The sequence below is a fragment of the Osmerus mordax genome, chromosome 4, assembly GCF_038355195.1.
Source record: "Osmerus mordax isolate fOsmMor3 chromosome 4, fOsmMor3.pri, whole genome shotgun sequence".
NCBI lineage: Eukaryota > Metazoa > Chordata > Actinopteri > Osmeriformes > Osmeridae > Osmerus > Osmerus mordax.
This window is the reverse complement of record NC_090053.1, coordinates 497,188-784,754: the sequence shown is the minus strand read 5'-3', so window position 1 is coordinate 784,754 and position 287,567 is coordinate 497,188. Positions and strand designations below refer to the sequence as shown.

Below are 287,567 nucleotides of genomic sequence, written 5' to 3'. Positions count from 1 at the left end.
GATTAAAAAACGCTTTCTGTGTCATTGCCAGCCAGATTGAAAGCTCTTCAATGAAGAAACCCTTTTAAGCCTTCAATGTATGGTTAACATTGCATGTTTTCTGTGTGTATAAGGGGTCAGCCAACAGTTTATCACAAATAGATTTATCTCGGATTCTGTGGTGTCAAAGAATGCTGGGTGGAAAGTAGTATTTACTACTAATATAACCTTACAAAACAATGACAAGCTACACGTTTATCATGATATAATGTATTACTTTATTTAATCTTAACAAATTCAGTGCCCTGTTGCTTGAGACTCCATCTTTTTTTCTGTCGGTGAATCAGTCGGCTTCAAAGTGTATCTCAGCTGTGTCTGAAGATTGAAAAACAAGTCCACTATTACAATGCATGTTCTCAGCCACACAGACTGCACTCAAAATTGTTGCACTAGATTAAATAAACCCAGCAGTCAATAATGGGTTATGTTATGCAATCAACAATGCCATTCCATGGTTTAATCATGAGCCATGGTTTAATCTCGTCATTGTTGCTTATTGTTGTATGAGGCAGCCAGAGGAGACCCTGAACACATTGACACAATCTGATTCTCAAGACATGACATGGGTCTGTAACCTACCAGACTGATATCTTTAGAGGGAATTACTGCACAGCAAATGAGTGGTACATTCATTTTTGGGGTCTTTCAAACCCCCATGGGTTGATTAAGGTTAGACTCTGGAGTGCTACTATGTTTTTGTGTGACCCTAACCCTAAACACACGTGGAACCCAAAGCCTTCCAGAACGCATAACGTAGAGAAGAATACAATTGACTAAAGAGAGAAAAAAATTCTAAAGTGGTTCTATTATCTAGGAATGATACAGTTGGATTGGGATGGGCCCTTTGGCAGCATTGGCTGGCAACCTGCCTCGTTGTTTTAGATTGTTTCCGTTCAATAGATTGATACATGGACAATGATTCTTATTCCAAAGCCCCTTGTCCTCTCCCTCAATTCACCTCTCCTGTTGTCCGGTTAATAATGCACATTGTTTTCCATGTAGATAGCTACAGAGCGTGAAATGTATTTAAGAGCAGAGGATTGGAGAAACAGAAATTGGGAATTGGGAATTTCTCGATTTTTCCATTTAATAAAACATTCCCTCTTTGAGTCAATAAACCCAGGACGGAGGTGGGTGGAAGGGAAGGAGGAGGAGGAGGAGAGGAGGAGGAGGAGGGAGGCTTCAGAAACAAGGGATTCTTCTCCTTTTTGTTTACATTAATAAATCCTCCCCTCTCTTCTTAGTAGGAAGAAGTGGCCTTGGTAGTGGACAGCAGAAAAGAAAATCAACCCTTTTAAACCTTTTGACAGCATTCAGGACATGCTTCCACAGCCTACTGTAGAATTTAGAAGGTCAATAGAAGAGATAAATCCCAGGAATTACATTCTCCCATCATGTCTTATCATGCAGACCAGACAAGAGCCACAGGCTACTAGGAATACAGGATCAGTTATATTATAATATATTATAATATTGTGCTAGTCAGAGTTTAAATGGAGTCTAAGGTGGGTAGGTTCAATATTGATTAGTTGACAAATATCAATCAGACCACTGACCTTTGCTCTGGAATCATGAATTGATAGGACAGTCCTCTATCTCAGAAATGAAATCCAATAACAAAACATCCCTCAGCACTCCCAGTCACTCTCCCCATTTTAAAGATGTTCCTTTAAAGATGTTCCTGTCCTAAAACAGGAACATCTTTGAACATCTTTGTGTTGTCTAGCAAGACAAGGTCATTGACATGATTTTGAGGTCCTCTTGTAAGACACATGACATTTTCAAAAACCATCGACATCCATAAATGAGTCAGCTTGTTCCTCTACCCCATCAACCATGAGTAAGTGATCGAATGGAGGTCGGTCAGGTTGGCCGGGGAGACGTGAGATGTTTCTATGGAAAGGGATAATGAGCAAAAGTCCATTGAGCCCGACTGTTGAATGGGAATAGCTATAGCTGCCTCACTGGATAATAAGATAGGATGTTAGTCAACTGCTGTTCTTGGAATATTGGGTATCACTCTGTGGTAGTTATCCCAGATATCCTCTGTGATATTGGCTGAAAGGAGGACATGTTAGTTTTCCATTTGATTCGACTTTCAGGGATTGCTGGCTGACTGCTATAGTAATCCATTACTGTATAAATGCTATAATATTTTATAGATTGACTTAGTCGCTACTTAACTATAGTAACAACGATAACCAGTTGGGATGTGGGGGAATGTTCTGCTATTTAAACAGAGGTGCTGGAGAGGGATAAGTCAGAAAGTTTATTGAACCTTTGTTGAGGATAATGTGTACATTTTTTTTTTTTTTACTTCTACAGCATAATAGTCCTTGAAGGTAATGGTACTTAAAGATATACAAAAAGATTGGCCCTAGAAATGTTGTTCTTAAACTGCTTCAAGGTCAATTTAAATTTGCCTGACATTTAAAAGACCGTTGGGCCTTGCAAAGCCTTACTTAGCATTCTGAGATAGTGTCTGTGATTCTGTGAAGGCATGTGTTGCTTGCTCAGTCTGGTTTTATATCAAGTTTAAAAATGAATGTTATTTGAAACCCAAAATATGGCCTTCACAAAGGCTTCAATACAGTTGCATTCCTTATGCTTTTTCCAGAAGACAATATCCTTCTACTTAAAAGATTTTTGAAAAGAATGTAACCGTGACATGAAGATACAGCTCCTCAATTTAAATTGGCCAATAATTAAAAGTACATTACGTTATCTTTGACTGGCCTATACATCAGACTTGTGTCAGTTTTCATTATTTATTAAAGACCGCAGCCTTCCATATCCACGTGAAAGGGTCTGGGCAATCAAGCTGCTTGCTGTCAAAGACCTGCTAATAGAGGGCAACTTGGATGCAATTACTGTGCTCAGGAAGAGAGGGTTCCAGGTAGCTTCAGATGATTTTCTGTCAGGAACTTGTGGATCATAGATTCCATCTCAGCATTCATGCTTCATCAATTCAGTCTGTGATGGTAGAGAGGAACAATTGCTGTGTCAGTGTGTGTGTGCGTGTGTGCTAGGATGTGTGTGTGCGCGTGTGCTAGGATGTGTGTGTGCGCGTGTGCTAGGATGTGTGTGTGGCTGAGTGCTAGGATGTGTGTATGCGCGTGTGCCAAGATGTGTGTGCGCGTGTGTGCTAGGATGTGTGTGTGTGCGCGTGTGCCAAGATGTGTGTGTGCGCTTGTGCTATGATGTGTGTGTGCGCGTGTGCTAGGATGTGTGTGTGCGCGTGTGCTAGGATGTGTGTGTGCGCGTGTGCTAGGATGTGTGTGTGCGCGTGTGTCTTCATGTAACTTGGCTTTTGATAGAATTTTCTCTGCAGTCGGTCTCCTGGTTTGTATGTCCTTCAACATAACATAACATTCTGAATCAATGTTAAGGATGATTACATTTTCTTTCAGATTGAGGCCAGTTTAATGATTCATATTAATTCTTGTAATATTCATGTTGAGGATCCTCGTTGTGTCGTTGGCTCAAATCCAACGGGAAATTCTAAACATAGCCACCAACTCTTTGAAATTGTGTCGGCCCCATGTTGAGAGCACGTCACAGCTCATACATCTGTTGTATTAACCGTCGCAGTAGCAGTTTGAGATCATTTAAAATAAACATGCATTGGATGAAGTGCAGAGTGTATAATTTCGAACTGAATCAAACTCTTAGAGAACTTAATATAGAGCTTACTTCTGCCACAAGTGACTAAAAACTAACAGAGATGAAACATTAGCACAACAAAGATGGTTGCACTTCGCTGGGATCAGACCTGAAAAGCATGCTTAAAACCCTAAGTCCTGGTTTCCTTGTGACTGGTATAAGACTACAAGACACAAAGAAAACAGTCCCAAAGCTTACTCATAAATGCTAACTCATGGATTTGGTGCCCCTGTAAAGGGTTCTGCAATACAGTCAATGCATTTGTAATTTACATGCAAATACTTGGTACTCTTACAGTTCACTTAGAGGATTATAAAATGCACACCAAGATTTCGGAAAAAAATTATCTTAAGCTCTGTGATGCTTGTTTCATTAGTATAATTCATTCTCTACAACTCAATACTTTCTCAAAATTATCTTCAAGCTAAATTAAGCATTATGAATATGTTATGTTTATAATGAGTGGTATTGTATTATTCAATTGGAGACCAGGCTATAGGGATATTAGCCCGACTATGAAATGTAAATGGCCTACACTGCAGGCTGTTGCACGTTACAATCACTTTTCTCCCTTGTTAGATGATTCACATGATAAGGGGGAATAATACACAACTTTGCCTTCAGTGTGCACATAGAAAAATGGTTTCCTACTTTCCTAACTTGCCTCCATTTACATTTATTCATTTAGCAGACGCTTTTATCCAAAGCGACTTCCAAGAGAGAGCTTTACAAAGTGCATAGGTCACTGATCATAACAACAAGATAGCCACAAAAACATTGCGAGTAGCCAAAACATGAAGCACACATTGTGAACAACCAAAGTAAGTGCCATGAAGCAGTTGTGTAACTAACAGCAAATAGAGAATGGAGTGAGGACAGACTATTTACTGTTCCAGTCCCAGATCTTTATTCCTATAAAAATATATATTTTTAAAGAAGCTGTTTTTTTAAATCGGTGGATCAATTGAAGTTGTCCAAACAACAGGAGCATGTTTGAAACGACCATTTCTGCACTACATAAATAAGTTCATCCTTATACATGTTTTACTTTATACTGTCAGTTTGCTAAAATGGTTGGCTGTTTGTAACAAGGTTAAGTGTACAGTAGGGATGGTTTTTTAATTAGATTACACGCCTAATTTGATTGAGCAATCAAATCAAATCAAATTTATTTGTATAGCCCTTTTTACACGCAAGCATGTCACAGAGGGCTTATATGAGCAATATGAGCAACATGTTAGCAAACTTGAGGTTTTATCACCAAAGAATGTAATAAGCACCTTACTCCATGGGAAGAATGTTGTTAAAGAATAACAGACATGAACTTTCTCTGCATCTTGCAATACATGGCCTGTTATGTATTATCTCTATCGTAGATAGAGATTACTTTATTTTAGTTAAGCAATTGTTTTCCCTAAACACCTATGCTATATTGTAAAAAGATGACAGAGTTTGAGATACTGAAGTTTGTTATACTTTGAATTGATACAACAAGTTTGGAGACCTGAAACTCTTCAGGATCAACATAGTGAGCGTGTTAATGTGGTGCTGAGTCTTCAATAGCTTTTTTTTATTTATTTTTTTAAAGTTGGCATCTTATTTCAAAGGGGCTGTCAGTTTTAGGCTACTCAACTTATGAATTCCTGACTGAACTGAAAAATGGGGTCATTACCACTGGGGCTTTGCTTGCAGCTCTCAGATGTACCCCAACTCTTTCACAATTGATTAAATTCTTCATCCGCCAAAAAGGTTTGGAATATTTTCATTGTATGGTTATTGGGGTGGCAATCATCCAGCTTTGCAGCAAAATATTTCCACTTTGAAATGATTCACTGATTTATTTGGTGTGAGTTTATTAGTGGCATGCATGGTTTGCAGAGTGAGCTGATACTGTATGATTGACTGAAGACCGACATTGTTGCCAATTTCAGTCCAAGGTGAAGGACCGTTTTTTTTTTCTTAAATGGAGGCATAGGTATGCTTTCCAAAGTTGAGATGCAAATTGACTAAGTATTTGTTTGGGAAATGTAATACTTGTCCTCCATCGATAATAGTAGAAAGGTATGGAGAGAATGGGTCTAAAAATGCATACGTAGCCCACATCGAAAATAATATATTTTTTCCAAAGCTGTATATTCTGTATGTGCAAAATATATTCTGATTGTGTGCCCAGAGACAGTAAGTGACCATAATGTTTATAAAGAAAGATTTCTTCCAATAATTTATAATTGTAGTAAGACTAATGTGCCATTCAGAAACACATAACACCTAATCAACTCCTCTCATGTTGCTTGGCCAGAGGTTCAGGTTTCAGGTTCCACTGTGGCACTAACCAAAATAGGACCGGCTTTATTCCAGCAGATCCCTGCATGGCATTACAGCTATGACGGATCTGCAGTGCCTTTGAAAAGTGCTTTGTCGCATGTAGCTACAGCCACAGCTCCACATTAGGAGGTGTGAGGCGTGGGCACTGAAGCAGAACCATATTGGAATAGAGTTTGAGTGCCCCAGGACCCCCCCATCCCAAGTGGAAAATAGGCCACAGGAAAGGAGGGCAACACATGACTAGCCTGTGGCCACCTGCCAAGCCCACTGTGGAACCCTTCACCCTGCAGGACAGAAGCAGGTTTTTTATTTGTAGAATATTGTATTGTCTGTGAGGTCCGTGTCAAAATTGTTGTATCGTTAATTGAAAAGACGGATGCCTGGTGTAAAAAAAGCTAGGCAGCAGAACAATTGCCAACCCTAAAACCATAAAACACTTAAGATTTGCACTGGCTATTTAGTTACTATCACAACAGCAAAAGACACTCCTTTCATCATATACTGTACATATGTCTTATTGTGTTTTTTTTTAAAGGTGTTTACAAGCCAGACCTTTTCCAAACAGCTTACAGTATCTTGCCACTGAGAGAACCTCAGTATAATCTTTACATGCTTAGAGCTGTGAGTTATTGTCACGACTTCTTTTGCTGGCAAAATGAACTAAAAATGAAAGCAGAATAAATGTATTATCTCTGTGTAACAGACCATTCCCCTTGGGCCATGGTGTCTGGGCGTATTTGCAAAATAGCTTGTCTCTTTAGTGATGTTTTTGTCCTTTGATGTCCTTTGATAATTTTGGACTGAAAAGTTGACTTTGTGGTGCCACTACACCACACGTAGTTGACTATGTGGTGCCACTACACCACACGTAGTTGACTATGTGGTGCCACTACACCACATATTGTAGACGTGCGTCGTCGACTGTAACAAAAAAACCTAACCACAGTTACAGTTGAATGTAAAAAGTAAAAAGTATACTGTACTTTATAAATGTTATTATAAATGTTACAAGGTTGACCTAGACCATATAATATGGCGTTGTTTAGTCATTCCCAGATTTTCTTATTTGTAACTTTGTATTTCTCACATAAAATACTGATGGTGGATTCAGTCTGCTTTCTTACTGACTCACTGAGGTCTTGAATCAATTTCTGGAATTTCAATTTATTTTTGTATTGTATCAAGTGAATAAATCTGGGATATATGACTGGCATCCAGGCCTATGTGAGACAGAATGTGACTTTTTGATAATTTCCTGCTCATGTCCTGTATCTCAGTAGCATCAGAGGAACAGAATCACATCCAGCTCCCATGACAGCCATCAGACCTGACCTCTGCTACTCCTTTAAGTTTACATTGCATCAATAATTCCATACATCATGGCATGGATAATGAATCATCTAACTTTGGCAAATTGATGTATCAGTTGAACTGACGTTCCACTACCTAAACAAAGTTTAGCTTTTAAATCCTTCACACATTCATAGGAAAAATTGTATCTCCTGCTGTTGTCTAATGCAGCTGTCAAGTTTGTAAGAATTTGATATTTGTATTTTTTTTATAACCTAAGGTTGCATGAAAAACTATACATTAAGGTCTGCACATTGCTGGGATTAAACATGGTACCGTACATTACAAGAGCAACCATTTTAACCACCTCTAACACTGCAAAAATTGCATTTCTTATTCTATTATGCACACGGCTCCTTGTTAATAAATACTCAACAAAGCAATTTTTCCACAACACCTACAGTTAAGTTAGATCAGTTAATGCTTTACTACATTTCACATACAATTCTTCTGCACAATTTAAAACAGGGAAAAGGCTGCCATCCAACCCCCTTAGGTCTCTTGAAAAACACAAATTGTCGAAATAAATATGGTCCAATAGCTTTGAGGATATTAACAATGGGTATACATAATGCCATTGAAATGGCTATGAATGCCCAAGGTAGCAGCCATGACCTGAACGAAAAGAAAAAGTGAAGGATGATTTAGCAAGTGAAGCAAGACCGGAAATGTAGGTTTTTATTAATAGCCTTGAGGTCCTGTTCATATTTTCAAGAGGCTTTCTCTGATGCAAAAACATAGACCCACGGCACTGCTACATTGGTTAGAAGAACATTGTTAATGATGACTTATTACATGTAAATGTCAAGATTAACGCAACTCATAAAGGCAGTAGCAAAAACGACTCTGCCACATTCCATAGATCACAGCAAAAGTCATTGGTTGGCTAACAGGGCAAGTTTGGTAGTTACGTAAGCTACTTAATACACAAAAAAATAACACTTCATGTTGGGTGAATTTGCAGGATTGACTAAAGTCAGACCACTGTTACTTGTGCCTGTTATAGAACTCCTTGATACAAAATTACCACAGGATGAATGATTGCAAATAATGGTACACATAGATTTGAGAGTTTTACTAGATTCTGTCTGTCCACGGTAGCGCACATTTCCCAGAAGATTGGTTCAAATACATTTTTCCTTCCAGTACGTGAAGTCTGTTTTCAATTTTCTTAGCCTTCATTATGCTTACCATGGGAGAAACATTTTATTTTCCATGAATTACAAATCAGTTTTCAGGCAAATTTTACTTTGGTCTCTTTTTCCCCCCAAGAATCTGGGCAGGAAGATTTCTATGGAGGTATTTTCGTGACTTTTGATTTGCACCAGCCACTGGTAGTGAAATACCCAACAGCAATTATTCCCTTTATATGAATAATTCTTAATATTTTCTAATTCTCCCTCACTCCCAGCCACCCACAGTGTGTCCCTGTAATGTATCGTGCCTGGAGGGACACACCAACACTAACTGAATCTAAAGTGCCACACTACATCTACAAAATCCTGCCGGTTCTGAGACGGCACTTTTTGATCATTTATTTACGGTTGATTGGTGAAGGGTGGAAAATCGGAGCTTTGATACTAATGTAAAACCAATATTGAAAATAATTAATAATTACATTTATTTGATTTGTCTCCCATTAAATAGTCCTTGGCCTGCATATATGAATTGTTTAAATACATTTAAATAATTTAATTACATGTAAATAATTTAAAAGAAATTGATCGACAAACCTGAGCAATGGAGCCATAAGCATTTTGGTATGTAGGCCTAATTAATTAAAAAGGTCAGTGTGCCAAAATGTTGTGCTCCCCTAAAGGCATAAGGCCACAACTATGCATTAACCATATTCACATAATCTCTTTCAGGCTTTGCATCTCTTCAGATTTGTAACTGCTGGGTTTCCTCTTCCCCCATATGCCATTTTGTTCACATAACAGGCAAAATGAAAGATTTTGTTTCAAGTCATGCTATATATTTATATTTGAAGTTCTCAGCAAAGGATTTTGATATGTGTCATTGGCTGCTGTGTTTAATTGGAGCTGTCTCCACACATTTAAGACAGGAGAAGAAGGATGTCTTGACAGCAAAACAACATTTTTCCACTGGAGAGCAGAAACCTGTCACTAATAAGCAGGAGGATTCTTCTGCTTATTCTTCTGTTTGTGTGGCATTCCATTAGAAGAAGAAGAATATTCTTTCTCTCACAAAAGCATCAGTGGATTGCCTGTAATGGCATCATTAGAATGTACAACTTGGGAGACAAAGCTTCAATGCTTGTGTGTCTGACTGGGTCATACTGTACTGTATGTATGTGTAGGATCTGCATGGCTACATAGGACACTGCGGTGTGGGTGTGTTTCTGTAACCTACATTGAACATAATTCATATGATTGCACTTTGCATTTGGGTGTTCCACCAACAGCAAACTATTCAGTTAATTTAGATAATCTAATTTATTAATTCATTAATTTAGTTTTTTAGCACATCTACTGTATCCACATAAACAAACAATAAGCGCCGCAGTCACTGGTTGGGAATAAGTTGAACATCAAATGGAATAACAACAGAAAAATGCAATTGAAGGTGAAGGTCGATGGAGATGAATCAGGAAGGGGCTAATCCACACAGCGCTGCACCCTACAACCCCCCTGCTGTGCTGTAGAAGGGTCCCAAGGGAAGCCATCAGCAAAAGACAGATTAATTGCGCTATTAAACACCGCAATTTGCCTTCCATAAATGTATTTATTGCATTAGCAAGAGAATGGGCACCAAATTGAATAATGACTGAGAAGATCAAGATTACTACACCACACTTTGATCTTACTGAGAGCTGCCGGTGGTAGGGTCTCTTCCATGTCTCTGATTGGCTATTGTTCCTTTTAGAAAAGCACCAATCATCTTTTTTCCCCGCTGAGCACATAACTACTTCAATCTTGTTTGCAGTGCTGAGGTGCCTCTACAAAACCAAGGGCACTGTAGCGGGGGTGTGGTACTCAATTTCTAATCAAGTATTTATTCATCAGGGCACCACCTCGATATTGGTTTAGGGAGATCGAGGAAACATAGTTATTATGCATCTTATCAGTATCACGAAGGAATGACTTCAGATAACATGAGGATATAGATAACGCAAGATAAAATTATACACAATGATTAATTGAAGTAAATGGAAATATAATGAAAAGTAATGGATATATTTGTTATTGATATTTAGTAAAAGTTTGGGCTAACAAATGAAAACAAAAGGTGATCAGATTATAGTTGTGTTGAAGGTTTGACTCCGTGCTACAATAGCAGGGCCTGTTCGTTAAAAGAATGGAAGAGTGTGGGTATGGATGGCGGTTGAAGCCACAAGAACCATGGAGATGTGCACTGTGGGGATAGCAAATGTTGAAGACTTAACTACATTGTACATTTTGTAAACATTTGTGCACAGTACATTAGAAATGTATGCCAGTGCAGAGGCCATTTAGCTTTGCTGCAGAAATGTTTTGGGTTCAACAATGGCTACTTAAACATCTAAAGTAACTGCTGAATATTCCTTGTTTTCCATCATGTATTGACACCCAACATTGGTGCGATCAAGACATTTGAACATAACTGCAGGTTTACAGAATTGTAAAATATTTCAAAGTAAAGATTATGTTTCCAAACCTAAGCCAGAGGATAAGAGGGAAATGCACTCCAGTTTTCAGATGACCAGGCAGTTGGTTAACGCCAGCGACAAAGCTAATGTATTAGTTATCTGTGGAGTGACTGGCCCTCAGCTTCAGGAGAACGCAGCAGGGGTTTCATGTCACATGTAAATGAATCATCCAGAAACCTCAGACAGTATCTCACATTGTTTGTGAAATGCAGACTCACAGAACTAATTATCTAAGTTGTGCCCTGGATTAACTTGTCTTGGAAGTTCCCCGAACCTCTTATGACCTCCGTAAAAGACCATGCATTTCTAGTGCTTCCAAAATCTGTAATTTCCCGGTCCTGCTAAGTTACAAGATTGCTGATTTATGACCGGAACACTGAGAAGTGATCATTGCAAAACTTACTACAGAGTTTACAGTTGTATGCTTTTATTTGATTGGATTCTTGTATTTCATTATGTTGTAGAATAGCGCTTTGACTGTCATTGAGCAACTACTAGAAAAAGCTACATCAATGCAATAACAAACACATTAATTGTCAGCTGAAGATTGTGGTTTGTTCAGCTCAGAAACGTAGAAACCATACAGCCGGTCTGCCACTGAGGTTACATTTACATTTAGTCATTTAGCAGACGCTCTTATCCAGAGCGATTTACAGTAAGTACAGGGACATTCCCCTGAGGCAAGTAGGGTGAAGTGCCTTGCCCAAGGACACAACATCAGTTGGCATGACCGGGAATCGAACTGGCAACCTTCGGATTACTAGCCCGATTCCCTCACCGCTCAGCCACCTGACTCCCAGGTTACAGGGTAGTAGCCTACTAAATATACAGTGCTGGTGCACGTAGAGTTGCACTTCACTTTCTTACAGTTATTAATTCATAACAATATTTCTACTCTGTAGCCAACCCTTCTCTTGATGCTGAGGCAATCTTAAGCACAGTCCACAAGAACCACAAGTATTTCACCAGGATGGTGTCCAGCAGGCCAATCACACTCTCCCCCTATTGCCAACACATAATCCATATTACCTAGAACATTTCAAAGACAGATTGTGAAGTTTTATTCTTGCGAGCACAGGTGGTTAGCCTTTAGTACTCTTCCTTCCTCTGTCTCCTTGCTGAGGGTATGAAATAAAGATTATGGCCTTGAAACTCCTGAGGAGCTTGTGTTTGCATAAGAAGCCATATGGACCACTGAGGCCTTAGCTATTTTTGCATTGAGTCCTGTTGAACATGCTTGGTGAAATTAAGAGTTCAGATCGTCAGTCTGCAGACGATGAGACAACACTGCACTTACTTACGACGCCTGGAATTCAGCCTGTAGTCATAGCAACTGGCAAGGTCTAATGTGCCAGTCGCTCATAGGCACTTCTACTAGAGACCACTTACTCACTCTTCCCGCTCTTGTCTTTTTATGCTCTTATTGACATGAAAACATGATTGTCTAAGAAAAGCTATTTCACCTCGCCTTAGTTTGTCTTGTCCTCTGACATACTAAAGGGTTTTGTAATATAAATATGTTTTATTTTTAACTCTGAAGCTTTTGTTTCAATAATAAGTGACAATTCGTTCACTTCCGTAACATATCAAATCAAAATAAGCCCTTAACCCCTCTTCTATCAAGTCTATCTAACCAAGCAACAAAAACAACCCCTGAACTGTATGAGTGCTCGAAGACATGCAATGTGGATTATATATGGATTTTACTAAAGGGATAGATGAACATTGCATCACAGATAGTTTGTTTTTAACTGGGCCAGTTAGCCTAACTCTGTGAAGACGTTTATCTTGAAATAATCCTCCAATGTATACAATACTTTGTGTTTGTAGAATGTTGTACCTATCTGTTCATCTCCTTATTGTTATGAATCTGGCATTACTATCAGTTTAGTAACGTGTATATATACAAATATTTATAGTGACAATTATAATAATTTCACATTAATTACATTAATTACATCTTTGTATTAGCAAGTTGTTATGTTATAAGATAGGTTTTGCACTTATTACCATGGGTATTTAAAACAATAATGATTAATTAAATGAACCAGTTGTGTTTATATCTCTGTGGAGCTACTTTACTAGAGTAATGTGTCAACGTAGCGAAGCTTCAGGCTCCAATACCAGCCTCCTGCAGCTCCTGCTTAGTCATCATATACCATCACACAGCACCCATGGTCTTCTGCCTGTGAGACACACTGGGCTATACCATCACCAGCAGCCATGGTCCTCTGGCTCTGAGACACACTGGGCTATACCATCACCAGCACCCATGGTCCTCTGCCTGTGAGACACACTGGGGTATTCCCTCGCCACCCTTGTAGGTTCACCCACCGAAAACTGGGAGATAAAACGGCTATGCTCTAATGATAATGTAATAGTAATAGTGGTAATTTAGAAAATATGTAATAAGAAATATTTTTAAGTGTGTGTTGTGAATTACATTTCTCAACTAACACAAGAAAGTTACTACACAGTGTACTAAGATGTGAGAGTGTGATGTACAAGAGATAGGGGCGCATATTATAGTTTGACTAGGATAACAGAATGGGATGGTAAAGAGAAATAAGTGGACCAGTATCTGATAAGGGGGAGAATTGTACTGTAAAATCCCATTTACAGATTCCAGCCCAGATGATTTTGAACATTACTCTTGTTACTCATCTGGTGGCTTTATTAATATGAACATTTCACTTTTGTAATGGTGGGATGGAATTCAATACTACAATTAAAATATTTATAAGTAAAAGAGGTCTTGTGTTCTTAAGATAGTATCAGCATCTGTGTTCCGTATTCTATGTGTTGTGTTAAAGCACTGCCCAAATACACATTATAATATTTGAATATAGACAAATAAACTTGAGATTAGAAGTTGCATGGCAGCACTGGGGGTGTGAGATGAATCAAATTAACAATGTTCAGTCACATGATTTTGTTAGCTCCAAAAAGTCCTGCAGCAAGCTTGTTATTTCATGAGTACATTACAAGCAGCACGTAATGCTCATTGTGATGCTCATTAAGAACTGGCAACATTTTAGGACCATTAAAACCTATTTGTGTGGAGAGGAATATTCTGTCAATAACATGTTGTGCATAGAGCATCTACAAAGAGAAGCCTTTGTAATAGATAATACATACTTTTTTTTAAAGAAAATAAATGCTTCGCCATGATACAAGCAGATGGGACTGATGTAATATGTTGCTTTGAGAAGACGCATGTGCACAACTAAGCTGAATAGCTCTCCCCTGTAGGAGGTAATTTCACCAGGCTCCATGGCAGTCACATTCACTGTTTGAAAGACTGTTTTAGTCACTGCTATTATTGCTAAACATGTATTTAAATGTATATGCAGGTGAGCATTTTGTCATAATGATGAAGGCGAAGAATATTTTTAAAGTAGATAATTTCCAAATCGCTTTTTTTTTCCTTTTTTTTTTCAATAAATTGTCTATAGGTTGAGTCCTGAATATAGACTTTTGAAAATGCCTCACCGATCTTAACGCTTTCCTGCAATTGTGCAATTCCCATATACACCTCAGGTCCACCCAGGTGAGGAGGAGTCACACCTCAGGTCCACCCAGGTGAGGAGGAGTCACACCTCAGGTCCACCCAGGTGAGGAGGAGTCACACCTCAGGTCCACCCAGGTGAGGAGGAGTCACACCTCAGGTCCACCCAAGTGAGGAGGAGTCACACCTCAGGTCCACCCAGGTGAGGAGGAGTCACACCTCAGGTCCACCCAAGTGAGGAGGAGTCACACCTCAGGTCCACCCAGGTGAGGAGGAGTCACACCTCAGGTCCACCCAGGTGAGGAGGAGTCACACCTCAGGTCCACCCAGGTGGTGGTTCTTTCACGACACCTCGTTTTCAGAAACAAAAAGGAACAGCGACTGAAACACTCCTGCCTGAGGGCAGACTCATGTCCAAATACTCTATCAAGCGCAAACGGAGATAATTAGAAAATAATGCATTGATGCTGAAAATAAAGGACAAGGGAACTTCTGGGAATCACTAGCAATTACCGGCCCACTCTGTTAGCGAGATGCATTCATTGCCTTCCTAATGATCTACACTGCAAGTATTGGAACCACAAGGAGCGTTAGATAGGAGTGTTTATTTACGAAATGTATTCAATGTTGATTGCTGTCAAGTGATACTGATATTACTGAACAAATCCCAGTACTTGTGGGAGAGTAGACAAAAGATATGTCAAGTAACTGATGTACAATCACAATCCAAGTCACATGACACAAGACGTCACAAAAGTATGCAATTATAAGATCTGTATAGCCCCATGAAATCATAAATTGGGAGATGGAGGACAATCATTGAGATGAGATCAGATGAGAATGATGGGCCGGTTGGGGACGGACACCTAACAGCAAACATCAATCACGTGCTCCTGACCACAAATCAAGCTTCTCTCCCTATCCCTGTTGTGTCTAAGCTGACTGACGCATCCCAAACAACCTCCCATGGAACAGAACAGAACATTCAAACAGCCTCCTGCAAGGACATGGGCCCTGCACAGATCTGCACCCCCCGAATGAATTCCCTTGTGATGGAACAGCTCAGTGACAGAGACTTTCCCAAAGAAAAGCTACGCTAGGACAGCCACCATGCTATTTCATTGGACATACCGGTCATCATCACAAACAGAAAATGGCATGGTAAAATGCATGGTTACAAACCTGAAACTAGTGTTAGAAGTCACAGAACTATCCATATTCTTCCAACAGATTTATCTACCCCTGTTTTATCTGTTAATACCCCACAGATGAAACTGGCCCTTCTAAATGTTAGATCACTAAATAACAAAACATTTCTAGTTAATGATCTGGTCAAAGAAAACAACTTAGACTGCATCTGTCTAACAGAAACCTGGCTAAACAATGACACGGCAACAGCAACTTTGATAGAAGCGTGTCCGCCTGATTACAGCTTTCACCAAGTTTCAAGGACATCAAAAAAAGTCGCAGCTATTTTCTCCTCTAAACTGTTGTTCAAAATCACTGAGCTAGGTGAATTCACATCATATGAATATCTTGCTATAGAGCTCAAAACCGAATCAATACTTTTTCTTATTATATATCGGCCACCCAAGCACTCGCCAATATTCATACAAGAATTCTCTGAACTATTATCACTGTGTCACTAGATATGACAAAGTAGTTTTAAACGGAGACTTAAATATCCAAGTAAATAAAAAAGCAGACCCAAGAACTATTGAGCTCTTAAATCTCCTTGACAGTTTCAATCTAACTCAACACATAACAGACCCAATGACCCAAAACCGAAGTCCTACTATGTGGCCCCAAATCCAAAAGAGAGATGCTTATTAAGAATCTTGGAGGCTTAACCCCCTGTCTTAAACCAGAGGTGACGAGTCTGGGTGTAATCCTGGACTCAGATTTGAATTTCAACTCTCAAATTAATAAAGTGACCAAAACAGCTTTCTTTCACCTGAGGAATATAGCAAAGGTATGACCATTCATAAACCAAAATGATGCAGAGAAGTTAATTCATGCTTTTATATCCAGCCGGCTGGACTACTGTAACGCACTTTTCACTGGTCTTCCCAAGAAAACCACTGAAAGACTACAGCTCATTCAAAATTCTGCAGCTAGATTATTAACCAAAACTAAAAGGAGAGAACACATTAGTCCTGTCCTGGCTACTTTACACTGGCTCCCTGTTACCTTCAGAATTGACTTTAAGGTCCTTTTCCTCACATACAAAGCTCTACACGGACAAGGACCTAGCTACATTGCTCATCAAATGCAGGCCTATTGGAGGTCACCAGAAGCAGTCATAAGAAGATTGGTGATTCGGCCTTTGTCAATTACGCCCCAAAACTATGGAACAAATTACCCATAAATATTAGGGAAGCAAACACTAGACATTTTTAAAAGACAGCTTAAAACCTACCTTTTTCCCGAAGCATTTAAGTAATTTTATCTCAAAAGGGTTTTCCTACTTTTAAAGTTGTTTTCTCTCTTGAACAGAGATCTTATTGGGATTTTTATTTTTGTTTGAATTATTTATCACTTGTATTATTGTTTTTATTGATTTTATGTAAAGCACCTTGAGCTACAATTCTTGTATGAAATGTGCTATATAAATAAAGTCTTACTTACTTACTTACTTACCTGCGTAGCTGAGTGACAGGTGAGAGGAGGAGACATGGACAAGAAGACAGAACACCACGATTACAAGACAAGGAACGTAACAACAACTAATACATTAATTTAGTTATCTCTTGACCCCAAAACAGAGCCAGAACATAGTAGTTTTTTTTAACAACATTACCATTCTCATCAGATTATTTTACATTAAGGAGATGGCTTATTAAGATATATTTTTGTTCATTGTGAAGAAAAAAACTTTTGTCTTCATAATGCACTCGTGATTAGGATTCATGTCCCAGTGCAATAGCTATTGTCACTCTAATACCATTACATCCACCTAATATTGTTCAAGCAGGTGTTTAATGAGAGGCCCTTTTCTGAGGCTAATGGGGGTTAGAATAATGTCTTCCATTACTTTGTTGAGGAAAAGTGCTTTAAGTCACATACCATGTTGCAGTTTTAGGGTGAGGCCACAATAGTGGATTTTCTCTGAAATGGCTGTTCCCAGAAAATGAATATAAATATATCCAGTATGCATTCTGTCTACAGGCTGTATACTGACTTTTAACAATCCTTAAAAAGCCTAACAGTAGATTGAACAAGTTAACCACTGGATTTTGGTGTTTCAACACCCATTGCCACTTCCCATTTTCAGCTTGCGTTCTGCACCTCTCTTTCACCAACCGTCTCTGGAGGAGGCTTTGATTTGATCTGCTTTGACTAAAGCAGAGCTTTGACTAAAGCAGAGCAGAGTACAATAGAGTACAGAAAAGTATAGTAGAGTCCTCATCAAGAATTCATCAATGATGGAAACATTTTGGGAAAGTTTAGTTCCCCAAAAGTTTTTCTCTTTCGTAATTCTCATTTTTTCCAACCCTTCGAAACGTTTTTTCCAACCCATTAGAACCTTTTTTTTGAAAATATTTTTTCAACCTTAAAAAAACCCAAATAAAGACCTATGCCACAATTATATAACAGAGATCGAGAGAGAGTTACTTGGACTTCATGGCTTGGTTCTTGTCTTGACAAGTAGTATGAGTTATGGAACCTAACACAGGTGTAGCCTCAGTAAACTATGTCCAATCAATTCAGTTTGCCACAGGTGGACTCCATTCAAGTTCTAGACACATCTCAAGAATAAGTCAAGCAAATAGGCTACACCTGACCATAATGTGGAGCACCACAGCACAGGTTATATTTACTTCTAAAAACATGTTTTCACTGTCATTATGGGTAATTGAGTGTAGATTAATGGGCAAGTACCATTTTATTAAACACAATAAATGGTGCTAAAAACCTGGGCGGTTTTGGCTGCATTAGGGGGACCTACACAATATTATGCAGATGGTCATAATGTTATGGCTGACCGATGTCAAATGGTAGTAAGCCAAGTGGGACAGAGGGTGAGGGAAAGCCTTTTTTCTTTGTGTCAAAATGGTAGAAACAAGATGACTTATGCGTCCACTATTTGTGCTTCTACCCTTCCGGTAACAGAGCTCATTGATTTGACAAGATGTGGTTAAGAATTACAATGAGTCGGGGGCATAAAATGGATCCAGTTTCTGCTTGTAAAAACAAAGACTACCCTTTTACTACTGTACTGTTACTGTATCCTCCCATTGAGGAGGAAGGGGGTGGGGAGCTGTGAAGATGTTTCACTCAAACTATCAAAGCCAAGGCCTGAGGGCAGGTGGTTAACAGCCCAAACCAAACTGCACGTTTTATCATTACTTCTCTGAGCTGATGTGTATGGTTTGGCTGGTTAGATTACTTACAAAATAATGATAACCCACTTTTAGTGTTGGTAGTATCGGTTCGTAGTATTGCCAGTTCTGTCTCTTGGTTAAAGGATTACCAAACACAAAATCAGGTTGTGACAGGATTGACTCTGCAGTTAAGCACTTTTATTAAGATAATTGAACCAAGCTAAACCACTAAAACATCAAATGTACATCAACAAACTCTTGCTGTACTGAAAGTACATTGATGTCTATTAGTTATTCAATTATTTGTATGTCAGGTGAACACTAGATCTTTTGTCGCCTGAGGATATACAATGGATCTCTAAGGATGCAGATTCTTAACAATTAAAAGAAAAATGCCAGTAAAAATCTTTCACTAGTCCATATGGCTTGTTTACATACTGTATGGTGCTGGTGAGGCTTCAAGATGAACTTCATAATGGATGACCCCTCCTCCTCTCCCTCTCTCTCTCTGCTGCTCCTTCACAGTGATAGATTAACTTGCTGAGAGAGGCGAGCGTCTGGGGGGATGGACAGTGCAGATCAGCAGAGGGTCTGTGCCAGCAGTGGGGTTGGCTGAAGAGAGTGATAGATTAGGGATTTTTAAATACCCTTCCTGGTGAGCAGGGTGTCCGCCAACTAAGCAGCTGGGCTTTACTCACTTTGCAAGGGGTGGAGAGCAGCCACAGATGGCTACTGGCTGGCAGGTCTCTGCTGTCCAAGACTGTTTTATCGTGAATAAATACAGTAAATGGATGTTAGTCAGAATGTGCATACATGCAAAATGCAACATCCCTCAAGTGATCCTCAATATTCAGCAATAAGATATTGTGTTATTTTGAGTACAACTATTGTTTTTTATGTGCATTATAGATCCCACCACCCTAGTAGACACCATTAGCTTGTCTCAGGAAGTTTCTGGTCCAGAGATAGATAACCAAAGTGGAGGTTGATCAACAAAACTATTCTGACAGATAAAGATTAGCACCTGAAAGAGCTTAAATAGATTAAGTACTGATGGAACCTTGGGCCAACTAGATTGCTGGGTTAGGCACTTCTGAATGTAAGCCAAAAAAAATCCTTAAGAAGGATATGTCTGACACTGGAGATGTGAAACAGGCATGGTTTATCGTGTTTGTCACATCCAATAATGTTTGTGAGATTTGGACAGTACTGTGCACACAGTACAGAGTTTGGATGCATGAAATGAATATGCTTCTACATTTATCATTCATCTCCTGTCATCTGTCCAAATAACCAAAGGGTTTCCAGCTATAGGTTTGGTATTATCTGTGACCTACGAGAAAGTCTGCAGTAACCCGGCCCAAGGAGGGAGTCCAGGCCCACCGTTTCAGGGCCACTCTGCCATCAAAGTCACTCTGGTGGAGGGCTTGCCATTGTATGTGATTGCACGTGCTTGTGAGCTCGGTCTCTTGGTTGCTTTAATTTGACATGTGAGTTCAGCTAGGGAGGCACCTTGAGCGGCTCCCAGCTGCTGAGACATGATCAAATGCACCAGGAAACTGTGTGTAAGGCTCACATTTAAGGGCCCAGTCTGTTTGATGTTGGAAGATATAGAGTGATGTGCATCGTGCTTTTCTGGTTCCCTAGGCAGTGAATCAACAGCAAATATTGGCAACCTATTACCCTGCAAAGCCTGTGCAACTTAATCTAATATCAGATCACAAGAAATATGTAGGAGGTCCGTAAAAAAATATTATGTCAAAAAACTTTATAAATCCTTAGTGTAGATTTACAGTTAAGTACTTCAAACGTGATGTAATAAAACTGGTAAAACACTTTCAGTATGATCTGTGTGCATTTCATTAACAAATCATGGTCTGCACCTGATCTGTAGTCTGACTCTAGCATAATCAAGCTTGAGAAAACATCTAATTAATTCTTTTTTTTTTCTCTGTTGAATGAATCACCCCCCTGCCCCCCTCTCCCGGAAATGCGAGCAGGATAGTGTGTGGTGTCCATATGGTTAATGGCTGCCTATCGGGTCCACTTAAAATAAGGATTACATGGTTGGACTGAGTAATAAAGTAATTTGTTGATCATACTTTCACATGACTTAGGTTCAGCTTAGAGCAAAACTGTAAATTTGGCCTCTAGTGTGGGCCTCTAGTGTGGGCCTCTAGTGTGGGCCTCTAGTGTGGGCCTCTAGTGTGGGCCTCTAGTGTGGGCCTCTAGTGTGGGCCTCTAGTGTGGGCCCCTAGTGTGGGCCTCTAGTGTGGGCCCTTGAGTTTGCCCACCTCTGGGGTCTTATGTTACCATCCATGTAGCATGGATGGTAACATAACTGTTCCATTAAATACTATGGATCTTAGTGAAGTCCCCGCTGGACTCAGGGTAAAGATAGTAGAAGGTGGAACATCAGGATGGCTGCAGTGTTGTGGATGAGCTTCAGAGCCTTAATGGTGCTTCAAGGTAGTCAGGCCATGAGGGAAGACCAGAGTGCAAGGGGAGCAGGATCATCCTATATGACGGCAAAGATGGGCAGGTTTCTCTCATGTTGAGGTAGTTAAGTACAGAACAGAGTTATTGATGACATCGTCTCTTAAAAGGCCAGTGGGGAAGTTAAGGTTGCAGGTTGAACATCAGTGATGGGTACAGACCATCTGTCTTCTGAGAATCATGTGAATAAATGTTCTAATGCGTTGACATTCTGTCATGTAAAAAACAACATAATCCTTTCAGGGTAAACATGCAATCCAGACTAATAGAAAATATGTTCAATCATATCAGTCTCTTTATTTATATTGTATCTACATTACAATAGTATGAAAAGCACTGTGTAAATTGAGGTCATATTTACTCCTTAGAACTACAACACACTGTACATGTCTGTAGTATATTTGCATATTGTATAGGTTCTCCCCATTTCTCTCCACTGTAAGTGTTTGTCACTAAATGGACTTTTGGGATAATTTGCCTACAACAGCCTCAAACCAAATAATGTTTTGTGGTCAAGCTATTGTTGTTAATGGAGGAGAAGTGTGAAATGTTTTAATAAGATTGCTGGCGGAGGCACACCGGTGAATCATCTTCATGCTGACTGACCATGTTACTAATCTTAATCCAGCCAAACCGCAGGGGAGCAGGTAAACAGCTGTGCTCCCAGTTGAAGTTGGATGCAGAACACACCAAGGCTGTACACACATACACCAGGCATCTCTAATCCACCCACCTGTTATGTCCATGTAGGACTGTTATAATTATCAACCTACACAATTGGGAAATTAATGATACCCTGTTTTTACCTGATGTGGTTTTTGTAATGATGAAAAATAGGAAGTAATTGTGAATAACTTTATCATCTAAATGTTAAATATTGTGGACGAAAATCTGACAAAGATTTAAACTAAGTGTCCAAAATGATGAAAGTATTCTATTTCCACTTGTTTTATGAGTTTCAAATTAGACTACCAACCCAGTTTCAACATCTATTGCTTCAATGACATAAGAACCTCTTTGAAATCAATACTTAAACACTTCACTATCTTCATTCTCCACTTTAAAACTCAAAATGCACCCCCAGTTGATCTCCTTAAACAAGGTGATGTTCAAGAGATGAATTTGAGTTAAGGAAACGGCTACACATTCCTAGTTCCTGACGCCTCAACACACAAGAATCTTAAATATCATCACAATGTCAACAATTTAGAGGACAAAGCGGAGGCAGCTCCTCCAGTTGGTTTTAATGCTATTAAATAAGTCTGTGTAAATATCCAGCACGGCGCTGGTGCTTATTTAACCAGCTGTTAAGGTTGAAGCAAGCCAGACTCCCTTCGTGTTCCTAACCACAGTGAGAGGAGTGAGATTAGCTGACATTAAAGGCTTTTCTCCAGCGAGCCCAAATCATATTCCCACCCCCCCCTGCCGACGGACAGACCGAAGTGTCTGCCATAAACCCCCACCAAAGAGATATTTTATTTATTTATCTGTTGAACATCTGCCTGAATGACAGGGTATGGATTTTGAAGGGGGGGATTATTAGATTTTATGCTGTAGATGTGAATGGTTAACATAAGGACAGCGCTACACCAGCAGAATACATGACAACCCCTTCTTTCAGGGTCATCTGCTGTTCCTCCAGGGGCCACATTGTCACCTAGTTTTTGAGTGTCCTTGGAACTTAATTAATCAATTTAAATGATTGATTGACTAAAGTCAATGAAAAATAATAAGCTGCTGATTAAAACATTGAAAGGACAGCTGGCTCCTAATCATCTCAGCTCTGTTTCATACCAGGAATTAAAATAGTATTACACTGTGAAACCAGTTGACACATGGCTAAACAAAGCAAATGTGTTACCTTCAGTCATGCTTCATAGGTAACACTTTACATACATTTTCTTGTTAAGAACCGGGTGATATTGCCAAGCAAACACGTGGAGTAACATGGAGTACATAAAATGTGGTTAAGACTTCTATAGAACCAGGCACGGTGCTGCGCTATATGTCTTCCCCAAGCTAAGAATCCTGGGGGAAAGAATAAAAGGGTTCCCTGCCCAACTTAGGTTATGACTCTTCCCTCCAAGCACAAGAATCAGAGAAATAATGAAGCCACACAGCTGGCCCCCAGGCCGTACTTCTCCAAAGCGGTTTCTGTTCTCGCTGACATTTCTCCAATAGCCTTGCGCTGGCTTGTGCAATTCTATCGGGGTCATTGGACGCCGACTTTATAGTAACAGCTCGAGCTGTTTTTACACCCACAAATAGGTTTCTTGACTTTCTTTTTGTCTGTATGCCGATCCCTTTAAAATCATAATGATCACATAAGCTCTTACATGTTGGAATAGCCAGTTGCATAATTCCAGATCATGAGGTGTGGTTTGTGCCACTTTCCATCCAAGCAGTGGGAGTCAGTTGGCTGAGCGGTGAGGGAGTCGGGCTAGTAATCCGAAGGTTGCCAGTTCGATTCCCGGTCATGCCAACTGACGTTGTGTCCTTGGGCAAGGCACTTCACCCTACTTGCCTCGGGGGAATGTCCCTGTACTTACTGTAAGTCGCTCTGGATAAGAGCGTCTGCTAAATGACTAAATGTAAATGTAAATGTAAGCAGTCAAATTATGTTGCCTGGGAACCAGACCAACCTGCAACATAGGGATTATATTCCTTGGCAGATGTGTCTGGCCCCTCCCATCAAAACAGATTTCCGTCCAGCATGAAAAGTGTCGGGCCTATTAACAGCCTGACGACACGATGCATTGTGATGCGTCACGCGCTCCTGGTGGATGCATTGTGATGCGTCGCGCTCCTGGTGGATGCATTGTGGTCCTGGCTCTGAGACACACAATGCATCTTAACAATTAAAAGAAAAATGCCAGTAAAAATCTTTCACTAGTCCATATGGCTTGTTTACATACTGTATGGTGCTGGTGAGGCTTCAAGATGAACTTCATAATGGATGACCCCTCCTCCTCTCCCTCTCTCTCTCTGCTGCTCCTTCACAGTGATAGATTAACTTGCTGAGAGAGGCGAGCGTCTGGGGGGATGGACAGTGCAGATCAGCAGAGGGTCTGTGCCAGCAGTGGGGTTGGCTGAAGAGAGTGATAGATTAGGGATTTTTAAATACCCTTCCTGGTGAGCAGGGTGTCCGCCAACTAAGCAGCTGGGCTTTACTCACTTTGCAAGGGGTGGAGAGCAGCCACAGATGGCTACTGGCTGGCAGGTCTCTGCTGTCCAAGACTGTTTTATCGTGAATAAATACAGTAAATGGATGTTAGTCAGAATGTGCATACATGCAAAATGCAACATCCCTCAAGTGATCCTCAATATTCAGCAATAAGATATTGTGTTATTTTGAGTACAACTATTGTTTTTTATGTGCATTATAGATCCCACCACCCTAGTAGACACCATTAGCTTGTCTCAGGAAGTTTCTGGTCCAGAGATAGATAACCAAAGTGGAGGTTGATCAACAAAACTATTCTGACAGATAAAGATTAGCACCTGAAAGAGCTTAAATAGATTAAGTACTGATGGAACCTTGGGCCAACTAGATTGCTGGGTTAGGCACTTCTGAATGTAAGCCAAAAAAAATCCTTAAGAAGGATATGTCTGACACTGGAGATGTGAAACAGGCATGGTTTATCGTGTTTGTCACATCCAATAATGTTTGTGAGATTTGGACAGTACTGTGCACACAGTACAGAGTTTGGATGCATGAAATGAATATGCTTCTACATTTATCATTCATCTCCTGTCATCTGTCCAAATAACCAAAGGGTTTCCAGCTATAGGTTTGGTATTATCTGTGACCTACGAGAAAGTCTGCAGTAACCCGGCCCAAGGAGGGAGTCCAGGCCCACCGTTTCAGGGCCACTCTGCCATCAAAGTCACTCTGGTGGAGGGCTTGCCATTGTATGTGATTGCACGTGCTTGTGAGCTCGGTCTCTTGGTTGCTTTAATTTGACATGTGAGTTCAGCTAGGGAGGCACCTTGAGCGGCTCCCAGCTGCTGAGACATGATCAAATGCACCAGGAAACTGTGTGTAAGGCTCACATTTAAGGGCCCAGTCTGTTTGATGTTGGAAGATATAGAGTGATGTGCATCGTGCTTTTCTGGTTCCCTAGGCAGTGAATCAACAGCAAATATTGGCAACCTATTACCCTGCAAAGCCTGTGCAACTTAATCTAATATCAGATCACAAGAAATATGTAGGAGGTCCGTAAAAAAATATTATGTCAAAAAACTTTATAAATCCTTAGTGTAGATTTACAGTTAAGTACTTCAAACGTGATGTAATAAAACTGGTAAAACACTTTCAGTATGATCTGTGTGCATTTCATTAACAAATCATGGTCTGCACCTGATCTGTAGTCTGACTCTAGCATAATCAAGCTTGAGAAAACATCTAATTAATTCTTTTTTTTTTCTCTGTTGAATGAATCACCCCCCTGCCCCCCTCTCCCGGAAATGCGAGCAGGATAGTGTGTGGTGTCCATATGGTTAATGGCTGCCTATCGGGTCCACTTAAAATAAGGATTACATGGTTGGACTGAGTAATAAAGTAATTTGTTGATCATACTTTCACATGACTTAGGTTCAGCTTAGAGCAAAACTGTAAATTTGGCCTCTAGTGTGGGCCTCTAGTGTGGGCCTCTAGTGTGGGCCTCTAGTGTGGGCCTCTAGTGTGGGCCTCTAGTGTGGGCCTCTAGTGTGGGCCTCTAGTGTGGGCCCCTAGTGTGGGCCTCTAGTGTGGGCCCTTGAGTTTGCCCACCTCTGGGGTCTTATGTTACCATCCATGTAGCATGGATGGTAACATAACTGTTCCATTAAATACTATGGATCTTAGTGAAGTCCCCGCTGGACTCAGGGTAAAGATAGTAGAAGGTGGAACATCAGGATGGCTGCAGTGTTGTGGATGAGCTTCAGAGCCTTAATGGTGCTTCAAGGTAGTCAGGCCATGAGGGAAGACCAGAGTGCAAGGGGAGCAGGATCATCCTATATGACGGCAAAGATGGGCAGGTTTCTCTCATGTTGAGGTAGTTAAGTACAGAACAGAGTTATTGATGACATCGTCTCTTAAAAGGCCAGTGGGGAAGTTAAGGTTGCAGGTTGAACATCAGTGATGGGTACAGACCATCTGTCTTCTGAGAATCATGTGAATAAATGTTCTAATGCGTTGACATTCTGTCATGTAAAAAACAACATAATCCTTTCAGGGTAAACATGCAATCCAGACTAATAGAAAATATGTTCAATCATATCAGTCTCTTTATTTATATTGTATCTACATTACAATAGTATGAAAAGCACTGTGTAAATTGAGGTCATATTTACTCCTTAGAACTACAACACACTGTACATGTCTGTAGTATATTTGCATATTGTATAGGTTCTCCCCATTTCTCTCCACTGTAAGTGTTTGTCACTAAATGGACTTTTGGGATAATTTGCCTACAACAGCCTCAAACCAAATAATGTTTTGTGGTCAAGCTATTGTTGTTAATGGAGGAGAAGTGTGAAATGTTTTAATAAGATTGCTGGCGGAGGCACACCGGTGAATCATCTTCATGCTGACTGACCATGTTACTAATCTTAATCCAGCCAAACCGCAGGGGAGCAGGTAAACAGCTGTGCTCCCAGTTGAAGTTGGATGCAGAACACACCAAGGCTGTACACACATACACCAGGCATCTCTAATCCACCCACCTGTTATGTCCATGTAGGACTGTTATAATTATCAACCTACACAATTGGGAAATTAATGATACCCTGTTTTTACCTGATGTGGTTTTTGTAATGATGAAAAATAGGAAGTAATTGTGAATAACTTTATCATCTAAATGTTAAATATTGTGGACGAAAATCTGACAAAGATTTAAACTAAGTGTCCAAAATGATGAAAGTATTCTATTTCCACTTGTTTTATGAGTTTCAAATTAGACTACCAACCCAGTTTCAACATCTATTGCTTCAATGACATAAGAACCTCTTTGAAATCAATACTTAAACACTTCACTATCTTCATTCTCCACTTTAAAACTCAAAATGCACCCCCAGTTGATCTCCTTAAACAAGGTGATGTTCAAGAGATGAATTTGAGTTAAGGAAACGGCTACACATTCCTAGTTCCTGACGCCTCAACACACAAGAATCTTAAATATCATCACAATGTCAACAATTTAGAGGACAAAGCGGAGGCAGCTCCTCCAGTTGGTTTTAATGCTATTAAATAAGTCTGTGTAAATATCCAGCACGGCGCTGGTGCTTATTTAACCAGCTGTTAAGGTTGAAGCAAGCCAGACTCCCTTCGTGTTCCTAACCACAGTGAGAGGAGTGAGATTAGCTGACATTAAAGGCTTTTCTCCAGCGAGCCCAAATCATATTCCCACCCCCCCCTGCCGACGGACAGACCGAAGTGTCTGCCATAAACCCCCACCAAAGAGATATTTTATTTATTTATCTGTTGAACATCTGCCTGAATGACAGGGTATGGATTTTGAAGGGGGGGATTATTAGATTTTATGCTGTAGATGTGAATGGTTAACATAAGGACAGCGCTACACCAGCAGAATACATGACAACCCCTTCTTTCAGGGTCATCTGCTGTTCCTCCAGGGGCCACATTGTCACCTAGTTTTTGAGTGTCCTTGGAACTTAATTAATCAATTTAAATGATTGATTGACTAAAGTCAATGAAAAATAATAAGCTGCTGATTAAAACATTGAAAGGACAGCTGGCTCCTAATCATCTCAGCTCTGTTTCATACCAGGAATTAAAATAGTATTACACTGTGAAACCAGTTGACACATGGCTAAACAAAGCAAATGTGTTACCTTCAGTCATGCTTCATAGGTAACACTTTACATACATTTTCTTGTTAAGAACCGGGTGATATTGCCAAGCAAACACGTGGAGTAACATGGAGTACATAAAATGTGGTTAAGACTTCTATAGAACCAGGCACGGTGCTGCGCTATATGTCTTCCCCAAGCTAAGAATCCTGGGGGAAAGAATAAAAGGGTTCCCTGCCCAACTTAGGTTATGACTCTTCCCTCCAAGCACAAGAATCAGAGAAATAATGAAGCCACACAGCTGGCCCCCAGGCCGTACTTCTCCAAAGCGGTTTCTGTTCTCGCTGACATTTCTCCAATAGCCTTGCGCTGGCTTGTGCAATTCTATCGGGGTCATTGGACGCCGACTTTATAGTAACAGCTCGAGCTGTTTTTACACCCACAAATAGGTTTCTTGACTTTCTTTTTGTCTGTATGCCGATCCCTTTAAAATCATAATGATCACATAAGCTCTTACATGTTGGAATAGCCAGTTGCATAATTCCAGATCATGAGGTGTGGTTTGTGCCACTTTCCATCCAAGCAGTGGGAGTCAGTTGGCTGAGCGGTGAGGGAGTCGGGCTAGTAATCCGAAGGTTGCCAGTTCGATTCCCGGTCATGCCAACTGACGTTGTGTCCTTGGGCAAGGCACTTCACCCTACTTGCCTCGGGGGAATGTCCCTGTACTTACTGTAAGTCGCTCTGGATAAGAGCGTCTGCTAAATGACTAAATGTAAATGTAAATGTAAGCAGTCAAATTATGTTGCCTGGGAACCAGACCAACCTGCAACATAGGGATTATATTCCTTGGCAGATGTGTCTGGCCCCTCCCATCAAAACAGATTTCCGTCCAGCATGAAAAGTGTCGGGCCTATTAACAGCCTGACGACACGATGCATTGTGATGCGTCACGCGCTCCTGGTGGATGCATTGTGATGCGTCGCGCTCCTGGTGGATGCATTGTGATGCGTCGCGCTCCTGGTGGATGCATTGTGATGCGTCGCGCTCCTGGTGGATGCATTGTGATGCGTCGCGCTCCTGGTGGATGCGTTGTGATGCGTTGTGATGCGTCGCGCTCCTGGTGGATGCGTTGTGATGCGTCGCGCTCCTGGTGGATGCGTTGTGATGCGTCGCGCTCCTGGTGGATGCATTGTGATGCGTCGCGCTCCTGGTGGATGCATTGTGATGCGTCGCGCTCCTGGTGGATGCATTGTGATGCGTCGTGCTCCTGGTGGATGCATTGTAATGCGTCGCGCTCCTGGTGGATCTTGGAATGGAGAGCTCCGCCCCCCAGACCAGATGGGAGTGAGCAGTACAAGGGTTGACCATGTGTAGGAGTAGCTGTCACCGTGTAAGAGGTGTTACCTGGGTGGAGGGAGGGGGGGGGGGGGGAGTCGGCAACCCATGGCTCTGGGGTCACTTGTGTGGCTCTCATGCAATTTTTACGATGTTTGTTAGAACGCAACATCAGAAAGGTTGCCGACCCCTGACCAAGGGTTATCCAGCTATGGATTTGAATGTGCCAGAGGACATGACAGCATACGAATGCCTCAGGAGATGCATTTTATGTCTTGCTCCAAGCACAAAGACTATCTGCCCTGCCCATTAAAACATGGCTGCTTTTCAAATTTTCTTGCTGATTTAGAAAACACCCAAATACCATGTTCTTTGAGATCTTAAAGGGTTGTAAGACCTAAAGAAACTCTATTAAATACTATATGAATATAACCTGAGTCTCCAGGGACAAACAGGAAATGCAGTCAATGTTATCTTTGCTCCAGTGGCAGCATTTTGCACCAATTGCAAATGATTTACTCAGATGAAGGAGGTGGATAAAAGTACCTAATCAAATTGTGACTAAATAAATCCATGCATAATTTCTTTTTCAGCGGAATCCGGGTCTTTTTTTAACAGTATTTACATAAAAGAAACCAGTGGCAGCCAAAATGACATAAGTTTTTGTGCCTACTCACATATAAATAATTCAAATGGACTATATTGTTCAAAATGCCTGCAGTAATGCACATTTCCTATAGAGAATATTAGTGCTTTTTTCCTCTCCTAAGTGTGAATTTGGCATATAACGTACATAGTGTTTATATGATTTATTTTCAATTATGGCCTAATTGAACTCATCATCTTAGTTATGTTGGAAATTGCTCCCATGACACTAAAGGAAATATTTGCAGTTCATGATAAATTGCTTTTGGAAAGAACTCGTACATGCATGTGGAACCTTGCTGGCACCTTGTGCTTGTCATTAGCCCCTGAATAGCTTATGCATCTTGTTTAGCAAGAGGGAAAACCACTCTCTGTCGCTATGGAAACAGCTAGTGTCATTTACAAGCATACTGTGCTTAGGTGAATAATTAAATTGTAATCAAGTAGATACACATTTGCAATGATTTATACCTGTTTTTTTTTTATGTCAAATCAAATATCCAAATATGTTTGGAATCACGTATTTCATTTAATGTTGATTTGCAAATGTAATCTAAAATTTGTTTTAAATCTGGGTTCATGTCTTTATGAAACAAATCCAAAACTAAATCTGTAACCGCAGAAAACCCTGAAGTCCATTTAGTTATTGTAATTGCCCTGATCACTGATTGGAATTCATTATATTCCGATCTCATCCTACGAGACAAACCAATTCCCCTTAAAAGGAAGCTTCATGTCAATGTTTGGTTCCTTGCGGTATTTTCCCCACAATGGCACTCGAAACGGATCACTTGCTAGCGGGACTCTTTATCAGCTACGCCAACGTAAGGCTAGCTAATCGCCGGTGCGGGTGGCCTGTATACAGACTTGAGGAGAGAGTTTACTAGTCCACATCGGTTACATGAGCAGTTACCTTGTCACTGGTAAAGGTAAGAAAGGGCACATAAGCGGGCACTCCATACCCTCGCTCTGTCGGAGGTGCCAGTGGCAACCAGCTGAGCCAAAAGACACAGCTGTTTGTCATCGCCTGGCCAATCAAAAGCCATGAAGCAGGCAGCGGGCCAACTAGTCCTCACTGAGCATGCCCACGTAGGGCAGCAGATTTACAAGATTGGTGTTGACATCTGCTGCTCATTTTATTGTGTCTTATGGGATTCCAGTGTTGATTTGATTCCCATGTCAATATCCCAACATAAGCGTAAATTACTGTACAGACAGATATTTCTGATAGCCAATTCTGTATTATATGTTAAAAAAAATATTAAATCAGTTGTGACATACTGAGTAATGTAACAAAATGTTGTTAATTGGTAAAACTGTCATGGGTAGCAGAGCAGGTGGACAAATATTCAAGTGGACAAATGCAGGAGCACAGGCAGACAGGATCACAACTTTATCATTTAGTCATTTAGCAGACGCTCTTATCCAGAGCGACTTACAGTAAGTACAGGGACATTCTCCCCGAGGCAAGTAGGGTGAAGTGCCTTGCCCAAGGACACAACGTCATTTTGCACAGCCGGGAATCGAACTGGCAACCTTCAGATTACTAGCCCGCTTCCCTAACCGCTCAGCCACCTGACTCCCTATCAATAAGTAACCCAAAAGATTCATAAACTTGGCTACTCAGGTACTTTGAATCAAGACCGTTAAAACCTGGCAAAAGTCCACAGGAAGCACATAAGTTCCGGAACCCTCAGGAAACAGACTAACCATCACACAAACACCAACCAGGGAAGCACGTGGGGTTAATGACAACTGACGACTGCTGGGTGGATTACAGTGAGACCCAGATGGGAGGGTTGGACTGTACGAGGAAGACACACGACAACATCTGCTGCACTTGCAGGGAAAAGCACAAGGAGAGAGACAGACACACCACCATCACAGACAATCAACAGACAATCAACAGGGAAAACCCAATGGAAACACCAGGGAAAACACAATGGAAACACCAGGGAAAACACAAGGGAAACACCAGGGAAAACACAATGGAAACACCAGGGAAAACACAAGGGAAGCACTAGGACATGACCGTGGCCATGACACAAACTAATGCGAACTACCTGCACCATACAATTTCTTTCTTTTTGGTGGCTTAGCTGGATTAACTGACATTTGTTAGCGGCGGTTAGCTGTTTGTGTGAGTCAGAGGACACAAAAGTCAGTGTAACGTTATTCCAAAGACTCAGTAACAAAGCCTAGAGTAAATTAATGAGTGCAGAAGCAAACTGCCAAGTGATACAATAAGACCTTGGCCAATACATTAATTGCACCCACAGCCCAGGCAAATAGGGACCATTTGGCCGAAAGGCTGTACTTGTACATAAATGCTATAGAAGTCATCACCAACAAAGCAGATGGGAAAGTCAAAACATAAATTGACCTGTCGAAATGTTCTAAAGCATTTGCCTCGAAAGCATTTTATTTGACCTATGTATCCCTCCCTTTTATCTAAAAAAAGATGTATTGATTGCCTCAGTGAACTGGTTATGGTTAGAGAATCACCATGGTGAGGGTTCCTGTTTGAAATCTCATATTGGAAACGCATCCACACACAATAAAATCAAAGGCTTTCTTTTTGCAGCTTTGAGAAATGTTGAGAATCATAGAACAGCCTGAGGTTGTAGTTCCTCAGTGTATTATGGTGTTACTTCATTGCCGTCCACATCTTCTTGTTGTTTCAGACCCATTTGGGCAAACACACGCAGGGGGGTTTAACAACTCACCAGGAGGAGAAGAGCCCTCAGGGTCTTTCAGCCCATCAGGCAACTGAAGCTTTGCTTTTTTGGCAATAAGCCTGTCTAAACAACTCTTTGTGTCAATGGTTGTTTGAGTAGTATTGAGAAACAAAGTTGAGTGTTCCAAATAAAAGTATATATTTTTTTTTATCCATCGATATTTTGGCCATTGAAAATGGCATAACTGTCTATTTTTATATCAAGGGATTTTACCAAAATATATAAAACATGGACAATCATGTTAGCAGTGTGGAAATAGCCTACTTCAAAGTTTCTGTTAAAGGCATCAGATTTGCAATCTGCAGTTTTGGTTCAATAGAAATGTCAAGAGGGATTACTGCCGAATAAAAAGTATAATATTTTTTTTTGTGTTGCTGCAATATCAAGTACTGGAGTCAGGACAAGATGGCCTTGTTTCGCTTAAAGAAATGTAATATTGTAGCTCAAAGTTATGGAGAGATTTGAGAAAGACCTTCGATCTACAGATCGAAGGGACCCAAACTCTGGCCCGTTCATTTTGAAAGTGTGTCCCTTACCCCAGGGACCTGAACGTGTAATCCAGTTTCAGTATCAAATTATCCGTGGGTCATAATTTTGTCTCCCAGCTGGCTTGTCAGACACAGCATTGTGTTTCTTTTTTTAACATGATTTGGTAGGTATCGGGTTTATAGTTTCCTCCATGTGTCCAGAGGGCCAGGGGGTCCAAGCATTTCACCGTTGTGGCTTGGCCTCCAGGTCTTTGAGCAGTAATGAGCATTATCACCCATTTGCCAGAGGATAGGTAACGGTCACAGACTTTATTAGGGGCTTTTTGCATAATGACCCTAAAGGGGACCCCTCATTTCTCAGCTAAGTCTGGGACTACAGACTTTTAAAATGGCCTCTTTCTATAAGCACACAGCTCCAGGGGAACATACTGTATAAACAGAATGTACATGTGAGAAAACCTTGACAAAGTGACACCTGTGTCTGTATGTTGCACAACTGGCTTTGCCTGACGCAATTTTAAAGGTCAGTGCTGCTAATTTGGCGAGAAAACACTAATCTATAAATTACAAAAATATGATTTTAACAAAAAATTATTGCAATATTAATGACCAACCTCCAACAAGCTAAATCACAATTACACGACTTTGTGACAGTTACTTTGGATGGTTAAAATAGTTACTATTATTTGGGGGGTTTTCAGTCGTACCTTCTAGTACAGTCTCACTGGTATTTTCAGTTGGATGCAGACTAAGTACTTTTCCCCCCCCATACCTGTGTTGATCCTAACGTTTGCTGCCAGTTGGTGGTTTTATATTCCATTGAAATAGCTGCTCCTGCCCTTTAAAAAAATCTTTACCCATCTACAATAACTTCAATTCTCACACAAATCTAGAATGGATTTAGGTGTTATAGAAAAATTTGCTATTAAAACCTCACTGTCAAAGCCTAACGTGGTTAAAGCCAATGGCGCTCCATAGGCGAGGCGTCTGGGCAAGCACATAAAAGCAAACTCTGCAAAGACAGCATTCCCCACCCCGGCCCTGTGAATCAATATCTGCAGAATACTAAGCGAAGGGTCGTTACTCTTTTTTTGTCACCTTATTTTTAAGTTAAGGCTTATTTCTGGAGCCAGGCATTAATCCTCTCTAGTATGTTTGTAGGAGTACAGGAACAGGTTGATTGAGTCTGAAATTAAGACACACTCTTTCTCTAGAATAATTTAATGTCAACCGATAAATAACCTTATTGACTTTTCTACCTAATATCTAGACTATAAATACAGAATCAAAACTGTAATATTTTATGGAAGTTTCCTCCACACCTATTGAATTCAGACCAAAATGTATAAAAAGGAAAACAACAGAATTATTTAAATCACAACATATGTCTCTATTATGCTAGCTAGCAGAGATGACTCTCTGAGGCACTTACTTGTGCCTAAAGAGCTTCAGACAGTGGAATTCAAGTGCTTACGCAAAGTATCTCCAGATGTTTCCTAGCGTCATCCAAGCATCATCCTAGCATCATCCTAGCATCATCCTAGCGTCATGCTTGCGTCATCCTAGTGTCATGCTAGCGTCATCCTAGCAAACATGCTAGTGTGAGGGTATGTAACAGACGTGGTCTTGCAAGTTCCGTCAGAGTTTTCCGGGCCGTGTCCATCCTTCACCGATGATCGAACACGCCATTTCTGACTTCCCAAGCGCCACCACTACCAGCTACGCCAAAGAAAAGCTAGCTATTCATTGACGCGGGTGGCCTGTTACATACTTGAGGAGTGAGTTTCACCGATTCACACCGGCTACACTAGCATCATCCTAGCATCATGCTAGCGTCATCCTAGCATCATCCTAGCGTCATGCTAGCGTCATCCTAGCATCATCCTAGCTTCATCCTAGCATCTTGCTAGCCTCATCCTAGTGTCATCCTAGCATCATCCTAGCGTCATCCTAGCTTCATCCTAGCATCATCCTAGCATCATCCTAGCTTCATCCTAGCATCTTGCTAGCCTCATCCCAGTGTCATCTTAGCATCATCCTAGCGTCATCCTAGCTTCATCCTAGCTTCATCCTAGCTTCATCCTAGCATCTTGCTAGCCTCATCCTAGTGTCATCTTAGCATCATCCTAGCGTCATCCTAGCTTCATCCTAGCTTCATCCTAGCTTCATCCTAGCATCATCCTAGCTTCATCCTAGCTTCATCCTAGCATCATCCTAGTGTCATCCTAGCATCATCCTCGCATCTGAACTTCAGTAACAACATTCTGCCTCCCCATGGTGTTAAGTTGATGGTCATAACATTGGTGGCCTTGTCTTTGTCACATATGTGTGTGAGTATGTGTCTGTGAGACATGACAGCCAAACCCTAACTGAACAACAGAAGTGTAGAAGATTAACCATGACAAAATGTGAACTGGGACAGGAATAGCAGAGAAAGCACAACTCAGGGAGTCAGGTGGCTGAGCGGTGAGGGAGTCGGACTAGTAATCCGAAGGTTGCCGGTTCGATTCACGGTCATGTCAACTGACGTTGTGTCCTTGGGCAAGGCACTTCACCCTACTTGCCTCGGGGGAATGTCCCTGTACTTACTGTAAGTCGCTCTGGATAAGAGCGTCTGCTAAATGACTAAAATGCAAATGCAACTCAGTGTAGAACTGTGCTGTTCCCAGGGCTTGAAATGACAAGTAGCCTATATGATAGAACACCCGGGTGGGACCTTGATTGGCAGATGGTTCTTTGCTGTTTGTTCTTATCTTGTTGAGGAGATGTCTCAAACAGGATATCACTCTGGGGACAGGGTAGGCTCCATTTCCTGTTCAAACAAAATGGCAACTATGGATTGGCCAGGAAAGCATGCAGCTCATGAAAATTTGATGAAGTCCTATTCTAAGTAGAACTTTTTTATCCTGTTTCATGCATAAGGCTGTTGCTGGACCTTGCTAGGGGTATATATGACAAGCACTGAATCAATTGCTCACATGCCCTAAGGGACATAACTCTTCCACATTGAATGTGAAGGAAAAATATTTTATGCTATATTCCCTTAGTATAAGGTCAGGTACTATGCTATTGAGGGAAGGTTTCATGTCAAGTGCACTCATTTGAGGTCATACAGAGTTTAAAGATACTGCACCCTGTCCAATTCCACCGGGTAAATTCCCCTAATCCAGCCCTGAAGGTGAAACTGACATCAAATCTCAGTTTGTAAACATACAGGCAAGTAGTCCTCTCTCCTGCCTGGAGGCAGTGCAGCAGTGCATCATGAACACAGATATGGTTGTGGATGTGTGTGACTGCACGTGTAAGTTGAACACCATTCTTTTTATCCATTCTGTTCCTTTGTTGACTTTTTATATTCATCCAAACCCAGCCTGTGGCAAACTAATTCCCTTTTAGTATGTTGAATCATAAGGTGAGCAGAACAGCAGGTCTTATCCACAGTCATCCAGAGTGGCTAGTGTTCGATTAGAGAATGCTTGTTCCTGACATATCGCTACAACTGAGACTACCAAGGGCCTGTCATGACTGCTAGTGTCTGGAGCTGGCAGCCCTGAATTGGGCAGCTTGGCTTTGAGATCGTATAACAGACAGTGCCATAGCCAAGTGCCAAGACACACTCCACCTCATATGCACACACGCATGCCCACACACATCATCATCAGATTTCTTCTGCACTTCCTAATCAAGCTGTAATCAGCAATCAAGCTTGTAAAATCATGTTCCTCTCCAGGTGGTAGGGCATCCCCACTAGTGACTAAACACCACTCTGTTACAGAAAACCTTTATTTCACTCTCAACTCATCAGTAGTATGTTATTTAAATAATGCTATTTAATACAGTATATAAAATACTTAACATGTAGTTAAAAGTATAGACGCGTTTGATAGAGTAATGCTGTCAGTGCCATGTGAAATACAGCTGGAAAACGATTGCACGGTAGCTTTTGGTAACATCACCAATAACGCAACATTGATATGAATATTGATGGATACTCTTCAATACAATTACATTTATTGAATTTGAAAGTAAATAGTCTTTTTACAGAGAGATAATAATAATAATAATAATGGTATTTGCAATGCACTTTATATTTAGCTAAATTTGCTAGTGCTAATATCAAGATAAGCGCCTCTCGGGCATCGTTGCTTCCTGTAATGCTATGAAGCTGAGCCGTAGAAGGAAGAGTTGCCCGTTATGATTGTTTTTGTGCGGGCATCATTAAAAGAGACCTGGTTGTGTATTTATTGGAGCTTACACAGCGCATTCTGTGGCTCTGGTCTCCCCACTGACCCGGTCAGAACCATCCGGAAAGATGCTGACGAGTCAGTCCTGTGTTTGTGTTAATATGCTTTCCTGTTCAAACATGTCAGTTGACTGTGACTGACTTGTTCATCGTGGCCTATTACTAAACATGCCAGTCATTTCTCTCTGATACACAATAGAAACATGTTGATGGTTTTTGTTTGACGTCAAACCCGATGTTGAATGTGACAGCATCAGCTAGGCATATAAACATTCAACATTGGTATGACACATGACAGTGTTGGTACAACATTGAAAATAATTCTTGTTAGAAGAAAAATCATATGCCAATTGTATACATTTGAGTTCCTTGATCAAGATTTCCAATAAGAAATAAGAATCTACACATCTATAAAACCTGTTACTTTGAATAAAGTTTGTGTAGTTGTGGAAGACACTATCCTCAGGTTAATGGTGACAGCACAGCTTGGCCATGTAAAACCATCATTCATACTGCATAGACCCTGCTTCGAGCCCAGACGGCCTCCCTCATGAAACACTATATCCTTTCAGACAGGAGTCGGGGGTGGCACATTACAATTGATCGAATAAGCCAAAGGTGTCTGAGGGAAAACACAAACTTGTCATCCGATGGGAAGATTTCGGGCGGTCTGGCCTGCCAGTCAGAGAGACTGGCGTGGAACATTGGCATATCTAAAAGGTCAGGCGGAGACTGCGGTCTGTTTGCACCAGAGCTTCCGATCCAGGTGAAGTCTGACTTCTCTTTTGAACCCCCTCTGACAGCTTTTTGCAATGTGAAGCCCACCCCACTGCCTCTGCTTCCACTCACTGCTCTTTGTCAAGACACACAAGACGGCTTATCCTTCCCTGTACATGACGGGGAAAAAGAAGGTGGGATTCTCAAGATGGAGAGAGCACTCTGTTGTAGGGACTTAGTGCAGTGTAGGTCTTTTGCTATTAAGGAATTGGCAGGTGGGTACTGGACTGAGACAGACGGCTGTTGACATCAGGATGAGGGAAGAGAATGTGCTCTCCCTCGTGGGTGTGGTAGAGAATGTGCTCTCCCTCGTGGGTGTGGTAGAGAATGTGCTCTCCCTCGTGGGTGTGGTACAGAATGTGCTCTCCCTCGTGGGTGTGGTAGAGAATGTGCTCTCCCTCGTGGGTGTGGTAGAGAATGTGCTCTCCCTCGTGGGTGTGGTAGAGAATGTGCTCTCCCTCGTGGGTTTGGGAAACCTGGTGAGAAATAGTCACAATGCAATAGTGTCACTTCTCTAAGCCTTACAATGTAAAAATCCTAATTCTGGCACCTGTGTTATACGGTAGGCATTTGTGTCCAGTTTTAAGTATCTCACTGTTAACCATTAGCTCTGTGGCCGTGTGTGCTTGTGTGTTAGCAGGGGGACATAAGCGCGGACTTTAGACACACTTTGATATATAATATGTGTATTTATATTGTTCATTTGAATAGGCATAACTCATTTTATGTAATTCAGAGATAAATAATAATTGATTAATTAAGTATTTTCCATTTTCTTTTATCACTATTCTCATGACTGTGCATGTCTCGTATGTTAAATTCCCTAAAGAAATGTCTATTCAACACATTAAGTACAGTGCACACGTTTATTTCAGTCAGCGAAAGCACCTGTCCTCTCCTTTCACGCTCTCCATCTGACACCACCAGCTCGCGGGCTCATTGCTCAGGGACCAAGGCTTGGCACAGGCAGAGGGGAGAGGGGACAAGCTGATAAAAATCTCTGCTGCTCCACAGAGAACTGGCGTCCATTTCCAGACACACTCCATCAAGCCAAGCAGCTCTTTGCCCCCTTCTCCAACATCCTCCTCTCTGCTGCTAATGATTACTACTATAAATCACGCAGTGTACTATTTGTCTCATTGGTGCTAGAACAGAGAAATGCAAGGGTCTTCTTGTGTACCATGGTAGAAAGGTATAATGGAATGGAAGGAGTTCCCGCTACCTGATATTCATCTCACAGGTTGTAAGTAACGGGTTGAAATTCAGTATAATTTTTCAATCAGTGGAAGTCTAAAACCTACAACACTATTTACTTTGGTATCGAGCTAGTGACATGGTGTCTGTGTTACAGCAATTTGACATTAGATACACAGATAGGACAGACTTAGATATACTGTATATACACAGGTAGGACAGACTTTTTCTGAAATTAAGCCCATCCTTTCCTCTTGAACCGCACTTTGGGAACCAACGCCACAGCATGAAGACAGCATCACAACTGGCACATTTACTTTTTCACTCCAGAATGCACGTATTCAGTTGTTTTGTAAGTATATTTATCACTGAGGGACTCCCTGGAAGAAGGCATAGTACAGTATGAAGGTGCTTTCCTTTAAAAGCCTAAGACTGCTTTACAGCTTAAACTTTCGCCCTTTTAAAGTTCATGATATCAACTACTTTTTACATCATCTTAAATTATTGATGAATAGTTTGAAACATACATTGACACTCGCTTTTTGGCAGTGACACTTAAGCAGTTGTCAAACCCATGAAACAGTAATGAGGCAGAGCATAGCTTTCTGCAGGGTTCAGGAGATTAGCTTGAAATATGCTGTCCAAGCACTAACTCAATGGTGCCTGTCTCTCTCTGTCTCTCTTTTTGTGATAAGGCACATTTTACACAAGGTGGAAACTTGAAAGACAGGGGCCGGCACATCAAAGCAGCCCTGCTGGATGTTGAGGCGGTCGGGGACATGACTACACTTCAGGGACACAACCTATTTGGGAGTCAACAAACATCTAAAGGGAATTCTAAATGAAATATAAAATTATGCAGCAGTGCAACTGCCGTTGTAATTTCTTTATTAATTTGTTTAAAATTCTAGCTGTGAATTATTCCATTAAGTTTCCTGATGGATTTAATTCCCCTATAAAATGACAGTACCTCTTCAGCAATTGGAAGTTCAACATCAAAAACTACATCAAAATTTAATTTTCTGAGCGTTAATGAGCATTTAAATATTGATTTAAATGCGTTTTGCCATATGAAAGGACATGACCCAGTATGTTTATATAGTATACTCTGTGATATGTCTATGAATCCGTTGGTAAACCTATAGCTATGAGCATCTCGACCCAGTTCCTCTCACTCTTCAAATTTAATATTTTTCTCACGTGCGTTGAAGGTTTACTTGCAAGGTTTGTAACAGGTTACAATTTTCTGGTCGAAAAACCGTTTTTGGGGAGAAAGAAAAGTTTCCTAAAAGAGGTTTTGAAAGATTGACAAAAAGTCCTAATCAAGAACAGGTTGATTTTTTTTTTTTTTTTTTTTTTTTGAAAATACAAATTTTGAAAGGTTGAAAAAATATTTTATAAACGAAACCAATAGGCTGAACAGCCACATATTGCACATATGGCTTCCTCACCCTATACCACATGCACCTTGCTCTCTCACCCTAGACCACATGCACCTTGCTCTCTCACCCTATACCACATGCACCTTGCTCTCTCACCCTATACCACATGCACCTTGCTCTCTCACCCTATACCACATGCACCTTGCTCTCTCACCCTATACCACATGCACCTTGCTCTCTCACCCTATACCACATGCACCTTGCTCTCTCACTCCATACCACATGCACCTTGCTCTCTCACCCTATACCACATGCACCTTGCTCTCTCACTCCATACCACATGCACCTTGCTCTCTCACCCTATACCACATGCACCTTGCTCTCTCACCCTATACCACATGCACCTTGCTCTCTCACCCTATACCACATGCATCTTGCTCTCTCACCCTATACCACATGCACCTTGCTCTCTCACCCTATACCACATGCACCTTGCTCTCTCACCCTATACCACATGCACCTTGCTCTCTCACCCTATACCACATGCACCTTGCTCTCTCACCCTAGACCACATGCACCTTGCTCTCTCACCCTATACCACATGCACCTTGCTCTCTCACCCTATACCACATGCACCTTGCTCTCTCACCCTATACCACATGCACCTTGCTCTCTCACCCTATACCACATGCACCTTGCTCTCTCACCCTATACCACATGCACCTTGCTCTCTCACCCTATACCACATGCACCTTGCTCTCTCACCCTATACCACATGCACCTTGCTCTCTCACTCCATACCACATGCACCTTGCTCTCTCACCCTATACCACATGCACCTTGCTCTCTCACTCCATACCACATGCACCTTGCTCTCTCACCCTATACCACATGCACCTTGCTCTCTCACCCTATACCACATGCACCTTGCTCTCTCACCCTATACCACATGCATCTTGCTCTCTCACCCTATACCACATGCACCTTGCTCTCTCACCCTATACCACATGCACCTTGCTCTCTCACCCTATACCACATGCACCTTGCTCTCTCACCCTATACCACATGCACCTTGCTCTCTCACCCTATACCACATGCACCTTGCTCTCTCACCCTATACCACATGCACCTTGCTCTCTCACCCTATACCACATGCACCTTGCTCTCTCACCCTATACCACATGCACCTTGCTGCAGGGTGTCCTGGAGGTCTCTCCAGCTTGCTTCACACCTGGGCTGTGCCACAGCACACCACACAAGTGTTTCCATTTGAGATGTGTCTGGTTCACACACACTGACCTGAGATCACACACACACACACACTGGCCTGAGGTCACGCATACACACACACTGGCTCTGCAGCTCTGCAGCGGTACTCCGCTGGTGAACGTGACTCTAACCCAGCCTTGCAGCTACAGCTAATGTCCAAGAAGAGAAGAGGAGCAACGAGGCTTTCATACAGGAAGGGCATGATGACTCCTTCTCCTTCATTATAGCCTTCCTTCTTGTCTCATCCAAACTTGGTGTATGGATGTTTAGAACAGTGACATCACATCTCTCCATCTGCGGGTGACACGACACCTTCCCATCAAAAAGCATTAACGATTACAGGCTTTGGTCTCAGATTACTAGGCCAACAATGCCAGCATGGTTGTAGGGCTCAAAGCACTAATATGCTGTTACAGTTTTTCCCCATATTGTACCTTTTCATACATTTGTAATAACCTACAGTACACTGCTAAACTGTAATTGCATCAGTTCTTCCTTTACTGTTTGTACTGTAACTACTGTGTTGTCCTTGTTCCTACATGTGTTTTTATCTAGTTGCATAATCGTTCTCGTGCACCAGTGGTGATGGTTCTCTGCATGAGACAACTGGCTTGTTTTGTGATAGAACCAGAGTAACAAGAACAAAGAACACAGGAATGACCCTGTTCATGGACCGCTGGCTCTGAGGCCGAGCCACACAGCTGAGGTTGGGAGCAGAGGCCGTAGGGTCTCCCAGCTGGTGGGGCAGCCATATTAGACAAGGGTTGCTTGGTACACTGAACATTCAGTTCTCATACAGAGAACTGTGCTCTCTGTATGAGAGTGTGAAGGTCATAGACATGGTCAGTATGGTAGAGAGGACATGTAGGAGTGAAAAATGCTAAGGTTAATAAAAGAACATTTTATATTTTAAGACCATTTGTACTCTCTGCCTTCATAGCTGGAAATATGTATCCAATGCCCTGCCTTTGATTCCGACCATTAGCTAAAGCTGGTGTTAAAACAGAAATCTTGCTGGTGAAAGTGTAGTTGTGTTGTTGTGAGTTTATGGGGAGTAAACTTGGGATGCTGGCTAAGGAGGCTAATCGTATCCTCCTCAACCCACCCCCTGTCCTTACCCCATCTGTGAATATTGTCTTGTACGCTATGCATATTATATACATTGCTACTGAGAACCCAATGCCATGAGAAGCATGCTCTACCAATGCTAGCATCATTGTTCCTAACAACTCTTCCAATAGTAAAACAGAATCATGATTTGTATGATGTGATTAAAATCTGTTGGACAGTAGATCGTAAATAATGGATATCTTTTTCCTGATTCAATAATAACTGCTATTTTCTCAAATATTACAATATCCGCATTCTTGACTATGCCCATGTCTCTACCACTTCTCCTCTTCCTCTCTCTCTGTTCTCTCTCTATTTCTCTTTCAGTTTTCCCTTTGAGTTCTCCAAAGCTGGTGCGGGTCCCACGGGCGTTTGTTTGGACAGCTATTCAGTACCGTAATTGGCTCGTCCCTAGGATGGTGAGTCACATGGCCTTTGTGACCGACCCTTATACAGCTGTACGGCACACTGTTAAGGACGAGTCAGTTCTCATCAGCATTTACTGAACTGGATCCTCGCCAAATTAGCCAAGGCTAGTTCAAACCCATTTCGTGGTGATTGGAGGTTGCACGTTTAAAATTCACATAAGGTCTGATATTTGACACTTGCATGGCAGGGTCAAATTAAATACTAACACTAAATGAATATGTACTACAACAAATGTATTTGTTTGTAACTTTCAACCATCTTTTGCTTTAATAATGCAGTTTAGTTACTCAAATTAAAAACTAAAAGAGACAAATATATTTGTTTTTACACAGTACATTATCTTTTTTGTGTTGCCGGAGAATTTAAAACAAAAAGGGGTTAAGTCAGCCTTTATAATTTTGCATGGTATAATTCCCCCGATTCTAAACAAACACAGAAAATATCCAGCTGTCTACTTTGACAGATGACACCTTGGACAAGCTTTTGCTGGCAAAGGAATAAAGACTAACCTTCACTTAGATCACAGTAATAACCTTCACTCTAGATCACAGTAATAACCTTCACTCTAGATCACAGTAATAACCTTCGCTCTAGATCACAGTAATAATGAGAAGAAATGTCCTGAGCTGGCCTAAGGTCACATAAAATATATGTTTCTGGTTTGGTAATGCATTCATATACTGTATGCGCTCAACAGAATGCCAAGCAAACGTAGCTTGCCTCCAGAGTTACGCATATTCCACAGTATATCTAATGTGGGTGATGGAGGGAGGGAGAGGAAAATAAAAACTAATGATTGACTAAATCTATGGCTGCATTATAATGAAGGATTTTAGCCAATTTTAAGATTAATTTCACACTTGCATATTGACTCATTTTACTTTTGGATCTATTTATCGACAGTTCCTCGTTATCGACATTTTAGTACAAAAAATTTACAACAATTTCCTTCAAGTTCCACTCATACAATGTATTTGCGTCCATCTTTTCTTTAATAGTACTAATGAAGATTTTGGCGATTTGAGCTGTGAAACCGAATGTGTGACATTTTTACTAGACACTGATGTAGTGATTTAGCTACTGATGTTGTGGCAGTGAAGTTGAAGAGATTTTCCCCATAATGGTGTCCGGAAGCCTTATTGTGGCCCTCAATGGTGCTAAAAGGCAGGAGTACATTACCAACTCAAATCCTAATTAACTCCAGTCAGATATCACGCCTCTATTCAAAAGAACTGATGGCAGGCTTCTGGCTTCGTTTGGAAGTATTGAACCAATAATTCATGATGCTTTCAAAACAAGGAATGTTGTCTACTAATGGAGGTCAACAACTTACATCAACTAGATGCAATACTGAAATACTCCTGAAATGGAAGATGACTGGGATTGCTGGGATGCAATGGAAAGGCAAAACATATAAATCAGATGTTATGGAGGAGATTATCAAGTCACCTTCCACTACAGAGTACATAAGATAAAACACTTAGATGATTACAGCAGATAATAGTAATAGTTATTACATACTCGAACTTCAACAGGATGGAATATCTTGACAAAAAAAACTATATTACGATATGAGTAAAATGTCTCTCTTCATCTTCATGCGAAACAAACGAGAGAAACCTGGGGTCAAAGGTTGATTGCATTGACCTTGGTCAGCCTTCAACACTGTTGCAGTGAGCAACCGTCAAGTCCCACTGCAACCCCTAGCGTACAATCGAGCACTCATTAAAAGTGCTTGCGTGGTCCACCCCTCCACTAATTATTCCCTCTGAAGAGCCCTCATGTGGATATCAGGCTCACAGAGCAAGTAGAAACAGAGTGAGAGCAGGAAACCGAGGGAAAGCAAGAGAGAGATAGAGTAAGAACAAGATCAGCAGGAGAGAGAGATAGAGAGAGATAGAGTAAGAACACGATCAGCAGGAGAGAGAGATGGAGAGCAAGAGGGAGGGAGGGAGGGAGAGAGAGCAAACCAGCATCTCTTGTTCATTAACATCAGTTAATCCTCTGGGAATTTGGGAATTCTGTCTCCCTTGCTTGCTCCCCCTCCCACGTCTGTGAACTACCCTTTACTGAAGGTGAGGTGCACATTTATATGAGGCCCACTCGACTTTAATCTGTGAGCCTGTCAGGGAGACTCTTTAATTATGACTGATGCCAGGGGAGGAAGGGGAGGGGAGGGTGGGGTGGGCAGCATGGGAATATGGAGGAGGTGGATTGATAGAAGGGTGGGTGGATGGTGTTACGTAAAGATTATAGCATAGACTATGCTGTTCAATTTGGAGTCTACATTTACATTTAGTCATTTAGCAGACGCTCTTATCCAGAGCAAGTACAGGGACATTCCCCCGAGGCAAGTAGGGTGAAGTGCCTTGCCCAAGGACCCAAGGACCCAACGTCATTTTGCACGGCCGGGAATCAACCTGGCAACCTTCAGATTAGGGAGTCAGGTGGCTGAGCGGTTAGAGAATCGGGCTAGTAACCAGAAGGTCGTTGGTTCGATTCCCGGCCCATGCCACATGACGTTGTGTCCTTGGGTAAGGCACTTCACCCTACTTGCCTCGGGGGAATGTCCCTGTACTTACTGTAAGTCGCTCTGGATAAGAGCGTCTGCTAAATGACTAAATGTAATCTAAATGTAATTACTAGCCCGACTCCCTCACTGCTCAGCCACCTGACTCCCCGTCTAAAAAGTTATGTCACACACATTTACATTTATTCATTTAGCAGACGCTTTTATCCAAAGCGTCTTCCAAGAGAGAGCTTTACAAAGTGCATAGGTCACTGATCATAACAACAAGAGGTTACCACTAACCACAAGAGCAACAAGTCTCTGAGCAAGAGTTATTGTGATCTTTGAGGAAACTAACATCGGGTCAAGCGAACCATTCCTAAGTACCGTTGTACTCCCGGAACAAGTGCGTCTTGAGCCTTTTCTTGAAGGTGGAGAGACAGTCAGTGTCTCTGATGGAGGTGGGGAGTTGAGAAGTTAAGAAGGGTGGAGAAGAACACATGCACTGCGTGTGTCTGTGTTCTTTTAGACTCAACATGGCACACACTCACAACACCACAGTGGATCAGAGAAACAGCGGCAGCCATCTCTCTCCCTTCTCAGTGGCCATGTTGGGAAAGTTCAGCATCTGCAATGTCAGTTGGTATGACAACACGTGCACCACTTTGGGGACGTCAGTCCTTATTGGTGGTTCTAGCTGGGAGAGAATGCTTTCCTTCATCAGGGGAAATATCTGGATCCTCAGGATTTGTGAAAGAGGATTTAACTTGGGAGCAAACAATAAAGCGAGACACAATTAAAATGTCTTTATTAGACTGCCAAACAAAAACCTCTTGACATAAGCGCATTATTGCCACAGCCAAATCACTTCCTTTGTCTTTAAGCTGTTAGTTGGTCTGGGTCTAGAAATATAGAGGTTTGTCAGGGAGGTATGCATTTTCTTTTGTTTTTCTATATTTAATTTCTTGGTGCCAGCTGAAGTCAGACCATCACAATCAGAGGGTTAAAGGTCCAACTTATCGGCCAACAGTGTCCCACATTTTCAAATGGATCCACTTCCTTTGTTGAATATTTTCAATCCAAGTTATTCTAAACATGGATCCTTAATAGTTTCTAACTAACTACTCCAAACAAAGTTATTCCAAACATGGATCCTCAATGGTTTCTACATCATTAAATATATTCTATTTAAAATACATTGACACCAGGAATAAACCTGCCTTTCTTTATTCAATTCTAAGGAGATCTCTCCAGTTTGTCTCCAAGGTGGTTAATTAATTTTCTTTAACCACCCAGAGCATTTAAATGTCTTCTTTTTTTACTCTGTTCCGAATATTAATCATTTAGAGAGTTAGGAGGTGCAACTATGCAAATCAAATGTGTTATATTTGACTTGTCTTCACAGCTTGTCTCTAAACAAATAATGATTCAATGGTCAAATCTGAAATAATGAAATGAAAGGTGCAGCCACATATTAGCAGCCAAGTGTTTGCGGTGTTGGCAGTGAGAATCTCCTTGAAAATCTTAGATACACACAGCTGACAGTTATTCAACCAGTCAAAATCATGTTTGGTAGAATGTTGACATCTCATAAGTCTTCCATGGTGAGGGACAGATCTTTTACACACGTGTCCAAACGTTACCCAAAAGAGCCTGTTTGGTCAACATCTTCAGATCTATAACTATAAAGCATTTAGTCGTACCTGTCAGGCTTGATCAATTACTTGGAGCAGATCCAAGATGGCGATGTTAGTTTTCATAATTGTTTTCAATAGTGAGTACCTAAGGATCATATTAAAACAAACTAAAGTCTTCAAAGTCATTGTATCCATTCAACACTGCTAAGATCAAGTATGTTAGTGTAAATACCATACTCATACATATACAGAACTTAATCAGGCTTTCAGATGTCCCTTGTAGCCCATGTGGTTAGCTGGCACAGGGACATGCATCCAGCAATCCTTCTCCTCCTCCATGTTCATGTTCTGCTGCACAGCAAGCTGGCTCGGTCCTCCAGACTGTGTGCCACTTTAACACGTCTTCCATCATGTGTCTATCCTCCTGAGAAGTGTTTATGATAATTGAATGACTTTTTCCTTCACCTAAGACTCAAGACCATTTACAACGCTAGATATCTGCATTTCCTCCTGTCTCTTCAGAGGCCCTAATTCTGTTGTGTTTGACATAAAATGTAATGACAAGCCACCATTAAATCACTCACGACACGTGGTGAAGGACCCAGGACAGCACGATGTACAGACATGGAGGTTGTCTGATAACATCTTTGATGTGTTCTAAAAATGTAATTTCTTTCTGAGGGTTAGAGATCCTTAGAAGGTCCTGAAACTGATTAGAAAATGTATTTTCTGGTACACTGGATGGCTGTACCTAGGGTACTGCAGAGACATTGTCTTCTTAATCACCTCCATCGTCACACGCTATACATTCGTATCACAGCCAAGATTGCTGTAGTGGGAGTTGCAAATGAGCTCGGTTAACTGTAGAGTGAAATATTTATTTGTGTATCTGTTTTTCATAAGGTCAATGACATCCACAATGAGGCTCCAGAATTACCACAACGATCTTTCTTGTGCACCTTAGTCTGCTATGTTGATGTCCACCCACTTGAAGAAATCTAACATGGTCCTCCCCTCCAGTCTAGATGAAATCACCAGAGGATTATATTGTTAATCATTTATATGTAAAATGTGACTGGAACAGTTTGGTTTATACCTACACTGTTGAAGTAATAGTTGTTCTACAGTGGTTTTAAATGACACCGTAAATACAATTATCTATTGGGTGCAATGACTCAACTTTAGGGGATTAGTCTTCCTGGCAAGGTTTGGTCATGCAAATAAAAATCTATTTATCACTTTTTGTTAAGTCAAGAGTACAGTAAGTCTGCACATCTTGGATACAGATATAATTAAAAGTTAATCGCATAACACTGTGGAACAATTCCTTTTTTTTAGGTGCCAACCAAATGTTGTATTAGATATAGTATCTGTACACTGGCAACAAATGAAATATGCAGAGTCATATCTTGTTTAGAATATAACTCCTGTTTAATACCTAATAAGCTCCAAGGTCAGGATAATGCTCAGAAAATTAAGCCTATCATTTCCATGCAGGATTAAAAGTAGGCAGAGATTTAAAAGTGTGAGAATCTTAATGACATCTCCAGTTTTTTCTCAGTAAGAGAACCCTCCCTTGGGGGAGATGGAATACAGAAAAACACATCCTGTATGTATGAACCATGCCCACATTAATGATTTAACAAGATTGTCAAGTAAAAATGTCAACTTACTACTACATTCTACGTGGAATACATACATTTTATGTCTATACATTGTCCATTCATTCAGTTTATAATTCTCTCTGGTCCATTGAAAATGACCCGGATTACATATCTATCTCCATTTTGTATAACATCAAAGGCGCTATTCTTTACAGTTCTATCTCTATTATAGCTCTGGACCCACCTGTCATCCCAAGACCCTGCTCAGTCCTGCCAGGGGCATTCTGCTCAGTCCTGCCAGGGGCATTCTGCACAGTCCTGCCAGGGGCATTCTGCACAGTCCTGCCAGGGGCATTCTGCTCAGTCCTGCCAGGGGCATTCTGCTCAGTCCTGCCAGGGGCATTCTGCACAGTCCTGCCAGGGGCATTCTGCTCAGTCCTGCCAGGGGCATTCTGCACAGTCCTGCCAGGGGCATTCTGCTCAGTCCTGCCAGGGGCATTCTGCACAGTCCTGCCAGGGGCATTCTGCACAGTCCTGCCAGGGGCATTCTGCACAGTCCTGCCAGGGGCATTCTGCTCAGTCCTGCCAGGGGCATTCTGCTCAGTCCTGCCAGGGGCATTCTGCACAGTCCTGCCAGGGGCATTCTGCACAGTCCTGCCAGGGGCATTCTGCTCAGTCCTGCCAGGGGCATTCTGCACAGTCCTGCCAGGGGCATTCTGCTCAGTCCTGCCAGGGGCATTCTGCTCAGTCCTGCCAGGGGCATTCTGCACAGTCCTGCCAGGGGCATTCTGCACAGTCCTGCCAGGGGCATTCTGCTCAGTCCTGCCAGGGGAGACTGCTCAGTCCTGCCAGGGGCATTCTGCACAGTCCTGCCAGGGGCATTCTGCACAGTCCTGCCAGGGGAGACTGCTCAGTCCTGCCAGGGGCATTCTGCACAGTCCTGCCAGGGGAGACTGCTCAGTCCTGCCAGGGGCATTCTGCACAGTCCTGCCAGGGGCATTCTGCTCAGTCCTGCCAGGGGCATTCTGCACAGTCCTGCCAGGGGCATTCTGCTCAGTCCTGCCAGGGGCATTCTGCACAGTCCTGCCAGGGGCATTCTGCACAGTCCTGCCAGGGGCATTCTACACAGTCCTGCCAGGGGCATTCTGCTCAGTCCTGCCAGGGGCATTCTGCTCAGTCCTGCCAGGGGCATTCTGCTCAGTCCTGCCAGGGGCATTCTGCTCAGTCCTGCCAGGGGCATTCTACACAGTCCTGCCAGGGGCATTCTGCACAGTCCTGCCAGGGGCATTCTGCACAGTCCTGCCAGGGGAGACTGCACATACCCAAACCGGAGCTGCAATGTCTTGTAACAACATATGATGTCACTCAGAGGTAAGTGGATGTTATAAAGGGGCAGTTGAATATTGTGTTACAAATACAAAAACAATGTTAGCATCATGAATACAATATATTTAGTGTCACCACAGACCTTAAAAACACGTTGTGCTTTGTGCATTGAAAGCAACTAGGTAAAATGCACAGAGGTTTGGTTTGGGGGTAAAGGGACAATTAGCCAGTTTCAGCTCATTGAAGTTATCTTCCAAATGCCTGATGAAGCAAGTAAGGGGAGTTGGTGTTTTGTCCCACAGCGACGGGACACACTGAGCTCCAATGCTGCGGGTCCAACGATGAGTCGCCTCTCACGGCAGATAAGACTGGTGGAATACATTAACCTTTTCTTCATTTGTTTTGTGTGCTCCCTTTTGTTCACTTGCAAAATGAGGGGGAGGCTTCCCACTGCAGGGTGGAACCGAGGCCCTGTTCACCACTGGCTCACGAGGTACACGCATTAGCCTTCAATAGATGAGAAAAGATTGGAGGCACAGCAGAGGCAGAGTGGGGGCAGTCTATTCAAGAAGCAGGTAACAGCTTTTTCTTCTTTTCTCCACTTTCCATCTTTCTCTGCCCCTTCTTTATTTATTTCTCTCCCTCTGTCTCTGTCAAAGCTTCCTTCCTGAGGCGCTGTAATTATCTGTATAGTAAAGATTAAAGGTCACAGTTGTTTGCTCAGGAGAGAGGAGCCGTAGCTCTGGGGAGGAAAGGAGATGCTTCAAACTTTCAAAGGTACCTCTGACATCTAGTAAGACAATGAGCTGTAACAACCGTCAAAAGAGAAGTGATTGAGTATAAAGTAGGACGACTGCAACAGAGGGACAGTAGGAATAGATGTGAGAGTAAATATGTGTGTGTGTTTGTGTTCAAGATTCAAGATATGTATTGTCATGTATACGGTTTACGTAATAAAGTTAGACAATACAATGACATTCTTATAGTGCAATGTCATCCTTCCACATAATTTCAATAAAAACACTACAAAAAGAGAAAAATATATAAATATACAATCAGAATAAAATACATTTTAAATAAGGCACATAAATGAAATGACATAAATGTTTCCTGAGTGTTTGTGTGTGTGTGAGAAAGAGAATTATTGTCATTTTGAACAAGAAAAATAAGAAAAGCGCTCACAAAGAGAAAAAGGTGTGGTTGATTAAGAGTGTAGGACCAAGAATATGACTAAGAGGGAATCTATGTGCTGGTAGAAGAGTGATGTTTTTCAGGCCCTGTGACTCTCTGCCATTTGACTCACAGCTGGATGTTTTATGCCCCTGGCTTTAAGACTCAGACAGCTGTGTAAGTTTCCACACAACTGCTGTGGAATGCTTAATAATACTCTCTGTGCACATTCATGCTGCAGCCCTCACCAGCAGCTGTCCGTTTTTTCTTGTCAGACCTTGTCTTCCTGTTGTAATTGGTGAGGTGATTGGAGTAAAATAGAAGTGAACTGAGTCTACAACCTGCAATTTGTTTCTGTAAGACTCCTGAGGTTAAATGCAGGGGATGTTTTGGTTTTACATATCTGGTTGTGAATGTAGATATGTGTAGATTTGTATGGGTGTGTAGATTTGTATGGGTGTGTAGATAACCACTCTGATGGGCAGTTTGGTTTTGGTTGTAGAATCAATATGGGAAAATCAATCTGGGAAATCAATCTGACCAATGCTGGAATTTTATCCAAGTCGAGTGAGTCGGCAAAACCCTTACAAGGCAACAGTTCAAAAATGTTCCTCCTCTGCCTCAGTCTACTGAGAGTAATGAGTCATCAGAGTTTGTGTCACAACTTTTCCATCAGTCCCACAAGCTCCATCTGCATCCAGAGTGTTTCTGGAATTCCTTAATGAACACATGATCACATTCCTCCCCCTAGTCCACTGTCTTGTTCCAGCTGTAAGGCCTGGTGCCACATGTTAGGAATTGTTAGGTCTTGATGGGAGCATGGTGTATGGAAAAGAAACTGGGGCAGGATCCAGGGGGCTTGTCCACAGAGGGATACCTTTTTTATAGTGATGTTATATAGTGCCGTTGGTACACTATATAAATGAACACCGGCACTGAACCCGCGCCCCTTCTCCAACTAGAATGCCACCTACGAGCTGGAGGCATCTGCCATGCTCCAGGGCATGTGGCTCTATGAGCTTCCACACTCCTCTCCACCTGAGACGTTTTCAAGCGACAGGCCTGTTCTTCCTCAACAATAAACTGATAGAGCCTTCGGAGACGTTTGAGGTTCATCCATTTTTAAATGCAGTGTGGGAGAGGTGATGCAGTTGGTTCTGGGTCACTTTGTGTGAGTCACAAGATGGCATGTGGAATGTGTTCACTTCACTGAAAATCTTGATTTCTGGCTTCTCTGGTGTTTTATTCGGTACCATTACAGTAATAGAAGGGGGATTCCGGTAGGACTATACTCAACTCTTTGTGTGAGAGTTGAGTAAGAGTATGGAAGTGCCATACTCTTCAAACAGCTTACTCATCAAAGCTGCACCACATTACAGTAAACCTCTAATATCTTCCTCACTGGTCATTTACTACTATAATCTCACATCAAATGAAACATGTCTGGAACACTGATACATGTTCACTGAACTGTAGTTCACTTCAATCCCCTACTCAACTCACAGCTTCTCCATCCTTACCAAGAAAAGGGATCTTTTTTTAGCAAAAACTCCAGCACATTATGAGCAGGCAAAGGATTTATTCACAGGCAAACCAAGCCATCTGGTAGGTGGTACATGCACCAGCTGGGGAGACACGAATGCTGAGAACGACATCCACCCCACGGAAAAGGGCAAGGTGTGAAAGGGGTGTTTGCGGTGAGTCAGGTGATCTTTCACGAGCGGCGGGGCAGAGGTCACATGATTCACTGCCAAAACAGAGTGCACCTGCAGAGGCAGCTGAGGCTGCTGCTGAGGCTGTTGCTGAGGCTAGCCTGAGCTGAGGCTGCTGCTGAGGCTAGCTTCAGCTGAGGCTGTTGCTGAGGCTGAGGCTGCTGCTGAGGCTGAGGCTGCTGCTGAGGCTGAGGCTGCTGCTGAGGCTGAGGCTGCTGCTGAGGCTGAGGCTAGCTTCAACCTCAGCCTCAGCCCCTTTACAGGGAAGACGTGTGTGCCTTCATGGATTCAAACAGAAAAATGCTTTTCTCTAACACACATCTTGGTTTTCAGTCTGTTAGTAATACCAGCTCAGTAACAAGATAGCAGTGGTTTTACCTGGGAAACGCCCGTTCAGCTGGTCAGTGTGTTAAACCAGCGAATACAGGTCCATTCAACTGGTCAGTGTGTTAAACCAGCGAATACAGGTCCGTTCAGCTGGTCAGTGTGTTAACATTTACATTTACATTTAGTCATTTAGCAGACGCTCTTATCCAGAGCGACTTACAGTAAGTACAGGGACATTCCCCCGAGGCAAGTAGGGTGAAGTGCCTTGCCCAAGGACACAACATCAGTTGGCATGACCGGGAATCGAACTGGCAACCTTCGGATTACTAGCCCGATTCCCTCACCGCTCAGCCACCTGACTCCCTAACCAGTTAAACCAGCGAATACAGGCCCGTTCAGCTGGTCAGTGTGTTAAACCCGCGAATACAGACCCGTTCAACTGGTCAGTGTGTTAAACCAGCGAATACAGACTGGCTTTTCAGGGTCACAGGGTCAGTTGTGTTTTGGGGAATTCTTAAATTTCTTCCTCCTAGGAATGAGTTTAGGAAAATGGGAGTGTGGCTAGTGAAGGAGGATGAGCAGGTTTGTAAAGTGTTCAGTTGGTGACCTGAGCACGTTTCTGAGCCAGAGCACAACCAAGGTGTCCCAGGGGTCCTTATCTTTACAACATACAGATCCTGCGTTTAGTTTGCACAGTTTCATGAACTTGACTTATTGTTTTTAGTAAATGTTTGCGTGGTGACGTCATCTTGGTGCGTGGTGTTTGCATGGTGACATCTTGACAAATTGTTTTAGGTTCAAGTAAATATGTGGACAACAGTCTTGTGATGTCTAGCATCAATCTTAATTGACTGTCTTCTGCCAGTTATTCAGAAAGATTGCCAGAATAACCTCGAGTGATAGACATTTCATGAGAGTAAGTTTATCATGCTTAGCCTATGATTTAATTTTTTTTCACTTTATCACTACTTACTTAAAACAATAGGTGGGTGGTTTGTGTTTTGCTCTCATTAACCTTTATCAATATGTTAAACACCACGCGCCTCCCTGTTTCAGTTGTAACAAAATGTGCTTCTCCCTTTGACTTTTTACATCAGCTGTACCAAGAAGGAGCAGGCTAATTCTTGTCACTGACCAATCAAAAACAGCGCTGGTTGTGCTGGTGACTGCTGGGAGCCTGCATGGGGAGGGGGCAGGGGGGTTAACCAGACCTGGGATGCCTTCCCCTCTTCCTTCCCCTCTTCCTTCCCCTCTTCCTTCCCCTCTTCCTTCCCTTCTTCCTTCCCCTCTTCCTTCCCCTCTTCCTTCCCCTCTTCCTTCCCTTCTTCCTTCCCCTCTTCCTTCCCCTCTTCCTTCCCCTCTTCCTTCCCCTCTTCCTTCCCTTCTTCCTTCCCCTCTTCCTTCCCTTCTTCCTTCCCCTCTTCCTTCCCCTCTTCCTTCCCTTCTTACTTCCCCTCTTCCTTCCCTTCTTACTTCCCCTCTTCCTTCCCCTCTTACTTCCCCTCTTCCTTCCCCTGTTCCTTCTCCATCACTGCCATGGGTTGACACATGCTTACTGTGACATCTTGACTGATTGCCTCATCTCCTACGAAGCCTGCGGTCATGATTGATGGGTTATGATGGGACATCGGGGTCCATACAGTGGCACACAATGTTTCTAAAGGGACTGTGGATGAAGTTTAGGTTTGTATTTTGTATCAGGTTTATATGTGGGGGTTAAATAATGTATTTGTGTTGTAGCTTTTGCAGTGGGTGGGTTGATTTATTGGACATTTTATCAAAGAAAAGGCAAGGTCATGCAGAGAGGGTGTGTGTGTGTGTCTGCACACATGCTTTGAGCATTGTAGTCTCAACAGACCTGTACTACTGGCAGACTGGGGGGTGAGGTTAAAGGGCGTGAGCGACACTAGTTTGAGGTCTGCACATCAATACACACCAGAGAGCAGCCAGAGGCTGAAAACGAGCTTGGGAGGAGAAAGACTCTGCTGCCGTTTATCAGCTCCAGGTTAGTAGCAGCAGCTACTGGGACACCAATACATCAATAACATTCACGTATACTGGACATACACACACACATACACACCCCCACACACACACACACATACACACACACACACACATACACACCCCCACACACACACACACACACACACACACACACATACAAACGAGCACACACACACGCATACACACACACACACACACACACATACACACACACACACAAACATACACATATACTGGACATACACACCCCACTACACACACATACACACAAAGAGAAGTGCTAATACTGTAAAAAAATAAAAATGATATATATATAAAAAATAATATATATATATATATAAGATACAATACAAAAGCTCAATTCTTAAGGTTAAATTATGTGATAAACAAAAGAGTAGATATCCTAGTCCTGAGCATTAAAGCCCCAAATGATCCCCTCTGGTTTCAGTCAGAATGATAAAGAGAGGATTGGACAAAGGATCAAATATCACAGTGTGTGTGTGGGGGGGGGGGGGGGGGGGGGGGGGGGGGGAGTTTCAAAACTACCAGACAACTGCTTAGGAGGAGGTGAGGGAATTTCATCTGTCGAGCAAATATTGATTTTTTTCCCCACTTTCTTCCATCACCCTGCGCTCCCCCAAGCACCTCTCTGGCACTGCGCCCCAGGTTCAACTGAGAGGTTTTGTAAAAGTAGAACAAATAACTCATGGATTCGGTTCACTCACTCTTAACTAGAATCTCAAATGACTTTGTTTCTATCATTTCAACTTTTTGATGTGCTTCTTTTCAAAGTTAAGCTTTCAAGCACCACTGGGTTACTGAAGCTCGTCCAGAATGTAGTCAATTAAGCACTAAACTGAACATCTAAAAGCAATTGTCTTAATGATATAAGATGTACAGCAGGCTCCATTTCTCTTTCTCAGAAACTAAGTCTCATGTTATATATTATGTTTCAGAATTAACACAATCTGAAAACAGGCTCTAGGAAGGTTTCGTAAATCACTTTCAAAAATAACATTCTGTTCATTTTGTTTGTATTGAACATTTCAGATCACATGCCTGCAACGTTCCAAACAACAGTTTTCAGGTAAGAACAAATCTTCGACCCTTAAAAAAATACATTATTATGGAACCTTCTTTCAAACGCTTTTCCCCAGTTTGTGGTGTATATCTTCAAACATGAGGCCCATTTAAGTAACTTTTCAGCGTTCTTACAGAACACAGAGATGTTTCAAAAGATGAAAATGCATAGAATGGACTCTGTTGACTTTTCCATTGAGGTTGAAGTTGATAGTGTAAAAAAGAAAAAAGCGACAAATCAAAAACTTTAGTTTGAGAAAGTTCTAGACACAATCTCATATCACAGCCACCTTCAAACACGTCTATATTTGATTAATTCACAGCAGCATAATAAATAGAACCAATTCCAGCTGAGGCATTAAATTACCTGTAATTAGGCCATTGATTAAATGTTCTGATCTATCTAATTGATTTTATTGTTCATTAATTTAAAGCACACTTCTCCTTGGCAAGGGAGGATGTGATTCAATGGTTGCTGACAACTTGTGGAGAGCACCATTTGTCTTGCTATGTCTGATGTGGAACATCTTCAGTGTGGGTTAGGGTTAGTGTGGGTGCAGACCTGTCCATCAAGACTTGCTATGTCTGATGTGGAACATCTTCAGTGTGGGTTAGGGTTAGGGTTAGGGTTAGTGTGGGTGCAGACCTGTCCATCAAGACTTCCCGCCTGACAGGCAGGGCTTATACACTGCATACGTGATGGAATTTCTTGGAATTACTTGGCTGTGTGTCAGTATTTAAGTAACCTTATAGTATTTAAGCAGTCGGTATTCTAAAGTTTACATTCAATGTAACTTTTTTTCAAAGTTCTAATGTTATAAATTACTCTACAGCATGCCAGTTTTTTTATATAAAATTTTTAGGTAAAATATTGTATCTTATATACATGTGGTCATCATTAATCTTATACAACTAAATGTTTTAGTTCAATCCAGCCCATTTTGTACAATAAATTCAATAAAAGCGAGCAACCAGCAGTGCTCTCTACAGTTAGAGGTCAATTCAAGTCTGGTTGTAAATAGAAATGTGGTCGGTGTTTTATTTTTCAACTCTGCACTTATCATCTCATTTTAAAATGAATATGGAAATTTTGCTTTTCTACTGCACACTAAGCAGCCCTTTATTCCAAAAGAACACCACTCTCTTTCTAAAAACGAGTGACAATGAATAATTAAAAATATTTTGTGATAATGGGGGTCAGATGGCCTGAGCGGTTAGGGAGTCGGGCTATTAATCAGAAGGTTGTTGGTTCGGTTCCCGGCCGTGCAAAATGACGTTGTGTCCTTGGGCAAGGCACTTCACCCTACTTGCCTCGGGGAGAATGTCCCTGTACTTACTGTAAGTCGCTCTGGATAAGAGCGTCTGCTAAATGACTAAATGTAAATCTAAATAATCTAAATCTAAATAATGCATTTAATTACTTTTGTCTTAAAATATAAATGTTAAAATACACAATTCATGAGATGCGTTTATTTGTTTGCATTTACAATGCAAAAAAAATCCCCTCAATTCAACAAGGTCATTCAGAGTTCTCTGTGTTCGAGATAAAGGATAAATGGATATTGAGTGTCATGAAAATACCTTTGGGATCTTCCGAGAAGTCTTAACAGAGCATCTGTGTATATTTGATTTGTTCTGGAATAGGTAGAATCTTCTAGCTAAGGAACAACCAACCCCAGCTAAATTCACTCTTATTACATAATGTATTTTCCTTGTTCTAGCTGTCTCCATTGGACTTACAGACTATAAATCTTTAAAGACAGCCATGAAATATCCATTCCTTTTTGCTAATTAAGAGGCCACCTCTGCTTCTTCTTGCGTCGCCTTTTGTCTCTTGCTAATTTCTGTCAAGAGATTTGGCTCAGATGAGGGTGAAGTTGTGAGTGGTCCAATTTAAGATCAAATGGACCACCGCTGGCTTCCTGAAATGTTAAATATTTGAAGCGACTTTTAATGCCTTTTGGAACTTTATTACCCATAAGCGTGTGATTCAAATGCCAAAAATAAAACCCTTGATGGACATTTCCACCTCGACGCACATGTCGTGACTTTGTCTAGTGTCCTTACAGCAGAGTAGAGGCAGGGGGGAAAATATGCTTTAAACTTTAAACTTCATGTTTCCTCCCCGTTCTCTTTCTCTCTCACACACATTCAGGCAACCACCTCCATCTGGGAACCCTCTCTCTCCACCGGACAGTCTTTACATCCGCCTTCGTTCGGAGCTCAGTTTGAATCTGGCACTCATTCCCACCTACAGGATTCATTGAGTCCCAGTAAATCCTTGCAGGGATAATCTCATGCCTTCCACTCTGAAGTATTTCCATTCAACTTGGGTTTGTACTCCAGCCAGCTCAGTCACATTCTTGGGAAAGAGAAAGGGGATCTCCCATTCGCTCAATCACGTCCTCCTAACCCTTCATGTGCGTTCTCAGTGCCGTCCCTAAGGACCTAATGACTCAATAGTGTGTTTGTAAAGTGTGTGTGTGTCTCTGTGTGCAAGCCATCTGTTTGATGAAATGATTTGTTTACTCAGAGCTGGTGACCAGGTGACAATTGTACCCAGATAAGCTTTGACAGAAGCTGATAAGGACTTGTCAGATATCATCGTGACCAGATCATGCACCCTCACCAATACAACTGAGGGGGGCATGAACTTACACAACTCGTTTTTGATAAAGATGTGAATGACATTTGATCAATTTCAGCTATTTCTTTTTGTTACCTTACAAGGAATTGTTTTTGTGAATGTGGGAGAGGACAGATGATGGAGAAGTAATGTAGATCACATTCAGTCCTTCCATGGGTTACCTTCTAACCGTGGTCCCCAGAGTGCTGTTTCTGAGAGGTGGAAGCGTCTGGATGAAAGGATAATTCGACAGATGTTGATTTCTCTTCTTTGAGCATGCCATGTGACGCATGATGGTGTTGCAGCTCTAGTGTAAATTGGGTAAATGTGTCTTACCAAGACCATCTTAGAAATTGCAGAGATTGAGATCTAACAGATACTCATGTACACATCATACATATTATGCATATAACACCATATCTTATGCACCTTCCTGCCATAGTATATTCCTTGTTTGTGTAAATTTACTCAGCAAATAAAGCTGATTCTAATTCTGACATGGGTGTAGCTTATCTAGAATCCAGTTTCACCCATGCCTAGCATTAATAGCACTTGAACTGCAAGCACCTTTTGCATCACTTATTTATAAACATTTGGAGATGTTTCTTAGTTGGTTGAATATTGCACCAGGTGTCACTCGATGAAATCTCCCTTGCCTGAGAAGGCAGAAAACATAGCATAACCTTGTTTACAGGAAATAGTTTGAATATATTTAGCACATCTTGGTGTTAAATAATGTATTATCTGCAACTTGGGAGTCTCTTGTCAATTCTTTGGTAGCTGTCACAGGAATACATCAGCATAAATCCATACAAAGGATTAGTAAACATCAGACGCCTCATATTGTTTGAGCCTTATTGGCAGTTTTTTTGTTTGTTATTAATTACCTTGGTTAATATGGGAGAATTTCCTCATTCCAGACATTAGAAAACATATCACTGCACCGCTGATACGATGCAACTTATTTGCTTGACAACAATTTCTTCTCAGGATGTCTCAGGCGTTAAAAAGGCTAAAGGGATGCAGGAGACTGCACCACACAGGGGAGAACATGTGTGGGCCTCCGCGTCAAAGCAAAAGATAGCGAACAAGACTCACCCCCATTGGTATTGCTTTCAGGTTTTTCAATTACCTTTGTCAATGACTTGACACCACTGTTAAATACCAGCGCAACATGTGGGGGCACAATGTGGGAGATTGCTTTGACCTCTTGATCTTGAGGTTTGAAGGAAACAGATGCGGAGGTGTCAGGAAGCCAGGAAGCATGACCTGTGTGTGTGTGTGTGTGTGTGTGTGTGTGTGTGTGTGTGTGTGTGTGTGTGTGTGTGTGTGTGTGTGTGTGTGTGTGTGTGTGTGTGTGTGTGTGTGTGTGGGCCTGTATGTGTGTGTGGGCCTGTATGTGTGTGTGCCCCTGTATGTGTGTGTGTCCCTGTATGTGTGTGTGCCCCTGTATGTGTGTGTGGGCCTGTATGTGTGTGTGCCTTTGTAGACTAGCTCACGTTTGTTGTACGTGATTGACAGATGTACACATCGATGGTGACTTCTGGACACAAAATAGGAAAGGAAGGTTGTTTCAGGGAGATCAGTCTGTTCCCATTGTTTTGTGTGTGTTTAACATATGTTTGTCTTGGTGCACATCTGCAGTGCATACATATGGGTGTGTGTGTATGTGTGCTTGCCTGCATATATTTGTGTCTCTGTGTGTTTGCTTATAGTGTATGCGAGTGTGTGTGTGTCTGAGCAGGGAGGCAGCTATGTGATGTGTGTGTGTGTGTGTGTGTGTGTCTAAGCAGGGAGGCAGCTATGTGATGTCTGTGTGTGTGTGTGTCTGAGCAGGGAGGCAGCTATGTGATGTGTGTGTGTGTGTGTCTGAGCAGGGAGGCAGCTATGTGATGTGTGTGTGTGTGTGTCTGAGCAGGGAGGCTCAGACACAGGCAGCTATGTGACAATCTAATCCCCAGTGTTATGGACGGCACAATGAGGTGACAAGAGTTAGGCTTGTGGAGTATGATGAATGGCTTGTAGTGTGTACCATTTACCATGGAGCACATGACTAGTTACTGGTGGCGTTGTTTATTATGTTCCGCTAGCTACCTTGCACAAATCTAACTAGGCATCTTCAGAAACTAGGACAGAATGCAAAGCTATACTTGATGATCAGGGTAACTTATCTCAATATTATTCAGTCCCTCCTGTGTCCTCTATTCTCTGCTATTGCAAACCTATACAGGCAGGCGGGCGGGCGAATTTGGGCAGACAGGCAGATTGCTAATTAGAGACTGAACCACTATTTGTTGTGACAACAAGTGCTGTTCAAACCAAAAGTTCTGTTTACATCTTCAGCACCATGAACAACAATTGCTGCTGTCTTCATCTGGGTTCAGATATTTTTCAGCCGGATCATGTTTCTGTTGAGAGGGATCACTTCTAACTGAAGCCATGATTGGATGGCGTGCTGCAGCTGTTACCACGGATACTGGTCCTGACACAACTGTCATTCCAATAATGATTAACATCGTAATTTTGGTACACAGACATTGTGTCAGTTCCATTTTTTGTTCATGTTTCAGAGCATTTTGTGATCTCCACATTCTAGAGGCACACACATTTCTTGTATTTGGCCACTTTATTTACCACAGATGCAGTGATGGATCTGTAGAAAATATATCAGCTAATCCATTATGATTTCAGATTTGTAGTACAATGGTAAGATGCGTTGACAATACAGCAGACTACCAAACTTAATGCAGCAAACTGCCTTCATCTTAAGCCTCAAAACCTGAACATGTACAGTAGCCTACATTGGGCAGATCCATACAACACTAACAGACATGCTGTAATACTGACCACTGTTTCTTTTGAGTGCAAGTATAATGAATCTTTCCATTGGTTTTACACTGCTAATCACACACTATCCACACCGGCAGCACAATATCACTTTCCTCCTGGACACTGACACTGTCAAAATCATGCAGTCTGTATTAGAGGGTCAGACCCTTTCCTGTATCTGGAAACATCTGAATATGTTTTTCTTCTATGTGTATGTATATGTGATTTATGTATGTGTATAAGATACTGGATGACCTAAATTTCCCTTGGGATTAATAAAGTATCCATCCATCTATCTATCTATCTATCTATCACACTAGCTCTCTTTCAGTAACAGATCCTAACAGCTGACATCAGAAACCAGTGTTTTGCATGTCACAGATGTGAGTCTGATTTCAATCTCCAGCTGTGCACTAGATATTAATAGCTCACCTGTTTGTTTTGTGTGTGTGTGTCTGTGGTGTGTGTGTGTGTGTGTGTGAGTGAATGAAAGGAGCTAAGAGACACAAAATGGAGTATGCGTGTATGGGGTTATTATAATACACTGACTGCTTCCTCCAGTTTAAGCCAGGTGGATTTTTTTTCTCAACCGACCGACAGACTTTTCCACATTTATTGATGACCTATACATTTAACATGTAACACATTTATGCAATTTTTTTTTTTACTTTCACAAATTAATTAATTTAGCTTTATACTAGCATGTTTTATGTTTTGCCTTTGAGACAAGACAACAACACCTGTCGTAAAAAAAGGCTTACGTTGAGTGTTCAGTTTTGCCCCTCTTAACACTGGCAATCCTCCTTCCATTCCACTTTGTAATTAGCATACCACTGCATGATAGTACCGTGTAATTACATGGAAGTGCATAATTGCAATGTTACTTTAGGTATTGCAACAGTGTGCTTAACGCTGTTTAGATATTAATTTACTGCAAGTACACTAAAGGTTAAGTGTTAGCTAAGCATTTCAATGTGTCCATTTCAACTATAATGAAATTAATAAAGAGCTTAATACACTATGATTTTTTCTGCTTGCTAATAATATTACATATTATGATTCACAGATTAGCATCCATATTCCATGTACTATTCTGTCTTTCATTGTTTTTAAAACCAAAATGCTTCTTGATTCCAGCACTTTTCCGAGCAGTGCATTACTGTACATACAAACATCTCCCAGGCAGAAACAACCGCTCCAACTCAAAGATACCATAAAATTATAGATTTAGGTAGGCTATAGCATACATACGTTTTTGCCTTTATGTGGAGGATTCTGTACATGCGTTTAGGTAGACCAGTTGCTGGCCCAATGGAATGCATTTGTTTTATAAAGTATGGGTGAAAATCAAGACAAAGTCACATGTGCTTTCATGTCAATCTTCCCCTTGAAGCAACTTAGTTAGTGGAAGACACAGAAGCAGAGAGAGGAGGAAGACGTTGCAGGCTGCATCTGCTGCCCTGATTGTGCCCTGGTGTCTCCCAGGGCCGGTGTCTCTGGAGCCTGTGCCACTGTGACGCGACAAGCTTCTAGGTCGACTCAGGCCCATATGTGCGCGCCGCACCATATGGGGCCTTGACATGTTATGTAAACTGTGTGTGTGTAAGAGGGAGAAGGAGAAAGAGGATAGTGAGGAAGAGGGTGAGAGTGTGTGCACATGTGTGAGTGTGCCTGTGAGTGTGGTGTTGATTTGGTGGGAAACAGGATCAGCTGTGGGGTTTATTTTAAACATCCTGCAAGCTGGGTATATGTTTCAAGAGACAAGAGACAAAAAAACAAAAATAATTATAGACAAGCTGGTTCTCTGGTGTGTATTTTTACTAGTATCGATGTGCTTATGTACACCTACATGTTTTACTAGACTGTAAAACATGTAGGTGTACATAAGCACATTGGATTTTCAATTTAACTCTTTATTTTCAATAGGAGAAGCAATTTAGTAAGAGCCTTTTATACTCAGTAAGAATATTTGAACTTCAGTTCATGGAAGAGTGTTTGTCTGGAGAAAACAGAATAGTCTTTATAAAGTTCCTGTCAGTTATAGTCCCCCTTTCTCAAAACCAAATTTGCAGGTTTGCCAAAGATACACGGAAGATGGTCAATTATCATCTAGCTCAAAGGGTGATGGTGACCAGCAATTTAGAAACACTGTTACTGTAGGGAGTTGTGTTTTTCCTTTTCAAATCTACCTTCCTGGATTCTAACTCAGACTGTTCTGCACTGAGAGCTGTACCTCTGGGCCGGGTGCAATCCCCTTGAAAGGGACATCAAGTCTGGTGATAATTTGTTAAATTTCTCTCCCTGAAAAGGGAATGGTCTAAGTATCAGTGAGTATCTGTGAGATTAGTGGAACATGGGGAGGTTGTGCTTGAAATAGCAATGATGAGATTTCTACGGTATGTGTGGTGTGCACATTAAGGCTTATGTGTGTTTACACACATATTAAGAGTGTATAGATACATGAAGTGGAAACACAGGCAGTGGAGAGGCAGGATATCCTTGAGCTTGTGTTTTCAAAAACCAATGTGGAATTGCTCGTGTTAATAATGGATGCAGCACTTCAGAGAAGTGGGCCACATCTGACATCTATGTGCACTTCCACCTGTACGTGCTCAACGTACGATAGGTTCTTACTTTCTGTTTTTACATTCAAATTCATGCTCTTTCAGTAACTCTATATCATCCTTGGATAAATTAATATGTCTAAGTGTGTTTCTCTTTAAGGTGTTGTTGATGATGTCTGTGATAATTAGCATTTACACATATCAGGCCTCAGCCTAGCCTTGTGGCCATCCCTGTGTGTTGTACATGTGTTCACGTGTGTATTCACGTGTGTATTCACGTGCGTACCCACACGTGTCACCATAGAAACAATCATCATTTTTCCATTCACCAAGGTTTCTTAGAATGTTCAATATTTCAGTTTGTCTGCTCTCCGGCAGCCTGTACAAGGGGGAGGCAATTTAGTTTTTTGTGGGTTTCCAAACTTAGGTTTTGGAACAGCATCTACCTATCTGGTAATTGGAAATTAGTGTGTGTGATGCGGAAAGCAGTTATCCTAGCCCCAGCCTGTAGTATGAGCGAGGGCCCCTTGTGGAATTCCCCATGATGGGTGGTGGCATCCACGATGCCAGGGAAAGCTAGCAGGCTGTCCCTCTGGATTACCCCTCAGTGATGGTAAACAGGGACTGGCAGGTAGTGACCTGAGAGATGGGGCTTTCTCATGTCACACACAGACACACAAAGACACACACTTATACAAACAGACATCATCATCACATATCCTTCTCAGTGTCTGCCTGGGGATGGGGATTTCTTTGGACACACACACACACACACACACACACACACACACACACGCACACACACACACACACACACACACACACGGACATACACATCGATTCTACATTATTCTCAGTGATGCAAAACTGTGCCTGTCAAATTCTCTCACAGACACACACACTTGCACACACAATTCCAAATAAATACACATACAATATTTGTGGCTCTGAAAGGGCTCCACAATATGTTGATGTATTTATTTGTGTGTGTGTGCGTCAGTGCAGTGTGCAGTGACAGCTGGCAGGACCGTTGGGTAGTGTGTCTTGGTGACTCCGTGACCATGCCTCCCCTCCCCACGGCTCGTCCGGTGGAGCAGGAAAACACAAACACTGCGTTTTTGATCGACACTCCTCTGATCTCAGAGACATCGAGAGGGAGAGGCAGAGAGAGGGGCATAGAGAGAGAGAGGCAGAGAGAGAGAGAGGCAGAGAGAGAGGGGCAGAGAGAGAGAGGCAGAGAGAGAGGGGCAGAGAGAGAGAGAGAGGCAGAGAGAAAGTGAGGGCAGGAAAAGAGGAATGGATGTGCGCCAGCCCCGTCTTCGGCGTCCAACTCACATCCCTCCAGCCCCCCTCCCCCACGGCCTCCTCTTCCCTCATCCTCTTCCTCCCTCTTCTCCTCCTCCTCTCATCGGCAGCTGACAGGGTCGGCCCAGAGAAAGGGGCCTCTGACTGGGGAGAAATAAAGAGCCCCTTGTGTGCCTCCACACTGAGAATGCTCTCAGACTGTTTAATTCTCTTCCGCTGCCTCCACACTCTGCCACTACCCCAACTAGTCCTCCTCCCTGTCCTCTCCCCTCTCTTCTCTTGCTTTTCCCTTTGCTTCTTGCTGACTTGAACTCTCCTCACCTCACTGTCTGCGTCCAACCATCTCCCCTCCTCCCCCTTTTACATATTATTGTTCCCCTTCTCCCTTCAGGTGTTTCTCCCCCAGCTGTTATATTAACCGCACCCCCACCCCCTCTTGCCCTCATTAACCTTTCCAGAATTGGTCTCCCTTTGGTTCTCTTACCCAAGCCCCAAGCTTTCTGCCCCAAGCTTTCTGCCACATCTGAAACTGCAGCATCCTCTCCCTGTAGTCTATCCTCTCCCCTCCGAAAATACTTACTCTCGTTTCCCTTTTTCTTCTTCTTCTTTCTTCTCTCGGTTAAACAACCCCTGCAGTATACCCATGTGCCCTTTCTCCCTACAGCTGCAACCCCAATGCCCCCTTTCTCCAGCTTCCTCTCCCCCTCTTACCCCTCCATCCCCCAGCTGCAAGCTCCCATCTACCTCATCTTTTCATCCCTCCACCCCTGTTCCTCCGCTCTACCCCAGCTGCCACTCTGGTTCTGGGTCTCCCTGGACTGGCCTTCCAGACCAGTTTTAATTGACTTAGACTGATGTGCAGCTGGGACGACTGGACGGGACTGTTGAGGAGGTTGATGTGTTCAGATCTGGAACATGGCCAGGGCCTAATTCCACTGAGTCAAAGTGGCCAGGATGAAGGGGGACGTTAGGAAATCTGGCGTCTTGAATTTTGTCAGTTTGATTTTAAGTTGTCCCATTGGCATCGCTCTTTAAAATTATAAGTCAAAACGTCATTACATTTCTAAATTGGTACAATATGAAGATAGCAGGAACTGACATGGATGTATTGGAAGATTGTGTTTACGTTTGCCATACACTACATAGTTTACATAATAAGATAAGCATGGGTGAATATTAAAGTAGTAATATTTTAACTCCATATCGTATTGAATGTTAAATATATAATAGAAGTCCTCGTAGGTTTATTTCACACATTTATAAAAAATACATGATTACGGTGCTAAATATGTATACTGTATATGTGAGTGTAAATAAAGTGTTCATTAGCTTTTTTTAATGGGTCACACAGCTAGCTAGTGAATAAGTAATGGAGAATAAAGCTCTTCACATTTAGACTGAGCATGTATCCAAACGAATTATTTTCATAGTATTGGTTCCTCTCTTATGTAAGTCTGACATTCTCTCGACTTACAGAATATCTAATTAGATAAGCAGCATATTTGAAGGCTTGCCAGGCATGCTCCCAGTTGGTGGGAAGACACGCGCTGCTAACGAAAGTGTCAGTTTCCATCCGTTGTTCTCCCTCCCTCCTGTACTAACAGATCCGTCTTAATTAGCTGCAAGAATGTTGTCTGTTTCTTATTTCTAACTGCCAAGACACAACGACAAAGCCGTCCCTGGTTATTTTAAGCAAGATGGAGAGAAATATAGTCATGGGACACTGAAGACAGAGAACAGAAATAGCATTTGTCAGTATGTTTTTATCACTTCCAATGAAGTTTATCTTGGTGAATGAATTACCACAGTAAAATGTGTAGAGGCTCTTAGACCTTTAGTAGGTATGCTAAGTGCAGATAACTACCAATATTTTTCACCAAGACATTGTCCTTTTTCGAGGGGGGTTTAGGGATAGGGTTAAAATGGCATGAAGGGTTAGGGTGGGGGATAGGAGCTAGTGCTAGTTTAGGGGCTAAAGTTAAAATTAGGTTTCAGCTTAGTTCATTTGTGTTCATTTCTGATAACAATACAAGCATTAAATAAAGTTCACTTATGAAACAATAGTATTGTTTTTACAATGCAATAATATTAGGTTTGAAGAAGGTTCACTATGTTGTTTCATTTTGTGAATTTTGTAACTGTCATTGTACTCTCATCTTCGATGGTATTTGTTGTGTGAACTAGAGTCGATCCTTGTTAACTTATGATGACAGGTACAGCAGCTTAGGATAATTGACTTGTCCTTATTGTGAAGATAGACGTAATGTGTAGACCTACCACATTTTGCGTTTTTGGCATTGATGCATCATGCAACAGAACCAAAACTTCACGAGAAGCATTACTGTGTAATTTTTGTTCATAACATTTTGTTCAATGTTCATAATGAATGTTCACCAACAATTCGCAAAAAAGTCTCGAAGACTAGAACTGATACCTGTAGCCCAAACTTAAGACGGACAACAATCCTGCGTGGCATTTAAGAGACCATGACCACACACCGCAAGGCTCAACTTTCCTACTAGAGGGTAGACAAAGTCACCTATCATCATACGCATGCATGAGCAGTCTATCAATTATTTATTTGTCGCTTGTATGTATATGCTCTGGAGGTTAGTAAGAGCGGTTCAACTTTCCTCGAATACTGCTGCATCGGAAGCACAGCAGTGCCTCAGGCTTTCATTGTAAATAAATACATAGTAGTACAAGGAGCAGGTTGCATCCTCTGTGGCATTAGCATGAGAGTAGAGTTCCTCCTAGCAGTGTATGCGTGCTAATGGCTTTGACTTAAGGATATTGTTTTAACACTAATACATCAGCAGCCCACCCCCTGTTTGTGGTAGGATGCAATATCGTGACAGAATTACTTCGAACAGAGGGCCTAGAAAAACATGACAACCGGAGGGAGCTTATATACCATAATGTAAAGGCTACATGATTTTCTACACTTAACATAATTAATTTGAAGGTGGAGATCCCTGTAGTAACAATAATTAGGCTATATAGCCTACCCTTTTAATTAAGATTCAACCCCTTTTTTCCAACCACTTGTTATTGAAAGGAAGACTGTTTTCTTTATGCTTTTAACAAAATGTTAGCTTACAAGATGTATTGTTGCAAGTATAGTAGCCTATTGCAAGTCGTGGTATTTTGTAGCATTGGATTTGTAGCATTTTGACACAGCTTTTTTGGTAGAGCTTTATGTACTAATTAGACAATCCCAATTTCACAAATTTGCAACTTTGGAGAAATGGCTACAATCTGGGTTTGGAAACAACTTGCCTTCATTCCTGTCCCTAATCATCCCTTCTACCCCTCTGCCTTCCTACGCAGAGTTCTGATTGGATCAAACTTGATAGTGTTGTGGAAAAGAGACGGCTCTCTTCAGAAGGATTCTCAAAAAAGACTGAAACTGAAAATCTTTCGAGGCAACGTGACTTGGTGGTTTATTCAGCAACGCAGATGCAGCATACATACACGGCAGGTTCAAAAGGCACCCACATTTCCTTGGACATTTCATTATATAGAAAGATATGAGGCACAATCCCCCGCCCTGCCTGATATAATGACATAACCTTCTAGAACATTCTAGAAGGTTGTTTAAGCAGTTCTTATCCACCCCACAACTGCGTGCGCATCCTCTGGCTTTTATAAAATGTTGATCAACTTCTCTCTTACTGGAAAAGCCCCCTCTACTTCACTTCCCATGTTCTCGCTTCATCTCAACCCCAGTTCACCCCAACATGCTTAACCAGTTCCTACATCCTCCATCTCTCTCGGTTCTGACAGAACCCTCCATCTCTCTCGGTTCTGACAGAACCCTCCATCCCTCTCGGTTCTGACAGAACCCTCCATCTCTCTTGGTTCTGACAGAACCTACCACTTCGGATGCATGACTTCGGCCCCTTGGGAGTATTGTTCAGCTCAATTTCACCATACCAGCTGTAACCCATTCGGACCCCCTCACTTATCTAAAACAGGAGCATCCTGTTGATGAGTCTAGCACAACCATTGTTACATAACAACAGCCCATTCCACTCACACATTACTTTCCCATACTACATTTACATTTAGTCATTTAGCAGACGCTCTTATCCAGAGCGACTTACAGTAAGTACAGGGACATTTCCCCTGAGGCAAGTAGGGTGAAGTGCCTTGCCCAAGGACACAACGTCATTTGACACAGCCTGGAATCGAACCAACAACCTTCCGATTACTAGCCCGATTCCCTAACCACTCAGCCACCTGACTCCCTTTAAGTTTGCCAAACCAATTCCCCCATCATACTTTTCTCCTGTTATGGTCAAATCCAGTTTAAAGTGGAGTTTATTAACTGTGCATATAGTCAGCCATTTTAGGCCAATAAAAGGACAAGCTAGAATCATTGCTACCCCCCTAACACATGTGAAATGTACAACCTTCACAGATGAATACAGCAGAGGGCTTTGCATCCCACTGGACTGATCTTGTGAAGGGACATAAACACCTGACTCATTCAATCTTGTTGGACCAGGTGTGTTCATAGAGCAGCTCTGAATAGGGAAAGAACAGGGAACATGACCAGGGGCAGTAATCTAGCTGCGTAGCTCAATATCAGGTTGTAAGCCTTAGTGCACACAAATAATATATTGAAGAAGAAAAGTGAGTCTTTGGATGCACAAAAGGCAGAATGGGATGTTATTAATGGAACACATTAAAGGAGCCTTACGTAAGAGAGTTATTTCCGGATGGGCAGCCATTGGTGGCACAGAGGGGGCTGAGTGTCACATTTCAGCAGGGTCCAGAGTGCCTGCCTCTGTCCAGTGTAGCAATAGAACTACAAACTAATTCTATTGCCATATTAAATGCTGCCTCCTGGGTTTGGCAGGGTGACCTCTACAGACAATTACTGTGGGGCTTAACGTAATGTGCGATGTGAGTTGGGTTGAGTTAGAAACAGGAGATCACATTTCTATTATCATTACAACAGCCACACACACACAGGCTTATGCTTACTCACGCCCTTTCTCTTTGTCAGCGGCAGGGTCGGACTGGCCGTCGGGAGATTTCCCGAACGGCCGGTCAAACGGCCGCGGCATAATGCAAAAATGTATATATACAATAACAATACCCGGTCGTGGGCCGGTCTGCGTTTCAAAGTCCCAGGCCGTTCATCAGCAGCGACGCTGACAACGCAACAGTTGAAGCTGGCTAATTTCTTTTCACAATACGATTTACTTTACTTACAATAGTATAGTATGACATCATGGAAGTAGAGTATGACAGCATGGAAGTACAGTATGACATCATGGAAGTACAGTATGACATCATGGAAGACGACATGTTCCCACTTGAGATTGACATCATTTAGAGTAACAGTCAGTACAGGGACATTCCCCCCGAGGCAAGTAGGGTGAAGCGCCTTGCCCAAGGACACAACGTCATTTTGCACGGCCAGGAATTGAACCGGAAACCTTCTGATTAATGACCTGTAGGTCTCTTCTACATGTTCTCTCTTCCCAACAATCAACCTTTGGCACTGGGCCAGGGTTAAGGTGATCCATAGTTCAGAATATAGTATGCATATAATCAATCACATGTAGCTACGTAGCAACAACTCCCAATTACCTGCTATTGATTTGAATTATGCTAATAAATAAACCACAAGCAGCCTCCATACCAACTATCACCATGCAATTACAATTTTTTTGTACATATTCCATGGACAAGTTCAAGAACGTAATACATGGAATAATAATCACATTCATTAATATTTGAAGATCTCAAATATGAAAAATATGCTCCATATGGAGAATAATTAATATGAAAATGTGAGATTTGTTGATCACTGTGTTCTTCTCCATTATAAAATCACATGTCAGGGCACTTGAGATTAAATTCTTCCAAAGCTCAAGATGACAAGCTAGCTCCCCCTGCAGTCCCCACATGTAGTCAGTGGGTTCTCACGCTGTTCTCACTGCCCTGTGTGCAGCTCTCTTGCCAGCACCTGGTAGTGAGGCAAGTGTATGCCTCAAATACTTGCTTGCCTGTGAATCGGCTTAGTTTCCAATGGAAATGACCCCTAATTAGGCCCCCTCATGTCGTCCACATGGGTGCCTGAGGGTAAATGTGTGGGTGGAGAGATAGGGTCCTTTGGGGATTCAGAAGTGAAGCCAGAGACTTTGTGTCTGTGGAGGTTTTCCTGTCACTAGTGGACGTCATTAGGGAGCAGGCGATATCCTGGTCCGTTTCTTTGCTCCTCTCATCTCGGGGATGTGGTCGGCTTCACGTCATCAGGACCTCAATGAAATGGATATGTGACTGAGGATGTAATGGGGTTGGCGTTTTATGTGTGTGTGTGTGTTTGTGTATGGCTCTGAGCTGCTGTCAGCAGCAATGCTCATCTTGGAGAAAAGTCAACTGATTTGCCTCCCTGTCTCTGCTGTTTGTTCACCCGCTCCTTGACATGCAGGCTTTGTTTTGTACACACCATTGCACGCCACACCACACAAGTGTGTTTGTGCATATACTCATGAGACGAGATGACTGATACCACTGCTAAACAGGTGTTTGTATGACCCCTCCATTCACACGCACACAGAAACACAACACAAACAAATACACTCCCTCTCTTATCTTCTTTAAACTCTTACCAATCTTTCCCATCTCTCCACATATTTTCATTTTCTTTCTTTCTTTTCTTATCTCTCTCTTTCTATCCTTGTGTCTTCACCTGAGGTGTATTTTCTGTATTCTTTTGTCATTTGCCTGACTGGCAGTGAACAGAGGACAGCTTGGCTGGGACTGTCACACTGGGGCTGTGAGCATGCACTCTAAGGCTGACAGCCCCAGAGAACTGGGGCATTTTCCCCTTCTCACGTCCATCCCCTGCGCTTGTCTCCATCTCAAGCCTGCCACTGCGATTAGAAGACAAGAGGCTTGAGAGGAGAGGGAGAGTGACATACGAAGACATCAAAAAGCTGACCACTCTAGCTAGCATATTTGCACAATGATCTGAAACATCTCTCTCTGCACTGAGCGGATCCCTGATAAATATATGAATTGTCTTATATGATAGAAAAGATAGTATGAGATTTTTAAGGTAGCCTATGTCCTGAATTTATGGATTACACATATTACAGCAAAAATTAAGTACTAGCTAAATTTAGAATAGCCCTTTTTTTTATCACATACCCATCCCCTTCTGAAGCTCTCCAGCGACGTTTGTTTGTGCTACTTGTGTCAGCTAGCTAGCAGAGTTAGCTAGCAGAGTTGAAGAATAACTCACGCAGACCACGGTGATAAACTCATTACTGTAGGCTACCCGGTACGGTAGAAAATGTGCCGTGTACCGGGGCTTGTGGGCTGCACAATAACAATCTAAATGTACATATACCATATATATGGTTAGGATGTGCAACATGTATATACCATACATGTTGGTACTTTCAATGTAACGTTTGAGTGCAAGAAAACACAGGTGTGCAAGGCAATATTAGATTATGTCTATGGTTACTCCATTGCATGACCGGAGCACAATATTCAAAGTGTTCGGTCGTATCATCCCTCATATTAATCAGTCTCATGCTGTGTCACTGTAAACTTCAATGTCACAGCCCTTTAAAAAGCCAACTGTGACTGTGACCCAGGGATTTCAGACTTCCTCCCTTTGTACCTTTCTCTACTCTTTCCCTCTTTGAAAGGTTTTCTCCTCTTGACTTGTCACGCTTTACGACTCTTGAGGATCCCCTGGTTTCCTCAGAGGGCTTTTGATAGGTATCTACTGTTAACCACTGCCCTCTCCTGGAGATGACATTTGATTTATCTATGTTATCTGTGTATCTTTATCTCTTTTGACGAGTTTAGAGAGAAAGAAATTCTGCAAACCCCCACACTACTACCAAACTATTCCAATGTAATGTTATGTTAAAGTAGTGCACTGATTCTGTAGGGTCCAACTTTATCTATTTAGGACCTTTATGTGTTGTTGTCCAGCACACCTTTGCACGCATATGTGCAAACACACACATACACACACTATCCAGTGAATGCACACTGACAGATTTCCACCCACATAAACCTGGACCAACACACATATATTTCTACTTCCTGGCCCTAGGTACCATTTAGTGCATCCAGACTTCAGTAAGATTTGCCCAGCTCCTATCAGTCACTAAGGGTCCCTCGGCACAAGAGGGGGTGCTGCCATCCCTCGCCTGAGTGCCACTAATGGCTGGAGGAAAGCGGGATGAAGGCCTTCTTTTCATGGCACATCCACAGCCATAATGACGACTGGCGTCTGATGGATTACCCAGGCTCATTCTGCGACGACTTTCCTCCCTCCTTGATTCTCCACTCCTTCCCTCTTTTTGTGTTGTTTCGATGGTCGCTCTCATCAAATGCCATTAGCTGGAATACTGCTCATTATTCCCCTGTAATAATCAGTCAAGATATATTTCCAGGTGTCCACCACAAGAGAATGCATTGAGTGATTCGTATCATTTTGCAATAAAATCTTGGTCACACGTATTGCGACATAGATCATATAAAATCTTTGGAGCCATAAGCATGAGTCAGGGTTACAAACAGGTGTAAGATATAATGATGACCCCTATTCTTTCCCCCCATGATTATTAAGCAAATACTGTAGCAGAGGAAAATTCCATGTCCCTGTTACACATCTAAAAAACCATCAGTCAGATAAATGTCAGACACAACCAAGCGTCAAGGCATTTTACTGATTAGAATCGTTCTCAAAATGATCATGGAAGAGAGACAGAGAAGAGGGACGTCTGTGTTTAGCGTCTCAGTGTGAGTTCTGGGGACTGAGCTCATGCTGTGTGTCGACTGTAAAATGTGTGTTCTGGGCCCGTGCCAGTGAACAGTCTCTGTAACAAGGACAGAAATGCATATCTGTTACCCGAGACGAGAGGAAAGGAAGCTTGTCCCTTCAGAGAGCAGCGACCACCCCTCAACTGTATTTACATTCAGGGAGGCCCTCGGCTGCCTTTAACTCCTGTGTGCTCATCTACAGTAAACTGCTCTGTCTGCCTGGGATTCTCTGTTTTGGTTTGACTTTCCCTGGGCGTAAACAGAAAAAGAGGGGGCTGTCTACTTAATTGTGGTGGTAATTTATCGCCTGACTTGCTAATTAAATCCTGTCTCCAGCCAGGCTTGAACCAAAGTGGCCTCCCGACATCCACAATGTGGAAGAGTAGTTTCCCCAGGCCTGCGAGCCATGAAACAGGGCTGATGGAGATGAAGAGTAAGAGAAGCAGGGCAGATAAAGGGAGAACGTGCAAAATGGACATTAGAAATAAGTGCAAGATGGTAAGCAGAGGGGGGATACATGCTGCAGCAGTGCATCCTCAGGGAGCATCCAGGAAACATCACGCCCGCAGGAGGAGCCTTGAGGTACACAAGTCCAAGCAGCACGCACATGCTTTCCATTAGCTCAGCTGTCTGGAATAGGAGCCCCTCAACTGGGACCAGGAGAGGGTTGTTATTGTAGACATTTACTGTCAATTGTCACACAATTGCAGTCTTTGTCCGTGTGTTATGGTTTCACACATTGTACATATTTAGACTAGATGGAAAATCACATGTTTGTCTGTGTTTATTTGGGAGGTGACAGTGTGAAATGTGGGTACATATGTGTGCATGCATGTATCTCCCTGTATTTTCATTTAGTGTACAAAGACACAGTATGTAATTGCCTTTATAACAAGTATAATTTGAAATTAAATCTTAAATTATAGCAACTCAGCTAAATACTTGCAATTATTACAATCATGCATGTATTGTATTTGTTACATTTAATTATTTACAAATGTTCGGTGTAATGCGATATAGGTGAGGTGTGTGTTCATATAGCTACAGGCAAAAAGTGTGTTAGTCTGAAAGTTGTCACCAACACAGCAACAGCTGTGATGTTTCTAGAACATCATTAAAAAGATGCCTCAGGAGCACCACTTGAATTCATTTAAGTCTCAGTCACAGTTGTCATGCAAGTCCATTTTTAGGACGCTCACATGGTGATGTAGAAAAACAATTATTGCAGGTAAACAAACTTAAAAGCACTGTGCTGTATTTCACGAGATCATGGCAGATCATGCAGACACAAAATGTAATGCAACTGCAGTAAAAGGACACACCATAACGTGTTGTCTGGTGTCATACAGCAGTTTTTTCCAGCTCTTTTAAAATGTCTGTCACATAGGCTACCAGATCTGCAGTACGCTACGGTAGTGTCCTTACAACTTAAGATGATGGAGATCGACAAAAAACTGATCCCAAGGTTGAGCAACCACACAGGAAGTGACCTAGTGGCCATCTATTACGATCAATACCACTATGTGCTCATGTGCATGTTTGGTCTGTTGTCTCTGTAGCTGGAATATGAATCCCCTATCCTTACTAGACATGACTTGTTACTCTAGGTGTCCTGTGGCTCAGTAAGACAGGGACTGTGGGCGGTGGAGGTCAGCTCCCCGGCTGCTGTGATGAACAGGTCAGGACACATATGGAGACACACCAAGGACCAGGAGTTAGCATGGCCCCCTCACTGTCTTCGCAGAGTGGGCCTCACATGTCACGACCAGCTGAGTGAAAGTGACATGATCTGAGGGGGAGGGGTCATAATGACCTACTGCCTCCTGTGTCCAAACAACCCTGGGAGTGTGAAGGATGTAAAAGGTTAGGGTAAATTGAACTTGGCATGTTTTGATAGTATCATTTTGTTTACAGCCCTTAATGCCGATATGTATATGTCACATCCTGAAAACAAAGCTGGAAAGAACACGTGGACGAAATCTCCACAAAATCTGAAATTTGACCTCAAGATGGAATACAGTATTTAGGGCATACTCTTTGATGTTTGTATTTGTATTTATGGGCACATCAGTCACACCAACAGATGAAATTCTAGCGCATAGAGCCGACAACCTTTTATTAAGGATTACCGATTCTGGTGGACTTTTCAGCTGCATATGAAGACACACCAAGGGTGTGTGCTATCAGTGAGGCTAGGGTGCATTTAGGATACATAGTTGAACAACCCTAGGTGACACATGGTAGGTAGAGATGACCACTCTCAAGGGTTAGCGTTTGTCCCATTATACATTTACATTACATTTAGTCATTTAGCAGACGCTCTTATCCAGAGCGACTTACAGTAAGTACAGGGACATTCCCCCGAGGCAAGTAGGGTGAAGTGCCTTTCCCAAGGACACAACATCATTTGACACGGCCGGGAATCAAACCGGCGACTTTCTGATTACTAGCCCGATTCCCTAACCGCTCAGCCACCTGACTCCCTCTTATAACAGTGCCACCATGTGTTCAAATGGACAACTTTTTCAGAGGGTGTGGCTTTGAAAACTGCAGAACCGCAGAATAGAAGTCTCAAGTCCAGTAAGTCATTCTAGCGAATGTCTACTCTCTCAAACAGTACGCTTCCTTATCCACAACATTGTAAGATGTCACTTTGAGCAAGGCTCACCATCCACCAGCCTCCTAAACCCTTTTAAGTTGCTTTACGCAAACAAAACACGTTAAGCCTTGTGGACAAGAAGCTTTGGATCGTTATGCCACTTTCCAGAGATGGGAAGTACTTCAGTAGAGTTTTCTGGTATCATTACTTTACTATTAATTTTTCTGACTACTTTTTACTTTCACTCCTTACATTTTTTACACAAATATCTGTACTTTCCTACTTCTTACATTTTCAAGCCAGACTTGTTACTTTAGTTTTATTCTGTATTTGGTGGCATGTTCTCTCTCTCCTCTCACTGTGTGTTTTTTTCTTCATACATTACCTTACATAGTAATGGCTACTTTTTACTTAGTCTGTATGTCAGAGCCCACACTTCTTTGCTTTAACTTGAGTGAAACAGTGTAGTCAGTACATCCTTCACTCAACTTCTACCAGAAGTTGAGTGAAGGATGTAGGAGTGAGTGTGTACTTTTGCCCTCTCTGCCACGTTCAAGGGTTTATTGTTAGTACCTTTTGCAATATGTGCAACATACTTTTGACGTGATTGGCTGTGATCTTGCAAAATCCTGGGTACCTGGGTTGAAATTCTGTGCACATCTCCCTACCTCCAGAATAAAAGTAGGTTATTTGCTTAGATGGCCCCCAATGGATGCCATGATGGTTCACATCTGGAATGTGCACACCCGGGCCAAATGCCACTGTTGCTACAGCTCACTGGACGCTGCTGCTCGTCCTCCTACTGTGTAGGTCTGGACGTTTACTGTCAATGTGGCAAGGAGGTTTCAGAACTTTTTGTTTTTATCTTCTTAAAATGGCTAGCATTGTTTTAATTCGAGCTTTCAGATCTAGCCATGTGTCTGGAACCCGTGCCTATCTGGGGCTTTGTGTCAGTGGGTGCAGTATTTGGTATCACTCACCCAATATGTCATGCTCCCCATGCAATTAAACATTTGTTATCATAATTACAGCATTGAGATGTATTACTATTCCCTGTGTTGGTCATAGAGAAAGGGAATGTCGCCACCTGGTGACACATTTGACGCAAAATTGGTGACCGGTAGTGACGCGATGATGGTAATGTGTAGCGGAAACTACTGCAGCTTTTGTTTTGATTAGGGAAATCATCAGCTAGCAATCGTTTTCTAGACTTGTTCATAAAGGATTACATCACAGGTTAGTGTGTTTGCGTATTTTTATGCTTGTAATAGACAGTGTATACGAATTGGGTTCCATTTTCATATCAGTCCCACGTTTTAGGTTTCATGCAAGTTAGCTGAATCCTATAGCTTGAAAGCTAGCTAGCTGCACAGAGCCAGAGACTAGGTTAGCATTGCAGTACTGTATTCATTATTTACTTAGGCTACACGTTGCGTCTTAGAGACTGTTAAATGTAGACTGCGCTTGAATGCAATTTATAGCCACATGATTTAGCTAGATAGTTACAAAGGAATTATGTAGAGCTAACGTTAGCTAACTGGATTTGACAGCAGTAGTTTGCCAGCTGTCTAGTCAAGATTAGCCACACCCTGATGTTTTATGAAAATGTTTACTGTTGAATTGAGAACATTAAGTACAGCTATGTAGCTATGTGAACTGGCACAGAAAGAACAATGGATGGAGCAGAGTAGGTCTACATCAAACATGTTGCGCTATGCATACACACGGTGAAATTACAATATTGAATTACTGAAATTACATTCTTACTTTTAGCAAACTCCTGGAATATGTATTTCCACAACATCCAAGCTCACAATTTTCCTTTGCGGAAAGTTTACATATAATATATATTTGTATATCAATAATATTTATATGCTATACTATCGAGAAGGAACGGTAAATGAACCATTATGTCTGTCTTTGTAGACCGGCTCTCAAAAAGCAATTTCCGAAAGTCTGAAAGATGTCTATCTCAGAAATAGCTATTGTTAACCCACTTCTCAGTGAACCCTGTAGAAAGGCGGTTGACTGGTCGGTGGTGGTGAAACCACATTGGTGCAAGACAGGTCCTATGTGGAGCACGCGTGGTCCAGCAGAGAGCGATATAACACTACAAAAACACTGCATGCGATCTGCTTTTTGGGTGGTCTATTTGCTACGAACTGTGTGTGCTACTTATGTGTGCTACTACGAAATAGGCAAATAGTTTAATGTACATATTATTTGATAAGAATGTACAATGCCATTTATCGTCTTTAGTCATTGGGCCTTGTCATTGATTAATTGTATACTAGACTACTATTTAGATTATTTGCCTAAATTGGCATACTGTTGACAAAAATGGGTCACAGTTTTTATTAGGCTTCCATAAAAATATTTAAACTGAATGCCTGTTCCGATAAGCTTTCCAAGGCCATAGCTGTTCTATTTTGTCCATTGAGCATTTGGTTATTTTTAACCACCTCACCCAATTAATTACATCAAGGGCCTAGTGTTTGTTCAACCTGGCTTGGCCTTATCTGACAATATCTTGACAATTCCCAAGCCTCCGAAACTGATTGCTGTGAGACTTTTCTATGAGCGGAAACATTTTCTAGCCAAGACATTTATTGGGCCAAAAAAAGGGTTGGTGCAGGAGAAAAAACAAACAGTTTGGTGTGTTGAGGAGTAATCAATGAGACAGTCTGTGCACCATTTCCTTCCGAAGCATCCCCACCGGTATTTGTGCAATTCCTCACCCCAGACCCTCTCTGAATGGTTTCTCTGTTGAACAGTCTATTTGGCTACATGTCATTTCCTTTAGGGCCTAGCAACATTGACCCTATGCCATTGATAAAGTGAAGCCAAAATGTTCTGATATTTGTATTGCCGCCACCTAAGCATGTTCCTGTTTTGTTGTCATAGTCTGAGGAGACATGGAGGAGCAGACAGGCTCACCTGGAGGGAACACTGACAACAGCAGCCAGAGAAATGGAGATGAGGTAAGATGACACCTCGAGCTTCTCCTTGAAGATGATGAAGAAGGGGCTCTCCTTTGCAAGGAAAGAGTCCACTGTACTGGGTAATCAGAATAGAAGTGCACCTCAATGATCTGTCAGCATTTAAAAATAGTTCTGACCTGTACTCACTGTTCTGATCGGATGTCAGAAGTCCAGACGAGGCAGCTGGACTAAGGGAAGGAAGAGGAAGAAGCCTGTGAAGGACAGCAACGCCCCCAAGGCTCCCCTGACCGGCTATGTTCGCTTCATGAATGACCGCAGGGAACAGCTGAGGGCAGACAGGCCCGATGTTCCCTTCCCAGAGATCACCCGGATGCTGGGCAACGAGTGGAGCAAACTGCCCCCCGAGGACAAGCAGGTGAGTCCAGCCCCACTGGGGTTTTGGAATCCAAGGGCCACACCACCCGTCTGTCTCACTGCCCGTCTGTCTCACTGCCCGTCTGTCTCACTGCTGGTCTGTCTCACTGCCCGTCTGTCTCACTGCTGGTCTGTCTCACTGCTGGTCTGTCTCACTGCACGTCTGTCTCACTGCTGGTCTGTCTCACTGCTGGTCTGTCTCACTGCTGGTCTGTCTCACCACCCGTCTGTCTCACCACCCATCTGTCTCACTGCTGGTCTGTCTCACCACCCGTCTGTCTCACTGCTGGTCTGTCTCACTGCCCGTCTGTCTCACTGCCGGTCTGTCTCACTGCTGGTCTGTCTCACCACCCGTCTGTCTCACCACCCATCTGTCTCACTGCTGGTCTGTCTCACCACCCGTCTGTCTCACTGCTGGTCTGTCTCACTGCCCGTCTGTCTCACCACCCATCTGTCTCACTGCTGGTCTGTCTCACTGCCCGTCTGTCTCACCACCCATCTGTCTCACTGCTGGTCTGTCTCACCACCCGTCTGTCTCACCACCAGTCTGTCTCACCACCCATCTGTCTCACTGCTGGTATGTCTCACTGACCGTCTGTCTCACCACCCGTCTGTCTCACCACCCGTCTGTCTCACCACCCGTCTGTCTCACCACCCGTCTGTCTCACTGACCGTCTGTCTCACTGTTGGTCTGTCTCACCACCCGTCTGTCTCACCACCCGTCTGTCTCACCACCCGTCTGTCTCACCGCTCGTCTGTCTCAACGCCCGTCTGTCTCACCGCCCGTCTGTCTCACCACCCGTCTGTCTCACCGCCCGTCTGTCTCACTGCTGGTCTGTCTCACCACCCGTCTGTCTCACCCCCCGTCTGTCTCACCACCCGTCTGTCTCACCACCCATCTGTCTCACCGCCCGTCTGTCTCACTGCCCGTCTGTCTCACCGCCCGTCTGTCTCACCACCTGTCTGTCTCACCACCTGTCTGTCTCACTGCCTGTCTGTCTCACTGCCCGTCTGTCTCACTGCCCGCCCGTCTCACTGCCCGTCTCTCCTGTTGTACAGCATTACTTAGACGAGGCAGAGAGGGATAAGGAACGCTATATGCGGGAGCTGGAGAAATACCAGAAGACAGAGGCCTACAAGCACTTCACCAGGAAGGTCCAGGAGAAACAGAAGGGCAAGAGACATCGTGGAGGTAAACACCACTCACAACTTGGAAAGGAAGGTTTTCATTGCTGTATACCAGAGTAAGAAACCCCTCAGGACTGATCAGTTGGGTTTGATGGAAATGAAGCTATTTTACTCTGCAATCCACTATATGTGGTCTCAGCGACATGCATAGGGGGATTTGAACCTGTTAACTCTTGAGCTACAGTCAAATGCTCTACAGCTGAGCTGTGCCCATCCCCCATGTGTAGTATGATACACAGCTTTAGCTGCTGTTTGGCCTTTTGAAGACGTTTGACTGAAAGCATCAATAATTCGGAGGAGCTAGAACACCTTTGACTGTAAACTGGAGGTGCACATCACTAACCTGTTAATGATGTGCACTAACAGGTTAGAGAGAAATGAGACATTTATTGGATAGATATAGCCTACCACTGGCTGTCATTGATATTTCCTTAAGACTTTCCTCCCTGATAACTCCTCCTTTATAGGTTCAAGATGTAGCAAGACGCATGCTGGGTGGAGGAAGCATGAATCATCTCCTGTCCTGTCTTATTCTGTTCTTTCCTTCCAGATGGTGGTCACCAGGTAGCCAGTGAGTCTCTTCACGAGGTCAGTTAACCCTTCCGTGCCCAGGTTGTCCTTAACCACACACATTTATCAATGAGCTTGCAACCAACTTCCAGTTTGTTGTTGCATTAGTATTTATGGCAGATACTTCTAGTGGCACAGACAGTGAATGTGTTTCATTTAAAAAATACCTTTTGTACTCAATTTTCGACTGAGTGTTAAACTCACTCATTTAAAAATATGTAACGGGACTTCTGTCTCAGTAAGAAGCCAGTACACTTACGAAGCATGTTTCCTCCATAGAAAGAGTATGCCTACTACATCCCAATGTCATCCAGTTTAAACTTTGGCATGCTTTTACGATCCTACATGATGAACCCAATGACAGTCTTTTTTATCACATAAGAGCTCAACTAAAAGCTTGGCCATCATTGGTTACTGGACGTGAAGTCAAGCGGCACTAAAGCTAGATTAAGCTGCTTTGGCTCCCTCTTTATATTAGGCATCCAAACCCATCGCTTCTGGTAAGTGTTTAATTCATTTTTGATGAAGTAAAGCGATGTGATTATAGGGTTCTAGTGTAAATCTCCCAGAATTTTCAAGCAGGGAGGGTGAAAGTCAAGGTGACTTAGCCGTATTAAGCGATCCTTGAATCCTGGTGCTGTGTAGGGGGTAGCATTAGGACCACACACTACCCCCTGGAGCACAGTACCAAGCGACTCTAACATCCAACTCACTGTCAATTGAAACGGGTCACTAAGGGGTGGATTACATTGCACGCTTTAATCTTTAGTACTAGAGCGGCCTGTTGCAACTTTCTATCCTGCGTGCAAACCGCCCTTTGTTGTAGCATCAGGTTAATCATTGTAGTAGATGATCATCTTACCTGCTTTGAGGTAAGGATGGCATCATTTTTAGCTCTGGCCAGGGTATCAACCTCTGCCTGCTACCGCCCACATCCAAGATTAATGACCCCTCTCTTGGTTGTCATTAGTCCACATCACACACACACTCTAAGCTTGAGTAAAAATGTCTGTTCATGTCCCAGTGCCCCATGCCTTTCTGTAAGAGCTGATGATGGGCCCTGTCACAGCAGTGTTATACTGGTTACAGCACGTTCCACTGGGTTTGATCTGATTTGTCTTTTCCTCTCTTTGTCCATTCTGTTTCTTACTTTGAACCTGACCAGAAGGACACAGATGGGAAAGAGCGGTCTGTGTTTGACATTCCCATCTTCACTGAGGAGTTTCTCAACCACAGCAAAGGTACCAAACAGTCTTTCATAGTAGTTTATTGCATTCAGTTTCAACCATCTTAGTTTTGCTGTACTGTAACAGTTAAATCAACCCCATAGTACTTTAGTTAGCACCTCTACTTCATCCTAAAATAGTATACTGCAAAGTTTAGCTGAGTGCGCCTTGCTCTTGTGAGTTATTGATAGCCTCAGCAAGCGCTGCTTCCTCCCATCTCTGTCTGTAAGCAAGTGTCCGTCTGACTGTAGTGTTTCTGTTGGCCTGCAGCTTCTGACTAGTGTTTCTGTTGGCCTGCAGCACGCGAGGCGGAGATGCGCCAGCTCCGCAAGACTAACATGGAGTACGAGGAGCGCAACGCCGCCTTGCAGAAGCATGTGGAGAGCATGCGCGGCGCCGTGGAGCGTCTGGAGGGCGACGTGATGCAGGAGAGGGGCCGCAACGGCCTCCTACAACAGCACCTTGAGACCTTGCGCCAGGCGTTGACCTCCAGTTTCTCCTCAGTGGCTCTGCCTGGTGAGACGCACACTAACACGTCAACAGACACCTACCCACACTGCTGCATATACAAACATCACTTTCAAAATTGTGATATTACACTTTAAAAACTCCAATGTATAGGTTACTCACCAATAGCACTGTGGTATGATTAAAAACAAAGAACAGAAAAAAGGTTACCCCTTCAGGTCACCGTTGTGCTGATGCTGTGTTTTCGCCTGCAGGCAGTGGGGAGACCCCCACCCTGGACACCATTGACTCCTACATGAAGCGGCTCCACAGCCTCATCCTCGCTCACCCCCAGGAGCACGACCACCTCATCAGCACGGTCAGGGACGTGGTTAACCGTCTGGACAGGTAATGTTTCTGAGGCCTCAGAGGCTGTTTGTGTCAAACCTGCTGTGGTCATTGCATCACCGGTTGTTAGTCAATGTTCCCAATGATTTTTTGCACTATATTGCTTTGGGTTGGAAACAAAAAGGTGTTCAAACAATTAAGGCTTGGTTAAACTGGCCTACTCCGAATCAACTCGTAACTAAAAAAAGGTAGAGAATACCAGAGGCCAAGGAAACGTACTAATCTTAATAATAAAAAGGAATACATCTTAAAATCCATGTGATGATTTTCTCGTCTAGGTAATCGGACATATTTGGATCCGTGGGATTGTTGATCTGTGTGGAGGCCATGCGTAATGCCAACTGAGAACACAAGCATTATTCCATCACTGACACTTCTGGTCCAAGAGGAAACTGTCACTTGTTTGCTTTTTTTTAAGCCTTTTATGAACGTGGTTAAGTGTTGACTATTTATTGTCTTTTTTTACAACAATTTTTTTATCTGTCTACAATTTTTTATAAAGCTGTAGTTGATGGTTTTGTATGACTATGGAATCCTATATTTGTTCCATCCAAGTATATGACACGATAATGTCATCCATTCCAGCACACAGTAGTATGCTGGTGTGTTGAAGTCAGAATTTATTTATTTTAAGCCAAGATTTTTGTTGTATTCTTTAGTCATCTTTACATGTCTTGTGTAGTTGTATGTCATTAAGGCACTTGTGTATTCCTCAATTAACCTAATTCAACCTCATTTCAAACAACAACCTTATTAACCTGATTGTAATTGGGTTAAAATGATTGAACCTAATTTAAAACATTTTGTGCCAGTCCATAAATGTTTTGTTAAAGTTGTGAGTAAAACAACTGTTGTCTTCAATTAATAAAATGTTTGATCAACATTCAGTATGTTGACACATACACTAAAGTACAGTGCACCTCTCTTCTTTGCTGATGTTTTTAAAATAGACTTGATTTATATATAAAACTGTCAAGTTATGCATGACATACTATAGATTGTTTCTGTGTTAGAAGAGTTTGAAGTAATGATTAATAACTTAATTCAAACAAATATAAAAGTACTATTTTCGATCTGACAAATGCATGAATAATTTCAGATTTACAGAAAAATTGGCTTTTATGACCTCTAGCCTTTTTGGGTAATTTTCTCCACTTCCAAAATGTGTTTGTATATATTGTTGCTTCAGATTCCATTTGTCATGCGACTGGTCTAAATTATTCCACAGGGTATTTTTCAGTAATAATTTTGATGACTGTCTATAGCAAGTATGGCAGAAAAGGAGATCCCCCTACGGTGCAACATCAAACTATAACAGCCTTACGCAGCTTGAAGAGAATGCCCCCTGACTTATCAGCAGTTGGTGTCATCATCTTGTGACATCGCACAGCATGCAAAGAGGGTCTTTGAAAAAGCTAGTTTAAAGATACCACATTGCTTGATCAAATTGAACTGTATTGCTAATCCTTTCTAATACCATCACTGTTTGACTTTGTTGCTAGGTCACAGTGCTATACTGCCCAATTACTAACAAAGCTCTGAGTCAAAAGAGATCAGGCGATGGCTCATTGTGTAGCATGATTTGCATTATGTTTGAGAATGGCGTTGAACTGCATTTCTCTGCACTGTGTCCACAAACGTGCAACCATGTTGTGCAGAAATATACTTGTAAAACATGATAGGTTAGCAGTGTATTGAAAAGTCAGTTCTGGATGGTAATTTCTTTCTTCTCACTGATGACATTTTAAGAGGTACCTAAGCTAAATCTTCAATAATCAATTAAATCATTTCTTATTCCATCCTTTCACTTCTTAAATCAAACACTTTACTCCTGTTACAATAGTTGTTTTGGCTACTCTGATGGTCAATGAGTCGTCTGAGATGTTGATGGACCACTGGACTACTTCCTGTTTTGGTTTACCGATGCTGATTTCCTCCTTGCCAGCTCACTTCCTGTCCACAATGGTCTGTGCGTGCCCTGGCACCAACCCAGCTCTCACCATCCCAGGTGCTCCTTTTCTAATGTTTCCTTAGGAGTTTGTTCCTCTTATAAACTCAAGTCCAGGTCAAGTCCAGTCAGGCTTCCAGTTCTTTGGTTCTTTTTAGAATACTGCTCTTGCGTAATCCGCTATCCACACTTAAAACTGGAATCCCAATGTTACAGTAATGGCCTACATAAAACCACAATAGACATTCTCCAACCAGTATATTATTCACTGCCTATTAGACCTATACACTGCAACTATACAAGAAACGCCATTTAGTGATAATTACCTGTCAGTAACTAGTCACTCACTGTCTGAAGTCTCGTCATGGGGGTCATGTGACCAGCTTACCCGCGCTAGTATGAGTAGGGAAAACCTCTCTTCTACTGTTATCCATTCCAATCGTTTGGATATTGAATGGCATTAATTGCTCTACAGCACATCCTAGTAGCAGGCATAATGTACCATTTTGCTCACCTGGACTGGAGAAGCCGGCTGTGCTCTGTTTTGCTCCTAGCTTCAGGCCTGACTTAGCCTGGTCCTAACCAGACTCTTGTACATTTCATTTGTACAGAGAGTCTGGCCTCGCTCCATTGACAAGCGTTGACTTAATTGTAGGCGGGTACTCTGTTGAAGTTTAAAACTATTGGATCTGCCCAGAGCCACTTTGATCTGCCATAACCAATCGCTAGCGTTCGCCTTAGCCAATTCCTTCACCACTACTGTAACAGAGCTAGCTGCCGTAGCTGGACAATCAAACTGTCCCTGAGCCCCGTGGGGAGGAGGGCCACAACATCATGGCCACCAACAAAACTCAGCAAAACTTGTTCTTGCTCTGGCTTTAGCTTATGGATATTCGGCAGCGTTGCCACAACGGACCGAATGGCTTCGCTCGCATCTTTCTTCGCCGCCATTACGGAACTACAACACAAACTACCGCACGACATCAACGTCATCGTTCTCAGCCACTCCCTCTGTTCGCTGATTGGCCGGTAGAAAATTAACCGGAGACATCTGACTTGCGTACCTCATGGCCAGACCTAGTACTGAAGCTAAATCAAAATTGAGCGGAAGTACGTAGGAGGACAGAGCCAGGCTAGGCCTGACCATAGACATGTCTATGGGCCTGACCCCCCGGACCGTAAGTAACTTGGACAGCTGAGTTAACTAGAGCTACTGCTGTTTAGTATATTGCTATAGCTAACCAGTACGAAATTATTATACAGGGTGTTGATATCACAGCCTGGAAACATAGCTGGATACATAAGAAATTATCACCATGGCCTGTGCATGTGGCGTCTATGCAGCTGTCTTTTTGCAGTGTTGGCTAGCTATCTCCCAGAAACTAACGAGTTACTTAACAAAACTGATGTTTTACTAAAGGTAATCACGCAGGTTTGTGACGTTTGATGTCAGTGACGCTAGTTACCTTCACTTTTCGCCACAAAAACTTCAATTATGCCTAAACGGAAGATAAAAGCAACGCAATCGGGACCAAGACGAACATTTGTCTATGTAGTGCAAATTTACTAGTTAGGGTGGGAAAATAATAAATATGAGATAATATAGGTTGTGCAGAGGCAAACACACCCAATAATTGGTGAAATGAGCTATAGAACCTGGTATTGTTTTGTGCCCAAAATATTCCCCTCTTGAAAAAAAAGTAGGCTACACATAGGCACACAAATTACTCACTCAAGTACAATGACAAACTTCCCCACCAATGCCCCCAAATTTCCCCCGCTTGCTTGCTTCCTTAACCTGCTTCCTGTTGCTGCTGCAAGCTTGGGTTTTTAATGGCTGAATTATAAGTGGTTTGGAAGACAGACAGGAAAGATACTGGTTTCCCGAGGAGAGTCATGGATCCTGAGCCATAGCAGGAATGAGTGAGTCAGAGGGGAAGCATCATATGCTGAGCGAGCAAATAGCAACTAGCTTCATTAGAACACAACATGAACGAGTCTAGTGAAGGATTTTGACTAGCCTACTTCTCAAAAGTATGCCCCTTTAAATATACAGCTTGTGTAACAAATATTTTTGTTGTTCTTAATACACATTAATATTAATGCTTTGACAATTTTTGAAAAAGGAATGAACCGTTATTCATTATTTATTCTTCCCTTACGTTCTACCGCTAGACAAACTAGCCTACTCTGCTGACCCAGTCAGATTTAGCATCACATCAACTGTGAATCACCCCTCCTGCTAATCTTCGGGGAAGACACTGCTTTGAAGCATTTTCAGTGTTTGTGATGAAATGCACTTTCTACTATGATAGATGTGTTACATTTAGATTTTCATCAGCGTTAGAAGCCTGCATCAGCAGCAGGCAGGTTCCTGCTTACTCAGTAGCTTTACACAAACACAGTCACAACTTTTGCATTGAGCTTGGTTGCATTGTTGATGAGAAATCATCTTCGATTGACTAGACTAAATGCATAAATAACATGAAACTGCAATTCTGCAAGTCAGTTGTTGCTCTACTACAGAATGCTCAAAAGAGCAATTTGAAGTAGTTTTTTTTACCTATGTTGGTAGGAGTTTTCACTTTGAAATGCAGAACATCGGTTTCATGTTTGTTTTCCAACGACTGAGGAAGACATGAATTACACAGGTGTACATTCCTATGTATTTATTTATCTTTAAGCAAAACATATTTGTAAAGGAGGGTGCAAATGACTGAAGCTTAACCTTCATCTTGTGCTCCCCCAAGCTGAAACCTTTTGGGTCTGGGGATCGAGCAAGGCGGAAAGAATGCGAGGAATGTGTAAAAACACGAGTCATTCCTACACCTCACCGTCAACTCCCGACTCTCACCTCTACCCAATACCAATGTTCCGGAATTCGTTCTCCATATGCTGTTGAGATTAATTTGTGTTTAGCTCCAATGAACGAGTACAAAAAGTATTTTAATTACTGTCACCAAAACACATCGTACAAAATACATTTTCGCAACACATTCCTCCTGAATAGTCTTACCCTTAGATTATAAATGATTTATTAACGCATGATTAAAAGTCATATCAGCCCTATGTACTGATGAGGTGATAATGAGTAATTACATTTTTTTTTAAGAGAGGCCGTGTAGGACTGAAATGATAGTGAAACGCAACTTGTCTGCCTCACCGTTTTTAGTAGATTTTCATAGGGAATATTCGTCAGTGATTGTTTCAATATTTGAATTAAAGGGTCATATCATATTTTTAGTTACGGTAAATGAATCCCCGTAGTAGATTTACTCAGAGCCACAGAAAAATATCTCTATTCTCTCTATGGCTCTGGATTAACTGGATTCACTGTTTTGTGCGCGTGCATTTCTTATACTGTCGACTCGAGCCCGCCTCTACCCCGTATGTGCGCGGAATGCGCGCTCGTGTCAAGTAGGGAAAACTGCAGCTGCACAGCCAGCCACGCAGAGGAGTGAGAGATCACATTCAGACGCATAGTCATTTGAAACACCCACGGGTTTGTCTTATTTAAGTTAAAGACAATATAAAATAAAGGGGAATATGCGTGTTAAGAATATAAAGAAAAGTGGAGGAAGCCGTAGGAGTTAAAAGTAAGTAGCAAAACTTAAATATCGCTTGCAATAGAACCCGCCTAGATTGTTCCGTTTCTAAGTTCCAAATGAAGAGTAGGGCTGTTAGGCTATGCCTACTCTTGACATTTTCGATAAAGAATTACTTGCCGTGGATGGTTTATCTACCCATTCGAACACTATCAAACAAACCCATATGAAAATACGTATTGACTCACTGTTGTTACAATGCCCAAATAGAGGGACACAACTTTATCAGCTTTAATGCGTAGGACTTTGTAACGTTGGCACTATTTGAGCTCTGCATGCTAGGTGGGGAAAACATTTCAAGAGTTACACTAAACCGACTTTCTTTAACGTTTGTAACTAAATATACATGATGCTGTTTGTTTTATAGCGGAGTGTGACAAACGAATGCAAGAGTAGCCTATGCTTCAGTTGCAATTTTGTTGACATTATGGTTACAATACGTTTGGGACAATCAGTTAGGTTCATATTCGTCTGGTTGATCTTCAAAAAAACGCTTGAATAATATTTAAATCAAAGCAATACACCACTGATATAAAATAAACACTGATTAGGCAATAGGCTAGGAGTAGCCTATTATTACTGTAGTGTCACATACCGCACTTTTGCCACCATCAGACAGCGCAAAATACTCCAAATGTCGCCTATAGAAAATACAAACGCTGGGGTGAATGTTTTGATATCATGGATTAGGCTACATGTATTTAGTATTTTCAAAATACACACACCTCATGCTACCTTAATTTGCTTCCTCGTTGAGTGTGGGAGAAAACAGATTTGGACATGTGGTGGTGTTCCTCAAGTTTACACCCACCGAGCATCAAGGAAGTAAAAAAACAGAATTTTGTAAAGTGTTTAATTCTAATTTAAAATTCAGTCGCATACTGTGACAGAATTGTCATGTAATTGTCGGTAATTCGTCGATCATTTCTCAGCACAGAAGGTGCATTCCGCCATGTAGGCTAGTTGCTTCTCACTATAAGCAGCTCCTATTGTAGCACAGGAGAAAGAAGTAGGACGTTTATTGTACAACAGTTTTTCATATCACATTTAAGACCATGAGCGATAGCCTGGTTCGTGTTTTGACGTGCCATTCACAAGTAGTCGAATGTCAACACTGTTCAGGATTGTGGTTGTTTTTACCTTTAGACTGTATGTGTTTCTACTTGAATTTTTGTCAGCTTGTTTAGTCTTTAGATTGTTGTTGTGGCTATTAGGGTGATGTTGAGAGGTTTGTGCTGTAGTTTGTTGGGTCAAAGTTGAAGGCTGTGAATTCTAGAATCAAAAGTGAAAGGTAAGTAATGGTAAGTGGCCAATGGTACCTGAGATGGATAACGTAATTCCATACATAGGTCTCGGCTGTCTTTTAATCACAGCAATATGTTGGTTGCTGCATGTAGTTGTGACAATGTTCGGACCTCCTGTCAGTTACAGTCCAAAACGGAAATATGCCTCCTCAGGTGTAGTTTACCTCCTTTTATTGTTCAGAAAGGCAATGAAGGCCTGTGGATCACTACCCTTACGTTATACACAATGGCAGAGGTACATAGTGTTACGTAGAAGGTTTGGCAAGGCAAATTGACGTTGTGTCCTTGGGCAAGGCACTTCACCCTACTTGCCTCGGGGGAATGTCCCTGTATTTACTGTTAATCGCTCTGGATAAGAGCATCTGCTAAATGACTAAATGTTATCATTAAGTTCAGAATGAGGATGCAGTTCTTTTGTATTTTGATACATGAATGACAAGTGACAAACTGAAGAAGTTCAACCTAAACTGACTTGTTACTTTACTTATTTGTGAGTATAGTTTGGTTTGGTTTTAGTGTAGTACTATGGGATTGTAAAAGTTAAAGTAGAAATAACCATAGTGCTGTTTATTGTGCAAAGGATCAGTTCAGATCACAAGTAGCCTGGTACTATTACTGCTACTTGAATCTGTCATCACTAAAAGACAGAATTGAGAATTCGCAATTTCAATGACTTATCATTCATGATAATTTGTTTATTTAGCAAATGTTTTTATCCAAAGAAACTAATGAGGGCGATCTTGCAACCTCTTTGATCTGCAGTCAAATGCTCTATCACTGAGCTATATCTATTCCCTATTCTCCACGTTTATCTATTGATTTAAATGCTGAAAGTGCTATTTAAATGACACCTATTATCTGTGAGGCTGTTGCACAGTTAACAGGACTTGTTGCTTCTCATCTAAGAGGTGATTTTCCTACACGGGTCAGAGAGCCATACAGTTCTACAGATCAGTCATGTTTATCGGTCCTATAAGGGTGGTGTTAAAGGTGGGGAAGAGGCCCAATGGTAGGATCCAGTGAAGCCTGATGTGGTGTCCCACCAACAGACAGGGGGAGGGGCATTTCATGTGACACCATGAACTCTGTGACTGGGGGCTTGGGGACAGGTGTGACCAAGGAGTTGCATCCAGTCAGTCTGGACAACACACACACGTACACACTGTGACGTGTTAACAAGAAAGCCAGTCTATTGCACATTGCACAGGAATATATGTTGTTTTTGATGGAGTACCAAGCTGTTCTACAGCGTCTTGGGCGTAAGGACTCACTCCAATTCCATGCTGAGTTGAATGCTACACCAACGTTATGATACGTGATCACTGTGAATAATGTGCCATAATAATAACTTAACCCTTGTGCTGCCTTCGGGTCACATGACCCAAAGGTTCATAATGAACCATTGTTGTGTTTACCCAATTTTACTTTTTTCTTTTAACCTTCGCAATGAGGGGGGTCTGAGACAGCCCAACGGTTAAAAGAAAATGCTTCACTTTGTTTTGTATGCGGTAAAGTTGGCGCAATACGACGGTGGGTCACAATGACTGATGGGTCAGAATGACCCGAAGATAACACAAGGGTTAAGATCTTAATTGCAGCCTAAAATCATAAGTGATTAAATCATAGGTGTTTTTATGGTACATATTTTTAACAGGTTTGTCTCCAGAATAGTGCATGTGTATCATGTCTGTGCTCGAGGCTATATGACTGCAGCACAATGAGGGCATAAGAGGGGATCATGTGAGCTTGTCTTGAGAGCTCATTCCAGGTAGCAGACACCTCTGCTGTTCAGTCTCAGGGGTTGTGTGATATCAGATAGGGGCGTTCATCACTGTCTCCCCCGCCGTCTTGCATGGGAGTTAGGTGGCTGAGCGGTTAGAGAATCGGGCTGGTAGTCAGAAGGTCGCTGGTTCAATTCCCGGCCGTGCATAATGACGTTGTGTCCTTGGGCAAGGCACTTCACCCTACTTACCCCGGGGGAATGTCCCTGTACTTACTGTAAGTCGCTCTGGATAAGAGCGTCTGCTAAATGACTAAATGTGTGTATGTGAGAGACAGAGGGAAAACCACATGTGTGTGTGTGTATGCAAGTGTGGTACTGAATGTAGGTATGAGATAGTGACACAGGTCTGGGAGGCTGTGTGTGTGTGTGTGTGTGAAAGTTTACCTTGTAATATTTCATCTGTGCTTGATGCATTCTGAAAATGTTATGTGAACTTCAACATAGTTTGAGTGCAATACTTGCGATGGCCTGCATTTGTTGCCATCAGTAATACTTTTTTCTTTATTGCAGTCTATTCTTTTCTGAAGTGTTTCATAGTGATTATTGCATTTTCCACTGTTTAAATGCAGAGCTGAAGTTTGTTTAAATGTGGATAAAGTTTCTACTGAAACCACATATCTTCCAAGACACTATTTGCTGAGGGCACGACAACTTGCTTTTAAAATTCTATTGTCAAAATTGCTGTGGAGCATCGATGCCAATCACCTCCCTTAAAACTTTGTCCTTTTCAACTGAAGCGTGTGATTTAAACGTGTGTTGGCCAGTAAGGGTCAAGCAGAGTTCACCTTTTAAATCTTTTCCCCCAAACTGACTTCACTGCAATACCCTTTTAGGAGGATTTAACGGTGTCAGCAGTTGAACAGACTGGAGTGAGATAGTCTTGCTGTGTCCTGTGGGGTCCAGAAAGTCTCCTAGCAGATGGAAAGAAGAGACCCAGGAGTGACTAAATCTCTTTCTTCAGTCCAGACTCGTTAACGTCTTCTTTTGAAAAGATGATGGATGTGGGAATCACTGGTGAGATGAACGTCCTCTTGACAGACATGCTAACAGGAATGACCTGAGGCGCCGTGCCACAGAGCCGATGAGGATGTAGCTGATCGCACACCTGAAGTGAACGACCAGGTCGATTTTGATGATGTAAATATGATCATAACAGTGAAATAGCTTGGTTATCTGACCTGCGCAAATCAAAATAATTTACTATAGGCTATATGGTTAATACAGTATGATTCCTAATCTGAAATGTGTCTGTCAATATTACAGACAGAGTACATTTTATTATCCTCAACCTCCTTTTAATTTTTTTACTGCAGCCTTCTTCCTGTTAACATGAATTGGACCTCAGCCAGAGGCCCCCATGTCCAGGCACTGGCCTCGAACACACTCTTAGACCCTGAAAGTAGAGGCTTGTTTAGGAGATCCTCCGTGGGGCGGTTCCAGCTGTGTTGTGTTCCGTAACATTCTGTATACACAGCACAAAGAATCTGCATCCTCTATAGACCTAAAAGTTAAATTAATCTAGTTTACAGATGAGACATAATCTCATAGCAGTTCTGTTGGAAATTCAAATTGGGAAATTCAGTTGATACCAATCCCATTAAAATCGGGTGACCAAGACCCTTGTACCCCCCGAGATATTCTCTCTGTGACACAGTGTAACCCCCCACCCCCACCCGGTTACTTAAAACCGGTTTCTCCTTTCATTGGGCCAGGGTTTTAAAATATCCCTCACGTTAAGAGTGCTGACATCTCGCTTCTGCAATCAGACGTACCTTTCACAGCGGAGTGCTGGCACCAGTCTGGACCTGAGCCTGCGGCCAGTCGTTGGGTCCTGTCGGGTCGGACCAGAGATCACCAGCCAGTGTATAAGCTCAGTGTGTCAGGGGCTGTGATTACTGGAACAAGTAAAGGCAGGGAGCTGCTCTTCCCACTAATCTAGTCTAAGATAACATTCTACAGTGGAAACAGAAACACATGACCTCGTCTTCTGCTTGTAGCTTGACAAACCTAGCAGAATGATTCTGGTGATGTTTGAACAGACCCACAACCTGGTTAGGGTCAGGACACGGCATGGGCCTATTGTCAGCATTACAGCGTCATTCAGTGTTAGGTTGCACCCTTGTCCACAGTCAAACCTGACCGTGATCACTTTGGTATGACACCGAGGGTACATGGTGTCTTGGGTTACCCCAGCCTGGTAGGTGCTGTGAATGAACAGTCTGCTTGTGGATCCGGTAGATTCTCAGATGTACGCTGCCTATGTTGGCCTTGTTTACCAACCTGACCCCTGGTGCTGAAGTAACATCAGATGACCTGAAGAAGAGGCACTGGCACGCCTTCATGCTATCACACACACTTATCTCAGGCTGTGTGGGTGTTGGTGTGTGTGTGTGCACGTGCATGTCAGAGCATTCCTGACAGCAAGGAAAACAAGCTCCTTCAACAACCTTCAGCCTAATCAAACCAAACCTGCCCTTAGAATCACAGCACCACAAGGCTCTGGTTCAGTCTTATCAAACCTGTTCATTGGTGGGCTGCACGGTGTAGGTACCAACTGCAGCTTTTAATGATAACAGCTATTTGAGCTGTGGATTCTTTAAATAATTTCAGTTCAATAATACAGTATGAGTCATGTATTTCAATATCCCTCCGCCTCTTTCGGGACACTCAGTGATTTAATTGGCAATATCAGCACGAATGTGATACTTGCAGAGTGGGTGTAGGGCAGACACACTCTCATCCACACCCAGTAATGACTGTGACTGTGTTGGCATTGTCCAGAATACTAAACCAAGTTATCTTGGCTGCCTGGACTATTGTAGTGTTGGTCCGAATGTTACTTAGTAGTCAGGCTGAGGTGTGGCAGAACTGCGTTGTGTCCCTGGTGGGAGACAGCGAGGAATGAAGGACTGCTGAATGAAGGACTCTGTTTTGATGTGACGGCAAGAAAGCCTGAAAGACTGATCAGTTAAGCCAGCTGGGACTGTCAGCATGACTGGCTGACAACAGAAATGTTATAATTTTCTTGTGTCGACTCGCATTCCAGAATGTTTGTGTTGTTTTCCCTGTTATCGTTATCCAACTGGTAAACTCAGAGAACGTCTCTTCCCTGAACAGACACATGGTGTTTGTGTGGGTGTGCCAGTAGTTCTGGGCATGAGGTCACCTGCTGTAGTTTGTCGGCCCAGTGCCACCCCTCCACCCCCCTCCTCTTGCCCTCCTGTCCCCAGGGAGTGTGTCTCAGCAGCACATACCTGTGGTAGCTCACACAGGTGACATGTGACAGGAGCTGAGAGGAGATCAGAGGAATCCACTGTGTGCTTGCCAGGCAGTCAAGGTGGGTCTGAAGGAGCTGGAGGCTAGGCTGGAGAAGGAGGGGGAGGACTGCCACAGCATTGCAGCGAGACACCTGCTGTGTGTCCGTGCGTGGGTGCTCGTGCGTGTGTGATTGTATACAGAATTGAAATTGAGGATTTTTCAGACATCAAGTGAGAAATTCAGTTTGTCCCTTAGCTATAGTGTATTATCAAGCTGAACACATTTCTTTTAAGAAGTGTTTATTATTACCTAAAAACCAGCCATTATTCTGGATTGTATACCTGATGGGAGTTCAAATACCTTTTAAATACTGAAAGTCTGTTAAAACTTCCAAACAAAATTTAAAGTTTTTCTGTGAAGATGGAAATTTCAGATGCCCTACATTTTTGAGGAAAAAGTTTTTCTCCTCCTCCTTCAATTTTGATTAAAAGCTAGCTCTCACTGCACATTATTTCTCAAATTGGCGTACTCCATTGTTAAGACATTTTAATTAACTTCAGTTAAATGAGGAGCTATTAGGCAAACTATGGACTTCTGATGGAGATTAAAAACAGGAAACATACTTGAACTTTCATCTTATTTTGTACGAAGTCTCTATATTGCTTTTATTTGACACAAATGGTACAACACATTGTGGTCCTCTGATAACGTGTTAGCAATTCCCACAAATAGAAGCATTTGACTTTTTCTCTGATTTGATGAGAGACTGTGCTATTTAGTTTGGTTACATTGGATGACATTAGTATGGTATGGTGTTTCTATGTAAATATTTAACTAACTTGGCCTAAATAACAGGATGTAACTTCACTTTCGGAGCAGGCAAGTCCACCAAACTGTGATTAGCCCTAACAATAAACACTGTGTACCCACCCTGCTGTGCAGGGCAACGGGTGACTGCCTTTACCATGGCAACCTTTAGATTCTCTGTGTACCCCTTTAGAGGTGTATGTTGTCCAACAGCCCTACATGTTGAGAAGGACCACAGTCTGGAAATGGGAGGGTAGGAGACAGGCGCTCCGTCACACTGTCACCAAAAAACCACCTGTAGAAGGCAGGGTTGGTTGGATCCTGCTTCTGTCAATCCCCTCTCGCAACACAGGGTTTAAAAATAGTCTGTGATGCCATCTGCATGTGATGCAAGCCCTTGGCTCGTTGACCAGCTCAACCCTCTTTTTTCCACTCTGGCTCCAACAGGAACCATAATGACATCATGACTAAGAGGCGCTGACCGTCTATCCCAGCCTGCTGACCAGCCTTAAAGGGACAAACTATCCCAAAATGAATCTCTTCCATCACCAGAACTCCTAACTATGCTGCTCCAGTACTGGAGCATTGTGTTATGGCAACGGAGGAGGGCGGACTGTTTTGATAGGCTCTTTGATAAGTTTGGCCGTCTTGGCAGCGTCCTGGCAGACTAGATTAGGGTCATTTTGTGATTCAGCTTTCCTAACATTGAGTCTGTCAACGTTTTTTATCTTCTCACTAGTGGTGATAACATCATAGTTTATAACTAGTGCCCTGTTCCAGAAGCTAACTGACTATTATTATATATTAACTAACCTAATAAGACTAATTCATTATGGACATCCAGTTCACTGTTACCTTACAGAGGGGATATACAGAGTTGCGTTCAGCAACAAAACAATTCATTGTAGGTGTCTTCCCCAGTGTAAAGTTAGTTATGTACTGCAGAATGCCTACTTCACTCATGTCAACCATGATTTATGCACAATTTCATCTTGAAGTGGCCACATTTCCAGGCTCAGCTAAAGGTCAGGGTGAACTCTGGGTCGCTGCCATGGGAACTGGGCTTGGCCCAAAGACACGCTCCACAAACCACAGTGAACAGTCTGCCATGCTCACTCACACACACGCACGCATACCATGTCTCTAGACCTGGCACTGACGAGGGCCAGATTGAGATGAGTTCCTGCTCATACTGTATGAGGGGGCCGCCTTCCGAGGGGGCCGCCCTCCGAGGGGGCCGCCCTCCGAGGGGGCCGCCCTCCGAGGGGGCCGCCCTCCGAGGGGGCCGTCCTCCGAGGGGGCCGTCCTCCGAGGGGGCCGTCCTCCGAGGGGGCCGTCCTCCGAGGGGGCCGTCCTCCGAGGGGGCCGCCCTCCGAGGGGGCCGCCCTCCGAGGGGGCCGCCCTCCGAGGGGGCCGCCCTCCGAGGGGGCCGCCCTCCGAGGGGGCCGCCCTCCGAGGGGGCCGCCCTCCGAGGGGGCCGCCCTCCGAGGGGGCCGCCCTCCGAGGGGGCCGCCCTCCGAGGGGGCCGCCCTCCGAGGGGGCCGCCCTCCGAGGGGGCCGCCCTCCGAGGGGGCCGCCTTCAGCCCACGGTCTCACTGCTGTGTCACTTCCCTGCTCTGGATTAAGACTAGATAAATGCCAAGAAGCAAACAAGTGGGACAGTTGTTTAGGAAAGGCCCTGCAAGACATTGTGCTGTTCTGTTCTAGAAAGATCTATTAGTATGAAGTGTGATTGTATTCATCTTTAACTTTGTAATCAATTATCTTTCATTTGAACTTCAGGCAGAATGCAATGCATGCTAATTCAATGGATTCCTGTCAATTAATAGTAAAAGCTATGAGGATTGTTTTCCACTGAACTTTTGAAGACAGTCTTTCCTGGTTTGACCGTTCTAATTATTTTGGCAGGAACCGGAACTATTAAGCCTTTTATTTTATTTCTTCTCCAAATCCGTCTAGCCAAGAGTGGGCTGATATCATGCGTCTTTGATTCCAGTTCTGAAGTAATCAGTTGATTCGGTTCCAGATCTCAGACGACTAGCACTAGCCTATCCCTTTGGTGCACCCATGCTTCAGACTGCTCATGGTTCACTTCCTTAACACATGGAGCAGTTTAGGTCCCTTCGCCCACGTAGGAATAGTTCCTGTCAATTAGGACGTTAAAGGAAGGAAGTGGTCACAGCTAAGACCACAGGCAGAAGGGAAGCCAACGGCTTCACTCATATTTGTGTTCCATCCTCTGGAACGGTTGACCCCTTTAGTCAGCCACTCTGCAGATTTCTCTCTCTTTTTCTCTGCATCTATAGTGTCTCTCCCCCTCTCTTGTATCTCTCACGCTCCCTGCCTGTGTGTCTCTCCCCAGCGTGGGATAGACAGAGGAGGAAGTAGGGGAATACACTGTGGTCACAGGCGGGAGAACATGTAGAGGCTGGGAGGGAGGTCGCACATTTTTTCAACCTTTTGAAACTGTCAACTTTTTTCGCAAAACTATTTCAAACACATTTTTCAACATATTGCAACTTTTTGTCTTAACTTATTTCAAAAACAACCTTTCAAAACTTGTTTTTCACACAGTGAAAGGGGAGTAGTACAGAGAAGCCTAAAATGGAGTAAAGCAGAGCAGAGTACAGTAGAGTCAAGTACTCAGCAATGATACAAACTTTTTTGTTGAAAGGTTTTTTCCCAAAACTTTTTTTCAACCTTTTGAAACTTTTTTCTAACCTTTTGAAACTTTTTTCTAACCTTTTGAAACTTTTTTCCCCCAAAAGTTGGGAAATCACTAGAATATTGGGGAAACATCTACAAAGCAGAGAGTGCAAGATCCTCTACTCTTTTGATTTATAACTACCGTCGCTGACCCTCTGGGGCACTCCGGAAATAGAAATCTCAGGAGAGTGGTAAAGCAACACCCAGACCGATACACACACCCCATTCCCCACACACACACGCACTTACTCATACACAGATACTGACACACACACTCACTTACTCATACACAGATACTGACACACACACTCCACACACCCCACAGGCACCACCTGGTGAGTGGGAAATCCTGACCAGAGGGTTGCAGGGGTGAAGTCGTTCCGCCCCGTACATGACCCCATGGGACCCATTGGGCCCTAGGAGCGTTTGGGGGTGAGGGGGGGGTCGGGGTCAGAACCAACTAGACGCACACAAACACACTATACCTCTGTTTCTAACACCCTCACATACACTTCCTGCTCCTCAGACCTCAAGCCAATAAATATTAGTGTTGGACTCTGCTTTAAGAGCCCGGGGCATGTCGAGCAGGACGGACCTCTTAATAAGGGAAAATAAAAAAGGCTTTTAGTGTCAACAGTTGGATCTTCAGCTTGGCCTGAAGCTGGCGTGTACTCTGGTTCAGTCTCTGTACCAGAGTACATACAGGTCCTTATATAGCTGTGCTTGAATGGGAGCTGACTGCCACTAGGGTGAATACAGATGGAAGTGGAATGAGTGGTCGTCCCCTTGTTCTAGTGACTCATACAGGAAGCTCTAATGGACATGGGATTCATTGAGGTTGTAGTCAGAAGGGACTTTTCACATGACATTTGACATGTTATTCATTTAGCAGGTGCTTTCATCCAAAGAGAGAGACAGAGAGTGCATGTAAAAAGTACAGTGGAAGATAAAGGATCAGAATTGCGTATTTGATTTCTTGGCTGCATTTCTAGTGTCCTTACTATGTTGACATTTTTTTATTGTGGTTGACAAAATTGCCGTGGGACAACTCTTTTATTGATAAACGAAGAATAATAGCTCTTATCTGGTTGATGTAAGTCCCAGGAATGTCTAAGCTTCTCTAGTTTTGCTTTCTTTTTTACTATTTACAAATGGTACAAATTCGTATTTTAAAAAGTCTGGGTTTTCTTGATATGTCACCCACTGCAATTAACCCAGTGCATCAGTCCCAACAGGTGCCGACTGTGAGACAAATCACATTCGGCTTCCCTCATTTCAACAGTTTTATGTAAATGATCTACAATTGACCCAAGTCTGAGTATTGTATTGCCCTTCTGCTCTCCAAGCTCAGCGCACAGGGCCATACCCTCTCTCAGCGCACAGGGCCATACCCTCTCTCAGCGCACAGGGCCATACCCTCTCTCAGCGCACAGGGCCATACCCTCTCTCAGCGCACAGGGCCATACCCTCTCTCAGCGCACAGGGCCATACCCTCTCTCAGCGCACAGGGCCATACCCTCTCTCAGCGCCTCCCACGGAGCCACACTCAGTCACTGATTTCTTTATTGCCAACTCATACACATATTTTATTTCTCTCTCTCATGGTCTTTTTCTCACCAGGCTTAAGCAAGATCCTCTCACACCCTCCCTCCCCCCTCTGATCCTCTCCCTACAGGAAGTCAGTGGACTTGTGAACCCTGAGATACCCTGGCCCCTACAACCATTTGAATCAGCTGCATCTAGTGTTGCAGTGTGAGGGAAGGTACCAGCTCAGAACAAAACTAGGTGAGCCCTGTCGGTTTTCTTCACTCACTTCAGTCGGACACAACATGTCTTTGTGTGGACAAGCTGTTTGTCAGCGTGTCTGCAGACAGTTTGTCAGGTTTTAAATATGAACGTTTTTTGGCATTGAAGTGAGAGAAGCGTACAATGGTCCCCCCTTCTCTAGGAGAGTGCCTATGCAGCTATTAGTAACATGCAACATGATAATAAACAACATAAGAAAATTTGTTGATTGTGAATGCCCGTCCCTTTCCAATATGGGCAATAACAGAGCAGAGATAGAAAGACAGAGATTGCAGACTGCTGTTGCTGCCCTGCTAACTGACCTCAACTTGTTATGAGAAGGTCGAGTGTGTGTGTGTGAGGGGGGGGGGTGGGGGGTGAGTGTGTATTGGAGAGACCCCCTGCTGGGAGTTACAGCTCAGGACACAGAGTCCTCCTAATGGGAGGTCTCTGTATCTTGTCTCTTAAACTCCAGGAGACAATAATATGGAGGACGGAGGGAATGAGAGAGTACATCATGGGGGAAACCAGGCCCAAAACCAACAAACTAGTATTCATGCTAACAAAACGAATGAAGAGTTTCTAAAGGAGAATTTCCCAGGGAGGAAATGAAGCCAGTTCAGCCCGTGACTCCCGTGTCGGGAATGGCCAGGTCAAGAACATGCCCAGACTTGTATAGTCCCAAAACCCTGTTGAGTTTCTGTTTATGAGCAAATAGGCCTGTATCTGGGGTGACCAGACGTCCTCTTTTCGAGACCTAAAAAATGTGTCTGGCAGGGATTCCAAAATTGTCCAGGATTTTTCCTCGTCGGATATTTGTGTTTCTCTGGGTCTTTCACAAACTATTAGGCCCTTACAAGTTTTGGAAAGGGGATCTCTCTTAAGTTCCACCTTCTTGCGTGAGCTCTGACTGTAGAGAGAACTGACGTTTTGATCAGATAATGCGGCATGCAATACACCACCAGCAGCCCCCCCACCCCTCGTCGACGCGACGAAGTGTCTTCTTTTTCACAAACTCAAATCTCGGTCACCCTACTATATCACTGATCAATTATATACAATTTGTATTTACATATTTTACATATCATTAACATATGAGTTGTATGAAATATATGTGACCCCCCCCCCCCAGTGTGGTTATTTCTGACCTGGCTAACCACATTTCAACCACACACTGCAGTTGTGCATTGTAGTTCTTCATACTCTGAGTGTGTCAGTTTAAATGTATTTTCTTCAGCAGAGTTGATGAGTGCAATACTGTCAACACTAGCAAGATTTTCCAAAAGTACCCCATTACATCACCTACAAAAGACAAGCTATTTCAGTCCCTCTGTTGTTTTGCTACCTGTTGTTAGCTTATGTGCTGCTGTGACTGACAATTTCCTTGTGTTGTCAATTCTCTTTCCCTAACTCAGCCTCTAAACCTCAACATGACTGGCGCTGCTGTTCAGTTTCCTGATGTTTCTAAACAAATTCTTTCTTCATGTCTTGCTTGTCCCACTCTTCCTCCTCCTCCATCTCAGCCCGTCTCACTTAATCTATCTGGTTGTTTTTGTGGTTTGCATAGTTGTGCAAGTTTCTTGCTATTTTGATGCTTTTTTAAAAGAACCCTGCAGTTCTGAAATCCAGATATTGGCCCAGCGCAGTGACATGCCTGCTCCAGCACATTTTTAAATGTGACGGATATAAAGAGAAAGGCAAGACAGATTGCTCTTTTCAGACCTCCAGACCTTGTCTGGATTATGACTGAAGAGTTTCAAAATGTCACCCTAACCCAACAAAGCCTCAGTGCCCTAACCCTTCACTCACCTAATTCTCTATCTCATTTAGTTTTTGCATGCCTGTCCACCTCATTAGGTCTGCATGATTGCATTAGTACCAAGACAAACCCCTCCGTTTAATCTTGGCATGGGACTCTATGAATCTGAACAAGATTAATTACACATGCCAGGTCTTTGGCCCTTGCAAGTCCCCCTAATATTTCTGTTCACTCTGGCGTCTGGCTGTTCTCTGAGTAAAATGCTCTTGAAAAAGAGTTTGGGGTTGAGGGAATTTTGGGGTAGAGGGTAGTGTTGTTAGCAACATTGACATGATTGCCACTAAATGGTGATTCGTTGATAGTCAGGGTGGTTAGTTTGAATGTGCCTCGGGACACGTGAATGTGGAACTAATGTCTTTGTTCTTTTCCTCTTGGGGGACAAACTTTTTGCTAATGAGCCATCATCTGTCCAATGGCAGTGGGCAGAATACCTAAAAGGCTCAGAGGTCACTACTGGCTGAAGCACTGGGGTGGAAAAACAAGCAGAGACCAGATCATTTGTTTGGATCATTCTCAACGGAGCACATTGAAGACATGTCTGTACGTTCTACTGAGTTCCTTTAATTTTCCTCTCCTGTTAGCTTCCCACCTAGCCAGGTCTGTGATGCCTTCACTGGATCAGACCAGAGTATTCCTCTGCGACAAAGGCTGACATCTGTTCCCAGGCTGGTGTTATGTAATATAGTCTGCAAGCTACAGCCAAGCAGTCTAATCTCACCCAATGCATTTTTGCTATAAGAAGTGCTTGTTGTAATTCTAAGCATAATTAGGTATGGCTAGTACTATGCTCAAAGCCATGTCAGATGTTGTAATATGTAGTGTAGGTAGGGCATGTAGTATGGAACAGTCCAGATCCGAGGATCAAAAATGCCCACAGAAGTATAACATCACTGACAAAGCCTTGGCATTTAGCCACAATGCCTTGGCTGTGCATTGCCCAAAGCCAACATCATTATCTTAGTTCCCTGCTGTCATAATGAGTTTTGGTCTTGACAGCAGCCAGGGGACTGAAACTCTGTTCAAAGTCAGCGTGTTGAGGTTTGGACTTTCAGAGGTACCACATCACCCTAAAGTGCTGAACACTTTTTAAGCAGAGGTGTATTGACTAGTTGTGCAGCACTTGCAGCATTAAAGAAAAGATGACGCATCTGTTGACTCAGGGGAGCTCTTCACTATACTGGAGCATTGTGAGTGTACTTCCCCTTCTGAGGTTGCCCATGGTTAATGGATTAGTCAAGTGTCCCCCACCACACACACCACCACCATGTTTCCCATGAAGTTCCTACTTAGTGAGGACTCAATATCTGGCCTCACAAGCAACAGGATTCATTATCCCTTGGGACTCGACCTGATAAGATTGGGTGGAGGGAAAAATCTATAAAGCCAAACAAGCCCACTCCCACAGAATATGGTACAGGAAGTGAAGAAGACAGACCTTGGATGTCCTCCCCCATTGGTCGGATGACCAAGGTCAAGGGAAATCAATGAAAGAGGGTTGCTAATGCCCCCGCTCCTCCCAAAAGAGGGCATGTCTGTGGAGACAAGCAGCTGTTGGGTTTCCCATCAAATACATAATGGGGACATGGTACTGACCTTCCGAGCAGTGAACGGGACTGCACCCGTCTACATCAAGTCTCTCCTGCAGCCTTACACCCCCACCCGTCACCTACGGTCTTCTTCAGACAACCGCCTGGTGGTCCCACCGCTCAAGACCGCCCGGTCCCAACACAAGCTCTTCTCCTGTCTGGCCCCCCAGTGGTGTACTCGCTGTGATATATTGTTTTTATTATTGTTGCTTGTTTTTTCTACAGTTACACTTGCACTTATAGGGGTTCATGTTGTTTAATTGTAACTTGTTTAACTACATGCTCTTATGGTTCTTCCCTTTGGCACTTACTTTGGTTGTTCACAATGTGTGCTTCATGTTTTGGCTACTCGCAATGTTTTTGTGGCTATCTTGTTGTTATTATCAGTGACCTATGCACTTTGTAAAGCTCTCTCTTGGAAGACGCTTTGGATAAAAGCATCTGCTAAATTAATAAATGTAAATGACATCATCCAGGATCTAAAATACCACTATTCTGTATCTCTTATCCCTACGTTCTCCCCATGGTGAGACAGTGTGCTGCCCATGCTCTGGTCCTGTAGGCCCAGTAGGCTCTGGACACATGTACGTTACCAAAACAAACAAATAACACTCTACAAACAGCCTGTCTGAACATATTAACTGCAAGTATGTTACTGCTATTGTCAGTAATCAAGTGTTTTAAACTGGACAGTGTTGGTGGTGATTGTCATAGTAAACATAAGTCTGTTGTGAACCAGCATTTTTTTCTATCCCTCAAACCTTAAATTTGACTGTTTGTGTCTCGCAAAATTGTCCAAAAAACTTGATTTAAAACATGTGAATCAAGAGTGGAGTTTACGGGTCAGTCCCAGCTAGCTGGCCCTCCTCTCCTTCACTCGATGCTCTCTAGAGTTATCCCAGGCCTGTTCAGACAGAGCTATGAGAGGAATGTGTTTAGCATGAGAAGAGATCATCAGTCTGCATGGCCTGCCTTGGTTCCCTTAGCCCCAGAGTCCAACTCGGAGAAAGACTGGGCTTGCTATCCAACACACACACGTACAGCCTACACATTACTTACCTCATGATATTTAGAGGAATACTTATAAAAATCATATGATTCTACCTCTTTGAAATGAAGTTAGTTGAGAAATCTTTAGCTTTAATCATTGAATTGTGTCATAGTGAATGAGGTTGACTCCTCTGAAAGACACACACACACTTTTGAGGTGTCCAGTAGGAGAAGAAGACAATGCTGTGATTGTAAAAGGAACAGTTTGTAACATATCATTTCATTCAAAGTAACTTTTATAACTATTTGGAGGGAAGGAACGTTTTGTGCACACCATTTGTTTTCGCTAAACCAATTTGTTAAAATAAGTATAACATGCTAAACATGTTTTTTTTACTGCTTTATTGGTTTATATTTCAGACTGTAGACTGAGCTGTTATGTGACCCTGAGACCAGCTCTGTGTTCTGTTCGGTGGACGATAAGGTCAGAAAGGTTGAAAACATCTGGCCAAAGATATCACATTCTGGGATTGGTCCAAATCTAATATTTAATCTAGTGCATATAGAGAAATAGTACTTGAAACATGCTTTAGAGTAGGCTATAGATTTTAATATGTCAGGAACTTGGTCAACGGGCGTAGTCTTGCTGCCTTTGTAACATAAATAGCTCTGAAATTGTTTTCATCAAATCATATATTTCTGTCCTTGCCATTTACAGATTAAATAGTAATACAACATAATTTGTTTTTTGAATAGTGGAATTATTATATTGTTTAAAAGAATGTTTAGCTCACATAGGATTAAGATCTATTTATTTATAGGACTACCAGGAGGAAGCTGGACCTGTACTTATTACAAACAAACTGAAACTTAATCATTGTTTTTGATTAGCTTGTTTCAGCTCTGGCCACAAACCTTCAACTTGATCTACACCAACCCCCAGTTTTGTGTGCCAGGCTATTGTTTCACTGTTTAGTCAACCTTGTCATGCCTGGTTCTTTAAACAGGCTAGAGTTTCAGCTGTTTCAAACTGCTACCCCCTTTGCGCGTTTATGCTTTGAAGTCCGGATGAGGAATGGGATTTCATGCTTGGGAGTTGATATTGGACTGGGAATTGGGGACTTCTAAAGGGGAGGGGGTTCAACATTCTCTGTTGAGTAAGCCCTCTGGCTGTCATTGTGTGGCACAGAGCTTTTGAGCCTAGTATCATCGCTGAAATGGCTGATACTTGACTGAACAGTTTCCTGGCCTGTGTAATTGATTACTGTGCAGTACGTTCTAGAAATTCACCACTTTTCTGCAAGTTTCTTTAAATGACTGTTCACAGGCAGTGTCAGGAACACAGAAGGGATGCATGGCCCAGTAATAGTTATGTAAGATGCACCATGGCTTGGGCTTTAGTTCCACTGTGTTTTCATTCGGGACTGGTTGCATCTCAGCACGAGCCAAGAGTTCTCTTAGATGAATGGAAGCTGCTCCTCTTCCTGCTGCCTGACTCCTGGCAGGTTCGCCACAATAGTGTGGCACATCGCACAACCATGCTGAAAAGAAAAGTTCTGTAAGCCACTGTCTGTTTGCAGAACACCCCTCAAAAGCAACGAGATACACCTTCATGCGACTAGTGCAAATGTATAGAGCGATGGGTCTGAGCGTGCTCAGTGTCTGAGCGTGCTCAGTTCCCTCCCTGCGCTCCCATGCAGTACTGTATGATGGATGTCCTCCTCTATCAGAGATGATATTCAAGGCCAGAGCACGAGGAGATAGGATTCTGTCCCACAATGCCATTCATCATTCTGTCAATTTAAAAAGCTTTTTAGGATCCATTACAGACACGTTTTGTCTGTCTAGTGCTGTGAGTATTGATGAACTGGAGCACTCCAAATGAGTAGATTGTGGAATTGTTTACTTTGAAGGCCGGTAGCTTTGGATGGTAAGAAAGATATGCATGTGTGTGTGTGTGTGTGTTGATGTTTGGCGGTTTTTCTATCACTGTGTGTTGAATAGAGCAGTGAAGTTCTGGGTGTAGTGGTGTCTCATATCAAATTAAAACATTTGATCAGAAATGACCATGTGTGTGAGAGAAAGGAAAATGTCCCCTGTGCGCCACAGGCTCCAGGGTCCTAATCCCTCTGTCACAATCTTATTAAGCCTTTAAACTGTGAAAACACCAGCTCTTCCCCGGTGAAATCCCTCACCGGGGTATCCGGCCAGAGGGGGTGGGGAGAGACACAGAGGGAGAAAGACAGAGACACTTGCATGTGGCTGAGATCACAGAGAGACCAGAGTAACTTTACTCCATTGCTAATCCCATCCCTACTTGGGCATGCGGTCCCCTCCATGCCCAGATCAACACTACGCCAGGCCTGTTTCAGCTGTGTCCACAGCCTGATCTTAATACTGTGTCCTTCATTACAGAATGGTGATATCTGTCATGACTTAATCGCTCATACTCCTTTTTTGATATGGGAGTCATCTTCCCAGTGGACACCTATGCCAACCTGCTGGAAACGAGCCAACCTCTTCTCGATTTCAAGTTTGCTTGTATTGTCTGCATCAGTGGTATGGAAGCAAATCAGTGACATCATGTTTGAATGTTAAAAGGCTTGAATTTGAATATGCATTTATTTCAGTGTAATTTTTTTTTTCAAGAATATATATTCAGAAATTCTAATAGAACAAAATCCCGGCTGCTCAATTTCAAATGGTGAAATCCCATAATTGCAGTCCAGATCCCCCAAATTTGAGGCCAAAAAATTCAAGGCAAAAAGATTATAGCCATTACTATTTGGAGCCGGAAAAATTTGGGAACTCTCTCCTCAGAGCAATATCGTTGTATAGGTCTGCTGTTGGACCCTTCTCAGAGAAGTGAGATGGTTCGATTGCATTCAGGCTCGATTGCGTTACCTATCCTTGGAATCCTGGATGTTGCACATGTTTTTTGCTCTGAATTTTTTGGATCTGAGTTTGAGCAGCCTGAATTTGGTTCTATTTCAATTTCTGAAGCTAGAATTTCTTTTATTGAATTTTTGTGATCTGAATTTTGCTGTTCGAATTTGAGCAACCTTAATTTCCGATCCTTGAATTTTGGGATCAGTTTTCTTTTTTTACATAGAAATTCATTCATATTTCAATTTAAAGAGGTGAATTCAAAACCAACAAATTCAGTGGTTTACATTTCAATATTAAGTATTCAATGCCTTCAAAAACATTGTCACTGATTTGCTTCCATACAGTGGGTTTTCTTTATGAACTGGCAATTTAATAAAAATAATCCTTTCATTCAAATATCCTACTTGTATTTTGATGTGATTCAAATTGTAGCAGAGACAAAACACTGCAGAGCAGTTGGAAATGAAAGACATTAGAATCTCCACCAAACCCCTCCTGATCTGCTGTTTCCTAGCAACAGCTGTTTGTCTGTGGTACCACTTATGATTTAGAAAATAGGATCCTGGCTTTTCAAGATCAGATCTGATAAGTTGTCAAATTGAGTTTCCCAGCTTGTTCTGTCATGTGATGGCCTCTCTAGGATATGGATGTCAAAAGGTCATCACAAAACTGCCGTCTCCTGAAACTTCACACCCATGATGTCCACCCTCAGGAGACTTCACACCCATGATGTCCACCCTCAGGAGACTTTAGCATTTGCTGACCCTTTGGAGAAGTTAAGTTAGAAAATATAGGGGCAGGGTAATCATAGTACTACCCTTTACATCAGTTGTCAGCATCAGATTGAAACTTGGAAAAACAACTTAATGAGTTACTATTGACTGCTATGAGCTTAGTAGATGTGCTCCTGTGCCATATTGGTATGCCATCTGGGACACGTGGCCATCCATATTTTAGCTTACAGCTTCCATATATTCCTTGTTTCAGCCTGCTTGTTTAGGGGGATTCTGATGCCTGCTTAATGGCAGCTTCTGAAGTTTTGCTACAGTAGTTCACAGAAAATGGGCATTGTTCGTTCCCAAGCGGCACCTAATAATGTACTATGACCATAGAATCAGTATTGGACTTGAGGTGCCTTATAGAGGCTGTAAGTCCTGCCTCATCAGCATGTGTACTCACCACTGTGGTGTGATTTTACACCAATAAAACAAGACTGTTTACCAACTTGTAGTAGCTTTTTATTGTCATTTTCAAATGGAGACATAGGGAGTTGTAAACAGGGAGAGTGGAAGATGGGGAGTACAAGGAGAGGGAGAAGGGAATGGAAGGAAGGAAGAACCACAGTGCCTGGCGAACGATAGACTGAAGAATATTCCACTGAGCAGTTAGAGGAATGAGCCGTTACATAACTGCAGCCCTCACGTGTCGACACCATGCCTCCTCCAGTCCTCTGTCTCCCAGCCAGGGGATCAGGAAACACTCCTCTCCCAGTCTTCATGCTAGAGGGCCCTCGAATCAGTTGTTCTAAAGTATGCTCGTCACTGGCCGTGTGTAAGTGGAGTAGGACCATGTCTCAATCATGCTGGGTATGAAACTGGGTGACTGATGAATGCCAGACTATGGAAGGATGTAGACTTCAATTTCATTCATGAATGTGACAAGGACTGAATGATTTTTGATTACTCATTCATCTGATTGTTACAAAGTGGTGGCATGTTTACACTCCCAGTGCACGTCCCCAGAGCAGACAGAGGGAAGGCAAACGCATCACCCCTGTGTGTGTTAGATCTGTTTAACTGGGAGAGAGGTAAGGTTATGCAATTAGGTGTACAAGCACCATATCCATCATTGTAATCCTCTCTGGACCTGTCATGTCTAATGTTTACAAGGCATTAGAGCACTTATACAAGCCAGCAAAAATGACTGTAAGGTTCTCTGATGGTACTAGTCCTGTGCCAACAGACATCTTAGTAATTGATGTCAGTAATTGGTTTTCAGCATCCACTTTCCACTACAGCGTAACTGCTGAACATGTTAGGCGGATGGGGAAGGGTAATTTGGTACCGCACCCCCGTACTGGGTAGACTGGACATCTGAGGTGCCTCCCTGGATAAAAGCCCATCCTCTATAAATGGAGCAGGTTTTTTGTTCCTAGCTGTTGTGCTTGCCTCCAACATTTTCTAAATTAATTTTTCTCCTACTTTTCTGAAACGCAAACCCCTGAACCAACCTCTGGAGAACACCCAGAGATGACCCCACTGCTCTAACATGCCCCAAGGAGAAGGAATTATCTTCAAAGCTATTTTCTGGGCTCGTAGGGTTATCAAACTGATACCTCTTCTGAAGGAATACTATGGGAAGGCTAGCCCTGCTGTAGAACGGCTCACTTTGAATTTCCCGTTGGAGGGAAGATCCTCGGGCGGCTCCGCTGAGCTGCTGGTTTCATTTCTCTACTCAGAGTTCCAAACTGTCAATACATTTCAAGAAAGAAGGTAGTTTGAGGCTCAAGGGTTAATGACTTGGAGCATGTTAGGAAGCCAGTGCTGTGCTCCGGGAATGTCTCGTCTGGGCTAATGTATAAGCCGATGGACTAGTCCAGTCACCCAGGAAGAGGATCCATGTCATATCCCTCTCCAGATTCTCAGTAGATATACAGCACAGGCCAGACCATTACTCAGAGTAGCGACACAGCAACGATCTCACTGAGGAAATTATGGACGTGGATAATCCACTTTGTCTAGAATCTGTTCACTTGGTGCCAACCAGACGCTAGTCAATGGCAGCCATTTAGTGAGGGGAAAAAGCTTCTTTGCATACATTATGGACGAGGGAGAAAGTGGAGCCTCCTCTCTAATGGATCATCTTTATCTGAGAGATGAAGCTTATAAGTACAGGGCCATGTGATGGAGAAGGCCAGCAGGAAGGAAACTAATCGGGAGAACCTCAGAGGTTTGCCAAACGTACGTCAGATCTTCTGTTCCCATGAATCAAGTTCTGTCTGCTCTGAACCCTCTTTGAGGTGTGCTTTGTAACTGTAGAGTGCTGTGATAATTACTCATGCTTCAATATATCGGTCCAGTTTTTTTCCTGATGTATTGCTAAATATTATTTGTATTATTCCCATAATTACAGATTGATATGGATCAGAGACATTTCCTAAAGCTGGAATTATGGATACCTAATGATATTTTGGTCGCCATGGTATTCTAAAACCAATACTTAAATTGGTTACACAAATTACACAATTGTTTTGCGCTAAATATCATTTGTACTTTTTCACTTTCTATTCAGCCCAGATCTCTTAATTTACTGCACTTTAACTGTCTTGGTGAAAAGCTTAAGAATACGGCAGATAGATTGTAGAAGAAAATGAAGGAAGAGGGCCAATATCCACTTCCTGCCCTCTCTGGAGAAGAAGGCTCTCGCTGGCTCTCACAGTGAATTCTTTCTGAGACAGCTCCCCCGAGTCTTCCGCAATCAGCCAAGGACAGGCAGGCGAAAGACTGAGCACGGTGCATGTCTGGCACATCTGTGTGTGGAGCATCCGTACTCTCAAGTCCTTCATCTCTCCCTCTTCTCTGCGTAGCTCTCAGGAGTAGCTGAACCATTTCATTGTGTGCAACTTTAGACCACTCACTATTCTCTGATGGAAAAATCCTGTCACCAGACTAGGGCCATAAAACTCTGAGTCATAGGCCATACCAACCCAAACCCACAATGATTGTGGAACTGGTATGTTTTATATTAAATTTGTTAGAATGTATTGTGTTTGTGAACTCAAAGTGCAGTTCAGATGAATTTCGACCATGAGGCTTGAAGGTAGAGTGTGTGAGTCTAGATCAGAGTCTCGGGCCTTTTGATAAGCACAAGGCCACTAAACGATAATATTATGGGATTGTAGGTCCACTAGGCAGTTTTCACTAGGGACTGTTTCTCACTGTTTTTACACTTGTTCCCGGTTATAAGTCAGAACTGAGTAAAGATCTGGGAGAGAGAGTGTAAGACCTGTAAAATTATTGATGTTGTAGCAATGTCCATAAAGTCCTCAATTGTTTATTCAAGAAACACCGTAGTATTCTAAGTCATATTAAAAACATTTCAATATAACATGCTTAAATTCTTGAAGTGCTTTAACATGGATATCCACCACTGCTTTTTTAATGACGTAATTGCTTTATTCTATAACTTCCATCACTGGTCATTTTTACTCTAATTTATTAAGTAAAAGACTACATTTGAGATGTCTGTAGATGTCATTATTTAATGTGAACTGGTGTGCATATTTAAATATTAATCAAGAGTTGTCGTCCCCTTGCTCTGAAAGTGCACATCATGGTTGAAGCAAATTCTCCTTTTAAATTATGCAAAAGGATGACATATGATACTGACATAATTTAATAGCCACATTAGATTTTCTAACCGAGGACTAAGTTGAGAAACGGAGCCTGCAGTCAGTGAAACAATATGGGATTTTTTAGGTTACAAAAAAATAAATAATACTTTTGTGTGTGTAGAAAAAATAAGTTTCTCTTATAACAATATCCATTGATGTACACAATTTAATGCAAATGTTTTCAATGAGAAAGCTTTGTAGTATCTTTCATTGTAGATTGACTCTACCATACATTCCTCTGAAACAATTATACTGACTCGCTCCATCGCTGATCGTCTGTTGTTTGTGTGTGTGTGTGTGTGGTGGGTCTGGAATGTAACTTGGAATGAAATACTTAACATCAATTATCATGAATGCTTTATCTTGAATTAATTTGTATCTTGGTCTGGAATAACACTATGTAATGTTACTAGAAGTGTAAAGCCCTTGACAGTATTTTGATTATAGTCACAATCTCCGAATTTCTTGTTGACATGTAATCAGTGAGCTGACCCAGGCCTCAAATCTGCCTCTGGACTCCTGGAGACAGTTTGTCACATTCCTCTTTTCTTTTTCTCAGGCTGTCAGTTAGTTAAATGCTCTTCTCTGAATAAAACACACACAACTACAAAACCTCCCATTTCATCATGTGCATCTGTCAAAATGTAATAAATGTCCCGTTGGCTTGGTGAGCAGTGAAGGATGTGTTTAGTGTTAGCTGCCTTTTAGCTAGATTGGGAACCTGGACCACAGGCATGTACACTGACGTGAGATAAAGTGTGTACTGATACATGACACACACACACACACTTACCTGAGTGGGAACGCCTTGACAGTCAAGTGTGGAATGTACCAGTTGCTCTGCAGAGGAGTGTGACAGTCGTAGCACAGAGAGCTGTTGAAAAGTCACACGTACCAACTCCAACACTGAACAACAGGATTCTCAAAGCGTCCAAAGAGAGAATCTGATTGAAGTTAACTGATCTGGTTGTGTTTTTTACACAAATACGCATTGTTTTAATTAAGGGGATCTCTGATGTGCTCATGACTCAGTCTGCAGTCCACTCTCTGTTATAAGCAACATCAGGCACAAATGTAAGACTGACACACACACACACACACCCGTGTACCTTCCAGTTTTCTACCTTTTAGTCTGAAGATTGAAAAATTGTGATGAACTGTTAATTACATTTACATTTAGTCATTTAGCAGACGCCCTTATCCAGAGCGACTTACAGTAAGTACAGGGACATTCCCCCGAGGCAAGTAGGGTGAAGTGCCTTGCCCAAGGACACAACATCAGTTGGCACGGCTGGGAATCGAACTGGCAACCTTCAGATTACTATCCCGACTCCCTCACCACTCAGCCATCTGACTCCAGATAATAATCACATATGAAATAATTCTCATCTGAAGTAGTTGTACTCATTCTAAACATACTGTAGTGATTAATACAGCAGCCAATAAGTTGGTGTAAATATCAGTGTGAAGCCCTCTGCTGTCTTGTGCTCAGTGGAAGGCATAAGCCCAGAAAGATGCTGGCTCGTAGCATTTCACTGATAATGCATTTGTCTGGTGGCATGGGAGTCACATGGCTCTCGCCTGCTCTGCCTCCACTGTCTGCTGCTGGAGATAGAGAGGATAAAATCACAAATGGCCTCAAGCCTCATTTGACATTCTCTGCAGCTTGACTTGCATCGGGTTCCTTCAGAGGTCAAAACAAACCCCATCTTCTTCTCTTTCTTTCCCTTGTTTTGGGGAGATTTGGAAAAGTCGGAAAGCTGCAGACATTTTTCCCCTCGTGCTGATGGATCTCGGAGCCTCTCCTCATTACAGGGCTGTCTTATCTCCCCTCCTCGGCTGGTCTGTCCTGCGCAGTGTGGACTGAAGCAGCATGTCCCTCAGGCTGGTCTGTCCTGCGCAGTGTGGACTGAAGCAGCATGTCCCTCAGGCTGGTCTGTCCTGCGCAGTGTGGACTGAAGCAGCATGTCCCTCAGGCTGGTCTGTCCTGCGCAGTGTGGACTGAAGCAGCATGTCCCTCAGGCTGGTCTGTCCTGCGCAGTGTGGACTGAAGCAGCATGTCCCTCAGGCTGGTCTGTCCTGCGCAGTGTGGACTGAAGCAGCATGTCCCTCAGGCTGGTCTGTCCTGCGCAGTGTGGACTGAAGCAGCATGTCCCTCAGGCTGGTCTGTCCTGCGCAGTGTGGACTGAAGCAGCATGTCCCTCAGGCTGGTCTGTCCTGCGCAGTGTGGACTGAAGCAGCATGTCCCTCAGGCTGGTCTGTCCTGCGCAGTGTGGACTGAAGCAGCATGTCCCTCAGGCTGGTCTGTCCTGCGCAGTGTGGACTGAAGCAGCATGTCCCTCAGGCTGGTCTGTCCTGCGCAGTGTGGACTGAAGCAGCATGTCCCTCAGGCTGGTCTGTCCTGCGCAGTGTGGACTGAAGCAGCATGTCCCTCAGGCTGGTCTGTCCTGCGCAGTGTGGACTGAAGCAGCATGTCCCTCAGGCTGGTCTGTCCTGCGCAGTGTGGACTGAAGCAGCATGTCCCTCAGGCTGGTCTGTCCTGCGCAGTGTGGACTGAAGCAGCATGTCCCTCAGGCTGGTCTGTCCTGCGCAGTGTGGACTGAAGCAGACCCTCAGGCACTAGCTCCTCATCCTCTGAGGCTCTGGCGGAGGTTCACAACCGGAGCTAAGTCACTCCATCCCCAGTGGGCTACTGGTGGCAAGACTGCATGAACATGAACTGTGGCCTGAGGCCAACATTGGAGCTGTACACTCCAGCTCTGCTCCCTTCCTCCAAATCCGTCTCGAGTGAGGAGAGGGATTAAATGGACATTTCTATCATTTGTTCTCTAGAGCTCCCATGCTTATGTAGTACTGGAGCTGTGTCACAGACACGTGTCAGCATGAGAAGGGCCAGCTGTGTCTTTACCATTGAGGAAAACTGATATTTCTATGAGGAACTGACTTGGTGGTAGAAAAACACTGGAGACCACGATAGCTCGTGCCTGTGCGAAATTGAATGCTTGATGTTGTTGAAAAGCTTTCTCCTTACAGAGTCTTCCTCCAGTAATGGAACGATTGTTCTCCACATTGATTTTCCGTTTTCTCATGAGATCCTACTTTCTCAAAAGGCTTTTACTGCACAGCGAGAGAGCGTTTCATCGGCAGAGCATAGCCCCTGATCCTGGGTGTATATTTCTATAGCCCCTGATCCTGGGTGTATATTTCTATAGCCCCTGATCCTGGGTGTATATTTCTATAGCCCCTGATCCTGGGTGTATATTTCTATAGCCCCTGATCCTGGGTGTATATTTCTATAGCCCCTGATCCTGGGTGTATATTTCTATAGCCCCTGATCCTGGGTGTATATTTCTATAGCCCCTGATCCTGGGTGTATATTTCTATAGCCCCTGATCCTGGGTGTATGTTTCTATAGCCCCTGATCCTGGGTGTATATTTCTATAGCCCCTGATCCTGGGTGTATATTTCTATAGCCCCTGATCCTGGGTGTATATTTCTATAGCCCCTGATCCTGGGTGTATATTTCTATAGCCCCTGATCCTGGGTGTATATTTCTATAGCCCCTGATCCTGGGTGTATATTTCTATAGCCCCTGATCCTGGGTGTATATTTCTATAGCCCCTGATCCTGGGTGTATATTTCTATAGCCCCTGATCCTGGGTGTATATTTCTATAGCCCCTGATCCTGGGTGTATATTTCTATAGCCCCTGATCCTGGGTGTATATTTCTATAGCCCCTGATCCTGGGTGTATATTTCTATAGCCCCTGATCCTGGGTGTATATTTCTATAGCCCCTGATCCTGGGTGTATGTTTCTATAGCCCCTGATCCTGGGTGTATGTTTCTATAGCCCCTGATCCTGGGTGTATGTTTCTATAGCCCCTGATCCTGGGTGTATATTTCTATAGCCCCTGATCCTGGGTGTATATTTCTATAGCCCCTGATCCTGGGTGTATATTTCTATAGCCCCTGATCCTGGGTGTATATTTCTATAGCCCCTGATCCTGGGTGTATATTTCTATAGCCCCTGATCCTGGGTGTATATTTCTATAGCCCCTGATCCTGGGTGTATATTTCTATAGCCCCTGATCCTGGGTGTATATTTCTATAGCCCCTGATCCTGACTGCTCAGTCACGTGCCAGAGGAGGCATGTCGCTGTCAGGGTGCTTTGTCACAGCTGATCCCAGCGTGAGCTGCAGCACACTACAAAGGCTCTCTGCTCTATCTCACTGTGGTCTCCTTAGTGGCTCCTGTCTCTGGCGCTGTGTGAGAGCACATGGATGGCTAATTATCTTCAATCCCCCGCTACACCTCGCTTGCCTCTCTCTCTCTTTTTCTCTCATCACACCTCCCCTTTCCTCCTCCTTCCCCTCTCTCTCTGCTTTGCAGTTTTCTTCTACAGTAAGTTGTTTTGATTGATTCCTTTTCCGCCCAACATCAATAATATGTCAAAGGAATGTTGTTGTTGAGACAGTGTACCTTTTATTTATGAAACATACTCTATTTGCTCTCTCTGGAGAACCCTGGATCTCCAGATGGAGAGCATATGGCCAGGATATCACCACAGATGCCACAAAGCCACAAAAAGCCACTGGATCTCATATTTAGGCTACGCAACATCAGCACACTTCCTCTAGTCGGCCTCTTGCTCCATTGTCAGTAAGGAAATGACTGTAAACTCAGTTCTTTTCTTGAACAAAAGGTAGCAGCTATTATTGTTTTTTCCTTTTTCCTAAGAAGAGATGTTTCAACTGTATAAAGTGAGTTATCATGAAGCCAAACATTGACTATAAAACCTAGCATGTGAGGAGGGAAAATAGAATATAGAAAACTTGCTTTCTGTCATTTCCAACTTCTCCTTACTGCAGAAAGCCAAACGCAAGTTCTCAGCCAAATGTGAAAATATGACAAATATCCCAAGATTGATGATGACCCAAAAAACAGGAATGCATTATGAAGATGATGTCTGTGGAGTTGGGCTTTATTTAATTTGCTGTCACAGCAGGAAAAAAGTATATACAGGACATACATATTTAAAAATGTTCTCTCTGCATAACTTCCAGCGTATTGCATAATGTAGATTTTTGGATCATTAGAGCACACACCTCTGTGTGATCTCCTATGGCTGCCTCGTTCAGTTTGGGACTGCATCCTTTGATGTTTAATGAATGCCCTGGCGAGATGACATGAGCAGTGTTGAGCTGTCATGGGCCACTGCTGCTCCACTTCCTCCAAGTGAAGAATTTTCCCAGGAAATCGTACAATGGAAGTTGCTATAAATTAGTATTAAATACATTAAGTAATAAATAATTAAAATGAGATGCATAAAATGTCTTGCCCCTTGGCTTCTAGAGCATGTGGTTTGACTTGAATCAGCCCTGTAATGGGGTGTGGAGCCTGTGCTGTGCGGAGTGAAGCCTGGCTGCAGCCTGAGGGGGGGGGGGGGGGGCAGTGTGGGGGGGGGGCAGTGTGGGGGGGGGGGCAGTGTGGGGGGGGGGGCAGTGTGGGGGGGGGCAGTGTGGGGGGGGGGGCAGTGTGGGGGGGGGGCAGTGTGGGGGGGGGCAGTGTGGGGGGGGGGGCAGTGTGGGGGGGGGGGCAGTGTGGGGGGGGGGGGGGGCAGTGTGGGGGGGGGGGCAGTGTGTGGGGGGGGTGTTATTTTCTGCCTACAAAATAACATTTTGGTCAAATGATTAGATAAAAAAACAATCCCAGTCTTACGGTAGAGAAAGAACTAAATCGTTTTTGTTTTCAATAATTCAGAATATCAGAGAAAACTCTGATATTCTGATGATAAAAATGAAGATGGGCAGTAACATTTGATTCAATTCAATTTGCTTCCATTCACAGCAGTGTGTTGTGTAACTTTCTGCCTCTGCAGGCAGAGAGGAGGAGAGCTCTCAGTGGGCTTCATAGTGAGCTGACAGCTGCTCAGCCGAGTCTCCCCCACCACTCTCTCCCCCACCCTTGTCTCTCCCCCACCCTTGTCTCTCCCCCACCCCTGTCTCTCCCACCCCTGTGTCTCCCCCACCCCTGTGTCTCCCCCACCCCTGTGTCTCCCCCACCCCTGTGTCTCTCCCACCCCTGTGTCTCTCCCACCCCTGTGTCTCTCCCACCCCTGTGTCTCCCCCACCCCTGTCTCTCTCCCACCCCTGTCTCTCCCTCACCCCTGTGTCTCCCCCACCCCTGTGTCTCCCACCCCTGTCTCTCCCACCCCTGTCTCTCTCCCACCCCTGTCTCTCTCCCACCCCTGTCTCTCTCCCACCCCTGTGTCTCCCCCACCCCTGTCTCTCTCCCACCCCTGTCTCTCTCCCACCCCTGTGTCTCCCCCACCCCTGTCTCTCTCCCACCCCTGTGTCTCCCCCACCCCTGTGTCTCTCCCACCCCTGTGTCTCCCCCACCCCTGTGTCTCCCCCACCCCTGTCTCTCCCCCACCCCTGTCTCTCTCCCACCCCTGTCTCTCTCCCACCCCTGTCTCTCCCCTCTTTTCCTTTCTCTCTCCCACCCCTGTCTCTCCCCTCTTTTCCTTTCTCTCTCCCACCCCTGTCTCTCCCCTCTTTTCCTTTCTCTCAACTTTTTTTATTTATTTCACTTATTCCCAGTCTCTTGCCTATTTTTCACTTTGTTGTTGTCCTAGCAGAAGCGGTCGGACGTGTCTGCTTGTGTTGATGGTGTTATTGATGTACTGGAGAAGGGTAAAGGACGGGGTTCGGCATTGCCAGGTGCTAAAACACAGAGAGAGAGAGAGAGAGAGAGAGAGAGAGAGAGAGAGAGAGAGAGAGAGATCACTGTGCTCTTGTACACGTTCATGCTTTACTTCTCTTTCTCCTCTTTCTTTCCCTCTCTCATTTCGACGACTCATTTGATGTTTTCCTTTCCTCAGTCCTTCCCACCCAGACCTCTTTGGTCAGCCTCTCTTTTATTGGGTGTGCTTTGCCTTCGGCAAGGGCACAACCTTTGTTCTCTCACATATATATATATTTATTTATTTTTATTATTATTTATTTTCGCCCCCCCTAAGGATCAGTCAATATTTGGACTACATACACAACGGCGGTGTCAAAAGGTTCGTCTTGTTAGCGATTGCGTTGGTTGTATTTTTATTTACGTCCAGTTGCATGGTTTAAGTAGAAATTGCGTTTTTGTGGTGAAAAGTGAAGCTAAAGGTGGCTAATTTGCTAGCCACAGTCACTGACGTTACTAACGTCACTACGTCACTAACGTCACGAAAACACGCGTGACTACCTGTAGCAGAACATTCGTTTCGCATCTGTTAACTTGGGGGATAGCTAGGCTAACTATAGCTTTACTGCAAGGCAGCTGCAGAAACGCCACAAGCAAAGAGGCCAGGGTGACTATTTACTCATTTTACTTTGTGATGTGAAACACAATTATGAAATGTAATGTACAATATTAGCTGATATTATTAAGGAAGTAGGCCCACATCTACTTTCAGAAACGGTAGTCTACTATTTCACTGAAGCATTAGCATCATGACATTAGCCTCTGTTGCCCGGGCAACACATACCACAGTGGTCTATGATGCATCTGTTTTCAATCGTTAAAATAAACATTCCTCACAAATACATTTGTTTTCTTTGTAGGATTTACTATGACATTACATTACAAGTAAACGATTTGTTGGTGAAATTATCTTTACCTGTGGTTTCAAACCAGTGTTGCTCACTGCAACGCTGTAGTCTGTAGCCTACGCGAGACACACTACAAAAACATCTACACAGCTGTTTAGGAAGTCAAACGGCGACAGAACATGTTCGACACTCCCCTTACTTAAATCAAAAGTCTTTCAATAGGTGAAACTATCTGACTACTAACCTGAACTTCATTGCCACAGCCTAAACTTTGTCAATCTGTTCATGAAAATAATTAATTTCAGCCTAAACCGTACAACGGAACGTTAAATCGAATTCAACCAACGCAATCGCTACCAAGACCAACACAGCAGTAGTCAAGTACTGTACTGTAGTAGAATTTACCGGGGCAGCTTCTCCACACAGGGCTATATCGCATTTTGCGTTGTTACTGACAATGATCGCTACCAGTGAGCTTTTTATGAATGAGCGATTTTCCACTAAATACATGTCAAGCTTATTTACGTTTTTGGGGGCATTTTTCAGTTAGCAAATGGTAATGTTTGAATCGCGATTCCATCTTCTACTGCCGGTAACGTTGTAGAATAATCTTCAAAGGGTGTTCTTTATTCATGAATGAATGCAATATGAGTAGGCTAAATGCCTGAAAATATCACGAGAAGGGAAAACTTAAAAGGACGTTTAACTCATAGAGATTAGGTCAATTTTTACACCGGTCTGCCAAATGTATTCGTTGATTCAGCTATGAGGCTGCCTCTTGCAGGGGAAATGAAAAGACGTCATATTTCATTCTACACTTAACTCGTATTTTGAGTTGTAAATGAGCAGCAAAAAAAAGATGCTTTTAAATCTATGTAATCTTTATAAATAATAAGTAGGCCCTATGCATTTTTATATAAAATATACAGAAATATTAGTTGTAAAAATTTCATTAAAAAACGGACCCCTGTGCAACCGACGCAAGCAAGCACACCCTACAATTTCCCCAGAAATGTTACCCTCTCTAGTTCTCCCTTTCTTTACGATCTCTCTCTCTCTCTCCCCTCTCTCTCTTTGTCTCTCTCTCTTTCTCTCTGTCTATCTCTCCTCTCTCTCTCTCCCTTCTCTCTCTCTGTCTCTCTCTCCTCCCTCTTTCTCCTCTCTCTCCCTCAGGCTCTCTCCAGCTCCTGTCGTTGCCCCTTTTCTAACAGCCCCCTCCTTTTAAACGTCTGCTTTCTTGCTCTCCTTCCCTAACCCTCTCTCTTTCTCTCCATCTCTCATTCTCTTATTTTCCCTCACTCTTTCACGCCAGCTACTCGACAGCTCTCCCCCTCTCAAAGCGTTTGTCATGTGCTTCCTCCTCCCTGCTCTGCTCTGAGCTCTGATTCTTCTGGGATTCATGATATCGCTCCGTAAGTTGGCCTGTCCTCTTCTTCTTATCCTCTTCTTCTCTGTTTACTAGACAGACAATTGTTGCTGGCCGCTGTCTGTGCCAACATATATGCATAACAACGGATGGATAGAAAAAGACTAGTGATCAAAAAGGACACCGATAGAGACGGGCAGAAAATGAAAATGTTTTGAGGCAAATGTGTGTTGTACACCTTTTTATGTGTGTGTGTGTGTGGAAGGGACTTTCAGCAATGGGGTTGCCTGTAATTACACAGGATGTGTGGCTTTGAACACTCTGACTTGCATGTTAACAAGGCTCATGTTTACACTCTGAAGCCACGGGTATCTTAGTCACTGTGGCTCAGTTTGATGTGGACTACCCCTAATTGCAGATATAAACCCACACGTTATTATGTTGCACTTGCGTTGCACTAGTGTAGAGACGACAGTTGAATGTACTGAAATTAGCTCATTTTGTTGAACTGAAAGGGTCTTATGTTGTCACATACCTACCGTGTCTATCTGCATCAAGCATGGTCGATTTTGGAGTGCTATATTTTGAAGTCATGGGATCTAGCATGCTTGCTCCTGATGGATGCCCCATGTCACGCTCTTTAGTAATGAGTTCTCCAACAACTGATGTTCCTCCCCTCGTAGACTGGGTATTGACCCTTAGACCAGCTAGGTACACAACAACTGTAGCATCCACCAGCTCCTTCTGCTCCTCAGACAGCCTGCTCGCACAGCACGGGTACAGTGACCACAGAGAAACTTCAAGCCAAGCCATGGAATTCTCAAATTGAAACCCCCAGATAAAAGGTTCACGTGGATCCAGTCTTATGATTGATGCCAACAGCAGTGTGTTGCCCAGTTCCAGTCCTCCAGTCCTTCAGTCCTCCAGCCCTTCGGTCCTCCAGCCCTTAGGTCCTCCAGTCCTCCAGCCCTTCAGTCCTTCAGTCCTCCAGCCCTTCAGTCCTCCAGCCCTCCAGTCCTCCAACCCTCCAGTCCTCCAACCCTCCAGTCCTCCAGCCCCTCCAGCCCTTCAGCCCTCCAGTCCTCCAGCCCTCCAGTCCTCCAGCCCTTCAGTCCTCCAGCCCTTCAGTCCTCCAACCCTCCAGTCCTCCAGCCCCTCCAGCCCTCCAGTCCTCCAGCCCTTCAGTCCTTCAGTCCTCCAGCCCTTCAGTCCTCCAGCCCTCCAGTCCTCCAACCCTCCAGTCCTCCAACCCTCCAGTCCTCCAACCCTCCAGTCCTCCAGCCCTTCAGTCCTCCAGCCCCTTCAGTCCTCCAGCCCCTCCAGTCCTCCAACCCTCCAGTCCTCCAGCCCTCCAGTCCTCCAGCCCCTCCAGCCCTTCAGCCCTCCAGTCCTCCAGCCCCTCCAGTCCACCAGCCCTTAGGTCCACCAGCCCTTAGATCCTCCAGCCCTTCAGTCCTCCAGCCCTTCAGTCCTCCAGCCCCTCCAGTCCACCAGCCCTCCAGCCCCTCCAGCCCCTCCAGTCCACCAGCCCCTCCAGTCTTCCAGCCCCTCCAGCCCCTCCAGTCCTCCAGCCCCTCCAGTCCTCCAGTCAGGGACGCAGAGAGAAGTGGAGGGTTTTCTGCCGCACTGCTGAGTGACTCAAGAGTCTCACTCCCTTCAAATCAGCTACAAACACACAGGTTGAACACACACTCGCATACATGCTGTCTTATGAAAGGAACCATGTATATTTGCGAGTTATATTGTTGTGACATCAGAGGGCAGTTCTTTGTCTGTCATTACTGAGACTTAGGAAGACCGTTGATGGGATTCTCAGTAGTGTTGGTCCGCAAGCAGCAGTAGATCTTGCTGTTTGCTTTTTCAGTGTTGTGTGTTATGCTGTGTGTTTCTCCCTGTGTGTGTATGGATGTATGGTGTACATGTTGCCAGTGTGCTTCCTTCATCACATCATGTACAGACCCTAACCCTAACGTTGTAAGAGTGAATAGTTCGGCACTCATTTTTTCCAATCCGCTATGCAGTTGTTATGGAGATGTCCGCTATGCAGTTGTTATGGAGATGGTGCATGAGGTGAAGCCAGATGACAGAATTCAGTCGATTTAAAGTGGAAGACAGGGAGAGGGGACACTGTCACGTCAGCCAGTGTTGGTTTAGATCGGTGTGTAGATAAGCTTTTGTTCAACTGCAACTACAACAAGTCTGGCTTGATGTTTTTAGCATCCAGATTCCAAAGCTGTTCCATTCAGTGAGTAGATGTCATAAAGAGGTCTGGTTCACACACGATGGAAACAGCCCCAGTTATCTTCCCTGTAAACAGTGCTTTATCAAAGGGAAGGTATCAAAGGTTTGTCATTTGGACAAAATAATGTTTTGTTACTATTTTAATTCAGATAGACATACAGCCATACCAAAAACAAGAACTTTCTCTGGAAATGTGCAGTACAGTGTAGCAGCTGTTATACTGTACTTGCTAGTTAAAGCAGCTGTTTGTGCATATCATTGCCCACGGGCAGTTTGAAAACAGTGCCGTTTTATTTTTCATCTTTGTTTTCAAGTATTACAGTAGCCACGTAGTTGCTGAAAGAGCATTATTTTATCTGTGAAAAATACAAATCAGGAGCATACTTGCCATTTCTATTCCCATGGCAGAAGGCCAGTGGAGATTGAGAGATCATTATGTTGAAACAGCTTAAAGGCACAGTCACATTGGACCTGACTCATTCAGGTACAGATGAACAACACTATTCATTACCCTTGAGTCACATACAAAAAACAGAAGCCTTGAAGGGCAAGCAGAAAACGAGCTAAAAAAAAAGATTTGTCCAAATAACTACTTTACTCATTGAACGGCAACTTCTGATAGACTATTCCTTTTTCTGTCATTCTAACAGAGTACAGATCAATTTTACACTGTGCTAGTACTTTTCCAGTCTTGCTCCAATTATGGAATTCATTCTTTACCTGTTAAAACTCAGTAAAACATGCAATGTAACAGTAATTAGCTTGGGATTCTTCACTGGTTGATATTAAGTTAACAAGATAAATTAAATGGATTGTTGTACTGGGCTCTGGTCTCGTTCGTACAAGATTCCCCCGTCCTTGAAGGAGCTCAAATTTCCTCTCGTATGGATGTTATTTGGGTATTTTAGAAAACATTTGCCTGTTTGGTGAATACAGTGAAATACTTTAAATTGAGAAGATATGAAAAAAATACATTATAATCACAGAAAGTTAATCTTTTGGTTTGGAGTGGACAAAACATTGTGATAAGCAAAGATACTGGTATATTTTCTTATGATGATTTTTCTTCAGGCTAACAATCCGACTGAGTGTCATAAGTCTGTCAGTAGCACCCAATAAATCCTGTCACTTAACTGTTTCTTTCTCCCTCTCCCTCTTTCTCCATTAGGCAATTGCTCATCCATAACATTGTTTATGAGGTTTATGACTTGTCATCCTAAATCATCCTTATAAGATGGCAGGGCTGAATGACAACTGTCTGGCTAATCGCCAGGTTCTAGGCTTATTTGACAGACTAATAGTTCAGCATTTAGGCATAATGGATGAAGAATGGGAGATCAGTGTGGAACACTTGAAGCTGCAAACACGTGTAGACCTGCACCTGCTCAGGGTCATCCCGCCTGGGGGACCCCGCTCAGGGTCCTCCCGCCTGGGGGACCCCGCTCAGGGTCCTCCAGCCTGGGGGACCCCGCTCAGGGTCCTCCCGCCTGGGGGACCCCGCCGGGGCCACACTTTCAAACACGGATCCTTCATGATCAGTACCAGGATAAAAGGGATTTGTTTAATTTATGTGAAAATAGATAGGCTTTTAGAAGTGCCCAAGCGCCCCCAACAAACTTGCTATTTTTAGCTGTGAAGATAGGCGGTGTTGTCAGCTGAATATTTACGAGACTGGACTTGTATGCCTCCTGATCTACACACAAAGCCGAACATCCATTAAAACCGTGGAACCGTCCCTCTGGAACAATGATGGCTAGTGCACTGTCTGGGAACGAGGAAGAAATGTTCTGTATTGACTACTGGGGGAGGATGCAGACAACATGTGAAGAGAAGCTGTGGAGGGTAGAGGAAGCTGTGGAGGGAAGAGGAAGCTGTGGAGGGAAGAGGAAGCTGTGGAGAGTAGAGGAAGCTGTGGAGAGTAGAGGAAGCTGTGGAGAGTAGAGGAAGCTGTGGAGGGTAGAGGAAGCTGTGGAGAGTAGAGGAAGCTGTGGAGGGTAGAGGAAGCTGTGGAGAGTAGAGGAAGCTGTGGAGGGTAGAGGAAGCTGTGGAGGGTAGAGGAAGCTGTGGAGGGTAGAGGAAGCTGTGGAGGGTAGAGGAAGCTGTGGAGAGTAGAGGAAGCTGTGGAGGGTAGAGGAAGCTGTGGAGGGTAGAGGAAGCTGTGGAGGGTAGAGGAAGCTGTGGAGGGTAGAGGAAGCTGTGGAGGGTAGAGGAAGCAAATAGTTATAAAGAGGAATAAGGGCTTCAAAGGTTTAGGTTGCAAAGTGCTGAGTCAAGATTTATAGGCACAGAGGAAATGTAGGGGAAAAGGATACATAGGCATCAACACATGTTTGTAGCTGAAGGTTCAACAAAGTAGGAAGGGGAGGGAAGAATTCTGCAGATAGCATTCTACATTTACTTTGAATACCCCCCCCCATCTGACCACACAATGTGATCAGCCGTCCTCCAGCTGATCACATTGTGTGTGCTTCAAGTTGAGCACGAGTTTTCTTCTAGTGAATCATTGTGTGTCCTCTCTGCTTGTCCATGTGATGCAGTCCCTTACTGCTCAGAATCTGATATCTGTTTAGTCATTGTGTGTCCTCTCTGCTTGTCCATGTGATGCAGTCCCTTACTGCTCAGAATCTGATATCTGTTTAGTCACAGAATGCTAGAACAATGACATGGCTGGAAATGGCTTCTTTTTTTTTTTTTTTTACATTGCCTCTCATGTTCTGTATTTTTCTCTTTCTCTCTGTCTCATATATCTCTCTCTATCTCTATGTATATCTATCTATACATCTCTGTCTCGCTATATATCTCTCTTTCTCAGACCACTGACACTGGGAGAAGCTAAGACTGCATGGCTGATATCTGATTTGTTACATGTAAGTTGTTTTTTCCCTTGTGTGTGTTTTGTGTGACTGTTTTGGGGAGCCCCTTCAAATGGGGGTGTATGACTGTAATAGTTACTGCTTATGAGCAGTGACATTTTTCAACTTTTAGAAACTTTTTTTCAACAACTTTTTCCGTTTTTTTTTTTTTTTTACTTTTACAAACTTTTTTGTCACTTTTTCGGGTGACCAGTGACTTCCCATCTCTGCTAATTTAACATGTTTTTTTATTTGTGACGTAATGTAAAACATTTCCTTAGTGCATTTCCATTTCTTTTTTTCCCCATTGTGGAGGTCAAATGAAATATAAGTTTGTATGTGCTCACACTGCGCTGCATTTCAAAGATCTTGTCCTGAGAGCAGGCTTACAAAGGAGCTCACAATGGAATGAACAGAGTTCAAGAGAGTTGAAGTCAAATTTAGAGAGTGTGAGTGTGCATGCAGCAATTTCCCCAAGGGTTCCTGCTGGTCTCTCCCAGACTAATCACTCTTTCCCAGACTGGGCACAGCCTCACACACTGCACACACACCTCTCTCCCTCCCTCTTCTTCTCTCTCTGTCCTCTCGATCTCATTCCCCCCCACACCCCCTCCTCAAAATGATTTAAACAGTCACAACCCAGATTTCTTCCAGTGGGACCAAATGCTTCCCAAAAATGCAGGACTGTTTAGTGTCCCCTACGGAGTGGCAGAGAGGCCAGAAAGGGAAGATCCTGGAGGGGACAGGGAGACCTGCCCGGCTAAAGGGCTTTTCAAGACTAGTGCAGATTTTTTTTTTTTTTACGTAACAGAATAGAAAGTTCTGAAATTACTTGGCACATGTGGATGCAGTCCCAGGTTCTGACCTGCATCTTGAGCTTACAGCCCCGATGTTCACCCAGGTTCTGACCTGCATCTTGAGCTTACAGCCCCGATGTTCACCCAGGTTCTGACCTGCATCTTGAGCTTACAGCCCCAATGTTCACCATGAAGTGTTTCATTGCTCAGTGTTGACCTTTGTATAAGACAGGTAAATCCCAAATTGAGGTAAGCTTCTTCCTCATTGCAGTGCATGTCACATGTTCAATTCAGCAGGACCATCACATCTTGTGTTGGCTGCCTAGTCTGTTTTACATGTCAGTTGAAGCCAGGAAAGGACGTAAGGACAGGAGACAAGGTTATCGATAAAGGGGATCTAAGTGAGAGCAGCCATTTATCCCCCACTGTGTACGTTAGAGATTTACATTTAGTCATTTATCAGACGCTCTTATCCAGAGCGACTTACAGTAAGTACAGGGACATTCCCCCCGAGGCAAGTAGGGTGAAGTGCCTTGCCCAAGGACACAACGTCAGTTGGCATGACCGGGAATCGAACTGGCAACTTTCGGATTACTAGTCCGACTCCCTCACCACTCAGCCACCTGACTCCATGGGGATCCCGTACAGCTAGCCACTCTGTGGGTTTCTTCCTTACAGTGGACACATGGTCGTTAATACGCTGGGATGCCGAGAGTCATCAGTGTGCTTTGGTGTCCAGCCAGCTATAAGAGGCGACATGTCAAGGTGTCTGTAGATGTTCCTTGGATTCTACGGTCCTTTATCATCTCTGTGTCCTGCCGTCCTTCTGCCGTGGCTAAGACTGTGCTCATGAACCCTTCCTGAGAAAGACATACACTTCTGGTCTGCTGAGTCCATGTCAGCTCCACTTGTCTTTATTTCTTCTCCTCCGCTGTCCCTGGCGGTGACTGCAAGGCTCTCTTAACTTACCAGCTGCCTGTAATAACAGAGGCAGCAAATCACATCTCCAACCCCCTTATAGCCTGAGCCTGCAGCCTCTGCTATTATAAACTCATAGAGCTCCTCTTCCCTCTTACACTCCCTCAGGCTAAGGATGTGCCCTGCTTATAAATTTGTTATTTCTCTACATACAGACAAATATGGTACCAAAATAGTTATTTGGGGGGTAAACAACATTTAAAATGTGGACTAGTTCATCTTGTTATCTATCCCACTTGTCATTCCTCTGTTGTTTCTCGTCTGTCATCTCTGTCTGTCTTTCTAACATTGGTGGCAATAATGAAAACATAACCAACCTTGTGCCATAGCGCTCAAATCCTTATTTTGTAGCTTTGCGATATCCTCTGCATTCACACATCTCTGAATTATGGCTTCACTCCGAGTATGCAACAAGATTTTGAAGCCACATCTCCAGATCATCCTTCCTGGGGCAGTGTTGGCCGGCGCCTTAGCAGACGCTAGGAGAAACGTCTGGCCCAAACACAGCTCTCTGTCACTCGTCAGATGACACCAGAGGGGCACTGCTACATTTACATTTACATGTAGTCATTTAGCAGACGCTCTTATCCAGAGCGACTTACAGTAAGTACAGGGACATTCCCCCGAGGCAAGTTGGGTGAAGTGCCTTGCCCAAGGACACAACGTCAGTTGGCATGACCGAGAATCGAACTGGCAACCTTCGGATTACTAGCCCGACTCCCTCACCGCTCAGCCACCTGACTCCCTGACACTGCTCCTGGCAGGGGCTGGCTTCTCCTCTATGAATGCACCTTTGACCATGAGGCTGCAGTGTTTTCTCTCCAGTCTGTCACATGCGTGTTGCCATCATATTCAGCTGTCTGATTGTATCGTTTTGTTTTAATGATGTCACATGGGCTATATATGGGCTGTATGATCACCAACTGGATATATCAGGAAAGAGAAATGCTAGTGCATGGTTGACTGTGTGTTTGTGTTAACGTGTGTGTGCATACCTGTCCAGAAGTGCTGTCACACAGCTGTAGAATTCACTGTTGATATGTGGGTTGCCCACAAACAAAGAACCTCTGGCAGACACACATCCAAACTTGGATACACACTCACCAATACACACTCATCCCCAACACACACTCACCCCCAACACACACTCACCCCCAACACACACTCATCCCCAACACACACTCACCCCCAACACACACTCACCCCCAACACACACTCACCCCCAACGCACACTCAGGAGCAGTCTTTCTTTCCCTCAAACACACACACACACACACACACACATGCTTAGAGCCTTAACTTGTTTTTGGGTTTATGTATGGGAAGCAGGAATTCAATTATATTACCAATTTATTAGCTGTATCTATTGTGATGTTGGACCCTAGTTTGGGGTGGCAGCGTTTGTTTACGGTTTCTCTGTTGGGACTGCAGGGAAGGGAAGCACTGGCAGTCAGACACCACTACACAGCTGGGGCCATTAGTCACCACCCCCCCCCTCTCTCTCTCTTGCTCTCTCTGTCTTGCTCTCTTTCTCTCATTCAGTGCTGTCACGGCAGAGGAGATGAAAGATGATGAATGTGGCCACTTGAGGTTCCTCTGTCACCTGGACATGCACTTTCATTGCCAGTTTACTCCCTTCAAAAGTGCATTTGTTTGTCGTGGTCGTATGTCATTCTGAATGAATCATATATGAATTAGTATTCCTGTACCTTGTGTACCACATACACCACACTTTAAAGAGGTCCATATCCATCCCACTTGTGAGTCAGGTCAGTGTGCATGAGCAGAATGCAAAAAACGGCTTATCACTTCTTCCAGTGCTTCATAGATAAAAAGACCTTCCTCCCCTTCCAGAGGGAATGTTTTTTCAGAGTAAATTCACTTCTCAGACTGTGTTCATCTAGAGACTGTGCACAGAGCACGTTCACAAGCTTAGAAAATAAGCCACAATAAGTTCCACATTTATAGGATTTTATGTCGCAGATGCAGATTGGTGTTAGTACTTTGTTTTGACAAATCCAGTGCCAACCTATGGCTTCTTTTAGATTCTGAGTATTTTGTGAAAATGCTGCTTGCAAGAAATACTTAAATACCATGTACATTTAACACCCCAATACTGCAGTTACTGTTTCCAGTAACCACTATTCATCAAATGTATTAATTTTTGTTCGATGTAATTCTTATGTTTATCTTCTTGTTTGGTGTAATGCGGCTGTGCCGGTAATATTCCTTAGTTGACTTCTTTCTCAGTCTTCTAGAAAACAGAATCTCTACTTTTGTAAACGTAAGCTTTTCATTCATGGCATCTGATCACTTGCTGTGTAGAGGAGCTACTATGAATGCTGTCTGATCACGTGCTGTGTAGAGGAGCTACTATGAATGCTGTCTGATCACGTGCTGTGTAGAGGAGCTACTATGAATGCTGTCTGATCACTTGCTGTGTAGAGGAGCTACTATGAATGCTGTCTGATCACTTGCTGTGTTACATCCGTGACCCACAGAGAAACTGGGTCCCACAGTAGATGAACCTCAATGTGCTATCTAGGCCACACACCACAAGAGCATTCACTTTCTCCTGCCAGGTTATAAAATTAGATAGAGCGGCTTAAATAATAGGCAGAATTCCCCTTGGTTGTGACTGAGCGATGAGCTTCCACCACCTGTGTTGTTGTCTGGGAAACGGTACGTCCAGGTAGGCTGACCAGCCACGAGCCACGCGCCTCAAACGTACGAAAAAGAAAGTGGGCGCTAGCTTGAATATTCTTGATAAGATCCTGATAATCAAAACCATACATGACTAAAATCATGCTGAATGAAAGACGAAGAAGATTGTCTTTTCTTTATTTTGTTTATTCAAACTCATAATACAATATAAAGATGAAGCCTCTAGATGTGTCAGGATGTTTTTGTGCGAGCTTCATCTCTGCTCTGCTGCAGCTGCTCTCCTCTTACAAGGGCACATGGTTCAAACTTGTCTTATATTAGCAGCGTGTTTGGATTACAAGCAAACTGTCATTGTGTCCACTCAGGATGTCGATGGCGTGGTGTAACAGGAGGAATCTTCCCCCACCCGGGTCATTGGTCGACAACCTTTCAGCCACGAGTTCCTGCTTTGTGTCCGGCTGAGCATAAACCTATGATGTTGACACTCCTCTCCATGGCAACTGACCCGTATGTCCTCGTCTGAAAGACAGACAGACACGCCCGCTCTGAATAAGAGCGAGTTTCACTTAGTTTCACTCCAAATGTTCTCTTAATATACTTATGGTTCTAACTTGGAGTTGTTGAGATTATCCTCAAATGTTGGAAGAAAGCAACTTCTTCATTGAGTGGCGTTTAATGTCCCAGTTGTATGTTGCTTGTTAGATGTCGTGTTGTCATTGTTTATTTTGATATCTTACAGAATTCACTTGCAGAATTCGTGTTTCAGTGATTGAAATACTGTCATTAAAGAGCTCAGTCTTACATTGAGAAACGGTTCCTTGAATGCAAGATTCATGATGCATAAGAGGATGCACCCTTCCAATCATGTGCAAGATCTTGTTTCTCCAGACATTTAATTATTTGCAGATTTTTGCATTCCCACAGCAACCACATTCATTTATAGTTTTAGTTTTTACTGTGCTGCTTTCTGCTCAGAGAGTATGAAGTGTAACTCCCTGGCTTTCCAGAGGAAGGGTAATTACTGAACTGAAGAAAACACTTGCTATAGGTCAGAAAAACACCTTTCATATTCCACTGTGCTATTATAAATACAATTAAGGTGGGTGGTTGGGTGGGTGGGTGGGTGGGGGCTTTTGAAGTGATGACTACAGAACAGAGCTGTGTGGAGAAAAAGTGACTAAATGGGTTGGTTAAAGGATGTGAAACTGCCTCACCAGGCTGTGAAACAGGACGTATCTCCAAAGATATTTGTCTTGTCTGTCTGCCTCCAAATGTAGTCTATCCATTTAGTTTTTCTGTTATTTTGTCAAATAGTTCACCATGGAAAAACACACATTTCTGACTGTTGGGTATAAAAGCTAAGTTTCTTAAACGTTTCTGTCAGGACAACGTTGAATTTGTTTCTGATGTGCAGTGTAAAATAGGATGTGGTACAATTTCAACAACCTGTTTTCTATTAAGAATATAATAGTAAAAGTGACAGTAGTGTAGCCTAGACTTAATGACACTGTCAGATTACTCATCTCCTGTAAGCCTCACCTTAGCACCAGTGACTGTACCAGGAAATGGCCCTCCTTATCTCTGACCCCCTGGCCTCACATGGCCCTCCTCATCTCTGACCCCCTGGCCTCACATGGCCCTCCTCATCTCTGACCCCCTGGCCTCACATGGCCCTCCTCATCTCTGACCCCCTGGCCTCACAGACTCACTGACTGAGTTGAGGATTAACCCTGCCCCTAACTGGAGAGGAGCCTTGAGTTAGTCTCAGAGAAACATTGCTGTGTATTGCCCTCTAATGGAGAGGAGCTAGCACTGCTGTGAAAGGGATGTCTCTATCTCAGATAATAGAAACATGACTAATTCAGACATTTAAAATAATGGTATTTCATATTATATAGTGTTATTGATTGATATAGTATATTGATTTGATGGGGAATGTGATCTTTCCATAAAGTGCTTGGACTTTAGTTGAGCAGTATCATTGAAGACTATTTTACCATTGCCTTATTTTCTTTCTTTTCTTTCAGATTGAGTGTTTGAGACCTGACATTTACCCCGAAGTCAGCTGTGCTGTAGAAGAGCCGGTTCTCCAGACATTTCTTCCCATGGAGGGCTTTCCTGTCCACTGACCCAGCTGGCTGTCCCTCCGGACCAGCAGCCATGTCTGCCTGCAACACCTTCACTGAACACGTGTGGAAACCGGGCGAGTGCAAAAACTGCTTCAAGCCCAAAAGCCTCCACCGCTTACCCGAGAGCGGCCTGAGGAAGACCCAGACTGAGCAACGGCCATCTCTCTCCCAGCAGCAGAACCAGCCCCTTGCCGGAGCTGGACCCAACGCAAACCTCACCAGCAGCTCACATCGGGGGGGTCACAGCTCTGCACGCTCTGGACACTGTCGCCCCCCTGTAGCCAAGAAGCCAACCATTGCTGTCAAGCCTACCATGATGCTTCCCTGCTCCTCAGCCGGTCTGGACTTGGAGGGAAATATCCACAGACCACCAGATGCTGGAGAACCCGGAAAAACCTCTGCCTTCACGGTCTGGAACCGCAATGGCTTGAACCGTAAAAGGCCCTGTGGGTCAAACAACAATGAAGGGGAAAATGCCAGGGAGGAGATCGAGGGTTATGTGCAGCTTAGCCGGCATGCCCCCACTGGCAACAACAACAATGGTCTGACAGACATGCTAAAAGAGATAGCCGGCCTGGGCCCTGGCCCCAGCCCCTGCCCTGGCTCCAAGGACCTGTTTTTTGGACGCATTAGCAGCTCCTACAGGCGCTCCCTGGAGAGGGGCCTCCCAGCATCCAGCTGTCTGGCCCTGGGTAGCAGCAGTGGAAGTGGAGGACCACTTCAGAAACGAGTATCCTTGAATGACAGCACAGACGTCATCAGCACTGAGGGAGGCCGCTTCTGCTACCCTGAGTTCTCAAGTGAAGGGGAGGAGGATGACGATGAAGAGGAGGAAGAGGATGATGAAAGCGAGGAGAATGATGATGGGGAACATGAGAGTTGGGACGAGAGTGACGAGGAGCTGCTGGCGGTGGAGATCCGCATGCGGGGACAGCCACGCTTTGCCAACTTCCGAGCTGCCACGCTGTCCCCGGTGCCCTTCGCAGCAGGCAAGAAGTGGAACACGGTGCCGCTGCGCAACCGCTCGCTGCAACGGATCTGTGCTGTGGACTACGATGACAGCTACGATGAGATTCTTAACGGATACCCCTCCATGGACTCAGGAGGACATGGTCTTCTCCCTTATGGTCCCGGTGATCTGCAAGGCAGTGCCTTCCTATCCAACTCTGAGTCCACCACTTCCCCTGAATCCTCCTCATCGCTTCCGGAAGACTCCAGAACTACTTCCAGCAGTGGTAGCAGTGCGCCCTCTGGCCTGAGAAATGGCCTTCACTCTCCGTCCTCTTCCAAAGCACACATGACCCGAGCTGCTGCTAGTGAGAAAGAACAAGCCCACAGAGCTCTTAGTCCAATAAAGATAACAGAGACACATAAGGCTGTCCTAGCCATCCGATTGGAGGAGCAGGAAGGTAGGGAGGGGCCTATGCCCCAGGCTCTTCCTGGTCAGCCTGTCACAATCAGCTTCAGCCCAACGGAGGAACAAGCCAGACCTTATCGTGTTGTAAACTTGGAGAAGCCTCTTATCTGTAAGCCTTACACAGTTGTGGATGTGTCTGCATCCATGACCCACAAAGAGGAACATGCTCCAGACAGCACTCCCAAACTCAAGACTCACCACATTCCCACCAGTCCAGTGTCTTTACCCACCTCCCCCTTGGCCCGGCCACTGTCTCCAGCCTCTGCAATGTCCCCGACTTCCCCATTCTCCCCAAGGTCTGTCCCACCTTCTGCGTTGGGAGGCAATGCATTCAAGAAATCAGGGAACATCCGCTACCAGGAGGTGTGGACCTCCAGCACTAGCCCTCGTCAGAAGATCCCAAGAATAGATCAAGAAACGGGGGGAGCTCCTGGTCCTGTGGTCCCACCCCGACAGTGTAGCCACAAATCGGCCCCCACCTCTCCCATCTCCGGCCTGTCCTCCTCTCGGACAGTACCCGTGAAATCCCCAAATCTGTCTGAGATAAAGTTCAACAGCTACAACAATGCGGGAATGCCACTTTTCCCTATTATCATTCGTGATGAGCCTGCATATGCACGCAGCTCCAAGAATGCAGTCAAGGTGCCCATTGTTATCAACCCCAGTGCTTATGACAACCTGGCTGTGTACAAGAGTTTTCTGGGGCTCAACGGTGAGCTACCCCAACCAAAGGGGGTCAGGGTGGCCAGCCACACCTATGAGGAGATTGGATCTGTGGAGAGTGGCCAGTCCTCCCCAACAGAGAAGCTACCCAGCAGTAAAGCTGCGTTGGACAAAGTTGCTGTTGAAGACAGGAAATCTGCTCCTGGGGCTGGCCTGAATCCCCAGGTGGCCCACTCACTACTCACCACTCCAGACTGCAGCACTGTACCAAGCACGGAAGCCTCTGCTGCCACATGTTGTACTGCTCTCTCCACCAGTCTAACGGTCACTGCAAGCTTGCCCAAAAGCAGCCCCAATGGGGACACGTCCAGTAGGGAGGGCAGCACAGACTTCCCTCTGTCCTCTGGAACTGGGACCGCCCATCGGGAGAAGGCCATCACGGTGCTCTCTCAGATTGTGGCCTCCATTCAGCCACCTCAGTCTCCCCCAGAACCCCCCTCAGCCCAGTCCAAAACCTGCAGCGTGGAGGAGCTCTACGCTCTTCCTCCAGACGCTGCTAAGGAAACCCTTGGCCGGCCAAAGTCTTTATTTTCTACCACTGATGGCGTTCTCTCCAAACCTAAGAAAGACACGCCCTCAAAGCAACTTCCCAAATCCCAAAGCGCCTCAGCAACTGTCACTTTGTCCAGCCCCAAGGCCGAGGCTAGCGCTCCCTTTCCCCCTCCCAGGTCCACTTCCTCTCCTTTCCATGCCTCTAACATCCTCCAGAGACACTTTGGCAACTGGACCAAGCCGGCATCAAGCTCGCCCACAAGGCCCAGTGACGGAGAGACCAGCCCCGGTGGAGGAGATGGCAGACGCTTAGGAGCTGAGAGCGCCAAACCCAAACGATGGATCTCTTTCAAGAGTTTCTTCCGTCGGCGAAAGGACGAGGATGAGCAAAGGGAGAAGGCAGAGAGGGAGAAGGACAAGGGCAAGATGGTGGGGCTGGATGGGACTGTAATACACATGCTGCCTCCTCCTCCCATCCAGCGCCACCACTGGTTCTCCGAAGCCAAGCCCGATGACCCTAGCCAGAAGCCCACCATCATATTCACCTACAAGCCAGACTGCAGTGCCTCCGGTGACGGGGAGGGTGAACTGCGGGTGGAGGAGTGCAGAGACACCCCAGTGTTGGCCCCGGAGGACAGCATCGACACGAGGACACTGCCCCCACGGCAGATAACCTCTCCACACGCCCCAGGGAGTGACCTCCCCAGCCAAATCATCAGGTACATCTTCTAATTCACTGATATTGCAATGAAAACAGTATGCAATTCCTTTCACTCTACCATTGTTCATTGTCTTCTTTAGTTCTTTTTTGGGGGCTGATGAGTATGTGACTCACTGTAATGCCTGAGACCAGAAACATACACACAGCCCACCTGTCAAACAAGCCAACAACTCTTACATTTTTGTATTTAGCAGACGCTTTTATCCAAAGCGACTTAATGACTTAGTAGTATTTGACAGTAAACCATAATGATTGTGTTGACTAACTCAACCAAACAGTTGGAAATATTTAAAATGGTAAAAATATGATTAGAAAAAGGGTTAGAAAATGAGAGATGAAAGGACAGTAATTATTTAATTATGAATCATACTTCAAAAATCTTATTTTTTATTGAGAAAAACGTGTGACGCTATCATTGTCAAAGATTGTGTTGACCATTAACATTGAAGTGAACTGATTATTCATTTAATACAGTGCAGTGTATCTTTTATGAATCTGAGTTGTCTGATTAAACTTGACAAAACAATAAAATCCCTTTTCCTATTGTAATAATACCAATTCCAAGTTATGTAACTCAAGTTCGATGTTCTATGAGCAGAACACCGTGTTGCCTTGGCAACATGGTGAGAATCTATTCAAGTGCACACCTTAGCCAATAGGAGAGCCTTCTGTCACCCATAGAATAATCTTCCGGACTTTAAAGGAGTGTCAATCATAGAATCTCTATGCCATGACTTCCAAGTCAGCTAGACAGCTTAGACAGCCAGTCCTTGCTGCCAGTAAACCCCATCTCTCTAGCTAGTAACATTGGAAAAGGGGTTGAATTTCCCCAAAATGCAGTGCTAGAGCAAGATGTTTTGGCCATGACTACATTCCCCATGTACAGTAGGGTCCAAAAGCCTGAGACCACATTGAATGGTTAAAGACTGAGAAAGCATTCTGTGACATCACAAGAAGCTATTTGGAACACTGGCACATCATTCTGGGATAACATGGGTCATGCACGCTACAATTAAAGCAAAACAGACATACCAGTGATAGTCTGAAATTATTTTATACATGTCTTTGTCACATCCACAAAGGGGCACAAGAAGAAGAAAAAGGCAGTTAGATTGATGAGATCCTGTTCTGTCTCCTATTCAGCACTCATCATTTACCTCTGTGGTCTTAGGGTCATCCTCAGATAACTGACTGGCCTCTTGTTTCATGTTACTTGGTCATTATTGCCCTCAGATTTAGTTTATCTTTTAGAAATATTTTCTTTCCACATTTCTCTTTCCCAAATGTTCTGTTTGTCTCTCTGACTCTCATCTCTGTGTGTTCATTAGTGCATCCTCATCCTTTCATCTACTCACTCTTCTTTACTTACATCTCTCTGAATAGGTACATCATTTGTCAATCTGTCCATTCTTAGTCTCTGTATTTTGTCTCATTATTGCATTTCTGAATCTCTCTAACTAGATATGACACTTTCATATCATCTACAGCATCTATTTTCTCTTCTTTTTCTCACCACTCACAGTCTCTGGGGTGCCTGTTAACACTGTTAGATGTCACATTGTTCTGTCTTCCCCTCTCTCTCCTGACTCCGCTTGCCTGTTTGGGTGTCTTATTTTTTAACACTTTCTTTCTCTCTTTTTCAAGATGTTATCTTCCTACATGTCACCCCTGCTGTTGTCTCCCTTCATTGAAATTGGATCTCTGTGGGTAACTTTTCTTACCCATAGAACCCAATGAGTAGTAATTTTATCTTTTGACTTGTCCATTCTTAGTCTCGTCTCTCGCCTGACCTCATCTCTCTCTCTCCTCTCTCCTCCCCCCTCCCTCCCTCCCTCCCTGGTCTCCTTTCTCGTTGTCAACCAGCCATTTGCTGTTGTTGTTCTTAACCATTTGCCTCTTTTATCTTCTGTTATTTTCCCTCTCTTTGTCGTCCAATATTAGATCTGCGCTTTTGCATCATCATTTTCAATTACCATCCATCATTACCATATCCATCATTACCATATCCATAATTTAAGCCAATTTATATGCAGGCTCACTCAGTCTAACCCGTACCCAGGCTCCCAGCTTTCCGTTGCTTTGCCTTCCCTGTTTGCTCATGTTCAGATGCACTGCAGTCATCTTTCCTTCCTGTTTTTCTAGAGAGTGACTCTCTGTGACGGCTGTTCCTATTAGCTTCTGTATTCTTTTTTTGTTTTACTTTATTTCCATTTAGGTTGAACTATCCCAATTCCACCTTTTGCTATTTACATTTGCCGTCCCCTGTTGCTTCGTCTCGTCTTTACTCTTGGCCGTATTGTTACACAGGTGAAGCTGGTGGAGCTTTTACCTGGTGATATTTGAAGGTGTAACTGCTTCCAAAGGTGCTTCTGAATGAGGGATTTGAATATTTATGCAAATTAAATGCGTCATGTGCGGTGAATGATGTACTTACACATGACTTCACCCCTATAGAAGTAGAAATACCTTGATTATTTTTGACAAGTCTATTCAATAATCCAGGTGTGTCAAGTCGAGCATTGAATACTAGTCAACATGTACTGTGGTAGTGCTGTGAAATTATATATATTATGCAAAATTGACTTCTGTCAATTATTAAGTAATGCATTTATTTACTTCATCCAAAGTGGTAGTCGGTAACAGTATGACTAAGGAAACACACAGTACAGTTAATAGGTCAAATCCGCCAAAACATAAAAGCTAGTATGTAAACAGTCTGACCTTTACACTACCAGGCCTCTGTGGGTGTTACACCAATTTCATTTTATTGTTTTACAGCTGAATACTAAAGGTCATCAGCATGTGAGAGTACTTGTAATGTACACTTGTCTGAATGTAGACACTTAAAAATGTATTGTAGTCCGTTCATCTTGACTGCAGCCATTACATCCTCAGTGGACAACAGATCTTGCATACTCAAAATTGTTATCTTACATTGAGCATAGGATAGTAGAACATTTAAAACCTAAAACTAAAAGACAGGACATTGGAATAACCCCACAACCCTAACTCATCCCAGCACAAAAAGGTGTTTCAGGATGTATAGAATGTTTGAAGGACAGTAAACCAACATCGCTACAGTACTGTAACTGGTGTAATAACTGCTTGATGTTGATATGCTGCTTGAGATAGTCTCCCTCTCCTTATCTCTCTCGCCTCTCCCTAAACCACTTCCTGTCATGTTGAAACTCTGAGCTGCGGGGGTGGTCCTAATATCAACTTAGAAACCCAGAAACTCAGAGGAAATCAGGTTTACAGAAGGAATGCTGTTTACGCAAGGTGTATATTCCATAGCACCAGGCAAGCATGGCGTGTCTCCTGTTGACCAGATGAGGTCACTGAGCTACGAGCACCGTGTGTCTATTGTCATTGGCAGATTAAGGGTTAATGTGCCTGACTGCTCTGGCTGTGAGCAATGTTATTGGTTAACAGAGAGAATGTTTGTGCAGTCATCACCTTCAACAGGTGAACTCAGTGTGAGAGAAAAAAGAGACACAGTTAGAATCCTCTGAAATGGAGAGAAAATGTTGCGGGAGGAATTTATCAGTTGAGACCGAAGCAAGCTTGTTTCTAAGAATGTGAAGTTCCTCAGCTGTGCTGTCACACCCAGGGACATGGGGAGCTGTGTGAGTAGGTACCATGGGTAAGTCTGAAGGGCTCTGCTTTCCCCTTTCCTCCAATTACTCCTTCATCACCATTCATTCTTTTGTATCTGTGTTATTGACTTAGGAAGGAGTATACCTCAAAAGATTGTGTCTGTGAGTGCCGTAGCTTTGGTGTGTCCTCAAGGTCTGCTTAAGCATTAAGTGCAGGAACTGTAAAACTCTGGGGCGTGTTTGTTCTAGTCGCGTGAACAAGTTGGGTCCTGATATTCAGACGTGCAACCATGAAGGTATTTATTGGTTCAAGGGCCTCGTAAGGTATCATGTTCTGTAGTTTTTCCAGCAAAATCTATTCAATGTCCCTTAGAATCGCATACAAATGATAGGGGTAAGTATTTTAGGCACCACACTTAATCTCAACCCTTCTGGTTGGAAATGGCAAGATGGCCGTCATCTCCGTTTGATGAGGCTGTAAATCAGCTGTGTAACCTCTAGCTGGCTAGACGGCTGGAAGCTAGTTATTGTGATATTGAAGGATGGCTCAAAGCCTGTTGAAGAGAAGTGATCAACATATGATCCCAGGAAAGATAGTTTCTATTCCAACAGCGTCAAGTTTAAGGAGGCTTTATAAGAACTAGGTGAATGTTCTTAGGATGACAGTGTTATGTTATGGTGTGCTTGGTTTCAGTGAGAAGGATACTCTTTAATGTCCCTGTGCTTCCTGAAAGGAGTTTTACCATCACATTTGCTTTGTTTTGATGCTGTTGTTAATTTGAAATAGCCTTTTTAGCAACAAGACTATCATTGAGTGTCTTTAAGAGTGTTCAGGAAACTACTGCATCATATTAAGTGGGAATGTACCTTCCTGTCCTTTAAATGTCCCAATCTTTGATGACTCATGCTTATGACAAAGCATGCATTGTTAGTATCACAGGAAGATGACTAATGATTGTCAACATTAGTCATTAGCTCTGCAGGCATCAAGTCTGAATACTGCACAGAATAATTACACCTATGTTATCTCCCCACAGCTGAGCTCCCGCTAACACTGTTACAGCATGTGTTGTGACAGGTAGCTAACACTGTTACAGCATGTGTTGTGACAGGTAGCTAACACTGTTACAGCATGTGTTGTGACAGGTAGCTAACACTGTTACAGCATGTGTTGTGACAGGTAGCTAACACTGTTACAGCATGTGTTGTGACAGGTAGCTAACGCTGTTACAGCATGTGTTGTGACAGGTAGCTAACGCTGTTACAGCATGTGTTGTGACAGGTAGCTAACACTGTTACAGCATGTGTTGTGACAGGTAGCTAACACTGTTACAGCACGTTTTGTGACAGGTAGCTAACACTGTTACAGCATGTGTTGTGACAGGTAGCTAACACTGTTACAGCATGTGTTGTGACAGGTAGCTAACACTGTTACAGCATGTGTTGTGACAGGCCGCTAACACTGTTACAGCATGTGTTGTGACAGGTAGCTAAATCTCCACTTTGCCTTCCTAAACCCTCCAGAAGGCAGACCCTGTCCGGTCATATCACATCAACCATTTAACATGTCCTCTGTAGCATGGTGTTCCCCACTGAAAAGCTCCATGTTGTTGTCTCTTTGTAATTGTAGTCTGCCCCGTGTGCTCACGTTGGGTTTGTTCACGTTTTGAAAATATGAAAATAGTCTCTCTTTTTTCCCTCACACAAGGGATCCTTGTCCTTAAAAGCTTTTTTCATCCATGTTCCGTATGTTTATTTCTGCTCTTCTCTGACCCTGCTACCTTTTCTGTGCCCTCACAGCGAGTTGCCAGGCCGAGCTAACGAAGGCACCATGCCCACGGCCACCTCCCAGCTGGTCAAGCTGCAGCTAGGCTCTGTGGGGGAGGCGTGTGCCCCGGCCAGCGATGGCAGCGCCAGCGTAGGTGACCCAGATGATGACGGCTCACACTCACCCACCTCCAGCTCCTGCAGCGCCACCTACAGCAACATGGGTAAGCTGAACACCCAGACACCCACTTTGCTGAGGAGGATGCTGGGTGTCAGTACTCAGGACCCTCTCTGCTGAGGAACTAGAAGACAAGTCTTCAGGCAGAAGTAGGGAGTTTGTGAACTAGTCCTAGAGGGTGTAAATCATCTGGGTAAATGATCAGAATATCAGTAGCATGTTAAGAGGATACATTAAAGACTACCCTGTTTTCTTTTACGCGAATGACTGGGCACTTCAGCCTGTTTTGTTGCTGTACTCAGTAAGGTCTAAATATATCCTTCCATAATAAATAATGTTTGGGATACTAAGATATTTCTATGGTGTATGATGTCACCAGTCACTGCTGCGTCTGTGGAGAGAGCTCTGTCATGGATCAGCATCCACTGGCAGCTAGTGCCTAGCTACTCAGCAATGCAAAGAGGAAGTTCAATTTCATGGCTAATAAAGTTCCGTGCAGGACTCTTTCTGGTTTGGGCTGGCTGGAAGCCACGTGTGAGCCTCTTCATGGCTATCACTAAGAGGTGTGGCACCTCAGAACCTGACGGAGGGAAGGGCGGTGTAAAGGCACAGAGCACAGAGCAGCCAGAAGGAGTTCCAGAAGCCAGAGCTTTGATCGTGAAGGGAAAGAGATTTACATGTTTCAGACAGTGTGTGCACACCAGAGAATGGATGAATGTGATTGAGGACTGATGAGTAGAGTGCACAGATTTTATTTTGTGTGTAGCGCTTATTTTAACTAGTGACTGCGTGTGTGTGTGTGTGTGTGTGTGTGTGTGTGTGTGTGTGTGTGTGTGTGTGTGTGTGTGTGTGTGTGTGTGTGTGTGTGTGTGTGTGTGTGTGTGTGTGTGTGTGTGTGTGTGTGTGTGTGTGTGTGTGTGTGTGTGTGTGTGTGTGTGTGTGTGCGCTTGTCTGTGGGCGCTTGTCTGTGGGCGCTTGTCTGTGGGCGTGTGAGTTTGTGCGAGAATGTGTGAATTGGCATTGAGTGCTGTATGTGCCCTGATTGTAATGAAAGACTCCAGGGTGGCTAAGTGATGAGCACTCTGCAACCTACTTACACACAACAACTAATGAGAGAGAGAGACAGAAAGGAGAGACAGAAAGGAGAGACAGAAAGGAGAGACAGTTGACTGTGTGGAGCTCTCAGTCCTCACACCCAGCTTTGTCTAATCCAGTTTTATCATTCATGAATGCTCACCCAGACTCTTCCACATTTTAAACATCCTCAGACATGCATGTCCTCTCTCCTGCTCCCTTGTCTCCTTCCTCCCTCCCAGACACCCTCCTCCTGCTCTCAGGAGGAGCTGCCTCCAGCCTCACTCAGACAGAATGTTAGAGTAGCCAGCCGCTTGGCCAGAGTGGTGCAGCAGGATCTCTTAGACAGGGCTGCAGGCACAGGGCTGCATGCTCTCTCTGCCTCTCAGACCACAGGGCTGCATGCTCTCTCTGCCTCTCAGACCACAGGGCTGCATGCTCTCTCTGCCTCTCAGACCACAGGGCTGCATGCTCTCTCTGCCTCTCAGACCACAGGGCTGCATGCTCTCTCTGCCTCTCAAACCACAGGGCTGCATGCTCGCTCTGCCTCTCAGACCACAGGGCTGCATGCTCTCTCTGCCTCTCAGACCACAGGGCTGCATGCTCTCTCTGCCTCTCAGACCACAGGGCTGCATGCTCTCTCTGCCTCTCAGACCACATGGCTGCATGCTCTCTCTGCCTCTCAGACCACAGGGCTGCATGCTCGCTCTGCCTCTCAGAACATCCTGACTCGTTAGCACGGTCCAGGTAGGCTTTTCCTCCTTTGTTTCTCTCTCTTTCTCATGAATACTTTTCTGCGCACCTCAATATTTGATTCTGCTGTCATACCCTCTCCTCTCTTCGCCTGTGCTCCGTTCTACTTAGAGTCGCTCGCTTTCGATGGATGCATCTAAATGTCATATTTCAGTGTAATGTTCATGTTCAATACCGGTCATGCAGCATTGCAGTTTTACATGATCCAATCAGAGTACATTAAATAGTCCACAAAGGCCATGTACTGTGATTAAAATACCTGGATTAAAAGGAGGGATCTGCTGTGGAGAAAAAAAAGAAGAAAAAAAAGGTTTTGCTTTTACTTAGTTTTGGAGAGCTATCCCTTCATGTTTGTTTGGGTAGGAGGTTGTTGAGAAGTAGGAGCTGTGTGCTGGTGATGTCCTAGTTTTACAATTCTATGTTACATATTCATAAATTCACCAAGTATACCTAGTGCAAGTGCTAAATATACAGGCAGTCATCGCTGGTGCTTGGTGGCTGTGTTCCCTTGTGGGCTGCTGTTGACCAAAGAACTCTGAACCTCAGTCACATTACAGTGGGATAGCCTAGAATAGCTGATCAGGATGAAGGTCAGAGATAGTTTGTCCTCAGACAAAAGTCAATTGTCAATTGATATTCACTAATAATAATGTAAGAACTGTGAAAATAAAAAACAAGTTAAGATGAATGCTGTAATGAATAACTTTGATATTGAGGCTTTTAATCACTTTATAATTTAGGAATATACGTTGCTGTAAATGATCATATGATGAACAGCAGTATGTTTTCTGTGGTGTTGTAGCATTGGCAGACTAGATCAGGAGGCAGATTGTGTTTGACGATTTTAATCAGATTTACAAGGGGGGATGTTGACACTTGTGTACAGTCAAAGGATTTAAGGACTCATGTGGTCAACAGCTCCTCCAGTCTTGGACCTTCAGTGATGGCAGAGGTCTGTGGTGGTCAATCTCAGGACAGAATCTGGAATCTGCTTTTATCCATCTTAAAAAATAAATAAAATTTATTTAGACTTTTTCCAAAACACATTTTAAGAGCTTTTCATGTGAGGTAGACCGAGATTGTGTAAGAACAACTTTGCATAGGAATCTTGTACGGCAACGTGACAGTGACCTCCCTAACCAGCAATTGATGTCATGGAATGGCACCATTCCATGACCACAGCTTCAAATCATATGTTGTATAATTGTAATTTGTCTAGAAACTGGGGCATTCTATGATGTTTGCCAACAAAACAACACTACAGTGGGTCTATGCCCTGCTCTAAGAAAGACATCATGGTCTATGTCCTCTTCAAACAAATTAATTCCCAAAACTCTTTGGATCACTTCTGTTTTTATTCCAGATAGGATCTGGAGACTTTTGCCCACATAAAAAATGAGGCCACTGTTAAGTAACGCCTTCTGCCAAAATTGCTGTCCAACCTCAGTCTTTTAAGCACTCGCTCCCAGATGATGGGATTGGATGGGGCTGCAGCCAGCTGTTCTTTTCACTGTCCTGAATCCTTAAGACCTCCCCTCACATGCTACAGTATCTGACCTTACGTGCTAAAAGGCTTAGTCTTGCTCACCATAAGACATACAGTTGTTCCTTAGACTGAACACATCACAGAGAAGACAAGTAGAGGATGGAATCTTCCTAGCTTGTAACTATAACGTTAGCCAACTGTAACAGTATCTTGTAAAAGGCTTCCTGGCTTGAGTAAGGTATTGAAAAAGGGAGATGGTTTTTGTTCACCGTTGTTTTCACTTGAGTCAATGGCCTGGTGATGCATGTGTTGTAGATGCTGGTTTAAGGGCTTCTCTCCCCCCCCCCCAGGTCCGTCTCGAGCCAACATGATCCCCCTGAAGCAGCCCCGCAACATGAAGAGCTCTTTTGACACCCTGGCGTCGCTCGACCTGGACGGCCCCCACGACCAGCACGTCCCCCAGGCCACCCCGCCTCCGCTGCCGAAGAAGTCTGTGCCCCGCTCCACCACGGAGCCCTCCAGCCTGGCCATGCCGCAGGGTGCGCTGAAGCCCAAAGCTGAAGCCAAGCCTGGGGGCAGCAGCTTCAGTGTGGCCAACCCTCTCTACGACCTGGACGGTACCTGGGAGACCACCAGCCACAGCTCCTCTCTCAGCTCTGAGCCCCGCCCCCACGACCAGGAGAGCGGCGACTCCCTGGAGAGACCAGTCACCGGCGTCAACAAGGGCCGTCCGGCCAACAGCCTCTCGTGTCTGGTGTCGGCTCCCAGCGCGACCACGGGGAGGGAGCACAGGGGCTGCCGGAGTGCTGAGTCCCTGGCTGGCAGGGCCCGCACCACGGGCAGAGGGGCAGGGGCCAGAGGGAGCAGCAAGCCCCAGAGACAGGCGCTGTACAGGGGTATGGACAGCTGGGAGGAGGTGGTGGGCAGGATTCGAGGGCTGCACACAGACACTCTGCGTAAGCTGGCGGGGAAGTGTGAGGATCGCTTCATGGCCGGCCTGAAAGACCACCTGCGCTTTGGGAACGACAGCTGGTCACACTTCCGCCTCACCACAGGAAGGCCATGCTGCGAGGCCGGGGACGCCGTGTACTACACAGCCTCCTACGCCAAGGACCCACTGGTCACCTACGCCATCAAGGTACACCTGAGACTCCAGCAACACTCCTGCCCAGCTCATAGCTACAGCTACTAGATATTGTTGATTGTGATAGCACAAAGACTAAGTCTAACGTATACTTTACACACTTAGGGTATACACTCCTATGGAATACTAAAGAGAATAACTTGACATGTTTCGTGTAATGATCGACAGGTGAGACCAAGGTCTTCTCTTTAGTATGAGGGACGCATGTATGAGACTGTGTGTGTGTTCACCCAAGTGTGGGCATGTTCCAACTCAAGGCTGTATTATTTACATATTCTAGAACCTTCCAGAACCTTGTTGCTTCAAAGCCTTGTCTGCACATTAAGAAACTAGACTGACCAGACTAGACTGAACTCCTGCTACCCCATTAAAAAGTTCCGCTCATATTAATGTGACCTACTTGTGTGAGGTTCTCTCCTGTTGCTGCCCACCAGCAAAAAGGGATTTGTTTATGACTATTTAACGATGTGCTTCTAATTCTCTGAGGGTTGTGACTGCATTGTGTGTGTGTGTGTGGGGGGGGGGTTACGTGTAAAAGAGGAGAAAGTTAGGGAATGCAGAAATGTTATGTCACAACCAAACAACACTGTTGTGTGTGACGTCGTGCAGCCCATAAACACCCAGTGGACAAATTGTTCTATTTCTCCTCGTTTTTCTCACGCTCAATTCTGTATTCAGCTCAACATGAGCCTCGTGAGAGCAAGGAGGAACACTGCCATGATAGTCCCTGCTGCCTGGCTTCAAAGTGAAGAGAATTGGGAAGACATAGAGCTGCAGAGGCTGTCACTGGGGTTTAGGAGGCATGGAGCCGTGCTGGGCAGGGCTGTCACTGAGTACGCTCTCATCTCCCAGATACATGCAGGATCAATGGCATCAGCAATGAAACCAGTTTGAGGGTAGAGGCATGAGGCTGAGAGGAAGGTCTCCCGTGACCTCTCCAGTGGATTTACCAGCTCTTTCTGTTCTATTGAAGCTGGAGGGAATTTTAAGCATTCCTTTTTGTCTGTACTGTTTTATGCAGAATAGCGTCAGAGTGGCAACTGCACAAAGAGGACTTGATGGTGATGCGCACAGTGCTCAATAGTATGGATACTGACACTTTTATTTTTCCCTCTCCTCTTCCCCATTTCTTTCTCTCCTCCTGTTTCTACTTTGTTGCCTCTCCAGATCTGTCGCAGTAAAGTGAAGGAGACCCAGCAGCAGTTCTTCCACAGTCTGGCTGTGAGACAGAGTTTGGCCCTGCACTTCAACATCCAGCAGGACTGTGGACACTTCCTGGCTGACGTGCCAGCCCGCCTGCTACCCTGGGAGGAAGAAGAAGAAGAGGAGGAGGAGGACGGGGGCGAGGAAGAAGAACAGAAAACAAAAAACAAGGAGACAAAGACTGAGAAAGTTGGTGAAAGCAACACAACGTCCTCAAACACAACCCACAACGGCCAATCAGAGGAAAGTCATGCGATGAGTCACATGGGCACTACGGGGCAGTTAAGAAGTCGAGTGGTGGTCATCACCCGCGAGGTCCCCTTCCAGACTGTTGCCGACTTCGTCCAGGAGGGCCAGGTGCGTCACGCCAGGAACCCAGACCTGTACGAGCGGCAGGTGTGTCTGCTGCTGTTGCAGCTGTGCTCCGGCCTGGAACACATGAAGCCCTACCATGTGACCCACTGTGACCTGCGTCTGGAGAACCTGCTGCTGGTGCACTGTCAGCCTGGGAACCCTCGAAACCAGGGCCAGGTGGAGGCCAACAACAATGCTGCCCCCTCTGGGACTGGCCTGACTACTGCCCCTTCAGCCTCCTCTGTGGCCGCTAACTCCACCTGCCCCGCTCGTCTCATTATCAGTAACTTCTCTCAGGCCAAACAGAAGAGCCCCCTGGTGGTGGACCCCGGCGCCCTCCGCAACCAGTCACGTCTAGCGCCTGAGATCGTCACGGCAACGCAATACCGCAAATGCGATGAGTTCCAGACCGGCATCCTCATCTACGAGATGCTGCACCGCCCCAACCCCTTCGAAGAGACGCCTGACCTGAAGGAGAGGGAGTACACCTGGGCTGACCTACCGCCGCTGCCCCTGCGCTCGCTGTACTCCCAGGGGCTCCAGCAGCTGGCCAGCCTCCTGCTGACCGTCAACCCCTCCGAGAGGATCCAGATGGCCGAGGCCCGGGCCTGCCTGCAGTGTCTGCTCTGGGGGCCCCGTGAGGACCTGTTCCAGGTGCTCAACACCGCCCCAGCGCCGGAAGCCAACCCCAGCCAGTGTGAGTCCACGCTCCAGAACTGGCTGGACCTGAAGCGGACGCTGATGATGATTAAGTTTGCAGAGCGTTCCCTGGACTCTGGGTGTGGAGTGAGCCTGGAGGACTGGCTGTGCTGCCAGTACCTGGCCTTCGCTAGCACGGACTCACTCAGCAGGGTGGTGCACATCCTCCAGCAGACCCAGGCCCAGCCTCAGAGCCAGGCCCAGCCTCAGAGCCAGGCCCAGCCTCAGAGCCAGGCCCAGCCTCAGAGCCAGGCCCAGCCTCAGAGCCAGGCCCAGCCTCAGAGCCAGGCCCAACATCAGAGCCAGGCCCAACATCAGAGCCAGGCCCAACATCAAGACCCATACTTGTCATGTGACCCAGGCCCAGCCTCTTTGAGAACCACAATTCAGCCTACCTACACCAACGCCAAGTCTCTCTTTAAAGAGACCTGACCCCATCTCCTGTTCTTCACTGATGCGAATGTACGATACCAGTAAACTTTCGCCTCTTTGTCAGCATTCACTGTTCTTAGTATGGTCAGATCAGACACACACTGTCCTGGGGAGAGAAACACTACTCTGCATCTGCTTGGGCCAACGATAGATGGATGGATCTCAATGAACTTAAAAGAGCAACCATAAGGAGTAAGGTTACATAAAAACTCTAGAGTGACCATGGCAACAGGTCACAAGCTGTAGTTGGTATCAGTGCCCTTCCACCATGTGACTAATTGGTCCCAAAAAGTTCAAAGTCATTCAGTAGTGGATGATGTCATGAATCTCGACAATCGTGTGTGTGCTTGGAAGCAGTTGACTTGAGGAAGGATGGGAGCTCTGGAAAGATCACTTTGAATATCCTTGTGACACACTCTTTAGAAATAATTTCTGAAAGACAGGAAATATCCTACCTGTTTAAATGTCAGAGAGCAAGAGCACTGTTTTGCACATTAACATCTCAATATCTAACAGTGTCAATGCACAGTAATGTTCTGCTTTGACATTTTGGAAGCATCTCTGAGCAGTTAACTTTACTGATAGTTTACAAGTATTACGGATAGGAAACTATCCTACGAATTCTTTCAGTTTTCAGTGATTCCCAGAGCGTGTGTGAGTGGAGCTTCAGGCTGACGGTGCCCACATGGATGAGGGCTGACGGAGTATAAACTGGGGGGACATTTGTCCAACACACCTTGCACTCTTGGTTGGGTAGGTTGAACTAAATGCCCAAAAGATTTTAGATTTTCTATTGCATTTACTGTATACATTTATAGAGTTCTACACCACCAAAAGTTAATTCATCTTAACCTTATTTAACTTTTGAGCACTGAAAACTGGAGTGGACAAAAACATGCTTTTCTTCCTCAGATAATCTATAAGAGTAGGGTATAGCTCAGTGGTTAGAGCATTTGACTCCAGATCAACAGGTTTCAGGTTCAGAAACCCCCCATGTGCTGTATATCGGTTTAGATAAAAGCATCTGCTAAAAGACATTATATTTGTACCATTAGTGTCATGCAAATGTTTGTCACCAAAGATGTGCCCTCAGGTCTCTTAAAAAAAAATACACAAAATTAAGTGATATAGAGATGACGGCATTGAAATATTTTTAACAGAAGTAATCATTTAATTAACTTGTTGGATAGAGAATTATCATTCAAGTGTCCTTACTGAGCTTGTTCAAAAATCACTTTGCTGTGGAATCCAAAAAACGCACGGCTGACCATTTTGCTTAATGCAGTCATCAGAACAGGATTTGGGCTCAGTGGCACCAAACTATATAACGCATTACGTGTTGGGTGAACACACACTCCTTTTGTATTTTTCTTTGGATTTGTGCAATTATTAAAATGTCAACAAAAAAAATTATAAATGAGCTTATAACCCATAAACATCACAGTATTTTAAACATGTATATTTTCTTTGTCACAATATGCGACTTTGTTTCACATATTCTCTTCTATGTATTTTGTGGCACATACTATGACTGAACTGAAGATGAGGATCGTGTTTCATATTTTAAGAACAATTTGTAGTCTGGAACTAAGACTAAATCATCACAGCGGTAGGGGAGCTGGTAGTACATTTCAAGGGACTGCACAATCGAACATTTGTACTTTTAGTTTGTACTTTCTTGAATTGTTTATCGTTGAAAAAGTTGGGTCGTCAATGCCCTTCACTCATTCAGTGAACAGAACTGTACAACGCTCCTAGATGATCTTGAAACTGGAGGTGGATGACGTGACACATGAAGAGTTAGCCGCCAGCCTTGGTGAAACAACTGGTTGTCGAATGGCTCATCAACATTTGGAATGTAGCAGAATGCACCTGGACTGGGGGGAACAGGACTGAGTCTGGGTCTTTTCTAACCATTATTCACTCTTTTGAGCTTATCTTTTTGGTCAACCACTACACTTCACTCAGAAGCCCCAGATCAGTGTAAAATAGTAGAACAACCACTGCCTTAAAACCCTGCTTGAAGACCATCCACCTTCAACCCTCCTGCTATGACGTGCTGATGATGTGTTGTGATATTGACTTGGCTGTTACTGGTAGACACCCCTGCCCAGATTCATCACAAGTGTCCTCCTACAGCGAGCAGACCCTCCCAGATTCATCACAAGTGTCCTCCTACAGTGAGCAGACCCTCCCAGATTCATCACAAGCGCATGCAGCTTCAGACTCATTCTAGCTGAACAAACGAGCTCACCGTGGACTCAGTCTTCCCTCCCTGGAATCAATATTGCCGATTTGATCAATGTATGCAGGTCGTCGTTAGCTAGTAAGGGAACAGTATAGAACAGAGACCATCTTGTTTTGCGCACACACAATTAAATAAAGCATTTGAGTAAATGCATCGGCAACTTGAACTATCTTGTTACATTTGTTTTCATTCTGTGTAATACTGCGTTTAACAAACCATTCAAAGTCGATAGGTATGATTTTTTTTTTTGTATCAGACGGAAATCGGGATTAATCATCCTGCAGTTTTATTAACCATTACGAACTGTTGTATTTCAGTATCTTATCTTAGCAATTATTTTTGTTATAACCAAACTGTATTGCAGCCACTCTATCCAGTCAGAGTGCAAGCTGCATTTCAGAAGAGCCCCGCTAGTAGTTCAATGCAGCCATTGGAATGAAAGGAGACAGAGATGTGTAGGTCTGTGGCTGTAATATGGTCAGTGTACAGTGGCTGTAATATGGTCAGTGTACAGTGGCTGTAATATGGTCAGTGTACAGTGGCTGTAATATGGTCAGTGTACAGTGGCTGTAATATGGTCAGTGTACAGTGGCTGTAATATGGTCAGTGTACAGGTGTGTGGAATGGGGACTGCTCTGGGGGCCGTCCTCACCCAGAGTCAACATTTATGTTGAGTCTAATCTGATCTCGTCTATTTTAGCCCACATTTCTTTCTGAATACAGTGCACCTCTATCTGTACGCTTTAGGGAGACTATCGTCTTTGTTGTTAAAAGAAGACTTCACTAGACTGTGGTCTAATTTACCGTGCGAAACAGTATGGAGGGGTGTCTGATCTCTGGCCTGATTAAGATTAAAATACTGTGTTATTTTCACCTTTAGGGGGGGAAATGTGTTAGTGTACAGATCTATGTACAGTATTTTCCCTCCTCTTGTAAATGATGATGTAATAACAAGGAGGGAAACCACCTTGGGAGGATGTGTTCCAAGAGGTGTTCATGGTTAGTAATTACCAGCAGTCCAATTTGCTGTGGTGTCATTGCATTGTGACAGATGAGCTCATTTGGCTTTCTATATATGTGTATATCTTTCATTAACCGATGGTAAAAGAACAATAAATATATGTTTTTATAAAAAAAAAATGTGGGTGTCATGATTCTGTCTGAACGTCCGCAAAGCATGTCCCTCTTGTTGTAATCCAGGGAGACTGATCTCCACACTGGGAAGGGTAACTGATGGTTCAGGATTTAAATATAAAGCATTTCTTGTCTACCTCCACAGTTACATGGAAAGTGCAAATACTACGAATCTAATACTTTAAAACGCTAAATAATTCATTTATTTATCAATGATGAGCTTGATTAATTGTAATTTTCATATTAAATATACGGCAGCAGAGAACACAGTAACTTCTACTCAGCGTTGACCACAAGATGGAGACATTCTTTTAATGAATAAATATGACGCGTGAGCCAGGGATAACAACCTCGTGTGGTTCAGCCTCAATACCGCCTATTGGAGAGAGAGGATTGTTTTGTTGTGTGTCCACAGTCCCCGTCTCTGACATTTCACAAGAAAATGCAGAAAACATTGCAAGATCATGACTGGGAAGCATGTTTAGGAACGCACCTTGTACAACGAACGTCTGAAGGAAACCCAAGCTGAACCGGTCACGTGGATAGCGAATTACTTAATCATGCGTCTGTGGGAGGCTGTCCTCACCTAAGACTCGGCTGCCTTTGTGTGAGCAGACACTACAGACACTAAAGACACTACAGACCACAATGTACATATTTTTTAAAGGAATACAGCAAAATTATTTACTAAAATGTCAAGGCCAGAGTACAAAACAGAGTACAGAAGTTATGCACTAAATAACCAAACGGCTCCTACTTCTGAATTACAGCTTGACAGCGTGTGTGTGTGTGTGTGTGTGTGTGTGTGTGTGTGTGTGTGTGTGTGTGTGTGTGTGTGTGTGTGTGTGTGTGTGTGTCACAGTCTATAGTTAATAGTTCATGATCCATTGGCTTTGATGTGTTTGGCTTCTCCTAAATGCTATAAACTATGTATATTACTTTTTTAAAGGTTCATAACACACTATGAAACAGCCCAGCCATGTTTCCTTTCTTAAATTTAGGCCGCAATTATTTGCTCGATTACAGAATTCTGGTTAGAGTGGACACATTTTCTTTTTTTTCTTTTTTTTTGGGGGGGGGGGGGGGGTAGTATAGGTGCACAGGCATGTCTGATTATTATTACAATATCAGCCTCATCACCCACCACCAACAATGACTTCATTTAATTTGCTTGTCGTCGTATAAACACTTTATCTAAAAGCGTAACGTACGCTTATACGTTTTTACATGTTGATGTGCCCATTGCATAAGAAAAATAACGCCTTCTACCCGTTCTATTGAGCGCTTCGGTGTATTCCGGTCAAGGGTTGGAAGTTGCATTGCAGGGGTGGGACTTCTGCAGTCAGGGGGAGAGAGCTCTTATGGAAATGCTTCTGGCAGAGGTCTCAAGAAAACCCTACATAAAAGGCATTTACAAACAGCAGAATCCTTCCACAAGAATGATTACGACACTGCATGCCAGCATACGAAACCCCCAGTGATACATTAAGACCAAAGAAGTCTCCCGTTTCTCCTGGATTGCAAGGCACCTGTGCCTTTGGATGGAGAGTGGCGCGTGAAGAAGGGAGAGCGGTGGAGTTTTACCCCCGTCCCCGTTGCACCAAAAGAAAACTCATTCTAGGTAAGTGCTAAGATCCCAGTTTACCGTTCGCTCAGCACCAATTTACAGTCTCTTCATATTTGTTTCTGAAATATAACCTCCAAACTGTTGGTCTCTGTCAGTATATAATCAGACCCAGCAGGACTTCTCAATGTCTCTTTTCATCATCTTCGTTTCAACAATGACCAGATCAGGCAGAATAAAATGGTAATTATTCGCAACGTATATGAAAGCATAGCCTATTTTAATATAATAAACATTTAAGCCTACCCACCCGTGTAAATTAATCAAGTATATTCTTAAGGCTTTTTCGACTGAAACATTGATTTGAAACACATTCTTTCAAAAACCAGTTAATCGGTTGGTAGGATATGTAAATAAAGTGGCTTAGACTGTGTTGGCTTGTATGCATATTTCATGGTTTATTGTGTTTAAATTGGATTATTGTTGTGTTTAAAATTGTCCAACCATACATGACTTTTTTTTGGTCTAAAATCGTTTATTTTCGGCATAGGCAATCGGTGTGCACAGCATTACCAATCTGGGAGCTGTCCTTTCAGCACCACTCTCGGTTGGGACTCTATCTTTTAAAAGTTATTGTCCTTTGGCACAATTAAACGACCACATTATACTTTATTGAATCGTCCCTTTTTACTAAACAACCAGCCTTCTGAAAGTCGCTCGTCCATGATCGAGGATACGTCTCACAGATGGATGTCAAATGTGCATTCTGCCTCAATTCACTACAAATGTGATAACCAGTACCGTGGAGTCCATGTTATGACACGCTGGTGCTTCAGCGAGGTGATGCATTAATCAAGAATAGACAACATGGTTTTTGCATCTAATGAAAACCACAAGCTAACCCAGTCTGCCTAGAAATCAGTTCACCACTAAAAGCTGTAAACAAAAACTGCCTGCCTGCAAACTGAGTGTAGGCCTTAGGCAACAAACCATTGTTTAAATCTTCCCATTAAGATTTGTATCCAAGCACATCTTCAGCATATCAATTATGCTTTAGGACTTATTGAAGACACTTGGTAATGTGTGAACAGGCTGTGCAAATGCCTTCCTGGGCTCTGTCCCCATGCTGCCCCCGGCTTGATGAAATACTGCCTGCACCGAACAGTTAGGGTCTCTAGGAATACACTAGTCAGCCTGGCCGTTCATCGAACAGAATCTCAGACATACTGTACAATCAAATGTACACACACACCAGCCCTATATCCAACTAGATAATAATGTCAACATTATTCAATGCAATGCTCTTCAAAGCAATAAGTAACCGAATGGTATGATAAATCACGAATAACCCATGGGTAGGCACATTATTCTTTTAAATTATAACCACACAGACTGTGAGACTGAAGCTACCTGTAGTTTATGACCTAATAATGTCAGAATTGATCTGGAGGAGCTGAGTTTGAAGTGACACATTATCCTACCTTCTCTCTGGTGTGCAATAAAGATGTCTCTGAGCTGTTTTGCTAAAGCCCCATTGGCATCCTTGTCCTGTATTAGGAGGGGCCTGGAAAATTATCTGATCTCAGTCATTTTAAACGACAAGCAATCAGCTCCAACCTCTTTATTATGCTTCAACTTGTTTAATATTTGTTTATGGCCAGTTGACCATCTATCGACCATCTGTTCTCTATGGCATACATTGATTGTTAGTGCTTTACCCAATCAGGGTTCCTTTTCACATTGTAACGTTCCCACACGCCAAGTCTCAGAGAATGTGATGCCAGGGTTGAAGAACAGTGTTGTTTTGGTCCTGATTGATGTGCAGGGATCAAGCACGAGGGGCAGGCCTTGCTGGCAACACTCCCCGTCTGACATGTCAGACTAGCTCTGGGAGGAAGGTGTTTACTCCACCACAGAAGAGAAGCCACTGTCAAAAGAATGTGGAAAGAGAGAGATGGAGAGAAATATCAGAGAGAGAGACAAAAAATCAGGACATAGAGAGGGAGATTCAAAGCAGTCCTGTAGCGGTTATATTTGACCGCTCACAGGCTCCTCTATAGAAGCACGGCCGTTAATTTGATTATGACTCATCTGGCCACATTAAAAGCAATGTTGATTTATTAGTTGTGCTGAGGCCGGTGAGAAACGAGAGGGAAGCTGACAGAGTGAGCCGTCTGAGATCACTCCCTCTATTGGGTTAACCCTAACTTGCTTTGCTCCCCCACTCTCTCCCTCTCTCTCTCTCTCTCTCTCTCTCTCTCCCTCCCTCATTCTCTCTCCCTCTCTCTCTCTCCCTCTCTCTCTCTCCCTCTCTCTCCCTCCCTCTCCCTCCCTCCCTCCCTTCCTCCCTCCCTCCCTCTCTCTCTCTCTCTCTCTCTCTCTCTCCCCCTCTCTCTCTCCCCTCTCTCTCTCTCTCTCTCTCTCTCTCTCTCTCTCTCTCTCTCTCTCTCTCTCTCCCCCTCTCTCTCTTTCTCTCTCTCTCCCTCTCTCTCGTTCTCTCCTCTCTCTCCCTCCCTCATTCTCTCTCCCTCTCTCTCCCTCTCTATCTCTCTCTCTCCCTCCCTCCCTCCCTCCCTCCCTCCCTCCCTCCCTCCCTCCCTCCCTCCCTCCCTCCCTCCCTCCCCCTCCCTCCCTCCCTCCCTCCCTCTCTCTCTCTCTCTCTCTCTCTCTCTCTCTCTCTCCCTCCCTCCCTCCCCCTCTCTCTCTCTCTCTCTCTCTCTCTCTGTCTCTCTTTCCCTCTTTATCTCTCTCTCTCTGTCCATCTCTATCTCTTTGCACAAACACAAACACACTCCTTTCCTCTTACAGTTTTTTTTATTTAAACCTACAGTAGCCCTACCCCCATCCCTCCCCCATCCACTTTCTCCTGTGCGGCATCCATTATTATTGATCCCTGGTGTTTTAGCTGGGAAGACTAATAAAGGCAAGTACACATTTTCATTTCTTCTCAGTACAGAGTATGCACTAAACAGAGTAAGAGCCGTCAGTACACACCAACACACACACATACCAGGACACTAAAACAAAACAAAATAACTTGAAACAAGTATAAACTCACACCGGTCAGACTTCAAACACACACACTTACACACATACACGTCTAAATGCACACACACATTTTTTCCAAATAGATACGTCCACACACATGAACACTTGTGTAGCTAGTTGAGTTACAGTTGACTTTGATAGTGTTTATCTTTATCTTCTACACAAACAGAACACATTTTGATGGTACATTGTGTTATAGCGGGATACCCATGACAGTGCAATACTGTAGAGTACAGATGGGGTTTGTGTTTAAAGCAGTGTGTGTGTTTGTGTTAGTGTGTGTGTATGTGTTTGTGTGTGTGTGTGTGTTTGTGTGTTTGTGTTTTCATTCTTTGTTGCCTTCGTCCATGATCCCAGTCCTGATGCCTCACCTAGCTAAGCGGAGCAGGTCTCCACAGTCTGTATGGGCCACAGCTTTCCCTCTCCACAGGGAAGAGAGCCTGCACACACAATAAGATTGGGCACATTAACATCTTCCTGATAAAGATGGAAAGCGAAGGTCCTTTATCTTGCACAAGGGAAAAGATGCACAACCTAGTCAGAAGATCAGGTCAGCCATCTTGTTTCTACAAGGGCAACACTTTTGTGTCTTTCTCCATCAGATTTTAATATTATTTGTCCCTGTGTGGTAGTATTGTTCGATCAGTATTGGTTTCTTGACGGGGTTTTTAAAATATAAGCGTTTTTTAAGAAATGTCAGGTTACGTTGCATTGCACTCTACCGTTGTGGAATGCATACTTTTAAGGATTTGGATTGTCTAAATGCTAATCAACATATATTTCAAAATATTCAGTAAATTTACAGTAGAGAGAAAAAGAGGCCTGCTGTACTGCAACAGAGATCTAGTTTTCTATTCTCAGTCCTTTCTCTTTTGGTTTTTCATTCTCTTCTTCACTGCTCTCCCATCCTTCATACTTTCCAGCTTTAGCATACTTTAGAGCTTCTCCTGCCCTAGTGTGAGGGTCTGTCAGAACAGGGCTTATCCTGGGGGTCTGTCTGGCCTAGTGTGAGGGTCTGTCTGCCCTAGTGTGAGGGTCTGTCTGCCCTAGTGTGAGGGTCTGTCTGCCCTAGTGTGAGGGTCCGTCTGCCCTAGTGTGAGGGTCCGTCTGCCCTAGTGTGAGGGTCCGTCTGCCCTAGTGTGAGGGTCCGTCTGCCCTAGTGTGAGGGTCCGTCTGCCCTAGTGTGAGGGTCCGTCTGCCCTAGTGTGAGGGTCCGTCTGCCCTAGTGTGAGGGTCCGTCTGCCCTAGTGTGAGGGTCTGTCTGCCCTAGTGTGAGGGTCTGTCTGCCCTAGTGTGAGGGTCTGCCTGCCCTAGTGTGAGGGTCTGTCTGCCCTAGTGTGAGGGTCTGTCTGCCCTAGTGTGAGGGTCTGTCTGCCCTAGTGTGAGGGTCTGTCAGAACAGGGTAGAGCTTATCCTGGGGCTGGTCCCATCTCTACTAGAGGCCCCACTTCTTGCAGCAGCTGCCACTGTGACTGCACTGCACCAGCCAATTAAATTGGGCTGCCCTGAGTTTGCAAAAGCTAAGCAACAATTGAGGGATTTCTTTTGCCCCCCCAACCCCTTCACCCCACCCCCACCCCTTTCCCTCTTCTATGTCATTAGTGTAATGTTCCAGTTCACTTAAGCCTGAACCAATGGGAGTTGTACGTTTCCAAAAAAAAGCAGGGCGGGGGATGAGGTGTTGAGGTAAGGGGGGTCAGAAGGGGGGTCTGTCCTGCTGACACACAGCTAACCCTTTACCCTGCACATTTTACCAAAGGCTGTTCTGAACTAAATAAAAGCTCTCCTGCTGCAGTAACACCAACATGTTATTGTTCCATGTGAGGTGTTTATCTACTGCTATGAGTCATGACTGCGATGACTACTTAATTACTAAGCATGAGACTCTATGCAGCCATGTGAAATTCTAACGTTTATGCTCATGCCAACAAAGCTCATTTTTGATTTAAGAGCTACTAACTCTTTTGAAAATCACGAGTACTCATATGCAGTATATGTTTACCCACAAATACATTATAGTACATGCCTATTCAAAGTGTTGTGTTCTTTTACAGGATCCATCATAATGTTGCCCTGCAGAATGATGATGACAGCTTTTTCCACAATTGATCCCCCCGTTTGCTATCCCTAGTTCCTTTAGCTTCATCTGTGCTGTCGAGACGATGCCATTATAGTTTGTTACTTAATTTGTACCTGTACAACTGACTGTAACAATAAACTTGATAAATTCATTGATTGATTGATTGTTACTGGAGTACAGGATTGCTGAGTTATTCTTCTGTTTGCAGGCTGGTAGCTGCATGATGTCCTCGGCACAGGATATATCTGACTACCATCTCAGTGGTCAGTATCCAGCACACTCGTCATCATTTTTTGTTACCAATTGTATTACATGTTGTGGTAAACAGTGGTATTTGGTATTGCAACATTCACAATGTCTGACCTGTGACCCCAGTGGTCCGGAACCCTCCAGGGTGGGAGGTGGGCGTGTACCTGGGTGGGTTCATGGTCCTGCTCGGCGTGGCCGGATTCAACATCTGGAGGCTGTGGAAGTCCGGCACCTTCCCTGCACCCTCACCCTTTCCCAACTTTAACTACCGCCACTTGCAGGAGAAATATGGCAACTCCTTCTCCGAAGTACGACAAAAGGTGAGATCAAGTGCTCCAAATGTATTTTCAGGACTTTAACAATAGTATTTTTAAACAATGCTTACAGGCCACAGGTTTCAACATTAAATTGATGTTTATGTTTATTTTAATCACAGGATGTATTTCTATGTCTTTTGTGTGTGCACTGTGTGTGCACTGTGTGTGTACTGTGTGGGTGTGTAATTGTGCGGGCGTGCATGTGTGTAAGTGTCCTTTGGCACCACTGAAGTAGCATTCTGTACAGCAGATGCTACATTCCGTTTCTTTCTTCGCTCTGTAGAGAGTGGTGGCCAACAATCACAGACGGACCTCCACCACCATCCCCTCCAGCCGCAAGCCCAGCCTGGCGCTCGGGGACACCCCGGATGACCTGAGGGACCTGGGCCACCTGGAGATGATGAACCGGGAGCTCATGCTGGACGCCACCGTGCCGGTGCAGCTCAACCGCTCCATCTCCACAGACTCCCTCAGTTCCATCTCCTCCGTGGCCAACAACTTTGGGCACGACTTCACTGTGGGTCAGCTGGAGGTGACTCTGGAGTTTGAGGCCCGGCCGGGGCCAGGGCCGGGCCTGCTCCACATCGCCCTGCACCAGGGCAAGGACCTGCTGGAGCGCGAGGAGGGGGACTTCCCTGGTTGCTTCATCCGCGTCACCTTGGTGCCAGAGGAGATGAATGTGGGCGTCACTAGGGTGAGTTTGGGTGGGGTTGTACAGCTGTGTAAGAGTGTGTGGGAGTCAGGTGGCTGAGTGGTGAGGGAATCGGGCTAGTAATCCGAAGGTTGCCAGTTCGATTCCCGGTCATGTTAACTGACGTTGTGTACTTGGGCAAGGCACTTCACCCTACTTGCCTCGGGGAGATGTCCCTGTACTTACTGTAAGTCGCTCTGGATAAGAGCGTCTGCTAAATTACTAAATGTAAATGTAATGTAAATGTATTCTCTGATGTTGTGTCAGATATTTTTTCTATATTTTTTATTTTTAAAAGATTTTTGAAAAAGATGTTCGAAATAACATTTTCAACCTTTCAAAACCTGTTTTTCGAAATAAATAAAAAATATATTTGTTCAACCTTTCAAAACCTATTTTTCGAAATAAATAAAAAATGTATTTGTTCAACCTTTCAAAACCTCTTTTTCGAAACTTCTTGGGAGAATATTTTTCAAAAATCCTCCTCTCCTTTCACCGTGTTTGTGAAAAGAAAAATCCCAAAAATTGTACTTTATCGATGAGACTGAAGGAGTCAGCGATGTTGACATTTCCTGTTGGTCTTTTTGTATTAATGTATTCAAAGGGTGACACTATTGGCTACTTTCTACCTAAGTATATGTCAGAGCCCACACATCTTTACTTTAACTTACTTTTAATCTTCACTGATTATATATTTAAAAACAAAAAAACATTCCCAATTGCCATCCCTTTTTTAGGTTCAGAGCAGACCGTAGCTTCTAAAGGAATGTGTGGTAGTTCCTGCTGCAGCGACTGGGGAGCTATTCCCTGTTTACGTAGGAATGACATCAGCTCTATTCTTCAGCACAGTCCACAGGGGAGCAAGCCATCAAGACTGCTACCCTTAGCTCTCGCTCTCTTCCTCTCTCCTTTCTCTCCCTTTTCTCTCTTATTGTCCTCTCCTTCTCTGTCACTCTTCACAGTCCCCTCCCTATCTTTCTTGTATCGTCTTCTTTCTTCCTCTGTTTCTCTCCTCCTCCCTCCCTCCCCCCCCCCCCCCCTCCCGGTAATCTTAAACCTGTAATTAAAAACGACAGTCAGTCACATTTAGCTGAAGATGCGCAGGGGAGTTCCAGCCCCAGGCAGCAGAAGCAGGGAGCAGGTGAAGATGACGCGCTGGGTGACGCACGTGGTTTAGATGTGTATATTTATAGTGCTGTGGTGTTTCACATTCTGCAAGTGTGAGAATATGCAGCTTGTGTTTTCTCTGTGATTCTTGTTGAAAGTTATTTCTCTGTTGGACAATGGTTGATTGTTTGGATGTTATTTATGGGTACTATTTTACATTATCAGGGTTTTACAGGAACTGAACAGACATGGCCACACAGAGATTTCAGTATATAATCATACTATCTATGATCTAGCCAACCAGACCTTTTCTGATATAACTGCAGGTCCAGACCAACGCGTTCACAGTCGTGTTCGACGAACGCTTCTCCATCCCACTGGAGCCGTCCGCCCTGGAGGACAACAGCCTGAGGTTCTCCGCCTTCGGGATCGATGCAGAGGAGAGGAACATCAGTGCTGGGGTGGCAGAGTTGAAGTTGTCTGACCTGGACCTGTCTATCCGGCCCTTCAACGCCTGGCTCTACCTACAGGATATCAATAAGGTACAGCTAAAGAAGACACTAATCACTACTTCAGCCCATTCTGCTCTCAGTTACAGTGACGGGTTTGTCTGCTTCTCTAGATGGATGGATGGTGTGTTGGATGGTTGGATGGATGGTTGGATGGTTGGAGGGTTGGATGGATGGATGGATGGTTGGATGGTTGGTTGGATGGTTGGATGGTTTGATGGATGGATGGATGGATGGATGGGTGGGTGGGTGGTTGGATGGTTGGATGAATGGTTGGTTGGATGGATGGTTGGTTGGATGGATGGTTGGATGGTTAGACTAACAGGAGTGTCACTGTACCCAGGCGGTGGATGCAGTGGGGGAGATTCTGCTGTCTCTCAGCTACCTGCCCACAGCAGAGCGCCTCACGGTGGTGGTGGCTAAAGCCAAGAACCTTGTGTGGACCAACGGGAAAACCACCGCAGGTGAAACTATGCTTTAGTTGCCCTCCCCACCCCATCCTTCCTTCACCTCCTTCTTTTTTCTGTCCAAATTCAGATTTGACTCGTCTCCTCTGCAAAAATCAATAAAGGACCTTAAGAAGAATGCCATATTTAAATAATGACCTAAATTCAGGGCAATATACAACAAAAGTATATTATTATATTAACATATATTATATGTTTTATACATGTTTTTAATCTGGGAGATTGCCCAGCTTCAGCAATGGAAAGTACGTTAATGACAAGCAATTTAGCAACATCTGCAACATCCTCAAAGTAATTCAAATCTCTCTCGTCAACAGATCCATTTGTAAAAGTGTATCTTCTGCAAGATGGCAGGAAGATCAGCAAGAAGAAGACATCCATGAAAAGGGACGATACAAACCCGATCTTCAATGAAGCGATGATCTTCTCTGTGCCCGCTGTGGTGTTACAGGTGATGAAGGGAGAGTCCTGGAGAATGTCCTCACATGGGGATCATCTTAGAACCCAGTAGGATTTGACAGCTGAGTAACTAGTTTGAACTCTGTGTCACTCTGAGGTTTCTGCAATTTGTATGAGTGTAATCACTTTTATACCTACTAGACCACATCAATTCATACCATTCCACAAGTCTCGAATGTAATATAATTCAAATTCAAAGTTGTGAGTCTGAGTTCTGCCGGTGTGCTCTGTCCCCAGGTCCTCTCCCTGAGGGTCACGGTGGCTGAGGTCACAGAGGATGGCCGGGGGGAGAACGTGGGTCACGTGATCATCGGCCCAGAGGCTAGCGGCATGGGCATCACCCACTGGAACCAAATGTTGGCGACCCTGAGAAAACCTGTGTCTATGTGGCACCCTCTGAGGAGGACCTAGTACTCCCACTCCACCCCCCCACCCCTGCCCCTGGTGGCACCTAGTGCCCCCCCCCCCCCCTTGCCCTGTACAGCCCCTTCAGTCACCAGGGTTGGGCTTGATTCCATTTCAGGACAAGGAGAGTTCAAATTCCAGTAAAAGAATTGGAAACTATTATGTTTTGTTTTTTTAAGTATGTTTGGGTTAACTGTTGAATACTCAACAGAAGTACATTTATTTTAAGATTGTAAACAAAATTGGAGGCAATTTTAGTTTTCTATGGCTAGTAAAATCCATACCGCTTTCCAAAGTGCCTCCAATTTTGTTTATGCAATTGTGATGTATCCACTTTCAGTGCATATTGGAATTTCAACTCAGTCCTTAAAAGCAGATTTTGAGTTGATTATTGAATGGATGGAGACAGAGTCCAGCCTTGGTGTTCACAGCTGTCTGCATGGTGCCTACTGTTGTTCTAGTTTACTGTCCTCCAGAGCAGGAGAATAAAAGGGGGAAATAGCTCCTTTTTCAGGAAAGGTTTCTTTTGAAACCCATTATCACTCATGCCCTGTTCAATGAAGGACTACAGCGCTGATGCTGAGATAAGCTTGATCTGATTTGCTTGTGGTTATTTGTAAATAGTGAGATTGACACATTATACCGTTTAGTTGTTTTATCTTGTGTTTTTTGTTTTTTTAAGAATAATAAATCCAGGTTCGTTAATCCAGGTTCAACCAATTTGTAGCAGTTATTACAGGGTGGCCACATCTGACCTAAAACGTTGCAGTATCAATTATCTATATTTAACAATTGTGTTTTGGGGTGCTCTGTAAAAAGTGTACAAAGTATTTGCTTTCATTATTTATTGTATAAAAATAGTACAATCTTATTACTATCATGAATGAATAATACTGTCATTACGTTGATGAATATTGACAATGTGACAATAAATATTCCTCACAATTACATTTTCATTTAAATTAAGTAGCCATTGGAAGCTTAACAATACTTTTGACAAATGTGGAAAGGTTAATATTGTCAGATGTTTGCACCCAAGCAATCCCCACCAAAACCCCACATCAACACAATACTGGATGTTTGCCTGGAGCTTTCCTGTGCTCTTATGTAGCCCTTATGACTGACTTATAACAACATCCTGTTTGTAGGTGATCAACCCCACCCGCACTACTACTCATAACCTTTCTGGGACAATATACAAATAACGGCACTGTTGTCTGTGGGTGCATCTGTGAAGTCTGATGTCTAATTATTAATAACCCCCAGTGGGGTTTTAAATTTGTCCACACAATATTTTATGGGGGTTCTTTGCATCGTACACCCGTTTGGCAATACAGTTTTATTGTACAACAGAATGTGAACTAACATGTGAACTAACCTCGTTTGTATTGACAGCATTTTAAAAACTGATCAGTGAAATATAAATGTTAATCATGCATTTTCAGATTACTTTGCCCATCTACTTTCTCGAGTAACCATTCTTCAAATTCTGTGTTGATGCTGAGCTTGTGGTTGGCCTGCCTTCCCAGCACCTCATCATTTCACAGCTAACTCGGCTGTCGAGCGTTACATTTCCTACTGTGCCAAATGCATAATTGAAGCAATATTTTCATTTTCTGTACGCATTTGATCAACAGTTATACGTTTGACCATGCATGTTTGAAATAATTTTGAACTTGATGTGGATGTGTCTCCAGCATAGTGTGTATTGTGTGAACACTGTTTGAAATAAAAGTAATGCAACATAAACCTTAGACAGTAGACTTATTTATTTTATTTAAAATGTTATTACTTTACACATACATTTGAATGGAATTTTTTGTTATTAGAAGTGACCAATAAATGAATATGAACTTATTGTTTGTATATCTCAATTAATATTTCATATTCAATAACCATATTTACTTAAAATACAGTACAAAATAAAACATCAATTACTATTATCGTATTCATAAGATCAAAACACTTTTGGTGATACATTAATCAATTTTCGCAGATTTAGCTCTAATGTTGTAAGAGTGCCTTTCAGTATTAGTCCGAAAGTAGGTCATTTGATGTGAGCCAATAGAAAACGGGGTAGACCTGGAGCAAAGGTCATTTTTAAGCAGTAAGCATTGAAACGGACGATTACAAAACTACAAACGCTTACAATTTTGTTTTAACGTCTTGCAACCTAGCTGATCGTCAAGATGGCTGAGAATAGAGAGAAAGCTACAGATCAGATGAAGCTATGGAAAGAGAGTCGAAACACTCAGGTTTGCATTTTTATTTTTCATTTTGTTAGCTAATAAGTTCTGTAGAGACGAGAGCCAACTAGCCAGTTCGTGACAGCAACTTGCTGTTATCTGAAATGGGCAGGAGGTCGTTTGAGGACATTACATTCCGGCTAGCTTGCTAATGTAAATGTAATATTCAAGTTACTTAGTTAAAAAGCTAACTAGTGTAACCAAAGCTATTCCAAGTAGCACTATACTGTACAAGTACGCTGTTAATACACGATGCAAAAATAAGTAGAGCTAGCTTGCTAGCTAAATTGTTAACTATTCTGTTAGAGCAGCAGAACCGGCTGAGCAACAACAACAGGAAGTTTCCGACATTAGCAAGAAATGTCTTTGTTGAATTGAAGGCTAGCCATTTTACAATGTATTCATTTATCAAACGCTTATCCAAGGCGACAAATACCGGATAAAGTGCACCAAAACAGATCAAGGATCAAAGTGCATTGCTAATTTGAATGTATCTTTTGAAACCTGGCCTAATGTCCGTTTCCTAGTTAACTGGTTAGCTAGGTAGCCCTTTTAATGACTTCGACCCAGATGCATAATTGCAATTTCATTCTCTGATACTTTTAGTGGATGATACTGTAATAGCTATATGACAGCTTGCGTTATTACATTGTCTAATGCTTGTCCCTGGGAAAGAGTCAAAAAGGTTATCTACTGTGTACTTCTGTTCATAGACTTGTATCAAGTTGCAGCCATCCTGCATGAATCATGAACTTTAGCCCCAAGGCCAACTCATGGTTATCTAACCATAACATTCTTGGTAAATAAACTAACTTGTAAACATTATGCAATGTTGAAGGCCATCAAGAGCTGTTCATGAAAGTGCCTGAAAGCTAGACTGCTCCTTTTTAACCATGGGCTACTCTTCCACGACAACACACTGTCTAATTGTCAGTTAAACATTTAAAGGTTATTTGGCTAGCCAACCAACTAGTATGAATTTGTATCTGTAGTGGTCATATAGCAAACATGGTTTGTTTGGAATGCATCTGAATCAAGAAGATAACAAAAATATTTATATTTTGAAACGATCAGAGACCAGACGTACTGACCACAGGAGCAGGGGTCCCCATCGGAGACAAGCTGAACGAGCAGACGGCTGGCCCCAGGGGCCCGCTGCTGGTGCAGGATGTGGTCTTCACCGACGAGATGGCCCACTTCGACCGTGAACGCATTCCTGAGAGAGTGGTACATGCCAAAGGGGCAGGTGGGTGGAAAAGCACCAGCCAATCAGAGACCAAAGCATCAGCCAATCAGCAAATAAACGGTTTTATGAAGACCAGAGGCTGACCCAAGTATGATGGTAGAAAGCCCAGTTTGTTGAGGGTAGGCCTAAAGCAGAGAATCACATGCAGAGCTGTGCTAGGCCTCCTCAGCAGGTGATTGGTCCATACTCAACGTTACTACGGTTACTCTATGTTGACCTCTAACCTGTACCACCACAGCCAGCAGACTGCTCTAAGCCGGGGGAAAGATTAGGCTGGATTAGGTGAAATCCTCATGGTGAGCCGGGGGGGGGTTGGAACCAGTAGGAGCCTTTTTAAACAGTAAATACAACTGCTCTGTTGTGCAGAGATTTCTCTGGTCATTTCTTTTATTTATTTTTACATTGGAGAGTTATTCAAAATACATTATCGGTTGTTTCTGAGAAGTACTGCCCGTCTAGCAGGCTGCTGCAGAGGCTGACTGTAATATCTCATACACAGGAGCCTTCGGATTCTTGGAAGTGACCCATGACATCACCCACTTCTGCAAGGCCAAGGTGTTTGAGCATGTCGGCAAGACAACACCTATTGCAATCCGCTTTTCCACTGTTGGTAAGACACACCACAACCTCCATGATGTTCAAGAAGACACCCACTACTTAGGAAACACATTTGTAGGGTTGAATCCATACTATCGATCCATCAATTTAATATTAGTTTAATATTGTTTCCAGTGTTACTTGCAATCAGTGAGTCCTTCACAAAGAGGTTCCAGAAGGGCACATTCAGTATGCAGTCATGTGTAGCTGTGTTGCTAGTTTTCTCATTTGCTCGGTGGTTGTTTCAGCCGGGGAGTCTGGCTCGTCCGACACCGTGCGTGATCCACGTGGCTTTGCTGTCAAGTTCTACACCGAAGAAGGCAACTGGGATCTGACAGGAAACAACACTCCCATCTTCTTCATCAGGGATGCCTTACTGGTAACTGGCAGTGGGCTGAGCGAAGGTGTAGAGTCGACTGTCTGGTGAGTGAGAATTAACATCTCTCCCTGCTCTTCCTTGTAGTTTCCATCCTTCATCCACTCCCAGAAGCGTAACCCCCAGACCCACCTGAAGGACCCGGACATGGTGTGGGACTTCTGGAGCCTGCGGCCTGAGTGCCTCCACCAGGTAGTCCTTATCCCCGGGGCTCCTCTCTGAGTGCCTCCACCAGGTAGTCCTTATCCCCGGGGCTCCTCTCTGAGTGCCTCCACCAGGTAGTCCTTATCCCCGGGGCTCCTCTCTGAGTGCCTCCACCAGGTAGTCCTTATCCCCGGGGCTCCTCTCTGAGTGTCTCCTCTGGGAACGTAAAGGTTTTGTGTCGGGGGTGAGTCAGTGTTTTTGAAAAAACCTGAGAACAAATTAAAATGACTTGAACTCTGTCATGCCACAAACAGCTATTGCACAAACAAGTTGTGTTGCTAGAAAAGCAATATTTGAACAGAATGGTTTACCAGGAGATGAATGCAGTGTGCATGAAGATGGCATTCCCCATGATCTGTCTCTTTTTAAGGTGTCCTTCCTGTTCAGTGACCGGGGGCTTCCAGACGGCTACCGCCACATGAACGGCTACGGCTCCCACACCTTCAAGATGGTGAATGCTGAAGGCCATCCTGTCTACTGCAAATTCCACTTCAAAGTAAGGCTTCCATGTAAACTCCATGTATCTTATCAAACAGTTCAAAAGACCTTATGTCTCCCTAATTTAGGATCAATTTTAATATCCATGTAATGGAGTAATGGCTATTTTTTTGGGGGTAATATCAATATTTAGTATTCAGTCCTTGGTAAAACACCTTGTCCTAGACCGACCAGGGCATCAAGAACCTTAAAGGGGAGGATGCAGACCGCCTTGCAGCCACAGACCCAGACTACGCCATCCGAGATCTTTACAACGCCATCGCTACCGGCAACTTCCCCTCCTGGAGCTTCTTCATCCAGGTCATGACCTTTGAGCAGGCGGAGCAGTACCAGTTCAACCCTTTTGATCTGACGAAGGTAACGCCCTCCTGCCTCAACATCCACTGATTACATTTAACAACATTAAATACACCAGGACTCCTAAACTTCTTTAATCTGAAAACAATTAAATAAGCTTAATGCTGCCTTCATTGAATACCACTTAACATTAGCATGTCGAAGGTGCTGGTTGGTGATCTGTTGTTAGCAAAGATATGTTGATTCTGTCCATTTGTTGAAGGCAAAATCTTTATATGTTCAAACAACAGATAATATTAGCTTGTGGTTTTCCCCTTTGTTCAGACTGTAGAAAGAAACCTTTGTCTTTGTGTGAGCCCCTGCGTTGACTCCCTGCCTCCTTGTCCTCAGGTGTGGTCCCACAAGGAGTACCCCTTAATCCCTGTGGGCCGCATCGTCCTCAACAGGAACCCAGTCAACTACTTTGCAGAGGTGGAGCAGCTGGCCTTTGACCCCAGCAACATGCCCCCGGGTGTGGAGGCCAGCCCAGATAAGATGCTGCAGGTAATTCTATAAAAACAGGCAAAAGGTATCTTTTAATCTAAATATAGGTGTGTGTGTGCGTGTATGCAGAAGAGAGCATGTTTATGCATGTGTCTTAAGGTATTAAATCATATGTATTATCTGTCTGGCAAGAAGTACAGCCTGCGCTACCCTTTTTAACACAGGCCTTTCATAGTTGTCAGTTTAATTGATGTTGCTCTATATTAAAGATGTGTGTGTGTGTGTGTGTGTGTGTGTGTGCGCGCGCCTACTGCTCATGCCTCTGCAGGGTCGTCTGTTCTCCTACCCTGACACACACAGACACCGGCTGGGCGCCAACTACCTGCAGCTGCCGGTGAACTGCCCCTTCAGAACCCGCGTGGCCAACTACCAGAGGGACGGCCCCATGTGCATGTTTGACAACCAGGGTGAGTCACTGGCACCAGACATGCTGTTCTGGGGCTACATGGAAGACATGGCCCGCTTATCACTGGACTTTCAGATGGTGTGACATGCCACAACTGGTTCATATTTAGGTGAGGGCTAGTGGATAGTTAGCTGAATTTCTATACAAACAATATGTATACACAGGTAGGAGTCTGGTGTGTGGGGGACATGTATATAACATGCATTCTTAATTTTTCTTCTATTTGTGACCTTTTAGGTGGTGCTCCTAACTACTACCCCAACAGCTTCAGTGCTCCAGAGACACAGCCACGCTTTGTGGAGTCCAAGTTTCAGGTGTCTCCTGACGTTGGCCGATACAACAGCGCAGATGACGATAATTTCACTCAGGTATTCCTTTTCTTTAGGAATGCTGAACTCTTTATAATAATTGCGCAGTCAGATTGAAAATACAGACTGTTCCTTGGCCTGGAAAGGCGGTTAGAATTGTGCAATTTTGGTCCTAGTTTATTTACTGAAGTACTGACTTTCTGCACTATGCCACTACAGAGAAAAGTGTAAATGATCACATAAAGAATAATAAATTGAAAAAGCACAAGAATGTAAACATCCTGTGAGGTCTGTTCGAACGGAACGAAGGTTGCTGACGTGTGTGTGTGCGTGTGTGCGTGTGCGTGCGTGCGTGTGTGCGTGCGTGTGTGTGTGTGTGTGTGTAGGTGCGTGCGTTCTTCACTGAGGTGCTGAATGAGGAGGAGCGGCAGAGGCTGTGTGACAACATGGCCGGACACATCAAAGGAGCTCAGCTCTTCATCCAGAAACGCTGGGTGGGTCTCGACGTGTTCAGATATACAGTTACATCTCTGCTAGCGTCAACTTTACTACAGATGCCACAGCTAGTAGTGTCTGGCAACCATAATTCTGGCTTCTCACTCGTTTCCTGTCCTCTCTCAGATCCAGAGCCTGATGGCTGTCCATTCTGACTATGGCAACCGTGTCAAGGCCCTGTTAGACAAGTACAACACAGAGGCCAAAAAGGTATGCGTCAAAAGCAGAATAGAATACAGTAGTGCTTTATTGATGCCCAAGAGGGAGTTCCACGGTCACGGCCACATTGATGGACACAATGCGAATTATATAAAACAAACAGTATGTGTTGAATAAAGGGCTGTGCACTTTCTCTGCCTCTCCTCTCTCTGCCTCTCCTCTCTCTGCCTCTCCTCTCTCTGCCTCTCCTGTTCCCCGCCTCTCCTGTTCCCCCTTCAGGACACCGGTGTGCGTGTCTACACCCGGGGAGGAGCGTCTGCCATGGCCGCCTCCTCCAAGATGTGATGCCTACTTTAACCACCAGGGGTCACACAGGCATCCATCCCAGAGAACTGACCGCCTGCCATCGTGATCAAGCAGATCTACATTACATTTACATTACATTCTGGCTCCTAACCGTCCATGAATGCTTGCTAATGACAGTGGACAGAGTCATCTTTTCACATCAATTTTAAAAGTTCATACAGACAAGATGTCCTTAATGCAGCATAATGGTAGAAAGCCAGAAAGCTTTTTTATTATAATGCACATTTCACAACCACTCAATTTCAGACAACTGTCCACTGTCTCAAAATTAGAAATCAGATCAATAGCTTTTTTTTCCATTCCATTCATTGTCCTGCCTCAAGTTCATGAATGTTATTGATGTAATTGATGGGTGCAAGGCTTGAAACCTGCACCTCAGCTATATGTTTGTCAAACAATGAGCAAATGCTACCAGTTCAAAACCAGTGATCATTAACATGTTCCTGATGGATGGCACAATGTTAAGAGACACAAAGCATCTCAGTTGTTCTGCGATAGGAACTACCTGCCTCTGCTACAAAATGTATGTAATTATTCTCAAAGCCAAAAAAACGCAACAGTGCCTAATTCAACTACAGCCATAAACATTCACTGGAGCATTTCAGAAGGAGTTTGTATGTATACCCATTCACCAGAATGAAAGACTGAATTATAGTAGTTTGGTAAACTTTAACACATAGCAGTGTTAGGTTTAATGAAAGACACACCACTAGGTAAGTATCTATCTCTCTTCTTTCTTCCCTCCTTTAATCATAGTTCGTCACTAGTGGTCTGTTCAATCTGTACCTGTGATCTTGAGAAGTAATCTGTTATATTAACATGAAATTATGAACTTCTTTCCACCACAAATGGGATATATCAAATGATTGTATTGCTTGTTTTTGTGTGTGATAAAGGCCTAACTGCAGTACGCACAAAGCTGTGTTTTCTATGTGACAGATATCGTGGTCCGTCTCAGTCCATGTAGTGATTTAGCGAGCAGCACTCGATACATAACAAATAGGATTAAAAGATGAATTGGAGGCAAAACAACATGTCACTTATGTCTGGTTGTTTCAACACGTTTTACCAACTCAGAATAATCGCGCTTTTAGAGTTCCTTCCCCCAATTTTATTGGGATATTTGGCTTAAACTGTAGGTTTGGGAAGCTGGCCCCAGTTGTCCTCAATGGCATTTCTGGTTTTGCTCATTTGCCTTCAAAATCAGCGCCTGACCAGAAATTGCATGACGTGTGAATAATTTATACGTATTTTCATTCTTCAAATTTGGATGTATCCCCAAGACAGTAGTATTGACATGTTTATTTAATAAAAACTGCACCCTGTAAAATTTTTTTATTACATTTTTATAACAAAAACCTTTATTGTGAAAAGTATTGACGACCTCACCCGGAAATGAGAATAGTTTACGCTTGCTTTTGCTTCTGACTATCATGCTCCTTGAGTTCCACGCAAGTGAAAGTTTGAGGACGAACTGTACACCAGTATCCCGTATAGATGTGCATCTATTTGTGGAGTTCGTTCAAATAAACTGTCACGAGATGGTATGGGACTACGGCCGGGCCAAAAACATTCACCACCACTAACGTTGCTTCACCTCCGAGTTTGTTCTAAGCAAATCCTACCATTACCAGTAGCTACCAGCTACGTGGTTAGCGAGAAACTATTAGCCAGCTAGCTAACCCGGTGAGTACTGTAACTATCTCACTGACAAATTAGCATAGCAAAGCCAACTAGATAGCTAACTGCTATAATGGATTGTTATTTATGGACTTCAATGTTATGAATTACGTGTCTTGGTGTGTGTACTGTAGGTGTTGCTCACTGGCACAGTCTGGGGTACAGTAGTACTAATAGTTTAATCCAGCTAACGAGCTACTTCAGTAGCTAACGGTAGCACTGGCTAACTATCTTAATATATGTTCCTGGCTGAGTACTCTAACTAGCTGGATAACTGAGTTGGTTTTGACCATTTTATTGAGCAATTTACACCTCCATACGATCTTAACTGGCTTGTTGCTTTAGCTTGTTAGCTTGCATACGGACATTTTCAAAACAATTCGCACAAGCTTAGCCTACACATTTTGACAAATGTTTGCAGGCTGTGTGGTAATTACAGGATGTGGTGTAGCATTGCAGCTACAGTGGGTATCTTTCTTTGCTAGTAGCTAGTATGTCCCCACTTTGGTTCATCTAGTTATCAGAAGGGCAACGTATCACTGAAAGCGTTCATTTGAACTAATCTATAAACCATGTACAAGTAGAGCGTGTTTCATATAGTTATCCCATGTTAGTGGAAACAAATGGACAGTTCAACATTATGTACAATAAGATTGAAGTTTCATCCTTCCCATCCAATAGCCATCAGTTACGCAATCCATTAGCATTACCCAACTCCTTCTCCCTTTTTAGGGAGAATGGCTTCTGAATAAAGCACTTGACAGCACTACTAGAGTTGACAAAGACTTAAACATGATGCAAAGTGTTCTGTGGGTTGATTAGACAAAGCTGAAGGCATTGTATAAATGTGTGTTCCCATATTAGGAGTCATTGTAAGCATGTGGAGGAAGGCTGCAGCCGTTGCCCTCTTGGCTCTTGCTGTGGGGTACTTGTATTTGGGCTCCAGACCTGATCTTCCGGACCAAATGATCCAGTACTTCCTGCCCCTGCTACATCCATCCCCCCACAGCAAGCCCAGTTCACCCACCGTGGAACAGGTTATCTCCAGTGCCTGGGAGGTCATGATAACCACACCTGCTAAACAATGGGGAAGAGTGGCAGTTGGGTAAGTTTCAGATATTCTGGAATGTTCCCTGAAGAGTTTCCCTGCTGACAGAATTATTAACTCTGGGCGTTTTTACTCTTGTTGTCTGTGGTTCCCCCCCCCCCTCTTTCCTCAAGGGTAAATGCATGTGTGGACGTTGTGGTTTCTGGCGTAGGGCTGCTCCAGGCTTTAGCGGTGGACCCCGGCACGGGCCGTGATCACCAAGTGTTGCACTCCAAAGAGGACTTGCGGGAAGCATTCATCCACTACATGGAGAAGGGGGCAGCAGCTGAGCGCTTCTTCAGTGACAAGGAGGTCTTTCAGAGGATTGCACGGGCCGCCGCAGAGTACCCTGGGGCTCAGGTAAACTAGGAACAGCCTCAGTTTGTGTCAGATCACTAGGCTTATATGGTAAATATATAGGGGGGTTAGTGAGACTATCAGCCTAGGCCAACACTCTATCGTACGCAAAGTAGCAAGTACCCATCCAATCAAGTTCATGAATATTAAAGTGTAGGAAGTCAAGAGTAAACAGCACCTACCAAGATGCTAAAAGCACCATATCATATATCAGCTGTGCATTGCTTGCCATAAGGACTGTGGTCATGACTGAAATATGACACAGTAAAGGTGACTACTATATATGTATTTAGAATCCTATTTCAGCTGTGATCAGACTAGTCCTCAAATTAGAAGGGAATATTTAGCCCGTGAGGTCAGTGAGGACGATTGTACTGCACTTCCTGTCATGGAAATTGCATGTACTTTCTTGTAAGTCGCTTTGGATAAAAGCGTCTGCTAAATGAATAAATGTACTTCGCCTTTGTCTCACTTGGTGTCTCTCTCAGTCCAAGAAGCCATCTACTGGCTACTGGTAACTTTGGTAGGAGAGCTTGACAGGACTCTTAAACTCCTGACAGGGCTAATAGGTATGTATTGACTCTGAGCGGGTTGGTACATGCATTACCAAGTTTCTAACTTCAAATTTCGATTAGGTTGGTAAATTAGAATTCAGGAATATTAATTCACGGTGTGATTTAAATGATTCTTACCATTTTAGTAGACTTTTTGTCTTTAACTGATTGCTGGGCTTTGCCAATAACTGCTTATTCACTGATTGAAACCCATAACCTTTGTTTTTCTAATATGTTAGAGATATGGAGTTTGGGGTCTCCAGCCTGTCACTGATACTAACTGTGTTCCCTTTTAGCTTTACGTGGGTGGAAATGCTGCTCTCATCAGCCAGAAACTTGCTTCCTATCCAGAGCTGATGGTAGGTTGGAAATCAGTGTTAAGGCTGTTCTGTAGGATGCACTGGCTGATACATCTGTGACAGTTAAGGATCAACATCATGTGGATACCCACATGTAGCTTTAGGCTTGTTTTATACTCCTCTTTGTACAAATCATCAGTACACATAATATACTACAGTATATAACCCCATGCCTAGACTAACTAACTAATAATGCATGAAACGACTCTATGCACAAGCCTACTTCATACATTATCTCTGCGAGAGGGTGATCCCTGACAGCAAGAGTGTTGTTTAGGTTCTACTGTGTGGTCCTGTGGGACCTAAACTGCACGAGATGCTGGATGAGCAGATTGTTGTGCCTCCTGAGTCTCTTCAGGAAATGGATGAATATCACCTTATTCTGGAGTACAAGGCAGGTAAGATGCATGATCAACTTTGTCATACAGGCTTCGACATTTTTTGATCCATACAATTACACTAGATGTATGTGAACAGATGGAATGGCAGACACATGATGTGACATGCCAAAATTCCCAGAGTTTAAATTGAACAGCTTTGCATTTTTGTCAGAGGTGTGTCACACATGCCTGTACTTGTGACTGAAATAGTTTTTGTCCAACCATCATATTGGTGTGTTTTGTGCCTTCATTATAAGTGTCATTTAAAATGTTTCAATTGTCATTGTTTGACAGCCTGGAAGTTATTGTATTCTACAAGTTATCATAATGTATTATAAGTATTCCCACTTATGTGAACACCCTTGTTCCTCCTGTGTTCAGGGGAGCAGTGGGGTCTGACTCGAGCACCCCAAGCCAACCGCTTCATCTTCTCCCATGATGTGTCCAACGGGGAAATGCGTGCACTGAAGACGTTTGTGGCCAGCCTGGAAGAGTTCCAGCCAGACCTGGTGGTCCTCTCAGGCCTGCACATGATGGAGGGGCAGGGGAGGCACATCTGGGACGACAAGCTCAAAGAGGTCTGTCACAGAAAACTAACCAACTGAAGATTTTTTGTTTTTGGACAAAAACAGTTTTTGTCCTCTCCTTAGTGACTTTGTCATTCTGGTCCGAGCATCAGTACCCTGTGTTGTCAGGAGAGTTACTTTTCTTTGTGTGTAACTGAACCCTGTGCCTGGTCCCCCGGGGGCTGGTGGTGTGTGCCTCAGGCAGTGGCTTCCATTTCCGATGTCCGAAATCAAGTCCCCATCCACCTGGAGCTGGCAAGCATGACGGACAAAGACTACATGAACCGTGTCATGCAAGAGGTAAATGTGTAGGTTTAACACTATGAAGCAGAAAAGTCTGACATTTTACAGAATGACCTCAGCTGGTGCGTCTGTCCCTCCTCATACAAACGGTGTTGGATGAACAACATCCATATTTCACAGTCATTGACCGTCGGCAAGCAGAGATGCCATATTTTAAAATGACTGTATAGTGTAATGCTAATGCCTACTAAGGGTGCTTTGCTGCTGTTTCCTGTTAGCAGGTCATACCTATGGTCTGCTCCATTGGCCTCAATGAACAGGAGCTGCTGTTCCTGTCCCAAGCTGGTTCAGGACCTCACTCAGAGATGACCTCCTGGAAGGGGATTCCAGACGTGGGCCGCGTCAGCGATATCCTTCTGTGGATCCTGGAGACCCATGGGCACAGCGACCCTGAGGCGGAGGCCGACCTGACGCGCATCCACTTCCACACCCTCGCTTACCACGTCATGGCCACGGTGAACGGCCACTGGGACAACCAGCCAGCGGCAGTCATGGCTGGCGCTCGCGTAGCCAGCACCCAGGCCTGTGGTCTCCAGACGGTGGACGTCAACAAGGTAGTTCTCAAAGCCCCACTGGAGTTCTATAGCTCCAACCACGAGCCTAGGGAGATCCTAACTCTAAACCCAGGTGACCCTGTCACAGTGTGGCATCGTGGCAACGTGACCTTCTACCTCACACCCGTGCTGGTCTGCAAGGAGCCACTCCGGACAGTGGGGCTTGGGGATGCCATCTCTGCAGAGGGACTGTTGTACTCTGAAATTAGGCCGCAGCAGCCTTTTCTAGATTAGCGCTCCCTTAACAACAAAGTGTTGAGTCGACTCATGGCTCCATAGTGATGTGACAGTCTGGGGTTTGGCTCAGTTTGTAATGGTTAATTTTTAAGCAATTTGGACAAACACAAACTGCACGAACATGTACTGTGCCTTGATAAAGAAACCCACCCCCACCATGCTTCCCACACTTTGTAACATCAAGTCTTCCATTTTTTTATTGATTACATCAAAGATACATTGAGTAAAACATTTAAGGTAAAAGAGTCTTTGTGGAACAGGTATCAGCTATAAGCACATATATTGCATATTGTGTCATATTGCAGGGTTTCCAATCATGAGAATAACTTCAACTCTTAAGTGTGTTTAATACAATTTCCAGTAGTCCTCTAAATTTGACCAGCATTAGGCTTATGTTATCTCATTACATTAATTTGCCAGTTGAACAAGTGCTATACAGAGCATATCTAGGCCAACTGATGATAACCTACTAAGACTTGACAGTCATTTAATTACAATGAAGAGATTATTTAATTAAAAAGCATTACAATTATTAAACTACAGAATGTCTCAATAGAAGCTGAAAATTTGATACTGTTGTGGGAGGGGTTGGTCTCATTATCATGGCATGTAAATATGCAAAACAATGTTGATAATACTGTATAGGTAATTATAGAAATATCATCTAGGACATAAACATCATCCTGCCTGTGCTTCCTGTTCAAGCTGCATGCAGGTCTTGACACTTTTTTTTTTTATCTTCTTTTTTTGTCACATTCATAAACTACAAATTTACAAGAAAATTATGACAGAGAAGAGCAGTGATCTATCCAACCCTGAATAACTCCTAACATACATCTTTACTGTAGGTTTACTTTGCATATATTTGTAAGCTTTGCACAAAGCTAATAGATAAAGTACATACTGTAGACCCTCCAGATATACTTCAAATTCTATGCAAAATCCATAATGGACTCAAACTGAGTGGACATATGCAGGATTGTACCTTTAGATCTGCAGTTAGTGTTATCTCAAAAGGCAGAGAACCACATGCAAATTATTTTAACAGATGCTAATGAAATACTTTTCTTTCTGTTCTCATAAGTCATTAATACTCCCAACGAATACCTGTCCTCGTGAATATCGTGTAGAAACAATGTATTCATATGATTAATTTGTTGCGTTCAAATATTGCAGAAACATGAAAGAACAAAAATAGTTTTTAATGCAAATAAATGCTTAGATTTTTTCTCGTGAACCTCCATTTGAATCACTCCAGAACTAGTGTGCCTACTCATAGAAAATTATATTTCCATGTGACATTTATGTTGAAAGATGGGAAAACGCATCTGAGGTGGTCAGTAGTTTAGTTGGTTAAAAGGCCAACTTGGGCCTTTATTTAAGCAACACCAGCTCCCCTGGCAGGACAACCTGTACATTTACCTGATATGGACATTTACTTGATAGCCATCTCAAAATATGTACCGGTTTCTGTTCCCAGTGTTCCTCATCTCATGAAATTGTGTTTGATGTATTAGTCATTAGTATATTTGATTCTCTAAACATCATATCAATCATTGACATTTTAGTCTTTTACCATTTAGCTTGTCTTGCTTGCCAGTCACAGTGAAGCTTAGCAGCTAGCATTACCTCTAAACCTTGTTAGGCTAATCTTTTGCTAGTATTTCTGTTAGCTTGTGCTGTTATTGTTACTGCATGATTGTATTTGGTTGGTGGAATGTACTCCAACAGATTGGAGGAAGTATATGATCATTGGTACAGTCTCATATGGAATCACAGAGCAATGGATCATCAGCTTGGCTGTTGCACTAGGGTGTCTTAATGTAAAGTCTGGATGAGAGACTGATTATATAAGAATAATTTTATCTCCATTCATGAAGATGAAAGCAGTCTTAACTCATATGACAGCTTGTCTCCTATCTGAGACTAAATCTGTAGGGACATTTTCTATAGAAATTGATATTTAGTGAGCACTATGTTAAGACTTTCTTACTAAACAAAATGTTAAGTTGGTACCCTTTAAACATACATGGTTCTTGTGTGGTAACCAGCCGGTCTTCATGTGCTTACATTAAATTATTATAGGGAATAAAACCTTCCTTCCTTCTTTTTCCTTTTTTTTTTTTTAAAGAAAAACTTACCTATTGTACTGTTAAGATTGAAAATGTAAAGCAAATATGTTTTTGGGGGGGGGGGGCCTACCTTTTGTTTGTATGATGTTTGTCCTTACATTCTGCAATAACTGTTTACCATTAGTCAACCATTCTCATTGTGTCAAGAAGGTAGACCAATTCAGATTAAAAGTACTGGTAACCTTTCTCGGATTGAAATCTTCTTCTCTGGTGCTTGTTTTATACAGTGCGCTAATTACACAATATAATCAAATACAAATAATCGAGGGGGGTCAACTTCTCCAGGGGGTCAACTTCTCCAGGGTGAAAAGTAGTATTTATCATTATAGGTAAGAACGATATATAATTGTATCGACCCCCCCTCCCGGACCTGTTGTTTTAAACTCTTTTGGGGGATCCAAGTCTTAATTAGGGGGGTCAAACCCCCCCCAAGGCCCCCCGTAATTCAAACCATGGTTTTATATTTTTATGTCAAAATAGAATTAAAAAATATAGCCGTGGGTGGGTTCAAGCCAGCACAAGTTGGGTTTTTTGCATTTTCACAATTAGAATAAAATGTGTTTTTAAGAGTCTATAGTCTACTTGGCTTGAACCCCTACTGTAAATACTAGTATCCATATTCATACTTTAAAGGAACTTTCACAAACAGCACTCTAACTACGTTGGAAATGTATCCTGTTGTCAAATATTCCCAACATAGTTATAAATTCGTTTTTTTTTTCTATGGTACTGACTATGCATACATCACGAGCGTTTTACGCGTTACAATATTCAATTGGCTTTCAGATTGAAAGGTGAACCAATCAAAGTGAAATTCGTCTCCTCTGCGATGAGCTGCATGTTTGGAATGGGCGTGGTAAAGCTCACATAGCAAACTACGGTCTCCTCCCCGGATATCCACTTTTCTCCCCGGCACATATAGGTCAGCCGCCACGGCTACATTTTCACTGGTTCATGGTTCGTATCTACGAGAAGAGGATGAAGTTTCTAGTGGCAGTCACAATTATAGTGGGATCAGTGGTTTTTCTGCTGTTTCCCAGCGGTTCAGACGCTGACGAGAAAAAGAAAGGGCCTAAAGTATCGGCCAAGGTAAGCGAAGCCTGCATTGCGAGGCAACTAAGCTAGCCTAGCTACGTTAGCTATCTTCCCCTGCCATAGTTATACATTGTTGGCTTGGCAATTTGGTTACCTGTCGAAACCAATGACGATCAGATCAGTTTTTGGCAACTTTAACAGAACGTCGTTTGCATGGAGCATGGAACAAAACTATCAGCTGGTAATATGCAATACTAGTGCCAGGAGTAGGAGAGCGCGACCAAACCTATAAATTATCGAATTCGAAATGTGACATCCTTTAAATTGCATAGCATGCCATTTTAACTACATATTTCCTGAACACAACGTAATTTAACTTAACTTAATGTTAAGCCATTATGGTTAGTACCACAACAGAGCATTGGTGTACCGGACAATAAGATGCTATTTAGCAACACAGCTAGTATGGCCACGTCGACTAGCTTTGTAGAAACCTGGGCCTGCATTTCCTGCCTCCCTAGTTACCATTTCCGCCACGTTGGGAAAGATGGTGGCTGACAGCCTCTTTAAACTTGAATAGTTAGCGTGTTTCCTTTTTTATATTGAATGATTTGGTATTTGACCATTTGTCGTGTCTGCTCAGACAGCATTGATGTATGAACCTCTACCCTGCAGGTTTATTTTGACATCCGAATTGGAGACGAGGATGTTGGGCGAATTGTTATCGGTTTGTTTGGGAAGACTGTTCCCAAAACGGCCGAGAACTTCATGGCCTTGGCGACTGGAGAGGTAGGCGTTTGATCTCACTGGTGCAGTTAACCCCCCCAAAACGTGTAGCGTTATGGGTTATGCACCAGATTTATTCGAAAATTACACAAGGAACGGATTTTTATATTTTGTTTAAGCTTGATATAATTGAAAGGGTAATCTTGTTAACACTTTTTGGTCATTTAATATGATGTATCACAGCCACTGCAGCATCTCTTCCAATTAAGAGATTTTGCCCCCCAAAGTTTTGTTTAACTTTTTGGTGATGTAACTGAATGTGTCCTTTTGACGATCTGACAATTACTGACATTCTGTATTTATCCATCCCACCTAAACAGAAAGGATTTGGCTTTAAGGGCAGCAAATTCCACAGAGTTATCAAGGACTTCATGATTCAGGGTGGAGATTTCACCCGTGGAGATGGCACTGGAGGTAATCTCAGCACAGACATTTAAAATATGTCTGACAGTGGTGGGTACTTAGTGCATGTAAGTCTTCAATGAGTACCTAACAAGTTTTTTTTGTGATATAAAAAAAAAAAAAAAAAAAAAAAAAACAGCACTTTGAATCCAAGATGACACAATGTGGGCTGTTGGTGTGCAAAGTACCACAACAATTGCAATTGTATGAACTGTTAACATTGGCTCTTTTTCGTAGGCAAGAGCATCTACGGAGACCGATTCCCTGATGAGAACTTCAAGCTGAAGCATTATGGCCCTGGTTGGCTGAGTATGGCCAATGCTGGGAAAGATACCAATGGCTCTCAGTTCTTCATTACCACCATTCAGACACCGTGGCTGGATGGGAAACACGTGGTCTTTGGCAAAATTCTGGAGGGCATGGTGAGTCTTATCTGCACACATTAAGAGGCTCACCCCGAACAACTGTAAATTACAACTTTTGGAAAGATGTTGGCTTTCACTTCACTGTATTAGCTTAATCATCTGTCTTTTTTTCAACAACTATTCAAGCAGAATGTCAAGATGATGTACAGTGTCACTTAGATGAATGGTCTGTGATACTAGATTGATAACTAACAAGTAGTTCTATCGGAACAATTATGGGTAAATCCTCTTGGGCAGTTATGCAAAAGCTTATTAGAAACTGCCCAGACACTGACTCATTCAAAAACCAAATCCCAAAACAAGATGACTGAGTTTGCTGCATTTCAGAATCAGTCTCCAGAGTTGGTCTTTAAGTCTTATGTTTACTATGGAAAACAAACAATCATGTGTGGATCCTAACATGCCTCATCCACAGGATGTGGTGAAGAAGATCGAAGCCACAAAGACAGACGGCCGGGACAAGCCTCTTAAAGACGTCACCATCCATGACTCTGGCACGATAGCAGTGGAAAAGCCATTTGCCATTGCCAAAGAGTAGTACTCCTAGTGAGTCCACCCAGAAACAGGACTGGGGGGGGGGGGGGGGGGGGGGGGGGTGGAAACAAATGACACCTTGTTTATTTCAGTCTTTTTTCTTTGTGAGCCCTCTGGTCCCCCAGGCTGCCTCCTCTGGTGGAGGTGGCCTCTGGGGGCCATGACAACGCCAGACCACAAGATGGTGCACTGGGCCCATTTCCATTAAGGCATTCCATCAAGTCACTCAGCTTTTGTGTGGTTATTTTATAAGGGATCTTTATTAAAAGATTCAGATTTTTGTTAGTGAGGTGTGGACAGTTTCCTTTTTCAATTTCAAGCAGTTCAAGTTTTCACTGAGGGGGTAACATTTTGTTCCATACAAGGTCTAGTAATTGAGGACAACCCATTTAACCATTCATCCCAATGAGAATGTCATTATAGAATAACCCTAACATGACATTTACTAATTTGGCAAGTACAAGGCACCAACATTTGTTCAATTCACTTCTGAAAATTTGTATGCAAAATTATGCTGTCCCTTGGTACAGTGCTGAAAGAGCTGAAGCTTCTAGTCAAATACAGGCACTGAGAGGGTCTGGTCTGGAGGGCTGGGGCTGGGCTGGAGGGCTGGTGTTGGCTGTGAAGCTGACCCGGATGTTTCTGTGGTACAAGCCCTGGAAGACTCCATCCGCAACAATATCAGGAAGGTCTGTTAAAGGGGAACAAAGATTTGGAAAAATAAAATGCATCTTTTGGATTTAATTGGGTAAACATTTAGAGGCTGTCATACCTGAGGCAGAGACTTTAAGATAGGGATCCTTGCAGAATCCAAGCACCTGATGTTGCAGCTGACAGCTAAGGGATGAAGGAGAAGTGTGTTTAAATTGAATTCTGGTTTCTTTTCTTCACTATGGGACTACGACTATAGAGCTCATGGGACCGATGCATACATTAACATCTGTGCGATCCATAGATTAATACAAATAAACAGTTGGGACAGAAGAGGTGTTTTGTCAGTGTTCATATATGGGCCAGAGCATATTTTATAATAACTACATCTACAGATGTAATAACTACATCTGGAAGGAATCGATCCAACAAGCCAAAATGCATCACAGTTCTGTTGCAAAGAAACTTGCCAGTGCTTACAAACACTTCATAATGGGGATAAAATAACAGTCAATTTCAACATGGCCAAACTAGACAAAATGCGTGACTGGGTAATTAGGGAGATTACTTGTATCTATAGGATCATATATAAAGTCAGAGCTCACCTGTAGCTCTGAGGACCCATATTGTCCAGTGACCTGAAATGAAAGGAGTAATGTATGTGTTGATTAGCCTCGATATGGTCAGGTAATGTAAGAATGGAGGGAATGGGAACAGTGTTTCGTGTGACAGTAGTGTGGTTGTCACTAGGAGGAGACATACTCAAGGCTTAGGCTCAGCTTGCTCCCTGAATGGAAGTGTTTGATATCCAGAAAATCAAGTACAATCTGGGGAACTTCATCATTTTGGTAGAAGATCTCCTACAAAGAGGTCAGTGTCAGTACAGAATGGGACATCTAACCAAACTATACTCTTCATTATACAAAATATGCAACTGAATTAAGGCAGATTAGGTATCTGCTTTAAGAAGAAATGTGTGTGCAGTGGATCACAAGTTGAAATTGCAAGGCAAGTATAAAGCTTATAAAATGTATATTCCAATTATTATTTTACTGCAATGAATTACTGCACAGGGAGTTCACCCAATATTAACCCATATAAAGCTTAATTTCTGATTAATTTTAACACATTTTACATGCTTGTCCATTTAATTGTTCAGTGTTTTAATAGCATCAAAATAAATGTGTTAATGAGGGATTTCAACTATTTAAAACCGAAACTAAATTTTAATCCATGTTCCATACCTGAATGTAGTCTTCCAGTTCCTGCCTTCTCTGTTCCAAAGGTTTAGTTCTTAAATGAGGGTGTCTCTTACTAGGGAAGTCTGGGGTTGGTACGATCTTCCTCAGCTACACAAACATTTGTTAATACAGAATAATACAGGACTTGTATTATTTTGCAATTCAAAGCAGCTGACTAATTTTAATTCAAGAGCAGCTTTTGTTTTATTCTATGAGGGATGTTTCTATTTAAAACCAGAGTTTGTCTCCTTATGAGAAGCCAAGTCACATGTCTTACCTTTCTGTGCAGGTTCTGGAATTCACTGTGTCTTCTCAGCACAAAGTGTTTCCTGCCATTGAACAAGATCTCAACTCGGAAAAGCTGTGAACAGTGGAGTGACTAGGGTTTGCTTGGTTTTACGATGCATTTCATGTCAACACTCAATATAAATTCAATCTAGCACAGTTCACTCTGACCTATTAACAGTGACAGCTCAACAGCTGGTCCACATAGACAGAACCTTCTGCAAGAACACAAATCATTTTGTTTGTCCACAAGTTGAGAGAAAACAGTTACTCGTAGAATCATTTTGTCTTCATAGTACAATTTAATATAAAACATTTGATCAGGGATGTGCTAAACTGACTATCTGCATATGGTGTTTACATGACAGACTTTTTGAAAAGAGGTCCTATGTGACAGAAAGTGCAGTTCTCCATCAAAAATTTTAAGAGTAAATGTGATGACTCTAGACCAGGACAGATCACGCTCTTAAAGCACACCATTATCAGATCAGTGCTTATAGAGTTTGCTGCCTTCAACATTTTGCAGTTTCCAAGGAAACACATTACCCTTTAGACTAACTGGGTTGTTGGCCCAGAGGAATGTCAGCTAGATCACATGTCGGTTTTAGACACTGGCCTAGGGAATGCAGACAGATTCAAGTTGAATACTTAGGGAACAGATGAGATATTCACAATAAATGCATCGAATGGCTTTATATGTACATATACAGACTATTATTTATGACAAACATTTGTAAAATGTACATAGGCTCTTTTGTACTGCAAATACGTTAACAATATATGATTTCAATTAAGTTTATAGATAAAAAAAATCTAAAATAATTTCATTGAGAAATTACACCAGATGTCTATTTATCTGGAGTGCATTTATTATTGTATACAAAAACTGAAACAGCACAATTCTAAAATGTTTGCATACCGTACATTATTTCAGCTAGTTTGAGTCACTGTGGCAAATAACGACGACTGCAGGTGATATTTTAGTTCGGTTGGAAACGTCACATAGGATAACTGTTTTTCCAGAAATATTGGACATGAAAGATATAAAAACATGAATTGATACTGCATCAATACTGGCTTCATTAATTGGTAATATTGAGAAATGCATCAAGTCAGGATTTTCTGGTGAAAAGTTGTGGATTATGTTACATGAATTTCCATTTTGCGGCTTCTTCACACTCGATGTGATACAATTATATAGCCTACAACAGTGGTTTTCAAGTTATTTCAACTGATTTCGGATACCCGGTTTCATTTTACCGATGAAATTGCACGTCTTAAGCATGATAAAAAAAAAATCTAAAGTATCTACTGTAGTGACTCAAAGTTGGCTAATTGTTTACTGTAGTCTACAAAATCTGCTCGGAAAATATCAATGGAAATTGATATGGAAAATGGAAATTACTAGCGTCAAAGCATTAGGCAAATTTGCCTCAACAGGTAGAAGGTGTATTATCGTCGACTGGACCAGGTGAAACAGTAGAATAGCCTATAGGCAATTATTGCAGACAAATAAGACCCTCATATGTTTGCTTTGATGTTATAGCCTGTAACAAACACGTTTAGTTTGATTTAGGCTACATTGTTGTCTGCTATGTAGTCGTTCAACTGTTGTCTATTCGACAGTATTCGACAGCTTTCCCTCCCGTTGCCTAATGGAAAACGGTACGGGCTAACCCACTTCCTAGTTGACTTGTTTGTACACCGTATGTTTGAATAAAGGGGTCCAATTAATCGTGTAGGTCTATTTAAATACATAAAAATCCATCAAAAAGTCGATGAAACAGGCTTTCCCTTAATTTAATTGTGCACGCTTTCTTTTTTTCACATAAATGAAGTCGCTGCTAAAAGGTGTGATCTGTTCATAATGTTACCTGATTAGAAAATGTGTTTGTCGAGGTATAGGCTAGTAAGAATAAATCGCACAATTATTCTTACCTTTCTTAACTTTCCCGATTCGTCGACCTCCTTCTCGAGCGATGGAATCAATATTCCAATCATAGGTGATATTTTGGGGATCAGCTTTATGCTTCACACATGCAGATACCAAAAGGTTCCGTTGACAACTGTAGGCGACTGTGCACTCGCGTGTACTCCTCCTGTTGCAGCCCTCTCTCACTTCTCTTAATTGGCTAGAATAAACCTATATAAGGGAAGCTCAAACTGGGAACGAAGAGAAATGTCTTTATTTAAACTATGATTCTGGGTTAATGAATAAATGCAGATTCGTTATATTGATTCCACATCACTGAAATTTAGGCTATTCGATTGTGAAACAAACTGAGTCTAAAGTGATATTTTGACTCTTGTCTTGAGTCCGAATTATTTTTGATTTGATGGGTAGACGGGATCTGAATCATAGTTCAGTTAATTTACTAATTAATTAGGCTAAATGTAGCCTAATTTAGACTGGAGTTCTGAGCTACAACTGTAAAAGTATTATGTAGCCCAGGCTACTTTCTGATCTAGTTGACTTCCATAAGCAACCGAGATGGTTTCACTTCTTAAAGTAGCCTAAACCACGAGGTGAATGTTACTGAAATAAGATCTTCCATGTTCAAAAAACAGATTTTTCCTCAAATAAATCTTAATGGAAACACATTCTTCTCATAATATGAGAAGTTATCAGAGATGGGATGTAACAAAGTACAAATACTACCCTTATCACACTATTACACTTTGTACACTTATTACATTGTTGTTACACAGGTTTTACACTGCTATTACACATTTATTATGTTGTTATTACACTGTTACTACACTTTAGTTTTTTTATTCTGTTAATGTTATTACTGTTACAGTTATTACATTATTACACTGTTATTACGTGATTACACTACCATGACACTGATTACACTGTTACATTGATGCTGAGAAAGTAGTGAAGTACTTCAGTAGGTTTTTCTGGTATCAGTACGTTATTTCACAATTTTTTACTTTCACTCCATATATTTTTTACACAAATATCTGTACTTTCTACTTCTTACTTTTTCAAGCCAGACTCGTTACTTTAGTTTTATTCTGTATTTGGTGGCATGATCTCTCTCCTCTCACTGTGCGTGAAAAAAAAAGTTTTTCCTTTTTCTTCTTCATACATTACCTTACATAGTAATAGCTACTTTAGAAAAGTGTTTTGTATTTTAATGGTACGTTATGGATGAGACAGAGGGAGTTAGCAATGTCGACATGACTGAGAATAGAGACATTCCTGATCATCCATGGCCATATATGAGGGAGATGTTCGAAATTGTCGGGGTCATAAAGGATTCCTGGAGAATGCGCTGCATGTCTATAGTGTCTTTTTGTATTAATGTATTATTATGATGTGAGGTCCAGTTACCAGTGTGACACTAAAACATGTAGTAGTAATGGGTACTTTTTACTTAACCCTCGTGCTGCCTTCGGGTCACATGACCCAAAGGTTCATAACGAACCATCGTTGTGTTTACCCAATTTTACCCAATACAAAAACAAATAAAAATAATTTTCTTTTAACCATTCCAATGTGGGGGGTCTGAGACAGCCCGACAGTTAAAAGAAAATGCTTCACTTTGTTTTTGTATGAGGTAAATTTGTCGCAATACGAAGGTGGGTCACAATGACTGATGGGTCAGAATGACCCGAAGATAACACAAGGGTTAAGTATATGTCAGAGCCCACACTTCTTTACTTTAACTTGAGTGAAAAAGGGTAGTCAGTACTTCAACTTTTACCAGAGTCTTTTTAAACAATAGTATCTGTACTTCTACTTGAGTGAAAGATGTGTGTACTTATGCAGGTAACCTCACATTGTCAAGTTGAATAAACACCAGAAGGGACCAAAGAGAGTTGAACTACAAATTATATTTTATTTTAAGCAATATTGGCAGTGTCATTGTGAAAAGTAAAAACAATTATCATCTGACCTTAGATACAGAGCTGCTAGCTTTTTGTTGCGTCTAATCTCCCATTTCGTCAATTTATGAAAACATTGTGATTTTACAGACTGTAACGTTCAATACAATTTCAGTCATAGGTGAGCCTCTGATTGAATATCTGGAGGTCACTACACCAGAGTGGGTTTTAGATCAACTGTGATTTTAGAGTCAGTTCAGTTCACCTGGTGACTGGTTGGCTCTCTGTAAGAGACATGTTTTGAACCCATCCGTAAACTACAACTATAAGAAATATATTTATACTAAGTCAACAACCTGTACATGTACAGTATGGTAGAACTCTATATCCATATTTTCTACAAGTTTGCATTCTTTGTGAAATCATAATAATAGTTGTAATCCTTGGCTCTGAGCCTTATAGGTGGTTGTTTGATCAAATGAGGATCAAATAATTTGTCAATACATTTTGAGTTAGCCGTCCGTATTTGGAAAAGTCAAGTGGCTAATCAACAATGGCCTACATCTCTAAAAAGGAAATGCACATTGTTAGCCCTTGGTAAACTAGGGCTAACAATGTGTTACAGATAGAAGACTCCAAAAACAATAAAGTAAAGGGTTGGGCCGCATGGCGATGCAAAGGAAGAATACTTTAAAAAGCAAGACATTTATTAGCGAAAAAGAGGCTATAGAAATGACAACATCCACACAGGACTTTCCTGCTTTCCACCTATTGTGTTTTGAATGCAGTGAAGAGGGTGTGTGTGTTGGAGGTGAGGTATTTTGAACAACTATGGAGTTGTGTTGACAACTATATTGTTTTTGTAAGTTCTTCCACAACTGCATTCAAACTGTTCTGGATGGTGGCTGTGTTATCTGTGGGGCTGTTTAATGTGAAACTTGTGTTAACACAGAACAGTGATATTAATCATATCAAAAACAGTCTGGATTTAACTCAACGTGGAACAGCATATCTATATTTGTTATGTCTCTCAAATGATGCCAAATGGCTTCAGGCATCAGCACCTACTAAATATATGAAAAGTTCAGACTTCTAATGACTCCAGACTAACAGTCCTCTCTCCACCCATCCACTGGAAAGACTTGGAACATGACCAATGCTTGATGCATGGCAACCATTTTCACACCCAACATATAAACTCAGAAGTGTATTGTGTTGCACTGTGTTCATGGGGTTGAACCTTCAGATCTTTTTTTTTTAAGAAGTACTTTCAAAATCAGTGCTCCATAAAGAGCTTGATATTTAGATTAGGTCCCATTTGAAACCTACACACACTTTGTACATCTGTTTGACGAGATAACCTAGATGTAAACAATATTCACCGCAGATGTGTAAGATCTCTGGATCAAGCAACGCCCTAAACCCGGAAAAAACGGACTTGTGTAATCATTCACTACATTTATAAAGACATATAAACACCTTGCAACCAGACGTATCCACACCCATCGCACAAGAGCGTAATATTTGTTTATCCAATAAGAAAATATATGTGGCAAGTTAAATGAAAAATATACAATTATTAATACAACAATTAGTGAAGAGTTCTATATATTTTTTGGGTGATTAAAAACTTGATTGTAATATCATTTTCCCTTTCCAGAACATCCTCAGGTTCCATCCTTGGTTTATAGAAGAGAGGTCAAGTGTATGAAAAAGGCAACCTCCTGTGTTGTTTAAACTTCCTTCTAAAAGTCTGGAAAAAGGCCAAATCATGCAATCGCTTTCGCCTCTGGCAGGAACGCCTCCCAGTACTTTATCAACTAAAACAAAGAAGAGAAAACATTTTAAGGGTTATATTACATCCTGATGTTCCCAACCTCGGCTGGAGATGTTCACTGCATTACATCCATCCTTACAGGTTTTTTTTTTTCTTCTCCAACCGAAGTTAGGATTATTATTTAATTTCTATTTTGTTTATGACAATGAGCAGGAAGTCACCTGTTGCTGAGACGTAAGAAGAGACTCCAGATATTTGACAATCAGTCTTTTGAAATCTCTGGCCTTCTCTTTCTGCAAAATACAAATACATGGAAAATAATACATTTGCGATTACTTACTAAAAAGATAAATAAGGACCATTGGTACTTCATATTTCTTCCACCCAGGCAACAAAGAAACGCAGAAAAATGTAATCGTTGGAGTTGTACCTCAAAGCGGAGGACTTCCTTGCGGACAGTAGCAGACACTCTGTCAAAGTCTCTCTCGTACTGCGTCACCTTGGCTTCCCACTGTAAAAAAACAAGTCGTGAACTATGAGTTTTCATCTCATGAAAACATGACGGCCACATTCTCTCCCTTTCTGTCTTACTTTCTCCCCCTCCCCTCGTACACTCCTCATCTGGGTTTTGTCCTATCATCACATATGCAAAGACTGTAGGTCTTGAGATTTGACCTTCAGCAGTGCCATGCTGTGTGTGTTTGTAGATAAGGTCCTGAATACTGTTCAGGGGTCGTGCTTGTAAATCAAGCTGTAGGAAATACTCTCGACTCATTTCTGGATGACTCAGCAACATTTTCATCTGAGCTACTACTTACTATGCAACAAAGTGGAGTTTATAATGCAGACAACATGTTTTCCTTTGTTAATCCAGTAAATTGCAGTCGGCTCTGTAATAGTGAATGTCATCTTTATTTCCGTTTGTGCCTTTACCTATTATAGTGCTTTGTGTCTGGTTTTTGACCTTCGCATAAATCTACCTTTTGAATGACTAAGACCTGGTAGGATATCTGCTTTGTACCTCTGAGATCTCTTCCTTGGCCTGCTGCAGCTTGTCGGGTTTGTTGGCCCACAGGAGTTTGGCTTCAGTCTCACGCTTCTTCTGCAGCATGTTTTGAGCATCCTGCCAGCGTTGCCACACTTTCATTCGCTGATCAAAAGATGCCTGTGGGACACAGGTGAAACTGCCTGCTAACTGCACTGTAACAAGAGAGTAGTCCTATTTCACAGGTGAAACTGCCTGCTAACTGCACTGTAACAAGAGAGCAGACCTATTTCACAGGTGAAACTGCACTGTAACAAGAGAGCAGTCCTATTTCACAGGTGAAACTGCCTGCTAACTGCACTGTAACAAGGGTCAGTCCTACTTCGTATCAAGGCAGGAAAATGTTTCTATATTGTTCTTGTTTTAATCTCTATGGTTACGACATCTGTCACCCTCACCTAAAGCAATGCAGCAATATTAGCTTTAACTGATCAGGAATTGCACTGGGACACTGGTGTGCCGTTTGTAGTTTGTCTTTACCCTGACAGAGCCTAGCAGACGGATGTAGTCGGCTAGCATCTCTGCGAAGCCAAACGAGTCGTTGGAGGCCTGATCCTGGTGGAGCTGCTCCATCTTGTCCTCCACCTCAGCCAGCTGAGAGAGGGCGCGGGACAGAGCTGTGTTGTCCTCAGAGCTGCCCAGCATGGCCACGCTCTTGGCAAAGCCAGCCGTGTTCACAGACAGCTCTGAGGCATGAGGACACAAGAGAAGATTTGTATGAATAGAGGAACACACTTGTTCCACTTGGAGTCATTTCCTGTCAGGTGAGCAGACTATAGCCCCTTCATCCCCTCAATATGATTGGACTGTCCCCCCCCATGACCACTCCCCTGCATAGAACACCCCCTCCTATAGAAATCACAAACACGTAAATGGAGTTGATGAATGACTAACCTTTCCTGTGGTTAACCAGAGACTCCACCATGACATGGAGCTTCCTCAGCTGCTGGTCCTCACTCTCCACCTCCTGCAGCTTCTCCTCAAACCACTGCAACCAAGACAGACCAACCTCTCAAACCACTGCAACCAAGACAGACCAACCTCTCAAACCACTGCAACCAAGACAGACCAACCTCTCAAACTACTGCAACCAAGACAGACCAGCATCTCAAATCACTGCAACCAAGACAGACCAACATCTCAAATCACTGCAACCAAGACAGACCAACTTCTCAAACCACTGCAACCAAGACAGACCAACATCTCAAATCACTGCAACCAAGACAGACCAACCTCTTAACAGATGCACCGTTTTGTTCTTAACAGATACACTGTGTTTTAGTATGTAGGGCAGGGATCAGCAATAAGGGCTTTTGTTTGAATTATGCAGTATCAATTATAACAATATCTTCCTTGTAAATTTACAAAAATGTCCCTGTTTAAACCCCTACTCCCATGTACCCTCATTAATGACTGAGCAAATGAATCACTCGTCGTATGATAACCTATAGCTTATTCCTAAGCAAGCACACCAAATGTGTTTATGTTCAAAGTCCTGGGAGCTCTTAATGATTGTTCCCTTCATGTACCAGAACACCTCATGTACCAGTACACCAAATTCAATTAAAACACCATTAGGCTACATATCACCTTGATCTTTGAAAAGGAATACTCACAACATCCGATTCGTTCATCTTGATGGTCATCTTACTGACAGCGTCAGTGGCCTTAGAGATCATCTTAAGAAATCCAGCACCGCTCAGAGCTTGGGTGCTCACAGCTCTGGGCAACTTCAACACAAATATATACACTTATTATGTCTCTGCTGGCTACTCAACTGATTTTGTAATGTACCAAGAAGTGGCCTGTGAGTTATCCACAAACCTGATGAGTCCTCATAGTAAATGTGTTTTATGATGATATTCAGAAATGATTGAATGAGGAAGAGGGACAGGTTCTCTTATATGTTGCCCAAGCCTTAACTGTAAATAGAAATGTGTTCAACTGACAGCCCTAGTTAAGTAAACATAACAGGTTTCAGATCACCTGCTCATTCTCACCGCTCCCAGTTCTGGGATCACCAAACTCATTTTGGTAGTCTAATTTTATAAAGACTTCTCCTGACCTAAACACTTCTTCAGTTTGGAGGGACTGAACAAATTTCCCCCCAAATAATCTCAACGACAATTTCAAATGGACAACACAATTAACACAATCTCACTTTTATGGACCAAGTGATGCAAACCTGTACCCAAACTTGCCTTAGCACGAAAATTTGCATCACTTACCTCCTCCCTCTCCAAGAACTCTCTGACATCAGGGTCCTGTAGCAAAGATGGGTGGCAAACTACCCGCTGCAGATACCTGACAGGTGACAAAATAAAAATTACAAGATTTCACCCAGATAACCAATGAAGGACCATTCTTTGTATCCCCACACAACACATTAAAAAAACAAACAACAAAAAGGTCCACAATGGCTGTAATCAAGGTGAAGCTACAGGCTTCCTTAGGATGTGGTAAATTTAGAGAAAAAAAAACAGGGGTTGTTGAGAAGGCCCTACCTCTCCAGAGCCGCTCTCCTCCTCTCCACAAACTCAGCGGATGAAGGGTCCTCTTTCCCCACCTTCACCTTCGTCATGCCTGAAGACACAAGTCAGGACCATCAGAAGACGGACATGTTTCAACTGGAACATCCTACAGAGATGGTTCCCCCCTCACCCAGGATGCTCTTCTCTGGGGGTGGGGGCACAATGAAGCCGTTGTGGGCATGCTTCTCAGAGAGCTTCTCATACAGGCCCAGGAAGTCACTGAAGCGCCTACGGACTGTGAACGTCTTGCTGCGGAACATGGGAAGGGTGGTCTGGAGAAGAAAACAAGAGTTGTGACCTCCAATCCTGGAATACATCTTCAACAAACTAACAGGAAATGTTAAATGGTTAAATTAAAATCCCTAACACAATTAATTTCGGTATGAAACAGTATAAATCTAATAACTATTGGAGCTATTAAGGTTTACCTGGGTGGATACTTTGTATCCCATGTATGCATTCATGCCATCTCCTGTAAAATAACAGAAAATAATTGAAACCTGGTTGAAAGACAGGTGTAGATAGACCTTTGTTGCTGTGCATATTTCTTGATTTTTTTTCCATGGGATTAATTAAGTACCTACCAACGATTACTACCCTTGTGTACATCCAAACATTTAGAGATCATTTAAAATAAATATGTTCTCCAATTTTATGGCCAAAGCTGCATATTCACCAAGAGAGAGCTCAAAGACATAGACTACTTATTGATCTTACCCACTTTCTCTGGGTTTGTTATAGAGATATTAATCTCAAATTTGTCTTCACTTTCCTCCTCCTCCAACTGTGAGAAGAAAAAAAAAATGCCAAAAGGTTTGCATATAAAAGTATCTTAATTTACAGACGGTTTTATTGCATACCCTGTGCACATCTTATGATTTGTATCAAATGTATTTATTTATTAAGAGCTACTAATACGTACACAAAAGACAACTTTAGTTCCAAAACCTCAGGCTAGAAAAGCTAACAAGATGCCAATCAAACACAGATGATATAAAAACATTCAAGGCAATTAAAAATATAAAAGCTCATCAAGGTTCAATACCTCCTCCTGGGCAGTGGACTGTGGTTTGGGCACACTGGCTGTGGCAAAGACGGAGGGTGCAGACACAGTAGGTGCCACCGTCTCCTTCTGTTTCCTTTCCCCTCGAGGGCTGTCCAGAGACAGCTCCACTGTGGCTTCTGAAGAGAGAAAAGATGAACACAATTAAGACAAGGATGTAAGTCACACATTAACTGCACTTGTGCTATTCTGGAGGTTTATACTGAATGCACACATAACCTGGAACTTCCCATGTGTGTTGGATTGTTAAAGTACTTGTTTTATATTTGCATGCTTTTCACTTCTCATTATGTAGATGTTGTGTATTGTTATAGCGCACTGTTGTTAATTGTTCAGTGGTTAAAGGACAGACCTCTTCAGCACACACTAACTGAGGTTGACAATCATGTTGTGTTCTACAGATCAGAACATCTAACCGGCAAGAGTACCAACCTGCAAATATATCTGTTTCCTCATCAGAATGGACTCCATTGGTCTTGGAATTGGCACTACTGCTGTTGACAGGGTTAGCAGAGACCGAGGACAAGCCTTCCTCTGCGAAGATATCAGTGGCGTCCTCGGTAAAGCCATCACTCAGAGGCCCACTGATATTACCAGCTTTAGCCTCAACAAGTTTTTTTTTGGGTTCCTCACTTATTGTAACATTTGCTGATTTCCTTGAAGTTCCACCTACTGGTTCATTGAAAAGTTCCTCATCAGGGTCATTAAATAAGCTTGTTTTCTGTGGCTTGATTAGGTTCTTTTGTAATGGTTCAGTGAACAGATTGCTCGCTTCATTGTCAAAGAAATCCCTTGTTGTATTGGAAGTTGGGTGTTTCTTGCCAGAGTTCTTTAGTGACAGTTCAGCAAAGAGGTCATCCTCAAAGAGATCTCTTGGGGCCTCATTATCTATGTTCATACTCACTTCTGTGATCTCACTGACAGAAGTGGCCTGAATGTTGTCAGCTAGCGGGTCATTTTGAGGAGCTGAATCACTGAAGATGCTCAAAATGGGTCCACTCAATGCCTCAGTGACTGCCTTGTCAATGTCATTTTGTGGCATGTCATCAGTGTCAATTGCTGGTTTAACTAAACCTTCAATGTTCTCAGACAATTCAGCAACATCACTTTCTGCTTCTGTAATGTCACTTGGTTCTTTAATTTCATCTTTTTTTACCTCAACAACACTTGTCTTTTCATCAGGTTTTTTGATCACATCTTCAGACAAGTCAACAATGTCACTTTCTTCTTCTGTAATGTCACTTGGTTCTTCAATTTCATCTTTTGTTACCTCAATAACACCTGTCTTTTCGTCAGGTTTTTCGATCACATCTTCAGACAAGTCAACAATGTCACTTTCTGATTCTATAATGTCACTTGGTTCTTCAATTTTGTCTTTTGGTACCTCAATAACATTTGTCTTTTCGTCAGGTTTTTCGATCACATCTTCAGACAAGTCAACAATGTCACTCTTTGATTCTATAATGTCACTTGGTTCTTCAATTTTGTCTTTTGGTACCTCAATAACATTCGTCTTTTCTTCAGGTTTTTCGATCACATCTTCAGACAAGTCAACAATGTCATTTAATGAATCCGTAATATCACTTGGTTCTTCAATTTTGTCTTTTGGTACCTCAATAACATTTGTCTTTTCTTCAGGTTTTTCGATCACATCTTCAGACAAGTCAACAATGTCATTTAATGAATCCGTAATATCACTTGGTTCTTCAATTTTGTCTTTTGGTACCTCAATAACATTTGTCTTTTCATCAGGTTTTTCGATCACATCAACAATGTCACTTTCTGATTCTGCACTGTCACTTGGTTCTTCAGTTTCAACTTTCAATAGTCCCACAGCATCTGTGAGATCACTGATAATGTCATTGGCTGGTGTATTGATGACAACATTCTCAATTTGGCTGACATGCTCGGTTTTGTCATGACTGAACAAGTCAATAGTTGGGTCTTTTATGGAACTGCTGGGTTGTTTAAAAATGTCACTTTCTGCTGCTGCAGGATCATTTTCAGCATCCAATGGGTTGCTCTGTACATAGAAAAAGAAATTATTAAAATCTGGCTCTCAATTAACGGTGAAATATGAAGTGTGAGCATCTATTGGTACAACATTATAGATTTTTTGCAGACAGGTGTATACACTCACTTTTGGCCTATTTTCTTTCCAAAACATAACTTAAATGAAAAGAAAAGGAGATACAGAAAAGTATGAATCACATTCTATCAACTGAACTATGTTTTCAGTAACGAAAAGTTAGTGTTAAACAATTTCAGATTTCATTTGGAAATGACTATAAAATCTGGCGTCTGAACTTTGACTGTTGATTTTAAGAAAACATCCTGGTTATGCTGCAGGTGGCCCCACACTCACATGACCGGAGGCTGAGCCAGCCTTTTCTGCAGCAATGGACAGGGGTTACTTGGGTATGCTGCAAACTTAAGTACGAACATGAAACTATTTTTAAAACTGAGATTTAGTTGCCAGTTTACACAACACACAGCCTTTAACACAGCCAGAACAAGTAAACTAGGAAAGACCGACAGGCTGAAGAACTTTACACTGCCTCTGTAAATTGAGTTATTTGGTGTGTAGACTGACGTTTTATTTTTGTCGGGGGGAGGGGGGGCGGTTGTATAAGAAAGCAATTTGATGACCCGCAAACGACTCGATTCCATACCTAGCCACAAGTCTCCCCTCCACACAAGCCGAACCCAGCATTATTATTATTTTTTGGGGAGATCAGTTAAAAGGTCAGCTGCCCATATGGCAGGGTAAACAACAGTAGAGCTACGTATCACAAGACAGTACTGCAGCAGCCTAAACAGGACAGGTCAAAAGATGAGTACGGGACAAGTTAACTTATGAGTGTGTTGCCTAATTTATGGGTTTAATGCTGTTCAGACTTCTTTCTAATGCTGGCTGGTTAGTTCAGCAAGCTAAATAACAGCACACAACAGCAGATAATACGTTGTTGCAGACAAACTACAGAGAACGTTAGGCTCTTGCAAGGGCTAGTCAACTTAAGTTCAGACGTTAGCTACGTACTTGTTACCTAGTGACTGATAGGCTAACCAGCTAGTTGGCTGGTAAAAATGAAATACACTGCATTGTCACGAGCTTAACTTGCAGATTTTATTAGCTGACTAGCTCTTCACAAGCGGGCCTTGAGCTGGTACTACTAGGAAGTGGCTAGCTAGCTAACTTTTCCTGTATTATTGGATTGCTCAGACTGTAGCCTACTACTTTATTACTATTCGTTTTAATAATTTGCTAGCTGGCTGAACATATAATTAAATTAGCTAACACTTACCGAGTCAAGAAAAATGTCTTCTCCGTCATCACTGTCTTGGGCACCAACTTCTTCAGTCTCAAGTTCTTGATCCTCGGACTCTGGAAAGGGAGGAGGACTACGCTCTGAACTAGTCGCCATCTTCATACATAGGTTAGCAACCTAGCTATTAGCTGAAACCGACTGTGGTTGCAAGGAGCGAAATGCCAGGTTTCAGCACAGGATAAGGAAGTCAGGATAGAGGTGCATTCAGAGTCGGGATGAAGAATGCATTTTTAGCTAGCTATTAGGGGCCAGTTTTCATCTTCAACAAAGCGACAATAACATACTGCAAACGTTCCAAGCAATGGCGCGGAAGTATTTTAGTTAAAACTAGGCTACCTTAGACTGTGAATGCACCTGTCGCATTCTGACTAGTCCTATGACAACATTCACACAAACAATAATTAAATTTCAAATCTATGAGAATACTACTGATGTGTTAAAAACTCATTACTAATATAATTACAACTATTTCGCAATTAATGATTATCAAAAATATTTGGTAACCAGCTGATGATCAGTATTTGTTTATCTAATCATATAATATATAATAATATTCAAGATCTCCTAGTGCTGGCTTGACGGCAGCTAGTCTTACGCATCATACCACAACAATATAACACACTCTTGAACATAGCTCCTGATCATGTGGTACAAACGAGAACGTTTAGCTTAATATGCAATGAATGTAATAATCTAACTGTATGATTTATTCAGACTACTGCTATTCACTTTTGATTTTGTATGATTGTTATTTACATGTGCATTCTTCCCCGTAAGATCTTAAGGTTGTTCTGGTATGCACAACCAAGTTGCCACAGCATAGGTGGCCAACGTATCAGACTGCTAGCTATCAAACTATCTACGTATTGATGTCTCGTCGCATTCATGGAGAGAGTGGCGATGCAGCTGCACGGGAGCCACTACTCTTCGGCGACTTGTATCCATCGTGCCTCGACTCCGACGAAGGTAGCTCTAGCTAACTTGCTAGCTAGCAAAGGCAGTCATGCATACCAGCTATCACTAGCTATCCCCCAAAGTCATATCTGATCATTAGGGCTGCACATACTGCCAGTCACACAACTACACAGTGCTACCAGAAATTCTGAACATCACTTACCTGGGCTGAAATCAATAATTAGTAATTGCTAGAGCAACACTCTAGGCGAACAACGATAGGCCTTAGTTCATAAGTGACCTTATCTTGTCAGGGTAGTTTGCTTGAAACTTGAAACTGATGTTTATATTTGTCTCTAAAGATACTTATTAAATTAAATGCCCAATATTCTTCTATTTCATTCATTTACCATTAATACTTGAATTCTTGTTGGTAAGATACAAACTAGTTGACTGAAAGTAAACGTTTTGTTTTTGATGACATGTTAGGAGAAATTATTTTCGAAAGTAGCGCAAAAGATGCTGCTAATGTGGAGAGTGCACACAGACAACTTTCATATGAGGAAGCCATCGAGGAAGCAGGTAAAGCAAAAACATTTTGTTTTTGAAATCATATATTCACTGTCGTTTACCCTCCCTAAACAGAATTATCTCTCCTCTTCCCTGTCATAGGTTTTGGTTTGTTTCATGGCCTCCTGTTGGTGGTGTGTGGCTGGGCCAACGCCAGTGATGCTGTTGAGATCTTATGTGTCTCCTTCCTGTTGCCAACTGCTCGTTGTGATCTGTCGCTCAGCTCCTCAGACATGGGTCTGTTGACCTCCAGTATCTTTTTAGGTACAGATCTCTGCATCACCCTGTCCATGTGTTTGGGGTCCACACATTTATTTGTCATTCATTCAGATTAATTGTCCACAGATGCAGGTTTGTAATTTAACTCCATTACAATGTGCACTTACACAAAGCACTAACCCTTAACTCTAAGCGCAAACCTGACCACCTTGCATGTGAGTGTGGAATAGCTCATCAGCACTATCAGGAACGATGTTGGAGGTGTTATACTTTTAAAAATTCCTTACAACAGTGGTACCCTTTAGGCTTTGAGATTGTCAGTAGCCTACTTATGTCTGCTTCTCCCCTTCATAGGAATGATGGTTGGTGGGTATGTGTGGGGTTACCTTGCTGACCAGAGGGGGCGCCAGAGAGTCTTGGTGATCTCTTTGACTGTGAATGGGGTTTTTGGGGCACTGGCTAGTCTGGCCCCATGGTTCTGGCTATTCCTCATTCTGCGGTTCATCAGTGGTGTGGGGTAAATATTTCATTACAGTTGGTGGTTCAATCATTAGTGTCAGCTATACTATCGTTGTGAATACCTGTTCTGTTTATGATCAGGTGTTTTCCTGTTGTTCCAGGGTGGGAGGTTCCATCCCTGTCATCTTCTCCTACTTCTCTGAGTTCCAGCCACGCTTGAGGAGAGGGGCCATGATCAGTGGACTGGCCACCTTCTGGATGGCAGGAAACATCCTGGCAGCAGGTGTGTGGTGGAGACCCTAACCCTAACCCTTGCCAGCTGGGGTTTTGAACACGTGTACATATAGCTTACAAACGCGTGTGTGTGTGTGTGCGTATTCTTCAAGGTCTGGCGTGGATGGTTATTCCATGGAGCTGGGCACATTTTCCTTTGGGCTCGCTGGATTTTCAGAGCTGGAGACTTTTCGTGGTGCTGTGCTCTGTTCCCAGCCTGTCGTCTGCTCTCATCTTCAGGTTGGCCATGCCAGAAAGCCCCAAGTTCCTCATGGAGGTACACCCTGATGCATTGCCACAGCACAGTTTTCCTCAAACTGACACCTTTGTCCGTTTCTTTTTCTTTGTCACAGTAACGAACTTTCTTCTAGCAGTACTGATATTACATTACACTTAATGTTCTCTTTCTTATAAAATAGTTAGGTAGAAAACATCTAGAATGTGTAGCATACCTGTATAGATGTTTGCACGTTACTATGTTTGGATGGAAGTCAAGCTTTGACCCTGGATAAGTGTTGAGTAATCTGGTCTGTCTTTCCCAGGCTGGCCAGGAAGCAGAGGCCCTACGAGTCTTTAGGTTCATGTTTGTTCTGAACAACCGACATTGTCCCAGACCCTTCCCAGTGAGTCTATATATAAATCCTTGGGACAGACTACATACCTTCGTGTGTCTGGGTGTGACATTTTGAATATCACATGCCTAGCTACAGTTGAACTTAAATAAAAATATTTTACATTCCTACCTGTAAAATCTTCTATTCACAGATACCTGGGCTCCAAGTCCCTCCTCCACAGAGGAAGAGCAGTCTGGACACTCAGGGCCCTGGTTCTCTGTCTAACCTGCTCAAAAAGGTAAGGACACAAGTGCACAGCACACACACACCCTCTGGGTTTATTATAAAGGTGGTCACACAGTAAGGAGTAATGAAAACCTTCACTGTTGTAAGACAAAAACTAGATCTTATGTAGCGTTTAGGTTTCAGGTTGTGTTGATCTTGCCTGCTGCAGGCCCTGAGTCCAGTTCAGCAGCTGTTTAAAGCCCCTCTCAGGGAGAGGAGCACAGTCCTGCTCATCATATTTTACTGCATTTCATTTGGGTGAGTATCAGTAATATGTCAAACCGTTTATGTAAAAGGAACCCCAGCACCTCTGTCCTGTGATTATCCAATTTCAAAGAATGAAAAGAATAATACTTCTAGTTATCTTGAACTTGTGTTTTCCAAGATGGTCAGTCAGAAAGAGAGGAAGTTTTGGGTAGCTGAGGACTAAAAGAACAACACTCATCATAATGGGTTATGTCAAGCATGCATTAATACGACCTGTCCTCTTCTGTGTAGGTATTATGGTCTGTGGATGTGGTTTCCAGAGTTGTTCAGAAGAATCGAGAATGGAGGTTCTCCTTGTGCCAATGTCTCCCGCTCCCTGACACAGAACAACCACAGCTGCTACCCAGTCCAAACGGCAGGTAGATAATCCAAACACAGCACAACCAGTCAAAACAACAGTTGACCAACCCAAACAGCAGAACCAGTCAAAATAAAAGGCAGCTAACCCAAACCCTGTCTCGGTTTTGTTGTTGTTGTTGCCTTGCATATTTAGCCCATCTTTTTGCTCTGAACATAATATGTAGATATTTGCTATTTAATCAACAGGTGGTTAATTAAACACACTATTACTTCAGTTGAGGAAAAAATATTGACCAATGCAAAGTGTTTTTGTTATTCAAATATCTGTTATCTAAGAGTGATGGTAGTGGACAAATGTAAGATTTGGGAGTCAGGTGGCTGTAAGATTTGGGAGTCAGGTGGCTGAGCGGTTAGGGAATCGGGCTAGTAATCTGAAGGTTGCCAGTTCGATTCCCTGCCGTGTCAAATGACGTTGTGTCCTTGGGCAAGGCACTTCACCCTACTAGCCTCGGGGGGAATGTCCCTGTACTTACTGTAAGTCGCTCTGGATAAGAGCGTCTGCTAAATGACTAAATGTAAGATGATCCACAAACTTTAAAAGATGTTATTGGTGACAAAGTATTTGTGACTTCTTACAGTGTACAAGGAGGGATTTATCACTGCAGCATCTAACCTGCCAGGAAACATATTCACCATTCTTATGATGGACACCATTGGAGGAAAGACCTTACTTTGTAGGTTTGTTTTACACAGTTGCATATTAGCAAGTAGAAATGTAGTTGAAATTTGAATGTGTGTGTGTGTGTGTTCTAGCCTGCAGTCTCTTGCTCTCCAGTCTGAGTGTGTTTGCCATTTATGAAGTGAAGACCAAAACCCAGAGTCTGCTAATGTCCTTCCTGTTCAGTGGAGTGTCTGTGGTAGCCTGGAATGCCCTGGATGTGGTGGGCACAGAGCTGTACCCCACGCACATAAGGTACCAACTTCTAACCATCAGCCACTAATAATGATGTTTTTTTACCGTGTGTCTAATAAGTCAAGTCCGATCTTGAGGCTCGAGCCATTTCTTTCTTGGCAGGTCTTCTGCTCTTGGCTTCTTCACCGGAGTAGGCAGAATTGCAGCCATCATGGGTAATGTAGTCTTTGGCCAGCTGGTAGACACCAACTGTGCAGTTCCTGTGTTGCTGGTGTCGGCCCTGCTGCTGGTTGGAGGGATAGCCGCTCTCCGCCTTCCCAGGACCAGGCAAGCAGAGCTCACCTAGGGTGGTGGGGACATGAACTGACCAGGAGATGACACCAGAAGGCTGTTTGCTGAACATTTCTGGAATTTCTAAAGAAAAGTAGTGTGTATGTACGAGGGAATTCTTGAGATGTGACACTAAAGGCTTCATAAAGGCATGCAGGAGTCCTACTCTGGTCATCTGGTGGGTTTTTCATGTGGGATTTTTCTCTGACCTCCGTTGTAATTGACCTGATTTAATCAATCAATGGGGTAATCATTAGAATCAGGCGGTTTCTAAAGAACATAAAGGATGGTACTGTGGTTCTGCAGGAACAGGGCTTCTCAGCTCTGGTCTAAAGATAAGTTAAGTCATGATATCCTGACACACAGTATGTGGCCAAATCACACCACTGGAAAAGAAACATTTAGAAAATGTAACTTCCAGACCTTAAATAATTTCTTGCTGAAATATTTTTACATTAGACATATTAAATTATGACCACCTCATGTACAGCTGTATACTATATGTACTTTCAGACCAAAGAGGATCCAGAACTTGTGTTTGAGTTTTCTTTACATGTTGTTAAATCAAGACCACTAGTTCACAATAACTTTTCAATCATCAATCTTAACATGCCAACAACTTATTTGAAAAGTTTGTAAAATGCTAGTGAATGTCTTGTATGTCCAAGTGTGAAAGAAAGCAGTCAGTACAGCATGCCTCAGACAGATGTCTTCTGACTCAACCCCTCGACACAGAATACACTGTGTTCAGATCAGGATCTATGAATGCCATAATTACATCAAGTGCTGTGACTTAGTCACTTTGTCTATAAGCAACTGTAGTTATGTACAGTGTACACAAGATTGTTCATAATTTATGAAGTGTGGTCCAACATTTTGTATAACATATGATTGTTCCATTTTGTGTTTTTGTATACACTGGACAATAGTTGAGGTTCCTACAATAAATGCAAAGTTAGCCACTTTATGCTTAAACATCTTTAATGTGTTTTATGTGCGCAGAACATTCACATCTGCAACAGAAACACATGAGGTAGACAATCAAACTCAAATAAAATAGTGACCCCAGTGTTTTGTTGAATTATCATGTTTTCACTTAAAACTGTAAAAATAGGTAAGACCCTGTAGTAAAAATGTTGAGGTATGCCACTGAACCTGCACATCCTCACAAGTTTATGGTTTACATCCTAAAGGGATGCATTACATTACAAAGTGTGCCAGTAAAAGAACTATCAAAAAAGGAATTCTATGGCAGCAGCAAGTCTTAAAAAAGTCATGTCAAATGTCAAATTAAAAAGTTTGAATAAAGAGAAGAAGCCATGTAATGTGGCTCTTTAACACCCTGCTCTGAACACATGGTGTGGAACAACTTGAGGATAGAAAAGGAGTCCCTGATCACCACAACCTCTCCACAGCAGCCATAAGTGTGGTGGGGGGATCAACGTGGTAAAAGTGAAAATCCTCTCAAGTTGTTTGGCCCCACCCCACTCCTCCCTGTGTACAATGAGAGGGGCCACAGAGGGGCTCAGCTAAAGTTCAGGCTTTTCTGGTTCTTCATGATGGGCCTGTGGCAGCAGAGCACATCCATGGAGTGTTGCCAGTGCCAGCAGGTGCGGCAGTAGTACTTGAAGCAGGCCTGGCCAATCCAGCACAACCAGAGAAGAGACATGTTGCTAGTTATCCTGGGTGGGCACTTCCCCTTCTCTACCCCTCTATACAGTGAAAGCCCATACTGCACTACTGCTCCATTAAACCACCAACTGCACCATCGCCTCAGTTCGGGCTGCCCACAACATCTTTCCTCTTAAACAGGAAAAAACTAAACCTCCTTAAGCAATCTAAATATCTGAAGAGATAAACATAGATTTGTTCATGCCTCTAATAAAATTGACATGCCAGATTAGCACACACCAACCAAAGAGGGAAGATATGTGTATGTAAGCTGGAGAGCTTGGTCAGGCCCAGTGGCTGGGGCTCCTACCATGTCTCTGCAGAAGAAGGACCCAGGCTGGCGGCTGCACCTCTGGCACACCGAGTCTTCCACATAGGGATCGATCTGGACCTGTCAAGACCAGAGGGGTTACATCTGTGTCTGAGCCACTCCCAGCAGTGACGATACAGTCAGCTGCTGATGCTAAAGCTGTCTCTGATTATTCTGCCACTTCTGCCAGACATTGGTATTGGTGCAGCTCATTGGTAGTTATTTGCCATGTGACAAGCTGTTCAATGACTTGCTATTTTCTGAATGGGATGGTGTACTGGTATTTTAAACTGTGTGTCCGTACCTTCTTGGTGAACTTTGGTGTTTTGATCTCCACAAAAGCAGCGTGTAGAGACTTCAGATAGCTGCTCTGTGTACGGAAGCTCACGCGCCCGGACCCTGTCAGCAAACTGGGATGAGAAATGTGTAATGTGGTGCCAATCCACAACCTCAGAGCTGCACTCCTACCTATGGGGTACTTGTGTCTGTCAGTGTCGATGCCGACATAAACGACCCCTCCAAACAGGTCGTCCATGATGAGAGCCAGGGCCTCTGCGTTCAGCATGCCATGCAGCCCACCCACGAACACCGTTCTGCTGGGGACCAGACGCTGGGGTGGGCACACGGAATAGTTACTGTCCGCCAGCACCCAGGGTATCACCTGCACCTGCAGACACACAGGCACACCCAGGTCATGCTAAGATCAGGCCGATGGAAGATCAGTAATGTGCTGCTTTGTGGGGCAGGAAGGAAAATGTTAGAGACAATCAATAGGTGTATGATGCATTTCTTTCAAGTATTAATTCTTTAGCATGAAGCAGCATTAATAAAATATATATTTGTGCCTTCAATATTTCATTTTACTGAAAGGGTACTCCTTACTTTACACAGGACTAGGAGTGCATTTCGATGAGACTCAATAACATGGTGAAAAGAATTTCCAGTCAGAAACCTTTTTGATGCGCATTTTGCGGCTGGCCATCTCAAAGTAGTACTCCTGTGAGTCGTCCGGGTGGAGCAGGATCTGAGAGCAGGCCTTCAGCAGAGCCGCAACACACCTCTCGTCCTCAAACATCAGGTACACATAGCCTGCAGGAGTACAGACCAGTTTCAACCTCCACACTGACCCACACCCAAACAGACCTCCACACTGACCCACACCCAAACAGACCTCCACACTGACCCACAGGCAAACAGACCTCCACACTGACCCACACCCAAACAGACCTCCACACTGACCCACAGGCAAACAGACCTCCACACTGACCCACAGGCAAACAGACCTCCACACTGACCCACACCCAAACAGACCTCCACACTGACCCACACCCAAACAGACCTCCACACTGACCCACAGGCAAACAGACCTCCACACTGACCCACACCCAAACAGACCTCCACGCTGACCCACAGGCAAACAGACCTCCACACTGACCCACAGGCAAACAGACCTCCACACTGACCCACACCCAAACAGACCTCCACACTGACCCACAGGCAAACAGACCTCCACACTGACCCACACCCAAACAGACCTCCACACTGACCCACAGGCAAACAGACCTCCACACTGACCCACACCCAAACAGACCTCCACACTGACCCACAGGCAAACAGACCTCCACACTTACCCACAGGCAAACAGACCTCCACACTGACCCACACCCAAACAGACCTCCACACTGACCCACAGGCAAACAGACCTCCACACTTACCCACAGGCAAACAGACCTCCACACTGACCCACACCCAAACAGACCTCCACACTGACCCACAGGCAAACAGACCTCCACACTGACCCACAGGCAAACAGACCTCCACACTGACCCACAGGCAAACAGACCTCCACACTGACCCACACCCAAACAGACCTCCACACTGACCCACAGGCAAACAGACCTCCACACTTACCCACAGGCAAACAGACCTCCACACTGACCCACAGGCAAACAGACCTCCACACTGACCCACAGGCAAACAGACCTCCACACTGACCCACAGGCAAACAGACCTCCACACTGACCCACACCCAAACAGACCTCCACACTGACCCACAGGCAAACAGACCTCCACACTGACCCACACCCAAACAGACCTCCACACTGACCCACAGGCAAACAGACCTCCACACTGACCCACAGGCAAACAGACCTCCACACTGACCCACAGGCAAACAGACCTCCACACTGACCCACACCCAAACAGACCTCCACACTGACCCACAGGCAAACAGACCTCCACACTGACCCACAGGCAAACAGACCTCCACACTGACCCACAGGCAAACAGACCTCCACACTGACCCACACCCAAACAGACCTCCACACTGACCCACAGGCAAACAGACCTCCACACTGACCCACACCCAAACAGACCTCCACACTGACCCACACCCAAACAGACCTCCACACTTACCCACACCCAAACAGACCTCCACACTGACCCACAGGCAAACAGACCTCCACACTTACCCATGCACCCAAACAGACCTCCACACTGACCCACACCCAAACAGACCTCCACACTGACCCACACCCAAACAGACCTCCCCACTGACCCACACCCAAACAGACCTCCACACTGACCCACACCCAAACAGACCTCCACACTGACCCACACCAAAACTTAGACCCAAACCCAAGAGATAGCTCTACCAGAGAACCCAGGTCAACGTCATCAGCTCTGACACAGTGCTCTCAGAGAACTGACTACATCCTGCAGCGCGCTGCACCTGTGGACGCATTACCTTTTGGTGGGCAGTGCGGGTTTTTGAGGTCCTTGCCAGGCCACTCTACGCTCAGATGGCCAAACACACTGAACGTGCTATTCAGTCTCGCTGTGGAGAAAGGAGATTCCATTCAATACACCTTTACTCATAACCTCGGAGGCAATTGAAACACTTACCATTCAATGATCTTTCCACATACTGTACATAATCATGATAAACTAATAGATTTCCATTAACAGCTGGCACATGAACCCAGTGGCCCTTGACACACACAGGAGTGATAAAGAAACGTTTTCCCTCCTCACCTTCAGTGGTGTCCCAAGGCAGGCCACCCAGAAAGACTTTACAGGAGTACTTTGCGTTTCTGTAGTTTTTGGGGGGCAGTTGGCCCCTCCATGTAAGGGCGGCATCGTTCAGAGCTACAGGAGGGTTAAGCAGCCAACCGAACAGAGACATGAAATATCACTGAGAGAATCTTGTGTTTCAGTTACACAGTACTGCACAATACACTGGTGCACCTGACAGAGAACAATCTGAAATGGACAGAAATTGTGTGAACAAAGACCACCGCCAACTGTACTATGCGCTGTGGTACCTGCGCCCTGTCTGTGGAGACGAGCCTCTGCCTCGATGCTGAGGGGGCGCTGAGCGGTCCCACCCCAGCTGGGCCACACCATGGCCCGGGGCCACCGCCTGCCCTGGGGGCCCACACTGCCCTGGGGGCCCGCGCTGCCCTGGGGGCCCGCGCTGCCCTGGGGGCCCACGCTGAGGAGATGCTGGTCCAGCTCAGGGGGGAGAGGGGACAGTGGGTGCAACAAGGAGTCCTGCTCCAGGTGACAGGAGGCAGACAGGTATTTCTGCCCTCCACACTTTAGTAGGGGCACGGAATGGGAGATCTGCAGTATTGACTGAAACACACACGGAGCTCTGATTTCAGAAACTAGATTTTAACTTGTAGCATAACATTGTTTGGCATCTTTAATAATTTTTCAAACAGACTAATAACCAACAAATCAGATCCATGGCTCCATGAACATGTTAATGGGTTAGCTGCCCACCAGCAGGTCACAGAGATGCTCTGATCCAGAGCTGAACCCACTGGTCTCAGAGTCAGGGGGACTGTTAAAGCAGGTGTCCAGGGTGCAGCTCTCCGTGTGGCTGTTTGACCCGCCCATCACAACAGCCTTCTCCCCGGGCCCAAGGCTGTTCAAACCAAGATGGGGCCCCAGCTTGGTGACTTTGATTAAACACAGAATTAGACAAGTGTTAGACATGATAACATTCAATTTGTTTTTCACTCATCTACATATTATGTCAAGTGTGTTCCAAGCCTCACTTTTAAAATGTCCTTGTATCTCTCCGACCACTATCTAGCAAAATTACAGCAGCACACTATTAGTATATAGGAGTCAGGTGGCTGAGCGGTTAGGGAGTCGGGCTAGTAATCTGAAGGTTACCGGTTCAATTACCGGCTCTGCCAAATGACGTTGTGTCCTTGGGCAAGGCACTTCACCCTACTTGCCTCGGGGGAATGTCCCTGTACTTACTGTAAGTCGCTCTGGATAAGAGCGTCTGCTAAATGACAAAAAAAAAAAAAAGTGTATGAGTGTGGAAGATACTGACTGGAAGGCGGGCTGGTGCGTGAGGGAGGGTCCAGGCTGTTTCCCCAGTCAGCCAGGCTAAGAGATTCCAGTCCCATGCCCAGCCAGGTTGCGGTGAACAGGCCACTCTGCAGGCCCAGAGAGGGGTCCCGATAGGACCTGGATCGAGTGGAAAGGAGGCAATTGTCCATCACAGAGGTACCAATGTCTCCCAGTTCTGTGAGGAGAAAGAGGGAAAGAAGGGCAGCATAAAAGTGAATTGGATGGAAAAGAGATGAAGATTACACCATCATAGCATCAAAGGTGCTGAAGTTACCTGAAAGTGGATGGTCTGTGCTCCTCTCATTCAAAGGGGTGGTGCACACTCCACTAGGCACCAGCGAGTTTCCCAACATAGTATTCATCCCATTAAAGATATCTGCATTGCTACTTGTTGACGGGGTTAGGGAACCACTATCCCAATGGTTAACGAGCCTTTCATCTTTCTACAGCATGGCAACAAGGTGACAAGTTGGTAGTGACAAGTTGAAACACATTAACTTACATATTTTTTATTTTTAGCATGTTAATTCGTCATAGCAAAGAAAATTAACGCTATAGCACCAAAATAGGGAACTTGTCAGTTTCATATAAATGTACGGCGGCTCGAATACAATGTCAAGGATAAGTTTAGGCATTGTGCTGGAAAGCTAAAGATGCTAAACAATATTTATATAAAGGGAGACTGGTTTATTCAGTCTTCGAAGAAAAGTGTAAGTTAGCAAAAACAAATCGAAGGAAAAACTGTATTAAATACTTACCAGAGTGAACGCCATTTTCAAATTCTCGGGGGGGCTAACTTCACTGTCTCTTATGAGTGTAAAGTACTCAAATTAGGCATTCGTCATGGTCATAATAAGCCTAGTTAGATGTTTATTTCTGTTGTTTTTTAAGGCTGTGGCAGGACCTCTATAGTTGTGTGACTGTATATAAGACAACTCACTGTGTGGCTCATTACTCTGTGTAGGGCCTACAGTACTCTCCTCCAATACCTACACTGCACGCGGAGTGCAATCACGCTTTCTGTTCGTGGGACGTATCTAGACATATGAGGTCATTCGAATGAGAAATGTATTTATACAATACCTAATTTTGCGGAACAATTTGTTATTTTATTTAAAAAATGTATAGGTAAAATGAAAATTATCTATCAATGACTTTGCATAAATAAAATTAATCTTAAAGCGAGCCTATCTATGGAAAATTGCCCGGTTGACCAATCAAAACCACTGAAGAGGATGACCGGAGAATACGGTTATCTTAAAGAGTTACACACACCAATTTCAGTCTGTTTTCAGAAGAAAACTTGTGGATTCATGAATCTGGATTTTGGCACTTTCTCTAACGCTCCAAGCCATACCTGGATGGACACAACCAGTCCACAACCCTTCCTTGTGAAATGTAAAGGTACCCCGAAAACGCACACACAGATCAGAGATTCTCCAAAAGTTACAAACTATTATGGGCAAAAAGACCTACCACCAAATAAATCCAGAAATCACTTTAGCAAGATGTGTGAGTTTAACCGTGTGTGTTAACCACAGGGGTAAAACACAAATAAAAAGATTTTGGTGTTCAGTTACGCTTTAAAAATATTTTGATCCAACCGTTGAGAAACACTAAGGAGTACACAAGCAGGACCTCATTTGCCAATTTACACAACACAAATACATAGAGTATTAAAAGTGTTAGATTGTAGATTACATGCACTGGGCAAAAGACTAGACACTTATCCTTTTTGTGTATTATTTTATTTATATTTTCATTAGAATAATAAATAAAGCTGCAACGTTATACACCACATTATTGCACAACCACACATGGATAACGCATTGTCTTTATATCAGAAACACATTTAAATAATAACTATTTAAAGGTTACTCAGGTCACCCTTTCTTGTTAGATATCACTTTGAGAAGGAAAGCTTTTATCTTTTGAGTTGAACACTGTATTTGGTGGTTATGGACAATTAATGCAATTCAACTGTGTCATTTAAACAGCACCCTCTTACCAAGTGGATTTAAGTGACACTAAGTTTACATTCATTAATTGTACAATGACTGCAGTAACAGTGACTGATGTTTGCAACTAGGAATGTTTTACTGGCGATAATTAAAAACAATGAAGCATTATCATTTCTATATAAATAAGTAAATAAATAGATGCAAAAATGAAACAATGCAAGGGGCTGTGATTTTCCCAAATATGTCTACCTACAGACAGAGAAATTGATGTATATAGAATTAAACCTGATGCATTAGTGACCTCTCAGTGTGTTTTCAATCCTCCTCTCAAGATGCAGGTGGGATGTATGATACAAGGGAAGTTCAAGAAGATGGTTCATAACTCAGTAGAGAACTGTGTAACATCATTACAGTCTAGTGTAGATTATCTACCATTTCAAAATAATATCTCACTTAAGTAAAGAAAAAAGGAAGTCATTGGAAAGGCAGAACAAGGGCACGAGTGAACAGAACAGGTCTTCACTTAACATGCCATGTCACAGCCTCTCGGGAACAATATTTCACATCACACTTTGGAGTGGAGCATGTGCCCACACACACACACAGACTTTGTTTCTATTTGACTAATGAAATGCATTTAAGGACATACAGTATACTGTATATATATATATATATATAATTTCCATACTTTTTAGTCTGCTAGTCCTCTAATTAAATAATTTCTCCATGTATGACAGTTTGAAAGGTATCCGAGATGCTAAATGACTAGAAATGTAGAGTGGAATATATTACTCTCACAAATATAACGATTCAGCATTAACAATCATACTACCAGTATTGAAATGAGGGCTCTATTGAAAATCCAGTTGACAAAGGCTTGAAGGAAATATCAAAATAACGAATTACCATCTTTTCTTAGATTCTATATCCTGTCACAATATTGATCATATTACAGTACGTTCCTGTCTGACAAGGCCTTGTGAGTTGGTATTTTTCTGCATGCTACATTCTCGCTCACTTGAAACAACATGGTCAACTGTCTAACGTGAGATTAAACACATACAGTATGTGTAACTCTCTTGCAGCTATATTGTACATCATTAGCCGTTCTGAAACAGGGCTATAACATTATGTATTGAGAACTCAAGCTAAAGGACAAACTGAATTTCTATGCCTGATTGTCATTGCAAATTGTGCACTGCAATAACATTCTGGATTTCATGAGGACTATGTAAGGTTGTAATTTGTTCTGGTACCCAAATGCAAAAATATGTATGCAAGTCTAGGACTCTTAAGCTCAGGTGTGGGCATAGCTGTGTGTATGTGAGAGCTGAGACAATACAAGAGCTATAAAGAAGTGGGGGTCAATCCAACACCAGCGGGTCATCACTGCGTTACCAGCGTGTCATCACTGGGTTACCAGCGTGTCATCACTGGGTCACCAGCGGGTCATCACTGGGTCACCAGCGGGTCATCACTGGGTCACCAGCGGGTCATCACTGGGTCAGAGCCTGAAGGATATCCTTGACCAGCATTGTACCGATCACCATTTTCTCACAGTTAACTGTCAGCTGGGCAGCACCTTCCTGTCTGGCCACCACAGTGACCAACACCAAGCTGCCACTGGTTACTGTCTTTGCTGCAAACCTGTGAGTCGGCATAGGGGGAGGAGGGACAGGAGGGCTGAGTTCAAAGGTCATAGTGTAAAAGAGTGAAATCAGAAAGACAGAAATAAAGCAGGCCAACAAACAAATGTTAATCAACAAGATTTTAGCACAATAAAATCACAACATTCATGTGAGCAACTTCATTCTCCTCAAAAAGCATGCCATGAAGTATTTAGTTTTGTGAAAAGCCTCACTTAACTTGTGACCACCACAACCCAAATTTGCACCCTAACACTAACCACCAACATGGTGTTCTGAGATGTTTGACGTACAGTAGACCAACATGGCTACACTGCTGTTACAGGTGGACTAGCTATACTGGAAAATACCTTGTTCATGCACTGGCACACAGTTAGCACTACTGTCAATCTATATCCTTTTTGCAGGTTCCAGATTAGATTCAATATGTCAACAGAAATGTCTCCTTCTTAATATATTAATCCTAGTTTCTAGGTTGGTAGTTACTGACAGGATGAGACCATTTAGGTCCAGAGGAAGCAGGTGTCCCTGCCTGAATAAAACATGCAACCCTGCCCCTGAGCATGTAGCGCTGGGAGTCAGCCCCTCTCACCTGCACTCCCTGTCGGACCCACAGGGCACCCGGCTGAGGCTGGCGGCCGTGGTCACCCTCTGGACGATGGTGTGCTCGCCCTGGCACCTCTCACCGAGAGTCAGCTTCTCTGAGATCTCGTTCATGCCCATCAGCTGACCTACAGCGGGGCACAACAGCAGCTGTCAGTCTGGGGAGATTCAGTGACATCGCTGTTCAGTACACAGCAAGGTCCAGGTTTTGCTAAAGATACTAGATAAATGTAAGAGGTAGCGGGGTTATGAAGACTGTGAATGTGTGTACATTTCCAATTTCCTGGGTTTTGGAAAGAAACAATGACCTTCATTTTGATATTCCACATGAAACATTTAACTTAATGAAGTGATACATAAGAAATCTGCAATGAATTAAAGGCTATTGACTCTTATGTTGAGGGAATGTGTCAATGTTACAAAACTAGACTAATATAACGAAGGTCCAAACTATTCTCCTGCCTCAGACACATTCCAATACTTGTCCTCAAATCCAATTTTTCAGTTTATACGCATATGGTGGCAGACATAGATTTGACAAATACTCTCTACTTGATTTCAAAATCTGATGCATGAATCTTGAAAGATGCCCCCCCCTCCTCACACCATTCAGAAAAGCTCCACTTTATGGACCAGAATTTTAAACTAAAATGACCTATACTAGTTATTCTCTAGACCAGCTATGAGTGTTACGCATTACTGAGTTCAGATAAACAGTGCAGAGTCTGCCATCATTCTGCAGAATGTGTGGTGCTGGGGGATTGAGTATGAACATTAGCGGACACCCAGTGAAGGAGCATTCCTAGTCATTCCTGGTGGGGCTCAGTGTGAAAGCCTTCTGAGATGCGGGTTAGGTCTGGGCAGGTTGATTTGCTTGATCAGTGAACTGAAAGTGCAGAATCATTGTCAGGCATTAAAGGGGAGGATCAGCTTGAAGCAATGAGGGGAGGTTAAGGCGGGGTGGGGGAGGGGGCGGAGTCTTGTGTGAGGGTGACTGAGGCAGGTGGCACACAGACAGCCAACGAGAACAAGTCTATCAAAGGAAACTTACCTCGACACCTCTCTATTGGACCAGTATCAAGAGAGAGGAACGGAGCATATGACACATATTTAAACACAAAAAAACCATGGTTGACTTGATTTCAAAACCTTGGCAAAGGTTAGTAATGACATCTAGACGATGTTGATATGGACCAAGGTTTCATGGATGATTAGGTGACAATGTTGGGATATTATGCCACTACACCAGTGTGCGTGTGTGTGAGGATTGAGGACAGATATATTCTATAAATCATTAAAAGGAAGAATGTTCCAAATATGGCACATAAAATAATATAAACAGTGACCATGTATTTGACCGTTTAGGGAATCAACACAAAATGTGGTGTTAGTTTAACTGGAAAATAACAACAATAAAAAAAACAACTGTGACATAAATCATGTTGTGTTTTGTATTTTGTTGCCATTCTGGTTCCCGTCCTCACCTTGTTCCTTCTTAAATTCATTCTCCGTCATGAAGACAGGCATCATCAGCTCTCCAACCGGGGGCTGGATCGACACAAAGAACTTCTTGGTGTGAGTGCTGAAAGCACACAAGAGGAGAGAGATGTTCAGGGCTCGTCTGGTGCCCTGACCTGCAGTGTTGTTCCTGGAGCAGACAGTGAGCCTGTCACACGTCTGGGGAGCGTGTTGTCTCACCACAGCTGGAAGTTTGCAGCTTGCGTCGAATCGCAGAAATCGATTCCCATCACCACTGTAACTGTCTCGCCAGCTGGTAGCATCTCTGAAAAAAGTTTACAAAATCAAAATTAAATAAGAGTATAGTCTAGCTACATGTGAGCTTCAAAATAAGATGACTTGAACATGTATTTTAACAGGCAATTAAAACAGAAGACTGCTTGAAATCTCAATTGTAGACTTAAAATGAACGCTTGTCATTCCATGTTGTACAGACATGGACAGAATACAGTGTTTCCCATGCATTGTTTTATTGGTGGCGGCCCGCCACAATAAAACATTGACTGCCACAAATGTATAAAGTGATAAAAAAAAAAAACTTTTTAACATGGCAAAAAAAACATTATATTGTAGAGCTGCGCGCAGCGCATTGACTCGCTCAGCCCCTTCTTGCCGCGCTCGCGTTCTCTCTCTCAGTACAACGGGCCGACCCGTATGTGAATAACTATGGAAGCAAATCAGTGACATCATGTTTTGAATTTGAAAAGGCATTGAATACTTAATATTGACATTTTAGGCCAACACTTGACTAACCGATTTCTGTGAACTCTTTGATTCTCATGCCAGACTGCAGTTTGGCGTCTTCCACATGCAGGTTCTTGGCCTCGGTGTTGGCGCTGTTGGTGAACTGGATCTGCACGGCCACCATGTGAGGGTCGGGGCTGAAAGGCTGACGGCTGAAGCAGTACTCCACTGACAGCCCCTCACCAGTGATGCGGTGAAGCAGCTCGTAGCTCCTCAGGCCTCCAGATGGGGTGATGGTCTGTGAGAGTCAGCACAGGAAAGAATCTTAAGTTTTGCTGCTCGAGATTTGACATAATCAGTAATTGAACCCAAGCTGATGACCCACAGGACTAGTTTAGATAGTCTGGTGTTCCCTGGCTGCCCTCTCTGTGGTTGTCTATCCTCTGGACGTAACTGAGGGGATTAGATGATGAAAGTAAAATCCACAGAAGCAGTTGAATCAGTCCTGCAGAGCTGCAAGGGTTAACAGTCTGGATAACAGAAAGTATCCGAGGGCCACTTCTAAATAAACAGCTTGACTGAAAAGCAACATACCTAAAGCTCTTTAGGACTATATGATGACTTAGTTTGGGTTGAACATTTGAAAACCTTTCCTGATCTACACCGCCACCTGGTGGTATAAAACTATCACACTGTACACCAAGACCCTGAGACGCTTTGCCTGGCTAGCTGAAATATAGCCTACAGAAAAACTTATCTAGGGGAAGCACTGTAGGCCCACTGTAGGTGGCTACTAACACGAGGTATAAAATACACAACATTCTGTACACATCATGTATTTGAATACGCTGCACATGCAGTAAACATGTCTGTCCTAACAGTGGCGGGTGTACCTACAGGGGACAGAACGCTGTCTGACAGCGACAAGCCCTCCAGGTCCGTCACCAGACTGCTGGACAGGAAGTTGTTCACAGGCGTGACTTGAGGAGATGGGCTGGGCTCGACTAAGGAGAGAAGGGATTACTGTTAGCTCCATCCAACTGAATTGTAATTCAACTTTATTTAGGATTAAATCAAATTTAACAAGGACATGCTCTTTATTTCAGTTTTCAGTTTGCTTACAGTCATCAAGATCCAGCAGGGACATCTCTTTCTTCTCCTTCTTGCTCTCTTTTTTGGGTGGTTTAGAAGGAGGTTTAGATAGGATCTGGAAAGGAATCAAGATATACTAATAAACAAATGAAAAATGTGTATGCATGTATGAATGTGTGTTAAATGTTAATAGTATGGTGGTGTGTGAGAGGGTTAGGGTGTGTGAGAGGGTTAGGGTGTGTGAGAGGGTTAGGGTGTGTGAGAGGGTTAGGGGGTGTGAGAGGGTTAGGGTTATGTTGCATCAGAGAGCTTGAACCTTCTTCTTCTTCTTCTTCTTGTCAGTCTCAGACTCCGACTCTTCTTCTGACTCTTCTGATTTGCTGCTCTCTGATTCGCTGTCCTCTTCTTCCTCTGACTCTGACTCCGATTCTATCTTCCGTGGCTGAATCTTCCTCTCTGGTTTCCTCTTCTCCTCTCCGCTGCTTTGCTCACTGAGAACAGACGCTCGCTCGTTAACAAAAGTTTCATTTCACACAACCAGGTGTGTATCGCTGAGAAAACGGACCCTGAACGAAACTAGTAAAACCGACTACAAATTCCACAGCAGCACTAGATAACTACTTGAATGAAACCAGTGGAACTCATGTATGCATTACTCATGATGTATTCTACCTTTCACTCTCTTGCACTGGTTTCTTAACCTCCTTTTTCTTCTTCTTCCTCTCGTCCTCCTCATCTTCCTGTTCTTCGGACTCTGACTCGTCTTCGCTGTCATCGCTCTCTGACCCAGACGGGCTCTCCTCGCTGCCGCTGGGGCTAGCAGAGCTGCTAGCCGTGTCTGAGTCTGGCAGGGGGGTGATACTGTCTCAGGCATCATGTATACCAGCACACATACACTGCCTGTTGTCTACACCACCTTAAGACAACAGCTTTTAACACCAAATGCACATTTTTACTTTTTAATCCACATTCACAGACGTACAAGCAGGCTCCATGTGTGAAAGGGTGTAGCCGTCAGAGGTGACACTGTCTGGTGAAATGAGTTGTGTTTTACCGGAGTCAGCTGACTCTGTCGCCCCTGACTCTGCTTCAGAGTCAGAGTAGAACGGCTTCTCCACCTTCTTCTCTTTCCTCTTCTCTCGGCTGCTGCACTTGGTCCACTCGGGCACCTGGCAGAGGGTCAGAGGACAGACTGTCAGAGGTCACAGCTAGGACTGACACACTGGCTGGAAGCAGACCTGTACAGAGGGTGAAGCATGGCCATGAATGCTTCTCCTTAGCGCACGAGTCACGCCACAACGTGCCCCACAAGCTGCGTGTGTTTGTGAATCCACTATTTAGTTCCAACATAAAGCAGTCTTGAATCGGTTCTCCACCATTAGGTGGCAGCACAAGGCGATGCCTTCATGGCCAGTTCTTAACGTATTGTACTGGGAGCAGTTCCATTAAGGGAAGTGATATCCTTGAGGAGTTGTCAATTCCTCCCACACCGAAATATATAACTAATTAAGAAATGGAAAGAGATATTCAATCAACAGGAGTTACAGTCCCACTGCAGTAATGCATGTCTGTGTCCATCCACAATGATACAAAAACACTAACATGAGTACTGAGGCTAATGGTGTGGGAGGAGATTCAACACGACTGAAGGATTCAGTTCTTTAATTGCAGAGACACAGGAGGAGTGTACTGTGTTGGGGGAGCTAAGCACGAATAGCGACTAAGATAGCTTGGGGTGAGGGGGGTCAAAAACAACGTAGGTTAAAAGGTTTTGGCGCTATGGGTGGAGCTCCAAAAACACAGGCTAACTAACTCACACTGGTTAGAGTTGTGACTCTTTCGAGCAGCGTAAGAACCTGGCAAACGAGGAAAGAAAAAGAGGCATGGAGGTGAGATGAGAAACGGAAGCAAATGATCAAAGAAGTTGAGAAGGAGAGAAAAGCACAGACAGGGAGAGTAGTTGCACTGGTTACAACTCTGTATAAATCAAAACAGTTTCATATTAATGTCAGCTAGAAATATCAGACAGAAAGGAACTGTTTATAATCAAACTAATTATGTTTTTTAACCAAAGATGATTAACATAAATTAGTTACCTTAATATTATAAATAACGCAATTAAGGATTACTGTAAAATAATACGATTGGCATACTGACTAAAGCTTCTCATTATTGTCATATTCTCATAAGACTAATAATTATAGTCAACTCTCTCTCACATTGGGATTTGGTGGGTATCATTAAAGTATGTTAATTTGTTAACCTGGCTATGGCAGTGCCACGTAGATGAAGTTAAAATACTGAATAATTTCAATGGTGAAACATGGACACATGAGAAACATGAAGAGGAATGAAGTCGTAGGCAGATTTCTACATGAGAGGTTTACACAATGTCTGTCTTCCAAGATGTTTCAGTGTAGTGCATTTACATCTATTGACAGCCCCAAACCTTATACAAGCACACTAATCTTATAATTTACACAATGCAGCAGCTATCATTCTCAGTGGAGCATAGCTGTGTTGATGCTCAGGATTATAAGCACTAGGAAACAGCCTTCCCTTCATAAAGCTACCTGCCCTGTCTGCTTGTGGTCCACAGAGAGGCAAGAGAAAGCAATAACTATCCCAACACTGTCATCCTAAACTGGGGGCACTTCTCCCAAGTCTCTCGAGGTACAGAGAGATAAAGAATCTGGAGGCAGAAAGAAGAGAGAGAGATAGAGAGAGAGAGAGACAGAGACAGAGAGAGACAGAGAGAGAGAGAGAGGAAGAACAGAGAAGAGAACAGAAAGCGAAAAGGACAGCCATTAAAACACTGCAATCCCACTGGGGGGCACCTCTCGCCAGTCTCTCTCGAGCTACAGAGACACAGACTGAACACGAGAGAGAGAGGTAGAGAGAGAGGTAAAGAGAGAGGTAGAGAGAGGTAGAGAGAGAGGTAGAGAGAGAGGGAGAGAGAGGTAGAGAGGTCGAGAGAGGTAGAGAGAGGGGTAGAGAGAGGTAGAGAGGTCGAGAGAGGTAGAGAGAGAGGGAGAGAGAGGTAGAGAGAGAGGTAGAGAGAGGTAGAGAGAGAGGTAGAGACAGTCGTTAAAACAACACTGCACTCCCAAGCTCATGGGGCACCTCTCGCCAGTCTCCTAGCAAGCCGATCCTCCCCTCGCTGCTGGGAGTCCCCTCCTCTAGCTGTGGGCCCGGGCACACAGAGGGAGAGACCAGTCAGAGGGAAGGTAGAGCTGCCATATGTCCAAACAATAAATACCACTTTACACTTGAAACCTCAATAGAATATCTGCCACACGGATGAAGACATGGTTCCCACTACAGCATTGTACAACGAACAGTTTACAAAGCAACCATGATTACCAAATGTCCAAATCAAATGTATTTAGGGGGGGGGGGGGGGGGGGGTTATATAGAAGCGTGAGATACAGAAGATTTGATTTGAAGTTCAACGTTTGGGCCACATCGTTGAACATGACCCGATGGCACATGGAATGATAATATGGAAATTGTATGGGATATGTGAGTGCTTCCTAATTCACCATCCTTAATTAAGACATAACGCATCATGTAGCAGAGCATGACACGTCTGAAGCATGTTTGAGATGTATTTAAAAATAATTCACTGCTGGTTGACAGTCAACTTACACTATCACATGTGCCATTAGCTCAAACAGGTGATTTCTCACCAATGGAGGGGTGTTTGAGTGTTCACTGCCCATTGGAGGCCATGGCAGCAGAGGGGTATGGGTAATGTAGTTCATATGTAAAACACTTGTCGTCTAAAGCTTCACATCGGACAATGACTGCCATCTTTCACCGACCATACAGTTAGCTATGGATCAGTGCTATGTGCAGAAACATCTCTTTGGAGATGTCTGGGAGCCAATAGGGATGAAGTGCCTCATGGCGTTATGTGAGGTGTGTGTAGGTGAATGAAAGAGAGGAGGGTGTTTGGCCTTGCATGAGGTGGGGGTGCTCCCCCTCCCAGACCGTGGTCCTCCCGGAGCAGCACCACTCTGGCCCCCCCCGGAGACCCCTAAGGGCCGCCTGTCTCTGACTGTTACTGTTCCCACTGCACGCACAGACTCCTTCACCTCCACGTTGCGGACGGAGGGGTCAGGGGCGGCGTCCGGCCAGTCCGACAGCTCCTGGTAGCCGCCTGCCTTGGTGTTCAGCAGGTGAGACAGGGAGCCCAGCTGGAAGTGGTCTCGGTCTAGACAGACAATCCACACATTGATTAATGCACACAGAACATGGGCAGCGACTCATCATGTTTTCTGTAGAAAATATGACACCATAAACATCCACTAAAAGTGTCAGGCTGTGTATATTTTGTATATTATATACCGAACACAACATGATGTGTAAAGTATGGTGTGTGTATGACAGAGGGGTGTGGAGGTTGTGAATTTCTGTTCTTTTGAGGCAGTTCACAAACTGTAACTCACCGCAAAATACATTATTTGTGGTTGTGTTAAGTCTAGGGTGAGACTCAAACACAATTATGTTAAAGAGACTGCCTAGTGGACAATGTTCTTAAGAGTGAAAGACGCTACCCTTAAACGGAGACTCGAGGACAGGCGCGGGTTTGAGGGCGAGGAACAGCTTCTTGGCGTACTTGCTGAGGGCTCCGCTCTTATCGGTGGGCACGATGAGCTGGCGGATGAAGCGGGCGCGGTCACGGATGTCGTAGTTCTGGTCGTATTTAGCCAGGTTCAACACGTACTGAGTCAGCAGCTTGGTCTGTCAGAGGAGGAGGGGAACAACAGGATGTGAGAAAGATCATTTTCCTGCATGGTGGAGAGCTGCTTTGTCAGAGAGACACAGTGAGAGAGACTAAAGGGGCACATAATGTCACTTTTTGTATACATCTATTATATTATTAAGTGCGTTCTGACCACAATATTACTTTATCAATTCCACATCAAATCAAATGTGGGTGTGAAAACCCTCACCTGTTTGGAGTTAGTCAGGTAGAGCTTTGCAGCCAGATTGATGATCTGAAGCTTGACAATGTCCTCCTCATTAGTGAATGTCTTGGCCATCTTCCTGAGGACATCCGGGGCGATCTTGGGCACATGCTCACAGTACTCCCCTATGAGCCACAGAATGCTGGCTCGTGCCATGGGCACCTAGCACACAGAGAACAGCCTCTGGACTGTTACAGCATGAAACAAATGCAACATGCCTTCTGTTTACCATTTCATTAAATCAGTTCTCCTTCTCAACTAAATGTTCTCCTGAAAATAAAATAAAAATAACTAAATCCTAATATTCTTTACTACCCTGGCTGAAAATGTAACATGAAAATATCAATGTCAACATGTCATGTATCACATGGGTGACTTGTTTTGCGTCACAGGTTCACTGATCCTGACGGTGGCCGGCCAGGTGGTACACCTCACCTGGATGTTGTCAGTGAGTTTGGCCATGTGCTTGATGATGTCACTGTGCTGTTCTGGCTGCATCTGCAGAAGCTTCTTGATCACGACCACAGACTCTGCCACCACCAGCTCTGCAGGACCAACACACATGTTTAATGGACACACTTTCGCTAATGCATTCAACATGCAACAAAAGCTGATACATTGATTCTACCGGCATCTGGTTTCATTTATAGTTGGCAACAGAAGGTTCTGTCTTTAGAAATGACACATCTCCAGTTTAGTTTGTGACACAGACCTGAGTTGTCCTAGCAGGCAAACTGAATCAAAAGCCAGTGAGATACTCTGAGGTGAGATAGTGAGAGAGTCTGAGTTGAGATAGTCTGAGGTGAGACAGTGAGAGAGTCTGAGGTGAGACAGTGAGAGAGTCTGAGGTGAGACAGTGAGAGAGTCTGAGGTGTGATAGTCTGAGGTGAGACAGTGAGAGAGTCTGAGGTGAGATAGTCTGAGGTGAGATAGTGAGATATTGAGAGAGTCTGAGGTGAGTTAGTCTGAGGTGAGACAGTGAGAGAGTCTGAGGTGAGATAGTCTGAGGTGAGACAGTGAGATAGTCTGAGGTGTTGCGTAACTCCGGAGGCGTCTGACTCACCGTCGCGGTTGGACAGCAGCTGGACCAGCCCGTTCAGACACGTGTCCCTAACCTCCCCGATGTTGGTGGCACAACGGCCGATGGCTTGGATGGTGGCAGCCACAAAGTCCTTATCCATGCTTTTAATGTATGTCTGACAGAAATAATATGAACACGTATTAAACGTATAGTAAACCTGGGCACACCCTCTTCATGGCATTACAACTGGTAAACAATGTCACCTACCTGGAATTCTCTCAGAATTGTTGAAATATTTGTCTCATTGGCTAAGTTAGTCAGCACCTCCAGCTGCCGAGCAAGTGAAAAAACATTATTCAACATGTCCTCATGTACGTCCCAGAACAAGAATTATTTACGTAAATACACATTATACAAAATTAGCAACATCATTTTAGCATGAGGTACATGTTACCTTCAGAACTTTGATCTGTGTTGGGTCGGTGGAGCGGATGTAGAAACTCTTCAAGTAAGGTTCAAACATCCCCTACAACAGGAAACATCAACATAAAACAAAGTTTGGGATTCTTTTTTAATAGAATCCAAAAGCAATGTTCTTGGACTCTGCCCACCTCTCTGATCGATATTCTCTGACTGTACATAGCCCTGACACTAACCCAGACAAGATGTGCGGTGACTCACCCTTCTCTTGATGCTCATGGTAGCCACATTCTGAAGGACAACATATTGGACTTCGCTACAGGGGGAGAGGAGAGAGAAGCACAGTGTGATCTTTTGGCAGGGCAATTTCCCCTGACTCATCAGCGTATGACCAGCCCCTTTAAACCACCAATACAGAGAAGAAACCTGACAGACAAAAAAAATTGAACATTGGCTATGTTCAAATGTTTCTCTTTAATTTATATAATTCTCCATGGTCTGTCCTTGTTCCTTTCATGTTTTGCTTTCTGTGGTCTCATATAAAGTAATGTTCTTTCTTGACAGGTTTAAATTGAAATGCCAGTCAAAGACACAAAAATGAAACTAAATGTCAATTGAATTTTGAGACCGAGAGAAAAAACCTGTCATGGTAAGGTTTGGACAGCCCCAGGGAGAGGACAGCTTCCCAGGGGGGGACAGCAGGGAGAGGACAGCAGGGAGAGGACAGCAGGGAGGGGACAGCAGGGAGAGGACAGCAGGGAGAGGACAGCAGGGAGGGGACAGCAGGGAGGGGACAGCAGGGAGAGGACAGCAGGGGGGGACAGCAGGGAGAGGACAGCAGGGGGGGACAGCAGGGAGAGGACAGCAGGGAGAGGACAGCAGGGGGGGACAGCAGGGAGAGGACAGCAGGGAGAGGACAGCAGGGAGAGGACAGCTTCCCAGGGGGGGACAGCAGGGAGAGGACAGCAGGGGGGGGACAGCAGGGAGAGGACAGCAGGGAGAGGACAGCAGGGAGGGGACAGCAGGGAGAGGACAGCAGGGAGAGGACAGCAGGGGGGGACAGCAGGGGGGGGGGACAGCAGGGAGAGGACAGCAGGGGGGGACAGCAGGGAGAGGACAGCAGGGAGAGGACAGCAGGGAGAGGACAGCAGGGGGGGGACAGCAGGGAGAGGACAGCAGGGGGGGACAGCAGGGAGAGGACAGCAGGGAGAGGACAGCAGGGAGGGGACAGCAGGGAGGGGACAGCAGGGAGAGGACAGCAGGGGGGGACAGCAGGGAGGGGACAGCAGGGAGAGGACAGCAGGGAGGGACAGAAGGGAGAGGACAGCAGGGAGAGGACAGCAGGGGGGGACAGCAGGGAGAGGACAGCAGGGGGGGACAGCAGGGAGGGGACAGCAGGGAGAGGACAGCAGGGAGAGGACAGCAGGGGGGGACAGCAGGGGGGGACAGCAGGGGGGGACAGCAGGGAGGGGACAGCAGGGAGAGGACAGCAGGGAGAGGACAGCAGGGGGGGACAGCTTCCCAGGGGGGGACAGCAGGGAGAGGACAGCAGGGAGAGGACAGCAGGGGGGGGACAGCAGGGAGAGGACAGCAGGGAGGGGACAGCAGGGAGAGGACAGCAGGGAGAGGACAGTGACACTGACACAGTGATCCCTAACTGACCTGTGACTCCTCATGAGACGCACCAGGGCCTTGGCAATAACCCCCACCTCCGCCTTAGGGGCCAGGTGGAAATACAGCTGAGCTACAGCCATCACCACCTGGGGAGAGAGACAGAGAGAGACAGAGAGAGAGAGAGAGCAAGGCAGAGAGAGAGACAGAGAGAGAGAGAGAGCATAAGAGAGTGAAAACGTCATGCTGAATAATATTCAAGCAATAAATACAACAAATAATGAACTGCTGCTATAAAAACATAGTAGTGTAGTGAGTATACAGGATACATGGTGGTAGTGTGCTCGGTAGTGAGTATGTAGTGTGCTCAGTAGTGAGTATGTAGTGTGCTCAGTAGTGAGTATGTAGTGTGCTCAGTAGTGAGTATGTAGTGTGCTCAGTAGTGAGTATGTAGTGTGCTCAGTAGTGAGTATGTAGTGTGCTCAGTAGTGAGTATGTAGTGTGCTGTGTGCTAAAGCAGGAGGTGGTGTAGGGGACTCACGGCTGCATTCCGGCTCTGCAGCAGTGGCTTGGTGTTCCTAAGCAGCAGCCGGTGGTCTGGATCCATGACGTATGGCTTCCTCTTAGATAAGGCGGCGGGCTCCGCCTTCTTCTCTTTCTCCTCCTCATCTTCGTCTTCATCATCATCTGAGCCGTAGAACGCCTTCTCCCCCCCAGCCTCCTCCAGCAGTGTCTCCTGCACAAGCACAGGCAGGTGAGAGACAGGCAGACATATAAGCAGACAGACAGGCAGGTGAGAGACAGGCAGACATATAAGCAGACAGACAGGCAGGTGAGAGACAGGCAGACATATAAGCAGACAGACAGGCAGGTGAGAGACAGGCAGACATATAAGCAGACAGACAGGCAGGTGAGAGACAGGCAGACATAAGCAGACAGACAGGCAGTATACACTCACGTTAACATTAGGGTTGAGGAACTGCGTCCTTGCGTAGCGAGTGAGCATGTTGATAATGACCACTTGGCCCCATTCCTCAACATCGATCAGCAGGTTGCACAGCTTGCGGTAGTTCTTGTGGATCAAGTCAATGCGCTCTGGACAAACCTCCTCGAAGGCCATGACCACACTGCCAGCAACCAACTACTCACAACAAAGCAAGGAAGAGACCTCACTGCCATCTCATTTACACTACATGCATGTACTGTACGTACAATGTGTATTTATCTTGTTATGCATATCTTTTTTCATAATACATATTTCAAGTTGGTACTTATTAACCTCAAGGTAATTATTGTCAAAATCCTATATATTTGACGTACCGTGGTTTTATCAGCAAGGAGCTTCTCAATGACCTCAATCAACTGATCTTTTTGCTCAGGATCCAAGCTGAACACAGAAAACAGCATCATAAGCATCATAAGAGTTCCTCACACAGCAGCTGCTGTGTGAGGAACTCCCACACAAACTAGAGTGTTACTTTGCCTGTTACTTTGGTTGCAATCCTACATAGGTTCTGTTGGTCGTTCCTATAACTCTGGTCGAGGTACCTGTACAGCTTGGGAATGGCGTGAGCGGCCGTCTTCCTGACGTACGGTGACATGTCGGACGCTGCCTCCTTGATAGCCAGCATCATGATTGGCACGATGATAGTGACCCGGATGCTGGAGAGCACACGCAGAGCGCTGGCCCTGATCAGCTGGTTAGGGTCCTAATCACACGCAGCAGAGACAGAACCCAACAGAGGATCAACTTAACAGGGCAGCAAGCAAAGCCTTTAACAGTGACAGTAACAGGCCAGAAGGTAAAGCTTATTCCACTCAACAACACATATGACCAGTTCATTTCAGAGTACAATGCAGGAGGACAGATGACAGTGTGAGACTGCTGCGAATGTGACTGACCTTTAACCCTCGCTGGAATGTGGAGATGGAGAGCAGGGCCAAGTCCTGCTGCTCTTCAGCATATCGCACCAGATACACGTAGACCAGCTTCTTCACCTGAGGCACAGAGAGAGAGGGGTGAGAAAGAGAGATGGAAAGAGAGAGTGAGTGAGAGACAGAGAAACACACAGAGAGAGGGAGAAACACAGAGAGATGGAGGAACACAGAGAGATATGGAGAAACACACAGAGAGATGGAGAAACACACAGAGATGGAGAAACACACACAGAGATGGAGAAACACACAGAGAGATGGAGAAACACGGAGAGATGGAGAAACACACAGAGAGATGGAGGAACACAGAGATGTGGAGGACAGAGAGGGAGAGAGAAAGACACCAGAAACAGGGTTAGGGGGGAAACAATCACAAACAAACAGGACTCGCTTTGTTAACCCCTTCACCCATCTTTTGTATTTTTAATCTTTGATGGAAAACGTGATGAGGACTGTGAGCTACCTCAATGTTCTTGCAGGCCACATTCTTCACCACCGCAGGGAAGAGATCCGAGGCATTCTTTCCTCTTGCTATCATCTGTGAGGTACACAAAAATCCAGAAACTTATGCTGTTTGTTAAATAAATATTATACAAGGGTTTCTATTAAAACTTACATCTGCTTAACACACAAAACATACAAAATATATACAGTATATCTATTTAAATGAATTACAAAGGCACTTACAATTTCAAACCTGTTGATAAGTACAGCAGCTAACAGCAGGCTTTGTCAGACTTTCTAGGTTGACACCAGAAATGGAAACTAAATATGCCCAACAGTATTTTTCTCTCCATTCCTCCATCTCGTCATATGAATAATACAACAGAGCTGTAATGCTCCTGTAGTAGGAAGCTGACACCAGTAATGAATATTTAACACCCGAATGTGCATTCCCAGTGTCTTACTGCTGTCCTCTCTAGCATGAGCCTCTGACCTTTGCCCACCCACCAACCCAATGTGCACAAACTCAGGGCTGGGATGTTTGTGTACATGGGTGAGTGTATTTAAGGACTACCTCATCTAACAATGTGGAGATGATGACTACAGTATTGTATACTTACAGCCACAATCCTTTTCATGGCCTCGAGCTTCAGGGAATCTTTGTTGCTGTCCAACATCTCCTTCAAGTCATCATGTCTGAAGGTACACAAAAAGAGACCGTAGTTACTCAAGTTACTTCAAGTAAACAACCATATCATGCTGCGCCTATCCTTCATTCATGTTGAGAACATTCTTGCCTTCGCTAAAGATTCAAATCTCAATACAGAAAATTATTCCTGGAGCAGGCAGGGGTAAAAATAAAGGCGTTAGTAGCAAGTTTACTGCTGGAAATGACCATGGTCCCACTATTGTGACAAGAAACATCTTCAAACTTGCTTCTCTCCTATGGGTGTTTAAGCAAAAAAAAATCATAATCCTTGAATAAACAGCCCTGTGAGCCCAAGAGGTGGAAGCAGTGCCCAGTAACACTGCAAGGTAGAAGGGAAGTTAGAACCGGTTTCGCACAGGGCTGTCAGTGTCTATAATGACCTGCTGGGCTTTGGGGCCATTTTGGGAGCTAAGTGGAATCCCTGTAAATAGCATATCTCATCTGCCAGAGTCCACTTGATGTGAAGGGACATGTGGTCCAAAGCCAGGGTGATTGAGTCATCTATCATGTGAGACCTGCTGGTGACGGACCAGTGCCCACGTGTCACAGTAGTGTCACAGTTTGAGATGAGACCTGAGATGACGTTTTGTCATCGCCCCTCTACTTTGATAGCACACTGAGGGATGTCGACAGTTTAACATGACAGTTTGAAAGGTACATTACAGCCAAAACACTGGAAAACGTACATGTGTAGGTGAGGATACCTAAGACAAAAATGCTACTCACTACTAAATAAAAAAACATTTCTATACATTTTCAAATTGATTTTCAAAAGTATCCACCAAAACAGTGTATTTGACAATTGTACAATGACATTCAGTTAGGAAACATCCCCCATCTAAGACTAACCAAGTATTAACTTAAAACAATTGGACGTGTTTAAACCCAAACTACAAGGATGGTTAGAATAATAGGCCTATGATAATTATGAGTCAAGAATGCATGTTCATTGTTCATGTTTATAGTTCTATAATGCCTCTTTGTTCTGTCATTGATGTACCTCCTTAATCAGTCATTATTTGTTCTCGACAATATACTGTATTTCATAGAGATTTCAGTTGTAATGAAGGACTGTGTCTACACTGTAGACTCTACAGCAGGGTGTGGGTAAGGCTGCAGGGTATCACCATCAGCAGAAGTAGAACTGTCAAGCTATGGGTTCAGATTTGTAGGCAATGGCATTGGCCAGGCATTTCCTAGAATCCAGCAAAGACTACATCCCCAGGGAAACCTCCCAACATTGTATGGCAGTTTATCAAGCTGACACCATGCAGCAGGACAGACATCAGAGACCTCATCATGCACGGCATCCCTCCACCCTTCTCTATCCCCAGAAAGCACCCTCATATCAATGAAGACCATAAACTATTGCGATGGAAGCAAACAGAAGGTATCGGGGCTAATTAAAAAGGGGGGGGGGGGGGGTGAAATAAACAGCAATGATATCTCTACACAACTCTCAACTCGTTTGAGTAGTTTCCAAGGCAACAAATAAACTCAATAAATTATAGAGGAACGATTTCCTTCCTCCCCACAGTGGCATGGTGGAGAGAGAGAGAGAGACAGAGAGAGAGAGAGAGAGAGAGAGAGAGAGAGAGAGAGAGAGAGAGAGAGAGAGAGAGAGAGAGAGAGAGAGAGAGAGAGAGAGAGAGAGAGAGAGAGAGAGAGAGAGAGAGAGAGAGAGAGAGAGAGAGAGAGAGAGAGAGAGAAGGGTTTTAGCAAGATGTGGGAGGGAAAGCCCCTTCTAGTGTGTCAGTCATGTCCTAATGTCTCACACACAGGGGATCACCTGACATTATGGGGTGCCCCGTTATTAAAACACTTAGTCAACATCTTTGGTCTGGTATGTACTGCTTTTTACAGGGCTTAACACTGTTGAGAGAAATGCAACATTTTGATGCACTCTACTTTACTGCTATGAAGGGAACTATACACCAGACCTAAAGACATCCTGGGAATGTTGGGGAAGTCATATCAACTTCCAAAACAGATGTCTTCTCCCAGTGTGAATGCTTAAACACGAGTCACCACTAGCAAAAACGTGTACCTGGAGTGTAGTTTAATATCTCCACTGCCTGGGTCTAGTATGGGACCTCTGTCTTCTTGAAAAATATTTTGCATTCCAATACTTACAGAGTTATGCTTCCCTGTGAAACCAATGTTGGTTTACACTTAAGTGAAAAGGCTCAACAGATAACTGTGGAGGAAAAAAGGTTTTTAAAGAATGTGCAAAGTCTTTAATATGACACCTATCTGTGATGGTCAGGATAGCTCATCTATCTGGCTGAAGGACTCAGGTCAAACCCTAACCCTAACCCAGGCAGGGGACTCTGAGGGTCAGCAACATTGTCGTAATAAACACACCCAGTAATCATCACCGATGTTAACAGGGCAGTTTATTATGACCAGGAACCCTTGTGCTCCTCAGATATTGCCTCAAAGTAAGAACAAGATCCTGTTGTTTCCCCACCAGCCCAGTCTCCACCCTGAGATCTGTCTTTGCTAAACCTGTCAGAGGGAACGATGAACATGTAAGCTCTCTGCCTCTGATGTGAGACGGGATATCAAGTTGGGTTTCTCGGGCAGAGAGCAAGAAATGCTAAACCAACACCTGCTGATCCAGATCCAGATCCTGTATGTGGGCCCACATTGCAGGCAAATTGCTGATCAAAAAGTGAGTACCTACCTAAGCTTACCTAATGAGTCATCCTGATCATTAGGAATTGAACTCAAGTTCCTGACCCAAAAAGCTTGAGTCAGACAATCAACAGTAGCATAATGTTTCCAGTGACAGAAACATTAAGACTAATCATTAAAACTGAGCTGAGCTTGAGAAGAGTATCAAAGATTCAACTGCAGCCGTGTTGCAACATTCATCAGGGGCTGAAATAGCTCTCCCACTTCACACTGGACTACATGTTTCTGTCTCTTTTTCCAACTCTGCTAGCCTCAAAGGCCTGATCTGTAATCAAATTGAAATATCATAAATCTATGGAAGTTTTCAGTGATTTGTTTCTGTGAAACATGGCTACCAGCCTGTCTATTCATGTTCTCTAAGTCTGGCCCTCGCCTGCACACAGCACCACTGACACAGTGAGGATGAATGTTGAAGAAGTCCCTCTCTCTGCTTCTCCTGCAACAGGTCTTCTGATACCCAGACAGGATCAGGTTCCTCTGAGTGGAAACCCTACCCCACTACCACGGCTCCATTTCTTTGGACTTGTTCTTGTCCAAAGTCTGAAGGTAACATATACAACAATACAATCCTGAATTATTCAAGTCTACTGAGGTATTAGAACCCTAGATGCATACATTAAGGGGTCAGGTTACCTGTACATGAAGCAGAAAGATCAACCAAACTTTCCTGACCGATCAGAACGGTCTCAGAAACTGAAGTGATATCCGAAAGGGTTATGTAAATTATAGACTTTAAACGTCAACTAGCAATCTTTGTAGCTACAGACGCCGTCTGTACATTTATGATAGTGATATGTACTCAAAGATTCAAATACAAAGTTATGCCTGAGTACACAGGTTTCCTCCTGGCTAGCCTACCGCAGAGGCTGGGTCTGGGCACTGGACCCCCCACCTCCTCCACCCTCTTCCAGATGGGCCTGCTCTTCCTGGTCTCCTCCTCCTCTTCCACCTCCTCCTCCAGAGCGAAGGTGGCGTAGCTCATCAGGCTGCAGGGCGTTGTACCAGTTCTGCTGGATCCCATCTGGGGTCAACACAGGGCTCTTGGCCTCCTCCTGGCCCTGGACCTGGCTCTGCACCGTCTTCACCATGTTCACCGCATTCACTGGCAGCTGCAGCAGTCTCTGCATGGTCGTCATCCTCCCCTGTCCTCAGGCTCCACTGCTCAAGTAGACTCCAACAACAACAAACCTGTTGAGTCCCCGAACAAAAACGACCCTGGCAAAAGATACAAAACTTTCCAGGGTTCAGACCGCTCCCATGAATTGCACTTCAGTATGTGTGGTGCTTGGTTAGGTCTGAGATATCAGTATGTGTGGTGCTTGGTTAGGTCTGAGATATACAGAATCAAACCAGGGAACTTTCTTAAAATGACGTTGTGACCAGCAACACTGTTTCTTCCAATCCTGATAAGGATATATCTAACATGAGCTTTTTCCTCTCCCGACAGCAGAATGATGTGTTGAGTGCCAGCTCTCGTCTCGCTAGCTACTGGGTTCTGCTGTGAGCCATGGCAGATGAAGAGGCTAATTCAGAGAAGCAACAACCGCCTGATGGAGGCCGTGCAGCTGACTCCTATCTTTCTTTCCTTCTGTTGTTCCTGTCCCCTTCCAGAGAGAGAAGGCTTGTTCTGCCTGCTCAACGTTCAGGCGTCTGCTGCTGGTCTTCGATGCTATGCTCTGACGGCAAAGCCTCTCTCTCTCTCTGCCTCATTCCCTCCCTCGCCACGTTAGCACCCCTCCCTTTTCCTCTCCACTCTTCCCCTCCCTAACCCTTTATCTCATGCGCATGCTCCGTTTTCACCGCTGGGTTCTATGCCATCACTCTCTCTCCTCAGCTCCTGGCCCTCTCTCACCTGCTTTCTTCTTCTTTCACAGCATTGATATACAACAGCAAGGTCTCTCTCTCACTCCCTCCCTCCCCTCTGCCTCTCTCATTCTCTCTCTTTTGTTCTCTCTCTCTTTCTAACCAGTGAATAGAGATGGACTGTGGAACGTTATTGCCTTGAGGATGTGATCATGGGTGGCCATGATCACTTCAAAAACAGTACTGTGCAATTGTTGCAGTTCCCTCCTGTGTACATGTGAGAACACTCTCACATTAGTCAATGGTCTGTACAGAGTGCTGTGCTGAAGCAAAGTTACAATAAATAACATGTGTCCATCTAGGGTCTAGGTACGGTACTAAACCACGTACTTTCGTAAGGGACTGAGAAGTCAATAGTGCTGCACTGTCAGGATGATACCAACAGCACACCCGTATATGTTTCATTATAGCATGCTCACCCTTTTCTCTCAAATTCCCGGGGCTGTAGAGGCCAAACAATATAACCATTTGACCATGCTGAGGTACAGGGTGATCTGTGTTCTGGACACAGGGACATTCAGACCATCAGATAGCTAACAAATTGGTTCCTGGAAGCACATTTTATCCAAGAACTGTTTGAATGTTGTCATTCATTTCAAATGATTCATGGGCACGAGAACATTCTTAGTACGGAGTGTTACCTGCATGTGTACCCTAGTAGTCCCTTACAGAGTGTTACCTGCATGTCTACCCTAGTAGTCCCTAACAGTGTGTTACCTGCATGTGTACCCTAGTAGACCCTTACAGTGTGTTACCTGCATGTGTACCCTAGTAGACCCTTACAGAGTGTTACCTGCATGTCTACCCTAGTAGTCCCTTACAGTGTGTTACCTGCATGTGTACCCTAGTAGACCCTTACAGTGTGTTACCTGCATGTGTACCCTAGTAGTCCCTTACAGTGTGTTACCTGCATGTGTACCCTAGTAGACCCTTACAGTCATTCTGCCTGCTGGCTCGTGTGTCCCCTCCCCCGCTGTGTCTTCCATAAACCATTTCTCACCAGGTTGCCTGCAACAGTGACAACACGCTTCAGTGCACTGCACACACTGCCAGGCAGCCTCTCCCAGAGCCTAGCGACTTCAGTGCACTGCACACACTGCCAGGCAGCCTCTCCCAGAGCCTAGCGACTCGTGAACACCCACAGACAGCACCTGCTGTTAAACAACTGGAGAACTGTGAGAGAGACCGGAACAAGTACAGGTAAATCATGGATTGGAAAAACTATTCAGTTCCAGCCTAGTCCTGAGTTACCATTGCAAAACAGTCATATTATGAGTTTCTCAACAATCTGAACGAAATGAGCAAACCAATATGGCCGAACTGCAAGTTCATACTGAATTGTCTGGGAAATACTGAAGAGGTGTAGATGGAGGCATAGCAGAGACATGTTTCACAGGAGAAACTCTGTCAAAAACTAAATCAATGACATTTTAGAGGCAGGGTGTGACAATGAATATCTGATCGAGAGGAGCGAGCAATAGAGCAGGCATAGGGAGAAAGAGAGAGAGATAAGAAAAATAGAAACACAGACAGAATCAATGCTGCTCCTTTTCCAATCCCTGTGACGCACTCTTTGACTCATTTCTAAAAGAAACAACGCAGCACATCAAATCTAACAGTCCGAGTCTCACGAGGCCTCAGACCCATGAGGCCTCAGACCCACGAGGCCTCAGACCCACGAGGCCTCAGACCCACGAGGCCCCAGAGGCCCCAGACCCACGAGGCCTCAGACCCACGAGGCCCCAGACCCACGAGGCCCCAGAGGCCCCAGATCCACGAGGCCTCAGACCCACGAGGCCCCAGAGGCCCCAGACCCACGAGGCCCCAGAGGCCCCAGAGAACCCAGACCCACGAGGCCCCAGAGGCCCCAGACCCACGAGGCCCCAGAGGCCCCAGACCCACGAGGCCCCAGACAGGAAGGTGGTGAGGGGAATGTGTTGCTGCTACAATAGAGGATGCAGGGCATGAGGAAAGGCAATGACTTTCATTGTTTCATTTGATTTAGAAATACAGTACCTGGGATATAAACTCACAAACCCCTTGACACAAAAATGAAAAGGAAGTACTAACAATAATAACCGAAACTTTGTTCAATGAGGCAACATATTTAGTTGACAAATTCGATGACATTAACAGCTGGAACCAAGATGTCACATCGTAGCACAGTGTAAACCACCTAGCGCAGCGCTCAACATGGTGCACTGGGCACGTTTCCAAGGCAACAGCATGCAGAGAATGGTCTGTCACATTTGTGAAAAGAGACCAGCCTGACTGAGGGTAGTCCTATTTCCACCTGGTTTACTTTGGCCAAAGCAAACATGGACACTGGACACCCTGCTGGCTGTTAAACCTACTAATGGCGTGGATCTGTATTTTTTTTTTAAACCACAAACAGTGTCTGTGTCATCAAACTCCATTAACCATTCATAATACTCTGTTGTCCACTATGCTTTCTAGAAGACTAGATGTCATGGTTACCGGTCTAAGTGTGCTCTCCGTTATTAATTCGTTTTCAGATTAAGTCTGTCATTGGTCATGTGTAGGCCTAAACCTTGATTTCGCAATATTAATTTAATCTACGCTTAATAATGAGGATTGTAACTACAAGTGATACATTGCTGCCCTCTGCTGGTGAAAATGCCTCGCGGCACGTTGCATGTAAACAGCACTGTGGTTTTACAATGGGAACTATATACTGTAGTGTAGATAAAAACGTGTTTAAAGACAGACTACAATCTACAACAATCTATTAGTTGCCTCCTAAAAATAATTTTATTCCGTTGTAGTGAACTACAATAAAAAACTAGTGCTATATTGTTATCACCATCTAGCGTTAATATTAATGTTGTAATGTCTCTTCAAACAACCACATTTTCCCTTTCACCTCTAGCGTGAATTAGCCGAGGCTATGCTATGCAATCTAGACTGTTTCACGCAAAAGTGGCCAACTGCAGAACAAGTTCCGGGTTGTGAATTGATATAGGCTAAATTATGGTCTGTGATGGACGCATATGGTTTACTACACTGTGGTGGTTTCTCCTATATTTTGACCATTAAGTTTAAGAAATTCGTGAAAGAAAATACAAAAAAAAACACAAATATTTTAGGGATACCTCAGCCAAAACATTTGACTTCAGCACCACGCGCTGTCCAATCGAGAGGTTCTGAAAATGGCCCGGATGTATCTCAAACAATATTATCAACTATTGCCTCCCTATTGGCTGCTACGGGAACCATTTATTATGATTGGAATGTATTTTGCGTATAATATGTTATAATTTTTGTTTTGCAAGGATATGAACAGTTTATACAGGCCTGTACGCAATTTAAACGAACGGGTTACCGGTTAAACATTTTTGGCCAAGACGTTCAATCAGATTAGCGTAGCTAGGCACACTTAAACGATACGACAAACAATCACGTCTGGTTGTACCCGTTAACCATGGAACACAACGTAAAGGCTAGTTGTGTCAAGTAGGTAATCTATTAGCCCACACCAAATCACAGCGAGGTTTAGTTAGTCATGGCCCAGATGGCCTGCGCAGTAGCCTATACCGCCAACACACAGACATTGAACATGCAGCCTGTGTGAAGTCATATAGGGCCTAATGTAAATTCTACATAACTGCATGTTCGTTTTTTAGAATTATTCGTCTACTATAAACCCAGCCTAGCCGCTTCCTTCTCATCTCGAGACGCAGGAAATGACATCTGCACCTCCCCCATTCATTGCAAATGATATTCCAATTTGACAACATACGATTTCATCACACAACCGCAGAAAGCGCTTGTTTTTTTTTATACCTTTTGTAGTCCGAAGAAAAAATACCTCCACTAGCCGGATCGTGGCCATATTCGGGCTCACCGACACTCGAGGACCCCCCCTTTTCATCGTTAAAACCGGAGCTAGCAGACATTTCTCCTTCAGAACACAACGATGGAGATTTACTGCGGTTATCAGGGCACCTCTTAAAGGCACAAGCCGCGTTCTATTTGCTACATTGATAGCAAAGGCGGGGATGATGCTCTGTCGCGGTCACGTGATATCCACCGACCCTTCTAGTAATCGGCGACTTTGTCGGATGGACACTCATTTACATGCGTGTCATTGCATGCTATGCCCTGTCGTTTAGCGTCAAATCACAGTGGCAACAGAAAATGAAATTGTAGAAACGACACCCCCCACAGATTGCAGTGGCTTTTAAGTAGTGTAAAACATATTCAACTGATTACATTTACATAATATATTTACCTGAATAATTAATATACTTTAAATAAAAACAACATTCTGAAGTCATTAATGTAATGTTCCATTTGAGCTATAGCGTCTTGGCTGGACCAGCATGGTTCTTCTCAACTGATGGCAAATTTCTCAAGAAATCGCTGCATAAAAAGAATACAGGATCTCACACCCCCCAAATCTCCCAGTCCTGTTTTTATGAGTATGTAACCTCCTGATATCAGCAACAGAACATGTAACCCTCATAACCGTCATTCAAGGTCAGGAAGTCTAGGATTGTGGTGGTCTAAAAGGGAAAAGTTACCAGCAAGTTGTCTCCAAGTTCAGAGTGAGGTCATTCCCTCCATTGAGGACAACCCAATAAAGTGCCCAGAGAAGTAGTTTAATGCATCACTGATGGATGGAGCCAATGTCACCAATGCTGTGAAGCAGACTGATGAAGGGTTGAAGAATATCGACAAGTCCCGACTACTCAGTCCATTTAAGACCTGGCTGTACCAGCACGGCCTTCTGGCCAGGCTTCTCTGACTCTTCACAGTTTACGAGTTCCCCATGACTGCTGTAGAGGGCATGAAGAGGGAAACCAACAAGCACCTGAGGAGATCCCCCCCCCCCCAAGCTTCCTCTGTATGCCAGCTGCTCTTCAGAGGGCCTCTGTATGCCAGCTGCTCTTCAGAGGGCCTCTGTATGCCCGCTGCTCTTCAGAGGGCCTCTGTATGCCCGCTGCTCTTCAGAGGGCCTCTGTATGCCAGCTGCTCTTCAGAGGGCCTCTGTATGCCCGCTGCTCTTCAGAGGGCCTCTGTATGCCCGCTGCTCTTCAGAGGGCCTCTGTATGCCAGCTGCTCTTCAGAGGGCCTCTGTATGCCCGCTGCTCTTCAGAGGGCCTCTGTATGCCCGCTGCTCTTCAGAGGGCCTCTGTATGCCAGCTGCTCTTCAGAGGGCCTCTGTATGCCCGCTGCTCTTCAGAGGGCCTCTGTATGCCCGCTGCTCTTCAGAGGGCCTCTGTATGCCCGCTGCTCTTCAGAGGGCCTCTGTATGCCCGCTGCTCTTCAGAGGGCGTCTGTATCCAAACCAGTCAATTCCAGCTCCGCTCAGTGATGGAGCCTCTAGAGACCGTCGCTGCAGCAGAGGTCCAGACAGGCTGGAGACGTAGTCATACATTGGTCAGATAGGAACCAGAAGCTTCGACTGGTCCGGTAGAGGGCAGTACAGACCCATATCCAGTGTGTTAGCAGGGCTGAGGCTCCACACATTAAATGTGAGCTATAGAGAGAATTATTTTCCAATGTACTTTAAACACAAAGACCATGTCAGATTGAAATAGGAAGTCTGTTCCAGAGGAGAGTAGCTCTAGATGATAAAGCTCTGCTCCCCACAGCTCTACAGTTCAGCCTCTAGAACGGCACAAGGTGAGCCAATCAGGTGATTAGATCATGAATATGTAAAATATTTTATTTTAATACGTTCACAAGTACTAACCCTGACCCCGACCTTGGCTCTACAGACATTTGAAAAACTCTTCTTCCATTCTCCTTCCTCTTGCTAATTGAACATTTTATCCTCCAGGCCTAAAGTTCCTTGCACTGATCCTTCTAAAAACCACCTCATCACATCACATCAAACGCAATAATGAAAAAAATCTTTCATCTGTGCATGTCATTAAACCTTAAATGAAGGACAAGTTAATCAATGATGGGGAATGACAGGTTGGTAAATGAATGAATCCTGCCGACGGGGGGTTCTCAGCGATCGATGGAAGGGGTTATGTTGAGACGGGAGGCCAAGGATGGGCTGCCCTCAGAGCTGCCCTCAGAGCAGCGAGCCTCTGTCGATATAAACAACTAGCTGTATGTCTCCTGCTGTGGCAACACACAACCTCCATGAGGGGCCATTAGATCAGCCAGAATGTGTGCATGTAGGTGTGTGTGTGTGAGTCGGTGGGTGTGTGTGTGTGGGTAGGTGTGTGTGTGTGGCGGGGTGTGTGAGTGCATACAGCACGATGGGTGCTTTGCATATACATGAATAGCTTAACTGCCATTTCTGTTGAGGTTTTTGGTGATTTATGTGCAAGTAAATCAATACTAGTTTGTTTTTTTTGTGGACACTGTAGTTTCAGCATGAAGCCATTGGAGGGCAGTGTTGTCCTTGTTATTAACCTTGATATGATAACCCGAACATCAACATGATCTATGAGAGAAGTTCATCTGAACCACGAGCTCACACAGAAACTCACTGTAGATTAATAATGTCCAAACAGGCCTACTGTTTGCTAAAAATTTGCAGAATGGATGTTTAAAAAAGCTAATTTTGTTGTTTTGTTTGATGTCTTGAGTTGAGAGAGATACACAACAATATAAGAACAAGGGCATTTATTCTTAAAAAAATATATTTATATATTATATTGCCCTGTACATTTTTACAGTTATAATGGATATAGTATCTGTTAATTTTTAGTTGTTCTCAAAGACCGACAACGCTGGACATTTCAGTCACATTAATGTAGTCCTTTTTTATTGTTTAAATATTCTATGTTGTGGGTGAGTCTCGACTTGTCCACAATATTTGTTGTCATTTCATTGTTGAGATGTGCATTTGGGACAGCATCTACTTCTGACTGTATTGGCGACAGTGAAAGGCCAGTGGATGCTGTGTTTGACTTGATGGGAGTGGATGTCTGCACAGCGAGGTATTGACAACCCTTCACTTCCTGTCCCACTCGCAGACAGGAAGTCACTGTCACCTGACTCAGGTATCGGCACTTTGTCTCATTGCCCCCTTGGACCTCTTATTTCCTGTCAGTGCTGACATGAACCTAGTCATTCACAGTTACAGCCGGATGGACAGACAAACAGAGAGACGGACGACAGACATTAGAAGAGGTCATCTTGCATGATTTGCCTATTCCAGCCACTTATGACTAACCTCTTGTCTGATTGTTCACCCTTCATACAAAATATGAACAGTAGGCCATGTACAGTATGTAGTTACTGACACATGCACCAGTAGTAAAGTTTTAGCCATTATACTTTAATGTAAGTACTTTCTGTAGGTCCCTCCTCACTTCTCTCTCCATCCTCTCTGTCTTCTCGTTTTCTCCAGCTCCTTCTCTCCATCCACACATTCCTTTCTCCTCCCTACTCCCTCTCTCTATCCTACAGTCCTCCCTCCTTCCTCTCTCTCCCGCCCTTCCCCCCTCCCTCCCCCTCCTATGTGTGTAGGCTGCGGGAGGTGACAGTGGTAGCCTGGGGCGAGGGGCGAGGGGCCGTCACACCAACAAGTCAGCTGCCTCGCACTGTGACATGCTCCTTGTTACCGGGGAGACGTGCCTGTGACTGACTGACTGAACTTCCCAGGATGGAGAAAGTTTCCCTGATGAGGTGAGAGAGTGAGTGGGGGAGAGAGAGAGAGAGAGACAGAGAGATAGAGAGAGATAGAGAGAGAGAGAGAGAGAGAGAGAGAGAGAGAGAGAGAGAGAGAGAGAGAGAGAGAGAGAGAGAGAGGGAGAGAGAGACTAGCAGGGACCAGGAATACTGTGGACTCTTTCACACTGTGGAACCATAGTATTAAACAAATGTCATGCAAGTCTATATGTTGTAATGAGATAGTACTATGAACAGATTGGTACGTAATGGAGGCCATCATCAACTCTCTACACACTCGTAATTCTCATCCTAATTCATGGTTGTGTCCACAACCAAATTCCAATTTATTGTTTTGTGGATGCATGCATATGCAGTACTGGATGTGGTTATGGGTGCATGTAATAGTAATCTGCTTTTGTTGAGGCTTCTATAAAGAAAAGAAGGTCTTGGATTTCTTGTAAAAGATGTCCCATGAAAGGTGTCCAGTCAGAGAAGAGGTGAGCGAGCCCTGCATCTCGGTGGTGATGTGGCGTGTCTGTGTATGTCTGAATGTGTGTGCATGTGTGTGCATGTGTGCCCAGAGCCAGTGTATACTGTATATCACTGCTGTACCTCTAATTTCATTAATGTGATTTCCTGTCCATTCCCTGACATCTTAATAGACATTATTTGTGGTTCCTTTCAAATAAAGCCAAAGTTGTAAATTGCAGCCTGAGGAATGGGAGGAGTGCCCTGTGTATCTGTGGAAGATCTTTTCCTTTAGTTAATTGAAACACAAACCAACATTTATTTGATTGCAAGTTACTCGTTAATGGCAAGATATTGCTTAATAAAAAATATGTATCGTTGCTTATTTTCGCTAATGATTCTTCAGTACTGGCCTATGAGGGCTTTTGTATTGGTGAGAGCAGGAAAAGTGTCTGTATGTAAAAAAGGCCACAATATCTGCTTAATGACTCTGGGCTTCAGTAAGGGCACTTCAGCTTGCCATAGTTGTAAGAACGGTACTTTGTCTCTGGAGTGTGTGTGTGTGAGTGTGACTGAGTGTGTTAGTGTGAGTGTGTTCACCCTTTAAAGCAGAGCGGAGCCGTGTGTCCCCTCTGTAGTGGTCCTCTGCATGCGCCTCTCAGGCGCCACCAGCGTGCTAGCTGGGGGGACATCTGGCCTGTCGTAGCGGGGCACCCGTCAGGACCACACACCCTTGTCAGACGCTGCAACTTGGCAGAGACTGGGACTGATCTGGCATGGTGGGCAAACAGATCTGACAACCCTGCCACAAAAATGATGCCCCTAAGATGCAAGATAAGCTCCCCTCACACACACACACACACTTTGGCTACATACATGCATACACACATGACTGCCACTCTGCCCAAAGTCCAAAAAGAGCAGTCACTCGAAACGTACCGGTGCAGGCCAGACCTGTCAGTAGTGATCCCATCTACACAGCGCTGCACATGTGGGGAGAGAGGAGGGGGGAGAGATGTGGGGAGAGAGGAGGGGGGAGAGATGTGGGGAGAGAGGAGCGGGGAGAGAGGAGGGGGGAGAGATGTGGGGAGAGAGGAGGGGGGAGAGATGTGGGGAGAGAGGAGCGGGGAGAGAGGAGGGGGGGAGAGATGTGGGGAGAGAGGAGGGGGGAGAGAAGAGGGGGGAGAGAAGAGGGGGAGATGGATGGTATAAAAGAAAAGGGAGGACAGAGGGAGAGTCCTGGGGATGGAGGACAGAGGGAGAGTCCTGGGGGTGGAGGACAGAGGGAGAGTCCTGGGGGTGGAGGACAGAGGGAGAGTCCTGGGGATGGAGGACAGAGGGAGAGTCCTGGGGATGGAGGACAGAGGGAGAGTCCTGGGGATGGAGGACAGAGGGAGAGTCCTGGGGGTGGAGGACAGAGGGAGAGTCCTGGGGATGGAGGACAGAGGGAGAGTCCTGGGGGTGGAGGACAGAGGGAGAGTCCTGGGGATGGAGGACAGAGGGAGAGTCCTGGGGATGGAGGACAGAGGGAGAGTCCTGGGGATGGAGGACAGAGGGAGAGTCCTGGGGATGGAGGACAGAGGGAGAGTCCTGGGGGTGGAAGACAGAGGGAGAGTCCTGGGGATGGAGGACAGAGGGAGAGTCCTGGGGGTGGAGGACAGAGGGAGAGTCCTGGGGATGGAGGACAGAGGGAGAGTCCTGGGGATGGAGGACAGAGGGAGAGTCCTGGGGATGGAGGACAGAGGGAGAGTCCTGGGGATGGAGGACAGAGGGAGAGTCCTGGGGATGGAGGACAGAGGGAGAGTCCTGGGGATGGAGGACAGAGGGAGAGTCCTGGGGATGGAGGACAGAGGGAGAGTCCTGGGGGTGGAGGACAGAGGGAGAGTCCTGGGGATGGAGGACAGAGGGAGAGTCCTGGGGATGGAGGACAGAGGGAGAGTCCTGGGGGTGGAGGACAGAGGGAGAGTCCTGGGGATGGAGGACAGAGGGAGAGTCCTGGGGGTGGAGGACAGAGGGAGAGTCCTGGGGATGACCACAGGAGACCTCTCCTCTCCTGAGATGCATCTCTGCATCTCTGCATCTTACACACTTCTCAAACACCAGCCAGTAAGAACATGTGTCGGGGTCTGGGGTGTACAGTATAGTTGTGAAGAAAAATCTTTGCTGAACTTTGCTTTTGTTGGAAATAATACATGTTATTACCAATTTAGTAAATTACAAATTTAGTTCATGTATTTGATTTAATTCAGGACTGGCCTGGTTTACCTTTGACTCCAGTTTGTCGTATAAATTCTATATAATTTCATCATCTTTATATTGTCTTTATTTTAGTAGTGATCAATTAACCAGATTAAATAACACAGTTTACTATACTGTACAGGAAATGGGTAGCTCTCTCTACCACTGTTACTTGATCTCTCTCTCTCTCTCTCTCTCTCTCTCTCTCTCTCTCTCTCTCTATCTATATATCTATCTGTCACAGTTACTCTCTCTCTCACACAATGTGTGTGTGTGTGTGTGTGTGTGTGTGTGTGTGTGTGTGTGTGTGTGTGAGCAGATCAGCAGACAGTCTCAGACACATGTATTACTGGCTATTAGGGTCACTGTGAAAGCTCACACCCCCTCAGCCTGCCTCAATCACACACACACACACACACACACACACACACACACACACACACACACACACACACACACACACACACACACATACACACATGCTTATTGTGTTAATTATCAATTAACTGTGATATACACAACGTTTGTACAGCAGTGAATGTCCATCTCTGTTGGAGGGAGCAGAGGGCCAGGAGGCCATGTCATTATGCTGCTAGCAGGACCATGTCATTATGCTGCTAGCAGGATTACAGGGCCAGGGGCTGTGCTACTGTGTGTGGGTGTGTGTGTGTGTGAGAGAAGGGTGTGTCCGTGTGTGTGTGTTTCTTTGCCTCCTCCAGCACCTCTAGGCCTCATGGCCACCGGCTCCTAATCAAACCCCAGGGTCCATGTCCCCAGGCCAGACACACACACACACACAGACACACACACACAGATGGACACACACAGATGGACACACTAGGGGACGTCCGAGAGTGTGACGAGAGGAGTCAAGCTACTGTACCAACTTTGCAGCCAGGTTTGGACACCTCACTCCTGACCATCACATTGGCAGGTTTGGTGTCTTCACTCCTGACCATCACGTTGGGCTCTGCAGAGTAAACTTTCAGCACAATTAATCACTGGATATCAAATACCATATGATTATTCTCAAAGATCTATGAAATGAACAGAATAACTGATTGTAATTCTGGACTGACCCACTGAACTTGCGCTGAACTTATTACAGTAAATTATCAGCTCACAATTTCAAAGACGTATATGCCTGTAGTTCACTTATCCACCCACCTAACACATTCACCCCCACACCCTCTCTCTCGCTCGCTCTCTGGGCTATAAACCCTCTTTCAGCCAACTCTGATGCATGGCACCCTGTTGACACACACTAACAGTGATATATCTAAGCGGATGAATCTCTAATTAAGGTTTGGCAGAGACCCCACAGTTACTTAGCGCCACACTTAATTATCTCCCCACCCTGTGGTATGCACTCTTTCTCTTCTCTTCCTCTGCCCCCCCCCCCCCCCACCCTCCCCTCTCATCTCCACTATTTCAAAATAAAAGTGGGAACAATTTTAACCAAATGGCATTTGTGACTTAGGCGGCAACATCAACACGGTGCACGGGGCACAGATTGGATGAGTTTGTGACTGCAACCTCGAACAAACAAACAGAAGACAAACTGTAAAGGCTTTTCATGGAGAATGAAGCTCTTTAGGAAACCATAATGTGCTGAGTCGCATTAATTACGGCTAGAGAAAGACACTCTCAAAAGAATTAGCACTTAATTTGATGTTAATTATCATAATTATGCACGATAAGTGTTTCATGAGAATAGCAGTTCTCAGGAGGACTGAACCATCTGTAACAGTTAAGGATTAATACATCATCCTTTATTTCCAACAACAATTTACCTCGTCCACCTTAAAGTGCTCTTTATGAATCAATTGTATCTTTATTAGAGTAGAAATGGTGCTTTTTTCATGATGTGCGATTATACATATCCCTGTGCAGCAATAAGACATCACTAATTAGGCCCCAAATGTATCCTCAAACACACACACACAGACACACACACACACAGACACACACACACACAGACACACACACACACACACACAGACACACACAGCCAGTTGCAGGTTCTATGCAGGTGCCCACATCATGATAGGAGGATGTGAAGGCCAAGTAGAAGCGAAGGGCCAATGTGAGGATGGAGGGATGGAGGGGGCAGAGCGAGAGGAGGGAGAGATGTGAGGATGGAGGGATGGAGGGGGCAGAGCGAGAGGAGGGAGAGATGTGAGGATGGAGGGATGGAGGGGGCAGAGCGGGAGGAGGGAGAGATGTGAGGATGGAGGGATGGAGGGGGCAGAGCGAGAGGAGGAAGAGATGTAAGGGTGGAGAAGGTAATCAATGAGAAGTCCTGAACTTGGAAAACCTTTTTCATGTTTGGTAATCAGCTCAGTTCACCAATGTCACAAGCAGAGGAAAAGGAGATCAAACCTGAAAAAAGATGCTAAGTCAAGGCTGTAAGTGCTGGAGGAACATATCATATGTCATGCAGGATTCTCTTATCCCTCTAAAAGAGGTTCTACATATTTCCTTCCAAAAGAATCAATGTCCCAATGGGTCACAGCACATTTCACCTTCTTCTTAGTAAAGGACAAAAGGACGACTTAATCATTCCCAGCACTACCATTCCCATGTATACACACCTTGTCACACATTACTCACTGCTTGTACCCCTCCCCCCCACACACACACCCACACACACCCACAGACACGCTGATGTGGTCAGGGATGGATCCAGCCTGCAGCCTGAGGCGACCTTGAGACACTACCTCTGGCCTTCCTGCTTGCACAATGTGTGCATGTTTGTGTGTTTCCCATATTTCTCATCTTTCGTCTCCTCTCTTCTCTCCATTCCTCTCCTCCCTCCCTCCCTCCCAAGCTTAGAGGACATTACCATTATTGATGAGCTCACCCCATCACCCCAGACACAGGTTCTTAAAAGAGAATAATTTCATGCAAATGAGATATTGATGAGCTAATGATTAATTGGGTGCCGGACTGTGTTAATATGCAGTAGCTGTTGTGTAATATGCATTTCTAATGACTCTGTCTCGGTGTGTTCAAACAAATGGGCGACTTTGATCATTGGAGCACTCTGGGGCTTTTCTGCATGTTCGCAAGAGGAGGAAGTGTTGCCGAGGGCAACCATGGGAGCACACTGAGAAGAGACAGTTACGTTCCACGGTTGCTATGATTTTAAGGGTAGTTGTGGAGCAAAGAACAGTTTGTCAACAACCTTCACCTCTATACACTCTACCACCAACCTACACCTCTATACACTCTACCACCAACCTACACCTCTATACACTCTACCACCAACCTCACGGCCACACTCCAACGAAGCCCAGTAGGTTGACTGTGTGTCAGTAAGAGTGTGATTTTGTCACTATGTGTGTGTCAGTTTCAGTGTGTGTGTGTGCTCCTGCTTGTATTGCAAGACAGGAAGGGGGCTGGCTTGTGTTCATGTCACATAACAGTGCAGCAGAGGTCCTAGTGTTCTGTACAGACAATCTGCAGGGCAGTCCTGGCCACAGCTGTCGACAAAGACTGACACACATATGACATCCCAGTCACTCTGAGAGGAGAGGACTGTGTGTGTGTGTGTGAAAGAAACAGTGTGTGTGTGTTTGTGTGTGTGTTCGACAGTTGATGGCTGTTTCTTAGGCAGTCATAGATGATTGAGTGACATGTACGCTTGTTCCTGAGCCGAGAACTAATCATACAACAAGGTTCTTTAAGATGAACTTTTTCACCCATCAACTACATGATTCCGGCCAATTGGTGAAGTGTGTGTCCTGCACAGGACTGCACATGCTGTATGGATATCTGTGTGTGTGTGTTATCTAGAGAGAGCTTTGACAGACTAAATGTGTGGCCTTGGAGACCTGTATGTTTTTGGAAACCAGTAAGACTGTTAGTTTCCTCCTTTTAAGATAGTGCTCTTATATATGGACTGCCCTCCCCACCACAGCCCGAGAGAAATCAATTGGAGAACCTATTTAAACATGCTGGAAGGAGATTAACTATTTGCTGGGTTACACACTCTCTCTTTGGGTATCTCAGGCACACTTTCTCTCTTACATACAGGCTCTCTCTCTCTCCCCCTCTCTCCCTCTCTCCCTCTCTCCCTCTCTCCCTCTCTCCCTCTCTCCCTCTCCCTCCCTCCCTCCCTCCCTCCCTCCCTCCCTCCCTCCCTCCCTCCCTCCCTCCCTCCCTCTTTCTCTCCCTCTCTCTCTCTCTCTCTCTCTCTGTCTCTCTCTCTCACACACACACACAGGCACACACACACATACTCCTTTTTATCTGTCTTTCTCTTGCAGTGTGAGAGTCTTGTCCATAGTATTTATGGACTGCAATAAGGCAGACACTTGATCTACTGATCAACAGACACATCCGTCAGGTCAGTATGTAAATTCTGCATATTGGTCATTGATTGGCTGGAGTGGGCCAGGCAGCTGCGGCGCGACGCTGATGAAGGAGGAAGGGGCGGCTCAATGACCTGTCAGATTACAGTGCTTCTCAATCACTTACAGCCCCAAGTGCACCAGCTAGTAACGTCACCTCCGATTGGTCCAGGTGACGTCACAAGGTGTGTGTGACCTCCAGCAGGACGGCTCTGAACACGAGTCACAGTGGAGGCTCGCTTCTTCAACCGTTCAAACTCCAAGATTTTAAAAATGTAATTGTTTAAACATGAGAGATACGTGAAAACTAGATTGTTAGACTGTTGTACTGTAGTGAAAACAGGATGGTGTCACTGACTGCTACCAGTTTCAGCCCTTTGGAGTTAGAGATTTGTTTTACCTTCCTGTCTAAGGATGTTTATTCTTTGCGCCATCATTTCTGCTCACATCAATCTCACTGGCTGTTGTTTTACTGATAATTTTTTTTTAATGACTTTTGCTTTGCATGTGTGTGTGTAACATTTTCACTGCCCTTGTACTCCATCTATTTTATTGCACTGGTATTTACCAGTACGGCTGTGGATATGATTTGGTAGTTCATGACTTAAACACACCACCAGATCCTAACCCTAACCCAGATATTTAATTAATGTGACTGACTGGCAACATGACACCCACCAAACCCAAAACCAACCGAGGAAAAAAGATTCATCCGACACCTTGTCTGCTTGGACCCGTCCCCTCAAAACCATTAAAGGGTGCAGAGTGAGTGTGTGTGTGTGTGTGTGTGTGTTTGCACTTATCAATTTTGGTTTATGGTGGCTGACAACTCTCACATCTCTCAGTGTAATGCTTGTGTCTCATTCAGAGTGTGTTTGTGTGCCCACACACACACAGACTCTATTTCTTCCTCTTTCTCAGTGTCTGGGTGGTTAATTGAATGTAAATGTGGGTAGCAACTCCATTTTTAATTGTCTGGTGTTGGATTAGGACCACGTGAAGATGCAGTACAGTCTGTGTTGGGTTAGGGTGCTTGTGTGCAGGGAAATCATAATGGTGTTTGTTAAAGGAGCAGTAATTATACACCTGACGTGACCTGAAAGGACTTTTTATGTTCCATAGAAGGCCATGTTAGTTAAACTGGAGAGGATAATTAGTTAATAATATGTACTCTAACAAAGTTCACCGTGTTTGTCTTTTTTAGGGATTAAACATCTGAGGTGGCAGAAAATAAAAGCGGTGTTTTGAGTTTTCCCGGATGTGTCGAGGAAAAACACTTAAAGGAATGCTTTGATCTTAGTTTTAATTAGCCCAATTCCCCTCTAGTATTCCTTAACCAACAATACTCTGAGCACACTGCTTCTGCTTCATCAGCGACTTAAGTTTTCTTCCTCTTTGTTTTGTCTGTTCGTGTCTCAAGTCTTCCTTCTTTCTAGTAGTCTACAGTCACATGTACAGTTTACAGTAGGCCACAGGTCACATTCACAGTAGGACACAGGTCGGTTTTGTCCTGCTAAACAAGCCTCGATTGCTTTGCTTGAAAACATTCAATACGAATGTCTTCCTCATGTGTTTCTATGGATGTTGATTTATGATAGATGATCAATAGAGGGCGTGGTCCTCGCCATGTGGATCTCTAGCTTCTCAGCCTTCTTTCACAACATGAAATGGGTTCCATTCCAGTTTGGCCTCCTTATTTTGAACCATTCAATTCATTTTGACCAAAAATAATCAGGTTTGGAACCCAAAAACTTGGTTCCTAGCTGGAAAGTTTTTTTCGAACCATAAAAAATTATGTTTACCTTTTGAGAAAAAAATGAAAAAAGGTTTCTAGTTTTGTAAAAAAAAAAAAAAATGTTTTAAAAACGATTTTATGCCTTTCAAGACTTTTTTTCCCAAACCTTTTGAAACAAAAACAATTGTTACATTTTCAAAAGAAATTTGAGAACGGTTTCTATTTTTTTGTAAACTTTTTTTTAAAACGTTTAAGAAACTATTTAAAAAACCTTTTGAAATGTTTTTTTTTTACTTCTAAAAAAAGACATTTAATTAAAAAAACGAAACTAAATCTTTGAATGCCAATCTAATTAAGGAATCTAAGGTTTTTGAAAAAAAAATTGTCAATGTGCAATTTGATGCGCTAAGAATGTGCGTTGGAATGCACCTGTGAATGTGAGGCCAAGTGTGAAGTACAGCAGGAAACAGACTGATGAACTGAGCGTGTGTGTTTCACACCACAAGCACTCCAATCCAACATTTCTGAGGTGTGTGTGTGTCCATCTTGTCCCCATGGTTTTAACAGCTAGAGCTATCAGCACGCCTTGTGTTGGTCTGACAGCACACACACCAGGGACATGGCAGTGAACATTGCTCTAATGAACTAGGTGGCTGCCCCTCTATGTGTGTGTATGTGTGTCAGTGTGTGTGTGCATGTGTGTGTGTCAGTGTGTGTGTGTAAGAGGACAAAGACTTGAGTAGCAGGAGTGGTCCTGTCCCAGGACACACCTCCACTGCCCCTCCCCCTCCCCCTCACACACACACACACACACACACACACTCAGCACACACACACCAGAACCACACAAGGAAGGGATGGATAGATGCCGGGGCCTTGATGAATTTTCCTCCCTGTCAACAAATTAAGAGACGTTATTGTTGTCGCGACAACAAGGCATCCTGGTCGCCGTGGGGAGCACCATGGAGACCAGTGACATTCTCCTAATCACCCGCAGCTGTCACACGACACCTGTCCAGACACCTCTCTAAAACCTGTCTCCCAGGCATAAGATAATTATAAGTGCCAGCTGAGAGAAAGAGTGGAGAGAGGAGCGAAGTAGAAGCAAGAGACAAGAAGTGTGTGAAATAAAGAGAGGGGTGCTTGTGTCAGTAGGGGAGTGTGAGAGCACTCTCCAGATAAGTAGCCATTGAAGTGGAGCAAGTGTACAAAGGGCCAGTCACAGCACTGTGTCTGGGGTGTCTTCCCTGTGCCCCATTGGGGGGGGGGGGGGGGGGGGGGGTCCCAGGGTAGCGCTGAGGGGGACAGGTGAGCGACGGAACTGTCACTGGAACTGACACTGGAGGCTCTGTTCTCTCTCTCACACACACACACACACTCAGAGAAGAGAATGTGTGGGTGTTAGATTGGACCAGTGTAACCATGGTATGGTTTTCACCACACTATGGGGTAACTTACACTAGTTATGGACAGTTGATGTTTTTCAGAAAGTTGCACTTTTTTGCTCTTTTGCACAGCAAAACTGTGATTTTACAAAACTGTGAAAGTTGAAGCAAATTTCAGTTTCTCCATTTCAACATATTTTTTCGACCATTTGTTTTGGTTTGAAGTGGATTTATTGTTGAACGAGCACACAGACACAGAGGGTCGACCCCTGAAGTCTTGGTTGCTAATGTAGGCCACTATCCAACGCCAAACCTCTTGGCTGCATCGACTTCATCATATCATACAGTAACAATCATGTGATACTGTATGGTATCAAAATGATCTCTCTCCATGTTAACACAAGATTATACATACAAGAACGCACATTCTCGGAATCCCAGCTCCTCCCACTGTCCTGTTAGTGTCATTTAGCGGCAATCACAAGGGGTTCTAATAAGTCCTCTTAAGTTGAGGTTACCTACCGTACATGACCAGTGTCAGGTACCAGTACTGCATCATAACGAGTAAGAGGCACTGTTAGTGTAACCTTCCAGAGACAATCCAACCTGCCCATCGACAAGGCTCTCACACAGGTTCACACGCACACACATACACCAATACAACCTTTAATTTCTCTGACAGCAGGACCTTTCCTCAGAAAAACATTCCTGTCTAACCATCCACGGGGGGCTAAATTATTCAAATACCCTAATCCTCCTCTTCTCCCTTCTTCCCTCTCAAGCACTCTGCCACTCATCATTTGTCTTTTTATTGTTGCCAATTTACAGGCGATCCCTCCCATTAATGATGCCAACTGTTCTAAACCCTGTCAGAGGGAGGGGGGGAGGGAGGGGGGGAGGAGGGGAGGGAGGAGGGGAGGGAGGAGGGGAGGGAGGGAAGAGGGGAGGGAAGGAGGGGAGGGAGGAGGGGAGGGAGGGAAGAGGGGAGGGAAGGAGGAGGGGAGGGAGGAGGGGAGGGAGGAGGGGAGGGAGGGAAGAGGGGAGGGAAGGAGGAGGGGAGGGAGGAGGGGAGGGAGGGAAGAGGGGAGGGAAGGAGGAGGGGAGGGAGGAGGGGAGGGAGGAGGGGAGGGAGGGGGGGAGGGAGGGAAGAGGGGAGGGAAGGAGGAGGGGAGGGAGGAGGGGAGGGAGGAGGGGAGGGAGGGAAGAGGGGAGGGAAGGAGGAGGGGAGGGAGGAGGGGAGGGAGGAGGGGAGGGAGGGGGGGAGGGAGGAGGGAAGAGGGGAGGGAAGGAGGAGGGGAGGGAGGAGGGGAGGGAGGAGGGGAGGGAGGGAAGAGGGGAGGGAAGGAGGAGGGGAGGGAGGAGGGGAGGGAGGGAAGAGGGGAGGGAAGGAGGAGGGGAGGGAGGAGGGGAGGGAGGGAAGAGGGAAGGGAAGGAGGAGGGGAGGGAGGGGGAGGAAGAGGGAAGGGAAGGAGGAGGGGAGGGAGGGAGGGGGGGAGGGAGGAGGGGAGGGAGGGAACTGTCAGCTCAGAGGAGGGAAAGTGAACAAGGCAAAGACAATGCACGTTATTCTCGAGCTCACTAATGACATACAGACATTCCCTTTCCATTCTCTCACCTCTCTCTTTTATTCCTCTGTCTCTCTCGCTTTTTTTTCTTACACCACACTATTTAGTTTTATTAGCTGACTAGATACGTGTTTTTTATTGTATTCATCCTGGTAGTCAGAAGCATTTTGGTAGTATTGTGAATTACGTACATCTGCTTGGATTGCTTTGAAACGTTAAAATCATACACATTCATTACGCTGCTTTAACGTCAGCAAGTAAACCAGTCATTTTAGAACCACTAAATCATCATCAATGGGCTGTATAAATGATCCTATAAATGTAAAAACTTGCTCAAGAACACCTCCTATAAACTTGTGATTGTGAGTGTGTTGATGAGGCTAGCAAAAAGGTGTTTATATAGTACACTTTTCCGACTCCTGGGGACCATTCTATCTGATAACAATTTAAAACATATAAAAAATACATTCTATAATTCAAATTGATTCAGCTAGGAGCTTGGTGTTGCCTGATTTTTATTATTTTTGATATAAAAGCAGTTTCAACATTTCCTTCATTGAAAGTTATAAAGAATTGAGCCCCATCCTTCTCCAAGAAAACAGGTTCGGTCTAGGAGATGCAGAACTACAGGCCGGGATTTATAACAGACATGCAAAAAGTATCTTAAACTACAGAAAAGTTTGTTCCTATTCTGAAATGGAAACACCAATTAAATTTGTCTCTTTCATGACAGACACAGAATTATTAGTTCCTTCATACTTGTGTTATGAATCCCCCTCCTATATCATGACAGACATAGACAGATCCTCAGGCGACTTCCAGAACTCTGCATTACTTATCTTCATCATTTAAATAATTTAAAGTAAACAGTCAATAAATAAGCCTATCAGATCGATGTTGAACCCTTGTGAAGGATGTACTGTTCCCACAGGATCTCTTTCACATGGTTGGTTTTCAGTAATTTGGACATTTAGAGTAACATATTTATTTCAATATCACAAATATGTAGGATTGATTGGTGAAGTCAGGTGACAAAGACAGGAATGGGTATTTCCAAGGGACCAGTACAGTATAATCAGATGATCCTGGAGTTGGTAGAAAGTTAGCAGACATTTTTGTGGATATAATTACAATTATATTCCTGACTGTACCTCCCACAGGTAATATGTAAAGATGTTTCTAAATTAAAATAATTTGTACCTTGAGCCTTTCTCCTAATATCTATATAAATGTTTCACATTTACATGACAGATTTTTGCGGTCTAACCACAGCCTTGCTCGTAATACAAAGTAGGAAAGTAGTAGAGGGAGGGATGGAGCAAGCAGAGGGAGGGATGGAGCAGGAGGAGAAGGAGCGATGGAGCAGGAGGAGAAGGAGCGATGGAGCAGGAGGAGAAGGAGGGATGGAGCAGGAGGAGAAGGAGGGATGGAGCAGGAGGAGAAGGAGGGATGGAGCAGGAGGAGAAGGAGGGATGGAGCAGGAGGAGAAGGAGGGATGGAGCAGGAGGAGAAGGAGGGATGGAGCAGGAGGAGAAGGAGGGATGGAGCAGGAGGAGAAGGAGGGATGGAGCAGGAGGAGAAGGAGGGATGGAGCAGGAGGAGAAGGAGGGATGGAGCAGGAGGAGAAGGAGCGGGTGATGAGTTTACGGGGAGGGGCAGCAGAGAATCATTGTAAGCTAGTGGGGGACGGCTGTCGCTATCTTAAATGAGGAGTTCCATACGAAGCTTTGGATTAACAGAATTTAATCCCTCATCAAACAGACAATAACAGGACGGCCTAGTCCTCGCCAATTCTTAGATTAACTCCACTCCTTCCCTCCTCTCTGCTGCTCTGTGGGGCTAGCCTCCACTCTATCCTCTACTATGACCTCTGGATGGCAGCAGGCTAACTAACACTAGCAGCATTACAGAAACTGCTAGTCAACAGTCCCAGTTCCCAGGCTGCTCATGTCTGGGCTTGATTTGAACACGGTGGCATATGGTACTTTCAAAAACATGGGTATATACTTTGGAGTTTGAGGTGAAGTAAAACGTTGTAGATTTAAGAAGAGCTATTTGATGTTGTTTGCTTTAATATAATCCTGCCTGGTAGTGTACCTTCAGTCCCCATGTTGATAAACCTGAAGAGCCTCCTGATGTGTAAAATCCTAACAGCTCATTTGACTCTGAAGACCTTGATGACTGAATTACAAGCCTGTAATTAATGAGATAGATAGGCCTTGTAATTCCCTCTAAGTGAGAGGACCCCAGAGCCAACAAATATGTTCGTCCAGCAAATATAGGATTACTCTGTCTGGATATTCTCTAACTTGGAGTCCAGCGAGAGAGAAAAGAAGCCAGTGAGAAAGTGCTGACACTCATTCCTGCAGGAGAGATCTTTAACATAAATAATCTAATTCTCACTGGAACTCCATGTTTGACGGTTGGAGATAATATATGTTTACTTTTATTTTTGAAGTATCTAATCCCAAATTTCAGATTAGTTATTTGAAGGCTGAGGTGTAATTAAACTAATGAAGGTAAGGTATGAAGTCATGTTCATGTAGTTCTATTAATTACAGTTTGAACTACTGTGAACTCACACAGTTCCTCCAGTAAGATCCATTCGATACAAAAAGTAATGCTCAAATAAACATACATGTTTAGTTAAACATTTTAAACATATACAAATTAAATAACCTTGTATGCCCTATGTGTGAAGGTTTTTTCTTTTCATTTGCGTATTGGTAGAACTGGGGATTCAGAATATTGTATTGCTATTTTTCACTTGTGCAATTAAGAAACATTTGTATGGTCTCACTGAATTACAGTTTAGCAACCAGAAGCAACATGAACCTACTGTCACATCCCTCCCCACTCCCTAGGTCATGTCTTGGTTCTTCCTGTGTGTACTCACCTCTCCTCTCATTTCAGTGTCTCCTACCCTGCCTGTGATTGACCTCCCCAGCCCTGATTGACAGCACCTGTTTTCAATCTAGCCCCAGTGTATTTAGCCCTTGTGTTTTTATCTCTCATTGCTAGTTTTTCTTTGTACCTCGTGTCATTCCCTGCCTAGTCTTCTGAATCCAGTAAAACCTTTTTTTGTGAATTTTCTGATTCGTGCTTTTGAGTCCACCACCTATCGTCGTTACACCTACCTCCAAAGAGCTTTTAGTCAGTTATCAGTTACCAGTTATCAGTTCACTTAAACGTACAGTTGTCTTACACACTATTTGATTGTCACATTTACTGGTCTTAGTCACCAGGGTGCAGTGAAAAGCCTTATATAATGGCATTTGTCATAAAAACTCCTGTATATTCTGTTTAATTTGCAGTTGTTAACCAGCTCTGGGAATAAATAAAAACTCCATATGCTTCATTGTGTCTTCTGTAAACATAAACAATGCAGTTAAATGAGAGAACATGTAGGAACCAATAAAAACATCGTCATCATACATGCCCCTGTTCAGCCTCGCCTTATTTATAGCAGCAACACAAGACAGTAGAAAACAGCTCTGATGGAAGGGTTAGGTAAAAGGTAAAACGTTTAGTCAAATGTTGGGTTCCAGTCTTTGGTCTTGACTACTTCCTCCATTCCATCCTCTCCTTTGTTGCTCGAACCATTTTCCTATTTAGACTCAAAGCAAAACAATGTAGCTTCTGTGGTCACATCTTCATAAGAATGTGTCTGTGTCACTTCAGTCACTCCTTGCTCTTTCTCTCTCTCTGCACATCTGTCTTAACCTTACCTGTCACATTACTCCTAACTTACCTACACCAAAACTTGTCAGTGTCATTGTATATTTATACTAATGATAAAGAGAGATTAAGATGTTAGTCAGACAAAGATGCTACTTGTCAAATACGTATTTTGCTGGCCAGTGATACAGTTAAACTGCTAGCCAGACAGCAGTACTGCTAGCCAGTGAAACAGCCATTCAGCTAGCCAGGCAGGGATGTTGTTAGCTAGTCGGAGATGCTACAAGACAGATGTTGCTAGTGAAACTGAGGTGGCTTGTTCCCTGACTTTATGAGGTAAACAAGCCAAGGCAAGGTTAAAAAGGGACAGACAGAGTGTGAGAATCAGCGTTCCACCTTTCCTTTCCAGGAGTTTGTGTGAACGAATAGGCTGGCTGGCAAAAAGTGAGCATGAAAAATAGCCCACCTCCAGGTTGACCCAAATCATCCATTATGTGGACTGATTATGAGCACAGGGCAGCTTACAGGTGGGCCAGATCAGGGGAAACAATAGGTCACTGTCAGACTGTGTTTAACCACACCATGACCAACTCTGCTGTGGTTAACCACACCATGACCAACTCTGCTGTGGTTAACCACACCATGACCAACTCTGCTGTGGTTAACCACACCATGACCAACTCTGCTGTGGTTAACCACACCATGACCAACTCTGCTGTGGTTAACCACACCATGACCAACTCTGCTGTGGTTAACCACACCATGACCAACTCTGCTGTGTATAACCACACCATGACCAACTTCTCTGTGTTTCAACTACATGACCAACTCTGCTGTGGTTAACCACACCATGACCAACTCTGCTGTGGTTAACCACACCATGACCAACTCTGCTGTGGTTAACCACACCATGACCAACTCTGCTGTGGTTAACCACACCATGACCAACTCTGCTGTGGTTAACCACACCATGACCAACTTCTCTGTGTTTCAACTACATGACCAGTTCCACCAGTAGTTAGACTGTGGCAACTCTGACAGTCTTTATTCAGTGCATTTGCTGATTCACTGACCAGCTTACTTGAAGACTGTTGAACCATCTCCCAATCATTCCATGTCCATTCACTCACTGTCTCTTGTTGAATGTTGTCACTTTGACCCCATCTAATAGTGGAAGGATCTCCATTATAGAGAAACAAATACTTTTGAATTCTAACTACTGTACTAAATTGTGGTTGTAATGCAGACATGTAAATGACCTGGAATGCAAATGTATATCAAATATGGCTATTCATGTAATTTTAAATAATATTAATTCAGAGCAGGGTTGTGTGTTATTTTGGTCAGGAATTAAACTTAATAAGCATTTATCTTAATAACTGATCTGGGCTCAGTGAGGATGAGACCATAAGTCTGTTGGTTGCAGAGGTTCACGCAATCATAGCTTTGCCCTCTGCAGCTTGGCTTACTCCAGTGAAGAATTAACACACACACACATACATACACACACACACATATACACACATATACAGACACACACACATACAGACACACACACACATAAAGACGTGCACAAACGCCTCAATGCACTCCAATATGACGCAGCCCTATTGATATATGCAGTTAATTATATTGAGTTGATTAAAGTCAAGGACCGGCTGTGGAATTCATCCTAAATATCTAATGGGTGTTTATAAAGAGAGAGAGAGTGAGAGAGTGTGTGTGTGATGTTTATGTCACTCAGTGCATACTAATATTGTTCCTATTTTTTCATTAGTTTCTACTTTTACTAGCCTTAAAATATGGAAACATCCAGATCCAACAACCACCCTAACGACTCAGTTACGTGTTCTACAGTTGTAAAAACAGCACTTTTCTACACTGATTAGCATTCAGCCTCACTCATACATAAATCAATAGAATAGATAACATTTGGGGTTTTGGCAGGACATTGCATAAGGCTACAGCGGTGTGTGTGTGTGTGTGTGTGTGTGTGGGTGTGTGTGTGTGTGGGTGTGTGGGTGTGTGTGTGTGTGGGTGTGTGTGTGTGTGTGTGTGTGTGGGTGTGTGTGTGGGTGTGTGTGTGTGTGTGTGTGGGTGTGTGTGTGGGTGTGTGTGTGGCTGTGTGTGTGGGTGGGTGTGTGTGTGGGTGTGTGTGTGTGTGTGTGTGGGTGTGTGTGTGTGTGGGTGTGTGTGTGTGTGTGGGTGTGTGTGTGTGTGGGTGTGTGTGTGTGTGTGTGTGTGTGTGTGGGTGGGTGGGTGTGTGGGTGTGTGGGTGTGTGTGTGTGTGTGTGTGTGGGTGTGTGTGTGGGTGTGTGTGTGGGTGTGTGTCTGTCTGATTTCCATGTAAATTGTTCTTTTTTGTTCTGTGTCATAGTAAAATCATGCTGTTTACCATCTGCTTGACAGATAGCACCCCCCCTTCAATTGTTCTGGAACATTCATCGTTCCAGAGTGATTATCCTCACTCTCAGTATGTGCATGCCTAGCTCTCACTTTTCCAAATCCAAACCCACTGAGACACACTTGTCTGCTGCACACCAAACAGGCTGTAGGCCTTGTTACCTTAGCTCTCCACATCAGTGTGAGGTTGGCACACACTTGGCACTGTTCAGAGGGCCACATGAGCTTCCACTCACGCTAACTGACAATGATAACTTGTAATTACAACCACTTAAAATGTGCATTATTTTACCCAGTGTTGAATAAACTATTGAGGCAGAAAATTGTCCGGTTTTATCACTGGCATATAAACACACACATTTAAGCGTTTCCCTTGGACGAGCACCACCACTGGACACACTGAATGACAGAAATAGGTAGACATGTGAACAGACTGAGACAGTGTGAAGTGGCTTCAATACATTTCTATCTTTTACACCAGGAACCCAACTACTAATACTGAATGTCCATTGAGGATTCATTCATCACTTAAACTGGAAGTACATTCACCAAACACAAAGAGAAGACTTCCGGAGCAAAAAAAAAAAAACGTTTGAATGAACATCTCTTACTTTTCTGCAGAAAGAGCTTCCTTTAGATAAACTCCAGGTGTGGTGTGTGCCCATCCTCCTCTTTGAGTGATAGCAGTTTAGAAGAGAGGGGGCCTACTGGAGATTAGGACTCCAATTAGCATTTAAGGTGCTGTCATAAATTCTTTCCTAGAGTGGAATGGGGGAAGCAGAACAAATGAGGGGATTAATATGTGCTCGGACCGACCGATAGTGAGAGGGGGTCTGGGTCACCTTGGGAGAAAGGGCTGGTCTGAGACACATGCACAGTGTGGGCCCAGCACGCACGCTACAGCACGGACGCAACAGCATGGCAAGATCAACAAAGTCTTGTGATTTACAGTTTCTTCAATGTTCTGTACATCAAAGACGTTGGTTATGGTCCTTGTCTGTTCATTATCTTTAGCTAAACAATTCAATGCAGAAACACCTAAAATGACTTGAAACAACAGGCTTAAAATGACTTGAAACAATAAGCTTTTTTATTCTTTCTGGGAAGTGAAAGCATGAAGTGTGAAATCAGAAGGTTTCTAAGAAAAACAGCAGCTTGTCACAATATCTTTTCACTTCAGGCACGGCATTTCTACAGTACTTAATAATTATCTCGAGCTTGTAAGTGACTGAGGCTGGATGCTGAGTCACTGGTCTGCAGAGCTGCGTTCTCAAAGCTTCCTTTCACAGAGGTTGGAGTTCAACCTTTGAACATGAGGTGAGGGTGAACGCCTGTCTGTATGCAGCTGTACTGCAGCTCTTCCACTAGCAGGGACAAGGTGACTTACAGGTAATCTATAAGAACGAGGAGCCAGCCAGGCGCCAGAGGCTTTTATTAGATCTCCAATACTCTCAGTGCCAGAGGCAGCCCCAGCCTCGGCCCCAGTCTTAGCCGTAGCCGTGGCCCCAAGAAACAGCCCCAGACCTGACCCTTGTCGTGGCCCCAGACCGGCACCCAGACCTAGACTATACTCTGCCTAAAGAAGGGCTGCACCAGAAGCGACCCAGGACAGTCATGGTGGCAGCCGCCTTTCCCTCAACTGAGTGGGATGAGACAAACTGTCACACACTTGCTCTATGAGAGAGAGAAGAATGAAGAGAGAGAAGGATGAAGAGAAAGAGAGAGGAATGACAAGAGAGGGGTGGAAAAGCAGGAAAGGGATCTATCCGTCAGAACTTAGGGAGTTTTTCAGCAGTACATTGACCTTGAGCAGTTGCAATTGATTTCCAGTTAACGGCTCCAAAAAGCGTTCTGAAACCACGGCGAGCTTTGATTGGGAACAGATTTCCCAAAGTCCGATAGCATGCCACCTGCCTGTGGTGATGGATGGTCCTCCTGTACCCCATCAATCCTCACCTGCTGCACAGGACCTGACACCTGCCGCAGATTTATCATCATATACTGCATCCTGTGAATGGGCCAATCAGTGAGTAGCATGCTATACAAAGGCCCCTCCCCCCAAGGGTTACTTGATAGGGGCAAGGGGGTAGATTTATTCCTGTTCTGTAAAAATAAGAGAATAATAGATTGAAGCAAAGAGGAGCAAGAGAAAGAAGGAGAGAAGGAAAGCAAGAAGGAAGCAGGAGCAGGAGAGGTGGGGGAGGGAGCGACACCAAGCTCTGGTACACTGCTCTCTGTCAAGCTCAGACTACAAACACTTTGTGTCTCCCCGAAAATTAAACTGCAAACAACAAACCATTCCATGCCAACTGCTTATGATCAATTCATTACTCACTACAATTAAGGAAAGTTAAATAAAGTGTCCATGGACTCTGAACATCGTCTCTCTAATTAATACCTTCTCTCCCTGATATTACAAGTTTAGGGTGTCAGGTGGCAGAGCGGTTAGGGAAGCGTGCTTGTAATCAGAAGGTTGCCAGTTCGATTCCCGGCCGTGCCAGATGACGTTGTGTCATCCAAGGCACTTCACCCTACTTGCCTCGGGGGAATGTCCCTGTACTTACTGTAAGTCGCTCTGGATAAGAGCGTCTGCTAAATGACTAGATGTAAATGTACAAGTTGATAAGAACCTCCTGCTGTTTTAAGGACTATCTTAATGTTTCTCTGTCTACTAACAGCTGGCCAGGCTATGAACGACAAGCCTTCCAGAAGACCTGAGGCTTCTCAGGAGCAGACAGGGCTTCTGGGGCAGGGTAAGAGGGATGGGGGGGCAGGGTGAAGAGGGATGGGGGGGCAGGGTGAAGAGGGATGGGGGGCTGGCCAGCCCTGGTACTTTAGGTCTGTGTAATCTCCCTCAGTCCTTTTTCATTAGCTACACTGACTAAAAGAGCTTAACCACAGAGCCCAGTTAACCAGAGAACAAAAGGACACAACGCAGATTCCTCAGAATACATGTCCCCTCAGCCACACGTCCCCTCCTTCAGTCACTCTCTCACTTCCCCTCCTTCTCCCTTTTTCTCTCTCTCATTCCCTCCCTCTCCTTATTACCTCACTTCCATTCCCTCTCCTTCCCTCTATCTCCCTTTTTCTCTCCCTTTCCCTGCTCTCTTCCTCTCCTCCTTCCTCCCTCCTCTTCCAGAGCAGCTCTGTGTGGATTACAGATGGCATCAATGGGATGAGACGTATTACTAATCGATTTGAGGAGAGCTTGTCTTTGTTCTCCCGAGACGAAAACTTTGGATCTCAACGCCGTGCACACGCCTAATGCTGCTGCTAATGCTGCTGATCTAAAGATGGAACGCCGAGGAGGGAAAACATCTCCTTCTTCTTCTCCCGCCTTCTGTCTCTCATCAGTTAAGCAGATGAAGTCTGTATTGTGGTGTATCTTGTATTGTCTTATGCATTGTGCACAAGAGCTGGTGAAGGAGCTTTGTTCGGATTCTGAAGGAGAGAACAGGATAAACAGAGTAAGGAAATCTTGTTCAGTGTGGAGGATGAGAGTTCAGGCTACTGTGGCTTCCTCTCTCTGACGGCCCAAAAACTCTACTTTCTAATCAGAGCACCTCAGGACAGCTGTGGGTCTGGGGAGGAGGGATGAAGGGAGGAGAGGTGGAGGGAGGAGAGGTGGAGGGGTGGTGAGGAGGAAAGAACTGGGGAGCGACTGATGCCATATTTCTTCATGAGGGCGTCAGTAACAGAGGAGTGGTTATATGAATGGCCTGTCATTGGAAAGGAGGATAAACAGCTCCTGTTTTGCAGAATCAGAACACAGGGTTGCCAGGTTTGACCAACAGGCTTGTTTGATATCTTCCCTTTACACTGTTCTCATGTCACACTGTGTCTAGGGATAATTCACCATGACTTAGAGCTGGAGGAAAGCAGGTGTAGGCAGCCTTGTCCAGCAACTAATCTCCACTGACCAACCTGTTTCTTCCAGCCAGTTGAATTGTTCAACATAGAATTTGGAACCAATTTTTTGAAAGTGGAGAGGAGGAGACCATTTTCCCAAAGTGCAAAGGCAAGAGCATTTAATCAAACTAGACAGAGATGGATCTGCAAGAGTTCAAAGAGCATACCAACAGCTGGATAGATTTGGTCATTTTACTTGGCGGAATAAAATGTAATAATGTGTCACATACAATGGTGTGTTAAATGAAGAAATATAATGTAAATGGACCAATGAATGACTGAATGATTGATCCAGACAGAAGACTCACACCCACTAACCCTCTGCTGTAGGCCTCACACCCACTAACCCTCTGCTGTAGGTCTCACACCCACTAACCCTCTGCTGTAGGTCTCACACCCACTAACCCTCTGCTGTAGGTCTCACACCCACTAACCCTCTGCTGTAGGTCTCACACCCACTAACCCTCTGCTGTAGGCTTCACACCCACATCTAAAAAACAGCTCATGTTTCTGCACAACACTGTCAACCTGTTCATCATTTCACCAACCTGTCTTTACTCATCCACAACCCCCCTTACACACACACACACTCCTCCTCTCCCTTCTCCAGTGTCTCTCTGCCAGTAGGTTATTCTGGAGAAGACAGGGCCGAAGCAGGTGGGAGCAGGATGCTGGGTGGACAGGTTACCCTCCTACTCCCTCACAGAGGAGACAGCTTTACACTTACTGTATGTACTAGTACCTGGCTCAATTTAGAGAATTTATATTTAAACTAACATAAAGACAGACAGGCTGACAGGCAGTTAGACAGGCAGACAGATAGACAGACAGGTAGGCAGACAGATAGTCAAGGATGTCTACATGCTGCGTTAGACATTATCCAGATGTGCAGTGAAGAGTTTGAACATTGGACGTCTGTTCAGTGTGGCCAATTAACTGGTTCAATCCTCCTACTAAACTGTTAGTGTCAGTGTCTGTGTGTGTCTGTGTGTGTGTGTGTGTGAATGTGTGTGTGAGTGAATGTGTGTGTATGTAACCATTCCACTATTACTATGGTTACAATACTTACTATTATTTTGAAACAATTTTATTTCTGATATAATTTGTAATGTACTGTAATTCCAACATGTTTATCATGAATGTGACAGGCTTCCCTCCTGGTATAACCTGTGTCAGGAGTCTGTATGGATTTTTAACTGTCTATTAGCGATGACGCTTGGCATAATTTAGCATAAGTCTGGTTTAATGTAGACCTTGATTAGTGTGGAGGGTGTGTGTGCGTATGTGTGTGTATGTATGTGTGTGTATACAGTACGTGTGTGCGTATGTGTGTGTATGTATGTGTGTGTATACAGTATGTGTGTGTGTGTGTGTGTGTGTGTGTGTGTGTGTGTGTGTGTGTGTGTGTGTGTGTGTGTGTGTGTATGCATGTGTATGTATACAGTATGTGTGTGTGTGTGTGTATGCATGTGTGTGTATACAGTATGTGTGTGTGTGTGTGTGTGTGTATGCAAGCATGTCAGAAAGTGATCGCTTCCACACTTGTTGAGGGGCTGGTTCGCCCAGCCTGTTCATCAGCTACTATCACAGCAGATGTAGTGTGATGTTCGCCTGTCTATTTTCCCCTGCGTGCACGAGCACAAGGAAACTGGAGGAGAGGTCTAATTAGTACTATTGAATTTGAGTGCATTAGAGACAGATGGTGCAAGCGGACATTTAAAAGGTGAAAAGAGCACTTGAAGCTTCAGTGGCTGCACTTGTTGTCTTGAAAGGACGGTTATCATCTGTCTGTGTTGAAAAGCCTGTCCTGTCTGCATGCTCCTCTGCTAACAGACACTCAGGGTGTCTTCACTGCTTAAGATTCAACACCAGGCTAAAACCTCACAAAGCATTTCATTTTCTACCCAAATTATTCAGTTTGTGTCTTGGGTGGGTCCATTGAAACCACAGTTTGGACGTCCTCATTTGGAGAGCAACCAGAATTTCTAATTATGGCATTAAACATTGATTGAGAAAGAATCATCCTCCTATGGGAAATCTCATCAAGCATAATATGAATTGGTCTTTCATTTTAGTAAAATTCTAGTAATTTCTTAAAGCAACACTCAAGGTATTTACCATAACTGAGAGCACTTTATTTCCCAGTATGTTCAGTATGTTATCAATAAATTTGAAGTCAGTGCAGTTTATAAAAGCATGGACATTAAGAGAAACTATCAGTTGTGGATATGAATGTTATCATACCAGTGTCTTTCTTTATGACAGTTTGGCAATTCTTAATATTCTGATGTCAGACAATCATATAACAGTATACTTCAACTTTACAACTTCTTTTGCTATTGCTCATGTGCTAATAAATGGTCTGGAGAGAATAATGACATTTAAATTTAATAATAATAAAAATAAATAATATAATAGGAATTCATAAGTAGGATTTGTTCCTACATCACTGTAACTTCCTGTAGTACATTCATCTACAAAGGTTTACTGCCATTAACCTGTGTATTAAGGAACTGTGGTGCCACAGGGTGTTTCCACAGCTCAGTGACATCAGACACTTTTTCTCTGGAGGATTTTCTCCCTGCATCAGAAGCTCTGTTTGGGGTTTTAATGAATAAAATACCATGTTTATCCTGGCTGTTTAACGCTAAATCCCCATGAACAGTCACAGGGACCAAGAGAATATGTATTTGTGCTAAAGACACAGGGGATTTGGCGAGAGCTGCTGCTGGCTTTGTAGTCGCTGAAGCTTCCCCCAGTGACGGGTACCTGGGAGACTGCTCATATTTACTCTCCTGTCCTTCGAGTATAGCCCTATTCATTATTTGTTCTTATATGCCACTGCTCCCATGCAATGTATACTCCAAGAGAGAGGGAGAGAGGGAGAGAGAGAGAGAGGGAGAGAGGGAGGGAGGGAGGGAGGGAGGGAGGGAGGGAGGGAGGGAGGGAGGGAGGGAGGGAGGGAGGGAGGGAGGGAGGGAGGGAGGGAGGGAGGGAGGGAGGGAGGGAGGGAGGGAGGGAGGGAGGGAGGGAGGGAGGGAGGGGGAAAAAGGGAGTAAGAAAGAAAGAGAGGGAGGGAGAGAGAGAGGAACTGGGTAAGTGAATGATCTATTTATATGCTTTATTTGTTGTTTGTGATCAGTAGGCTGAGTAAATTACAAGAGCTATTATAGGCAAAGTAACAGTTTACTGGTTTAATGGTATTTAAAAAAAATGTGTATACCTTTTAGTTAAATTCAAAAACGGTGAAACTTTGGACTTTATAAAAATGCTTTCTTGGCGAAGATTTACATCAAAACCATCTCCTATAGTTCCAGCAATAGTCAGCGTTTAATTCACGCAAAAAGAGTATAAATCAGTAAGAAATACACGGTCACCAGGAGGAAAGCGCACTTTTGCGCACGAATATGGTGGCACTACCACATATTGCCAAAGAGTGGCGATGTTGGGTTTCTTTATCGATAAAGCTCCAAGGATATTGCCCCTTTCCAGATCAATATGGTCTCCATGGTCCCTTGCACACTGACGTTTTTGTCTTGAAGACTCATCATTGTAACTGTCATGAACTATTTTAAATTGTCAACCGACAAGTTCAAGATTCTTTTTATTTTTTTACAAATAGCCTAGTCAGATTGAATTCACAATTTGGTCCTGATAATGAATAAGGTATGTTTTTTTTTTCTTCTGTGTTAGAGAAGCAAACGCTTGCCTTTCCAAAAAAATGTCTTCATAAGTAGGCATATTTAGCCTACCAGATTCCATTCTCTTGTCATAGTCGGCTGTTTTGGGACAACGTTTTAACGGTATTCCTCCTGTCCAGCACTGAGTGCTACATTCCGGCTGCTACTCGGATGGAACACTTATGATAAGTTTGGTTACTGCATTATTAATATAATTGACTCTCCCACACGAGCATGCTCATTGGCTGCGAGTCCGGGACAATTTTATATTTCAGCTCCTGACGTCAGGGCGCCTATAAAACTAAGCAATGCTTTTAAACTCGCCTGCTGACTGATCCCCGAAAAAAACTCCATCCGTGCGGGGTAGAGGTCTTTATTATTTCTCTATAAGAGGCAACAATTTGCCTGTGAAACGCCCGTGAACATCCTCAATCTCGCGCACTAATCCTAACAGAAGCCATGAAATGTTAAATGTTGGAAACACAGTCGCGCGCAGACACTTGCATGCTTGGAGAGAGAGAGAGAACACGAGGAGAGACGCACGCGCTGCTCCAATGCGTCTGTGCAATAGACACTCTGCGTGAACGGGAGAAAAAAACTTATCGAATAACAAAACCAATCCTGCGCCGCGCGATTACTAACCCCTACTTTTCCTCCGGTTTTGAAGAGAAAAAAAAATAAAGAAATCAAGCTGGCTCAGTGCGTGTCTCAGCAGCTTAGTTTGACAGGTGCTCCTCATCTCCCTTGGAGGACTGTCAACAGCACGAGGATGGCATCAGAGCTGGCAATGAGCAACTCCGACCTGCCCACCAGTCCCCTGGCCATGGAATATGTTAATGACTTCGATCTGATGAAGTTTGAAGTGAAAAAGGAGCCGGTGGAGCCCGATCGCAGCATCAGCCAGTGCAGCCGCCTGATCGCCGGGGGATCCTTGTCTTCCACCCCGATGAGCACGCCTTGCAGTTCGGTTCCCCCCTCTCCAAGCTTCTCGGCGCCCAGTCCGGGCTCGGGGAGCGAACAGAAGGCGCACTTGGAAGATTTCTACTGGATGAGCGGGTACCAACAACAGCTGAATCCCGAGGCTCTGGGCTTCAGCCCGGAGGATGCAGTGGAGGCACTGATCAGCAGCAGTCACCAGCTCCAGACTTTCGATGGCTATGCTAGAGGGCAGCAGTTCACTGGCGCGGCAGGGGCAGGAGGCGCCATGGCGGGGGAGGAGATGGGATCAGCAGCCGCTGTGGTATCGGCGGTCATTGCGGCAGCGGCAGCCCAGAACGGAGGTCCCCACCACCACCACCACCATCATCATCATCACAGCGGAGGACATCATCCTTCCACCGGCGTCCAGTCCAGCGGCACCAACGTCAACCACCAGCACATGCTTTTGGATGACAGATTTTCCGACGAGCAGCTGGTCACCATGTCAGTGCGGGAACTCAATCGGCAGCTTCGTGGGGTCAGCAAGGAGGAAGTGATCCGTCTGAAACAGAAGCGGCGGACGCTGAAGAACAGAGGCTATGCCCAGTCGTGCCGCTACAAGCGGGTCCAGCAGAGACACGTCCTGGAGGGCGAGAAGACCCAGTTGATTCAGCAGGTGGACCTTCTCAAGCAGGAGATATCCAGGCTGGCCCGCGAGAGGGACGCGTACAAGGAGAAATACGAGAAGCTCATCACCAACGGCTTCCGAGAAAACGGTTCCAGCAGCGACAACAACCCGTCGTCGCCAGAGTTTTTCATGTGAGTTTCTCCGTCAAAAAGTTTTGACAAAATACAAAAAGCGTTTTATATGCACAGCCTACATGCATTAGAACCAAACACATGAATGGGACTCAACTTCAATACAAATATTTGATCTTAATCTTTGTGAATATTGTGGTTAAATATTATTGCCAATGAGGCATCAGTCATTTTTGCCCCTTAACAGTTTTCCAGGATAGTCTATGCTACAGGCTATAATCCCGTTTAGTTTTTGTAACTCAGTGCCTGTGTTCAGTAAATTCAGTTTGTCCCTTATGATTTTAAACGTTATTTGGTTAAGTTCTACTAAATAAGTTCTACTGAACTTGAACTTGTGATGAACGCATCGATTTGGTTCCTGCAAACATTGTTTCTGTTGAAATTAGGCTGACTTTGAACATTAGGCAAACCCAGTTTCCCATCATCTGTTTTGGCATGTTTATTGCATACTAGGAATGCTTGAAAACGTTTATTTATTTGTAAAAGTAGACTGTGTAGTATTTTATAAACCAACCGCGCATCCTGTTAGGATATTTTTTATAGTAGCTAAAAACACAACTTTGTCGTGGGACAAATAAGTGTCAACGGTATTTTTATGTATTCATTTAGCAGAAGCTTTGTCCTTCACATCTGTGAGAAAGTTTATTCAGCGTCCTGACAGACTGTGATTGACCCTCATCCGCACGAGCTCGCTGATGACGCTGTCCTTTCAACTTGATCCAAATTGCCAGGGAGACAGGACCTTAGGAATGATGTCGGAATTCCGAGTGTAGGCCTAATGTTGTCCATGTCCACGATGTCTACAGACACACCTGACACGAGGGCACATATTCTTGCGGTGTACGGAAACAGCAAGAAGCGAATCTAATAAATATAATTTGACAGGCAACAGGTTGTTTAATATGAAGTAATACTAAATTAATCCACTAAATTGATATTTGAAATGCACTGTTGTTTTCTGATATTTATCATCTAATTTATAGACGGAAGAAAAATACGCACTAGCCTGTTTTCGTGATTGGCTTTTTATTTTTTATCAGAAAATTGTTAACCATTGAAAAAGACATTGAAAGTTATGTAGCCTAACAGTTTTGCACAATTACGTTTATTTTGACAATTTGACTAAACTGCTAAATATAGCCTAATAATATCTAGGCTAATTGCTGTATTCCTGAGAAATTGAATATATATATTTTTTTTTATCAAAATGAAATTATTACTTATCATTTTGATCGCAACATTCAGCAAGGAATGACCGTGAGTGACAACTTCATTTACCGTATTTACAGTATCTTGTTCAAGAAAGTTTGAGTATTTCCTTTCCTGCTTATTGTATTGTGCGATTTTGATTGCAGTTTCAACACAATTTGCAATGGGAATTGAAACTTCAAGTTGAACTTATAGTTAAAATGACCTTCCATCCAAATGCTCTGTAAAATATATTGCTTAAACACGTTTTGCCTGGTAAACTGAAGGGCGACGCCACCTTTACGCACAGATGGCAAAGAATATGGCCCACAACCTGTGCACCGTAACTGTCTTTAGCCCGCTACAGTCTCCTCCAACACCCTTCAATAGGAACCTCCAGAAACATCTGCCCCGTGTTCTCTGGATCAATTTAATTGACACCTCAATGTGTGATTTTTCTAAAAGACTGATTTTAAACTATTATCTTAGACAGGATTAGGTGGAGATATGTCCATCATGCCTGAGACAAGAAATATGTGGTGGACGGTATGCACAATTGTGGCGTAGCTATATTTCCTTTTGCTTAAATGTAATCTTTCCAAGAACGATGAAGTGTACCAAGACTGATATTATATTGACACTATTTAATAAGTTCAACACATACCCTACTGTAAATAGAAATATCTTACTTACAGACGAGACAGCAAACAGAAATAGAGTAGCATTGTTTTCAAGAGAAAGGGAACAAACAGGTCACTTCTCTCCAGCACGCGTCTAAACATGATGACACATCGGTTGGCCAACTTGAGCCATTTTAATAATGAGTTAATTTAGCAGTCGCGAAAATGGGGATGAATTGAACATGCAACCTTTTGCTTTGCAGTCAAATGCTCTGTGCTGTACCCACTAATATCCACTAACGCGATGTAGAAGCGAATCTGGAAAGTATTTTTTCCCTTTTAAAATCTTTGTTGCACCGTCCCGTGTGTGTGAAGTTCAGTAGTGATTCATTTGTATTAACCTGTAGCCTACATACACAGAATATTGATAATCTATTCATTCGAATTTAGGTGAGTAGTAGAGCAGATTTACTGGGTGATCTGATGTGAGGCTTCATCTTGCAGCTTGTTATGAAGAGTCGAGTGTGAAGTTTCATTCACTCAAGGACACTGTGAAAAGGGTGTTGTTTATTCTGAAGAAGGCCTGAGATCCTGTTAGGTATTCACATGTATTCCTTATGTTCTTGGTTCTTTACATCCTTAGGTTGTCGCATAGCAAATAGTCACTAACGGTTAATAACTAAAATATTTTCTCTGTTATACACTGAAGAAACAGAAAGAGATAGAGAGAGAAGTATTTATATTTGTTTACTTTAACTCGGCTCACCCGAACGTACAACACATCACTCTAATGCTCTCTTTCTCTCTCTACTTCTCCATTTCTCCTTATACATACACAGTATATTTAAAACAAGAGAGAGGTGTTCTATATATATATATATACACACACAATTTACTATTGTATACTCAATATACAAAGAGAGAGAGACTGAGAGAGAAAGAGAAAGGCTCCCTGCTCCTTTTAGATGATAAACGATCAGAGATGCATCCTAGCCGAGAGCAGAGGGCCTTTTAGTGGGCCGTGTCTGTTAATTTATGGCCCTACTATCTGATTAGGTCAATATAGTGTGCTATTTAATTACATTTGTGTTAGAACCCAGGACTGGAGGGCCCATACGTCTTTCATGGCACCTTTGTATTCTTAGGCACGGCTAGAGGTCTAATTAGCGGGTTTAACAGAAGGAGCGTCTGAATCTTGTCCTGTTAGAACAAGCAACCATACAGTGAGGAGAGCTAGCCATGGGCCCTGTTACGGCTGCAGCTACATTGTATAAGCTGTGAATGCCTTGCATTCACTCACTGCATGAATGTTATTTCACAGTCATACAAGTTGTCAGCGTCAGTGTTTGAAGAATTTGGCTGCTGGGTTGATGGCAGGATGGAGAATATCAAAGATTGAAGTATACGCAATTTAAAAAAAAAGTATTTGTATTTGTGCTTGGGGCTGTGTGTGTGTGTGTTTGTGTGTGCAAGTATGTGCCAGAAAAGTCACTAACTCACATACACACATAGATTATAATATGATTTTTTTAATTTATTGTAACTATAATTTTATTTCTTATCCTAGTCTATTGACTTGTGCCCTGCGATCATTTCCTGTATGTCCCATGATTATGTTATTACAGATAATGCAGTTGTCTCCTGTCACAATATTGGACTTTCTCTTTGAGGTCAACTATGGGAAATCACTGAGAAGTTTATCCTTATTGACATTTGAATCATCCTTATGTACTTCACTTTAATGCCTGCAAATAAATAGATGGGGAGGGGAGGGATGTTGTGTGTGTGTTTGTTTGCGTGTATCAGACAGGCTGTGTGTGTGTCAAGCAGTTTGTGTGTGTGTCTATGACATCTACCATTATGCCTTTCATCTGACCTTCTACGGGGGAGTAACTTCCTATAGAACAGTGTTGTTGTTGATGAAATCATCTAGATAGAATTCTGTTACCCCATGCTCCCCCCCTTCCCCCCCCTTAACCCCACTACACCTTTCTTTGCGATAAACATTTACATTTAAAGTGATTTAAATCAAGCACATTAATGTCCCTCGTTCAGACCTGAAGTTCTCTTTCTCGCTGTCTTTCTGTCTCCCTCACTTTTTCGCTTAATTTCTCTCTTTCTATATATACAGTCTTTATCGTTGATTCTCTCTCATTCTCTTTCTCTCCATCTCTCTTGCGCTCTCTTTCTCTCCTTGAATTACAGTATGTATCATTTATGTTAAACCATCATACTTTCCCCAGTAGTAATGGGAGTGTGGTGTCTGTCTGTTTGTTTCCAGAGACACTCTGCTAGCTCGATGCGGAGGGGAGGAGATAGCTCACAATGTTACTGTTTTACAACAAATTAAAACCTGTCTTGCATTTTAGTCTGTAGAAAGATGCATGTGTTGTGTACTCAGGCAGCTGGGCTACATGCTCTCTTGGCTCCTTATACAGGCATTCATAATCAGAATGCAGAACTATAGGGCTGTACAGGAAAGCAAATGATGATTAAAATGTAAATGCAAGCCTTTCTGAGTATCTGACAGTACAGTTGAATGTTGGGAGCAGTTGATCGGTTGAATCGACGGGCAGAACGTCTATGCTGTGTATTTGAATGCTGCAAAAAACAAGAACATAAGTCTGCGTCTATGTGTGTGTGAGAGTGTGTTTATGAGTGTGTGTGAGAGTGTGTGTATGAGTGTGTGTGAGAGTGTGTGTATGAGTGTGTGTGAGAGTATGTGTGTTTATGAAGTTGGATGGAGTTGGAGCAGAGCCTACTCCCTGTGCTTTACGTGGACTCCCAGGCTGCTAGTACTGTCGTCAAAGTCCGCCTTCCTCAACACACACACACACACATCTTACTCTCTTTGTCTCTATTGTGCTTTGTTTTTCTCTCTTGTTATTTCTCACACACATTCTCACTTTCTGTATGCTTTCTCTCTCAGGCTGCCTCCATTTCTTTCTCTTCTGTCCCTCTCCCTGCCCCCCCCCCTGTCCCCCTCCCCGCCCCCCCCCCCCCCTGTCCCCCCCCTGTCCCTGTCCCCCTTGTCCCTGTCCCCCCCCCCCTGCCCCCCGTCTCCCCCGTCCCTTTTAAAGTCAAACAGTCATTGATCTCCAGGCAGTCAAGGTGACCCACAAGGCTGTTCAGATCTTCTTCATTGGTACCTGGTAGACCTCCCATCGTACTGTTCAGGTCTTCATCTGTGCCTGGCTGGTAGACCTGCCATGTACGGCGCTCCAGTCCATGTGCCTGTGTTTGAAATGCTTGTTTGCTTGATCTTCACCTTTCTGTCTCCTTCCTGTCTCCTTCCTGTCTCCTTCCTGTCACCTTCCTGTCACCTTCCTGTCACCTTTGCAGCTATACTGCTGCTTTCTACAAGCTTTACATGGGTACAGTAACACACACACATACAGTGTACATGCATATGGACAGAATAAAACAGACACAAGCTCACATACACAGACAGTACTATACACACATATGAAGATTGTTACCCATGTTGTGTCTCGATGAAATAGTTTGTAATAAATTGTGCGTATGTGTGTGTATGTGAAGGTTAATGGTCACTGAGATAAATCAATTAGGATCCTTTTCCAAAGTCAGATTTTCAGATTAATATATATTATTTCTATACTGTACATATATACTGTACATAATACTGTACATGTACATTCATAAAGGCAAACATGTTTTGTGTCCCACAAAAAATAAGCTTTATATTAATGTAAAAATATATTTTTATCAATTCCAAAATGCCATCCCCATTAAGTGTTTATGCAATGTGCAGAATGTATTTAATGTATTAAAAATGTTAATCACAAAGTTAGGGACTTGATTTAAAATTGTACTTTTGGTCAGCACCTTAGATTTGTAGTAAAATGCTGGATTATTCATACAACCAATAGATGAGCTAGTGTGCAAAGTAAGTAAGCCTTAGAATCATCCGGTCTAAGAAGTCACTCAGACCTTTGCTGACCTGAACATGTATATAATAATAATGAACTAATTAATTTCTTTGTAAAATAATATATTCAAGGTTGAATGTAAAAATATTGGGGAGAAACTATATTTTAAATCTAAACATTAGAAAAAACGAATTTCCTCACACTTTAATTCTGTTCTTTTCAGGACGTCAAGAAAGTTCCTCCACCTGTGAGCCTTCCCCTGGAGTCTGAGGTAAGACAATATTTAGTTATTTTACAAACATGTAACATTTTATATATAGGTATTTCATTGATAATCAGAACTGCACAGTTTGTGGAACATATATTTCCTGCTCTGCATTGTGGAAGCTTCCGTTCTACTTGCAGTCACATGTTACTTTCTTCTACAACTTCCACATCTCGTCTGCACTCTCTTACAAACTACTGTAGTTTTATGTCAAACAGGCTAGTAGGTTGAATAAGAGTATGACAGGATGTCCACCTCATGCAGTCCCACTTGGGACACAATGGCGTCCCTGTCACACGTGACAGGGACGGCAGCTTAGGGGAACGACAGCTCGCTCTCAGCCTGCAGAGCGACTGCTGGCTCTAACTGGCCCAGCTTAGTGGCAGCACGAGGCTCTAATGTCTCATGAGGCTGCCTCGCTTACTCAGTCAAAACGCTCTGTCACGCCGGGCTCATTTCATGACCAGAGTACTGCGTCCTCATCCCACCCAAGGTTTTCTGCCCACTTCTTACCTCCAATGTATTTCATTCTGAAATGTTTGATTGGGTTGATTTAATTTCCTTTATCAGAATTGTTTTCTTACTGCTCTGCTCGCTATCCTCTCTGTGTGTCTGTGATTGGATGGAGAGATGAGGGAATGTTCTGGACAGAGATCTTCTCCAGGGCACAGAGAGGGCACAGCCAGAGGCAGGCTGACAGACAACTGACATGTGACATCCCTAGTGCTCATGGGATAGGACCGCAACCTCTGACCTCTCAACCTTTGACCTTGTGACCCTGTCTCCTTTCGTCTCTGAAACATGCTTCCCTTAACACTCAGCTGCTCCCTATGACAGACAGACAGACAGACAGACAGACAGACAGACAGACTGACAGATGGAGACATAGGCAGGGAGGCAGGCAGACAGGTTATGACTTCAACTCTGACTCCAGACCTGCTGGCCTGCAGGGTAACCAGAGGCAGACAGTCACCTTGTGTCTCAGCAACAGAGAGGCAGCAAAGCTTATTTAAAGGCTGGTCAATGCTGAGGTATCAACCTCCCAGCCAGGCAACTCATCACTGCTGTAATACAACTCTCTCTGACACAAGTACACGTGTGTGTGTGTGTTGCGCGTTAGAACACCTGCATGCTTCAGCACTTTCTTCTTGTCAGGCGTTCTGAGGTCACATGCAGGGGTGGGTGTAGGGGAAGGTGGGGGGGTGTGTGTACTTGCGTGTGTGTGTGTGTTGTGTGCAATTGTGTGTGTGCATGCATATGTGTGTGTGCATGCATGTGTGCTTGTGTAGAAGACAAGTGAAGCTTGTTTATTATTTAGGAAGGTAAATACAAATACCAGTCTACAGATTTCCCAATTTGTTTTACATCATAATATATTTGGCTTCTTTTAATCAAAGCTTTTACTGTATGCTGCCTCAGATGTGCCCCAAGGCAGATCCATCCACTACTCTCACACACACACACACACACACGCACACACACACACAGGCCCCTCCTCTCCCTCTCTCCCCTCTCTCTCCTCTCTCTCTTCCCTCCCTCTCTCCCTCTCTTCTCCTCTCTCTCCCTCTCTCTCCCTCTCTTCTCCCTCTCCCACACTCTCATCCTCCATGCCAGCGGGCCTGGTAGCTTTACTCTCTGTATCTCATTAAGCCCCTCCATACCTGCATCAGCCTGAATGCTGCTGTACACATGATCACACAACTGGTTTGTTCCCATCTTTACTCCTAATGCTCAAGCAATGCTATAGAAATTGTACTAATGACAATTAAGTATTAAAAATCTTCTTCTAAACATTATTAGTATTATACTTTATTAGCAACAATCAAAGAAAAATTTATTAATTGAACATCAATAATCAAATAAAGAAATAAATGCTGTTTATTATGACTATTATAATGTATTTATTTATATAGTTATTTAGATTAGTTATATTATCTAAGTATTTGTAATAAAAGTAGTATTTTTACAGATAATAACTTTAAGTGTGTAATTGTTTTAGGCATAAACCCAGGCCACTGACACTCTCCCCCTCTCCCTCTCTCCCTCTCTCCCCTCTCTCCGTCTCTCTCTCTCTCTCTCCTCTCTCTCTCTCTCTCTCTCTCTCTCTCTCTCTCTCTCTCTGTCTCTCTGTCTCTCTGTCTCTCTCTCTCTCTCTGTCTCTCTCTCTCTGTCTCTCTCCCTCTCTCCCTCTCTCTGTCTCTCTCTCTCTCTCTCACTCTCTCTCTCTCTCTCTGTCTGTCTCTGTCTCTGTCTCCCTCTCTCTCTCTCTCTCTGTCTCTCTCTCTGTCTCTCTCTGTCTGATGGATGGCTTCCACCCTCCTGGCCTCCAGAGGGCTGTAAAGCAGCACTACAATGCCTGTCTGGACACAATGCCACAGCCGCTATCTAATGCTTTTTGTCTCATCACCAATACTGAAACATATCTGCAAAATGCCGCTGCTGCTGTCTGTCCTTGGTCAGCTGGGTCTGTGTGACTGGTCAGCTGGGTCTGTGTGACTGGTCAGCTGGGTCTGTGTGACTGGTCAGCTGGGTCTGTGTGACTGGTCAGCTGGATCACCAGTTAAAGCTGTTGAAACATGCTTAAGTACAATTGCTGTTGTTTAATTAGCTTCAAAGTGTTTTACAGGCTTATCTTAGGTCAATTAATTTAGCTGTTAAAATTATAGCATCTAGAATTCACCTCTATGAAGTAATACAAATATATACCTCTCTCTTCCTCTGTTATTCAATCACACACATATAAAATAATTCTAAAGAACTATGTTGCTTATCAGCAAAATCCTGTGATTAATAGTTGTCTCATCTGTAGGGGCCTTTTCAACTCTGCATATGAAATAATTACATTTTCTTTTATGTTCTATTAGTGCTGTTTTTCAGCATGTCTCTTTTTAAACATCCTTTTTTTCATCTTCAAAGTGAAATCTAAAATAGGGCGATCATTGCAATTTAATTACTACAAATCCCTTTGTGAATTTTCTTTATTTTTTGTTGACATGACTAGAGTTGCAACTCTGCATTTCTGCTCCACTGTCTCATGTGTGTTTGCATATGTTCCAGATTGCATGTGTGTGTGTGTGTGTGAGTGTGTTGTGTGCGTGAGTGTTGTGTGTGTGAGTGTTGTGTGTGTGAGTGTTGTGTGTGTGTGTGTTGTGTGTGTGAGTGAGTGTGTGCGTTGGCTTTATGTTTGAGTGTGAGGGTTTTTTTGTGTGTGTGTGTGTGTTTGAGTGTTTTTTGTGTGTGTGTGTGTTTGAGTGTGTGAGTGTTGTGTGTGTGAGTGTTGTGTGTGTGTGAGTGTGAGGGTTTGTGCATCTCCCAGTCTCACTGGGCTTTATTTAAATAGATAAGATGCTGCTTTTCTTTCCAATCAGAGGAATCTCCTGTCGTGTCCCAGTCTCCCTCCATAACAACCTCCAGCGACGCTGAACACCCCTGACACACACACATAAACACACGCACACACACACCATATTGCAGACACTGCACATTTTGTTTCTCACGGGGGAGAAGCTTTGATAAATGAAAATAAATACTAAGTGGGCAGAGGGGAGGGGTAACAAGGGGGTAAGGGTGGTAGAGGTGTGTGTGTGTGGGGGGGGGGGGGGAATGTCTCTGGTCGTGTTATTGAAACATTAATAACACGTCACCATGTATGTGGGAAGTGGATGCATTTAATTCCATACATTTGAACATTTGCCTTGTTTTGATCAAACAATTTTTGTTTGACTAAAAACCCTTTTCTGGAACATATCTGAGAGATGTTTAAACATTTCATAAAGACATTTTTTATTAGGTATATTTGGGTGTTTTGTTGCGCAACACTTTAGGGTGTTTTTTGAAATATGTTTCCACTTTATATAATATTTGAGAAGTTCCATTAAAACAACGATAAAACATAAAATTGTTAAAATAGTTATTTTAAAAATGTAACTTTTAAGTCTGCTCAGGTGTTCAACCAGACAGAAACATCTGAACAAGGTGTTGTGTGTCCAGATAAAACAATGCTTCTCCAGCCTCTCTACAAGGTCATAAACCCTCCCCATCCACATATCTTTCTCCCCCCCCTTCACCCCCTCCCTCCCTCCCTCTCTCTATCTCTCTCTCTCTCGCTCTCTCGTTTCTCCAGACCTCATTTAAAACAGACAGAGCAGATCCCAGACAGCTCTATTACTATAACTCTTTCCTTCCTGTCCACCCCACACAGACACACACACCCACACACACACCTACTCACACAGGCATGTACACATTCATTACCACAAATACACACGTACATGTGCACGCATAAGACATAAACGCCGGAAAAGCATACTGGGTATGTTTTATACACCTTAATGTAAAAGTTATATCCTTTAATATTAGAAATGCATATAAAGTAAACACAGCCCAGTCATTACATTGATATATAGAATTAACCTGCCAGAGACAGAGACAGAGACAGGCAGACAGACAGGCAGACAGACAGACAGACAGACAGACAGACAGGCAGACAGACAGACAGGCAGGCAGGCAGGCCAGGAGGGAGGGAGGGAGGGAGGGGAGGGAGGGAGGGAGGGAGGGAGAGAGGGAGAGAGGGAGGGAGGGAGGGAGGGAGGGAGGGAGGGAGGGAGGGAGGGAGGGAGGGAGGGAGGGAGAGAGGGAGGGAGAGAGGGAGGGAGGGAGGGAGGGAGGGAGGGAGGGAGGGAGGGAGGGAGGGAGGGAGGGAGGGAGGGAGGGAGGGAGGGGGGGAGGGAGGGAGGGAGGGAGGGAGGGAGGGAGGGAGGGAGGGAGGGAGGGAGGGAGGGAGGGAGGGAGGGAGGGAGGGAGGGAGGGAGGGAGGGAGGGAGGGAGGGAGGGAAAGGGGGCACTGACAGGGGACAGGTGTCCACTTGTTCTGTTCCCTCATCTCTCTCGCTCCTCTCTTCTACTCCCTGAAGCAGGGGGAGCTTGTCTTAGGAAGGCTTAGTATGTGTGTAGGTGTGTGTGTGTGTGTGTGTGTGTGTGTGTGTGTGTGTGTGTGTGTGTGTGTGTGTGTGTGTGTGTAGGTGTGTAGGTGTGTGTGTGTGTAGGTGTGTGTGTGTGTGTGTGTGTGTGTGTGTAGGTGTGTAGGTGTGTGTGTGTGTAGGTGTGTGTGTGTGTGTGTGTGTGTGTGTGTAGGTGTGTGTGTGTGGCGCCACTCTGCAGGGGGCCACATATGGATGAGAGCAGGGAAAGAAGAGTAGTGTAGCTAAATCTCTCCCGGAGAACCTCCATACATAACTATATTTCAGGACACAACACACACTTATCCACACTTATTCTGTAGTGTGTGTAGCCAGATATGAACAGAAATCCACACATACATACATGCAACTAACCAGTAAAGCAGTGCCAAATCTAAATGATATTTTGAGATGAGATTTGTTTTCCCACAATCTCTAGTGTGTCAGACAGATGTATAGGAACTATCATTCTCCTGCTACCCCAGGACCCCTTGCAGCCCCGCAGGCAGAATATAGGCCCCTAGATACGTGCCTGAATCAAAAACTAGGACCTTCTAATTGGCCCTTGTGTTAGTAAGTGGGTATATACTGTCTGAGTGTGTGTGTGTGTGGGGGGGCAATACTGTGCAGGGTGTCTGTGTGCATGTGTGTGTTTGTGTGTGTGCTTGCATGTGTGTGTATATAAAGAAATAAGGTCCCTCTGCTCATGTGGGTGTTTTTAATGGATGAACAGTGTGACAGCAGCCTGCGACCAGCCCAACATGAGCAGGAGGCCCGTCTGACGCTCTACATGGCTCATGTCTCATTTACAGGAACATTTTATCACTACGTTCTCTCTCTGTTTAATTGTACTGTTTCTACACTCCCACTATAGTACCATGGAATTTAATTGTAGCACATTTATCAAGTTAGATTACATTTACATGACATTAGATATATTTAACAGACGCTTTTATCCAATGTAACGTACAAATAGTGCACATAAAAAGTAAAGCAGAAGATCAAGGATCAGAAGTGCAGAGATCTTTTTTAGGTATTTATGAGGTCAGAGTCAAGAAACGGTCTGTATTTATTAGCTACATCTCAACTACCAGGTAATGAAAGAAACACAAAAGATTACAGGGCAACAATGACATATTGTTTACAGTAGCTCGCTAATTTAATATGGTGATAACATAATAACATCTCAATTCCTCAACTACAGTCTAACAAGAAGTTCTGTTTAATATTAATAATTATTACAAGGTATAAAGAGATATTTAAATAATAGTTGTGATGCTTATTAAATCATGTACATTTAATTAGTCTGTGTGTGTTTCTCTACATTTGTCTAGACTATTGAAACTAATTAATTACCATTTTAAAACAACAACAATGATATCAACAGCCGCTGTGTGTGTGTTTGTTTAATAATGCTAATTGGATGCAGGACTAATTGGAGCTGTTCAGGTATCATGCAGATGAGCTGCGTGGTAATTTAGAGTCATGGAGCTCCTAATGAGACTGCCACAAAGGAAGTGGATCTGACCAAACATGGTGCATTAGGGTGACTGAGTGTGTGTGTGTGTGTGTCACTGAAGGGGTCCATCTCTTTCAACTCCCATAATTCTCTCTGCTGTAAGAGAAGAGCCAGGAGGGATAATAAATCTATGTTTATGTTGGAGAAAGAGCAAAGGCAATATGTTGTCTTCCCATGGCACACACACACACGCACACACACACACACACACACACACTCTCACACACACACACACACACACACACACACACACACAGACAGCACATCTGGTAGAGACAGAATGTTCAACCCAGATGTGTTATTCTGGATATGGGGGGGGGGATTGGGGTGTCTAATAGAACGTCGATCGTCTCCTATAATTAAACCGAAGGGAGAAGGTTTGGTTGACATATACAGCATCCTGACAACGCAATATGCATATACTTTTTAACAGTCATCTGATGGATTTTCTCTGCATCAATACACCTTCACCACATCTCTTCATCTGGACACAACACACACTTGGACCAGGAATCCACTATACACTGAACTAACCCTAACTCACCTGTTCTAATCTTAGCTAACCCATCCTAGCCTGTCTTTAATTGTCCCCAAATGTTACCAACAGTTAAACCAAGTTCTAATTGGTTACAGAGAACAAGAGGACTGTAGCCTGAATGCTATTAGCCATGTGATTGGGTATTGAGCTAGCTTGCTGATTGGTTACTGAAGGAGTATAGACTAATAAAGATTTGGCCAGCTTTTAATACTACTTCCATTAGTCATACGCACAGAGACCCATGACCACACACACACACCCACACCTATGACCACACACACCCACACCTATGACCACACACACACACACACACACACACACACACACACACACACACACACCTATGACAACACACACCCACACCCACACCTATGACCACACACCCACACCTATGACATGACCACACACACACACCTATGACCACACACCCACACCTATGACATGACCACACACACACACCTATGACCACACACACACACACACACACACCTATGACCACACACACACACACCCACACACCCACACCTATGACCCACCTATAGCAGAGAGGCCAAAAGTGCACACATCCATCACTCAAGTAGAAGTACAGATACATGTTTAAAAAGACTGACATATACTTAAGTAAAAAGTAGCCATTACTACTACCTGTTTTAGTGTCAAGCAGGTAACTGGACCTCACATCATATTAATACAGTAACGGTCCCATGGCATGAACATTTTGGATGCTTTTATATAGGCCTTAGTGGTCCCCTAATACTGTATCTGAAGTCTCTTTCCCGAAATTCAGCCTTGGTGCAGAATTACAGCCACTACGAGCAGTCCCACAAGGAGCTTTCCTTAGGACGTGCCATTTCTGTGTCTGTAGCTTTAAATACTAATGAGGAGGAGAGAGGCGGGGCAGGGTGGTCAAGGCCAGCTTGCGACCCGGTACCATGCGCTAATGTTTACAGTGGATGTATTGCAATGGCTCGTAGCCCCGTTGCTGTAAGATGCCTCGAATATGCCCATTCTCATCTGATCACCCTGTTTTGCAGAGGTGCACACTCAGTCATATACTTTATGCCATCTACCTTAGCGACAGTAACTGGGCTGTTAGCTGAAGAGCTAATGTTAAAGCCACATTCTAAGGGTAACCAGCTCGGTAACCATATACAGTAAAGCAACAAAATGATATAGCGTTAGTTAACTTACTTGTCCGAGGTTTGTAGCTGGGCAAAGGAGAGTTGGTTCTGATCAAGACTTTAGTTTCAGACGTTCAGCAAGGACAGCTATGTATTGGCCCAAGTTGAGGAAACAGTCGTCCGTGAAATGTTTGGCGCAGACATACAAAACTGGGAAGTTGTGTCGTTGCATTTCCAGAGAAAATACAATTAACACACTGGTTCTTCAGAGGCTCGGATGAAGGAACTAAAAAAATACTTTGGTGTTCATTTGTACATCCAAACACTCTTGAGGAAAAAACAATATCGTAGCTAATTTTCTCATGGGTGGGACAAATTCTCTAGCCTGGTGGCCCTAACCAGACTGTCGTAGGCTAACTACATTTCATTTGTACAGAGAGTCTGGGCTTGCTCCATTGACAAGCGTTAAATTCATTGAAGGCGGGTACTCTGTTGAAGTTAAAGACGATTGGATCTGTCCAGAGCCACTCTGGATCTGCCATAACCAATCGCTAGCGTTCGCCTTAGCCAACTCCTTCAGACTAACGGAGCTAGCTGGAAAATCAAACAAACCCTATAGGAATCAAAGATTGTTCTTGCTCCGGCTTTAACTTCTGGATATTCGGCACCTTTGCAACAACGGACCGAATGGCTTCGCTCGCATCTTTCTCCGCCGCCATTACGGAACTACAACACACAGGCACAACATCAAGTCATCATTCTCAGCCACTCCCTCTGTTCGCTGATTGGACAGGTAGAAAGTTAACCGGAGACATCTGACTTACATACCTCAAGCCCAGATGCAGTACAGAAGCAAAATCAAAATTGAGCGGAAGTACGTAGGAGAGCAGAGCCAGGCTACAAATTCTCTGGTCAGGCAAAGCAGAGAAAGGGGAGGTAACCTCTCCCCTTATGACGACATAAGGGGAAGATTCCAGATTGGGCCATCTGAGCTTTCATTTTCTCAAAGCCGGATACCCAGGGCTTGGTTTATACCTATCGCAATTTCTAGCCACTGGGGGACCATAGGCAGGCTAGGGGAACTCATATTGATGTTAAAAAAAGTCATAAAGTGACATTTTTATGCCTTGGAACCTTTAAAACTAAAGTCACAAGCCTGGTTTGAAATTGTAAAAAGTAGAAAGTACGGAGGTTTGTGTACAACAACTTAGGAGTTAAAGTAAAAAGTTGTCAGAAAAAAAAATAGTGAAGTACTGAAACCAGAAAAATCGACTTAAATACTTCCCATCTCTGATGAATACCCAGCTACACAACAATGCTCGAGATGTGGATTTGGTTTGCCTTGGAGATCTTGCCTTGCCTACATTGTGAAAGATAGGAAGCCTCTACTGTGATCATTACACTCAGTGTTGCTTGATAAGTTCAGAATGTAGGAGTCTTTACTGGAGTAAGAACAAGAGAGAAGCAGGGTAGGAACAACACAGTCTCAATCTATTTTGTCTTTCACAACACAGTCCCAATCTATTCTGTCCTTCACAACACAGTCCCAATCCTCTTTGGAAATAACAAACGCATAAAGGAGCAACAATACAAACATATCTGGCTTGGTAAGATAGATAGGACTGTGGTATAGTTTAACACCCTTATGTAAACCAGGAACAATCAAGCCCTAACACACCACCATGCAGCTACACACCACTCCACGGGGGGACAATGAGCACACACACTATTCTAATACAGATTGAAACAGCTGGATGAGTGTGTCTGAACGTGCGTGTGTGCGTGCGCTGTTCCAGCTGATAGAGGCGCTCTTTTATTCAGCTTCTGGAGAACAGTTCCTCCAGTTTGGCAGAGTTCCGTGTCTTTAGTCCAGAGGTTCTTTTAGAGGCTCCAGATCCTAACCTCTGAGAGCGCTCGCCTCCTCACCACTCTGTCGCTTTTTCAGTCGTTTGTTCATCCCTTCTCTTATTATCCCGTCTCTCTGATCTCTCCTTCTTCTGCGATCCTTTGTGTCTGTCCTTGCTTTCCCCTCCTCCATCTTCCCTCCATCTTCCAGACCCGATGACCTTGTCTGAGACATTTACATTTAGTCATTTAGCAGACGCTCTTATCCAGAGCGACTTACATTAAGTACAGGGGCATTCCCCCTGAGGCAAGTAGGGTGAAGTGCCTTGCCCAAGGACACAACATCATTTGGCAGAGCCGGGGATCGAACCAGCAACCTTCTGATTACTAGCCCGTTTCCCTAACTGCTCAGCCACCTGACTCCAACTCACATCTAATCAGAGTTTGACTTTCTGTACATGAGTGACATCAGCAGTCCTTTCACCCTGGGAAGTTCCCTTAGATATAAGAGGACAAACACACAAGCTTTTACTGTGGACGGGTTGTTCTGTCTTAATCTGGCTAACCAGGCAGACAGCAGTGTTCTCCCTCCGGACAGTTCTGACTTGTTCTAACCCTCCCTGGGCAGTTCTGATCGGGTTCTTTACTGTTTCTGACCCATCAGACTGACAATAGGTAATATTGTATAAGACTGGTAATAGGGTCATATCATTTATCACTCCTGTCATCCTTTCCTACAGGATTTTGAGCTTTTTTCTGTCAAAGAAGTGGAGAAGCTGGGCTGTGTCTGCTGCTTGTGTGTGTGTGTGTGTGTGTGTGTGTGTGTGTGTGTGTGCGTGTTTGTGTGTGTGAGATTTCTCTGCCACATTAGAAACCCCTCCCCCCCCATACACACACTTCTCAGGTCAAGTCCCAGTCTGGCCCTGTCAGCTTCCCCCCCCCCTCCCCAGATGCCCTGGCAGAGCTCAAGCCTTGCGTGTGCATGTGTGTTTGTATGTGTGTGTGTATGAGTGTCTGTTCTTGTCCTGTCAGGTTTAGTTTTGTTGTGCTTCTTCATTAGCCAATAAAGGTCATGCCTCTTTGTCAGGTGGGCTGGCGCATGCAAATGAGGCAGAAGGTCAGACGGATTAGTGACACCCTAATATGGGCACAAACACGCTGCAATGCAAATGCATACCCCTTAGAAACCCTGCCTCCTCGCCCAACACAGATCTACACTGATGTTAAGACAGCACTCTCAAGTGAGCTGTTTATACACACCTCGTCTCTGGCACTGTCCAATCACACACACACACGTCATTTCACAGTACCATTGTGCTACTGTGTCCAGTCGTACCTACACTACCGCAGAGGGAGAGAGAGAGATGGAGAGAGAAATAGAGACGGGGGGAGATTGATGGAAAGAGGGGGAAAAGAGCAATGGAGGAGGGGAGAGGGAGATGGAGAGATGGAGAGAGGGAGAGGAGAGAGGGAGATGGAGAGAGGCCACAATGCAGAGAACATGCAATAAAGGAGTTCACAATATATCATGGAACAAGGATGTTCCACCACTGAGGCTCTGAGGGACAACACAAGCTGCTGCTGTCGCTCTCTGGCTTCCACGTTTAGCAGATTATGTTTGGAACAAGAAAATATGTATTTCTCTTTATTGTTACTGCATAAACAACAGAAAAAGAGATTAGGGCTCACCAGACAGGGCTGTGTGTCTGAACCAGGCTAGGGTGCCCTATCTGGCCCATGGGATTTAATCTGAAACAGATTACTTTATTTTTCTAGAATGATTTGCCGCCAAATCGTCCTATATCGTCCTATATGATTCCATCCTCCTCCTTTCTCTCCAACTCTCCTCCTTACTCCTCTACCCTCCATCTCCCCCTCTCCATCTCCCCCCTCCCCCCCCCTCCCCCTCCCCCCCCAATCCTCCTTTTTCCATCTGTCCCTCCTCATCCTCCTGAGTGAACACACAGCCTAGTAGTGAAAACTCACCCATAGTTAGGAGTGGGTCCACTTTGCAATAACTATCTACCTGTAGTCAATCCTGTACTGGGCAGAGGAGAAATGTCAATGAGGAGAAATGGAAATCAATGCGGTGTCTCCCTTCTTAAAAGCAGCATAATGGACACCCGCCCCTGTGTGTGTCTCTGCTCTGTACAGCTCTGCAGGATGATAGACCCTTATTAAGGAATGATTCACCCTGCTGTCTGTGTGATTGGAGCTTATGGTTGTCAGTCTGGACACACACACCCACACACTACCTACCATCTCTCTCTGTACTTGTAATAATAGCCTAAGTGAGTAGCATGTGTGTGTGTGTGTGTTTGAAACCTGTGTTAATGGCTTTTTAAATGTCAGGGAAAGTCAGGGGATGATGAAGGAGAGATCTGTTATTCTACTGTAGGTGCCTATAAACACTGGCGTGTTCCCCTTAGCCTGGTGTCCTCCTCAATTGCAGGAGGTGACTGAGGGATGCCACAGCAGAACGCATTTTAATAGAGAGGAAAGCAATTAGAGGAGAGGGTAGGAGA

The 287,567-nt window shown here is 43.8% G+C and overlaps 12 protein-coding genes across 23 annotated transcripts; 8 read left to right on the top strand and 4 right to left on the bottom strand.

The window, feature by feature from the left end:
- The first annotated feature begins 78,977 nt into the window (after positions 1-78,977).
- hmg20a (high mobility group 20A) lies at positions 78,978-85,968 on the top strand. Of its 3 annotated transcripts, none has more exons than XM_067234545.1 (9): positions 78,978-79,096; positions 80,765-80,841; positions 81,008-81,217; positions 82,276-82,408; positions 82,955-82,992; positions 84,140-84,215; positions 84,501-84,716; positions 84,923-85,055; positions 85,334-85,968. In XM_067234545.1, exons 2-9 carry the CDS (start codon positions 80,776-80,778, stop codon positions 85,335-85,337), a joined length of 876 nt encoding a protein of 291 aa, XP_067090646.1. In that variant the 5' UTR covers positions 78,978-79,096; positions 80,765-80,775; the 3' UTR covers positions 85,338-85,968. The 3 variants fall into 3 exon arrangements, with proteins under 3 accessions (XP_067090646.1, XP_067090647.1, XP_067090645.1); XM_067234546.1 differs by having other exon boundaries at positions 84,143-84,215; positions 84,923-85,060; positions 85,334-85,468; XM_067234544.1 differs by having other exon boundaries at positions 84,923-85,060; positions 85,334-85,468.
- Positions 85,969-90,467: 4,499 nt separating this feature from the next.
- peak1 (pseudopodium-enriched atypical kinase 1) lies at positions 90,468-153,938 on the top strand. Of its 2 annotated transcripts, XM_067234789.1 has the most exons (6): positions 90,468-90,599; positions 102,142-102,251; positions 134,444-137,896; positions 143,295-143,485; positions 147,103-147,890; positions 149,064-153,938. In XM_067234789.1, the coding sequence occupies exons 3-6, from the start codon at positions 134,577-134,579 to the stop codon at positions 150,582-150,584; spliced, it is 5,820 nt and encodes a 1,939-aa protein (XP_067090890.1). In that variant the 5' UTR covers positions 90,468-90,599; positions 102,142-102,251; positions 134,444-134,576; the 3' UTR covers positions 150,585-153,938. The 2 variants fall into 2 exon arrangements, with proteins under 2 accessions (XP_067090890.1, XP_067090891.1); XM_067234790.1 differs by lacking the exons at positions 90,468-90,599; positions 102,142-102,251 and adding an exon at positions 127,946-127,992.
- A 1,621-nt stretch (positions 153,939-155,559) lies between these two features.
- syt12 (synaptotagmin XII) lies at positions 155,560-164,868 on the top strand. The gene is made up of 8 exons (XM_067235388.1): positions 155,560-155,587; positions 160,867-160,921; positions 161,034-161,227; positions 161,508-161,918; positions 163,349-163,564; positions 163,875-163,995; positions 164,316-164,449; positions 164,695-164,868. Exons 2-8 carry the CDS (start codon positions 160,879-160,881, stop codon positions 164,866-164,868), a joined length of 1,293 nt encoding a protein of 430 aa, XP_067091489.1. The 5' UTR covers positions 155,560-155,587; positions 160,867-160,878.
- Positions 164,869-166,976: 2,108 nt separating this feature from the next.
- cat (catalase) lies at positions 166,977-173,522 on the top strand. Of its 2 annotated transcripts, XM_067234050.1 has the most exons (13): positions 166,977-167,117; positions 168,183-168,354; positions 168,854-168,964; positions 169,200-169,330; positions 169,415-169,519; positions 169,902-170,027; positions 170,195-170,386; positions 170,717-170,869; positions 171,138-171,276; positions 171,513-171,643; positions 171,970-172,077; positions 172,205-172,288; positions 172,517-173,522. In XM_067234050.1, exons 1-13 carry the CDS (start codon positions 167,052-167,054, stop codon positions 172,580-172,582), a joined length of 1,584 nt encoding a protein of 527 aa, XP_067090151.1. In that variant the 5' UTR covers positions 166,977-167,051; the 3' UTR covers positions 172,583-173,522. The 2 variants fall into 2 exon arrangements, with proteins under 2 accessions (XP_067090151.1, XP_067090152.1); XM_067234051.1 differs by lacking the exons at positions 171,970-172,077; positions 172,205-172,288; positions 172,517-173,522 and having other exon boundaries at positions 171,138-171,384; positions 171,513-171,645.
- Positions 173,523-174,055: 533 nt separating this feature from the next.
- On the top strand, positions 174,056-180,999 carry adpgk (ADP-dependent glucokinase). 3 transcript variants are annotated; one of them, XM_067235386.1, is made up of 8 exons: positions 174,056-174,289; positions 175,148-175,388; positions 175,505-175,730; positions 176,578-176,640; positions 176,918-177,038; positions 177,402-177,598; positions 177,788-177,886; positions 178,111-180,999. In XM_067235386.1, the coding sequence occupies exons 2-8, from the start codon at positions 175,162-175,164 to the stop codon at positions 178,675-178,677; spliced, it is 1,500 nt and encodes a 499-aa protein (XP_067091487.1). In that variant the 5' UTR covers positions 174,056-174,289; positions 175,148-175,161; the 3' UTR covers positions 178,678-180,999. The 3 variants fall into 3 exon arrangements, with proteins under 3 accessions (XP_067091487.1, XP_067091486.1, XP_067091488.1); XM_067235385.1 differs by having other exon boundaries at positions 178,108-180,999; XM_067235387.1 differs by lacking the exon at positions 176,578-176,640 and having other exon boundaries at positions 174,078-174,289; positions 178,108-180,999.
- Positions 181,000-181,714: 715 nt separating this feature from the next.
- ppib (peptidylprolyl isomerase B (cyclophilin B)) lies at positions 181,715-184,279 on the top strand. The gene is made up of 5 exons (XM_067234189.1): positions 181,715-181,901; positions 182,523-182,636; positions 182,954-183,047; positions 183,273-183,457; positions 183,876-184,279. The coding sequence occupies exons 1-5, from the start codon at positions 181,767-181,769 to the stop codon at positions 183,996-183,998; spliced, it is 651 nt and encodes a 216-aa protein (XP_067090290.1). The 5' UTR covers positions 181,715-181,766; the 3' UTR covers positions 183,999-184,279.
- Positions 184,280-184,444: 165 nt separating this feature from the next.
- Positions 184,445-188,250, bottom strand: snx22 (sorting nexin 22). Its single transcript, XM_067234190.1, has 7 exons — positions 188,110-188,250; positions 186,164-186,247; positions 185,890-185,994; positions 185,408-185,505; positions 185,251-185,283; positions 184,767-184,831; positions 184,445-184,685 (listed from the first exon to the last, which is right to left on the bottom strand). Exons 1-7 carry the CDS (start codon positions 188,170-188,172, stop codon positions 184,549-184,551), a joined length of 585 nt encoding a protein of 194 aa, XP_067090291.1. The 5' UTR covers positions 188,173-188,250; the 3' UTR covers positions 184,445-184,548.
- A 1,749-nt stretch (positions 188,251-189,999) lies between these two features.
- Positions 190,000-199,883, bottom strand: snx1a (sorting nexin 1a). 2 transcript variants are annotated; one of them, XM_067234762.1, is made up of 16 exons: positions 199,727-199,883; positions 198,148-198,444; positions 196,854-197,919; positions 196,404-196,540; positions 196,076-196,142; positions 195,787-195,830; positions 195,489-195,630; positions 195,332-195,410; positions 195,056-195,131; positions 194,444-194,557; positions 193,722-193,815; positions 193,308-193,513; positions 192,804-192,947; positions 192,213-192,293; positions 192,004-192,075; positions 190,000-191,825 (listed from the first exon to the last, which is right to left on the bottom strand). In XM_067234762.1, the coding sequence occupies exons 1-16, from the start codon at positions 199,850-199,852 to the stop codon at positions 191,775-191,777; spliced, it is 2,796 nt and encodes a 931-aa protein (XP_067090863.1). In that variant the 5' UTR covers positions 199,853-199,883; the 3' UTR covers positions 190,000-191,774. The 2 variants fall into 2 exon arrangements, with proteins under 2 accessions (XP_067090863.1, XP_067090862.1); XM_067234761.1 differs by having other exon boundaries at positions 196,854-198,444.
- A 528-nt stretch (positions 199,884-200,411) lies between these two features.
- Positions 200,412-205,963, top strand: sv2 (synaptic vesicle glycoprotein 2). 3 transcript variants are annotated; one of them, XM_067235098.1, is made up of 13 exons: positions 200,412-200,716; positions 201,134-201,226; positions 201,317-201,451; positions 201,788-201,950; positions 202,054-202,175; positions 202,279-202,442; positions 202,708-202,788; positions 202,931-203,017; positions 203,174-203,262; positions 203,503-203,630; positions 204,210-204,305; positions 204,385-204,544; positions 204,647-205,963. In XM_067235098.1, exons 1-13 carry the CDS (start codon positions 200,620-200,622, stop codon positions 204,828-204,830), a joined length of 1,599 nt encoding a protein of 532 aa, XP_067091199.1. In that variant the 5' UTR covers positions 200,412-200,619; the 3' UTR covers positions 204,831-205,963. The 3 variants fall into 3 exon arrangements, with proteins under 3 accessions (XP_067091199.1, XP_067091198.1, XP_067091200.1); XM_067235097.1 differs by having other exon boundaries at positions 201,317-201,478; XM_067235099.1 differs by having other exon boundaries at positions 201,317-201,478; positions 204,679-204,846.
- Positions 205,964-206,160: 197 nt separating this feature from the next.
- On the bottom strand, positions 206,161-211,222 carry cpeb1a (cytoplasmic polyadenylation element binding protein 1a). Its single transcript, XM_067234131.1, has 10 exons — positions 211,147-211,222; positions 210,582-210,760; positions 210,119-210,431; positions 209,829-209,942; positions 209,542-209,631; positions 207,748-207,884; positions 207,264-207,462; positions 207,100-207,194; positions 206,796-206,876; positions 206,161-206,450 (listed from the first exon to the last, which is right to left on the bottom strand). Exons 1-10 carry the CDS (start codon positions 211,220-211,222, stop codon positions 206,340-206,342), a joined length of 1,395 nt encoding a protein of 464 aa, XP_067090232.1. The 3' UTR covers positions 206,161-206,339.
- A 2,605-nt stretch (positions 211,223-213,827) lies between these two features.
- Positions 213,828-238,260, bottom strand: LOC136941898 (AP-3 complex subunit beta-2). Of its 3 annotated transcripts, XM_067234547.1 has the most exons (29): positions 233,339-233,616; positions 229,695-229,770; positions 229,094-229,168; positions 228,598-228,693; positions 228,244-228,404; positions 228,016-228,082; positions 227,654-227,836; positions 227,237-227,431; positions 226,747-226,844; positions 225,346-225,400; positions 225,119-225,190; positions 224,932-224,994; positions 224,707-224,839; positions 224,079-224,188; positions 223,629-223,805; positions 223,230-223,416; positions 222,756-222,886; positions 221,794-221,853; positions 220,488-220,526; positions 219,725-219,839; positions 219,343-219,514; positions 218,987-219,161; positions 218,701-218,785; positions 218,476-218,582; positions 217,648-217,876; positions 217,075-217,159; positions 216,861-216,958; positions 215,366-215,504; positions 213,828-214,774 (listed from the first exon to the last, which is right to left on the bottom strand). In XM_067234547.1, exons 1-29 carry the CDS (start codon positions 233,614-233,616, stop codon positions 214,624-214,626), a joined length of 3,612 nt encoding a protein of 1,203 aa, XP_067090648.1. In that variant the 3' UTR covers positions 213,828-214,623. The 3 variants fall into 3 exon arrangements, with proteins under 3 accessions (XP_067090648.1, XP_067090650.1, XP_067090649.1); XM_067234549.1 differs by lacking the exons at positions 221,794-221,853; positions 233,339-233,616 and adding an exon at positions 238,148-238,260 and having other exon boundaries at positions 214,624-214,810; XM_067234548.1 differs by lacking the exons at positions 220,488-220,526; positions 221,794-221,853; positions 233,339-233,616 and adding exons at positions 216,428-216,439; positions 238,148-238,260 and having other exon boundaries at positions 214,624-214,810; positions 222,768-222,886.
- A 29,870-nt stretch (positions 238,261-268,130) lies between these two features.
- On the top strand, positions 268,131-269,102 carry LOC136942253 (transcription factor Maf-like). Its single transcript, XM_067235103.1, has one exon. The coding sequence runs from the start codon at positions 268,131-268,133 to the stop codon at positions 269,100-269,102; it is 972 nt and encodes a 323-aa protein (XP_067091204.1).
- The last annotated feature ends 18,465 nt before the right edge of the window (positions 269,103-287,567 follow it).

Bases quoted from the DNA above. Each gene is read 5' to 3' on its own strand.
- LOC136941898 (XM_067234547.1), bottom strand. From the start codon at position 233,616: ATGACGACCATGCAGAGACTGCTGCAGCTGCCAGTGAATGCGGTGAAC. The intron at 226,845-227,236 runs GTGAGTCCCCTA...CTCTCTCCCCAG, and splicing joins TGCAGAGCCGGAATGCAGCC to GTGGTGATGGCTGTAGCTCA. The intron at 225,401-226,746 runs GTCAGTTAGGGA...CTCCCCCTGTAG, and splicing joins CGTCTCATGAGGAGTCACAG to CGAAGTCCAATATGTTGTCC.
- adpgk (XM_067235385.1), top strand. From the start codon at position 175,162: ATGTGGAGGAAGGCTGCAGCCGTTGCCCTCTTGGCTCTTGCTGTGGGG. The intron at 175,731-176,577 runs GTAAACTAGGAA...GTTCCCTTTTAG, and splicing joins CAGAGTACCCTGGGGCTCAG to CTTTACGTGGGTGGAAATGC. The intron at 176,641-176,917 runs GTAGGTTGGAAA...AGTGTTGTTTAG, and splicing joins CTTCCTATCCAGAGCTGATG to GTTCTACTGTGTGGTCCTGT.
- snx22 (XM_067234190.1), bottom strand. From the start codon at position 188,172: ATGATTGGAATATTGATTCCATCGCTCGAGAAGGAGGTCGACGAATCG. The intron at 186,248-188,109 runs GTAAGAATAATT...CACTGTTCACAG, and splicing joins AATCGGGAAAGTTAAGAAAG to CTTTTCCGAGTTGAGATCTT. The intron at 184,686-184,766 runs GTATGACAGCCT...CCCCTTTAACAG, and splicing joins TCTTAAAGTCTCTGCCTCAG to ACCTTCCTGATATTGTTGCG.
- peak1 (XM_067234789.1), top strand. From the start codon at position 134,577: ATGTCTGCCTGCAACACCTTCACTGAACACGTGTGGAAACCGGGCGAG. The intron at 143,486-147,102 runs GTAAGCTGAACA...CCCCCCCCCCAG, and splicing joins CGCCACCTACAGCAACATGG to GTCCGTCTCGAGCCAACATG. The intron at 147,891-149,063 runs GTACACCTGAGA...TTGCCTCTCCAG, and splicing joins TGGTCACCTACGCCATCAAG to ATCTGTCGCAGTAAAGTGAA.
- sv2 (XM_067235097.1), top strand. From the start codon at position 200,620: ATGTCTCGTCGCATTCATGGAGAGAGTGGCGATGCAGCTGCACGGGAG. The intron at 203,018-203,173 runs GTAAGGACACAA...TGCCTGCTGCAG, and splicing joins TGTCTAACCTGCTCAAAAAG to GCCCTGAGTCCAGTTCAGCA. The intron at 203,263-203,502 runs GTGAGTATCAGT...TCTTCTGTGTAG, and splicing joins TTTTACTGCATTTCATTTGG to GTATTATGGTCTGTGGATGT.
- LOC136942253 (XM_067235103.1), top strand. From the start codon at position 268,131: ATGGCATCAGAGCTGGCAATGAGCAACTCCGACCTGCCCACCAGTCCC.
- syt12 (XM_067235388.1), top strand. From the start codon at position 160,879: ATGATGTCCTCGGCACAGGATATATCTGACTACCATCTCAGTG. The intron at 161,228-161,507 runs GTGAGATCAAGT...TTCGCTCTGTAG, and splicing joins TCTCCGAAGTACGACAAAAG to AGAGTGGTGGCCAACAATCA. The intron at 164,450-164,694 runs GTGATGAAGGGA...CTCTGTCCCCAG, and splicing joins TGCCCGCTGTGGTGTTACAG to GTCCTCTCCCTGAGGGTCAC.
- ppib (XM_067234189.1), top strand. From the start codon at position 181,767: ATGGTTCGTATCTACGAGAAGAGGATGAAGTTTCTAGTGGCAGTCACA. The intron at 181,902-182,522 runs GTAAGCGAAGCC...TCTACCCTGCAG, and splicing joins GGCCTAAAGTATCGGCCAAG to GTTTATTTTGACATCCGAAT. The intron at 183,048-183,272 runs GTAATCTCAGCA...TCTTTTTCGTAG, and splicing joins CCGTGGAGATGGCACTGGAG to GCAAGAGCATCTACGGAGAC.
- hmg20a (XM_067234545.1), top strand. From the start codon at position 80,776: ATGGAGGAGCAGACAGGCTCACCTGGAGGGAACACTGACAACAGCAGC. The intron at 80,842-81,007 runs GTAAGATGACAC...ATCGGATGTCAG, and splicing joins GCCAGAGAAATGGAGATGAG to AAGTCCAGACGAGGCAGCTG. The intron at 82,993-84,139 runs GTCAGTTAACCC...GAACCTGACCAG, and splicing joins CCAGTGAGTCTCTTCACGAG to AAGGACACAGATGGGAAAGA.
- cat (XM_067234050.1), top strand. From the start codon at position 167,052: ATGGCTGAGAATAGAGAGAAAGCTACAGATCAGATGAAGCTATGGAAA. The intron at 169,331-169,414 runs GTAACTGGCAGT...TCTTCCTTGTAG, and splicing joins TCATCAGGGATGCCTTACTG to TTTCCATCCTTCATCCACTC. The intron at 171,277-171,512 runs GTGAGTCACTGG...GTGACCTTTTAG, and splicing joins GTGCATGTTTGACAACCAGG to GTGGTGCTCCTAACTACTAC.
- snx1a (XM_067234761.1), bottom strand. From the start codon at position 199,852: ATGAAGATGGCGACTAGTTCAGAGCGTAGTCCTCCTCCCTTTCCAGAG. The intron at 195,631-195,786 runs GTAAACCTTAAT...TTTCTTCTCCAG, and splicing joins GATACAAAGTATCCACCCAG to ACCACCCTTCCCATGTTCCG. The intron at 194,558-195,055 runs GTAAGTGATGCA...TTTGTGTTGAAG, and splicing joins AGTTCTTGGAGAGGGAGGAG to TTGCCCAGAGCTGTGAGCAC.
- cpeb1a (XM_067234131.1), bottom strand. From the start codon at position 211,222: ATGGGACTGGAATCTCTTAGCCTGGCTGACTGGGGAAACAGCCTGGAC. The intron at 210,432-210,581 runs GTGGGCAGCTAA...TGTGTGTTTCAG, and splicing joins AGCATCTCTGTGACCTGCTG to TCAATACTGCAGATCTCCCA. The intron at 207,885-209,541 runs GTAATGCGTCCA...GTACTCCTGCAG, and splicing joins CCCGCACTGCCCACCAAAAG to GCTATGTGTACCTGATGTTT.